We start from the raw sequence: 213776 nt of genomic DNA, 5'->3' as shown, positions 1-213776 counted from the left end.
AGCCCCGGGCGGGGGGGTCACGGCTGAAGGTCGCGGTCCCGGGGTGACCTTGGCCGTGGCGCCCGCCCGCCCCTGCCTCAGTTTCCCCTCATCGCACAGTGGGGACGCGCCAGAGTCCGGTTGCGACCGCATCCCTAACCCCGGCGGCGACACCGGACCGGGGGCAGGATCCGCCCCCCCAGGGTTGGGGTGGGGGACATCCCGCGGGACCGCGGGGCGCCGTGCAGAGGGGAGCCCCCGCCACGCCCCGCGCCCCGCTCAGGGCGAAGCCCGTGGTGCGGGACTCGAGCCCCCCCCCAGCCCCGCCGCACCGGGGACGCCCCCCCGCTGCCCCCGCCCTAACCGGGAGCGGCCGAACCGCCCCCCCCCCCCGCCCCCCCCGCGCTCCGCTCTCGGCGCAAAAAAAAAAAAATTAAAAAAATATTTTAAAATTTAAAACATAAAAAAATCGCAGCATTCCTGCCGCTCTGCGGGGTGGGTGCGGAGGAGCGGACACAGGGGCCCCTAAAACCCTCACGGACACCCCACGGCGCCGTCACGGCCCGGCCGTCCACGGTTCCTCCCCCCCCAGCCGCGACAGGGCCACGGCCTGCCCACGGCCCGGCCCCGCGACCTGCCCACGGCGCGGCCCCGCGCCCATCACCGCAGAGCCACGCCGCGGCCCGGACCCCGCCACGCCGCCACGCCACGGCCACGGGGGGGCCGCGGGGCCGGGGGGCCACGGCCGGGGGGGGGCTGCCCCCGTGGCGTGGCGTGGCGGGCGGGGGGCAGCGCCGTGCCCCGCATGCAGCAGCGGCGGGTGCGGTAGGGGTGGGGGGCGCGGTGCCCCCCCCCCGCCCCCCACGGGGGAACGCGGCCCCCCCGCCCCACGCCAAACGCCCGGATTTTCCAAGAGAAAAAAAAAAAAAATCTTTGCCCGTGTTTTTTCCTCGCGGTTCGCGGCCCCCGAGCCCTCCGCGGGTCCCGAGGCTCCCGAGGCGATCGCCCCCCGCCCCCCCATTCCACGCACCGAACTGCGCCCGTGCTCAGCCGGGGGGGCCCGGGGGGGGCGGCGGTAAACAACCGGGGGGTGGCGGAGCCGCTCGGGCCGGCGGGGTCGCTCGGGCCGTACCTGAGGTCGACGGCGGCGGGCGCGGAGCGGCGGTGCGGGGCTCGGAGCGGGGCTCGGAGCGGCGGTGCGGGGCGCGGAGCGGAGCGGGGCGCAGCGGCGGCGGCGGCGGCGGACGAACGGCGCTGGCTCCTCCCTCCCCCGGCCCCGCCGCCCGCCCGCTCCGCTCCGCCGCGGCCGCAGCCCCCTCCGCCGGCCGCAGCCGCTCCCTGCAGCCGCCGCGCCCGGCCCCGCGTGGGGACCCACGGGGGAGCGGCGGGGTCCGGGGGTACCGGGGGAGGGTGACCCCGGGATGGGCAGCGCGGGGCGCGGGGATGGCGGGGTGGGGACGGCGGCGGTGGCAGGGTGTGTGATGGGAGCCCTGGCGGTGCCCACGGGGATGTGGTGACAGTGACAACGAGGACGGGGGGTGGTGAGCGCAGGGTGGGGGGCTGTGTGCAGGATGGGCGAGGGGAAGTGCCCAGGGGGTTGGGGATGGCACCCACGGGGAGCTGGGGACTGTGCCCACAGCGTCCCCGGGGTGGTGCCCGTGGCCACAGGAGTTTGGGACGGTGCTCACGGGGATGTCGTGACAGTGACAACGGGCATGGGGGATGGAGACCACAGCGTGGCGGGCTGTACCGGAGGGGGAGCGGAGACGGTGCCCAGGGAGGCCCAGAGGGATGCCCGTGGCAGGGTGGGGATGGTGCCCGCAGAGACTGGGAACAGCACGGGGGATGATGTGACAGTGACAACCTGGTGTCCACGAGGGCAGGACACGGCTGGGGACGGTGCCCATGCTGTGAGAGTGACAGTGGGGACTGGAGAGGCTGCCCACAGGATTTGGGGACAGCACCCAGGAAGGGCTGGCACGGTGCCCTCGCTGGGTGGCGGTGGGGTGGAGATGATGCTCACGGAGATCTGGGACGGTCCCCACGGGGGTTGGTGACAGTGCCCACGGGGCAGGGGGCAGCTCCGCACCCCGCGGTGCCCAGCTCGGCCCGGGGAGGGGCACACACCAGACACGGGGGTCCCGATCAGATCCACACCGCCCGGGGCAGGATCCGGTCCCGCAGGACACCCGCCCGTCGGGGGGCCCTGCCCCTGCGCCCCCCGGGGGATGTGTGGGACGGGGGAGAACGGGGGTCGTACCCCACTGTGGGGCCGCACCCGGAGCCGCTCTGGGGCCGGGGATGGCGGCGTGCACCGCGAGCCCGGGGGGATCACTGGGGAAGGCGCTGAGGGTCGCCCCCCGGAGCCCCCCGTGCCACCCCACCCCCCTTCCCAGCAGCCCCTGCTCCCAGCCCCCCCTTTTCCTCCCCGGACTACACGTCCCGTCATGCCCGGGCTTAAAGCGGCTCTGCCACCCCCCGCCCCCGCCCCGAGCCCCGCAGCTCGGCCCTGGGACCCCCGGGGGGGTCGGTCTGGCCGCCCCCCACCCCCCAGCCCCGTGGGTACCCCCCTCCCTGGGCTGCACAGGCGGTGCGGTGACACCCAGGGGATGAGAGGGATGGGGGTCTCCCGGGCAGGAAGGCTCCCAAGAGAGGAGGGTCCCCAAGGGATGAAGGCTTCTAGGAGAGGAGGGTCCCCAAGGGATGAAGGTTTCCTTGGCAGGGGTGTGCCCAGGGGATGCTTTTCCATACTCGGGGAGCGCAGGGAAGGGGGGTCCCCAGCGGCTCTCAGGGCACGATGCTTCTCAGAATGAGGACAACAAGGGGACAGTGCTAGCCAGGGAACGGGGATCTCCAGGGGATGGTGGTGCCCAGGTGACGGGGACACCCAGGGGAGGGAGGGCAGTGACACCTGGGACTGCTGGTGGCTGCCCCCACAGACCCCGACAGACCCCCCAGGACCTCCTGCTGCCGCTGGTCCTCACAGCCTCGCGTCCCCACAGCCCCCAGGGATCCCCCCGGTCCCTGAGTCACCCTGGGGCCCTCCTCCACTGCCTGGCGGTCCCAGCGTGGCGGGGCAGCAGCAGCGTGACGGCCCCCCCACCCCTCCCCGCCTGTTCCGTACACTTTATCCTCAGCAAACACGGCACGGCCGCGGCCCCCCGCAGCCGTCTGCCCGCGATAAGGCCGTGGCCGAGCTTGCCTGCCCCCAGCCCGTGGGGCTCGGCCGTCTCAACACCACCTCATGTCCCCAGATCCCCCTGCCCGAGGCAGCCCCCATCGCAATGGGGAAACTGAGGCAGGGCTGGAGTTTGCTTGCGGCCCCTCTGGAGCACATGGACAGGCACCTCTCGCACTCATCACCAGCTCCCTGCCCCCTGTGAGGTGCCCCCAGGGCCACCACAGGTCTCTCTGCACTGCCCCAGCAGGGTGGGGACCTTGTGCCCTGTGGCAGACCCTGATTTGGGGGGATTTGGGGGGGATTTGGGATTTAGAGGGGCTGTGCTGCTCTTGAGGCGCAGACACAGCTGAAACACTCTGGATACAATTCATCCCTCTGCTCTGCTGCAGAGACACTTAATACAGCCCCAAATCAGCACTGGTGCCCCCCCAGGACCCCCAGGAAGGGGATGACACCCAGCTCCTCCATCCCCAGCATTGAACTACCCCACGGGGCAGCACCCACCACCAGCTGGGGGTGTCTGGACGGCCCCACGGGATCAGATCCTTCACACCCCACCAAACACCCGTCACCAGCCATGCGCCCCCCAGCAGGGCGTGCCAGCAGAGCTCCCAGTGCCCCCGTGGGAAGGGGAAGCCCCCCACGCTGGCCCCCGCTCGCCCCTCGCCTGCCCCCGGCGCTGGGAACGGCCCCGGCCCCTTCCGGCCCCCCCGGCCCTGGGCCGGAGGCAGCTGTGCCGGGGCGCCCTGCCAAGGCACCGGAGCCTCGACGCCTTCCCCCCCAACCCGGCCGCCCCCGCGGCGCCCCGGGGAGCTGCGACCCCCCGAGCTCACCCTGCCACCCCGCCAGCACCCCCAGCACCCCCTGCCCCCTGACTTTGGGGATGCCGAGCCAAAGGGGGGGGGGTCCAGCAGAGCCTGGAGACCCCCGTGGTGTCTGTTCCACGGCCAGCTGTGGAAAGTGGCCACCCCTGCACAGGAAATCCCTCCTCATGGACAGGGCTGCCCCCGGCGGGACCCCCCCCTGCTGCCGGGGTGTCCCCCCCGCTGCCGGGCCCCTCGCCGGCTGGGCAGCGCTGCTCGCCCGCCTAATCCCGGCCCCGGCACGGGCGGATTTGCTGCGCCCCGGCCCCATGAATGATTAACTGGGGAATTAAGGGGCCGCGAAGCCCCCCCCGATCCTCCCCGGAAAATGGGGGCAGTGGGTGACTGAGCCCCCACCTCAGCCCCCTGGGGGTCTTCACCTTGCTCCCGAGCCTTGGGGGTTCCCCTGGGGGTACTGACAGTGTTGGGGGTGCTGAGGGTTTTGGGGGGGGGGGGGGTGGGAGTGTTCTGGGGGTGTTGGGGTTGCAGGGGGTTCTGGGGGTGCTGGAGGTGCTGGGGGGCTATTGGGGGCCTTCTGAGGGGTTGGTGTGCTGGGAATACTGAGGGGGGGGCGCTGGCAGTTCTGGGGGGCTGCCCCCCGGCCTTGCTCCCCATCCTCCCGTTGTCATGGCAACGGCTGGCACCATCCCTGGGGATATTTTTAGCTGCTGGTGCTGCAGGGAGGGGGTGGGGGGCAGCCTGGGCCCATGGCTGTGCCACGTGTGTGCACACACGTGTCTGCAGCACACGGCCGTGCACACCCGCGTGTGCCCACCCCTGCACTGGGCCCTGTGTGTGCAACACCTGCCCGGGGGTGCTGGTGTCTGCACACGTGTGCAAGAGCACACTCATGTGCACACACACACTGCTGTGCATCCACACGTGTGAACTCACCTGCCTGTGTGCGTGCATAGATTTGCACACCTGCACACACACACACACAGACGTGCTGGGAGACCTGTGCTGCCACCCTAGAGCCTTTGCACACTCACCCCTCTGCACCATGGTTGCACATCGCTTGTTTTTACACTCACCCCCTGTTTGTACATCCCCTGTTCTTACACTCACCCTTTGCACGACTCCTCCTTTTCACATATGCACCATATTTGCACTTTCCCCCCATTTTGTACTCCCCCACCTTTCCACATCCCTGCTAGTTGCACACCGCCCCTGTTTGCACACCCCCGTGTTTGCAACCCATTTTCACCCCGTGTTTGCACGCACACCCTATTTGCACGCTCACCCCCGGTGTTTTCATAGTTCAAGTCCTATCTCCACACTCAGCCCCACGTTTCAACACACACACACACATCCCGCGTCAGCCCGCTCTCCCCCGTTTGCTCACCCACACGTTGTTTGCACTCTCACCCCGCTGTTTGCACACTCGCCCCCCGTTCCCACCCACCCTTTGCACACTCACTCCCGCCCCCGCCCGGCCTAGCCCGTGCGAACTACAACTCCCATCACCCCCCGCGCCCGCCCTGCCCCGCTGTCCAATCAGCGTGCGGCTTGTTGGCAGGTGCCGCAATGGCGGTGCCCAGGCGCTGAGGGCGGCGCCGGGCCGCGGTGAGGGGCGGCGGGACCCGGCGGGACCCGCAGGCACCGAACCTCGGGGGCTCCGGGGGGTTCCGAGGCGGTTCCGAGCTCCTCCAGGCCCGGGGAGCGGGCAGACCCCCAGCTGCGGCCCTCCGAAACCGCTGGGCCGCTTCCCTTCGCTCGCCGGCCCGTTCTGGGGTTAGGGCCCCGTCGCCCTCGCCTTGAGCTGTCCGTCCGCAGGGTGACCATGAAGGTGGTGAACCTGAAGCAGGCCATCCTGCAGGCCTGGAAGGAGCGCTGGAGCGACTATCAATGGGCCATAAACATGAAGCGGTTCTTCCCCCGCGGAGCCACCTGGGACATCCTCAACTTGGCAGGTCTGGGGGGAGGCGAGGGGTTCTCCCTCCTTACTGGGCACACTGGGCTGTTTTGGGGGTCCCCACGCGTGTATTTGGGTGTTTCCCCCAGTGTTCCCCCCCTTTGGGGTATTATGGGGTGCCTGTTGCATTTTGCTCCCCCCGCCCCCCCTTTCCTTCCCACAAATTCCCATTCCCAACCATGTCAGCCCATTCCCAACTGTCCTGAAAACTGGCTCCGTTTTGGGGTCATTCCCTCCTTTTTCCCCATGGGAGGGCTCAGGAGTCAGCACAGCGTAGCTTTTGGGACAAGAGAAGCAGCTTCGAGTTGAGCCAGGAGAGAATTAAGTTGGAAATGAGGAGAAATTTCTTCATTGAAAGGGTGGTTAGGCATAGGAACAGGCTGTGGTGGAGTTACCATGTGGATGTGGCTCCAGGGGATTTGGGTTATGGTGAGATGCTCCTGGAGGTCTTTCCAGCCTTAATGATTCCCTGATTTCCTGATTCTAGCACTGCACAGGAGCCAGGTGCTGCTCCCAAGGCTGCTTCCCAGCCCAATTCAAGGGCATTTCACAGAAATCCTGCCAAAAGCTAGGACTGGTTTAAAGATTTGCCAGGCTCTCCTGCTAATTATAGAAACTTGGTGCTGGGATTTTCCCTGTGCAGCAAGTCCCGGGATAAATAAACAGAGCTGCTGCTCCAGGGGGTTTAAAGGAACCAGCCCCACACAGGCAGCACCTCTCACTCCTCTGAGTGTGGGGATCTTTCCCCTGTGCATGTTTTCCCCTTCTCCCCATCCTCCCATTGGGTTTTCTGTCAGTGCCTGTTTTTTGTCACACCCTGTCCCCGCTGCTGAGCTGCCCCTGCTGGGTTTGTCATCTCCGAGGTGTGGCTGGAGGCGCCAAATGGAGCTGTGGCTGTGGGGAGAGGGATTTGCTGGGGGTGGATTTGCTGAGGGTGGGGGTGGTTGGCTCGAGGGCCAGCCCTGCTGCTGCCCAGCTGGTCCCCAGGGCTCCCAGGTGTCTGTTGCCACCCTGGTGGCACCGGCTCCTGCTCCTCTGGCAGCGAGGCCTGCGGGGTGCTTGGCTTGGCCTCATCTGTGTATCCCCAAAAACAGCCACAGAGAGGATAATTCCCTATTATTTCTGCAGGAATGGGTTTCTCCTGGCCGACATTTAGCCAGGGCTCAGTGGTTTCTTTGGGGCAGCTCCTGTGCCAGGAGGAGAAGGAGCCGTGTCCCCTTTTCCTTTTGGGAGCCACACAAGCAGGATGCTGGCCCTGACTCTGAGCATTGTTTGCACCCAGGGAGAGCCCATTCCCGAGGTCCTGATGGCTGGAACAGCAGCTCCCTTCCTCACCACAGCCCCCAGAGCTGTCCTTTCCCAAGCTCAGCTTGGAAGTACAAAGGAGGGAGAGCTGGCACGAGCTGCCAGGATCACGGCAGGCCCTGGCAGATCGCTGCTGACACGTCTGCAGCAGGGAGCAGCATGTGGCTGGCTCGTGGTGACACTCTGGGATGGGCTGGGGAGGGGATGGCTGCCACCAGCCTTCTGTCCTCATCCCAGAGCCTCTTGGCCCGAGATTCAGCCTTGGAGTGACACCCAGGGAGTCTCCTGCACTCAGGATCCGGTGGTGCCTCCTCCTCCTCGGCTTTGGGGTGACAGCTTCCCACCCGGCTGCTGCTCCCCCTTTTACATCTGGGTGCTCTGACCTACTTGCAGGCTGCTCTGCAGCCCGGGGCCTGCTCAGGGAGGTGCTTCCTGCACTCTGCCATGGCTCAAATGGGCAATTAAAGGCTTGGCTGAGCAGATGGGACGGGCAGAGCCCCTCGGGCCACCAAGGGCCAGACGGGCAGGGCTGCGCCCAGTGCAGGGGACTGGTGGCCCCAAGCTCAGCCCCAGGTGCCTGGCTAAAAGACACTCAGTGGAGGCTGCAGGAGCCTCCTGGCAAGAAGTGGGAGGGAGGAGAATGTGGAGAGCAGCAGCAGCAGTTTCAGGGCTGGAGCAGGAGGCTGCGAGCTCTGCCTGAATTATTCAGGGATTAGAAAGTTGTGGGATTCAGTGAATTTAGGAGAAAGCTGGTTTGGAGTCTCTGTGGTTGGTACAGTTGGACTTTGCCAGCTTCCCTGTGGGATGAGGGGAGAACAGAGCATGTGTGTGTGTCCCCATGTGCTGACCTGGGACCCTCTTTCCTTGCAGAGGCTCTCCTGGAGCAGGCCATGATCGGGCCATCCCCAAACCCACTCATCTTGTCCTACCTGAAATATGCCATCAGCTCCCAGGTAAGGACCTGCTGGTGCTGCTGGGGGTCACCTTGCAGCCTCAGTGAGGTTGGGCAAAGCAACTGGAGTGTTGGTGGTGGGCAAGCACCCCAAGCCCCCATGTGAGCCTCTCCTCGGCTGGGGCAGACACCCCAAACCCCCATGTGAGCCTCTCCTGGGCTGGGCAGACACCCCAAATCCCCCATGTGAGCCTCTCCTGGGCTGGGCAGACACCCCAAATCCCTCATGTGAACCTCTTCTGAGCTGGGGCAGGCAGTGGGGGGCTCAGTGTGTGCCCTGGGCAGGGATGTTTCCATAAATAGCCTCTGCCATCGCCCAGGGTGGCAATTCTGCCCCCCAAGAGGCTCTGCACTCGCTGTGTGCTCCACAATTCCATATCCTGGCATTTAATATCGCCTAAAGTTTGTGTGAAATGCATCAGCCATCACCTAAAAATGTCTGTTTGGATTTGTGCCGGGTCAGTGCCCCAGCCCTGGCCCCGTCTGTGGTGACAGGCAGCGGGGCCGTGCCCTGACCTTGCTGTTCCTCAGCAACGAGCCCCTGTGACACCGCGCTTGTTTTGGCTTTCTCTCTTGTAGATGGTGTCTTATTCCACGGTGCTGATGGCCATCAGCAAGGTAGGGCTCTGACAGGTGCTTTCAGAGGGTTCACTCTTCACCCACAACCCCACAAATCCCTTTCCCTCCCCACAAACTCCCACCAAATATAGGTCAAGTGGAAAGCGACGGCCCGGGCTGAGTCAGCAGCAGGCAGCCGGCGCAGATTAACGCCCAAGCCTTTCTGTGTCCCCCTAGGGATAGGCTGCCGTGGGTCCCAGGGGGTTTTGGGGGTGTCAGTGCCTTGTCCCTCTGCCCTGGGGGGGCCTGGCAGGCTCCTGCCTGTGTGTAACCTCATCCCAACTGCTGGAAACCACATCCCGCTGTGGCCGGCGGTGCTGGCAGCGCTGTGGGGATCAGAGCTGGCCATGGAGGAGCTGGGCCACAGCCACACACCACACTCAGCTGTGCTCTGTGTCCCTGTGCTGCTTCCATGGGGACACTGAGCACCCTCCATGGCTGCCTCTGGTGTTGGGATGCTCCTCACAGGCTATGACAGACCCCCCCCCCACTCTCCTCCTTGTCAGGGTCACCTCAGGCCCCCTACTCAGGGTGACCAAAGCAGGAATGACTTCAGGGAGAATGATTTCTGTTGTTGTTATGGGGATGGGAGGAGAATTTTGCTGGCAGTCAGCATTGAAAATTTTGGGGGACTGCGGGCTGAGCTTGGAGCTGTGCCATGAAGCCCTGGTGAGGTGGGGACCCCTCCAGGGGTCCCAGCACCGATCCGGGGAGGGGAGTAGAGCAGAGCCCAGCCCAGCTGTGCTCCGAAGGGCTCGGGCTCGTTGCTTTTAGCCCGTGCCTCGTCTCTGCCCGTTCGGAGGGGCGGGCACAGCGCTGACCTTGACAGCCGAGCCTTCCTCCTTCAGCGCAGCGTGGGCCCAGCGCGGAGCTGCGGGCAAGCTCCGGCCCGGCGGGGCTCCCCATCTGCTCCGGGAGGAGGCGGGGGGGCCGCGCTTCTGCTGCCCCCCGCCCCCAGCCCCGCGGCCGGCCGGGCTGTTGGCGCTGCCAGCCCCGCCGAGCCGGGGCTGGGCAGGGGGCTGGCGTCCGGCCACCACAGCCCCGGCCTGAGGCTGCGGAGAAAACCCAGCCCCGGCCCTGCTGCCGCGGCCCCACCGCCTCTCACAACCCCGGGAGGGCACGACCTGGCCGACAGACAGCCCTGACCTACTTCTCATTCAAGTGGCTTCTGGGCAGCTGCCAGGGGGAGTGTCCTGTGGCCGCAGAGCCTGGCCCGGCCCTGGAGGAAGGGCTTGAGCTTGTGTGGAGCTGCCGGAGCAGTCCCCATCTGAAGCCTCTCTGTGTTGCCCTGCTCTAGTTCGATGACTTCTCCCGGGATTTGTGTGTCCAGTCGCTCTTGGAGATCATGGACATGTTCTGTGACCGGCTCAGGTACTGTGTGGTGTTCCAGCACTGCCAGCTCTGCCCTGGCTGTGCCACGGGCAGAACCAGGAACCAGCAGAGCCTGGGAGTCCTGTCTGATCCCAGAATACTCACCCTGGCAGAGGAAGGCAGGTTCCTCCTCCAGCTCTGTGTCCCTTACCAAGTTGCTGCCTCGTGAGTGCCAGCACAGGGACAGCAGAGGGAATCCAAACCCCACCAGCTTTGTGGGAATCTGCCAGAAAACCCCCCCTATTCTGAGATAAACCTCACTGTGGTTTTCTTTCCCAGTTCAGCTGGATGGGGTGGGTGTAAGACCCCATGGTCCAAGGGTCTCTATTTCCTTTCCCTCTGCACCTTCCCAGGCCCCAGCTGCATGTCCCAGTCTGGTCCTGCCCTAGGCACTGCCTTGTTTTTTTCCTTTATGCTTTTCCGCTGGTGTTGCAGGACCCAGGGGAGTCCAGACAATTCAGGCCACAAAAACTTTTTTAGAAAGCTCAGAAATCTTCCTGTTAACCCCTGACAGCCTCTTCTGGGAGGCAGGAGCGTGTGGCAGGGACAGTGAGAGGAGAAGGAGGATGAGGAAGGCTCTTCAATGAGATGAAATGAAGCAGCAGCAATGAATATGCATCAGTGGCAGATGTTGACAAGGAGCTGTTGCTGGCCAACTGCAGAGCCAGCCCTTAATCCTCTCCTGCCCGGTCTGATCCTCTGCTTAATTTGATCAAAACTTCTGGCCCCGATGATTTGTGCATCAGGAGGGGAAAGCATTCACCTCTCGCAGCGCGCTGATCAATGCTGAGCCTCCCTTAGCAAGATAATTTGATTAAAAGCCTGGAAAGTTTCCCTGTAGTGGAGAGGCCAGCGAGGAGGCTGCATGGTGGGGGCTGGGGGTGTCTCCTTCCCCCTGGCACAGCAGGAATTCTGGCGGGATGAGCAGATTGAGATCTGCAGCAGAGGAGTGGGCTGGGAGCACAGGACCTGGCTTTGGGTTCTCCAGCCTACCCAGTGTCCGTGCCTCAGTTTCCACACTCACACTGAGCATATTCCCACTTGTCTCCTGTGCCAGCTGCCATGGCAAGGCTGAGGAGTGCATCAGCCTGTGCCGGGCGCTGCTGAGTGCCCTCACCTGGCTCCTGCGCTGCGCCACCTTCTACGCCGAGAAGGTGAAGGATCCGCTGGAGCAGGCGGCGGCGGAGAACCAGCTGAAGATGTGCCTGGAGAGGCTGGAGAAGGTGCTCAGCAGCACCAAGAACCGTGCCCTGATCCACATTGCCAAGCTGGAGGAGACCTGTACGTCCCTGTCCCTGCATGCTGGCCCTGGAGAGATGTCATTGGCACCTCTCCCTTCCCCCTGCCCGGCTCCTGCCGCATTGTCCCTGCGGCTCCAAGCCCATCCATCTTCCAGCCCTGTTGCTGGAACCGTCTCCTCCCTGGCTCTGTGCCACTCTCTGCCCCCTCCCCTACGTGCTGCCTTTGGAAGAGGAGCAGAATTAATGTGAAGGCTGCGGGAGCTGTTCCTGGGTATGCTGTGCTCCCACAGCCTGGCACAGCCCCACGCCTTCATCTCTGTCTGGTCAGGAGGCTGTGCCAGGCTGGGCTTGGGGTGGGACCTGCTGGGAGCACACAGACCCCTGGGTTGGGCTCGCATCACTAGTGGGGACTCCCAGCCTCTTCAGCCTGTCTGGGCTGCTGTGGGCCTTGGAGCTGGCCTGCTTGGTTCCCCATGTGTCCCCTCACTGAATCCCTGCCTTCCCTCCCCAGCCTCCTGGAGCACCGTGGAGCAGTCCCTGGTCAAGCTGGGAGAGAACCTGAACAACCTTGGCAGCTCCCCGCTGCGGAGCCAGGCTGATGACTGCGTGTCCCTCATCAAGAGGTGGCTGTGTGCTGCTGCCCCATGGGCTCAGGGGGTGAAATGGGTCTGAGCCTCACTCTGAGTCCCCCAAACTCCTCAGAGGCTCCTGCCTGCCTGCACACTGGCTCCCTGCTTCCCCATCCCTTCCCTGCTCCAGCAGGGGCTGCCCAGAGGAGAGAGGACAGAGCTACTAGTGACTTGCTGCAGGGGAGTCTTACGCAGGGGTTACTCCTCTGGTGACCCTGAGACCTTTTACTATCCCTCAGCTGCTCTGGCCCTACCAGGGCTGCTGTCCCTGCTCTGGATCCCCCTGGAATTGCTCCCAGGGCTCGAGGGCTTGGCTGAGCCTTGGAGCTCCCAGGTGTTGCAGTGTCCTGCCCCGGGGCAGCAAAGGTCAGGGGTTTGGCCAGGGAATGGGAGTGGGACAGGAGGAGCAGGAATCTGTCCCTGCAGGGCTCCAGTGACCCTGGGCTGTCCTCTTCCACCCAGCATCCCCACCATGCTCTCAGTCCACTCAGAGCAGCTGAACAAGACAGGTTTCCCCACCGTGCACGCCGTGGTGCTGCTGGAGGGCACCATGAACCTCACAGGAGAGACCCAGCCCCTGGTGGAGCAGCTGATGATGGTGAAGAGGATGCAGGTACAGAAGTGACAGTGTGTTCTGCTCAGGCAGCCTGGGGCTGTGGGGCCAGGCCATGTGCCTTCCCCGTGCTGGTCCTGCTCCAGGGGAGCAGCAGGAGCCCATCAACACCTCAGCAGGGCTTTGGCTGTGGTGGGGGATGTGCTCTGCTGCCAGCCCAGCACTGGGAGGGTTTGTGTGTGTGCCCCACAGCGCATCCCCTCCCCTCTCTTCGTGCTGGAGATCTGGAAGGCCTGTTTTGTGGGCCTCATCGAGTGTCCTGAGGGCACAGAGGAGCTCAAGTGGACAGCCTTCACCTTCCTGAAGGTAGGGCCCAGCTCCAGCACCAAATCCCTGCCTGCTGCTGTCCTTTCCCTGTTCCTGCTGAGGTCTGAGCTTTGCCAGAGCAATCAATCCTTCTTTCTTGTAGTGTGCTCCTTAGGGTGCCCACACCCCACAGTGTGTCCCTTGGAGTGCCCTCACCCCACAGTGTGCCAGTCACCCCACTGTGTGTCCCTTGGGATGCCTTCCAATCCCACAATGTGCTCCTCACCCACTCAGAATTCCCCTTGGGTTACCCCCACACCCCAAAATGTGCCTCTTAGGGTGTCCCACTCCTCACAATGTGGTCCTCAGGGTGGCCCCCACTCTCCACCATGTGCCCCTTGGGGTCCACCCCACCTGAGCCCACTCCAGCCCTTCTGTCACCCCCTGAGCATCAGCTTTGCTGTCAGGAGCCTCTTTTTGGCCCAGCCTCATTTTGTTTGGCAGAGTGAGTTTTCCTGAGAGGTTATGGGGAAAATGTGGCTCCAGGTGATGGTGGAAGGACACTGCAGAGGGGAACAGGGGCACAAAGTCCCCCTGCTCCAGAAATGCAGCTTTCCTGGGGCTGGGAGAGCAGCTGTGTGCAGCTCTGTTGGTGTGGGCTGGTGCTGCTGGGGGGTCCCAGCTGTGGAGTGGGGTCTGCCCTCATGTCACTCTGTGCCCTGTGTCTTTCAGATGCCCCAGGTGCTGGTTAAACTCAAGAAGTATCCCCAAGGGGACAAGGTGAGGCTGATGGTGCCTGGCTTGCACGGGGAAATGTTCCCTGTCCCAAAAACCTTCCCTGATGGAGCAGGTGGGGACAGGGGGAGGTGGGCCTGTGGTGAGCTGAGTGCCTGGCTTTGTGTTTGTCAGGATTTCACTGAGGATGTGAACTGTGCCTTTGAGTTCCTGCTGAAGTTGACCCCTCTGCTTGACAAAGCTGACCAGCGCTGCAAGTGAGTGAGTGCTCAGCATGGCCACAGCTGCCACAGCAAACCCTGTCCTCAGTGTGGGCAGCTGGGGCAGCTCCTGGCAGGGCTGGGTTAGTTTCTGATCCCATTTCTTCTTCCTGAGGAGCTGCTGCTGCTGCCACATGAGGCAGTGAGGGTGTGACAGCTGAGTCACATGTGTGACACCCAGAGCTGCCCTGGACCCTGCAGCACCCTCGGAGGGGTGGGACAGGGCCAGGAGGGCAGCTCATGATCCCCCTGCCCTGTGGCACTGTCTGGGGTGACAGGAATGCTGTCCTTGGGGCTCCAGCTCTCCTCTCTCTTCCAGCTGCAACTGCATGAGCCTGCTCCTGCAGGAGTGCAGCAAGCAGGGGCTGCTCTCCGAGGCCAACATGAACAACCTCATCGACAAACGGTACAGCCACCCCACAGTCTGGGGAACCCCACAAGGGGGGCTCAAGCACCTGGTTTTGGGGGGGAGCATGAGGCAGCAGCTGTGCTGACACTGGGGGACTGTGACTGGGACATGGTGACCTGGGGGGACGGGATGCTGCTTTTGGGACAGGTTGGGTACAGGCAGAGTCTGTCCCCTCAGAGAGGCAGCTGGTGGTGGCCTGAGGCAGTGGCTGTCCCTTGAGGGTGCCATGAGTCCCTTGAGGGTGCCATGGGTGGAGAGAGGGAGGCAGGGTGATGGATTCTACACACTGGCCCTTCTTTGGGGTCCCCCAGGGCTGCAGACAAGGAAAACTCTCCGTCCCTGAAATCGGCCGAGAACGCCAACATCCAGCCAAACCCTGGGCTCATCCTGAGGGCTGAGCCCACTGTCACCAACATCCTGAAGGTCAGTGCCCTTCTGCAGCCCTGCTGGGCTGGCTGGGCTCAGGCCTGGAGCCCTTTGCCAGCAGCATCAGTCTAACCAGGCAGCCAGGGTGCTTGGGATGCGCCGGATTTCTCCCTGCCCTGGGGTGGAGCTGTGGAGGAATCACTGGAGCCTTGCTGCTCCATTGTGGAGATGAGGAGCTCCCCTCCTCCTTCCCAGGAAGCTGGAGGAGCTGTCAGGTGGCATGTCATCAGTGCCAGCAGCCTGAGCCCAGCCAGCTCTGCCCGTCCTGCTCAGCTGCTCTCTGTATCTCCCCCTGTCTCTGTGTCACTCTGGTTGATTCGCTGCTACTGAGTGACAGGGGATGTTTTCCTGCTGGTGGCAGGGGCTCAGAGGTCTCCATCCCACCTCTCCCAAATCCAGCAGGTCCCTGCTCCTCGAGGTCTCAGGGACAGCTCTTGCAGCTGGTCAACTTTGTACCCCTGAAGCTGGAGTTTGCTGCTACTCTGTAGCACACATCCCCATGACTTCCATTTCCTCTTACTTTTTTGCTTGTAGACCATGGATGCAGATCACTCCAAGTCCCCTGAGGGCCTGCTGGGGGTCCTGGGTCACATGCTGTCTGGGAAGAGCCTGGACTTGCTGCTGGCAGCAGCAGCAGCCACTGGGAAGCTGAAATCCTTCGCTCGGAAGTTTGTCAAGTGAGTGTCCACCTTGGTGGCACTGTGACTGGTGACCAGGGGGCTCAGGGGAACAGGCAGCCCCTTGAACTGCCCTCTAGACAGGGCTGGATGTGCCTGTGGAGCACTGGGGAGGGCTGGGATCTCAGGGATGCTGCACCCCACAGCACCCCATCTTTGCATGAACAGGACAGAGAATTGGAGCCAGGCTGGTCTGGGGTGTTCAGAAAACTGAAGGCTGTGGCTGAGCCCTGCATCCAGGGCAGCGTGTCCCTGCCTTCTGCAGACACACGTGTCCTGCTTAGTGCACACACAGCAGCACACACATGGGGCTGTGTGATGGGCTCCCCCAAGGTGGCTTGGGGGGTCTGTTTGGGGATCTGTGCTCTGAAACACCCACAGAGCTGGCTCTGGGGAGAGCCCCTTGGTGTGGGGTGAGCAGCTTGGCTGGACCTGTGTGACCACAGGGAGCAGAGACAGGGAGGAGGTGACGTCCCTGTGGTGCTGGAGAGGTGACGTCCCTGGTGTCTGCAGAGCTGGGCCTTGCATCTCCTACCCCTCTGTGCTGGGCTGGAGTTTGGGGGGGGGGGTTCTGCAGGCCAGGCAGCCCCCTGCTTGTGTCAGGGCTGGGAATTGTCTGGTTGGACTGCTCATGCTTTGCTGCCACTCTCTGCCCCTCCAGGCTGAATGAATTCACCAAGCAAATCACCGGGGAAATCTGTGAGTGCGTGTTCGTCCGTGCGTGGGGTGATTGGAGCTGTGCCCCCCCTGCTGCCCCTGCTGGGGTGCTCTGGGGCCTGGCTGGGTTAAACTGGGATTGGCTGTGGCACCAGAGCCAGCTGAGCTGTGCCAGGCCCGGCTGGGGGTGCTGGCAGGGAGGGGCTCTGTGCCACCAGGGATCTGGGGACACGCTGCCTTCGTGTGTGTGCGTCCATCCCAAATCCGGGGTGTTCCCGTGGGCTCCCTCTCCCCTTGGGAGCCTGGGGGCCCCTTGGCTCCCTCCCTGGAAGGGGTGATGTGTCAGCACAGCCCAGATAAGGACTCTGACTCTGTGTGATGAAACTTGCAGAGTGCTCTGACCTTCCATGGTGAGGGAGGCCCCACTTGGGCTGGGGCTGCCCAGAGGGAGGCCAGAGCTGCTCTGGGGGCTCAAGCAGAGGCAGATGAGGTGGGGGGAGGCACTTGGAACATCCTCTGGGGGGGGTTAGAAACTGTGTGGGGGAAGCAGGGCCCTGCCCCCCTTGTTTGTGGGGTTCTGCTTCTCTCCTCCTGCTGAGGCCAGAGAGCCCCAAGGTCTTTATTTCTCCTCCCTCAGCCAAGAGTGGCCCAGTCCGGGCTCTGCTCTTTGACATCTCCTTCCTCATGCTGTGCCATGTGGCCCAGACCTATGGCTCAGAGGTAAGGGTCCTTTGGGGAGGGATGAGAGGGTGGGATTGGATCCTGTGAGGGAGGGGAAGGATGAGGCTGGATCCTAAGAGGAGCTCTCAGATCTGCCAGCTCAGCCCCTGCGCTGCTGCAGCCTATCAGCCTCCTCTAGTGGCCGACCTGCCACTGTCCCCACTGTCCCTCCTGTCCCTGCAGCCACTTGATAGCCCAGGGCACAGCACCCGGTGCCTGTCACCTGGAAATCTGTCCCTGGGGCTCTCTCTGGGTGCCAGGTGATGGAGCAGGACTGGCTGTCACCTCCCTGAGGACTTGGGCTGTGCTCCATTGGTGGGATCAATGGGAATGCTGCTTCCAATGGCCTTGAAGCTCACCAGACTGCTCCCAGTTTGCCCTTCCAGTTTGGCACTGGTTGGCATGGCCAGGCAGTGTCAGCTCTCCCTGTCTAAGGAGGAACTCCCAGCCCTGCTCAGGAAACCACTTTTGGTTGCATGAAAATTTGCCAGGTTTCAACATCTGTGTGTGCTGGGAGGCGAAACGATACCGAAACCCTGGGAATGCAGAGAGGGGGAGAGAAGGGTCCTGCCCAGCCAGCCCAGGGAGCAGGGAGGGGAAACCAGGCAGGGATGGATGTGCCCAGGGCTGTCCAATGAGATCTCATCCCCCCCCTCCCAGCCCAGCAGCTTTCCTGCCCAGCTGCTGCTGAACAGATGTGTGAAACTTTTTTGGACACAAATAGTGTCCCCTGGGTGACACAGGCTGAGGGCAGGAAGTGACGTGTGGGGTTCCCAGCTCATGGCCCCCACAGGACCCTCCCAGCTGGGCTGTGTGACCCCAGGGACCCCATGCATGGCTTTGGTGGGATGGGGGAACAAGGGACTTGTTTGAGCTGGACACTGTGACCCCGTGGCCACGCTCACAGCTGGCCTGGCATCTCTGCTCTGAGCTGGGCTGTGTTCTGCTGGGGAGCAGCCTGGTATTAGGGGAAACCACAACCCACAGAGGGGAAACCAGTGCCTCAGAGGGCCTGACCAGTGCCCTGCTGGGGCCTGCCCGGTGTCTGTCCCTCCCTCCGGGCCACAGGGCGGCGCTGTTCCCACGGCCATGAGCACCCCGGGGTGGGGACAGACCCCAGGGTGGGGGTCCCCAGCAGGATTCCCACCGGGGGATGAGGTTGCAGACCCCGTGTTGGTTCCTTTCCAGGTGATCCTGTCAGATTCCAACCCTCCAGGCGAGGTGCCCTTCTTTGAGACCTGGATGCTGACCTGCATGCCCGAGGAGGGGAAGATCCTCAACCCCGACCACCCCTGCTTCCGCCCAGATTCCACCAAGGTGGAGTCCCTGGTTGCCCTCCTCAACAACTCCTCTGAGATGAAGCTGGTGTAAGAGCCCACCCGAGTGCCCACCCTGCCAGGTCTGGAGGGAGCCCCCAGCCCCACAGCTGGGTCTGAATCCCCATCTCTCTCCCTGACAGGCAGATGAAGTGGCACGAGGTGTGTCTCAGCATCTCAGCAGCCATACTGGAGATCCTCAATGCCTGGGAGAATGGAGTCCTCAGCACTGAGTCGATCCAGGTGGGGCTGCTGAGGGGGCAGAGTGGAGCTGAGGAGGGGCCAAGGGTCCAGAAGCTCTGGGGTACCCTGTTCTCCTGCCCTGATCGCTCTGGCAGCTGCCTTGGAGCTTGGAAGTGGGAAGCTGATGTGGCTCCAGCCCCTTGTTCCTGCTCCAAAGTGCCCTGTGGGTGGCAGTGGGACTGGCAGGGACAGTGTCACCCGTGGAGGAGAGAAGGGCTTGGACCTTACAGTCAGGACCCACAGCCCTAGGAGGTGATGGCTGCACACCCACCTGGCTGTGCTTGTCTCCTCTCCTAGAAAATCACAGAGAACATCAAGGGGAAGGTGTGCAGCATGGCAGTGTGTGCAGTGGCCTGGCTGGTGGCCCATGTCCGCATGCTGGGCCTGGATGAGCGGGAGAAGTCCCTGCAGATGATCCGGCAGCTGGCCACGCCCCTGTACGGGGAGAACACGCTGCAGTTCTACAACGAGCGGTGAGCTCGGGGCCCCGGGCCTGCTCCTGCCCTGCAGCTGTGTCCCAGGGCCAAGCTCCTGCCCTGCTTCCCCTTCTCCACTTCCTGATCCTGTGCCATCTCCTGCCCTGCTTCTGCTGCCAGCTCCATGCTGCCTCCTGCCCCGTTTCCACCTTCCAGTGCCAGTGTCTCCTGCCCTTCTTCTTCTTCCTGGTGCCATGCCATCTTCCCTGTTTCTGCTTCCCAGTGCCATGCCATTCTCTGCCCTACTGTCCCTTCCTGGTGCTGTGCTGTCTCTATACCCTGCTGTCCCTTCTCAGTGCTGTGCCATTCTCTGTGCCCTGCTGTCCCTTCCCAGTGGTGTTCCATTCTCTGTCTCTGTGCCCTGCTGTCCCTCTGTCCCTCCCCAATGCCATGCCATTCTCTGTGCCCTGCTGTCCCTTCCCTGTGCCCTGACCCCATCTCTCTGTCCCAGCGTGGTGATCATGAGCTCCATCCTGGAGCACATGTGTGCGGATGTCCTGCAGCAAACGGCCACACAGATCAAATTCCCCTCCACTGGCATGGACACCATTCCCTACTGGAACCTTCTGCCCCCCAAGAAGCCCATCAAGGAGGTTCTGACCAGCGTGTTCACCAAGGTGCTGGAGAAGGGCTGGGTCGACAGCCGCTCCATCCACATCTTCGACACCCTGCTGCACATGGGGGGGGTCTACTGGTTCTGCAACAACCTGGTCAAGGTATGAGGGGGCAGGAGGGATCCCTAGTGCTGGGCAGGGTGCTCAGGCCAGGAATGGTGGGTCTAGTTTGTGTTCCCAGTGTCCTGGGTGTCCCTGGGCTGGGTGCTGGGACAGTTCTGGCACTGGAGAATGGGGCAGGGCCACCTCTCCCCTCCACCCTACAGGAGCTGCTGAAGGAGACAAGGAAGGAGCACACACTGCGGGCTGTGGAGCTGCTCTATGCCATCTTCTGCCTGGACATGCACCAGCTGACACTGACACTGCTGGGCCACATCCTGCCCAACCTGCTGACAGACTCCTCCAAGTGGCACACCCTCATGGACCCCCCTGGGAAGGCCCTGGCCAAGTAAGATCCCAGAGCAATGGAGACTGTATCCTCAAGGCCTATTTGGGGAGATGGGGGGATGATCTGTGCTGGGATGAGGATCCCAGCTACCCAAATCCCACCCTGGCTTTGGCAGTGCCAGCAGTTCCCACTCTGGTCTCCATTCCCTGCTGCCCCCTGAGAAGGAGGAGGAGGAGGAAGCTGCTGTGTGCCACACCCCATTGTCAGGTGGGCTGGCAGCACCTGGCTGTGTCCCTGCTCTGTCTCCAGGCTCTCTGTTTGGTGTGCCCTGAGCTCCTACTCCTCCCACAGCAAGGTCCAGGCCTCGGCCCGGCAGAAGAAGAGGCACAGGGAGGACATTGAGGTGTGTCTGGGTGGAGCAGGGGCTGGCTGGGGGCTCTCTGTGCCCAAAAGCAGCAGTGGCTGGGGAAGGTGAGGGTGGCAGGAGTGGGTGGGTAAATCCAGAATCCCTGCCCAGCTTTTCTGGGTTCTCTGAGGCCTTCCAACCTTAAAATTCAGGATTCTCCTTTCTCTTTCCTGGGCAAGGGGCTGTAACAAGCTGCTCAGCATGTGTCCAGCCCAGACTGGGTGAGCAGAGATCAGATCCTGAGCTGTGGGGCTGTGCAGAGCCCAGGGTGGGTGACCAGCCCTGTGCAGGGTGAGGGGCTGGTGGGGCTGACCCCCCTGTCCCCCCAGGATTACATCAGCCTGTTCCCCCTGGATGACACCCAGCCCTCCAAGCTCATGAGGCTGCTGAGCTCCAACGAGGAGGATTCCAACATCCTCTCCAGCCCCAGTAAGTGCAGGAGGGGAGGGGGGATGGCTCCCCTGCCTCCCTGTCCCTTTTGGCTGTGAAATGTGTATTTGCACAAAACCCCTTCCCTTCCCAAACTGACTGGGTGAGGGTTTAGAGCTCTCAAGTGCTTTTTGAGTTATCTTGGAGTTCTTGCATTTGGGAAAAGCTGATTGCTTTATTTTTCTGATCAGAACAACTTAAAAGGATGACATTACCCTTTCCTTTCATACCAGCACAGGAGCTCAGGGGATTTTTGTGTCCCTCCAGCCACCCCTCATGGGACCACAGCTGGAGGTGACATTCCTGGTGTCTGGGGCCAAATCCTGACATTCCAGTGCTGTTAACAAGGCTGAGGCAGAGCGGAGGAGGCCCCTGGTCACATCCCTGTCCCTGCAGTGTCTTGGGTTGCGACAGCTCCAGCAGGGATTTGCTGGGGGGTCCATGTCCTGCCCAGTGGATGCTGTCACAGTTCCCACATGCATTGTCCACACTCCTGGGCAGTGAGTCAGGACATTCTCAGGTCATTATTTCTCCCTTTATCCCAAGTTACTCTAGATATTAGTTTTCGACACATCCATTGACCTTCAGTTTCAGTTTGGTTTCATTACTGTTGAAATATGGGCTTTTCCCTTTATTTCACTTATCTTCTTTTACCTCCTGAGGCAGTCCCACCTCTTCCCAGTGACATTCAGGACTTTTTTGGGCTATTTGCTGCAGTGATGTGGAAATGCTGCTTCCTGCAGCCACCATGTAACTCATGTGATTCCATGAGAAAAGTGTGGGAGGGCTTTCTTTTTCTGGTGAGCATCCTCAGTGCAGCACAAGGTGGATCCTGCAGATTTAGGCAGGGGCTGTGGGATGTGAGCAAGATCCTTCCCAAAAGGATTCCCATCCCATTGGAGCAGACCTGACCCAGTTCTTCCCACAGAAGTGCCCAGCAATGCTTCACATCTGGGCTCAGCTCAATCCTCCTGGTCTGTCCCAGGATTTGCTGCTAGATTTGGACGTGCTTCAGCTCTGATAGCTGCATTGCACCCTGACAGTGAGATGGGAGGGCTCCTGTGCAGCTGTTGAACATCTGGCTCACACACAGGATGTGTAATGTGTGTGTGTTGCTGCTGTTCTCCTCTGCTCCTGATCATGACACTCATGACACCACGTGTCACACCCCAAAAGCAGCGTGGGAAACCTGCCTGGGCTCTGTGTAGGCTGGCAGAGGGGACAGGGATGGGGCAGAACCACCTGTGCTGTGTTTTTGGGGTGCCCCACTGGCACAGACTGTCAGGTACAGGGGTTCTAAACCTCTTCTGCTCCACAGTTGCCTCATGGCAAAGCCTCTCCCTGAGCTTGGTGACCTTGAGTGGCCAGAGCTGGGTGACCTCAGGTGGCCAGAGCTGGCCAGCCTGGGCACAGTGGCACAGCCAAGGGGGCCATGAGGCTGTTCCTGACTCTGCTCCTGCCCACAGATCGTTCCATGAGCAGCTCACTCTCTGCCTCCCAGCTCCACACGGTCAGCATGAGGGACCCTCTGAACCGGGTGCTGGGTAAGGCGGGGATGGGTCCGTGGGGTCACGTCTGACCACTGGGACACCCTCAAATGTCACCTGACTGTTGCTCTCTCCCTGTCCCCACAGCAAACCTCTTTCTGCTCATCTCTTCCATCCTGGGGGCCAAGACAGCTGGCACCCACACCCAGTTTGTGCAGTGGTTCATGGAGGAGTGTGTGGAGTGCCTGGAGCAGGGCAGCCGTGGGAGCATCCTCCAGTTCATGCCCTTCACCATGGTGGGTCCAGTGACACCCCTGTCCCTGCTTGGGGAGTGCCCCAGGGGCCCACAGGATGTGGGACACACTCACCTGTGCTTCTCCTCTGTCCCTGGGCAGGTTTCAGAGCTGGTAAAGGTATCCACCATGTCCAGTCCCAAAATTGTCCTGGCCATCACTGACCTCAGCCTGCCCCTGGGCCGCCGTGTCGCCGCCAAGGCCATCGCTGCCCTGTGAGCTGGGCTGCTCCAGCCAGGGGGATCCCTGCTCTGGGGGGATCCCTGAGGAGCCCAGGGATCCCTGAGGAGGAGCCCAGGGATCTCTCCCTGCTGCTCTGCATGGCTGGGATGGCCACTGTCGCTGCAGCTGCTGGAGGGCTGCTCCCTCAGCACATGGAGCCATCTCCTTGCTCTGCCTCATGGCACTTTTGAGACTGAGACACCCCCTAATTTTTTTTTTTTTGTTTTTTATTCTATAAACCAATCCTTTTGTACAACCAGCTTTTGCCTCATCTCATTTGGGCTTCTGGGACTCCCCAAAACCCCTCGATCCTGGGGGTGATGGGGAGGCAGTGGCCAAGCCCTGTGCTGGGCAGGAGGGGAAATTTCCCTCACCCTGTCCTGGACCTGAGAGTGGCTGGTGGGCTGCCTGTGCTGCTCTCACTGGGTGGGGCAGGGATGCTTCCCTGCTGTGCTGTCAGCCCCAAGCAGGATCTTGGGAATTCTGCCACATGAGTGTGAGGTCTTGTTGGAATTCCTCTCCATGAGTGTGAGTTTTTGTTGGAATTCCTCTCCATGAGTAGTGTGAGTTTTTGTTGGAATTCCTCCTCATGAGTGTGAGTTCTCATTGTGATTCCTCCCTGTGAGTTCAGTCTGTGGCCTCACCAGCACCACACCAGCCTCGTGCTGGGACAGGCTGCCCTGGGACTGTCCCCACACCCTGCCAGCTGCTCCAGCAGTGAATCCTCCAAGAGCTGTCATGAACTCTTGTCCCCGGGGCAGTGGCAGTGCCAGGGCGGCTGCACCTCTGCCCCTTCCACTGGTGTTGACTCACAAGAAAGGGGAAAGTGGGGCCAGCAGGTACCAGCCCTTCCCTCAGGGCACTGTGACTCCAGTGGGGTTCCCAGCCCTGTTTTGGGAGGTTCTGAAGGGAGATGGAGCACAGAGGGATCCTGGTGCTGCTGCAGGGGTTGGGTCAGTGCTGGCCAGGGAAGAGGCAGTGGGATGGTGACTCAGGGCCAGGCTGACCCCATCTGATCCCAGGATGAGCTCAGCTCCTGGCAGCCCCCAGGCTTTGCTGGAAGGAGAGACCCCGATGCCCTTGGGGTAGCTGTGGGTGTTGCTGATCCTTGGCTTTCGCACACAGAGCATCCTCCCCTTCCCACTGCCCCTGGTCCCCATCCGGGGCAGCCGGGAGCAGCTGCGGGGGCTGGGTGGGGCTGATGGAGCCCTGCACACACCGGGATGGGCTGGGATGAGCCTGACGCTGGTGTGAGTCCCACCCTGAGCTGGCACCGACCCCCCCGGGCACCTCTGCTCGCCCAGGGGCGGCTCTTTACCGTTAGCCCGGAGCAAAGAGCGGGACCTGGCGTGGCCTTCCCAGCTCTGTCAATATTTGCCGAGGCAGCTCCATGCCTGGCGTTGGCACTGGCGCTTCCCTTTACAGGAAGGGGCTGGAGCAGGAGAAGGGGGATTTCTGTAAGCACCCATGAGGCGGGGCAGGAGGGAGGGAACTGCCCACCCCGAGGGTGAGGGCTTCCCCCTGGCAGTTTGTGATCCAGGGCTGGAAGTTGGGAGGCAGGAACTGGGAGCCCTGGCACCCCCCAGCACTGGGCTCTGTCCCTGTGTGGCTGGGATGAGTGTGGTGAGGGATGCTGGGGTGAGGGATGAGTGTGGTGAGGGGTGCTGGGGTGAGGGATGAGTGTGGTGAGGGATGCTGCTGGTCATGGGATGTGAGCGTGGGCCCAGTGGCAGGAAATGGGGCTGGTGAAGCTGGGACAGCCCAGGGTGGGCAAACACCCACTGGGGAGAGGCTGGGGGTGCCCTTAGGGGCTTTCTAGGGCAGGGGAGATGCCCAGGGCTCTCTGACATTACTCATCCACGTTGGGGGTGCCCCTTTTGCCCATCCACTCTGCCTTCCTCACTGCTGAAAGCCTCCTCCCACCATGGCACATCCCTGGGCACTGGGAGGGCTCCTGGCACATCCCTGGGCAGATTCTCTGTGTCACAGCAGCAGCACAAGGGTGGCTGGGGTACCCCAGTGCCACCAGCCCCAGGATGAGCCCACAAACCAGCTCTGGGCACGGTGCTGGTGCCCTCGGCGGGCGCGGGCGGCTTCCGGAGCTTTCTAGGAATCAGCTCTTGCCCAAGCAGCCCTACGGGTGTGGGAGGAAGTGGCCATCCCACAGCACGGGCTCAGGCCGTGGGGTGGGGGCACTGGGGGGGCTGCATTTCATCTTTCTGAGCTGACACCAGCAGCTGCAGCCTCGCCCCAAAGTTCCATTCCCTCATCCGTCCTGTCTCTGTCCCTGTGTCCCCACAGCCTGGCCACTCTGCCTCCCTCCCACGCAAGCAGGAGACAGCGGAACAGAGAGAGAGAGAGAGAGTGCAAAAATAGAGTTTATTTCCATTTTTATCACATAGAAAAAAGCGGGTGTTTCTTGGGGCTCACCCAGCTGCAGCAATAAATACAGTACAAAACCCCCCACGCCCAGAGCTCCCACACAACCACGGGACTGGGGCTGCGTCAGGCTCAGGAGGATGGGAATGTGTCCAAGTGGCTCCTTCCGGCCAGGGATGGGCACAAATAAGTTAAACTGCAATCAGTACTCTGAGTTTAGCAGGGAAGGGGGACAGAGCAGAGTTGCAGCTCCCCAAAGTGCTGGGGCTCCCCAGAAAAGCCTCATCCTGGTGAGGCTGCTGCACCCCTATGGTTCTTCCATCTTCCCTCCCCTCCCTCCTTAATGGCTAATAAATATTAATTACTAGAAATAACACCCATCAGATGTGTCCCTGCAGGCTGCAGCCCAGACAGGGAGATGCTGCTCTGGAGCATCCTCATCCTGGGATGCTTTCCAGTGGGATGATGCAGCAGCCCCAGCAGTGCAAGCCATGGGGAAACTGAGGCACAGGCAGTGCCAGCAGCAGCTGTGGGGGCTCAGCCCAGCTCCAGAACCTCGTAGCAGAGATACGCTTGTGTTTAAATATTAAACAAGGGTGATGCTGCACAGGGACCTGTGCATGGATCCACCACGGGATCCCCTGGCAGGGGGAGCATCCCCAGACAGATAAATATTAAATAGCCATAAATATTAAATAAGCAGGAAAGGGGGTGCTCCCGGGATGTCCCTCAGGTGGGACATCCACGAGCAGGGGTCAGAGGCTGGCGAGGTGCCGCAGTGCCCGGTACGCCGTCTCCAGGAACCGCTGGAAGTTGGCCAGGATGAAGAAGCCGCCGACTTGGTGGTGGAATTGGGAGGAGAAGGTGGGGACGGGGTCCTGGTGCTCTGTGGGGTACGTCACCGTGGCCAGGCCCAGGTCTTCCATCTGCAGCCAGGCAGAGGCAGAGGCATCAGCTCCAGGCCTGGAGATGCCCCCCTGCCCCAGTGTGCCCCTCCTGGGCATGCAGCCCCCACCGTGCCCACCCAACCCTGTGAATACAACCCCTGCCATGTGAATGCAGCTCCCACCATGCCCACCCAACCTTGTGAATGCAGCCCCTGCCATGCCCACCCATCCCTGTGGATGCAGCCCCTGCCATGCCCATCCATCTCTTGGGATAGAGCCCCCACCATTCCCACCCATCCCTGTGGATGCAGCCCCCACCGTGCCCACCCCTCCTTTGGGATGCAGCCCCTGCTTTACCCACCTGTCCCCCCCACAAAGCCCCCCTTTGCCCCCTCACCTGCTGCTGGATGTTGGAGGACAGGTTGGCCATATCCAGCTGCAGGGTGTCCACCAGCCCAGCGTGCCCGGGCAGCAGGGCCCGGATGGTGGCCAGAGAGCCGTGGTAGACGCGGAGGCCGGCACGGATCTGGCTGAAGCAGGTCTCCTGTGGTGGGCATGGTGTGGTCAGTGGCGCTGGCCATGGCCTGGCCACCAAGACACGGAGGCTCTGGGGTGGCCCGAGCCGTGACAGAGCCGAGCAGCTCATGGCAGGGGTGGGCTGCCCGCACTCACTGCCTGGAAGGTGCGCCTGTGACACTGCTCCAGTGGCGCCTGGGCGATGTCCAGGTCCTGCCGCACCAGCAGCAGCTCGTCCTCCTTGCACAGCTGGAGGGTGTCACACTGTGGACAAAGGGGACAGAGTGAGGATACCAGAGGACCCTGACACACCCAGCACCCCCAACATCCCATCCCTGGGCTGTGGGACCCTGGCGTGGACCCGGTGCCGTGGGGATGGAGGTGTGGCTGTTGTGTAGCCAGGAGGGTCACCACATGTCCCCGGTGGGTGCCCCAACACCCCAGGGCTGAGCCTTGGGCAGTGCAGGGGACACTGCTGGCTCCTGGCCCTGCAGTGCCGATAAGGGCAGGGAGGGGGTCACCTTATCTGTGACCTCGCAGTGGCTGCCATCCCCCCTCGGCAGCGTGTGGAACTCACCACCAGGCGCTGCAGCGCAGCCGCGTCCCCGCGGATCTTGCGGGTGAACTCGAGGTTCCTCTGCAGGAAGAGCTGGAAGTCCTGGTCCCCTGAGAGCTCGGTCAGTGGTGCCCCATGCAGTGCCCACCACGGTGCCCACAGCAGCACAGCCAGCAGCAGTGCCAGCCCACCTGTGGGGACAGCAGGTCAGCACCCACCCCACAGAGCCTCAACCCCACAGCTGGGATGGGCTCAGCAGCCAGGACCACCCTGGGGATGGTGGCAGCAGCAGTGTGGCCTGGGGACAGGGCAGAGACCCCAAAAGGGGAGAGGGACCAGTGCTCCCAGTGCCAAGGGCAGCAGCAGGGGGCTCTGGATGTGTGGGTGCAGCAGGTGCTACAGGTAGGGTGGGTTTAGGGGTGCTCTGGGGGCAGTGGGGGCAGTGGGTTTTAGGGGTGGTTTGGGGGCAGTGGGAGCAGTGGGTGCTGTGGTCTGGGGGCAGTGGGTCCTATGGGCAAAGTGGGTTTTAGGGGTGGTTTGGGTGTAATAGGAGCAGCAGGGGAAGTGGGTGCAATGGGAGCAGTGGGAGATGGGGGTGCTGCATGGCTACTCACGGGTGAGGAAGCACATGGTGGGTGCCCGGCTCGGTGTCTCCTCCTCTGTGCAGAGCGGCCCTGCCCAGCCCGGCCCAGCTCCTCTCGCTCCTGCCCGGCTGTGCTCATTGATCGGGTGGCATTTATAGCGCACGGGCCTCGGGGATTCTCACCGATGAGGCAACAGCGCGATTGCTTCACTGCCTTAATCACAGCATGCAAATCTCCCGGACCGGGTGCTCGGCCGCGGCCACAGCCTGGGGCTTTCCCGGGGCCGGTGGGCAGCGGTGCCCCTCGGTGTGGCTGCAGCCCCGGTGGAGCCCAGGCAGCGGGGCAGGTGCCGGGACAGGGCAGGAGGTGCCTCGGTGACTCATTAACCTGCTCGCCGGGCTCCCACCACGCTGGCCAGGTGGGGCAGTGCCCAGCACAGCAGGGTCATGTGCGGGGTCGCTCACAGGGTCACTCGCAGGCGGCCGGCCAAGGGGATGGTGGCTTCTCGCTGCTGCTGTCACTCTGGGGTTGTCCCCATCCCCGGCCCACGTGGGCAGCACCGCCTGGCAGCTGCCCCACACATCAGGGTGGGTGCTGGTGGTGTGACCTTCACGGTGGCGGCACCAGCTGGAGGTGGCCAAGGTGAGACCCGGTCCGGGCAGGTGCCCAGGGCTGTGGCTCCCGGGGGCAGCACCACGGGGCCAGGTCCTGCCCTGCTGGGCACTGTGGGGCCGGGTTGTGCCCAGTGCAGCACCAAGCACCGGCCCCATCGGGCTGACCCCACCCGCGAGGGGCCAAGCCCCCCCTCTGCCCCTGCGGGGAAAAGGCTTCCAGGGCAGCCCTTGGCACGGGCTGGCTGCTGCCGGCCCCGTTGCGTTGACGAGGGAATTTTGGCTCGTGCCGGTTCCCGCAAGCCCTTCCAGGATCTGCTGGCCGGGTGCCAGCTGGCCGGCTCCTGCCCGGCACGGGCCGCCCGGGGCACGGGAGGCACCCGCTCCCCTCACAGCCCCGGCCAGGGTGAGCCCAGGGCAGGATTGGGCTGGGGAGGCTCATTCTGCATCCCTGACCCCTGCCTGGGTCCCATCGCTGCCCTCCTGGAGGGTGTGGGGACAGGGATAGGGATGGGGACAGGGATGGGGACAGGGACCCCGGTCTCTGCAAGTTGCAGATGTTGGCGGGCACTGGGATGGGCCACACATCCAGCAGGGTAATTTGTGGGGTACAGTTGGTGGGGTACAGCACCAGTCCCAGAAGCTGGAAGTCCTGGAAGTTTCTGCCTCCAGCTGGGAAATAAACCCCCATCAGCTGCAGCCAATCCATGAGTACCAAGCAGAGCCTTCCTGGCACAGCCAGGTGTGAACTCTAAAAATTACTGCTGACCTCCCTTCGAACCTGGCAGCACTAAACGTTCTGCCCTCAGGGTGTGTGAAAGGACCTTGCCAGCAGAGAACGTTCATGGGATTTTTGGGAGAAACAGCCACCCCAGCTGTGCCTGTCCTCACCCTGGTGGCCATTGAGGGGCTCAGTGTGGTCCCCTCAGTCTGGGCACTCACGGGACCAGCCCGGAGGGTGAGGATCTGCCCTCTCAGCAGGATGGTGCTTTCAGGAATTGTGCTGGGGGCGTGGGGGGGTTGAATCAGTGCCCAAAGGCCCTGTCAGCTTTCCAAGGAAGGAAGTGGTTTCAAATCCGAAACTGGGGGTGTTGGGGGATGGGGGAGGAGGTGGCCCAGCAACCCCCCCAACCATGGGGCTGGAGCTGCTCGGTCCAGGGACTGTTCCAAGAACCCACCCCGCTCTGTTCCAGCCTCGTGGCCACCCTTCCTCTTTACCCTCAGCCTCTTCCTGACATCTGCCAACTGCCCAGTGCTCCTGGGATGTCCCTGTGTCCCCAGTGCCAGCCCCAGCCCCTCCTAGGCTGGGCTCTTGCCTTCCCTGGTGTCCCCCAGAAACCCCCAGAGCGGGAATGGGCTGGGACAGCCCCGCTCTTGACCTGCAGCCCTGGCTGCACTCCCGGCCTGGGCGGGGCTGGGAGATTCCCAGATTTTCTCAGAGAACCATCCCAGATGCTGACGGGACCCACCTGGAGTGGCTGTATGGCCCCTGTCCCCATCAACCCCCAGGGCTGGTGGGGCACAAAGCGGGCTCTGTGCCTTTCCCAATGGAATCCTCCTGGGATACCATCCTGGAGGCCACTCCCAGCACCACTGAGACAAAGCTCCAGGATGGCCTGACCCAGATCCAGTCCCATCTCTGGTGCCTAACCCCAGGGAGAGAGAGCAGAGACCCCAAACCAGCCCCATGCCGCTTCCCCATCCCAACAAACCCACAGCAGGAGCCACCATGGCTGGTGTTTTTCCATCTTTTATTTTAAAAGTCATAATTGAAGTTTAACAAAGTTTGACCCCATTGTGGGAGCTGGGAGGGCACCAGTGGAGACCCCACTCCTGCTCCCTCCAGCCCCGCTCCCCTCGCTGTCCCCCGGCATCGGCTCCGATGTCACCACAGGGATCCTTTTAAGGATGTTTTATTGGGGAGGGGGTCCCACCACAAGTGCAGGTGGTCAGGGGGTGTGGGCCCAGGGAACCCCCTGTGTCCCCTCCCACAGTACAGACATGCAGGGATTTATAAAAGGGGGTCTGTGGGGGACGGAGGGCCCTGCTCAGCCACCATCTGTCCAAGGGACAAATAAAAAAGCACAGCCAGGGCCCAGGGTCACGGGAAACCGTCGTCATCATCCTCTGCCATCTCCTTGGCAAACTCCAGGTCCTGCTGCTCACGCTCCCGGCGCTCCTGGAAAGCAAAGGCCGAGGTTGGTGGCAGGTGGGGACAGGAGCCACATTCTTCCCGTGGCCGTGGTGGCCGCAGAGATCTCACCTCTGCAGATTCCAAGTCCTTGTTGTAAGATTTGGGTGGGAACCTCATGGCCTAGAGAAAAAGAGGAGGAGCAGCTCAGAGCTGAGCCAGCCCTGAGCCACGTCCTGCTGCCCCCATCAGGGACCTGGGGACAGGCTGTGCTCACCTTCACCGACATGTTGTGGATGTCGAGGCAGAAGGAGATGCGCTGGTGGAAGGCCAGCTGGGGCTCCCGCGTGGAGTAGATGTCGATCATCTCCTTGGACTGCACGTAGCCCTTCTCGTGGTTGATGCTGGCCTCGATCACGCCGTCCCGGATGGCCTGCGAGCCCGGGCACAGGGCAGGGCACAGGGTGTCCCCAAGGGCTCACACAGAGCGGGCACGTGGAGCCCTGAGCGTCCCCCAGTTCTCCCTGGAGGAGCCTCAACCCAAACCCAGCGGTGCTGCAGGGAGGGGTGTGGGGGAACGGGGCAGGGTGGGGGGCTGTGGGCACCCTGGGGTCCCACAGGGAGGGGATTCCCTGTGCTGGTACCTTGGCAACGATGAACTCGGCGTCCTCGGGGCTGTCCAGCTGCAGCTTCTGGGCGATGTCAGCCAGGGAGATGCGGGAGTAGGAGAGGCTGATCATGCGGACACCTGCAGGAGAAGGGCAGGGGATGCAGCCCCTCAGGCCTGCCCAGCCTGCTGAGGGTCCCCAAACACCCTCCTACCTGTCTTGATGACGTTGTGCCTCAGCCGAATGATCAGGGTGTAGGTGCCATCGGCCTGGAACTTGTCCCCAAACTGGTCAAGGACTTGGTTGAACTTGGCCAGGTTCCCTGTCCTGACGGCTGGAGGGAAGAGGGTGGGAATGGGGGAAGGAGAAAGGCTGGGGAAAGCGAGTCAGGGCCGGCTGACTTCCTCCTTCTCCTCCTTCCCAAGGGGCATCTGCATCCAACTCCCATCAAGAGAGACAATTCCCACTGGGTCCCTTCCCACTGAGGATATTCCATGATTGTATGACACTGCAGGAAGGACAGACAGGCAGGGGTGGGCAGCCATACCCTGGGTCAGCAGGAAGTAGGGCATGAGCGAGCGCTTGAGCGAGGGCTGCCGGAACTGGAGCCTGTCCGGGATCTCCCCGAGGAGCAGCTCCACCACGATGAGCAGCTTGTGCACCTGGGGCAGAGCAGGACTCTGAGTGAGTCCCCATGGAGCCTGAAACCATCCCTGTCCCTGTGCATTCCAAGAGGTCTTGCACTCATTCCCGCGGGGCACAAGACTCCAGGAGATCCCAAACCTGTTCCTGTCCCTGTGGGGCCTGGAAGGTCCCAGATTTGTCCCTGGGAAGTTCCAAACCTAGGAGGTCCTGCACCTGTCATCCCTGCAGGGCCCAACACCCTGGGAGGTCCCAAACCTGTCCCCATGGGGCCTCACCCTGGCAGATCCCACACCTGTCCCTGCGGAGCCCAACCCTGGGGGGGTCCCAGATCTCATCCTGAAAGGTGCCAAGCCTGGGAGGCCCCAGAACCATCCCCGTGGAGCCCAACCCTGGACCTGAGCCTGGGAAGTCCCAAATCCCAGGGGACCTGACATCCAAGGAGGTCCCAAACCTGGGAGATCCCAAACTTAACTCCATGGGGCCTGACATCTCAGAAGGTCCCAAACCTTGGAGTTCCCAACCCAAGTTCCATGGTGCCTGACATCCCAGAAGGTCCCACATCCAAGCCCTGTGAGATCCCAAACCTTGGAGTTCCCAACCCAAGTTCCATGGTGCCTGACATCCCAGAAGGTCCCACATCCAAGCCCTGTGAGATCTCAAACCTGGGAGTTCCCAAACCAAATTTCATGGTGCCTGACCTCCCAGAAGGTCCCAAACCTTGAGTTCCCAAACCAAATTTCATGGTGCTTGACAACCCAGAAGGTCCCACATCCAAGCCCTGTGAGATCCCAGCCCTGAAGGGTCTCAGCCCCAAGCCAGGGGGCTCCTGCCCCCTCCTCACTCACTGTCTGCTTGAAGCCCACGGCCGTGTGCTGCGGGGCCTTGCGCAGGGCGTTGGTCATGGTGCGCCGCGCCTCCGAGTACTCCAGCTGGATGGCCTTGATCCGCCCTGCGCCCACACGGGGCGGGTGGGGAAAGCCACCCAGTGAATCCAACCTGACCTACACGGATGGGGCTCCAAATCCTGCCTGGAAGCCCCACCTCCAGCTGATCAAAGGGGTTCTCTGAGGAACCGGAGGTGCCGGGAGGAAGGGCAGGCACCGAGCCTCGCTCACCTGTGTAGTACAGGTACCGAGCCCACTCGTTGTTGTTGGCCTGCTCGGGGAACACGGATTTGGAGACGAGTTTTTCAGCCTGGTCGTAGAGGTTGTAGTGGAGGTAATTCCTCAGGAGCAGGTTCAGGAGCGTGGCCTGGCCGTCGGCGTCGTGGCGCAGCGTGGCCGTGCGGAGCCGGGCGTGCAGGAAGCTGCGGGGTGGGACAGGGAGTCAGGGAAGAGGGAGGAAAACAGGGGGATCAAGCTCAGGGACAGCCCCCCATAGGAAGAGGGAGGAAAACCAGGGGGAACAAGCGCAGGGATCCTTTTAAGGATGTTTTATTGGGGAGGGGGTCCCACCACAAGTCAGGGGGTGTGGGCCCAGGGAACCCCCTGTGTCCTCTCCCACAGTACAGACATGCAGGGATTTATCAAAGGGGGTCTGTGGGGGGACCGAGGGCCCTGGAGTTTAGTTTGGGATCTCCTCCCATAGGAAGAGGGAGGAAAACAGGGGGATCAAGCTCAGGGACAGCCATCCCACCTGCGGACCACGTCGAGTTTGTTGAGGAATTCGTAGATGCGGGAGTGGTAATAGTAGCACTTGGCCACCACCAGGTCCAGGGCCCGGCGGTTCTGGGAGCTGATCTTCTGCATCAGGTCATCGGACACCTTCTGAGCCTGAGGGACAGCAAGGGAGGTCAGAGCAGGGGGACTGATCCCAGGAGGGGCAGAGACCGCCCGGGCTGTGGGGAACAAGCAAACACTGCTGGGATGAGGGACAGCATGGGACAGAGGCAGGGGATGCTGAGGGGGCAGCTCAGGGTCTCACCTCGGGGTACCTCTTGCTGTTCATCAGGTAGATGACGAGCAGCAGCTGCAGGTAAGCCTCCACCTCTGGCAGGAGAGGGGCTGAGGCTGCTTTTCCTGTCCGTGGGCGGAACTGCAGCTCAGCTTCTGTGTCCATGGACTGAGGGGAGAAATTCGGGATCACTGTCCCTGTGTGGAGACAGCTCTGCTCCAGGTGTGACAGCAGCCAGCCCAGGACTGCAAGGATCTGTCCCTGCTCACAGGTGTGTCTGAGCAGAGGGGCTGCTCATCCCCAGTGTCCCCAAACCCCACTGCCCTACTCCAGAGGCTCCTTGGAGAGGGAGAGAATCATGGAATTCCAGGCTTTTTTGCGTTGGAGGGGCCTTGAAGTTCATCCCTACCCTGCCACGGGTAAGGACACCTTCCACTAAATGAGGTTGCTCCAAGCCTTGTCCAACTCAGCCATGGACACTTCCAGGGATGGGGCAACCACAACTTTCCTGAGAAATCCATTCTGGTGCTTCACTGCCCTCACAGGGAAGAATTTCTGGCCAATATCCCATCTGATCCTGCCCTCTGTCAGTAGCAAGCCATTCCTCCTTGTCCTGTCACTCCAAGCCCTTGCAAATAGCCCCTCTCCATCTTTCCTGTTGCTTCTTCAGATACTGGGAGGCCACAATTAGGTCACCCCTAAACCTTCTCTTCTTCAGGCTGAACAATCCCAATTTTCCCTGTTCTTTCTCACAGCTGAGCTGCCCCATCCCTTTGATTATCCTCTGGATTCACTCCTACACCTCCACATCCTTCCTGTGCTGGGGCAGTGTCGTTGCAGGCTCCCAGCTGGGTAATAATTAGCATTGACTCTATGATTGCAGAATGCTGATCAATTGTTTTATTCTACTAGATTATACTATACTCATTAAGAAGCTCATCACCTTTACAGACAGTCTGATACAGCTTTGACTTAATTGGTCAGTCTCTTTAAACACCACCACCAGTCTAATCAAGAAATCCCCCCTTGGTAAATAATCTCCATAACACATTCCACACGTGCAGAACAACAGGTGCAGCAAGTGGAGATAAGAATTGTTTCTCATTCTTTTCTCTGATTTTCCCACAGGAAAATGCCTGGGGAAGTCCTCGGTTGCTCTCTGTGGCCAGAGAGCTGCTGCCACAGGGGGTAGGGGGGTGTCACCAGAGCAGGGCAGGGGTGAGGGCAGCAGGTGTCCCTACCTCCTCCAGGAATCCCAGCAGGAAGTCCCTGACAGTGCAGTTGGAGGTGAAGAAGCCGTGGATGGCCTTGTGCAGCACGTTGGGGTTGAGGCGGCGGGAGGTGGAGGGCAGAGCCCGCAGGGCCCTCAGGACGTAGCGCGGCTCCTTCCCCGACACCGCCTTCTCCAGCTGCTTCACGTGCTCCTTGATGTCTGTGGGGGCACACACGGACACCCCTCAGCCCAAACCCTCTGCCAGCAGCACCCCAGAGCAAAGCCAGGGCTGCCCCCTCACCCTGTCCTGCTGTTCTGAGCTCCCTCTGCCCATGCCCGTGGTGTCCCCAGTGACCCACCTGCCCTGTTTGGAGCTTCACATGCTCCTTAATGTCTGTGGGGGCACACACGGACACCCCTCAGCCCAAACCCTCTGCCAGCAGTACCCCTGAGCAAAGCCAGGGCTGCCCCTTCACCCTGTCCTGCTGTTCTGAGGTGCCTCTGCCCTTGGTGTCCCCAGTGACCTGCCCTGCTCTCAGGGCTGGCCCTGTTTGGAGCAGGGGGGTGGTGAGGCCCTTGCAGTTTTCTTCCTCCTTGCCTCTCTCTGTCCCCCCACAGCAGCCCCCCTGTCCCTCACAGTCTGTCCCCAAACACCCTCACAGAGCCACCCCAATTCCCTTCTACAGTGATGCCCCCAAAACACAATTCCATCCCCCATTCTCCAGTGACCCCAAAACCAACCTCCCCCTTCCTTTCCCTCACACACTGCCCCAATCACCCTTCTCCAGTGTCTCCCGCACAGAAAACACAGCTCCCATCTCCATTTCCCTCCCTAAATCCCTTTCCCTATACTGACACCCCCCCAAACACACCTCCCCTCTCCCTTTCCCACACGGTGCCCCCCATCTCCCCTTCCCCAAAGTGTCCCCTACCCTAAACTCACATTTCTCTTTCCCTCAGAGCCCCCACCACTGATCCCACCATTCCCCTCCTCCATCACCTTCCCAGCCCCTTTCCCAGCCTCCCTCAAGTACCTCCACCCTGACCCCCTCCCCAACCTCCTCAGGGCTTCCTGTACCTCCCCCAGTCCCCCTCCTCCAACACCCCCTCTCAGGGCTTCCCCCGATCTGTGCCAGGCCCCAACCCCCCTCAGTCCCCCCCTCATCCCCACAGACACCCCCATTACAACAACAACCCCCCCCCTCACCCTCCAGCGTGATCGCGTCCAGCTCCCGCTGCGGCTGCCGCTCTCCGGCCGCCTCGGGGGCCACCGGCGCCGCCTCCTCGTGCATCTCGACGTCGGGGGGTGCGGGCGGGGGTCCCTCCGGGGGTGCCTTGGCCTTGTCGCCGCGGCGGCGGGACGCGCCGTCCTGCTTCATGGCGTGACACTGCACAACGGGCCGCCAGGCGCGACCAGCCGAGCGACGAGCGACACACGATCGTCTCCTTCCGCCTTTCGCTCGGCCGTTTCCGCTCGCGCTCGGGTTGTTCCGTCGCGCTTTCGGATAGCTCAGGCACCGCTCGGAGAGTTCCGTCGCGCCCGCTCGTGGAGTTTCGTGATGCTCTCGGGTGTTTCCGTCTCGCTCGTAGATTTTCGCCTGCATTTTCGGGCGTTATTGCCGAGCCCTCTCGGAAGGTTCCGGTATCGATCGGCTTCTTTCGCCGCTCTCCTTCGGGAATCTCCGTAGAGCTTTCGGGCGTTTCCGCCGGGTGCTGAGCTGTTCCCGCCTTTTGGGGGCGCGGGCGAGTCTTCGCTGAGGTCCCGTGAGGGGCTTGTCTGTGAGGGGGCATCCCGTGAAGGGTCCTGTGAGGGGCTGGTCTGTGAGGGGGCATCCCGTGAAGGGTCCCATGAGGGGCTGGTTTGTGAGGGGGCATCCCGTGAAGGGTCCTGTGAGGGGCTGGTTTGTGAGGGGGCATCCCGTGAAGGGTCCCATGAGGGGCTGGTTTGTGAGGGGGCATCCCGTGAAAGGTCCCGTGAGGGGCCCCGCTGGGACCAGGTCGGGGGTCCCGTGAAGGGTCCAATGAGGGGCTGGGCTGGGATCGGGGATTCTGTGAAGGGTCCCATGAGGGGCCAGGCTGGGACCGGGTCGGGGGTCCTGTGAAGGGTCCCATGAGGGGCCGGGCTGGGACCGGGTCGGGGGTCCTGTGAAGGGCTTGTCTCTGAGGGGGGATCCCGTGAAGGGTCCCGTGAGGGGTTGGGCTGGGATGGGGGATTCTGTGAGGGGTCCCATGAGGGGCCGCGATGGGATCGAGGATTCTCTGAGCGGTCCCTTGTGGTCCATGTGGGGTTGGGCTGGGACCGCGAACCTTGCAAAGGGTCCCTTGTGGACTTGGGGATCCTGTGAGGGGCTGGGCTGGGATCGGGAATCCTGTGAGTGAGGAGGGAGCTGGGAGCAGGGGTCTCATGAAGGGTCAGGTTGAAGCTGGGGGTTCTGTGAGGGGTCTGGTCTGGGACTGGAGCCAAAGGGTTTCATGGTGGTTCCAGGCTGGAGCTGGGCTCCCCTCGTAGCTGTTGCAAGGCAGACCCTGGTCACTGGTGCTCCCAGAGCCATCAGTCCACACACAGGTGAGCAGTGCTGCCCTTGCTGCAGGCACCCATGGCCTCCAGAGACCCTCCCAGAGCTCCACAGCCTGAGGGACCCCCCTGACTTCTCCCCAGGGCTAAGTGCCTGTATTTTTCATATAGCATCCTGAGCTTGCCAGATGTGCTGTGGAACCAAAACTACACAAGATTAAGAAATTGACTTTGAGAACACCCAATTGTGTATCAAAAAGGTCCTCTTTATTTATAGAGTGTTAATGAGAGTATGCTTGCTCTAAAGTGCTCCATGTGTCCATTGAACATCTCAGGGATGATGGCAGTGCTGGGACCAGGGTGATGTAAGTAAAACAAATCCACTTTGATACCCAACCTTTAGTACCCATAATGAATTTTCTAGCCTTAAATTTCCCTTTGCCAGCCAAATCAGCCTTGATTATTAACAAGGATGATATAGGGAGAGAAAACTGGCTTGTCAGTAGAGATTTCACAAGACCTCAGAGGGGTTCCCTGGGCAGGGCCAGGGACCTGGAACCACTCAGGAAGTTAAGGGCATACAGGGCCACAAACAAGGCTGCCACGGCCTCAGAGGGTTTATCCCTAGGGGTAACTGATCCATCTTCCTGGAGCTGCACTCCACTAAGCTCCACCAAGGCAATGGTTAACATCTGTTCCTCCTCCTGTGAGAAGAGCACGTTGGCATCCACAAGAAAAGTCTCCTCCCCCTTATCCAGGTCGTGTTTCAGGAGATTTTCAACCTTCACAGCAACAACAAAAAAAAGCAAAATCAGAATTTCAATCAATTGTCAACTTGTGTCATCACTATGGAAATGTTGCTAGAATTAACATATCCCCTGCCTCCCCTTGAAAGGAGCCAAGCGTGCTGTGTGTTCTCACCAGGTTCAGCTGTTGGGACACAATCTTCCTTTCCAAGGATTCCAGCAGCAGCAGCAGCTGATCCTCCGTTAACTCTGCAGAAATAAACTGGGTTTGGATCCAAACCCTCCCACCAAGGTGATGGAGGTTGCTGGTGGCATAGGACTGGTGAGCAGGATGGGAAAGAGTGAAGAGGATGGGAAGGGTGATCATTTCTTGTAGGAAATGCTGCTTTGGTCCGAGATTCTTTGGATGTTTTAATAGAAATGCTTTGTGCAGGCTCACTGTGAGAGTGATCTGGCTGTTCCTCACAATATCCAATATGGAATATGGAGTTGGGAAGGATCTAGAAGGATAATTGATGTCCAACTCCTGTCCCTGCACAGGACACCCCAACAATCCCACCCTGTGCTGGGAGTGTTGTCCAAACCCTGCTGGGAGCTGTGTCAGCCTTGGGGCTGTGACCATTCCCTGGGGAGTCTGTTCAGTGCCTGAGCACCCTCAGGGATAAGAACCTTTCCCTGATATCCAACCCAGCTGTCCCAGACACAGCTCCAGCCATTTGCTTGGGTCCTGTTGCTGGTCAGCAGAGCAGAGATCTGGGCTGCCCTTGGGAGGAAGCTGTGCCCAGACTTTGAGGGAGCAGGAAGCCCTGGATGGGTGCAGAGGGGGTTTCTCTCCTCTCCTCTCCTCTCCTCTCCTCTCCTCTCCTCTCCTCTCCTCTCCTCTCCTCTCCTCTCCTCTCCTCTCCTCTCCTCTCCTCTCCTCTCCTCTCCTCTCCTCTCCTCTCCTCTCCTCTCCTCTCCTCTCCTCTCCTCTCCTCTCCTCTCCTCTCCTCTCCTCTCCTCTCCTCTCCTCTCCTCTCCTCTCCTCTCCTCTCCTCTCCCCTCCATGGGACTTGGATGTTGATTCCACTTGAAGAGGAGGAGGAGTATGAGAGGAAGGCAGGAGGGAATGGCAGGAGTGGGAGTCATCCCTGCCTTGATTTCCTTCTTGAAGCCCCAAAGCCTCACCATGCAAAGCGTCAAGGATGTAGGTGATTCCTTCTGCCAGCAGAAGGAGATGATGTCTTGGGGATTGCTGTAAGATGCTGAACAGTTCTTTTAAGTCTGGGCTCTCAGTTCTCAGCTCATAACCATCATTTTGCTCAGTAACTTCTTCCATCTGTGAGGAAGAAGGAAAAGAAATGTCAGGAATTGAGGGCAGAGGCTGCTGCTTGTCCTGAGCAGGGAGATGTGCTGAGAGAGGGAATTTTGGATGGGCAGTTGTGGCACAGGGCAGGTGACTTGTGGGACAGGAGGAGTGGTGTGGATGTGTCTGTTATAAATTGTGGCAGTGAGAAAAGCTTCACTTACTTTCTGGCTGAGCTCTTGAAGGAGGTTCTTGTCTCTCATCACAGCTTTGATGGTGTTTAAGATGATGAGCAGCAGGTCAGGAGACAACTCGGGGAAAATTTGGCAGAAATATTGAACTTCTGTCATCACTTGTCCTAATTTTCCTGCTGAGGGACCTGCAAACCAGAATGAGTCCAAATCTGTCACTTGAGTTCTAGGAGTGGCAGCTCTAGGCCTAGAGTTTGGAACACTCATTTGAAGTGATCTGGAATTGGGGCAGTTGTGGTGTCTCAGGAGGCAAATACATCTCTCCTGGTGATTTGTTTTATGCTGGGAGATTCCATCTTACCCAAAGCAGCCAAAAGTTGTGCATGTGGAAGCAGTAAAATACATTACTTACCATCAGCTACATAAGTTTGCTTTCTCACAGCTTCTGCTGGGAAATAATCCAGATCTAAAGGAGGATAAAACAACAGTTTTCTATACCAGCCTCCCCAGTGGTGGTCACCCACTCAGCCTCCTCCCTGGCTCTTCTCTTCTGAGTAGGAAAGGAAAAGAAACACCAAAACTCTGCTCTCTGTGCCATTTATCACCAGGGGCTCTGCAGCTCCTGAAATGTGGATCTGAGGCTCCCTTCTTTCCTTTCTTTACTGGTCCCTCCCCAAAGAGCATCTTTGAACTTGCATGGTTTGTCTGAGCTCCCCCAGGTGATTTCTGTCTCTCACACCGTCTCCTCCTATCTGCAGACAAGCTGAAGGTAGCTCTGGGGGCAAGTGGTACTTCATAAAATGTTCTTCCTCTTCTGGGATGGAGAACTTGCTCATTTCTGGAAGTTGCTTACCCCATGCTCCATCTCTGATGTGTAGTGGGATGGTCCTGAAGGCCAGCGTGCAGCCCTTGGGTATCACTATGCTTTGTTTGTCCTCCCTGTTGCTCTGGATAAAGAAAACAACCTGTCAGAACACCTGGGTGCAGCTGGTGGGGAAGCAAGGAGGGAGAAGCCAAACCTGTGCACAGAGTGAAGCATAAAATTTGGCCTTGAAGCCCCCATCTGCCTTGGTGGATTCCTTGTAGACGGCCTCCTCTGAGGCCTCGAGGATTTCAGTGACCACACAGAGCTTGATGTCTGTTCTCTGGAGCTGTCGGATGAAGGAATGATCCATGTTGATTTCCCTAAAAGAGGAAAAGCATGGGAAGCGTTTGGAGCACCAGGAGCAGCTGAGGCATCTGGGGGGATGAGCCTGTATGGGGGAACTTGTCACTCCATTTCCTGTCCAACCTGGCCTAATTAGAGGAAGTTCATGCCCTAAGTTCTTAATCTTGGTTTTTGGCTGTTGAAAACCCATTGTTAACCTGGTGTGTGCTGGAGGGAGATGACTGGAGCATGTCTGATCCCTTTCTCATTGCTTACCTTTCTCTTCTCAGTGCCTCCAGTGATTCCAGTGATATGCTCTTCTTCTGTGGCATAATGGAAAACTCTTTGGACAAGGAGGCACCTCCTTTCAGCTCCACATTTGTAGGGTCAAATGAAATGCTGAGACCTCCATCAGCTTGGTCAGCGCTGACTTTTGTGAGAGTAAATTGGCTGCATTCTTGATGGAGGGACTCTGAAATAATTCCATGCATTATCTTAAACAGCACTACACAGACTCAGCACTGTCAGTGAATCCTACACAAGAAAGCTGGAACATGGTAGAGTTCAGCCACAAATGGTTCAAAAACATTATCTATGATATTTAATAAATTCATATTGATAAATTTTGGGTTTACCTATGCTTTTACCATTTTCTCCAGGCAGCAGCACATCATCCAGTGTGAAGCCTGTCCTCTGGTAGTAGGGAGCTCGGTGAAATATGGTTTTTGGTTTGCTTTTTTTTTTCAGTAGATAGAGAGGCCTGAAGTGCTCATTGTCTGCGATGCTTTCGACAGGGACCAGTTCTTTGCATGGATCCATTTGATTTACAATGAATTTGGTGAGTTTTTTAAACATTCTGGCTGTGGCTGAAGTTTTGAAGCAAAGCGAGGTGGATTTGTGCCTTGGGAAAGAGGGAACACAAGCTAAGCTGAATTACTTGAAATAACAGGAGGACATTGTAACAAAGTGTGACTTAATGATTAAGAAGATTTCAAAATAATGACTCAAAACCCCCCTCACTGTCCAAGGACACAAGTTTCACAGGGTTGTTTCAGGGAGTCTTTAAAGAGGAAGCAGCAGGAGCTGTGGGTTGTTTGCCTTGTCCCCCTTTGCTGTTAACCTTCAGTGACAGCTGGCAGACCCTCAGGGTGCTGATTTTGGAGACAAATGTCCCCCAAAACAGAGAGACATCTACCCAGCCCAGCCTCATCGGGCAGGCCTTGGTGGTCTGCAGGGGAGAGCTGGTGTTTCAGAGCCAGAAAGAAATCCCTGTTTCTTTTCTGAGACAGCTTGATTTTATCAAAAGGTTTCAGTTTCAACTTTCTCGTGCTTTATGGGAAGGAGCTGGGGAGGGGAAATTGGGCAATCAAGACTGGCATTGATGGGAAGGGACCTTAGGGCTCCTCCCATTCACTTCCCTGCCATGGTCAGGTACACCTTCCAGTCTGCCAGGCTGCTCCAACCTGGTTAGAGACACTTGCATGGATGGGGCAGCCACAGCTTATCTGGGCACCCTGTTCTGGGGCCTCAGCATCCTCAGAGGGATTTCTTGCCAATATCCCATCTAATGCTACCCTGTTTCAATTTAAACCATTCCAAAGACAAAAAGCCTTGTATGCTCAAGGTTAGTAGCCCTTGCAGGTCTCATTCCCTTGAAGGTTTCTAAGAAGAGAAGAAAAACTAAACAAGAGCACTTAACAGGGAGCTCTCACCAACCTTCTCCCCTTCCCAAAGCTCTGGGATAATGCACTTACCTGTTTGTGGGGTGGGGGGTGTACAGAGCAGACTGTGGGGCTGCTGAGGTGATGTGGCCTCTGGAGAGCAGCAGGACTGGGGAGAAAATCTCTGGCTTCCCTTGTGCTCAGAAGTGTGGAAGTGTTTGTGAAGTACAGGAGCTGTGAGTTGCACAGGAAGCTCGCACCACCACAACTCCAGAGCAAAGAGTAAATTGATTTCTCTTACCTTGCTAACGGGGCTCCCTGAAGCAGCCCCTGGGCAGGAGCAGTGTCAGACCCAGTCTGTGCTGGAAGACCCCTGGCTGTACCCAGCAGTTTATCAGGAGCTGTTCCCAGCTGTGAGGTCACTTCAGCAATTTTACATCCTCACCACCCACGTTCCGCTTCCACAAATCGGCCGTTGCTTACGTAACGCTTCCTTTTTACTCATTGAGCAGAGTCTGTTACAGGGGCTGTGGGTTCCTGAACTTCTACAGATACAGGAGGTGTAAGTCCACTGCTGGAAGTGTCCCAGACCAGGCTGCACAGGAATGTGTCCCTGTCCCTGGCTGCAGGTGGCACTGAGTGGCTTTAAGGTTCCTTTTGGACAAAACCATTCCATCATTGTGGATTCAGCTTTATAGAGCCGTGTAATGCTGCTGCTCTTTGACAGATGGAGAAGTGGACTCAGGAGGGGATATTGGCAAGAAATTCCTCTCTGTGAGGGTGGTGTGGCCCCAGAACAGGTTTCCCAGAGAAGCTGTGGCTGCCCCATCCCTGGGAGTGTCCAAGGGCAGGTTGGATGTGCCTTGGAGCAACCTGGGCTAGTGGAAGGTGTCCCTGCCCATGGCAGGGGGTGGGAATGGCCCATGAGCTTTAAGGTGCCTTCCAACCCGGGCCATTCCATGTCTCCTGGGTACATTGCCATGCTTGTATGACAGCAAAAGCCATCCATGAGAAGATTCCAGGACTCAAGCACAATTTTTTACCTGAATACTTCACTTTTATTAGTCTCTCTTAGAATACTGTACAAAGGAGTAATAAAAATATTCACACTTTATTTTAGAAAGTTCTCTACATGAGACTCCTGTATCCACAGCAAAAAGAAGGCTATGGGAAAAAAAACCCTAAAACTTTGTACAGAACATTCCTTTAAAAACCCTCCCAACTAATTCAGCTGATTTAACTGATCCAAGGAGGGTATGGACACACCAACACTCACATGCTTAAAAGATATTCTAGGCAATGATAAAGCAACATAAGTCACAAGAAGGAATATTAATGTGTTAACTCACTGCTGTCCCCTCCTTGAGGGCCAGTACCAAGCTTCTAAAAACAACCCAAAATTGAACAGTGATTCTAACATAAAAGAGAATAAGTAGCCCTCCATTTATTTTAATTTTATAGGCTTTTTCCTGCAAAGGTTTGGACTGTTTGCCAGCCTGGTAGCTCTGTGAAAGGACTCCCAGGTGAGGATCCCTGATTCAGGAACATCAGGCTGGGAGGACTTGCTGGTTTTCTGAGTGTCCTGGAGCAGGGGCTGCTGTGCCCCTTGGAAACGTGCGTGGTGCTGACAGTGGCTGAGGGGGCTTTGCCAAGTACAAGATGGGCCAGGCTGCTGCCAGTTCCTGAGAAGGCTCCCAGCCATTCCAAAGTTTTTCTCTTTAATTGCAGAACAAAACAGAGAAGCTTAAAATAACTTACCAGGAGTTGTTTTTCCATCACAGGAGATTTGATCTCTCCAGGTAGGAACTTGTCCTGATCATGATACAGGACCAGTGTGAGAGGGAATCTGTCAAGTGTGATGTGATCAGAATCCCATTTAACATCAGTAACAATCAATTATCTCCTCCCTGCAGCACCACATCTGTTCCTGTTTCGTTTCTCCTCCCACAATGTGGTTCCACCCTTGATCTGTCCCCTTCCAGGACATGTCTGACCACCCTTCAGCCTGCTCATGGTGTCCTTTCACTTCAGACTGCCTCAGGTACACCCAAGAATGGTGGTTTAATTACAATTGACTTCTTGCTTTTTATTTTTGATTGATCCTGACACCTACCCTTAAGTTGGGATCTTAAGGAAGTTGCTACCCGATGTGTAATTGTTCAAATACTTATTAATCATATATAGGTACTCAACTCACCACAATAGAACATGAAATCTTTCTTCAACTTGCTTCTTTCCATATTACTTATGTTTCCATTTAAGTTTCCCTTGACTGGATTAACTGAGTCCAAATTAATGTCAGTTATTCCATGGAAAAATGCCACACCTGTGTTGTGAAGTCTCATGTCATGACTCTGCCATTAGCTGTTTTGATAATTTGTGTGAAGGAGAGAAATCAAAAAATATTTACTTTTGTTGCTAGGCAGAGTCCTAATTACAATTTGGGGCTTTAGATTTTAGAACCTGCTTGTTTGAGAAGTTTATAATCCCATTCTGAGTCCCAGCTGATCTTTAATTTAAGTAAACAGGGTCAGATAGTGTCAGTGACCACACAAGTGTTCAAACCCACAGCTGTGTTATTGCTGTATGCCATAAAAAAAAAAAAGCTGATCCTTTCAATTGATAATTATTCTAAATTTACAAATCTGTGATGTGCATATGCTTAGAAATACCCAGCATATGTCTGTCTGGGAGGAGTCATGTTTGAAAGCATCTAGAGGCTGTTTCTGTTCCAAAATGATGGTTTTCCCCATGTTTTCTATGACAATAATTAGTTTCCTTTCATTTCCCCTGGAGATGGAAGTGGTGTCTGGGCACACTCAGGTCTGTTCAGCACCACAATCAACATTTCAAGTTCAGCCTCAGGCACCCTGCCAGGACCTGGCCCTCCTGAAGGAATACTGCTCATGTCTGTGTCATTTCCCAGCTGATTGATGAAATATCTCTATTTTTATCACAATTATCATTGTCTAGTAGCTTAAAGAGCCGATTAGGGTAGAGAGTACCTCAGCTAAAGCAGCAGCTCTTCTATCCTAGGTTTGAAGGTTTAAACTGCCCATCAAGGAAATTGCACATCTGTCAATACCCTAGGGTCTCCAGCCAGATTCTCTTCTCTTTCTACCTGCTTGAAAACTTCCTTTTCACTTGGATTTCCACTTTCCAAACACATTAGGGAATGATTCTCCCTGTATTCCAGCAGCCCTCTGAGGTACACTCCAGATTTTCCCTTCCCTGTAGCAATCCCAAAGGAAGTCTGAGAGAGAAGTGAAGCAACTTGTCTAAAATTATGCATGGAGTAGTAACAGATCTAAAAATTCCCCCTTCCATGTCCTATGCTCAGATCATCCAAAACCTCAACATTCTCCCTCACGGCCTCTAAAGCTGGATTTGCTACTGCAAGGACAAAAAAAGAAGATTAAAAAGATTTATACCATTGTCAAAAAAGGTGAGACAATATAAGCACTAAGACAACAAAAATATAGGTTTTCATGGGGTCACAGGGGAAGAGTGAGGGAAAACCCATTCCATCTGGGACACAACCCAAAGGGAAATCAGGTCATTCTGATTTTCAGTACAACAGTAAAAGCTGTCTCAGCCAGGAAACCTAAGCCTGCTCTATTTAGGTGGTAATTTTAGAGGAAAAAGGCTTGATTTTGTTCCTCTGTGACAGGATCTACTGTCAGTGACAAACTGACTCCTTTGCTGGTCAATTTATCTGCTGCTGGTGCTGCTGCTCACACAGCCCTTGGGCATGGAGCTGAGGGACAGATTTCCAGATAAGCCAAAAATCCAACCCTTGAGTCCATGGAGAACTGGCAAATCCCAGTCACGTGCACTTAAGCAACCAAGGAGCTGAAGTGAGGAGAACAATTCCAAGTCAAGGATGGCTGCCTGCTTGATTAGAGCAATCAGCCCTCCACCTGTACCTGCCCACTGTCTGCCTCTCCCACCCCTGTCCATGTCCATGTTCCAAGGAGCTCCGTGGCATTTGGTGTCAGTCATTAAATCACCTGCCCTCAGCCCTTGATCCAAATGCCCACTGAGCTCCTGTGCACATAAAAACAGCAGTTTGGGGTGGGGAGAGGAGTTACCTGGGCAGATTTGGGTATAAACTGAAAATAACAAGCATGATTTTGGATCTTTCCACCTTTTCCCTGGACCACACGGATGGTGATATAGGAAATCAAGAGCTTTGTCAAACTGCAGGTCACTTCTTCCTGTGCTGTTTTTAGGAAAAGAATTTCCCTTCTCAGTGGTGTCAACGATTGCAAAATAAAAATCTGTCGTTCACTTCCCCCTCCCGCTTCCCACCTAAAACTGGAAATCAGACCCCAAAACAATCCAGTCCTGGGAAAGTCTGGCTGTATCCCTTTGGATTTCCCTCACGTTCTGCTCAAAGCACCCAGCTTCAGGAAGGGAAATGTATTTTAAAGTGCATTTACCACAGCAATAGTACCAGCACTAAAAGCTTTTCCCCTCATCCCTATCCTCGTCATTCCATGTCTGGAATAGATGAGACTCTTCCCAGAATTCATCCTTGTTGTACCTCAAAGTCTCAGTGGTTTTGCATCTATTGATGACCCTGGGAGAAGAGAAATCCGGCGTCGCACGTCCTGCTCCGCACTAAACTCTACTCTGGAGCTGGTTTGGATTTATTGGGCACGAGGATCCAGCATGCGGAATGTGTCTGTTGGGATCTGCTTTTAAACAGCCAAACCACATCCCAGTCTGTGTGGGAGGAGGAAATGGGGCTGGAGAGAGGAATCCCCCCTCAGCCCTGTCCTCCTCCATCCGCTCCGGCCACGCCGCTCAGTACTTGTTGATGCCAAAGATCCTCACGCCGTGGAACTGAGGCAGTTTGGGGATCAGGACGCTCATGAGGGAGATGGTGTTGATGATGAAGTGTACCCGGTCGTACTTGGTGTAAAAACTGGTTAGAAAATACCTGGAGAGGGAAGGTAGGAACAGAGGGAGAGGCAAACTGAGCTGTGGCATTCCATGTGTTTATCTCCCAGAACACTCATGGGTGCTGAGACACGAGGCGGCTCAGCCAGCCCAGAATACTCACAGGACGATGGGCATGATGGTGAGGAACTTGCGGGACGCGGTGAACTGGACTCCGTAATCCATCTGCTCCCAGTGCGTGAGCAGCCGCGCCTTGCCCTGGTCCGGGGTCTCGAAGGGGGTTCCCTTCACGGTGTGCAGGAAGATGTACATGCTCTGCAGGACACACAGCGTCAGGCACACGGGACCCCAGAAACCCCAGATCCGAGGCAGGGGAGCTGGGCGCTTGCACCCCCGCGCCGCTCCACTAGAGGGATGTGGCGCTGCTGTAAACCCGGAGCGGCCAGCGAAGCGGGGAAAGGAGAGTTGGGAAAGGCCGGGCCAGCTCGGCTGCTCCACGTCAGAAACCTCGCTCGGCTCCTGGGTGTGAGCCAAGGAGGCGGTGGCAAGATTACAGCCCTGGGATCTCTGCGATCGGGAGATTAGCGCCTGCCTGCTGCCTGCAGGCTCCCCGAAAATGTCTGGGAGAAGATCTGTCACCCCCTGATTACCGAGGAACACAAGTCACAGACAAACATTCTGGCTACACCACAGCTCCCAAGTACAGCCACTCCTGGCCTTTAAATTCCTTTTTGTCCCCAGAAACTAAGCTGCCAGGGAAGATGGGTGAGAAGCCAGCAGCTCGTGAGCCGAGTGCTGAGCAGTTCCAGTTTGGGGCTTTGTGGTTGTTTTTATCTCCTGAGCAGCTCCAGTTTGAGGGTTTGTGGAGGTTTTTATCTCCTGAGCAGCTCCAGTTTGGGCGTTTGTGGAGGTTTTTATCCCCCACTAGTAATAACTTACCATGAGGATTCTCAATCCCTGTAGTTTTTATCTCTGGAATATTCCCAGGCTGAGATATTATTTAAAATAAAAGATACACAATCAGCTGCTCCATTCCACAAGTTTTTTGTCCCCTGTGCCCAAGGGAATCTATGTGGCACTTGATCTTCAGAGAGAAGAATCAGTTCCTGGACTAATCTTTTACTTTAGGCAGAACAAAATCAGGGGGTAATCTTGTTTTTTCTTAACTCTCATGAGGCTAATTCAGGTTTCACCAACTCCGGGGATGGGGTCTGTCACAGATTCCTTTGGGAAGGGGACACAATGAAGGATTTGCCCTACAGAAAATGAATCCACGTCCCCTCTGAGCAGCCTCACCAGGAGTTGCTGCCTCACCTGTACCTGGGCTGGATTTAAATCCATAACCCAGAGGCACCAGTACAGGCCGAGGGCAGGAGATTGAGCAACTCACCCGGCATCTTTGGAAACACAAAGGAATTGTTTCAACAGGAATCTCAGCAGATTGCTCAGAGGAACAGCTGTGCCAAGGTTCCCCGTGCCGCTCCCTTACCAGGTTGTGGATGATGTTGGTGAGGGTCCAGACCACGGGGACGCTGAAGAAGGGGATGCTGAGGAGCACGACGTGCAGCAGCCCGATGCCCAGCACGTAGGACAGCCAGATGCCGCGGCTGTTCATCACCCGCGTGTTGGGGTTCACCTCGCTGTGCGCCGTTCCCACGTTCATCCTGCCTCTCCTGGCTGGCAGGAGCCCCTGCAACACAAACACTGAGGTCAGAGCCCGGATCCAAACTGCTCGGTGGGGCTGAGCACAGGCTGGTTGTCAAGCAAAGCCAAAATCTGCTGTTTGCTATAAAAATCCCCAGTCGGTTCCCTCCTCTGCCCCTCGGTATTGCCATTCTTAGAGCTGACGTCGCTGACTCCGGGAGTGGTTGAGATTTGGGAATTATGTGTGGGAAGCTTGTCTGTGACAGAAGCTTCTTGTGATTTGAGATGTTTTCCTGGAGCTGAGGTGTTGAGGTTCAATCCCACGATTGCCTGACAAAACTCAAACCAATACTTTGAAGCACTTTTAAATCCTCATCACAGTGTTAATCATGGAAACACACAGCACAGGAAACTTCCTGCATGTTTATGGAGTCAGCATGCCTTAAACTTGGGAAGGGACCAGAGCATTTGCAGAGGAAAGGCTCTGTATCAACAGATCTCCTAATTAATTTAACTAAATTAACATGGTTCTGCACGGCTCGGGAGGTTTGCTGGTCTCCTACTCTGGCTCATGTGTTTTGCCTCAGATTTAAGACTTACAGAGGGGAAAAAAAGAGGAACAAAAAAAAATTTCCCCCCAGGGAAGGAATGAGATTCTTCTTGAGGAACGTAAAAAGGGAGAGATAACAGCACAGAGTGCCTTGGGAGGATGTTTCAGGAGGAAGAGCTGGGGAGGAGTTAGCCCTTCCCCTACCTGGAAGGAACAACTGCCATGTAGGAGGAACACAAAGATGGTTTTCTGGACAGTGCCAGGAGGGAGAGGAAGCAAGAGAGTATCACCCTGTCAGAGCAAGTCCTTGGAGTGGTGCCTCTGAGACAGTGAAGGTATCAAGTGGCTTTCTGGACTGACACAGTGCCAGTGGCAGCAGGAGAGCTCTGGCTCACTGGTATCCAGGAATTACAGAAAACAGCACAAACTAAACCCACTGTAAAGCTGAGTATCTTCACACCAACATCAGGGAAATGTAAAATCATCTTTGTGTCCCAGGGAAGAGGAGCTTGATGAGATGATCCAGTTCATCCTCTTTGGCTGCAGCACCCCACAGTGAAGGCTGTTTCCTGATGTCTGGCCCTGTGGCTTTGCTGTTGCTTCCCACAGCTGGAAGCTGTGTTGCTGTTCCCTCCAGCTCTCTGGAGGCGAGCCTGAGCCAGATCCAACATCACACTCTCCTCACTGCCAGCTGTTCCCAGCTCCCTCATGGAGCGCTGGGCCTGCCTTGTCTCAGGAGCTGGCACCATCCCCACTCCTGCCCAGGGCTGGGACTCACAGCCAGCCTCCACTCCACAGCTCTTGGAATGCTCCAAGTAACTCCCAAACCTCTTCCATGCACACAGGCAGCTGTTGCTGCAGATCCTCACCTCACTGTGTCAGGGGCCTCATACCTGGAGAAGGATTTTGTTTCCAGGAAAGTGGCTGCAGGTCTATGGGGTGCTCACTCCCTTGTTGCTCACCTCCCAGGTCACCAATTTATGGATATTTCAGAGAAAAGCCCAAAGTTTGATTTGGAAACAGGACTGAGGGCCAGAGTTCAGCACTTCACCCCTGGCAGAGGGAGCAGCTCTGTCCTAAACCTGCTGCAATTCCCAAAGGCTCTCAGAAGGAAAACTAGGGGTTGGGGTGAAGCATAAATGAGTCAAAAAGAGTCAGATTGTTACAACAACAAAAAGAAAAGCACCCCATGGAATGTGTAAACAGGAGTGCTGAGTGCCAGACATGGGAAATAGATCTCCTGGATGTTGGGTGAACACTGTCCAGTCCTGGGAGGAGCTGGAGAAAATGAGCAGAGGTGTAGGAAAAACATGACCTGCAAGGACAGCTGGAAGGAAATGGGTTTGTTTAGTCTGGAGGATGCAGGAGACAGGAGTGAGGAACAGTTGGATGCTCCACAGAGAGCTGTGTCTGTGGGATTCCAGCTGTGCAGCAGGAGGAACCACATGGCTGGGTCTTGGAGCAACAAAAGGGTGCAGGAAGAGGGATTGGGAAGGGAGTGCCCACAGAAAAGGATCTGTGCTTTCACTGGAGGCCTTCAAATCTACTTTCATCAACAGTTAAAAACCTTCTCTCCAGGAGTCTTTCCTGATCCCATTATCCAAGGGCTGTGGAAGCTCCCTGCAGCCAGAGGTGCCCATGGCTGGTGCTGTGGAATTTCCAACCATGAGTGTAACTTCCAAAAACTAAGGAGCAGCTTGGATTTGGTCTCTGTAAACGAGAGCAGTTGCAGACCCACAACTGAGTGGGAAAGGGCCCAACTTGGAAGCTGTATGTGAAGCAATTCTCCTTCCCGTGCCTCAGTTTCCCTTCCTTGTGAAATTAAGGATTAGAGGGGTGGGATGCTGGAACATACGAGAGGCTGGTTAATTCATTCTTGCAGGACATACAGACACACCAAGCACTCACTGCTGCAATGAGGGTGATTCCACATCTCCAATCTGTCCTTCCCCACCTTAAATATTTCACCAGCTCTGCCCGGGGCTCCGCAGCCCTTGGCCCAGCTCTCACAAATTTTGGATTGCACAAGCTTGGCTGAGGGCACACGAGCTCCCAGAGCCCTGTCCCTACCCCCATGCCACATCCCATGTTTGATTTCTAATTCCACACCAGGATTTGTTCACCTGCAGGACAACAAGACACAGCCCACCATGGGAAGGACTCCAGCCCCCCTTCCCACAGCAGCTGCTGCCAGGCTCTGCTTTCCCACTTTTTTTTGGAACAGAAAAGCCTGAATGTTGCACCCGGCTGAGGGTGAAGGTCAGGGCTGTGCTGACATTGGACAGTGGCCATCCAAGGAGGGGAAAAGTCGGAGCTGTGGCCAGTGGCAAAGGGCACAGTGAGGTGGTGGAGCTGAGCCCTCCCTCTGCCTCATCCTGCCTGTCCTGCTCCCTGTCCAGGGGCAGCTCCTTCCTCACCTTTGTCCCCAGAGGAGTGTGACCACCACCTGCTCCTGTTCCCTTGCTTAACACTTGGACTTGATGATCTTGAAGGCCTTTTCCATCCTAAATCAATGATCCTATGATTTGGCAGTGCTGTCACCCCTCCCCAGGGATTTCAGGATCATGCTCCAATCCTGGCACCCTGCTGCAGGATCTTCACTGGGCTGGGGAGGGAAGGAGGGCTCGGGTGCTTATCTTGATCTTGAGTGTTCCCAGACTGCAGGTGCCGATGATCCCACGGATCACAGATCCCAATCTCTAGCAGCAACAGCTGCCACCTCCCAAACAAATCCTTTAAACCCTTCTGTGCCGCTGGCAACGGATGAACCCGAGCATGGAGGACATGGGGGACGCTGGTGAAATGGGCCGTGCTGGGTGAGAGGTGACACTGGGAACACAGCGTTCCGTGTCCCTCCAGCCTGAGGCTGTGTTGGACGTGGCAGAGCCCCAGCGCTGCCCGGTTCTTCCTCGGGGGCCCGGGGCTGCCGGAGCCCCGGAGGGGACACGGGGAACACGGGGAACACGGGGACGAGGACACGCGTGAGCCGCCCCGGCTGAGGGCGGGGATCCTGCCCCCTCGGCCTTTCCTGGTGGATTTAGCGGGAGATCTTGGACACCAAGAGAAGGCCGAGCTTGGGCTCCTCCGGGCTCACGTGGGGTCCCAGACCCCACTTTCCTCCCCGTTTTCCCGGGACGGGACGGTGCCCCAGGAGGCCGGGGCAGGACCCGCTCCCGGCCGGGCTCTGAACAGCGCGACCCCACCGTGGGGACCCGCACTACCGAACCAGGACCCCCCCCCGCCGCTCCCCAGCTCCATCCCAGCACCCGCTTGTCTCTTTTGCGGTGTTTTCCTTTCGGGCCGGGCCCATGCGAGGCACCTTCCCCCGGCCCGGCCGCGGGCCTCGGCCGCCGCTGCCGCCGCCCCCAGGGAGGACAGAGCTCCCCGGTCCTGCCCCGCGCCCCCGGCCCGCACTCACCGCTCCCGCCCGGTCCGGCCCGGCTCGGCTCGGCTCGGCGGGGCCGGCGCTCGCTCCGCCGCGCTCCCGGTGCGCTCCCGGCGGCCCCTCGGCCCGCCCCGCCGCGGCACGCCGGGAGCTGTAGTCCGGCAGCAGCGGGAGAGGCGGGGCCGCCATGGGAACCGGCGGGAGCTCCGGGCTCCCGAAGGAAGGGCATCGGGGGATGCACCGATCACAGGGGACCCCAGACCCCGCTGGGTGCCTCCAGCCTGCCCGGGGAGGAGGGGCTGCCCCCCCTGCCGCTTCTCCCAGGGAAATCCGAGGGTGGGGGAGCACTGGAGCAGCTTCCAGCAGGAGCTGTGGCTGCCCCATCCCTGGAACTGTGCGAGGCCAGGTTGGACAGGGCTTGGAGCGATTTGGGGTACTGGAATGTGTCCCTGCCCATGGCATGGGGTGGGACTGGGTGGTTTTTAAAGTCCCTTCCCACCCAAACTACTCTGATTCCGTGATAGCATGAAAATCCCAGCGGCAGTATTGTGCAGACAGCCCGGGCAGGCCGGCAGCGCTGCAGGACACCCAGCCAAGGTCGGGGCTGGGAGCGAGCGCAGGATTCCAGCGCTGGAGCGCGGGGGAGACCATCTGGCTCCGCTTTTGTTTGCACAACCATCAAAGCTCATCGCGTGGGGCTGGCACGGCCCACGGGTGCCGCAGCCATCTGTGCAGGGCTCTGTGAGTGCCTGCTGCCGGCTCTTCCAGCAGCAGAGGGGCAGCGCCGGCACCGCTTTGGGCTGCAAACCCCCTGCCCGGAGCCCCTGGCAGTGTGCGGGGCCCGAGCGAGGTGCTCCCGGCTGCCCGCGGCTCTGCCGGTGCCACTCTGTGCCCCCCGAGCTGGCACAGCCCACGATGAGTTTTGGTGTTGGCCCAGGCGGAGTCACAGTGATGTCGAGGGTCCCTGAGTGCCCCTGTGCTGAGCTGTGCTGAGCTGTGTGCCCTGACCCTGTCTGCATCCATCCTGACAGGGCACGGCCAGAGCACGGAGACCCCGCGGGCTGCCAGGGCTGCCAGGGTGTCACATGCTGGCACCGCGCTGCTGCCAGGGCACGGGGTCACTTGCCGGAGCCAGAGCTCAGCAATGTCTGCCTTCAGAGGGCCTTGGGCACGGAGAGACGCAGATGCGGGGTAAAGCAGATGAAAGGCCCCTGATTGCCACCCGCTAGAACCGCGTTGTCCCCGCCCGGCTCCTCTGCGGTGCCCTCTTGGCAGGGCGCGGTGCGGGGATGCCGGTGCGGAGGCGGGGGATCCCACGGGATCCGGTCCTGCTTTGCAGGAGATCCACGCACGCACAGCAGGCTCTATTTTTATCCTGCTCCTGCCTGACTGAGCAGCTCTCAGCGCGGTGACATCTAATTTAGCAGCTTCCCCGCACCCCGCTGGCTCCGCACGTGAGGGGGAAGCACAATGCAGCAGCTATTTTTAAACGCCCATAAATATTCATCGCTCTCCGTGATGCAGCAGCAGCCGCTGCCGGTGGAGCGCGGGGGGGACCCGACCCCGCTCCCCGGGCTCCCCACACCGCGTTCACCCGCCCAGGGAACACCGGCACCGGGGGCGGGGAGTTCCCTGGGGGGATCGGCCCCATCCGCTCACCGGCAGCTGCAGCCGCGTTCCCCCCGTGCTCAGGGGGCTGTTCCCGTGTGGATTCTTAGGCCTCGTTCTCTCCCAGGCCCTGCCGGTGCCGTGCCGTGCTCAGCTCCCGCTCTGCTGCTGCCGGTCCCGCTGCCCGGTCGATGCCGGTTATATTTAGCTCGGTAGTGGCAGCGAGAAGCCGGTGCCGGCTATTTTTAGCCATCCTGCGGTGGGAAGGGTCCGCGTGGGTCGTGCTGCACTGCAGGTTTTGTGCTGTGGGTGCCGTGTCCTCCGCGTGGGACCCCCGTGGGGTGCAGCCCTGGGGCTGTTCCCGCTGCCGGGGTCACCCACGGCCTCTCCGGTCCCAGCTCGGTCCCCTCACACACCTGCCTGTCACCCTGGCCCCGTCCCGCGGCGTGGGGCTGTGTCACCGGAGCCGCCACATCCCAACACGCCCATCCCTGCTCCCGGCGGCGCTGGGAATGGTGATGGGCAGCACGGGGCTGCTCCGCTCCCCGGCCGAACGGGGAGATGCCAGAGAAGCGCTCAAGAGCACCAGCTGTGGCTGCCTGCTGCTGCCTGCCGGTGTCCCGGGACAGCCCTGCCCGGTGAGCCTGGCACCGGGTCGGCGTCGGGCTTGGCTACGGGCATGGAAACATCAAAAAGACCTCTGAGATCATCTCCTCCAACCAACAACCAAGCACTGTCACCTTCACCACTAAACCATTTCCCAAATACACATCCACAGGTTTTTTGAACAATTCCAGACCCAGCAATGGCCTGGCCTCGGGGGAGCGCGGGGGTCTCTGGGGAGGATCTGTCCGCGGCCGGGTCTGGCTGCCGTCAGGTTCCCTTTTCCTAATTGAAGTGAGATCCAGGCCAGGTGCCTCCTAAACGTTTATCCCCGCACAGCAGCGGGAGAACGTCAGCGCCCGGGGCCGGGCTCTCCCGCCGCGGAGATCCGGGACCGGGGCAGCGGGAGCCGCGTCCCTCCCGGCGGCCCCGGGGCCCGGTAACGGCAGCCGCTCTCCATGGTCCTGAGCCAGACTCGCCGGTGCCCCGGGGCGGCGGGGCCCCGAGCCTCAGCCCAGCCCGGCCCGGCAAGCTGGGGCTGGGCTGGGGACCCACTCCGGTTCCCCTGGATCTCGCCCCGCCCGGTGCCACCGCCGCGGGTCGGGTTTCCCCGAGTAAGCGATGCCGGCGCGGGGCGGGGGGGGCACCGTGACCCCCTCGGAGTGGGGGTAGGGGGGTCCTGCTCCCCAAGAAGAGCTGGGGAGGGGATGAGGGAATTCCTGGGGGATTGCGGGGGCAGCACCGGGGGACACCGAGGGTCCCGGCGGTCGGGCGGAGCCGGGCGGGCTCCCACCGGAGTACGGCGGGGACGCGGGGACGCGGAGGCCATGGAGTGTCCCGGGACGCCCCGGCCCCAGCTGCCCCCGGCTCGGGGGTCTCGGCAGCTCCTCACTGAGTCTCCGGTGTCTTCCCGCGCTTCCCGGTGTGAGGACCCGGGGTAGCGCTTCTCTCCCGTGGGGCGAGGAGCTGGGAAGGCTTCGGGCGCGGGGCCGAGGGTGCTCGGCGCTGCACGGCCCCCCCGGCGGGGCGGGTCGGGGGCGGGGAGCCCCGGGGAGGCCCGGGCGGAGGATCCCGCCCACCGGCCCCGCCGCCGCCGCCGGCTCCGGGGCCGCCGCGCTGCGCGGGGCGCGGCCGCTCCGGCCCGGGGCGCGGGGCCGCTCCGCCGCCGGGGGCTGCGCAGGCAGGTGAGTCCGCAACAGGACCTCCGGTGGGGCGGGAGGCGGGGAGGGGAGGGCCGGCAGCGCCGCGCAGAGCGGAGCTTTCCCCGAGGAAGCACCGGGGCTTCCCTCGCCTGCGACGCCCCCGGTGCCAAGCGGGGCCGGGGGGATCCCCGGGCATCCCCGGGCTCACGGAGAATCCTGGCGTCCGCATTGCCCCCGGCTCCTCAACAGCATCTCCTGGCGCTGGCGGCGACCCCCGTGGTCGGGCTGGGGATCTCGCGCCCTGCTGCGGGCTGGGAAACCCGCGGTGGGGCAAGGGCTGGCTCGCTGTCGTCGCTGCCGTTTCTGGTCCGCGTCCCACCCGCAGGGGTGTCCCGGTTCCGTGGATGCAGCAGCCCCCACCCGGGACACCGCGTCCCTTCTTATTCCAGCCGTTTCCCGGGCAGTGGGTACCACGGGGGTGTGTTTGTCCCAGGTTACCTCTGTCAGACCTGGGGGGCTGGTGCAGTGTGGGCTCCGGGGTCCCGGTGCCCTTGGTGTGCCCTGAGCTCTGGTTCCCTCTCAGGACCCTCCTGGATCGCGGGGCTCCGGCAGCGCGGGCTGAGCCCTGCACAGGTGTGACCTTGGGGTGTGTTGGCGTGGCAGGGCTGTGTAACAGTGCCCGGCACTCGGGTGCTCTCCTGCCTGTGCCTGGGGACCACCGTCTGCTGGCCGCCTCTGCACCACACCGAGAAGCCCCGGTCAGCACCCGAAGCGGGTTTGCCGGTGTTGGGGTGCTCCGGGGAGCAGAGGCACCAGAGGCAGCTTTGCTGGTGGAATAGCTCGAGGCTCCCGCTGCTGCACTGAGCTCTGCCCGACCGGCTGACACAGGTGCCTGTTAGCGCCAGTGGCTTCGATTTTGGGATGCTGGGAGAGCACCTGGATGCTGCCCCCCAGAGCTGCTCTGCCATGGCCAGCACAGGGACAGGCTGGGACCCCTGAACGTGCTGGGAGCCAGGGCTGGGAGAGCCGGGCAGCTCTCGGAGCGCTCAGACACGGCCCTTATCTGCTGCCACCACCCTGGGAACTCGTTGCATGCTCAGCTCCAGTGAATTTCCTTTTTCTGTTTTTGTTTCTTTCCTGCTGACGCTTTTCCCCTCCGGAATCAAGGGCTGGATGGGGCCCATGGTTACGGGGTGGTGTGAGCAGCCCGACCCCACGGTGGGGTGGCAGTGGGCAGAGCACAGCAGCACCCAGCACCCACCTGTGCCGGTCCCCTCGGAAGGAGAAAACCCGCCGCGTGTGCCCCGGGCGCTCCCGGAGAGTGGAGCCGGGAGCAGGGACCTGCTGAGCCGCTGCCTGCACATGTTTTCCGTGCCATTCCCCGGGGGCCGCCTGCAGCGGTCACTCGCCCGGAGCCGGGGCTCGCTCTGGTGCGTCCTCCGGCCGCCGCAGGATGCATCGGCCTCCTGCGAGCAGCGATCGCGGCGCCGTGACCTTGGCAGGGCGGGAGCTCACCCCGCCTCTGGCTCAGCCCGAGCGCCTCCGGTTGTTACAACCCAGCTGCCGGCGCAGGAGACGTGCCCAGCCCCTGGGGCCTGATCCTGCCACGCAGGAGCCTCGAGCGAGGTGATGGCCGGGCATGGGGGAAAGTGTGAGCCATGACAGTTGTCCTGGTCCCCATCCTTGTCCCTGCTTCATGGCCAGGGTCAGATGTGGTGCTCACAGCCAGCACAGTGACAGTTCTGCCCCTGTCTCCCCTAGCCTGACACTGTCTCCTTGTTGTCCCTGTCTCAGATGTGCCAAGTCCCGCTGAAGCACTGTGGGTGTGAGGAAGGCGGTGCAGCACCATGACTGCGGCACAGGGGGTTCTCCTCCGCCCCATCACCATGGGACTGCTCCTGCAGAGCCTCTTCCTCCTCCTCCTCCTGGGCTCCTGCCTCCACCCAGCCACTGCCTTCCCCAAGGGCTGTTACCCCTCAGAAGAGGAGGGGCTGAAGACCTTTCGCTGCAGCAACGCTCAGCTGACTGAGGTCCCCAGGGACATCCCCAATGACACCAACAAGCTCTACCTGGACTTCAACCAAATCCCCTTCCTGCCTCGCGACGCCTTCCGGGACCTGCCGCTCCTGCTGGAGCTGGATCTGTCCCACAATGCCATCGCCAGAATTGAAACTGGGGCTTTCCAGAGCCTGGCAGAGCACCTGCACTCTCTGGACTTGTCTTCCAACAGACTGGTGTCGGTCAGCAAAGACGCCTTTAGCAACCTGAAAGCCAAGGTGAACCTGTCCAACAACCCATGGCTGTGTGACTGTCGGCTGCAGGAGCTGATCCGTGCTGTGGAACTGGTGGCTGAATCCTCAGGGGGCATCGTGTGCGACTCCTCCACGCAGGAGGAGCACGTGGGCAAAGCTTTCCTGCAGGTCATTGCCGACACAGACCTCTGCAACGTGTACAAGAAGACCACGGACATCGCCATGCTGGTCACCATGTTTGGCTGGTTCGCCATGGTGATTTCCTACCTGGTTTATTACGTCAGGCAGAACCAGGAGGACGCCCGGCGGCACCTGGAGTATCTCAAGTCACTGCCCAGCAAACAGCGGCGATCGGAGGAGTCATCCACCATCAGCACTGTGGTGTGAGCACAGCATCCTGCAGGACATGGGGATGTGTGGAGCTGGGGACCGGCCGCTCCAGGGGCTGTCACCAACCACTGGCATCACACAGAGATACTCATGGATTTGTTCTCTTCTCCTCCTGGAAGCAGCAGCCACGGCTGATGAGTCCCTGGCTCTGGTGGCTGAGGTCAGGGATGGGTATCAGATATGAGCATGGAGGATCTGCAGCATCTTCCCAAGTTATGGAGGACTGGAGCAACCCGAGCATCCCCCTGGCATGTGGCCATTGCTCTGACTGACTTGGACATTTGGACTTCATCTAAAACTTTTTATATTTCCTTTGCAGAGATCCCTTGGGGTATTATGGAATCGGTGTTTTCATCTCTCCCTGGCTCCCCCCCTAGCTGCCCAAGGGATGGTACGGCAGCTCAGGGTAGCCTGGGCCTGGATCCCTGCTGGGAGGCACTGGGGAAGAGCAGTACGGGTGCAAGGTCAGTGTCCTGCCAGGTCACTGGCCCTGGAGGGTCACGGGCTGCGACCGCAGCCAGCGGGACCAAGAGGTGGGGCAGGGGGTGGGGACACACCGGTTGGTGCCGCCCCATCTTCCGTTTCACCTCCCTGCCCCTTTCCCGGCGCTCAAGCCAGGTGGGGCAAAGGGTCTGGGTGTCCCCACTCGGACATGGGGTCACTGATGGGCAAACCCAGAGCTTTTCCCCCCGGAGTGTGGGGAACGAGAACCAAACGGGGAATGAGCTCCCTGGGGCAGAGCCCTTTGGGGCTGCCAAGGGACGTGGGTGCTGATGGAGGGGCAGCTGGGGGTCCTGGCAGTGGGTCCAGCCCTGCTGGGATGTTGGAGGAGTGGGGGTCCCCTCGGTGCTCTTGGGGGCCATGAGGGAGGGTGCTGGCAGCACCCTTGGCCATCTGCTCGTGTCCCTGCTGGAGGGGAGCTCCCACCTCACAAGCTGCTGACCGGTCACTGTGATGGGAAGCAGGATGGAGGGAGCTGCCACGGCTCCTCCGTCCTCCCCCCACCCCTGCACTGGTGTCAGGAGCCTGAATCTCCCCTAAAATATCCCAAAGTCCCTTCTTGACACTTCCAGTATTGGGCTGCAGGTTCCTGGTGGCAGTGGTGGAGGCCATGCTGAGCACAGGGCTGGCACGGGCAGGGGTCAGTGCCCACTTTTGGGCATGCAGGGTCCAAATGGCAACTCAGAGCAAAACCAGAGCAGCCCCAGACTCTTCCACCTGCCTGTCAGGCCTCTGGGACATCTGGTTTTGCTGATTTTGGCCTTTTTTAAAACCAACTCTTGCCTTAACTCACCAAGAGCACCAACCAAAGCTGCTGGAACCTCCTCTGTACTGGGCCAGAGCTGCCTTGTGGCCCGGCCCAGCCTCAGCCCCTGGCGTGGGCAGCTCCAGCCGCTGCCGGTGTCCCCGTGCCCCGGTGCTGGTGGGAGCAGGAGCAGGAGCAGGGCCCACGCCCTTCCACAAGTGCCTGATTCCAGCACAGAGCAGGAGCTCTGCAACGCACAAACACCTCAGCCCCAGCTCCCATCCGGGCGTCCCCGCAGCCCCACGGCAGCTCCTCCCCTCTCTACAACCGGCTGAGGAGAAAAGGGGCTGGGGGGGACCCGACTGAACCCCCCCAAGGCTGCTCCCCCCAGGCCACCGCTTGTGCCGGGACCACCCGACCCATCTGTGTTTGGGTTAAGGGACATTTTAGTTCTTCCTTTATACGACAATAAAGTTGGCTTTTACTTTGGAGCCGGTGGCCGGCGTGTGCTGGTGTGTGTGTGTCTGTGGCTCACCGGGCCCTGGTGATTTTGTGGCTGCAAAGGAAGGACAGAGGTGCCCGCGACAGGCGATGGCTTTGTGGCTTTGTGGGCAGGCGCTTGCAGAAACAGGACACCCGTCCCTCCGGTAACCCTGCCCCAGCCTTCAATAATGAACAGCCGCGGCTCGGCTCGGGTCGCTGGCACGGTGCCGATCCCCGCAGCACCCAGGACACCCTGGAGCGCTTTCCCAGGGCTCTGCTCCGCTGCCTGCCCTGCCGTGCCCATCGGGGGTACCCGGGCAGGATCCTGACGGCCGGGAGGGACAGGCCCTTCCAACACCACGGTCCCACCGGGCCCCACTGAGGCCTCTCCGGTCCCAGCCCCGTCCCGGTTTGCCGGCGCCTCTCCCCGCGTGTGCTGGAGTCTTGTGCCATGGAAGGTGAAAGCCGGGCTCTAACGCAGAGTGACAGCTCCCGCTCGTGGGACATTAACCTTGTTTGTCACTCGGCTGTCTCCAGACGCAGACCCCGGGCTCTGGAGCAGATGGCTGCCGTCCCCGCTCCGGTCACTGCCTGGGGATCCTCCTCTCACGGCTCCCGGAGCAGCTGGGGAGGGCTGGGGGACACGCAGGACACGTGCCCCCAGCTGCCACCCTGCCCGTGGCTCCCTGGAGTCCTGCAGGTGTCCCCTCTCAGGGGGCTGGATGATGCTGAGTCCCCCGGGGTCAGCCCTGCTCTGGATCCTGTCTCTGGAATTGCTTGGATGGAAACCATCAGGCTCATTACAGCCCACACTGATGAGCACGGGGGAAAGGAAGTGGATTCCAGGGGTTTGTCTGGATGTGGAACAGCCTGTGTGGGTGTACAGAGGGATAAAATACAAGAAGTCCAACAAAAATCTGCAGTAAGATTTGGGAAGGTAACTTGGTGTGGGATGGAATTGTGCTGGATTTAGGCTGTCAGTACTGTCAGATATTTAATCAAGTGTGACAGGGAATGGGGAAGAACAGAAAAATGACTTTATGGGGATATTTCCTGGAGGTGCTGTGGCCAACCTGGGGTCTCGGGAGCAGAGGACACAGCCTGCCAGATGCCTTCAATCTCAAGGAGGGATTTTTCTCATCCCACTCTTTCCAGTTGTGAGGTGCTGTGGGGCCAGATCCTGCTGAGAGTGGGAGCTGGCACTTGGCACGGTGGGTACGAGGGGCTCAGCGTTAAAGGCAGCGCTTCTCCTTCAGAAAATAATTAGAATCATCCCTTTTAATACCCCTCTCTGGGTAATTCGTTTCCTGATGTAGATTTATCCACAGGGATCAGCAGCAGGAGAATTAACAGCGTGACCTCCTTCTGTGCGTTCCAGCACGCCAGTAAATCTCCGTTATTAACTTCCAAGGAGCTCTGCCCGCCCAGCCTGCTCTCTTCTCCAGGATGGAGGAAAACGTGTCACTGGGGCAGGATCTGTGACCTGAATCCTCTTGGCAGGGATGACTCTTTGCCTGCCTGGCCCTGGAATCCCTTGGGATCACAGGGATGGAGGAGTGTTCCTAGGAAACCCCCAGCATGTGCCAGGGGATGCCCTGAGGTGGGTCCGTGCTCCCAGCAGCAGGGCTGGTGCCAGGGGGAGGTTTCAGGAGAAAGTTTTGGGAGGAAGTTTTGGGAGAAGCTTTGTTTTCCCCTGCCTACAAGTGGAGCGTGTTCCCAGACTGCATCCTGAACTTTGAACAGATTCGATTTCCAAGAGGGAAGGAAGGATGTCTAATTGTTTAATTTCCACAATTAGAAAAATATTTATCAATAATTAGGAGTGATGGCAGCAATTATACTGGGATTAAAGCCAGGCTACACTTCATCACCCGCCTTTCATTCAGGGACCTTATTTATTTCTTTCACCCCCCAAAAAATCCATGTACAGCTGTATTGCTGCCAATAATGAATCATTCTTGTTCCCTGCCTGCACAGGACTCATTAATCCAATGATGCCAGTGGTTCTAGGAAGGCTGCTGGGCACATCGTGTGGTCACTGGGCTTGGGCAGGAGAAAATTTAATTTCAGTGGGTAGGAAAATGAAGCAGAGCTAAAAATCACAATAGCACTTCCTGTGCCTGTGGTTGAGAGCTCAGCGGTTCAGCCAGCCACACACTCCCCTCCAGACTCTCTGGTGATTTCCCCTCTCATCACTTGTCCAAGGCAGGCATGGCTGAGTCCAGGGAGCATTTTCCAACAGCTGTTCTTTTAGGATGAAGTTGTACCAATTAATAAAATTGTGTGACCCTCAAAGTTTTCACTCTCAGTGGGAAATGTTGTATTTCCTGGTATTTTTCCTGTCTTAGAAGACCCAGGATCATCAGAATCCATGGTCTGGGGCTCAGCTTCATCCTCCTGTGGAAGCACCAGGGATCTGTGTCTGTGGCACTTTCAGTGTCACCTGGGCACTCTTGGAACATCCTCGACTCTGGTCAAGCTTTGTTTTCAAGCATCTTTCCACCAAAATGGCTCCTGGTTTTGTCCTTGGAGGAATTCCTGGGGGATGGATTAGCCAGGGCTGCACCACATCCATGCCAGGTGTGAGGAGTACCTGGGATGTGCCAATCCCAGGGCACCTGCTCTGCCTGCTTCCCACAGCCCCTCTCCTTATCACCTGTGAGCAGGGGCCATGAGTTGTGTCCTGGGCAGCTCTGTGGCTCCTTCAACACCTCTTGGCTTAAATTTAGAGTAATTTGTGGGTTAATGAAGCTGCTGCAGGGAGTTACAAGAGAACTTTCCCACAGGAGCCAAAGTGTCACTGTCACACGATGGATGAGTCCCATCACTGCCTGCAGCTCTGCAGTGAATGTTTGAACACGTGTTCCTTAAGTGTTCCTCAAGTGGGTTGTTCCAGGCAGCTCTGATGGGAAAACAATGGGTTACAGCTTCCAGCTGGCAGATTATTCCTGTTATTTTTGCCATTTGTGGATGTTTCAAAGCTCTCGTGTGCTGTCAGTACGTGCTGAGATCCAGGAGGTCTGTGTGAAGAAGAGGACAGGAAGTTTGAAGTTCTACATTTATTTTTTGTGAGGACTCCTCAGTGCTCTCAAGGTGGTGTGATGGTCCTTGGCACACAGTGAGGTTGGAGCTGTGGGACCAGGGCAGGTGAAAGTGGGGGTTCAAAGGGCTGAGCCTCACAAGGGTGATGGAGTTGCCCCTCCTCACCAAGAGCATCAGGCACTGCCCAGTTTTCTGTGATTTCTCCTGTAAAGCCAGAGCCAAGCAGAAGAAGAGGATTTGAGGAGGGTTTAAAGCAGTGAGGAAAGATCTTGCAAAGCTGTTGCAGCTGTGGGAGGTAGAGAGGGATGGGAACGGTTGAGGTGAGAGCTGCTCACAGGGATTTGTACATCCCAAGGTGTGAGAGGGAAGAGAGAGGTGTGAGGGATGGTGTCAGCCACGAAAGGCTCAGCTGCTGCCCCGGGCACCCAGCTCCAGCCGGATGCACAGGACTTTCACACAGGAAAGGTCAGAGAGAAGCCACTTCCTGTCAGGTTTTTATGAGCCTCCACAGGATTGCTGACATAAACTCCTTTGCAATGTGATACTTAAATATTTGAGCTATTTTTCTGCTTTTAGAATCATGATGGTTTGGGTGTGAAGGGATATTAAAACTCATCAGCTGCACTCCCTGTCAGGGCAGGGACACCTTCCACTATCCAAGGTTGCTGCAAGCTCTGCCCAGCCTGGCCTTGGACACTTCCAGGGATCCAGGGGCAGCCACAGCTCCTCTGGGCACCCCCACAGGGAAGGACTTCCTCTGTGTATCCAACTTAAATTTTCCCACTCAGTTTGAGGTCCACTGAAGAAGTGAAGGTGCTATAAGAGCTTTCAGGAGGGAGTACAGTTCATTTGTGACTCTCCATGGCACTTAATAGCTACTTACAGCTTTTTTCCCCTCATAATTGATGCATGTGGCATTTCCTCCTGCTGAAATAGGCCAAGAGAAGCAGGCAGCACCGCTGAGCCCGGCTGCTTCATCTGTCTCAGCCTGAGCTGTGCACAGTGTCCAGTTGGCAGCCAGGATAATCAGCCCAAGGGCAGTGGAAATGCTCATTACAGCACACTTTATTCCTTAGTATTTAATAAGTAATGACTCTGAAAAGCTCGGAGCGGGGTCTGTGCCCGTGCTGTCTCCTGCTGTGTTCCTGTCACTATGGATAAGTTAAACTGGGTTGAATCAGGTCGATTTTTGGATGAATACCCACCAAGGAATTTTGAAATGTTGTAAGAAGTTAGGGTGGTTAAGTGGGAGATGCTTCTTTTGCTTGACTTAGTTTTGCTTTGTGAAAAAAGGAGGAAAGCTGGGCACTGCTTTCAAGAAACTGAGTTCTCTGATGTCCCTCAGTAAAGTGAGTCTGGAAGGTAGGAACTCCCACAGGGAGCAGCTTAGAAAGAAGCTCTGAAAGCCAATGTTCCAGGAGCTGAGGCTCAGCTGGGGCTGGGGAACAGTTGGAGTTCCACATGAAGTTCTTGACAGTGTTCAAATAATCTTTACTCACCCTGTGAGCAGGGTGATGGATCACTGCAGATCCAGCAGCTAACCTTCCAAAGCAGCTTGGGGTGAGGTTTCTCTGGGAAGAAAACGTTCCCATTAGCTCAGTGCTTTGGCAATTTGTATCATCCGGTGAACTGGTCAGGAATTCCCAGCTGGTGTAAGAGGATTGGCTGTTCCTGCAGCACCTGGGGCCAGCCAGGCCCTGCACGAGGCTTTGGTGTAGCAGGAGGAGGTGGAAGAGACTCTGCAGATTCTCTGCTTCCCTCTGGAATATTCCATCTTTATTCTGGGGACAAGGAGAGAACCATAACCTAGGTTCTTACTCCTCCTGAATGCTGGGCTGTGTAACCTGTTACTCACCCTCTCTTTTGTCTTGGAGATCTGATTTTCCTTTCTCCTCATGTCCAGGCTGGAACATTTCAGAAACAGTGAAAGAAATGAAGAAATGTGGGGAAAAAAAAAAAAAAAAAGAAGGGGGGAACGTAATGCTTTTAAATCTCAAAGATCAAATACTTCTGTTAATATCTGCTAGAAATTCCTCACAGAGATTTTGGCATATGCCAGTCTGGCACATAACTCCACCACAGCCACCTGCCATCCTGCCTGGAATTGTTTGCAGCTCCTTTGTGCTCTCTGAGCAGCACAAAGCTGTGGCGTGTCTGGTGTCACCACCAAGTAACAGACTCTGCACTAAGCCACGTGACAAACTTCCTTTTTTTCCCATTTAATTCGTTTTCCTTGCATGAACACTGTGTTTTAAGCAGTGCTTTTTCCAGTCTAAGGGGTCCCTGAACACCGGAAAACCTAGGGGTGTATGAATGAGGATGTTTTGTTCCAAAGAGAACAGAGGATTCCAGGATTGGCAGCTAAAATGAAAAGAGCACCACAACACCAAGAATTCTTTCACAGCTGCTCTTTGGCTTTCCAGTCTCTGCCAGTTTAATGACAGGATTTTGCTCCATACATTCTGGCTTCAGGCCTGGCACAGGTCCTACACGTCACCTCATTGTTGGGACTGTAAGTTCCAGGACCACAAACCACTGTGAAGAGAACAGAGTTGGGGTTCCAGCCACTTTCCCCCCATCTCAGGGGGGGCATCAGACATCCCTGTGAGCCTTCCCAGTGCCCTGTGGGAGCTCCTACCCTTCCAGAGCTCCCTGAGCCTCTGGCTAAATCCCCTGCCCCCAGCCCCAACTCTACATCCTGCAGCAGGTGCTGCAAAAGAACTTGAAAAATCAGCAGAGAATTTTCTAGCAGGACTTCCATGAGGGGAATTGTTTCTTATGGGCTCTGGATCCTGAGGATTGTCACTCACCAGTGACACCTGGAAGGAAAGAAACCCACTGCACTACTTCTACTTTGATTGGAAATGCAACCACACCTGTGAATGCACTGACATGCTCCACTGGCTCATTTCCTATCATTACTTTATAACTATAATGTGAATATCCTCCCAAAGGATGAACAGAAATATCCCTGCTTTTGACCCCAATATTTCCCTAATCCTCCCCAGAGCTCTGTGCCCAGCTCTAATCAGCTATATTTAAATCAATGAGCTATATTTCAAAGGATGTATTTTATATTTACCACAGCAGCTGGCACAGTTCTGGTGGGTGTGGTGGTTTCTCCCAAAACCTGGCCGACAGCTGTCGATGGGAGTCATGGAGAAGCTGTTGTCCACGTACTGGATTGTAGGAACAGCCTGAAACTCATACTTCAAAACCTGCCTCAGCTGATGGAAAAACTTCCCAATTCGCTCTGCTGCCTAAAATTCAGAAGTATTGGGAGAATAAAAGCATAGTCAGTTGATTTTTGTTGATTTAAAAATATCAGGAAATATTTTCTGGTCCTGATTTCCACATACTGACTTGTCACCTTAACTGGGAGTGATCCTTGGCTTCAAGGGGCCAGGATTCAGACCTAGGATGTGAGCTGATCCCAGGATTTAATATTTAGAAGGCAGAGAGAACAGATTTTAGAAATTTGCTACAGTAGACTTACTTTAAATTGCATTCCATTGACCAAATCATAAATCAAAAATTTCATTTAGAGGACTGGAAGCTCAATATAAATAATAATGTTTATCCTTCTTTATTATTAGAAGCAAATACAAAGCAAGTAATGAGCCTGATGTTTTAACTGTTTTTTTTTAAAGCTATTTGTATCAATTTGACTTCTAAACCCATTTTTCTTCCTGAATGGAATTATTTGAAATCCATGAATCATCACTTACAATATTAATCCCACAAAATCTGGCTAAAGATGGATTACTAGCAGTCATATCTGCAGGAGCTAAGGCAGAGGTGGGTGTTAAAGAGGCAGAGAAGACACGAGGTGACTGACACAGAACCTGTCGGACTCTCCTGTTTGTCACATCTTCACAGTCGTAAGGAAACTCCCGGCAAACTTCTTCCCATCCTGGTGCAAATGGATTGACTGTGGATGGAGGAAAAAAGATCCATGAAAAAGGGGAAAAATGATAGATTAGGTCCTTGTGGTTTCTATCCAGTTCCTTCCTCTGTTTGGTGGGAGTCAGAGGTCAGTCAGTACAGAATTGGGGGGAAATATTCCGAGCTGAGAGAATGGGATGAATGTCTCACAGAGCAACCTCGGTGTCCTAAAAGGGCTGAAGTTTTATGTAAAATTAAAAATCTTTGGGTCATGAAAGTTTCTTGACATTACTTAGGGAAAAACAACCACAAAACTGTTCCATAGCCTGTTGGATGGCCCCTCTTGGTGTGTGGTGAGAACAGATACAGGTGTGAATGTGGTCAGAGAATTAAAGAATAATTTCCTTCTCTCAGTGATAAACCATCTCTAACTCAAGGCAGCAGCAGCTGATTTAACTTGTTTGTGAGGTGAAACCACCTCAGTATTGCCATGAGGGAGCTGTGAGGCTTTTGCTTTAGCTCTGTGCAGTTTCCTAGAATCAAGCAAAAAATTCAAGGCTGGGCTGGATGGGACTTTCCAGTTGGTCCAGTGGAAGGTGTCCCTGCCTATGGCAGGGGGAATTGAATGAGCTTTAAGGTCCCTTCCTACCCAAATCATTCTGTGATTCTAAAACCAGAGTGGTCCCAGACTTACTAAAAATCAAATCCTGAAAACCTAAATATGACAGTGACATTAGGGCATATTATGGGCTGTCTCCTTTCAGCAATCCTCTCTAACCCTGGTAAGCACAGCTCTCGCTAGGATTGTAAAAAGTTGAACGCTAAATTTAACATAAAAACTGCGTTTTAGCTCCATCTGTGGGCAACAACAAAAAATACAGGGACTCCAAAAAAAAAAAAAATCAAACCCGGAACAACTTTCAGAGGTACTCTTGACTCTGCTGTTTTTCAGACATTGTTTGCAGCACTCACAAGTTGCTCATAACAAAAAACAATCCCTCCCAAACAAGCACTGAAATCGGTTACCTAGAAAATGAACAAACAGCTCATACTGGAGGCCGTCCTTTGGTGTCCTGATGGAGTGGCACTTGTAGGATGAGCCTGTGATGTGGCAGGTCAGGTGGGAGATGCTGCTGTTGAGGATTTTCTTTAATATCTTGATGAACAAGTCGTTGTTTCTCAGCCTGCAAGCCATTGTGCTGAAGCGAACAGACACCTGATAGGCATGGTCAGCTTCCCTGTAGGCTGGGAGGAAATGGCTTGGGTGTGAATCTGGGGTGTAATCACAGATTGAATCTTAGATTATCAGGTTTTGTATCTGAAATATGGGCTTTAATTCAAAAGTAAAGAAATAAATAAAGCACTGTCATTAATTGTGTCATAACGTGTTTGTCCTTGACAGAGCTGACTCAATAGTAAGAGATATTTTAGTTTGAAGTTTACAGGAATTTATGTGCTTAATGGAGACTGTTGCCAAATGACAAAAACAAAAAAGGAGGTAAATAGGAAAATGGCACAGAACCAGCATGTCTGCAAAGCTGTGTGTCTGAAACAGATTGGTGCCAATTCTATGCAATTATGGTGTAGGAGGAATTTTGTTATTGTTTTCAAAGTTAGTGTTTCTCAAGCATTTTTTGGTTGTTATGTTGTGGGTGGGAAGTGATGTTGGTGAAGAGTGGTTACAAGAGGTGGAAGGGGCTGGAGTGCAGATCTCAGATAACTCTGGAATTCTTGCAGTTAATTCTATATACCTAAGGGCAGAGATTATTTTATTGCCATATATCCTTGGGAACATGAATATTAAACTTTTTCCAAAACCATGAAAAGGTGCATGTATGCCTGTAAGTAAAAAATTTATTTTCTATTCCAGGATAAAATTTTAATTATTTTTGTGGGTTTTTTTTAATCAAGCCTCACAAACCCACCAATGTGCTTACTCCTAGCTTAGCAATCTTACCATAAACCATGAATTTATAGGCCTCAACCATTTCTATTTCTTCCTGTGTTGTGGTTTCGATGACTTTGTGGGAGAGAGTGCAAGTGTAGGCACCAGACATTGGTACCATGAAACCCATCACCATCAGCTTCCCTGTCTCTGTCAGATTCACATAGCTTTGCCCTAAAATAGAAATATTGCATTACCAGAAATGTCCACTTTTTGATGCATTTAGAATATTTGAAGAAGAAATCTTGCTCTTGTGCATAATGATGCTGAAATGATTTAAATGATCAGATAATCATTTAGCCTGAAATTATCTAAAGTTTATCACTTTTAGGATTTACTACAAATTTCCTTTTTAGCAAAAGTATTTGTAACTTTTAGAGGGAGAAGGGAAATGGAGTTTAATGTCAGAACTTGTGGAAATATTTGGCAAAGGGCTAAGAAACCACTGGGGGGTGTGAATAGAAAGAAGAAAAATATGTGATATTTTTAGTTTGAACTAACCTTGTAAAACTCTTCCATCTGGACCAGTCCACAAATAGTTGGGATCTATTATTCTTTCTTGAGAAAGAGCCAAATCCATACAGACCAGGAATGGGCTGTTTGTGAACACCTTAACATACACATTCACTGCAACACAGAATCAGGTAAATGATGGAAAATGCTGACAAAGAATGAAATCACAAAAAAAAAACCCCAAAAACAAATCCTAATTGAAAATTGTGTTTGAAGTGTATTTTTCAATTTTGGACTTGCAAAGTGTAATATTAAAGATTAATCTCCATTTGTTCTTAATTAATATCCTGGAACTGTCCACAGTGTGGCTGGTGCTGACTGTTAGAGGGAGACACTTGTGTCCCACACACAAACTGTCGTACAGGCATAAAAAAAGCACCAGATTTTCAGTGAAACCCTCATTTAGATGTTAAATTTTCATCAGTGCTTCCAGCAGCACTATGGGACAAAATATATTTCCATCCCCACCCCCCCTTTCTCTTGTTCCTGTGCATATGATGTTCCATGTGTACTGGTGCTACATAATGATTCCTGGGCTTAAAACTACAAATTCTAGTGAAAATTAAATCTAGATAGGAAAAAATGACATGTTTACCTTCATGCCTGATGTCACCATAAACTTCATTCTTCCCAATTAAATCAATAGATTGCTCTTCCTTCTGTTCTGCTCTCACTGCAGGGAAAGGTAATGGAAATATCAGAGATCAATCTAAATGTGTGATTGTTATTCCTTTATTTCACCCTGGCTTTTGTCTCATTTTGTTTAATTTGCCTTACTTCTCCTTTTTTCCTATGTTTTTTTCTTAGAACAAGCAGGAGCCCTTGTTTTTGACCTGTCACTTTTGAATTGTTTTAGTGTCCATGTTGTAAACCTGCCTGGGTGTATCAGGTTCCAGACCAGATGAACCTTCCTCTTTGCAAAAAGCCACTAAAGTAGTTATAAAATCTGACTAGAAAGTGAAGGTTCTGTAGTATGACCCTGAGCAGACACAGGGCAGGGATCTCTCAGCCCTTTCCCTTCTGGAAAACAGCAGGCTGATGTCGGGCATGAAGGTTTTTGTGACAAGAATCCCCAGAAGAGGCAGAAATTATTGGAAATAGGGGCTTTTTTTCAGGCCATGGGCACACTGGGGTGGTCCTGCCTGACTATTGTGTCCCAGGGTTGAGCCTGGGGGACAGTGGGGTGTCACTGGAACCTATGGCAATCCCTCTTGAGGGGCTTCATCTCCCACTCTGAGGGAAGGTTTTTTGGGGACATTTGTCCCTCTGAGGGAAGGTTTTTTGGGGACATTTGTCCCTCAGAGGGAAGGTTTTTGGGGACATTTGTCCCTCTGAGGGAAGGTTTGTGGGGACATTTGTCCCTCACAGTGGAGATGTCCCACCAATGGGGTATCAATGAAGCCCACCTGTCTCCTCTTGAGGGGCTTCATCTCCCACTCTGAGGGAAGGTTTTTTGGGGACATTTGTCCCTCTGAGGGAATGTTTTTTGGGGACATTTCCCACTCTGAGGGAAGGTTTTGGGGACATTTTTCCCCCACAGTGGAGCAGTACCCACCAATGGAGTATCAATGAAACCCACCTGTCCCCTCTTGAGGGGCTTCATCTCCCACTCTGAGAGAAGCTTTTTTGGGGACATTTGTCCTTCAGAGTGGAGATGTCCCACCGATGGGGTATCACTGGAGCTCACTCTGTCCCTATCACTGGCCTCAATCTGCCCCTCAGAGGGAATATTCTATGGGGACCCCCCCAGCTCAGATGACCCCCTCTAGCACCCCCTGAGCGGACCGCCCTCGCACCAACACACCCCCACAGCTGCTTTCCCACCCCTAGTCCCTCTCACCCCATCCTGCCGCCACCACCACGGCCGCCACGCCGAGGAGAACGCCCGGGGGGCAGCGGGGCCGCCCGCCGCCCCCCGCCATCCTCCCTCCGCCCCTCACAACGGCCGCGGCGGGCGCGAGGGGGCGCTAACGGACCCCCCCCGCCGCCCCCCCCGCCCGCCTCCATGCCCGCGCGCGCTCGGCGCTTCCCGCCCTTTTTCCTCCCCTCAGGGCTGAGGGCGGGAAGGGTGAGGTGTCCCCGCCGGGGTCCCTCGCTCCTTCTCCGCTCCCTCGCCCACGCCCCGTGCTTTTTATACGGTTTTAAAAACATCCTCACCCAGCATTTCACTGAGATTTTTTAAAGAGTATTTAGTTTTGGGGAGGTTTTTTTATGTTTTCTCGCTTTCGGGCCCCTGAGGCGCTTGGCAGCGAAGGACGGCCCCGGCCAACCCCTCCCGCGTCCGTTGTCACCCTTCAGCCCCACATCGCTCCTCCACAGTGCGCAGTGAGCTGTGTTTTTGACTCTAAAGTGTTTTTTTTCCGGCTGTGGGACAAGGAGAGGGAAGTACAGGGGGACAAGGGGGGGAAAAGGCTCCATCACGGCTTGGTCTGTCAGTGCTCAACCTGCCCTGGGCTGTGGAAGGTGTTCCTGTCCATGGAGGGGGAGAGGGGGGAACTGGATGGGCTTTAAGGTCCCTTTCAATCAAAACCATTCTGTGTTTCTGTCACTTGCCGTGAGAAAGACTGAAAGTAAGAGCTGGGCACATCCTGTGGCTTTTCCTCCTGAGGGGCTGTGAGTACTGGGTGTTCTCCAGCTGCAGGTTTCTGTAGAAAGTCATTACAGGACACATATTTTTCCACTTAAAAGCAAAAAAACCCATCCCTTTCAGCACCTAAAAGGGCCCCAAGAGAGCTGGAAAAGGATTTTGGACAAGGGTCTGAAGTGATAGGACAAGGGTAATGGCTTCAACTAAAATGGGGAGATTCAAATTGGATATTGGAAAGAAAATCTGATCTGTGAGGGTGGTGAGACCCTGGAATGGATTTACCAGGGAAGCTGTCCCTGGAAATGTCCAAGGCCAGGTTGGACAGGGCTTGGAGAAACCCGGGCTAGTGGGAGGTATCCCTGCCATGGCAGAGGTGGAGCTGGGTGGTTTTTAAATTTTAAAATCCCTTCCAACCCAAACTCCTCTAGGATTCCATGATTCTGCCACTTGCGACTGACAGTTAGCGCCGGGGGGAATAGCGTTGGCTGAAAAATGAACCCAAATGCCACAGTATCACTGCAAGTGACTTTCAAGTCAGTTACATGTTTTGGAAAACTTGCTATGTCTTTGAAACTTTTAAACATGTAACTATTTTGTTTCTAGAGCGGGTGATACAAAAGCACTGCAGAATCCGCTGACAGGGCACGGAGGGTCCTCGTGTTTGACTGCCCGGCACACTCCGAGACACTCAAGAGCAGAACGGTGGCCAAGCCTCTGGAAATTAGCAAAATAGTATTTATTCTACCTACCTAGGTCATATTTATCACTCCAGACCATGCTAGTGTCCAAAAATGATGTCACAGTATTTGCATAACAAATATGGAACAACCAACATGGGAATAAGAGTTATTTTTACAGAGAGCTGTGAAAGTTTTAATGCTTCTATGTAAAAACAGCATTTAAGTTATGAGTTTCCTTCAATAAAGAAAAGAAAAAAAATTGGTAAAAATGCAAAAATAAAAGTGTGAAAAAGGAGGTATCAAGTTATTGATGGAAAATAGTTCTACTCAACCTTTCTTCTTCCTTAGACCAACACATTGACTCAAGTGGTCAGTTAAAGTCTAAGAACTGTGTCAGGGTTTTCATTTTTAATGTCCTTGAGCTGCTGAGCAGGTCAGAACTGGGACCACCTCAGACAATCCCACGTTCCCATGTGCTGAATGTTTTCAGTTTTACTCAAAGTGAACATTTCATGCTGACACTGTGCAGGCAAAATGATTCAGTTTGTAACGTGTCTGCTATAAACGTGTCATATTTCAGCCCGAGCAGCCTCAGCTCCTAAGGATGTTTATAGCTCCTTTCAGGTCCTGCACAGCCCATCAGTCCTCAGGTTGCTAATTATTATGAAATAGTAGCTCTACTATAAAGCTTTGGCTGCAGTTTTGGTTCTTTATAAACTCATAGTCAGTGTCTTTAGCCAAATGACCCATTTATTTTCAATGCTATAATATTTCTAACTCCCAGACTGGTAAATATTCATTATAGATTTGTAAGCTTTAGAGGGGGAGAAGGGTTATTTTTAAGAACAGGAAGTGTTGCAGGGAGGATTTAATAGGACAAAATGTGAATTCAGGTATTTATATTTGTGTTTTAAACCTGGATTACTGGGTTTGGGGTTATATTTGGTTTTGGTTTTTTGTTTTGTTTTGGTGGGGTTTTTTTTTTGGTTAATAGAGTATCAGTAGGAAATGATTGAAAAGGCCAAAAGTCTGCAGTTGTAAACTTGATCATGGAGTGAGTAGACATTAAAAAGCTGAATATTTTATCCTAGGAAATATGTAGAGAGATTTCCAGGAGTGCAGAGTCGGGTAAAGGACCTGTTGCAGGGCTCTGGAGAGCCTGCAGACCACAGTTTCTGTCTCTGATCTTTCAGGTGAGTGATCCAAAGGTGGGATCACACTAAGGAGGGTCACAATTCCCACAAGGCTGTTTTTATTGGCTGGGAAAACCAGGCTTGTTTGATTGGTGCACTTAAAATAAAAATAGAGTGAAGATACAATTGTTTCTCTGAGGGCAAACATGAGGGAAAGTAGGGATTTAAATCAGAGAACAAATCTGGCAGTTTGAGAAAATGGCCGTGGATAATCCTGGGATGGAAACCAGAGGTTTCTGATTGCTGCACAGCAATCCCAGGTCTTCCTTAAAATTTGTAGAACCAGGAAACCTGCCTAATTAATAAATTATTCTGGAAAGAGGTTACAGAGATTAAGAATAGCCAAGAATTGCTTGATTATCCCACTTTTTTTTTTTTTTTACATTTTATTTCTAGAATTTTTTTCCAAGCAATGGAAAAGCAGCAGTGTAAGAAGCAGCCGTTGGCACCCCACAGGAAGTGAGTAGGAGAATCATGTTTCCATGTTGTTATCCTGCTCCTGATCTATGATAATTTGTGCTTGCTGCCTTTGGGTTTAGATCCAAGTGATGAGCTCAGATCCCGATTTCACTCCTCACTTCATTAACTGGTTTGGGGCCTGGAGTGACCTCTGAATGTCACCTGCTGCTACCCTCTGCCTCAGCAGGGATCCTCAGAGCCCTGTTCAAGCCCAGTGTGGAATCAGCCCCTTTTTGGAGTCTGTACTAGAGGACTTTGAAATTCATATTTGTTTCATTTTATTGAAGAACTTTCTACTTTGATTTCCTGCTAAATAGAAAACCATCTCAACCTAAGTTCTCTTCACTGTTATCTCAACCATAACTTTAACACACAGTGCGGGGTGTGTCCATTCTGGGGACGAAATCGGCTGGGGGCTCCCCCGATCTCCAGCCCCCCCTTGCCCTTCCCGAGGGCCGGGACTCCCCTGCGAGCGGCACCAGCAGCGGCTCCGAGGCAGCCGAGACCGGAGCCGGCACCGGGACTGGGTCCGCTCCTCTCCCCGCCACCCGGCGCCGCTCTCCGCCCGCCGAGCGCCCCGCCGGATGTCACGGAGACGGGCGGGAGGCGAGGCCGGTGCGCTCCGCCGGCAGTCCCGAGCCCGGGCGGGCAGGTGGAGCTGGGACCGGAGAACGGAGCATGGAAGGTGAGAAACGACCCCGCTCTTCCCCCGGACCCTCTGTCCCGCCGGGGCTCGCAGCGGCTCCATCGCCCGAGGGCTTTCAGCCGCTTCTTCAGCGCTTGCTGCAAACAATTCGCAGGTTCTGGAAAAGAAATCGAGCCGCGTGTAGCAATTAAACGGGAAACGAACGGGGCTTTTTGCCTCGTCTCTGTTTAATTTCGGAGATATCACAAAGTGCGTGATAAAGCTAGGGTTTAGAGCGTGCTTTCCCTGCTGTTCATATTCTGGGGTTTAACGAATTCAAGGATGTCTTCTTTCTTCTCACCTGTAAAACATGCCCATAATATTCAGAGTCAGCCAAAACTGATCTGGGAGTTAATATTGGGTTCTGGAATAATTACCTGTCATAGAAAAGCAGTATTTCTGGTGTTTTTAACAATCCTGGCAAAGAAGTTTTGCAAAGCATCACTTGGTTTCTTGTTTCAAAGGTGGAGATTCTTATTTCAGTGCTTTAAGGGCTCCAGTTTAGATTCTGTCCTGTCTCAATGACTTGAGGCTTTTGGTTATTTTAAGTTAGCTGCAGATGCCTATTTAAAAATGCATTTTCCTTTGCTGAAGGCTTTTAAACTATTTTCCTGTAAATAATCACTCATTGAATCTGACTGAATCGAGAATGTTGCTGTTGGAGAGAAGTAACTGATGATTTGAAAGGATGGGTTTGGGGGCACTTTGCCACCTAAAAATGCAGCTTCATTTTCTTGATCGAGTTGGGATTGCTGTCTTTTTGGGAGGGAAAGTTTGTGAGGTGTGTTGGAATAGTCTGCAATTAGAAAAGAACAGGGTTTCACTCTAACTGAGGTTATCTAAGAAATCCTTTCTTTGGTGTTCTTACTTCTTGTGCTCTCAAAGCGAACATGGAAATGATCCTTCAGGTTTTGGATCTGTATTGAGGATGATGAGGATCCATTAATGTGCCTGAGGGTGCTGGACTGGGGTTGAAGTTAGTGCTGTAATGTGTTATCCTTGGATACAGTAACTTTCAGGAGTGTTTCCCTGGGTCTTGGACAAATCTCCGTGCCCTGAGGACAGAGGGATAACGCGGCTGACTCGGATTTTCCACACCCAGTGTGTGGAGGTTTGGTAGGGTCACAGAGCAGCAGACAGGCCCTGGTAAGGGTGGGTGTTTGAACTAAAATTTGTCATTAACTTGATTGTATTTCTCCATGAGTGGTTTGGTTTTGTGGCTGCCAAAAGAACTGTCCAGCTGGAGCTCTCAGCTCCAGGCTCTGGGCTTGGATCAACAGGTTGGATCTTGATGATCCCAGTGGATCTCTTCCAGCTCAGGATTTTCTGTAAATCAGGATATCCTATATTGAATCACTGAATTATTCTGCTGGGTTTCAAAGGTCGTATGCACCAATATGAGAAAAATATCCTTAATTACACACTGCTGATCAGTGTATAATATCAGTGCTGATCAGGATTTCTTCCCAAACGATATGTGCACTTAAAATACCCGTGACATTTCACATGCTGCATGATGCTTAAAAGCAGCAAAATATCAGAGACCTCATAAAGAGTTTACTTGGCCCAGGTGCCTTCTTCAGAAAGCCATGGAGGCTGTGGATGATGAAGAAGTATATTCAGTGGAGACATCAGCTAAAATTTCTCTCCTTCATGGCCCAGTGTGGATTGAAGGTGAAAAACTTGTTGGAGTGGAAGAGGTTGAGTGGTGTACATACTGACTTCAGACAATGAAACTGTTTCTGCTCTGTCTATTGTGATGGAAGGACTAAGAGCAGATGGGACTTTCAAAGGTGTCTCCTTCCCTGTGCTGTTGAGCTGAAAAGTGCAGCCAGCAGGAAAAAGGCAGCATTCTGGTTTCATTTTGGGGACAAACAGGTGAAATTTTAATAATCCAAAATATACCTCCCAGTCTGTATTAAGGACAGAAAGGAAATAGGGTCATCAGTGATTTGAAAAATATCCATTTTAGGGGGGTTAAATTTCTGCTTGGCTGTTCTGGTCAAATACCAGGATAAAGTATGAATAGTGTTGCATACTAAAATACCACAGCATTTTTTTAGCAAGTTATTTGAATATTTTGGCTCCCTTTGCCTATCGGTGTAGAACACAGGATGGCCAAGGATTGCTTTCGAAAGCACATGAATTTTACTTCTGCTTTGTAAATGCACATTGTGCCTCAGCTGCAGCACACAGAGAGCAGCGTCCTCTTCCCATGCACCCCAGCCACTGGAGCTCTTTGAAGCTTGGGAAGACAAACGTGTTCTGTAAGTGATTTCCTGCCTTGTGTTTTTCTGAACAGAAAAATTTGGTAGAAAAAGAACTTTATTAGTATAGAACCAAGGGTGGAATCTACTCACATGCTGTCCTGTCACCATGATGGATATGGCTTAGGATAGGAAAGAGACCTGAGGTTAAATATGAAGAGACCACTAAGGCTCTGAGAAGCTGCTGGAGATTGGTGCTGTAAGGAAACCAGGTGCTGGTGAGGGGAGGGCAGAGCCTTGAAAGTGAGCCAAAGACCAGGATGTTTCTCGAGCAAGAAGAGAAACATTCTATGGTGTGTCATTGTTCTTATCTCTTCTGAAGGGTTATCCTGCCCAGCAGCCATCATGGGCATGAAACTGTTGTGTTCAACAAAATATGAATCAATTCACAGACTCCATCTCAGCAGGGAGGACATGAGGGTTTGAGGAGGCTGAGCAGGTCCTGCTTGGCTCTCATGGGGTTCAGGCAATGCTGTTCTTCAGAAAGTTGTCCTGCAGCTACCAGGTAAAGCTGAAGAATCCAATGGTTTCTAAAAACATAGAGTTACCCAGGAATATATGTAGAATTATTGGAATTCAAGCAGTCATGTTGAGGTTCTCATTTTTTCTTCCATGACCTCCTTGGAGCTCAGGGAAATGCAGAATTGCTGCCAAGGTTTCAACAGCACCTTGGGGCTTCAGCGGGGGTTTTGACCCCCATCACCCAGATGGAGCAACTGTGCAGGGATTCTGAATGCAATTAAAGCCAAAATCACCTTGCAGAATAAGGGAGATTTCATTTTCTTATGTGCAGAATTACAAGGGTTTGTGTAATTTAAGTGTCTGTATTCATGGAATCACAGTTTGGGGATGGAAGGACATTAAAGCTCATCCAGTTCCACCCCTGCAATGGGCAGGGGCACCTTCCACTATCCCAGGCTGCTCCAAGCCCCACCCAGCCTGGCCTTGAACACTTCCAGGGATGGGGCAGCCACAGCTGCTCTGGGCAACTTATTGCAATGTAAAGTTAAAATCAATATTAGAAAAAATTTTGTTCATTTTCCCAGAAATTACTGATGTTTTCTCATTGTTATTTGCTGTATAAATTAGTCCATTTGCTTCTTTGTACCTTAATTTTCCTGGCATAATAGAATGAAAATGAGAAATTAAGGGATATAACCATACAGTTCTTTCTTATTTACTTCAAAATATCGATTCAATAAATATCTGAACTTTCTGTCATTTAATTCTGTGACTATCTTTATGATGCAAGGCCTCTATTTTGTTGCACACATTATCCCCCCCTCTATTCATGCAGTTTTTTTGGAGTACTTCTTCTGATACCATGCTGCCTCGCTGGAGAGTTACCAGAGCTTTATATTTTAACGTTGCAGAGACCACAAAAAAGTTCCATATGCAGAGGAGGTAAAGACAGATAATTATGGGGTAAATGTCACCCGTGGTTAACACCTCATGCCCACTGCCTGGGTGTTTCTGTTATGTAACTGCCAGGAAGAAATTTTCCTGGTCCAGAAACGATTATTTTTTAGGTTCAAAGCTGATAAAAGATGTTATGGCATGTAAAAAAAAATAAAGAGGGGGGAAAAAGCTACAGGAAAGAAAGGAGGAAGGAAACAGGTAACTGTGTCTGTGTTAAGAATTCAGCCTCCTAAGAATGAAATCTCAAGGCAGGGAGGTCTGGAGTAAAGAAATAATGGGACAGCTCAGGTCTGTGCCTCCAATTCAACTCAAGAGCTGAACATTGGGCACTGGGCAATGGGAACCTGCAGCTTGTGCTGGATTCAGAGATCTGCTGAGCCCCCAGCACGCTGGGAAACCAGGCTGCACGGGGATTCATTTGTCTGAAAAATGTTTAAAATTCCTAGCATTTGATCCCTTTTGGAATTTCTCAGTGGGAATTAGACTTGCATTCCCATGAAAACCAAGCAGATCTTGTGAAGATAATGGGGGTTTCCCTTTGTGTTGGAAAAAGAATGTAAAAATATCTTTGTGCTTTAGAGGAATTAACTTGTTACAGAGTTCCTACGGCTGCACTGTGCTCACAGGGTACTCGATGAGTAAATCAAAAGCTTAAGGTACTCTGTTCTATAATTTTTGAAGTTAGAAAATCATACTTAATCCCTTTTCTGGTCACAGGCCAGTGCTCAGGATATAAAGAAGTGAAGCATGATACTAATTTGGTTTTTATTTCTTTGAAACGTTTTCTTTTTCAATTTTACTTTCAGCCAAGAAAACGGGAATTTATAAGATTGTAACAACTGTGTTGTGAACTGTTTTAAATATTAGACAGCTCAGGCTGCTTTTCTGTCTTTTGCAGATTCACAGCCCAGGATGGACCTCAGTAACCCTCAGGAACAGCCTGTAGCTGCAGGTACTGTGCTGTTCAGTTGTGTTCTTCCACCCTCTCTTGACAATTTTATATTTAAATGGAGAAAAATACATGAATTGCAGCTGCTTTAGGGTCCCAGGACACTGTATAACAGTCAAAAGTACAAAGAGGGGCATTAAAGACAAAAAAAAGTAAATTTTAGAGATGAAATAAAACCGTGGAAGTTCAATATAATACTGGAAAATTATAGTGAAGTGGGAAAAAAGGACTGTATAGGAGGAAAGGAAATATTTTCAGGAGAAAGCTGGAAGTTTTGATTAGGGAAGCAAGAATAATACAATTCTCTTGGTTGACTGCATTTCTAAAAATATGAAAACAAACCTCCTGAGTGAGTTTGACAAGTGTTTCACTTTCTTGTTAATCAAAAAGTCGAGCCTCTTTTCAGCTCCAATGTAATATTTAGCTTGAGAAGGATCAGAGGTGTTACCATCCAGCTGTCAGTAGGTTAAAGAATTTACCAGCAATTTCACAGTGTTACTGTAAATTTTTAAAATTCCCATAATGTTTGAAAAATAATACTGTCTGTTTTTTAATGAAATATTGATTTGAAATTTACAGAAATACACATAATATGGAGCTAGTTTGCACTGTGAGGTTAATGAAAGAGGCTTTATTTGAAACACTTTACATGAATAAATTTCACTACAGTTAAAAATGTGTCTTTATTTCCAAGCAGAGAGGCTGGGATCTCTGGGATGCTGGTCTGCATGATAATGCTGATATTTAAAAATACACACGTGGAATAAGCAGAGAAGTGCAAGTGGGTTCAAAGAGGCCTTGATTACATCTGCTTGAGCAGTTTTCTGGCCTAAGGCCAGAATGATTAAAATTTTGCCCAAAAGAACTAAGTGGAGCTGTGATTCCTTTGCCTTGCTCCAAGGAGCTCCATCCCTGCTCACAGCACTTGTCCCAGCACCTATGATAGAGTTAGATATACTGGGTTTTATTCCTGCTGCCATTGAGAATAAACTCCAGAATATTTGGATCTGAGCAAAAGCTGAGAATTTGTTTCAGGTGTGTGTGAGAGCTTTTGTAGGATTTTGGGAAGGGAAATCATTCCCCAAAGTGCAACCAGTGCAACTGTAGAAATAACATTGTGGGTAGTGTCAGCAGTGCTGGGAGTGTGCAGGTGCTTTCTTTGAGGGAATCACCTGGAAATATTCTTGGACAATAAATAGTTAATTTTTTCTTGCTTTTTTTTTTTTTTTCCCAGAGGAACAAGAGGATTTGACAGACTGTAATCTGAACAAATCCCAGGAAATGGAAAGCATGGATAATGTGGAAGATATGAAGGAACACAATCAGTCTAATGAAGAAGCAGGAGGTAAAGTAGAGTTGGAATTCTGAAAAATAATCATTGTATTTTGTCTTTTTATTCATCTGATTATGCTATGAGAGCATGCCTTTAAAAGGAATAGCAATACAATTCATTTGGAGCATTTCAACACATTCTAAAGAGGAGCAACACTTTTCCATCAGGGAGCCTTACGTGCATTTTAGCAAGGTCAGTTTTACAGGATCTGTGAAATATGGATGGGAAGATAAAAGAGCAAGTGCATCTGGTGAGCCTCTAATGTGTGTGCTAACAAATTCCTAACAGCAGTTTGCATAGGCAAATCCTGTGTTAGGACTGCAATTTTTATTTATGCTAAGTACTTTCATACCTAAAAAAATAACTTGATAATTTATTCCTTTTTTTTTTTGAAAGAAAGAACGAGTTATCTCAAATTCACAGGACCACTCAGACCTGTAAAATTTAAAACTGTAGCAGCAATGTTGTATTTTAAACTGGGGGTGAAAGGGAGGTTGGTCAGTTTTCCATGTTTATTGATGAAGAAAATACCCTTCCTACAGACCTGAGAGAAAACATAGGGATTAATTAAAATAGTAAACTAATATGTACTGTCTATAAAAACCAGCAGGCCCTCTTCATTTATAGATAGAAGATAACAGCAGCATCTCCTGAAACTTGGCAATTGTACAGAGCTCAGGGTTTCCATGTGTCCATGACACATATGTTGAATTTCTTCTGTGCTGTAGAATCTCCTAAGCTGAAATCTCAGCATGAACAAACAGTTCCTGCCCATGATCTGAGAGTGCTCATCTGTGCCAGGGGCCTCAGCCACAAGCAGTGAGGAGTGTGCCTGGTGCAGGATGTGGGGCACGTGTCCTGGGCACAGCACACATGGTGTCACCGGTGTCACAGGGCCTTTCTGTGACACAAGTGCATGGCAGTGAAGCAGGACCAAGGGAAATTACGGCTGTGGCTTTGGGTAGGAGTTTGAGGTAGAGTTTGTATCACGTGAATCAAGTAAATCACTAAAGAATTGTGTGTTTTGGCTGTGTAAGTAGCTTTGGTTGTTCCCTCTAATGTGAATGTGATTATTTTGCAAAGGTTAGACTTTTGCATTATTAAAGACCAAATGTTTTTATTGGTTAACAAATTGCAAGCAAACATAAAACACTCAAGGGAGTGGTGAGAGGAATCTCACTCAAGGATCTACAGTGCCAGTATCTGGAACTGCTGGTGTCTGGCCTTTGTGGGCATTTTATGGACAGACATCACACAGGTTTTCTGACCAAATTTGGGGGTCTGGATTAGGATGAAAAGCCTCATGTCCCCAGAGCAGCTGCTGCTTAGCAGGACTCTACAGTTGAGATTAGCTCATTATATATATCTGCAATGTAGAGCCTGCCTTGGGCAGGTGAGTTCTGCTCTGCTTACCCTAAATGCAGAAGTTTAACAGAATAGACAGAATATGGAAGACTTGAGCATTTCCTACAACCAAGGCAGCTGATCTCTCAGATCCCACAGGACATAAAATATTCACAGCCATGCTCCAGCTGTTTGTCCACCCCTTGCATGAATTCCACTCTCACTGGCTCACTTCTCCCTGTGCTTTCCCAGTGTCCCAGCCCTTCACTCCTCCTGCTCACTGAGCTGTGGGTGCAGGAAGCCAGGACGGGGTTTCTTTCTCAAATGCCCCAGTATTGACCACCTGACAGGAGGTGCTGTAGCTTCTTCCCACCTTCCCTTTCCAGGAGCCATGTCCATACTATTCATATGCAGTATCCAGGCATGAATTTGGTTTTGTTGTCTTTTCCTGTTCTCTGGCTGCCCTGTGCCTGCAGTGCCATTTCTCACCCTCTTTTCCATACATTTGAGTCAGGAACAACTTGGACACGTGAGAGACTGCATCAGTACAGCTCTTACCATTCATTTTTTATATTGCTGCTGATCTCTTTAAGTCTCTTTGCCATTTGTTCTGGAATGCAAACACTGAAAATTTACATCTCAAAGACAATGCTATAAATATCAATAAAACATCATTTCCCTCCAGCAGGCTCCCTTACCATTAGAGCTCATTCATTATAAAGTGAGTATGAACCTTCACTGCCACAGTGCCCCATTGCTTGCTGCTCACTGTAGGAATAAATCCACGACTGCAAGGAGAAAGCTGCTTCAAATGCACAAAAAAGGCATCTCCAGCATCTCCATGTGAAATGGCACAAAATAAAATATACATAGTGTTTGCTTCAGTGCTTCACACACTGTTCTCTGCAGTCATTCTGATACCGGAAGCACAATAAATCTTAAATATTTAAGCATGCTGTGCTAGTACTCCAGGCCCTGCAACCATCAGTAGGTGCACTTAAATTTCCTCCCAACAACACCAGCTCAGTTGCTGTTGGAGACTGAAATTCACAAATAATCTCAGCTTTCATGTCATGCCCTCTATAAAATAGCAGCAGCTCTGTTAGTCCCTGTGCAGTCCTCGTGGGTCACTAACTACTGTCTGACTTCTATAAATGAAACCACATTTTGACAGTGCTGTCCTGGTGGGAGGATTATCTTTTGGGGATCACTAACCCTGGTAAAATGAATATATAATATACTCCAGGATCACAGAATAGAAATATCATCAGTATTGGTGATGGCTTTTGGGAAAAGGATTATGTCCTGCCTACACCTGAAAAACCTATTGGTTAACAAAAACCAAAAAGCTCTGTTTCTTTATTTGGCACATTGATACGATCACTAATCCCCTCATTTTATATCAAATTTCAACAGAAATAATGAAAAAATGTTTATGTGGTTCTCATAAATGTTAATCATGTTTGTGAGTGAGCAATTCCACTCCAGCACCTTCCCAATTCATGGCTGATGACAGCCTGCAATAGAAACCTCTCCTTTTTCTCTCCTGAACCCCCACACGATCCGTGCCCCCGGGGTTTGTTCCATCTGCTGAAGGCCATCATGGGAACACGAGGCCACTGACTCATGGAGAGAGATCAGGCCTTTGATAACCTGCTTTCCACTGCCTTAGTATGTCTGTAACATGTTTTTCTCCAGCACAATTATGGCTGGTTTTTCCATGTCTTGTCAGCCATCCATAGTGAGTAGGAATCTCCCAGTTTCTTGGACTGTGTTTTTTTGTGATTCTTGCATTATTCATGGGTGACACTGTGAGTGTGTTGTGGGGAATTATTCTGAGGCTTTGAGCAGAAGCAGGACCTGTTTAAGTCTAGATGTTGTCTGATTTTGTTTGGTGGAGCCTTTTATGCTAAAAGCAATGCTGGGATTCTTTTAAAAATCTTAGGGACAGTTGATAAAAGCACTAAATTAATGTATAGGGCTGAAACACCATGGCTGGAGCTCATTTGGTATGAAAAAAATCCACTTTTCCAGCAAACAGTTTTGTATTTGTACTTCTCTGAGCCTGTGCAAACACAGCTTCTGGTGTTTTTAATGTGTGTCCTGACACAGGTGAGATGCCATTCCATGGAAACAACTCAACTTGTCCTACTCCACCCCCCTGTTAAACAGGCTTCCATGATGATCACTGCTAACTATCGGGCAAACAATTAGGCAGCAGGCTATAGTAAAATGGTAATTAAAAGCTTGATGGGGAAGAAGGAAAAAAAAAGAAACAAAACCCCCTTTTCTTGCCTCAAGGGACTGGAAGCTGCACGCTGTGGTGCACATGGTGTATGCTTGCCTGCAACCATAAAAATACACCGTTCCCATGGTGCTTCCTGTGTCTAGTCTGAAAAGAGACAAGCAATGAGGGGGGGGGGGGAAAGCTCTTGATTTCCCCTGTTTCTTTATGTGCCCCCAACAGCGTTACCTTCGGTGGCCAAAGTTGACACATCTTTAATTTAAAAATTAAATTAAAAAAAGCCCCGTTCCTTCCTCTGGGAGTCGCAGTCAAGCACGAATGTTTAATTATGTCTTAATTCTCTCAGCTGTTGAGGCAGACAACTTTTGGGGTGTTATGAATGTCAGCGAGCTTTCATGGTTGTGAGCTAAAAAGAGATAAAAGCCACATTTGTGGTTTATGGATGTTAATTGCTGCTGCACTGAGGTGTGTGAGGGGGGCGGTTGAAAGGCTGGAGGGAGGCAGGAGAGGTGACAGAGCCTCACTGGGGCGCTCAGCGAGGTTCCAGCGGTGCTGCAAGAACATGCACTTATCTGCCTGGAAAGGAAGTGCCGTTTTTTATCAGAATATTTCATCTCCCAAGCCCAGCTCGAGCCCCGGCGCTCATGGGACTTGGGGTTATCTCACAACATCAGCAGAAGTTCACTGCAAGGGGATTTCTGTAGTGTTAAACCCAACAAGGAGCCTGTGCTGAACGGGTCAGGCTTCTCTGGGGGCTCTACTGGGACTGAAAGCCGCGTTTTCCTTATCAACAAACGATCCTCTTGACTTTGTTTGAACTCTTCAGACTGTGCCGTCAGCAGCAGGAATGCTGCCAGGCACGCTCGGTGACATCAACGGGGAGGTGGTGTCACCCAGCCTGTAAATGATTGACATCAGCTGGACTATCCTGAGCACTCAGCACTGACACACACACTCGGATACTCTGATTGCCTGCAGATAATCAGAAAGTGCAGCTATTTCTCATTCTAATTAACCCATTATAGTGATTAGAAAATAGAATTTACTTTTGAGATATCCTGACTCCCAGTGGAAGCTTTGAGACAGAACAAGGGCTGGAAAGAGAATGGAGGCACAATTATTCAATAGATGATGGGTTTCATTCCATAACTTTTTAAACTCCTTTTTGTTTTTCACTTGTTCTACAATGTGTAATTTGGATCCATACAAAATAATTCCCTGAAATTACAGGTGAGAGAAATATTTATTCCTTTGGCATCGAAATAAAATCTAGTCCAAGACTGATGAGTTGTGATCCCTCCCCACTGCACCCAGGAGAAAAAAAAGTGAAGATGCAGAAAATGACTCTTGGAACTCAAATCACATGTTATTGTAGGAAATAACTTATTTTTGGAAATACAGATTAGTGAAAAGGAAATCAGTTAATGGGGATGAGTCACATTTTGCCCCCAAACCAGGCTGTTCATTTGGCACAAAGTGGGAGTTGAAGAGACAGGTTCACTGTTTGTGCTACTGGAAAAGTTTCGAGAAAGGGAAACAGATCCACAAGAGTCAAAACTTTGCTAAAATACACAGATAGTTCCCTGAGCATTGGAATTGGTGATTCTTTTATCTGAACTGTGCAGAGTTTGCAGCGGGTGCTCGGTGCCTCTTTCACCTGGGGATTTGCAGTGTCCTCAGCGCCGTCTCCTACCACGCTGCATTCTCTCCACTTCTTGTTCCGGCTTTGCTTCCTTCTGCTCTGCAGGAGTTTTGGGGATGCATCAATTCGGAGCTCGGCTGGTTGTACTCCCGAGGAGCAGCGTGTGGCTGCGCTCACCTGCCGTGCGTGCAGCCGCGCTCCTCTCCTGCTCTCCTGGTGCAGGAGCTCCACCTCCAGGAGCGCCTCCGGGAGCTGCAGGTGCTCCCGACTCTCGGGGTCTCTGCTGCTCCCAGTGACCCCGAGAAACTTAAAAAGTCTCTTTTCCCAGCCCAGCGCTCGAAGAAGGAATGAGAGCTCTTCATTTCTCTGTCTCAAGGTTGTTTATTGTATCTTATCTATAAAATTCTTTCTCCTGTCCAGCTGAGGTCCACTCAGGAAGTCAGTCAGAGGCACTCTGCCTACCCCGGGGCAGTGTTATCCTTTTATACTAAAAACTACGTGTACAATATTTACAATTACTTCCCAATACCTATCACCTATGTTAGTCAGTGAGCTTCTACTCTAAACCAATCCAAAAGTGCCACCATCACAGCAGAAGATGGAGGCCAAGAAGAAGAAAGAGAAAGGCTGGACATGCCCAGATTCCTCCATCTTGCTCCCTGAACCCCCATTCTAAAAACCCCCAAAATCTATTTTTCACCCTGTGATAAATTCACTATCATTCTACTTAAACTGTCATGGCTTGCAGATCTTCATATAAGGTTGGTCATTTGCTCCATGGGTCATAATCAAAACCCCAGGGCTCTGTGCCAGGGTCTCTGAACCCCCTGGCAGGGAGGGGTCTTGGCTGTCCAGCACAGCCAGAGGGATGTCCTGAGTTCCAACACCCAACGGGTGCTTTGAGCAATCCTGCTCTTCCAGGGAGGGCTGGATTTGTTGTGCAGACTCCCAGGAATGTTTAGGATGGGAAAGAGCTGTAAGATCTTATAGCTGTAAGAACTGTAAGATCAGTGTTAGTAAGGGAGCACAAAGCAGATGCACTCGTTTCTCTATAAGGCTGTGCTAAAAGTAAACTAAAATATTTGATTCAAGAACCTCAAATAGAACACAACACAGGTGTAATCTAAAATTCAAGTCAAGATTATTTGATACGGGAATATTTTATAGTTCAATCAAATCAGTTCAAGGTGTTCAAGACCATCTGAACCAAGCTCCTGCCTTCAGCCTATATGTGTTAAAATTCCTCAGGTATTTATCACAGATTTCCCTGTTCTTCACATTATTTTATCTTATTTTCTCTCCGTATTTAATTTTTCTTACAAGAATATATTGCATTGTCAGGAAGGCCCCTGGGAGATGAATTCACAAAGATTAAATGAAATGATACACTGAATTTCTCAGGTTTGAAGTTCATTTGAAGCACAGTTGACCAGAGCCGACCGTGCCTGAGTGGTCACATTAGTGATTGGTCCCTTGATATAGGTAATGCCAGTGATTATCTGAATTTAACATGTGGCCTTTCTCAGTCTGACTGTTGGGTCCAGATGTTCTCTGATTAACTGTCTCATTGAAGTCTGATTTAACGGTTGTGATTGTATCTGCCTTGCTGGACTTCAGGAATTGTCATTTTAGAAATGTTTTCTCTGGGTGATGGTATCTTAACGGCAAAGGAAAGGAAGAGCTTGTGCAGTTTCATCTTTTTCTGTGTTTTTTTTTTTTTTTTTTTGTAAGAGGGAGACTTTAAAGATATTCAAATCTGAAAGGATAACGTTAACAGGTGTCAAAATTAAAATAAATTTCATCTGGGACTGGTGTTGGGAAACCTGGGCCTTGCAGGCCTGAGGGTGTGGGATGGCATTCCCTCTGTGCTCCCCTCCAGCACTGGGGGTGTAGAAAGTTGAGTAAAAATGACAAATTATTGCCACTTTTAAAAATCAAACAACCAAAATAAAATCCCATGGTAGTTTCAGCACACACTAGCTATAATTTTCCAGCCCCTAGTCCAATTTGTCCCAGGGAAGGTCATTCTGCTTCCCAAATTCCGTTTGTAGTTTCAGTTAAGAGCATTTAAATGCAGTTAAATGAAGTTAAATTCCATTTCCTTCTCTAAACTCAGCACTGCACAGTGTTGCTGTGCAGTTTGTCCTGTTTTACTCCAGCTCTGGGAACACTCAGTTTTGAGGAACATTTCTCCTTTACCCCTATTTCTGTTAGTATAACTTCAACATAATTTGGAAACCTTTTGAATGAAAATCCTAGAAAAACACTAGAGTATGATTAGACAGAAAATTATAATTGAGGGGAAATACTGGGTGTGAAATCATGGATTTCCACAGGAATATTAATCTTTATAAGAAAAATCATCGTTTTAAGTAAGATGCTTGAAGAATCAGTTACATAATTCAAGTTTCCTGACTTACATGAGCTTGGAAACGACGTGTGTTGTTTGGTGGCTGTTATTTTGCAATTAATTGTACAACTAGATAAATTACACTATGCTTTAATGATAGAGAGGCACTGGTATTAATGAAGTAGAAAATACACATCTGAGCACTTGGAAAATGATGCCTGGCTGATTTTTTTTATTTTCTTTCCAATTCTCAGTGCTGCATTTCAATTTGATTTGTTTCTATTTTTGTTTCAAGTCACAATAAAACCAAGGAGACTCATTACCATTGAGCCTGCACTCCACAAAGGGGAATGATGAAAGTTTCTCTCCTATATTTAGAAGTGAAATTTCCACCAGGTGCATTCTTCACTGGCTCATTTAGGAATTACCCCTCACGTCTGCCTTATAAAGCATCTAAACAAATTAGTACAGGGTTTTTTGTATTGAAGTGACTATTGAACAACAGTACTAAGAAAATACTAAAAGGCACAAAGATAAAATAAACCCAAAGCCAATAATAAATGCAATATTTGGGATTTTTAGTGCAGAAGTCTCTGCTATGGCCTGTGGTGACACAAAAAAGGACCTGAGGGATGGGACAGGCCCAATGTCTGCACCCTGCAAGGGCATTTCTTGTCACCATGTCCTGGTTGGGGTGGTTGTCTCTGCTGTCTGGCTGCAAGTTAATTCTGCTCTGAGGTGATTGCTCTTTCTTTGTTGGCAAACAATGATCTCATAACAGCTGTTGGGAAAAAGGGAGCCCAGGCTGGAGTCAGAGGGAAAACAAACCAGGGTGGGCCAAAAAGGCTTGAAATCCTTTCCCTTCCCTCGATGGATGTCTGCAATGGGGTAGAAGAAAAACATGGAGAAAAATTGTCTTAACTCTGATAGTGTTGCCTCATTAAAAAAAACCAAACTCATGTTGCTATTGTGTCATTTCACATTTTATAATTTCCCATTAGTTACAATCTCCAAATTCTCAATATATACTACATGTAATTGTTTTCTTCTTGTTTGAGGAAAAAAACTTAGGCATAGCATTGTTTATTTTAATTATTTCCCCCTGGTTTATAATTTTTATGGGATGCACTACTTTCTTTATTCAACAAGGATAATGGAATTTTTTTTTTTTTTCATGACTTATCTTTGCCCCCAGTGTGTTGATTCCATTGCTGAGGTGTTTCTCACAAACACGCAGGATTCTGCCTTGAATCTGGAAACTCCACTGACTTTTTCAGCTTCACCACTCTGTGCCTCAGGCTGGGTTAGATACAGGAATCTCTCATTCTGGGAGGGGAGCAGCTCTGGCATGTGTCTGTAGGGTTTTTTGGGGATAACAGTGATGAATCATCAGTTAATACCTGTCAAACCCAGGTAGTCACAAGAACCCTCCAATATCGACTCCCTTCTTGTTCCTCAGCATCTGAATCCCATTAACAGCTGTCAAAACCTGGTAAACTATTTATATGCTTTCACAATTTGTTTAATTGGATAGTTAGGAAATGGCATACAAGAAAAGCTTTCCTTTTTCCTTTTTTTTTTTTTTCCTTTAGTCTGGCTGAACATCTGTAGCATTAGGGGCTCATTATCTCTGAATTGGCACAGCAAATCAGCAGCATCATTAAAATGCCACATTAAGATGATTAAGTTTCTTTGTTACCCAGTTGACTTTTTGCATGTGCTGAGGATTTCACGATTATGACCCCACTCCTTGTAAAACACTTGAGCTACATCACCCTTCCCTGCCGTTGTCTTTAATGGCTTCTGGGTTTTATTCCTTGTGCTTTTCCCATCGCTCCTGGTAAACTTTGCTTAACAACAGGACAAAACTTCGGTTTTCTCCTCTGTATTTGATGCCAGAGTCTCAGATTAAAAGGAGAATTTGGGGGCTTTTCCTTCTGAAACTTCCTCCTAGAGAAAAAAAAGCTAAGATTCAGAAACCCTCCAACTTGCCCTAATTATTTGGCTCTCTTGACTTTTTTATTTCTGCATTTTTAGCCTGGAGAAGAAGGATTGTATGGAGATGTCAGAGCAGCCATCCATTATCTGAAGGGACTTAAAAGAAAGCAGAGAGGGGCTCTGCTTCAGGAACAGGAGTGACAGGACAGGAGGGAATGGCTTTAAGCTGAAAAAGGGAAAATTTGTGTTGGATATATGGGAGAAACCCCTCCCTGTAAGGGTGGGGAGGCCCTGGCACAGAGAAGCTGTGGCTGCCCCATCCCTGGGAGTGTCCAAGCCAGGCTGGATGGGGCTTGGACCAGCCTGGGAGAGGGGAAGGTGTCCCTGCCCAGGGCAGGGGGTGGGACTGGATGAGCTTTAATGTCCTTCCAACACAAACCCTTTGTGATTCTATCATTTTATAGAGCACACACAAGCACTGTTTGGGTGGTGACTCAGTCTGAAGTTGCCACCGCAGCTTTATTTTGGATTTTTTCCAGAACCCATTGTTTTTACAATGTTTCAGGTGAAACAAAAATATTACTCTGGAGTATGTCTTTCATCTTGTAATCATCTCCCCAGGAAATGAAACCATGTGCATCAGCCTTAACGCATCACACCAGCACTTTGTTCTGTAAAAGCTGCAGCTTTTTTTTTTTCCTCAGTGTATATTAACTCCATGAACTGCCTCGAGAAAAATAGTTCCCTGGCTTGGACTCTATGAATGCTTTTTTTTTCTCCTACAACCTCTTTACTTGCCTAATAGAAGAGATGATGACACTTATTTTTTCCACTGTGGGAGCTTTGTTAGTGTTTTTAGGGATAATTGTGTTTTTCCTCAGTTAAATTTCCCTATTCTACATGAAGTCACAGCTTCCTTCCTCTTGATTAAGGCAGACCAGTCTGGAAACTCCCTGATCTAATAAAATATGTTGATATGATTTTTAAGTGACAGATACAAACCTTCCACACATCTGCCAATCTCCTGATCACATGGCATTCCCTGTGCATGCCAGTACAGAGAAAAGTCTGGGCTGAAAAAGTAATCTGGTGGCTCCAGACTCTGCAATCACTTGGTTAATTTTAGTACAGCCTATACCAAGCCATCTTTTCCTCAGACTGCTTTGCACTTAAGCTTCTCCTGTCTGGCTGTCAGAAGCTGAAGCAGCTTCTAAACCATCACAGGTGAAAAAATCCCAACCCTTCTAATTTATATTTGGGTTAAAAAATTCTCTTCCCTTGTGTCTTCTCTTGGTGCCAATCATCAGAAAGTGAATTTTCCCGTGGAAATCCTTCAAATATCTACAGGAAAACACTTGAACTTTGGATGCCATGGACAGCTGAAACAGCCCCTGTTTTTTGCAGAGGCAGTGATGGAAAAGCCTTGATCAAAACTCAGGTGCATCCTCCTCTGTTACTACAAGGAAACACAAGCCTTCTGTGCGGTGTGGAAACTGCAGGGGTGATTATTTTCCACGGTGGAATCATAAGATGATTTGCCCAGTTTGCAGCAGTGCCCAAGGATGTGCCATGGGGGGCTCAAACCAGTGCCCACACTGTGCCACACAGACCCTGGCACAGCTCTGGAGCTGTGAGCCAAGCACTGTGGTGAGAAAGTGAAGCGAACAGCACAGAGGCCTCTGCTGGAGGTCACAGCTTGGCCTCCACTGCTGAAAACTGCGTGAGATGCAGACGAAAGGTGAGACGTTGAGTAGAAAGTGGGAATTGAAATTGTTTCTGAAAGCACCAACAAGGTGCAGCTGCACTGGGTACTTCCTTTTACCATGCTGGGCAGGATGTAGCAAATTATTTTGGAACAGCCTCCTTCTGAGAGGGAAAAAAACAACCAAAAAATCTTTTTTTTTTTTTTTTTTTTTTTTGCTTCCTGGGAAAGGGATGGGTGTTGAAATCTCCTTTCAACAACTGGCAATCATTTTTCCTTGGAAAATGAAAATGGTTGTATAAACTAATTTTGAAAGAATCTTGATAACAAGATCACCCTCACACCGTTGGACATGGAGTTGGCAGCAGAAGGCACCTGCAGAGGAAGCCCTGTTCCTGTGGCAGCAGGAATCTGTGGGATGTGAAGCAGAGCTGCTACTGAAGGATTGAAGGATCCACAAAGAAAAACAGCCCATTTTTGGGTGAATCTGGAGCTCCCTGTGATCCACTGAGAAAACACCTGAACCCACCTGAGCTCATCCAGGACTGGGCCAGCAAGTCCCAGCAGCAAAATCCAAATATTTTCCAGGATAGGGGATAAAAACACACAGTATGGGAGAAAACCCCTTTCTTCCATCAATATCCCCATCCAAGGAGAGCACGAGAGGGATCTCAGAGTTTTCCACACTATGGGAGGTCTTGTTTAGGAGAAAGAAACCATCACCCACCTATTTCCCCCAGCTCAGCCCAAAGTCAGACAGACTGGCAGGGCTTAATACAATCAATTAGGACAGAGGAGTGATTTTCTCCCTAAAATATAGCTGAAAATGTTGATTTTATCAAATTCTAGGTTGCCAGATCTTTGTTTTTCAACGTTGCTTTTATGTCGCCACCTCATTTTCACTGCCACCCATTGTTTGTTCTCGGCATTTGATGTGGTTTATTACTCAGAACCAGAGCTAATACATATTCAGCAGTTCATGTTCTGTACTTTGGAGAAGGGACAAGTGATTCAGTGCCAGATTATCTGTCTGATCCTGGGCTGGAGGGAGGAGCAGGTGGCCAGAGAACAAGGCTCAAACAGGAAGCCATGTGCTTCATCCTGTGCTGCTCCTGTTCACTCGGTAGCTTGAGGCACAACTTGAGTTTCGACCTTAAGTCTGTCTCTTGTCAGAAAACCATGGAATGGTTTGGGTTGGAAGGACCTTAAAACTCATCCATTCCCACCCCCTGCCCTGGGCAGGGACACCTTCCCCTCTCCCAGGCTGGTCCAAGCCCCATCCAGCCTGGTTTGGACACTCCCAGGGATGGCGCAGCTACAGCTTCTCTGTGCCAGGGCCTCCCCACCTTCACAGGGAGGAATTTCTCCCATATATCCAACACAAATTTTCCCTTTTTCAGCTTAAAGCCACTCCCTCCCATCCTGTCACTTCAGCTGATGATGAATTGTCCCTCTTTGTCTCTCTTGTGACCCCTTCAGACACTGGAAGGTGCTGTGAGGTCTCCACACAACCTTCTCTTCTCCAGGCTGCCCCAGCTTTCTCAGCCAGCTTTAAGCAGAAAAAAGCTGTCCTGGCAGTTATCAATGATTTAAATGGAAGTGCTGGTAGTGTTGGAGTTAATTGTGGAATGGAAATTCAGCACCCTAAGCTGGGAATCATCAGTTGTTTATACAGTGTGACCAATTTGCTTGCATTTTCACTCTTTAGTAAATCATTAGCTGCCTGTTACATCCACCTTTGTCATGGAGCTGCATTCATTTAGGCCATGCTTTTGGATTCCTCTGGACTGGCTACAGGTCCAGGAAGGAACCTGTTTGAAAGCCATGGATGCTGATCTTCAGGAGGTGTCAGGTTCTTTGCCACATCCTCACAAAATCAGGAAAATCTTTTGGCATTTCTGGGATACATTTATTTCTCAGGAAACCCTTACCCTGTCTCTGCTAGTTTTACTCACATAGTAAATCAAGATTATTGACTGCTCCTCACACGTCTGAGAGCTATGGATAAAAACTGTGATTTGCAAGTGAAAATTGGGATTATTGGTGAGGCTTAACTAGTGAGAATCTATCCCATGGGAGAGCTGGGAGTCCTGCACTAATCAGACATATTTCCTAGGCTAGTTCTAAGCACCAGAGGTTCTACAAGAAGCTATAAGTTATGAAATAAAATGACTTATTTAATTTATGTCTTTCTGTATTTCCAATTCACAGAAGCAACCTGAAATGCTGATTTCTATAAAAATAATACTTGTGAGTGGTGTGAAAAAGTGTTTTCTTTTGAATCCTGGCTAGTAATTTCAGGATATATTTGTACTGTATTATACATTCATAATCTGTAGAAGGAAGTTCTCCATCAAAAATAATTACCAGGCAGGTTAATTACTTTCAAGGGTTACCTCACTGTGAGTATCACTAAGTGTCCATGACCTGTGAAATTCCATATCTTAACTTCATTTCTTCATCTGCATAGCTCAATAAAACTTTTAGGAAGATTGATACTGTTGTTTTATATAATCTTTAGTGCATTTTTTTCCTAAAGGTGGATAAGATCAGCCTTTTTTCACTCCTGTGCTTTGTTTTACCTGCAGATGATGTGATTAAAGTGAAAGGTGAATACAGTGAAAGAGAGGAGAGTGCTTTAAATTCCGAGCCAATGGAAAACCTGGAAGAATCTGAACTGCCTTACACATATCCCAGAGAATATAACGAATATGAGAGCATTAAACTGGAAAGACACTCGGGTTCATATGACAACGTCAGGCCAGCTAGTGGAAAGATGAATTGTGATATCTGTGGATTAGCCTGCATTAGCCTCAATGTCTTGATGGTTCATAAGCGTAGCCACACTGGTAAATATCCCTCTGTTGTTCTTGTAAGAGCTGGAGTACTGAAAATAAGATAATTTTTAATCTAGACTAGTTCTTTTTAAAAAGGATACCAAAATCAGGGTTTCCTTGTTCCGTCCTTGACGCCACGTGTGATCTTTATCAAGTTACTCGATGTTCTGTGCCTCACTTTACCCACCTTTCTTCTTATCAGGATTGAATAGTATTAAAAGCAAGTTGGTGAGGCATTTTAAGAATTTTGGATGAAAGGCACTATGTAATGCAGTATTTCTGGCACAAAGCAAAAGTTAATTCGGTTTTGTGCTGCCATTTTCAGTCTGTATATAAATTTCTCTCTGTGCCATACTTTGGCAACAAACCAATGAGCATCTTAAGTTTCAGCCTGCAGTAAGATAAGACTTTTTTTTCCTTCTAAAAATTGCTGGCTTGTTGGAATCAGCCTCCTCCAGAGCGCTTCTTTCCATGGAAGAACTGTGCAGTGCTTTCCATAGTCCTACATATGCTACGAGCAGCTCTGACACCAGAGCTGCACCTCCCTCCCACTGAAGCCACACTCTGTGTGTTTCTATAGAAAGAAATCAATCCAATATCTCATTCTTTCCTCTTCCAAAAAGGCAGAGGACAGCATGATACCCACGTAACCATTAAATGTCCTTTTCTGTATGTCATTTTAAGGTGAACGGCCATTCCAGTGTAATCAGTGCGGAGCTTCCTTTACTCAGAAGGGAAACCTCCTCCGCCACATTAAACTACACACAGGGGAAAAACCTTTTAAGTGTCACCTGTGCAGTTATGCCTGCCAGAGGAGGGATGCGCTTACGGGTCACTTAAGGACACATTCTGGTAAGTGACTTCACAGGCACTCCATGTGGTTTGGATGTGTGTCACTGGGACACTCGGTGTGGAAAAGACAGACAGCAAGGTTTGCTCAGCCTGTGAAAGGCTCAACACAGAGCAGTGACCACTCACTGGTGCTTCTGGAACTGGCTCTGCTCTTGGTGCAGAGAGAAGGGCCATGGGAACCATGTCACAGCCCACAAACCTGCTTGCACAAATAACTCCATGGTGTTTTCACTCCATGGTGTTTTGTTTTGGTTGGAAAAGACATCCAAGATCATCAAGTCCAACCTTTAACCCATCACCACCTTGTCAGCTCATTTTCATACGAGTGCAGCTGGCTGTGCCAGCAAGCTCTGAACTTGAGGAGAGTGTGAGATGTGCTTTGCTGGGATTTCCTCCCATCCCATTCTGAGCTGTGAGGAAAATCCCAGGAGCATAATTGCAGGCAGATGACTATTGCCACCTCACTGTGGTGTAGTGCCTTTCATCTGAATCTCTTAAAATGCTCAACAGATGTTTATTCTTAAGCCTGGTAGGGTGTTCTGTCCATGTTACAGATGGGGAAATGGAGGCACAGAGCTGAGGTGACTTGGATTTCAAGTCAGGTATAACTCAATCTTAGCTACCCCAGTTCTGCAGGAGCCAGGCTGTGCTTGCCCTTGAATTTGTCTTTATCCTGTGTTCTACATGGGCTCAGAAAGAAAACATTGATTCTAAATTATAGGTGTTATCTCTGCACTGCACTGCACAGAAAAAAGTTCAACCTCACAAAGAATCAAAGTTTAAATTTATCTTATCTACCAAGGATAAATGAGATTCTGATTTTATCAAGACCAGCAGCGTAGTGCTGTCCCCCATCAGCACCATGCTTCAAGCAAGACAGTGTTTTAGTGGTCTCTTGTGGTTATTTTAATTCTTTTATTGTTTCTTTTTCTAGTGGAGAAGCCATATAAATGTGAGTTTTGTGGAAGGAGCTACAAGCAGAGGAGCTCGTTAGAGGAGCACAAGGAGCGGTGCCGGACTTACCTGCAGAACGCTGGCATGTGTGAGGCTGGTGAGTTTATCACATTGCAGTGGTTTTGGGGTTTCAGTACATTACAGGGCTTATAAAAGATCATCTGGTGAGCTGTTAACCCACAGCCTGAGAACAGCTTTTCCTACACTCCTTTTCAGTAACCTGAGGGGCTGTAATGTTCTAAACGGGCTGGTTCATCGTAGCCCTCAGGCGCTTTTACTTTAATCACTTTTTTCTTTAAGTGTTACTTTGTGTAAAACATCTAAAATACTTTGTACCCAGCATTTCTGGAGGTGATGCTCAGTGAGTTAAATTATTCCTACATTAATGCTGTTATGTGGCTCATTTTACAGGATGAGTTGTTGACAACCATGTGTTTGATGGTTCCTTTTCTGTTAGAATTTGCACCACTTTTAGTGACTTGGATCCAGGGCATACAAAGGGAGTGGTACCCCAAAAATCACTGACAGATCAGCTTAGGAGAGAGTGAGAGGCTGCTTTGAATATAGAGCTGCCTTTGGAAAAGATGAAATGTATCAAAACTTTTTTTTTTCTTATTTTCCATTTTGCAGTCTCAGTGCTGCAGTTCCAAAATACTTTAGTGAAAACTAATCACCATAGTCTTTGTCCCTGCTTCACCTGAACTGCTCAAATCCTAAAATGAACTGTGTGATTTGGATCTCACGACACACCAGTAAGTCAGGAAAAAATTGCTCTTCCCGTTCAGAGCCAAGGAGTGGCTGTGACCTCCCAAAGAACTTCATGACTGATCTAAGAAGAGCTGAGGCCACAGTTTCACAATTCAGGCTCCCATCTTTTGCTATACAGCCTTGAAAAAACACCAAATAATGGAAACATGGAATCACAGAGGGTTTGGGTTGGAAAGGACCTTGAAGATCATCCAGTGCCATAGGCAGAGACACCATCCACTAACCCAGGCTGCTCCAAGCCTTGTCCAACCTGGCCTTGGACACTTCCTGGGCAGCCACAGCTTCTCTGGGCAACCTGTGCCAGGGCCTCAACACCCTCACAGGGAGGAATTTCCTCCTAATAACTCTATCCACAACAGTAAGGACAAGATTTTGCAGGAGTCATCACAAGCCAGGCCTAAAAATCAGTGTGAAGAGCCACTGATATGTGATAAAAATCTTGGGTACAGGAATCCCTGCACTGTGCAGAGAGTGTAGGTTGGTGTTTCAGGCTTTGTGACACATGCAGGAAACCTCCCAGAGAACCATAACTTACCAAAGTGTTTCATAGAGATTTTTAAGAGTTTTATAGTTTTGAGGGGGCTCTCTTCTTGTCACAGTGACATATTTCTTACAGTATTTGTAAAAGTTACTGGTAATCACCTCATCACCAAGTTTTGGTTTTGGTGAGAACCTTTACACGTTGTAACGTGGTTTGTGTTACAGTACAACACCATGGCCATCACCCAAAGTGTCCAGCTGTGAAAAAGGAAAACATGAGACCTGTTGCAGGTTTCTGCTTTGAAGTTATTCTCATGGTTTAGATGCATTTCAGAACAGCAACACTCCCCCCTTACCCCAAGCCTGTGGTGCAGTTCTTGCTGCAGCACTGCAGGGAGCCTGAACTGGTCACAGGGAATGGAAATTCCAAGAGGTGGCTGCTGCCCTGTCTTGGAGACCTTCACACCTTTACTGCAGCGTTCTTGGGAAATTTTATGAAAAATGAGAACTCCATCTAATTCCCTGGTATTGACAGGATGCTGGGTGGCAGAACCAGGGAGAGGGAAAGCTGGAAAGACTCTCAGGCAGTCATTTGCTATGTTTCTTCCCCCCCCCTCCCCAAGTTTAGCACTTTACATTTGTGTTTAGTAACCATCCTCTTTCCATTACTGATCCTTTCCCTACTTCTCTGCATCACTTTGAATTTTGGTGTTTTTCTGAGTTCCCCTCAAGCTTCTCAACCAGGTCTGCTGGAAGGTGTCCCTGTCCATGACAGGAGGGTGGAAAGGGACCTTTAAGGTCCCTTTCAACTCAAACCATTCCATAATTCTATAATTCTCACATGGAGCCATCTTTAGACCCAAAAGTGCTCTACATGCCATCATTCCTAACTGATTAAAATATTTAAAAGCATCAGGACAGTAATAACCATTCTATTTGCTTTTCAGTGCCATGCTTGCATGCTCTAAATGTGGAAATATTTCTAAAAGAGAAGTTTCATGTAATATAGTTGGAGCATTGTCCCTGATAACCATCTCTCTCACGTTTTTCTCATTGCACAATCACCAAACTCCGTTCCACTCTCCCTTCTTGAGTGACCACACAGAGATGCTACAGGAAACAATGCCTCTAATTTCAGCTTTGTACTTGAGGGCTTTGCTAACATTATCTGCACATTCTAAAAATTCTGCTCACATTGGTTGGTGTGGCAGAAACCACACTATGGAAACAGCTCAGTGCAGAGTGAGTGCTGGTGTAAGCTTGGGGCTGGGACAGCAGCAGGTCTCTCTCCAGCTGCAGGGTGACATGGTGGCCCAGAGATGGATGTCCCATCTCTGGAAGTGTTCAAAGCCAGGTTGGACAAGGCTTGGAGCAACCTGGGCTAGAGGAAAGTGTTCCTGTCCATGGCAGGGGGTGATACAAGGTGATCCTGAAGGTTCCTCCCAACCCAAACCACTCAGTGAACCCAGGATGGCCAGGGGACAGCACCTTTGGAGAGGTGGCTCCTCAGCCAGCACTCACAGGCCAGCCTGAAGAGTCTTTTCTAATGGATAACTCACAGTGGCAGGAAAATGGTCCTCTGGAAGTGCTTTATCCAGGCAGGATTACACCTGAAATGTACTCTGAGGTGTACATCAGGGGGCTCAGGGAAGCTCATCCTCAGCCCTGGTGCTGGCTGAGCAGGAGAGGGGCTCCCAGCTGTCAAAGTGGTGAGATCAACCCCATCTCTACACCAGAGAAAATTCCATGCTTAGGAGCTCAACTTGCCATGTAATTCCAGAGCCACTGATCAGATCTGACCGAGAAAGGGATTTATTTGAGCTGCAGAATTTCTTTCAGCATCCTCAGAGACTTTTTTTTTCTTTTTTTTTTGCTTTCTGGCTTTGCAGTTGAGCCAACAGAGCCCTGATCTTGCAGGATAACCCAAGATTCCAGGCTGCTGTGCAGTGCTTTGCAAGTCTGGATTTTCTGTATTTGTTTTTTTCTCAGTGTGATTTTGAGCAAAGCACTTGACCATTTCTGTTAGTCCAGTCTGAATTTTATTTTTAGATCCATGTTACAGTGAGATAATTACTTGTTTAAATCACCATGTGCAGTGGAATCATCCAGAGGGAGGAGAATTGAAGAGGGACACAGGGTGTGATTACTTCTCTATATTTGAGAAGTCTTTAGAGAATTTGGAGTGATCAAAAAACTTTTTCCTAAATGCTAAATATTATTCTTGAATTGTTTAAGATGTGATCCAGAGGAAGAAGTTGGCTGAGATAATTTTCAGTTCGTTTCTGGGTAGAGAGAGCAGTGTTGTGGATGAGAACCTGTATAACCACCTTCATCTCACTGGGAGCAGACATTGCTTCCCTAAGGCCAGCTTGTGGAAATGTCATCAAAGACCTTATGTGGCCCATAAATAGAGATTATTTTTTCTTTAGGAAAAAATAGCCAGTAGCAAGGAGTCAAAAATATTAATGAGAAGGCAAAGACCCTCAGCATTAAAATTAAAGAGCAGAGAACCATGAACCTGCAAGATTGATTCTACAGAAGTCCCAGAGCATGTTATGTAGGTCAATAGTTACTGTCTCTGCAGATCTCCTCTGAGGAAAGGCTCTGTTATTCCTGCAGGAAGCCCTCATCTGCCCTCCTGACATTAATTTAACAATTAAAGTTCCCTTGGTGGCACATAAATAACGTTGACAAGTCACCCCTGATGTGCTACGTGCAGCTTCCAGTGTGCTCCTGGGGCTGGGAGGGCTGAGAGCAGCTCTGAGCTGGGTCCTGCCAGCATAAGGAAAACCAACCTGAAAATGTGGAATTAAAGCTTTACTAGAGCAGCACATGGCTCCTCAGAGTGCAGCTCCTGGAGGTAAAGACTGAGGAAAGGAGGAGCTAGAACAACAAAATCATAAAACTAAAGAAGGGATCAGGGAGATGTTTTTATGATATGGGTGAATCATGTTTTCTTTATTTTTTCTTTGCAAAGAAAAAAGTACATTTTTGAGTACACCATTTGTTGGGTTTTTTTTTTAAATTTAGATTACTGCTGTTATGACTTGTGCAATGATCCAGCCAAGATGATGAGGCTTTGGGTTTGGGGCTGGTTCAAACCTTGGACTACAGTCATCTAAAGTTAATATAAAGCTGCATATTCCAGGCTTTGGAGCATGAGAATTAAACTGAAGTCCTGACATTAAAAACCCTATAATTTTCAAGACCAAACTAGAGCTTTTGGCCCAAACCCAAGCAGGTGATTACACTTTACCTCCCTCCCTTCCCCTCAGAGTGTCACCTTAACCTGGTGTTTTGTCTCACTTTGTGCATTTGGATATTTTATGCTGGGAGCAGGGGTGAATACATTTATGGGAACCTCCAAACATACTGGAGTAATTTAGAATAAAACTGAGACTAGAAGAGCAGTGTTATTGCCTTCAAGGCATTCCATGCCCTGCACAGAGCTGTCACGTACATCCCAAAGTTCCAGGACTGTGACCAAGCAGAGCCAGGCCCTGTTATCCCATCCTCCCTGACTCATATTTGTAGCACCAAGCACCTCTGAAACACTTGATGTTTTCAAACTGCTGAACAAACATGAACAAATAGTTCTGGCTGAGGTTTGGTGAGTCATGGTTTGTGCTGACTGAAACTCCTGTTATCAGGAGCAGCACTGACAAACAGGTACAGAGGACAGACTGAAATGCTCAGAGAAAGGCTGCACAGGCCTGGGAAGGATGAAGCTGCACTTTCAGCACTTGCTCTACTGGGCAAACAGAAATTTAAGTCTGCTACTCAATAAATCTGTGTTTAGTAGGACTGAAGATATCCAAGTGTTCCTACCACTTTCCTCTGGCACTGCTTGTCTCTTACTTAGGTTATGCTTCATGTATTCAGGGAGGCCTCACTTTGGCCTAGCAGTGCCTTAAGGGGGTTATAAAAAGGAGGCAGAAGGATTTTTATAACAGGCAGGGAGTGACAGGAGAAGGGACAATGGTTTTAGACTGCCAGAGGGCAGGGTTGGATAGGATGGTTGGAGGAAATTCTTCCTGGGAGGGTGGTGAGGCCCTGGCACAAGTTGCTTGCCCTGAGAGGCTGTGACTGTCCCTGGAAATGTCCAGCACCAGGCTGGACAAGGCTTGGAGCAACCTGGGATAATGGAGGGTGCCCATGACCATGCCATGATCTTCAAGGTCCTTTCCAACTAAAATCATTCCATGTTTCCATGATTCTATATTTAGATTTGTTGGTGTATGTACAGTAACACAGCGACCAGGACTCTTTCACAGTGAGATCCAACCTTTTATTACCACCTTGGGAAAGTCAATCACCTCTCATTGGGTGCTCTGGAAAATGGGAAGAGCCTTCATTGGCCTAATCCCCAGGGAGTCATCACAGGGCACAGGTACTTTTCCAAAAATTAGAAATTTGGGAGGTTTAACAAGCTTTAAAACACAGAAGAATCATGTCCTGACCTTGCAGATCCCATCTCCTACAGACTTGGACAATCCATTAAGATGTGTCCAGTTCTCAGCACACTGATCCCTGCCACTGGTACTTTTAGCAATGAATTTATTCTTCATTATAATTTTTCACATAAAAGCAGCAGTCCAGATGGGTGTTGTTGAGGTTTGAGCAGGGTTTGGGGGGGAAGCCACAGCAGTTACGATCAGTATTAGTGTGGTAGTAGCGATATGAGGTGGCAGCTCTCCAGCTCAAGGCCTCTGCAGCCTCCAGGAGCTGAGAGCAAGCACAGCTTCTGTGCAGTGCTGGGCACTGCTTAGCACAGCTGAGGAGAGCTCTGGAAAATGGGAAGAGCTTTAATTGGCCTAATCTCAAGGGAGTCATCACAGGGCACAGGTACTTACCCAAAAATTAGAAATTTGGGAGGTTGTAACAAGCTTTAAAACACAGAGGAAACACTGGCAGTTAGTTTTAGCTGTAGCATTTAGGGAAAAAAGATTAAGTGACAGAAACACCTGGGGAAAAAAGAGCTAGAAATTTTGAATTTTCAAAGGCTTTATTGCTTTTATTTTACTGGAACACTGATATATATCATACAAGTTTCTTAGTGATTCGTTAAGACATCTCTGACTGATATCTGAAAAGTTAAGTAGGAACACTGAGTGTCTCCTCCTGCAGCTCGAAACACTGAGTGTGCAGGTGTCACCCAGCCTTACTCAGAATAAAAAAGAAAGGCCAGCAGAGCTTCTGTCTCCATCTGCAATTTAACCAACCTTCCAGCCAGTTCATGTACTTCCTCTCGCTGACGACAGTTCTGGTTTGTGCTCCCCCCTGAGTCAGCTCGGGGCTGTGCTGCCACTGACCACAGCGGGTGCCCAGAGAGCAGGAATGACAGAAAAAGCAAAACCAGCTTTGCATTAGATCTCCAAACTGTTTCCTCCAGTTATGTGGCCGATTGGAGATTAACCAGTCAGCTCTTCCTTTTTTTTTATCTTTCTTTTTTTTTCCTTTTCACCTACGTGTTGTTTTTTTTTTTTTTTTTTTTTTTTCTCTCTCTTTTTTTTCCCTTCCTTTTCACATTTTCCAACCTAGCCAGCGTGGAGGCAAGGCACATCAAGGCAGAGATGGGGACTGAAAGAGCCCTTGTGCTGGACAGGCTAGCGAGCAACGTGGCAAAGAGAAAAAGCTCAATGCCTCAGAAATTTATTGGTAAGAACAAAACCCCTTTTCATCTGCAACACTTAAATACGTGTGGGTTGGTAACAAACAGTACAATGCCTCTGCTTCTTTTAAATATCCTGCTCAAACTTAGCATCTGATACAAAAAAAAAATAAAGTAACACTGATTTTTGTGATGGGGTTTTAGCAATTTGTCGTAAGGGGTTGATTAAAATAAAAATAATTAACTCTGTTGGCTGCTTAAACTGGGTGGAAGGCACTGTTGTGCCTTGTGTCTTTACATAGGTGATTTATAAATATGTTTTATGAGCTTCCACGTGCCATTTGTGTACCTGTGTATTTGAAATGTTGTCTGCTAGGATCTAGAACAAGCAAAGAATAGGAAGGTTAATGTTTTCTCAGCAGGAGCTGAAGATTCCTGCAGTATTCATGTGTGAAATAAGGCCTAAAGGCAGAAAAGTATTGGATTTCTCTTAGTCATTCTACTAAATTTGTGTATGATTAAAAAATATCAAACCCTTTCTTGTGGTAATTTAAGCAAGCAGATGTTTCCATAGTATTTTCTTTGCATTTAATTGAACACGATCAGAGTTTTGCATGTTGGGGATCTTAAATACTCGTTGGGCAGGTTCTGGGTTTCAGCAAACACCTGACCCTCTTGGCCAGTCTTATTTCATCAACCTGCCTTTAAAGTAAATAAAATACAGCCCTGTGTCCTAAGGAAAACCCTTAGTCAGCAGTTATATAATATTGGTGCTGATGAAGCCTTATTTGTGCTCTTTGTAGGGTTACATAAGGTAAAAAATGTTTTGTGTTTTTTTCTTTTTTTTATGGCCCAATATAAAGTTCACCCTCTGAGTGGGGCTCATGTGGGAGAGGTGTGGGCTGGGAGGGCAGGCAGGGCTGCTGCAGCCAAACCCCCAGCACAGGGTGCACCAGCTCCAGAGCAAGGTGGAGGTGAGCAGCTGGATCCATGCAGGTAAAGCTGCACAGCTGGATCCATGCAGGGAAAACTGCACAGCTGGATCCATCCAGGGAAAGGTGAGCAGCTGGATCCACCCAGGTAAAGGTGAGCAGATGGATCCATCCAGGTAAAGGTGAGCAGATGGATCCACCCAGGTAAAGGTGAGCAGATGGATGCATGGAGGTAAAGGTGGACATGTGGATCCATGGAGGGAAAGGTGAGCAGATGGATGCATCCAGGTAAAGCTGCACAGCTGGATCCATGCAGGTAGAGCTGTGCAGATGGATCCACCCAGGTAAAGGTGAGCAGATGGATCCATGCAGGTAAAGGTGAGCAGATGGATCCACCCAGGTAAAGGTGAGCAGATGGATCCATCCAGGGAAAGGTGAGCAGATGGATCCACCCAGGTAAAGCTGCACATCTGGATCCATCCACGTAGAGCTGTTCAGATGGATCCATCCAGGTAGAGCTGTGCAGATGGATGCATCCAGGGAAAGGTGAGCAGATGGATCCACCCAGGTAAAGGTGGGCAGATGGATCCACCCAGGTAAAGGTGAGCAGATGGATCCATGCAGGTAAAGGAGAGCAGATGGATCCATCCAGGTAAAGCTGCACATCTGGATCCATGCAGGTAGAGCTGTTCAGATGGATCCATCCAGGTAGAGCTGTGCAGATGGATGCATCCAGGGAAAGGTGAGCAGATGGATCCACCCAGGTAAAGGTGAGCAGATGGATCCATCCAGGGAAAGGTGAGCAGATGGATGCATCCACACAGGAAACCAACTCAGTTTTTGAAGGTAATGGAGCTCTTAGTGGGTTTGGTGGGTAGCACTGGGCTCTCATCAATGAAAACTGGTCTCATTTATTTATTTATTTTACATTAGTGTGGCTTTCTAAAGGTGGCCTCACTGCACAGCCAGACCAGCAAACTCCATCTGAGTCTCTTTGGTGCTCAGGATTGGAACTGGACCTGTGGGGCTTGGCCCTTACACGTCTTGCTGTGGTTCAAAAAGCAGTATTAATGGAAATGGGTTTGTAATCCTTTAGCTTCCTCTATTTTAGCATTTTTTCAGCTCTCTCATTGTGCAATCACCAGCAGTTTGACCTTTATGTCTTTTATTAAACACATCTGCAGCAGGATGCACCCCCTCAGCATAAGCCTAATGTGAAGAACGAGTGGGTTTGGGGTTTCCTCTGTAGGCCAAAGAGTTCCTGTGTGGCCCAGATCCTCTGGGATTTGTGCTAGTGCTGGATGGCATGAACTGGCACTGCACACACAGGTGATCGTGTGGAGAAGCTGGAGAACCCATCACAGATCACCTAAAGGCACAAAATAACAAATTTTTGAAACTTGCTGTTTTTCTAGAACTTGTATGATTTTTCTTGTTCACTTACATGTGCAAACATTCCCCCCTCAGCCCTCTGTACCCCTGGGAAGGATGTTTCCAGGAGCAGGCTGTCCGACCTTGCTCTGACTCCTGTGCCTTTCTGAGCTGTCCCTGTTGGAGCTCAGATCTGCCAGGCCAGTGCAGGGATCCTTTGGGAAATCTGGGAATGAGTGCTGATGTCTCATTTAGTCAGGAAGCAGGGACAGGGATATGCACTAACAAGGCATCTTTGTTTGGCTCGTTTCTCTGAATGAAGTCTATTGATTGGAAGAAAAACCCCTTTATTATAATTGGAGGGCTCTGCAGAGATTCAGACAAGCACCAGGAGTCTCTCCCACTTTATTTTTCACATTTCCATCCCCACTAGCTGCCTCGTGTGCACCACTACAAGTCCCACACACAAGGACAGGGACCACCAGACCCTGCATTTGACTCTTCACCTCTGCACCAGGCTCCTCTTCAGTCTTTTTCTGGGGGACCTTAAAATCCACCAGGACAGTGGAATCACTGTGAGACCCTCAGTGATCATTCAGGAGTTGGACTCAATGGTCCTGGTTAGGATATTCCACATTCCTATGATCATACATCAAACTTCTTTATTTAACTTTACAACAGTGATTCTTAACACCAAAATTTTTAGGGAGTTTTGCCTATTTTTGCTTTTGTTGTTATTTTTCTTCTACTTAAATCCCAATTTATTCACATCTTTCACTTGCCTGGAGCTGGTTTTATGAGTCACCCAAAACTACTGCAGCATTTTGTTTCCTTCCATGTGAAGCTGGACGGCGAGTGGTGCTGTGGGCTGGAAGCAGTTACACTCTTGTGGTTCTTTAACCTTTTGGAGTGTTTTAGAAAAAGAAACGTGAGCTCCTGGTTTTCTGCCTCTGCAGTGAAACCCCAGAGTTTCATACACATTGAGTCAGGGTGTTGACAGGTGACTGATAAACATCTGCACCACTCGAGTTACTGAGTTACCGTAACCAAGAGATTCGTGGATTTAATGTTTGCGAGTCCCTTGCATGTGAAACCTTTCATCTGGTCTTTTTTTTTTTTTTTTTGTATTTTTTTTAAGCTATGAACAAGCTTATGCTTTTATTAACCACAGAATTCAGTTACTTATTTCTAGACATTCACCTTCAAAATGCCTTCAGTGCCTTTGGGGTGCAGTTTATTTCCTCCTTGCAGCTGGCACAGAGAAACAGGAGTTGCACTGTGCTGCTCAGAGAGGTGTGAGCAGAATTTCAGGTGCACTCTCCTCCTCTTCTGTCCAGTCCAGAGTTTTCCAAACTCCAACACACTCAAAGGAAAACTTTTTTTTTTTTTTCCACTAACGCTGTATCTAGTGACCCTAACTGTGGGGTGTTTATATTTATATCTGCCAGTATTGGATTACCTGAATACCTGTGTAGAGATCCAAGAAGCCAGGTGTGGTGCAGAGGAAGCTGTAGTTGTCAAAGGACAGTGGGGAAAACTGACTTCAGTGTCCAAGGACTTGTCAAAGATGAATCTCAGAAAGTACCCTCACCACCTCCTCTATTTGCTTCTAAGCCTGAGATTTAAAAAAATATGAAAAAAACCCCACCCAAAAGCTGCTTGTGTCTAACAGCTTCTTTCAGCAGAGAACACATCATGCCCCATTCCCAGAGAGATTTCTGCCCTTCAGAAAAGTCATCACAGGGTTTAAACAGCTCTTTACCTCTCGGGACTTCTGCTGCTCAGAGTGACCCCCAGATGTGTTAGAAAGTCTCTTTTCCCAGCCCAGCAGTCAAAGAAGGAGTCAGAACTCTTCAGTTCTCGGTCTCAAGATTGTTTATTCTTTCTTATGTATAAAATTCTTTCTCTGGCCTGCTGAGGTCCGTTCAGCAGGTCAGACAGAGACACTCTGATGCCCTCAGGGCAGTGCTGTCCTTTTGTACAAAAAACTACGTGTACATTATTTACCTTAGCTTCCCAATGCCTATCACCTATGTTAGACAGTGAGCTCCTACTCTAAACCAATCCAAAAGTGCCAACATCACAGCAGAAGATGGAGGCCAAGAAGAAGGAGAAAGACTGGACACACCCAGATTCCTCCATCTTGCCCCCTGAACCCCCATTCTAAAAAAATCTATTTTTCAAAAAAAATCTATTTTTCACCCCGTGACAAACTAATTATTATTCTACTTAGAGTTTTGTGGCTTGCAGATCCTCACATAAGGTTGGTAATTTTTCCATGGGTCATAATCAAAATCACAGGTTTCTTGGGCTGTGTGCCAGGGTCTCTGAGCCCCCTGGCAGGGGCTTGGGCAATCCAGGACAGCCAGAGGGATGTCCAGAATTCCAACATTTACCCACTCAGGTAATTATCACCCCTCATCTCTCATAGGTGAGAAACGCCCCAGCTTCGATGTCAATTACAACTCCAGTTTCCTGTACGAGAAGGAGAGCGAGATGATGCACGGGCGCATGATGGACCAGGCCATCAACAACGCCATCACCTACCTGGGGGCCGAGGCCCTGCGCCCGCTCGTGCAGACGCCGCCAGCACCCACGGCCGAGATGGTGCCCGTCATCAGCAGCCTGTACCCGCTGCCGCTGCCCCGCGCCGCCGACGTCCCCAGCGTCCCCAACGGCACCGAGCCCGAGAAGAGCCACCTCAGGGACAAGAGCCTGTCATCCGACAGGGGCCTTTCCCCCAACAACAGCGGCCACGACTCCACAGACACTGACAGCAACCATGAGGAGAGGCCCAACCCCGCCTTCCACCAGAGCCAGGTGATGGCGGCGGCTCCTGCCCGCAACGGCCTCCAGGCCCTGAAGGATTTCCCGAGGCCCTACGAGATCATCAAGCCTCCGGCCATCTGCCCCCGTGACGCCTTCAAGGTCATCAACAAGGAAGGGGAGGCCATCGGGGTGTACAGGTGCGACCACTGCCGCGTGCTCTTCCTGGATTACGTGATGTTCACCATCCACATGGGCTGCCACGGCTTCCGCGACCCCTTCGAGTGCAACGTCTGCGGCTACCGCAGCCACGACCGCTACGAGTTCTCCTCGCACATAGCTCGGGGGGAGCACAGAGTGGTGCTCAAGTGAAAGGACCTGCTCTTCCAAGGTCAAAGGATGTGTTTTCTGTCAAAGGGGAGGCTTGGTTGGTTGGGGGTTTAATTAGTGTAATGAAAAAATTTTTTGAGTATTTTTCTAGGCCAGTTTTAAGTGTGTCACAAGGTGACGCATTTTTAAATTTGTTTTTCTCGATAATTCAGTGTTGTGTAGCATCTCTGCCTGGCTGTTGTGGTGAGTGGGACTGTGGGAAACACCAGGAGCAGAGACTGGTTTTGATATTAACTTTATTTTTGTGAAACTTCAGAGCCATTTATGATGTTTTCAATTTTTAACTTGTGTTTGTTTTTATAGAGTTTGCTTTAAGTCAGCACAAAAGGTTTTCATGCCAATTCCCCTGCTCATTCAGGTGAACAGTCAGAGGTGTGTTGGAGGAGCTTTTCCTAGTTATAATCCCAGTGGCTCATCACCAAAACAAGGAAAACGAGGGCAGGAAAAGGGAGGGATTATTAATTCCTCTTTAAAGCTTTTCCCCTAAGCCCTAACAAGAGTGTGGCACACTTTCCTTTTTCTTACCCCACTGCTGACTTACTTTAAAGTTAGTCAGTAAGAGGAAAATAAGAAATGAGACCTATTTGGGGTTGGGATTTTTTAACAGTACATATTTTTGGGATTCCCAGTGAGGTCACTGCTTGGCTCATCCATGTGGCCTGGAGGAAATCCCAATTTTCATTGCTGGAAACTCCTCCTTTCTGATGGCTGCCAAGAACAAGGATGAAGCTGTGCTGTGTGTTGTGCCTGTGTCCCACAGCAGGACATGTGGCTGTGCCATCACGGGTTGGTCCTGGCTGGCTGTGGACAGGTGAGACCCCAGGCAGGGCTGTGAGAGCCACACCCACACCAGGACAGCTCCACACCCTGAGCAGGTGCCATCCCTTTGAAGTCGGTTTTTACAACAGTTCCAGAATCTCCCCGTGGCCCCACAGCTGTGTTGGTGTCCCTGGGCTGGAGAGGGGTTTGGTAACGGCTTTGCTGAGTGAAGGTTTAATCTTTGCAAAATATTTTTGTATCCTGTAGTTAGGAGTGTTCTGATGGACTTTCTGCATCCCTTGTGTGGTTTGAGAGCTGTGTTGCTTTTGTGTTATCCCTGGTGATCCAATCACTCCCCTGGGGGAAGGTTGAAGAGCTGAGGGCCAACAAATACTGAAATTTATCCCTCCCTCTCAATTCTTTTGGCTCAGTTATTTCCTCTCTGAATTTTAAGGTACAAAATAAGAAATTTATATTCACGTTTTCCACGAAAGGAGGATTTGGAGAGGGATAAATCAGCATGTAGTGTGTCTGAGCATCCAGAGTGCTGTGGAAGTGCTAATCCAGCATCCTGCCATCCCTGGGGTTGAGGAGAACTCTTCTGCTGTTGTGTGTGGAGCTGTAAAGCAGGTTTAGGATGTTTCCCAGAGCTCCATCATGAGGAAGGTGCATGTTGGCTCTCCCCAAGTGAACACCTGTGTCACAATGTGACCAATGCTCCTCCTGTGAGGGAGGCTGCAGTTCCACCAAGGGTCAGCCCCAAGGGCCAAGCTTTTGGGCCCAGAAAAGAGAGGGAAAGGGAGTGAGAGAATTCCCAGAGAATTCCAGAGGTTCCACTGCTGCCCTGACATTTCTAAGTCCGACATTTTTAGGACATTGTGGTTGTCTTTATCAATTTCTAATTTTGTGACAAGCTTGCTTTTCAATGGCTTAGTTTTCAAGACCAAAGAACTATCAATAAATGAATAAAATATTTAAATAATGATGATGTCCTGACTTGAGGGCAGGCAAGGGCAGGTTCTTAAAGGAATCCACAGAGAGAGACCTCCTGGAGCCATCCAAAAAATCTCATTCTCCATAAGTGGATTGGGTAATGGATTCATTTAAGAATATTAATTGTTCCTTCACACCCCATCATTCATCCCTGTCCCACAGTGCTGCTCTGGCCTGGGAGATGGGAATCCCACTGGGCCATGTCTGGATGCTGAGGGAATGTGTTGGTCCAGGGCAGGTCTCTGAGCTTGGAGGAGCTCTGGAAACCACCTTGTCTGAGAAAACAGATGGGAAAACCACTGGTACTGCTTCAGAGCCTCATTTATTCTGCTCTTGGCTTGTTTATTTTGGTCTGGAACAGGTTTGAAGCATTCTCCACTGCCTTGGTGTGTCCATCTCACTTGGTTCTTCATTTACTTAGAAATTACACCCCAAGAGTGGGCAGGGAGGTTCAGGGAAGGAGCTTTTAGCACCAAGAAACAAGCCTCTGGTGCTTAATGTCAGTAAATAAATATCCACTCTGCCAGCCATGAAAACAGATCTGGGAGTGACCAGAGCAGGCTGAAGAGTGGGAGTGAGCGCTGGGGCTGCCTGTAAACGCCACAGGAGGGACGGAATCTGTGTCCCCACGGGGTGCTGAGCCGTGGTGGAGGCTGTGCTCAGCAGAACCTGTTACTCAGTAGAGTAACTGACACAGTCAGAGGTGTAAAATAACATCATCTGCTCCTCTGACTGCTGGAAAATGGTGTTGGACACGGTTCTGGTGAGCAGGGGAACGGTTGAACCTGAGAGCTGTGGGGTGGGGGCAGCTCAGCCCCACGCTGGGGCTGTGGGGTGGGTTCGTGGTTCCCGGGCTGGGTCAGGCCGATGGAAACATCCCGGCGGGGAGGGTGGAGGCTCACACCAACCCCCCGGCCCTTTTAGCACCTGCGTTACCAGCCTTACGTTCTTCGCGCTTCTTTCATTCCCCCCCGCGACACCTCCTGCCACAAAGAGCTGGACACGCTTGAGAAACAGAAACGAAAAAAAGCCGAGAAAAAAGAAAGTCAGAGGATCCTTTTTTTCTTTTCCCTTCACTTCCTTCCAGCCACACGAACACTGAGGGTCTCTTCCCCTGCTGCTGCTGGGACCCTCCGAGGGTTGGGTGAGACAAAGGGGGCTCAGAGCTTCCCCTCCTGGTTTATCCCTTAATAAGAATTTATTTGATCCAAAACCCCTCAGCCTTCTCCTGCATGGAGCCAAACCCCTTTAAAGTCTTACAGAAACTTTCAGTTGGTGTTGTGACAGAGAGATCCTTATCTGCTGATAGCTGTAATCGTGATAGAGCACAGAGGAACTCGTTTCTCCTGTCCTCGTGTTGAAACACGCTTCGTAACGCACAAAAAAATCCCATAAAAACTTCCGGCTGCTGCTCTGCATCCTTGGAGCATCCCGGCCGGCTCCTGCTCCGCGGGGAGCGCCCCAGCACCCAAAACCCGACGGTGCCGGGGAGCACTGAGTCACTGCCCCCACCTCCTGGGTGTCCCAATTCCCCAGCCCTGCTCTGAGTCACGCTGCCCCCGGCGTTCTCCCACCCTCCGCGTGGGTCGGGTTCCTAAAGCCGGGGGGCAGGGGGTGAGCAGAGCCAGCTCTGTGCTGAGCGACAGCGGGAAGGGACATTGCAAGTGTCCCCAGCTCTGGCACCCACCCCGCGGCTCCCAGCGGGACACGGGGCCGTGACTGTCACCGGGGCACCAGCACGGGGACAGCAGCTTTGTGTCACGCCTGATGCCCCCCTCGCTGCGCCGGGAGGGAAGTGAAGCCCCCGGGGAGCCGCCGAACCGGCCCCTCCAGCCCCTCCAGCCGGGTTAAATCTGGCGCCGCATTTGCATGGCAGCGAGTCGGCACCTGGCAGCGAAATCCTCGGGGGATCGAGGACACGGGGAGCGGCTGGCAATTGTCACACGCCGGCGACAGGAAAGTCCCAGCAGACGATTGTTTTTAGAAGAATCTACTTCCAACCCGCACGGCTCCGGCCCCGGCAGCAGCGCCTCCACCTCGGCACCCGCCGGGGATGGAGGGGACAGCCCTGGGCTCGAAGTGGTGCTCCAAGGCCACGGAGGATGCTCCAGGTGGGAGGTGGTGCTCCTCAGCCTCAAACATCACCCAGGTGCTCCCCACCTCTTGGGGACCCCCTCACCCACAGCAGCTCCCTGTTCCCCCTCTCTCTGCCGTGAGCAAGGCTGGGGCTCCCCCCAGTTCCCCCAGTTCCAGCCCCGTTGCTGCTCCCCTGGGCACTGGGGGACACCGTGGGGCTGGGGGTGTATGAGGGAGGTCCTGTCTTCCCTCAGCCCCGTTTCCCACAGCTGTGGCTTTGTACCGTGGGCGCCCCTTGTTGCTCCCCGGGGCCGGGCAGAGTCACTCCCACCTCTCCCCCCATCCTGCCCCCCAAGCGGAGAAAGTTAGTCAAATCTGCAGAAACCGCAGAGGGGGAGGCAGCGACACTGTCACCGCTTTGATGTCACCCCTGCAAGTCCCACAGGTGCTGCCATCACCCCGGGACCACGGTCCCGCCACTGCTTTGCCATTAACTCATGTGAGAAGAGGGGGGATAATGCAAAAATATTTCCTTCCCCACCTCCATCTTGTCCCCACGGTCCCGGAGAGGCCATGTGCGAGGCACACGGAGCTGCAGCCGCTTCCATGCAGCCCTCACGTGAGGCTGGGGGTCCCTCCAGGGCTCTGGGGGGAGCCAGGAAGGTTTCTGAGCAGCGGGGCTGATTCATGCCGGGCCTCCTGTGGTTTCCCCCTGCTCTCACCTCCTGCTGCTGTCACGCCAAGCACCCACGCACCAGTGCCCAAGGGTGAACCCACCCCGTTGTCACCCACAGGGAGCTGGAGGGGAGCCCCCCGTGAGCTGCTGGGCACCCCTGCACCCGCCCTGCACCCGTTCTTTGCCACACATCCACCCCCACTCTGCACCACTCCCTGCACCCAAAACGCCCCCCTTGTGCCCCTCTGAACACACCACACAGCCCTGTCACTCTGCTCTCTGCCCTCCCAACACCTCCTGCACCCCCTGTGCTGCCCCGGGGCCCCAGACAGGGCTGACACAGAGCCCCCACCATGGGACATTCCCCACCCCACTGCAGTGCCTGGAGGAAGGAGGACGCAGCACCAGGGGGTGACAGGGTGAGGTCCCCTAGGTGCCACATGCCCATGGGCCAGAGGCCCAGGTGCCCCTGGGGAGCAGGAGGCAGGCAGGGGGCAGCTGCCAGCCCTTCCCAGCCCCGTCACGGCCGCTGCACTCCTGGAGGAAGCTGCTCTGCGTTGCTCACCCGGCGCTGGTTATAAATACCCTCCCCATTTTAATGTGGGAGCTATTTCAGGCCGGGAACGGGAAGCGAAACCCTGCACAGGTCCTGCCCCTTTACCCCCGTGCCCGGGAAGGGCCGGGCAGTGCCCAGGAGCCACAAGGGTTTATTTGAAGCCCAGGAGCCGCGCGCCAGCCTTGACCTTCTGAGCCTTCCAGCGGAGCAGGCGGATGGCGCGGAGGCCGAAGCGCAGCACGGCGTCGTACTTGAACACCAGCTGGTAGAAGGCGTCGGTGATGAGGGCGCCGCTGGGGTCGGCGTGTTTGAGGGCAGCCATGGGCGTGTACGCCACGTTGGTCTGGTGCCGGAACGGCGGCCGGGCCGCCTCGATCACCCGCAGGGTGTGCTGCACGTGGGCATGGGATTGTCCCTTCCTGTGCCCACAGCCCCAGCCCACCAGGGCGTGGGATTGTCCCCTTCCTGTGCCCACAGCCCACCAGGGCATGGGATTGTCCCCTTCCTGTGCCCACAGCCCACCAGGGCATGGGATTGCCCCCTTCCTGTGCCCACAGCCCCAGCCCACCAGGGCATGGGATTGTCCCCTTCCTGTGCCCACAGCCCCAGCCCACCAGGGCATGGGATTGCCCCCTTCCTGCGCCCACAGCCCCAGCCCACCAGGGCACGGGATTGTCCCCTTCCTGTGCCCACAGCCCCAGACCACCACCACTCCCATGCCAGCTCTGTCCCCTTTGAACCCTGTCTGCGTCCCGTCCACATCTGCACCTCCATCCCGTCCACATCTGCACCTCCATCCCATCCACATCTGCACCTCCATCCCATCCACATCTGCGTTTCCATCTTCATTCACATTTCCACCCCCTCTCCTTCTCATTCGTTTCCTATTCCCATCCCCAAGCCCTTCCCATCCTATCTCTAATCCATCTCACCCCATCACCATTCCTATCCCATCCCCAACTCCTTCCTGTTCTATTCCTGTCTTTATCCTATCCAACCCCATCCCCATCCCTTCCTACCATCCCTTCTCATTCCCATTCCTTTTCCGCCCATCTCCATCCTCACAGTTCCTTCCCATCTTATTCCCATCCCATCCTACCCCTATCTCCATCCCTTCTCATTCCCACTCCATTTCTGCCCATCTCCATCCACAGCTCCTTCCCATCTCATTCCCATCCACCTTCCCATCCCACCTCCATTCCTATTCCCATTCCCAGCCAGGCTCAGCCCCATCAGGATGGAGCTGTCTGGGTGTCAGCTGCCCCACTGCTGGCTGGGCATTGCCGTTACTTGTCAGGGCTAATTAACACCTCTGTCCAGCCCAGCCCCAGCCCACTGAGACCCCCTGCCCGCCTGTCACCTCTGCAATGTCCTCAGGGGTCTGGCCCAGGCTGGTGAAGACATCCCTGGAGTTCCTCAGGTAGAGCTTGGTGAAGATTTCGGCCGTCTCGGGGTCTGTCCGTGAGTAGTCGGCACGTTCGGCTTCCTCGTACAGCTTGGTCTCGAATTCCGTCATCACCGGCCCCGGCTCCACCAGGCTGATCCTGCCCAAGGATGTGACACTGGGCACTGGCACTGGGCACCCCCAGGCCCCTGCCCCAGGAGATGCAGGGCCCCCACACTCACGCCACGTTGAAGCGCAGCGCCTGCACCACCAGGCTCTCGCAGAAACCCTCCACGGCAAACTTGGAGGCCGAGTAGATGTCATTGAAGACGATACCTGGATGGTTGGGGAGCTCCTGTCAGGGTTGGGTGGGGGCTGGTCCCCCCAGGGCTCCCCATTTTCCCCTACCCTGCAGGCCCATGATGCTGCTGATGACGACGATGTGGCCCCCACGGCGTCTCTTCATGTCGGGCAGCACCTCCTTGACCAGGCGGACGAGGCCGAAGAAGTTGGTGTCCATGAGGCTCTGCATGGCTGCCAGGCTCTGGCACTCCAGGGGTCCCGCCATGCCCACCCCGGCATTGCTGACTGTGGGGCAGGGGGCATCAATGGGGCATGCCCTGGGCAGGAGGATCCCACACCCTGGGCATGGGGGGGTCCCTGATTCTCAGAGTGTCCCCAGCATGGGATATCCTGGGTGTGGAAGCGTCCCTGGTGCAGGGTGACCCTGGCATCATAGAGAGCCACTTGTGTGTGGGGTCCCTGTGCATGAGGGACCCCTGGCACAGCGCTCAGAGGGTCCCCAGAATGGGATGTCCTGAGTTTTGAGGGTCCCTGGCACAGGGAATGTCCCAGCACAGAGGGTCCCTGGTGCAGGGGGGTCCCTGGCATTGACAGTCCCTGGTGCACGGGGTCAGGGCCATGAGGTGTCCCTGGCACCGAGGGTCCCAGCACTGGCAGCACAAATGGTCCCTGGCACGGGACAAGCTTGGGGTGGGGGGGTCACCAGGGTCAGGCCGGGACGGGAATCCCGGGGCTCACCCAGGATATCGATGTGACGCCCGGGGATGCTGTCGAGGCAGGCACGGATGGAGCTCTCATCGCACACATCCAGCTGTTTGATCTCCAGCGTCCTGCCCAGCGCCGGCCCCGCCGCCGCCGCCAGCGCCGCGCTCCGGCCCGTGTTCCTCATGGTGGCGATGACTGCGGGCACAGGCGGCTCAGCCCCCGCGGGATCTCCCCGGGATGGGGGTTTGGGGGGTCCCTCCGCCCCGCTCACCTCGGAACCGGCGCTGTTTGTCCCTCGCCAGCCGCACGGCCAGCGCCAGCCCGATGCCCGAGGAGCAGCCGGTGATCAGCACCGTCTTGGGAGCCATGGCACGGCCTCACCCCCCCCTCCGAGCCCCAGCCCCCCGCATTTATAGCGGCTGCCCCCCCCCAAATCCGAGCCCCTTAATCCCCCCTGGATAATCCCCCCTCCCGGGGATTTGCGGCGTGGCTGAGCCGCACGTGGTGCCACGGAGCACAGAGGAGCCTTTGTGTGGCACTGTGGGGACACAGCAGGACATGGGGACACTGCCAGGCGTGGGAGATGGGGACGCTGCCAGCCGTGTGCCACCAGCACTGGGGGGGCTCTGGGGATGGGAAGGAGCAAGGCAGGAGCTCTGCAAAAATAACCTTTATTATTTATCACTGGTATAAAACACGTCCCTGTTCAACTGGCCTCGTGGAGATGTGGGGGACACGGTGATGGGTGCCCCCCTCACCCCCACAGCCCGGGACCCCGCTCCTGGGGACCCCAAAACCCCCCCTGGTGTGGGGGCAAGGAGTGCCAGGCCCCTGCAGGGACCCTCGGGGCTGGTGCTGCAGGGCAGAGGGGAGAAAGTGCTTGAGTGTGGGGGTCCTGGTGTGGGCTGTGCTGAGCTGTGCCATGCTGGCGGTGCCAGGCTGTGCCAAACCATCCTGGCGGTGCCAGGCTGTGCCAAACCACCCAACTGTGCCAGACTGTGCCATGTGGTGGTGCTGGGCTGTGCCGAACCATCCCACTGGTGCCAAGCTGTGCCAGCAGTGCCAGGCTGTGCTGAGCTGTGCCATGTCATCGGTGCCCAGCTGTGCCAAACTGTGCTGGCGGTGCTGTGCCAAGCCATGCCATATCAGCAGGGCCAGGCTGTGCCACACAATCCCAGCAGTGCCAGGCTGTGCCAAGCCGTTCCGTGCTGGGCTGTGTTGAGCCGTGCTACGTCGGCAGCGAGACTGAACCAGCAGTGCCAGACTGTGCCAAACCACGCTGGCAGTGCCGGGCTGAGCCCAACCCTGCCGTGCTGGTGGTGCCAGGCTGTGCCAAGCCCCCCCAGAGGCTCAGAGGGCCACGCAGGTGCAGTAGTGGCGCAGCTTGCAGGGCAGGATGCCGCGGTTGATCTGGTGGAACTCCACCAGCTGGATGAGGTCGGCGAAGCGCGTCTGCCCGTCGTCCATGGTGAAGTAGAGCCGCCCCTCCTCCTCGCTCTGCCGGGGGGGCTGCAGGTCAGGACCCCTCTGCCCGGCCCCCCAGGCCCCCCCAGGCCCCCCCAGCCCCGGGCTGGCACTCACCGGCAGGATGAGGTAGTGCTTGATGCGCTGCAGGTGGCACAGGGACAGCACGAAGCCCTTGGGGTTCCGCTGGCTCTCCCGCACCAGGAACACCCTGTGAGACCCAGAGGTGTCACTGCTGGGCTGGGCCCAGGTCCCCTCTGCCCTCCCAGGTCCCCTCTGCCCTCCCAGTGTCACCCATTGTTGCCATATTTCCCAGAGAAAAGCAAGGCACAATTCTTCCCAAGGATTTCTGAGATTCACATTCTCCGAACCTCAGAGAAAGGGAAAACACAATTTTTATCATTTGCTGTGCCTATGTTTGTGCCAAAGTAGGATGCAATGTGGAGATAATTCACCCAAAGTGAGGAAGTTTTGTTTCCTTGGCCTAACAGGGTCAGGTGTGTAGCCTCACATTTCTCTTGACAGAGAAAAGCAAGGCACAATTCTTCCCAAGAATATTCTTATCTCACTTGCTGTGCCTGTGTTTGTGCCAGAGTAGAATGCAATGTGGAGATTGTTTACCCACAGTGATGGTGATTTGTTTCCCCTGTCAGGGCCAGGTGTGTGTGTGTGTGTCAGGACTGTCACTGACAGCCACGAGATTCTGTGCAGGGTGTGCAGAGTGAGTGCTTGGCAGGTTCAGTTTAGATGAAATGTATATAATACAGTATAATAAACTAATTAATTAGCCTTCTGCTATCCACGGAGTCAAATGAATCATTCTCTCCCCTTCATTGGAGTCACCTTTGATTTACAACAACCCACGGGGTCCCACAAACCCCCTGGGAAATCCTGGGAGCAGCTCAGCACCCCCTGGCACCCCTGGGAGTCTCTGTGTCCCCCAAACCCTGCAACAACTTGGGACCACTCACCCCCAACCCCACACATGCCCTGTATCCCCCCAGGAGCTGCAAGACCCTGTAACCCCTGGGCTCCTGAACCTCCCTGGAGTTCCACATCCCCCCAAAAGCCCCAGGGACCCCAAACCCCCCCCAAACCTGAGGGGGTTCCGTACCCGTCCACCAAGCCCTGGCGGCCGATGAGCTGCTGGGTGTCCTCCCGGGAGATCCTCCCGTGGAACCAGGGCTGGGTGCGGTGGATGGCTGTGGGGACAGGGCTGTCACACTTGGGGGGACCCCCTGGGCGGGGCAGGGACCCCCCAAAGCGGGCAGTGGGCCCGGGTCTCACCAGCACTGAGCGGGGAGCTGTGGCAGGCGGCGGGCAGGCTGTAGCGGTGCGTCGTCTTCTTCTGGGCACACAAGGACACCAGGGGACGTTGGGGTGGGCTCAGGGGGGCTCCCCCTGGCTCCCCAGCACCTCCACTCACCCTCCAGGCCTGGGCCTCCTCCAGGGCCGCGCTCAGCACCTCATTGGGGTTCTCAATCACCCGGCCCGTGCACCCCGAGAAGTCCATGGCCACCAGGGCATTGTCTGAGACGCTGCGCTGTGGGGGACAGGGGGGTCACCAGAGGGTCCCCAGGGGCTGTGGGGGACAGGGGGGGTCACCAGAGGGTCCCCAGGGGCTGTGGGGGACAGGGGACACTCACCAGGGGTGTGGGGGACAGGGGACACTCACCAGGGGCACAGGGGACACTCACCAGGGGTGTGGGGGACAGGGGACACTCACCAGGGGCATGGGGGACACTCACCAGGGGTGTGGGGGACACTCACCAGGGGCTGCAGGGGACAGGGGACACTCACCAGGGGCGTGGGGCCGATCCAGGGGGGTTGGCTCAGTCGTGCCTGGGCTTGCTGGTAGTTTCTGTAGAGCTGCATCCCGTACTGGGGAGACAGCTCTGTCAGCTGGGGGGGCCCTGCTGTGGGGTGGGGGAGCACCCAGGGACACCCAGGGACCTCCACAGCCCCCCAGGGACACCCAGGGACACCCAGTGCAGGGGTGGGGAGCTCAGCACCCACTCCACGTGGGCACAGGGACACCCACCCTGAAACATTTGCTCTGGGATGGGGTCATCCCTCCAGCATCCTTCTAGAACCCTCCACATTCCCCCCCTTGTAGCTCTCCAGTATCCCCCAAGCATTGCCCCATCATCCCTCCAGCACTGCCAGATTAATCCCTTTTCTGACCCAGAGTAACTGAGAGATGTTTTAAAACTTTTATTCTATTTTCAGTCTCATGTGAAGGGTGAGGAAACACAGATGTTATAATCCACGCCATCACAATCAGAAGCCAATTATTTCCTGATTAAAATACACTGTAAGTGTTTATTTGGATGTCCTGAGTTTTGTCACACCATGCTGTAAATACCTTAAAGCCAATCATTTAAAATTACCCCTCATGGGTCCTACTACAATGAATCTTTCATAGTTCTATTTCTCTGAAGTATCTGGAGATTTGCAAGGCCACCTTTTGAAATTTTTTTTTCTGTCTGTCCTATTCCATGGAATTGTGTGTTTTGAAATTTTGAAATTTTTTTTCCTAGTTCTTTTTCAATCTGTTGTATTCCACGGCATTCTAAGTTTTGAAATTTTGACATTTGTTTCCTAGGTCTTTTTCCACCTGACCTATTCCATGGCATTCGAAGTAAGTTTTGAAATTTTGAATTTTTTTCGGTCTGTCCTATTCCATGGCATTCTAAGTTTTGAGATTTTGCATTTTTTTTCCTACTTCTTTTTCCGTCTGTTCTATTCCACGGCATTCTAAGTTTTGAAATTTTGACATTTTTTTCCTAGGTCTTTTTCTGTCTGTCCTATTCCATGGCATTCTGAGTTTTGAGATTTTGAATTTTTTTTTCCTAGTTCTTTTTCTGCCTGACCTATTCTGTGGCATTCGAAGTAAGTTTTGAAATTTTAAAAATTTTTTTCTGCCTGTCCTATTCCAAGTCAGCATTTCTTATCTCCATGTTTGCACACAGATGCACACCGCGTGATCCTTCTGCCACATCCCCACCCTGGTATTCCTCCAGAACGCCCCCAAAACCGCTCCAGCATCCCTCCAAAATCGCTCCAGCATCCCTCTGGCACCATCCCAGCCGGCAGGGGGCCGGGGCTCACCTTGAAGAGGCGGAACGCGGCCATCCAGCAGCTGCGGCTCTGCTCATCCTCGCTGCAGAGCAGCTTCAGACCCTTCGCTCCGCTCCGAACCTTGTGGGGCTGCGGGAGAGGCCGGAGCCGTCACGGGGCAGCCCCGGCTGGCGCCGAGGGCACAGGGGGAGGGACATCTACAGGCAGGGACATCCCCACCTGTGACAGTGTTCACAGGGGTCCGAGGATGAGGGAAGAGATGAGGATCTGACTCCGTGTTTCAGAAGGCTTTGATATATATGATATTAAATATGATATATATGGTATTAAAACTATATGATAGCTTTAAGATATATATCATGATATATGTTTTATTGAACTATAGATATTATATATGATATATTCTATATATTCTATATATTATAACATTATAATATTATAATATTTATTATTTTATATATGATATATCATATATGCTATATTATATATCATATATCATGTGTTGTATATCATATATGTCATATGTTATATGTTATATATAATATATAATATAATGTATATAATATTATATATGTGTAATATATAATATATAATATATATTATATTAAACTATAGATATTATATATATAATGCTAAAACTATACTAAAGGAATAGTTTTAATGATAGATATTATGATATATATAATATTAAAACTATACTAAAGGAATGGTTTTAATGATAGATATTATGATATATATTATCTTAAAATTATATTATAGTTTTAATGATATGTATTATGATATATATGATATTAAAACTATACTAAAGGAATAGAAGAAAGGATTTCATCTGAAGGCCGGCTAAGAATAGAAAAAGAAAGAATGATAACAAAAGCTTGTGACTGACCAGAGAGTCAGAGACAGCTGGATTGTGACTGGCCATTAATTAGAAACAACCACATGAGACCAATCCCAGATGCACCTGTTGCATTCCACAGCAGCAGATAACCATTGGTTACATTTTGTTCTTGAAGCCTCTCAGCTTCTCAGGAGGAAAAATCCTAAGGAGAGGATTTTCCATCCAAGATGTCTGTGACACCCACCTTGATGCAGAAGCCGAACTCGGTGGGAGTCCCGTAGAGCTTCTTGCCCTGCGTCACGTAGTAGATGTTGGACTCGGTGAGGTCAGCGAAGTACTGGAGGTGCCGGGGGTCCTGGGGGGTTTGGGGTGTCAGGGTTGGCCCTGCTGGACCCCCTGGCCATGCCCCCTTCCCCAGGACCCCCTGGCCTCACCTTGGAGGTGCCTTTGGTGGAGTAGTAGAGCCCCGAGCGGCGCAGGGAGAAGTGGAAACGCTTCCAGACCTTGCGCCCGGCCTCCCGCAGGTGCAGGAAACCCTGGACCTCAGGGCAGCTCCCAGAGTTGAGGAAATTCTGGGGGGGGGGACACACATGGGCTGAGGGTCACAGCGGGGTCCCCAGGGCACGGCAGTGACCCTCAGGGCAGGGCTGGGCACGGTGCCCGTACCTGGATGAGCTCGGAGTGCGCCATGCTCTTGTTGGCCTCCAGGCAGCTGGACACCATCACCTCGGGGAACAGCAGCTGCTGGGGGACAGAGGCTCAGCAGAGACCCCTTGGGGTGCCCAAAGGGGGGGCCCAGAGGGTGCCCACCTACCGTGCTGCTCTTGAAGAGCTCGTACTTGGCGAAGTTCTTGCGGAACACGAAGCGGCTGTCGGCACCCGGGGCCCAGGAGCTCTGCACCTCCAGCACCGACTCGTGGTCCTCCAGGCAGCGCTCTGGGGGGGACAGGGGGGCAGCAGGATGGTGGGGGGGTCCCACGGGGTCAGCAGAGTGGTGGGGGGTCCCAGGGATTGTGCCCTTTTCTGAGATGGGGTAACTGAGGGGTGTTTTAAAAACTTTTACTCTGTTTTCAGTGTGAAGGGTGAGGCAAGTACAGATGTTATAATTCATGCCATCACAATCAGGACCCAATTATTTCCTAATTGCAATATACTATAAAGGGTTTTTTGGCCTATCAGCTTTTGCCACACTGTGCCATAAATGCCTTAAAACCAATCATCTAAAACTACCCCTCATGGGTCCCACTACAATGCATCTTTCACAGTTCTATTTCTCCAAAGCATCCAATCTTATGTGCAAGGCCATCTTTTGAAACTTTTTTCCTAGTTCCATTTTCCCCCCAACAATGTCTGTCCTGTTCCATGGCATTTCTAAGTCATTTCTAGGTGCCCCACTGTGCCTCCAGGTGTCACAGACGCATTTTATGAAAAATCCTTTCCTTAGGATTTTTTCTTCTGAGAAGCTGAGAGGCCTCAGAAACGAAATGTAAACAATAATTATCTGCTGCTGTGGAATGCAACAGATGTATCTTTGATTGGTCCTCGTTGGTTGTTTTTAATTAATGGCCAATCACAGTCCGGCTGTCTTGGACTCTCTGGTCAGTCACAGGATTTTATTGTGATTCCATTCCTTTTCCTTTCAAGCCTTCTGATAAAATCCTTTCTCTATTTTTTTTAGTGTAGTTTTAATAGATCATTTTCTTTTAATCTAATATAGATCACAAATAATAATACATTTGTGATATATAATAATAATAATAATAAATACATATATATAATAATAATAATAAATCAGCCTTCTGAAACATGGAGTCAAAATTCCCTCTCTTCCCTCATCCTGGCACCCCTGTGAGCTCCACCACCCCCAGGGCTGCTCACCCAGGGCCAGGTGCTGGTGCAGCTCCACCAGGGCCCAGCTGTGGTCGTGCAGTGCCCGTGTCCTGCGCACCAGGGTCTCGCAGAGCTGCCGCGCCGTGGTGCCCGCCGAGGCCTCCAGCGAGCGGCAGGCGCCGTCCTCACCAAACACCTTCACCACCTGGCAGGGGGCACAGGGGCTGTCAGGGCCCCCCCGGCACCAGAGGAGCACAGGTGAGATCATCCCACCCCACCTGCTGCTCCCCAGCTCATGTGGGACGTGGTTCCTGTCCCAGGGATGGAATCCCCCCCTTCCCAAAATCTTGATTCATTCAGGACGTTGTTCCTGTCCCAGGGATGGGATCCCCCCTTCCCAAAATCTTGATTCATTCAGGACGTGGTTCCTGTCCCCCCTTCCCAGCCCCTTCATTTATTTAGGAGGTAGTTCCTGCTCCAAGGATGGGATCCCCCCCTTCCCAGCCCCTTGATTCATTTGGGAGGTGGTCCCAGGGATGGAATCCTCCCTTCCCACAGCCATGATTCATTTGGGAGGTGGTTCCTGTCCCAGGGATGGGATCCCCCCTTCCCAGCCCCTTGATTCATTCAGGAGGTTGTTCCTGTCCCCTCTTCCCAGCCCCTTCATTTATTTAGGAGGTGGTTTCTGTCCCAGGGATGGAATCCCTCCATCCCAGGCCCTTGATTCATGTGGGAGAGGTGGTTCCTTCCCCAGGGATGGCATCCCTCCCCTCTCCCCAGCCCCCTGACTCTCACCTCACCTGGGGGGTGCCCCAAGAGCCCCCTCCCCATCCCCTGCAAGGGTCCCAGCCCCCAGCCCCATCCCGCGAAGGGGTCCCAGCCCCCCTGCCCAGCCCCAGCCCCTGACTCACGTGGGAGGCGCCCTCGCGGGGGGGTCCCTGTCCCAGGGCCGGGCTGCTCAGGATGGGGGAGTTGGAGGGGCTGCAGAGCTCGGGGAAGGGGTTGGGGATGCTGGGCAGCGACGACGCCCGCGGCTCCTCCTGTGGCGGCTGCCGGCTGCAGGAAGGGGGTGGGGGATGAGCTCTGCACCCCCTGTGACCCCCCCCTGAGCACCCCCCGACCCCCCCGGGCCTCACCCACCTGCTGCCGTGGATGAGGAGGGGCTGGGAGCGCCGGAGCTCGGGCGGGCCCTCGCCCCCATCCCGCTCTGCAGGGCCCCCCTCCTGCTCGGGGGGCTCCCAGAGGCTGCTCTGCTGAGCCCCCCCCTCCATGGCATCATCTGTGGGGGGACACAGAGGGGGTCTGGCACCCGTGGCCACATCTGGGGGGCCGTGGCCAGGTGTGGGCAGCCCCCAGGTGGGCTCCAGGTGGGCTCCCACCCCTGGCACCCCCCCAGGGGTGTTCTCCTGCCCAGACAAGCAGGACCCCAGCCCTGGGTGGGATGTTGGGACACCAAGGGGGTGTCCCTGTCCCCCCAGTCCTGTCGGGGTGCTGGGGGCTGGAGCACGACCCTGATGCTGAGCACAGCCCCTGGTGAGAGCCCCAGAATTCCCTCACCAGCACCGAGCGCCTGGGAGCGCTGGGAGATGCTGGGCTGAGCTTTGCCAGGCCGAGCTTTGCCAGGCCGAGCTTTGCCAGGCCGAGCCGCGCCGGCGCCGAGCAGAGGAGGAAGGCGAGCGTGGCGGCGGCGGCGGCTCAGCCCCAAACACCTCCTCGGGTCCGGCCAAACCGGTCCCGGCAGCCGCTCCCAGCTCCACCTCACCGCGCTGGCATCCGGGCCCGGGAGCCGGGGGCGAGGGAGCCGCCGTGGGAACCGCCGCCAGCCCCCCCGTGTCCCCACCCACGCCCGGTGCCACCGCTCACGCCCGGACACCGGGCCCGGCCCCGGGATGTGGCCCCGGGATGTGCCGCGGCCCCCCCAGCACGTGGCACACGGAGCACACACGTGGCACCCACGGTGGCACCCACGGTGGCACTCGGTGGCCGCGGGACACCGGGCAGAGCCGCGTTAATCATTCGCCCGCTGCCCGTCCCTGCTGCCACCTCTCGGGTCCAAGTCCGTGCTTGGCAGGGCTGATGTCACCCCCATGCCATCCCTGTGTCCCTGTCGTGTCCCTGTCCCTGCCCCAGCCATGTCCCTGCCCCTGTCCCCATCCCTCTGCCCCATCCCCGCTCCCTGTGTCCCCTCCCTGGCTGTGCCCGGGGTGATTTGGGGACACGGGGACAGCCGGGGGACAGGCAGGGTGGCTGAGACACAGCAGGGGACACACGGAGGGGGGATGTGACACACACGGCCCTGGCAGCGGGGACACCGCCCTGGCACCACCCCCGTGGTGGCCTCAGGTCACCCCGGTGTGAGCCCTGTGCTGGTGGCAGTGGCAGGGTGGGGACACTCGGGGTGGGACAAACTGGGGACACAAAGGGACAGGGACATCGGGGTTATGGGGAGGGGGACGGGAGGGGCTCAGGAGCACCAGGATGGGGTGTGGGACAATCAGGGGATATGGGGCTTTGGGCAAAGGGACAGCGACAGCAGGGCTATGGGGTGGGGACTGGAGGGGGTCAGGACAACCAGGGGACAAAGAGGGGACACAGGGGACATCAGGTCTAGGGGGTGGGGGACTGGAGGGGCTCAGGAGCACCAGGGGACAAAGAGGGGACACAGGGGACATTGGGGTCGTGGGGAGGGGGACTGGAGGGGCTCAGGAGCACCGGGATGGGCCTCAGGGCCACCAGGGCAGTGGAGCAGGGTGTCCAGGGCCACCAGAGTGAGGGTCCCAGGGCAACAGGGCTGAGGGACAGGATCCCAGGGCCACCAGGGCTGAGGAATGGAGTCCCAGGGCCACCAGGGTGAGGGGATGGGATCCCAGGGCCACCAGGACAAGGGACAGCGTGCCAGGACCACCAGGATTAAGGACCAGGACGCCAGCTGTGGGTGAGGGTCCCGAGACTGGGGGTCCAGAGCTCCCCAGGGGCGCAGAGGAGGCAGAGGAGGCACAGTCGGACGGCAGAGGAGGAGGAAGAGCCGGGAGGAAGGCGGGAAGGAGGGAGGGGAGGGCTGCGGGCTCAGCCAGAGCTCCGGGCTCGTTCCCGACGCGGCAGAACCAACACCCCGGGATGAGCAGCGACCCTCCCCAGCCCCGGGAGCCCCCGGGAGCCCCCGGGCCGGCCCCGCTCCTACCTGCAGCTCCCGCCGCTTCCCGGCCCCGGCCCCGTCCCGCCGGACCAGGGATTCCTGTTCTGCCCGGCTTTATCTACCTGCAACAGCTCCCGCCCCCGCCTGACATCACCGCGCCCGGTACCGGCCCCCCACCGGCACCCAGAGGGGCCCCCCAGCCCCCCCAGACCCCTTGGGGGGTGTCCAGCCCGACCCCGGCGCAGCCCCCCCTCCCCAAAACCCCCCTGAGGTGGTGATGGGGAGTTTCCCACAATGCACCGGGCGTGGGGGGACACGGGGACCCCTCGGGGTGTCCTGGGGGTGCAGATCCCACTGACCCCCAGCCAATTCCCCCATAACCTCCCAATTCCTCTAGAACCCTTTCCTCAGCCCCCCAATTCCCCTATAAGCCCCCAATCTCCCACCCCTCAGAGCTCCCCAACCCTCTAGACCCCCTCCTCAGCCCACAAATTCCCCTATAACTCCCCAAGTCCCTTATAACCCCCCCAATTCCTCTACAACCCTTTCCTCAGCCCCCGAATTGGGGTTTGGGGTGGGGTTTGGGGTGGGGCTCCCCTGGGACCCCCAGATTTGGGCTGGGGTGGTCCCATGGGGGGAGGTGGTGTCCCCATTGTCCCCTCAGGAACCCCTGCCAGGTGGGACTGTGGGGTCATGGGAGTCTCATGCAGGTCAGGGGCCCTTCCAGGAGGGTTGGGGCCGGAATTTGGGATATGGGAATGCAGTGGGGTCCTTTAGGGGCTCTGTGTGTGTCCTGTGGGGTCCCCTGGGGCCGTCCCCTGTGGGGTCCCTTATGGGTGTCCCCTGTGGGTGTCCCCACACTGGGTCTGGGAGTCCACACTGGGGACTAGGGGTGCCATTGGGGTCACAGAGGTGTCCCCAAGGAGGGGTTCAAGGGTCCCTGTGGGGGATGCTGAGGGTTCCAATTGGTCTGGGGACCAATTGGGGGATGCTGAGGGTTCCGATTGGTCTACAGGACCCCATAGAACCCCCACAGGGCTTTAGGTACGGGTCCCACAGGGCAATGGGGACTCCCAGGGGAATCCAGAGCTCCTGTGAGGGTCATTTCGGGTCCCATGTGTGTCCCCCAGAGGTCACTTTGGGTCCCACAGGGGTGGCTGCGGGTGACACAGGGGTCACTGAGGTCATTGTGCGTCTCATGGGGCGTTTGCGGGTCTTTGGGGTCACTGCAGGTGACACACGGAGAGTTTGGGTCCCTTGAGGGTCACTTTAGGTGTCCTGGAAGTCACTTTGGGTCATTTTGTGTCCCCCGGGGGTCACCGGGGTCACGGCGGTCCTCCCAGAGCAGACGAGATGAGGGCGGGGCGGGACAGAGCGGCGCCGGAAGTGAGCGCGTCACGTGATCGCACCCGGAAGCGGCGGCGCGGCGGCACCTGGGGCCATGAGCGGCGGCACCGGGAACGGGAACAGTGACGGCAACGGAGCCGAGAGCGGGGCCGAGCGGCGAGTCCGCATCGTGGTGGAGTATTGGTGAGCGCCGCGGCCGCGGAGAGCCCGCGGGCGGATGAACCGAGGGGAACCGAGGGGACCCCGGGGGTGGGAGCTGCCCGGGGTACCGGAGCACCGGGAGCACGAACTGGGGGGAATTGGGGTGAGGCATGCGGCGAGTCCAGGCACGGAGGGGGCTGGGGGGAGAAGGGAGAGGTTGAGGGGGATCTAGAGGGGGGTTGGGGGCTGAGGAGGGAGGTGGAGGGAGACTGGGGGGCCCTGCAGGGTGGGGGAATTGGGGGTTATAGGAGAATTTGGGGGCTGGGGAGGGGTTATAGGGGAATTGGGGGCTGGGGAGGGGTTATAGAGGAATTGGGGGGCTCTGATGGTGGGGGAATTGCGGGGGTATAGAGGATTTGGGGGCTGAGGAACGGTTGTAGAGGGTTTGGGGGGCTCTGCAGGGTGAGGGAATTGAGGGCTTATAGGGGAACTGGGGGGCTGAGGAGGTATTGAGGGTTATGGGGTACAGGGGGCTGAGGGTGTGGGAGGGTTCCTAAGGGGGGCATTGGAAATTGGGGGTACAGGAGGCAGCAGAGCTCTCGTGGGGGGGCTCCTCAGTTCGGGGAGAGTTTGGGGGGGTCCCCGTGCCCCCTCCTCAGGCAGTCCCCCCCTCCCCAGCGAGCCCTGTGGCTTCGAGGCCACCTACCAGGAGCTGGCGAGCGCTGTGCGGGACGAGTACCCCGACATCGAGATCGAGTCACGCCTGGGGGGCACCGGTGAGACCCCACAGCAGCCTCGGGGGGACACCCCAGGCCCCCCCCAGTGCCCTGCTGGGGGTTTGGGGGGGTTAAACCTGGCTGAAAGGCCGGGGTGGGGGGTGGTGGTCTGGGTGTTGCCCCTCAGTGGGGGCAGAGTTGTGGGGGGGATGCCACGGGGGGGTTTGGGGGGGACACAGCTGATGGCTGGGCCCTGTGTGTGCCCTCAGGTGCCTTTGAGATCGAGATCAACGGGCAGCTGGTGTTCTCCAAGCTGGAGAATGGAGGTTTTCCCTACGAGAAGGATGTGAGTACCCACCAGGGGGGCTGGGCTGGGGGTGTTTGGTTTGCAGGGACCCCCTCCTGTGATGGGATCATTGTTTTATGGAGCTGTTCTCCCTCCTGCCACCCTGCCAGGACCCTGTGCAGGTCCTGCTGGGGTGGGGTGGGAGGGGCCAGAGGGGCAGCTCCTCAGTGTGGCCTGGATTTGTCCCTGTCACCCCCGTGTCTCCCCAGCTGATCGAGGCCATCCGCAGAGCCCGCAATGGGGAGCCCCTGGAGAAAATCACCAACAGCCGCCCCCCCTGCGTCATCCTGTAACGTCCCCAAGGACAGCAGGGTCCCCCACGCTGCCTTCCTTAAATCCTGCACCCCTGGGGGGGCTCAGGAGCCTCCAGGGGACCCCCATGGTGGCACTGGGGGTTGTTGTGTCCCTTGCCTGACCTGCTGTGGGGTGTAGCTGTGGATTTGGGGGGGGTCTCCCATCTGCCTTTGCCTTCCCCCCCTCAGCAGCTGCTCCTCCCTGAGGGGTACAGGGTTGGCAGCCCCATTTCTCTGTGCTGGGCAATCTGGGGGTGTCTCCCATGAATGGGGAGCCAGGCTGGGCGTTGGAGCAGCTCCCAGCAGGTTCATTCCAAGGGGAATCCACTGGCTGTAACTTTCCCTGGGATCTGTTAATGATTAAAATCCCTCTGGCACTGTTTAATCCAGGCCATGGGAAGCCCAGGCTGGCCCCACAGGCACAGGTGTGTTCACATCCCCCCTGCCCATTCCCAGGCTCCCAGCTCCTGCTTCCTGCCTGGAATGTCCCTGCCCTTGGCCTTGGGATGGGGGGATCTCCTATTTATTCTATACTGTGTATAAACCCAACGGCCTGGGTGGAATAAAGGATGGAGAATGTGGCTCCTCTGGTGTCCCTTGGGATTGGGGAGGTCCTGAAGTTTGCCTGGGATTAGGAATTTTGTCCTTCCAGCAAGTGGTGGGGGGGTGGCAGAGGGGGGAGGAAGGGAAGGGGGGAAAAGGAGGAGTGGGAGAAGGAAAAGCAAGGGAAAGGGGAAGAAGAAAGAAGCAGAAAATGGAAGACAAAAGGGGAAAAGGGAATGGAGAAAGGGAAAAGGGACAGAAAAAGGAATGGAAAGGAGAGAAAAGAGAAGGGGAAAGGAAATGGGGAGGAAGGGAAAGGGAAAAAAGGAGGAGTGGGAGAAGGAAAAGGGGAAAAGGAAGGGAAGGGGAAAGAGGGAAAAGGGGAAAGGAAATGGGGAAGGAAAAAGGGGGCAAAAAGAAGGGGAAAGGGAAAGAAAACAAGGAGGAAGGAAAAAAGGGGAAAGGGAAGGAAAAAGGGGAAAAAAAGAAGGGAAAAAGAGAAGGAAAATGGGAAAAAAGAAGGAAAAAGGGAAGGGATATAAGATGTTGGTCCTTGGGAGACGGAGCTGGATCCGAAGGAGAAGGAGAGACCAAACAGACCACAGGAGTAGAAAAACCAACCAATGTACAATTGTCAAATATACATCCCGGTGCTTCCAGAGGATCCCGGAGCAGCCGGGACTGCTCTCAGTCCAGCTGCCCTCAGTGCAAGTCCACGTGTCCCAGGCACTGGGACAGCCCTGCATGGGGGGGATGGCACAGGGTCTGTCCTTCTCCAGGCCCTGCTGGCTCTGGGCTGCTCGTGGGGTGCCACCCAGGGTGACCCTCGTGTCCCCACTCTGCTGCCGCGCTGTCCCACAGCGTCCTGGCTCCGTGAGCGGTGCCACCCCTGGGCAGAGGGGTGGACTCCCAGCCCCACAGCTGTGGCTCATCCCTCCCTGAGCTGCCTTGGTGAAGTTGGGGGGGGTCTCTCCTACACGGCCGTGGCGTCGGGGCCGGCCAGGCCGAGGTACTCGGGGTTCTCGGCCGTGGGCGTCGTACCAGGGCCACCTTCGGGGCCACCACCCTTGGCAGGGTCCTGGTTCCAGTAGTAGGGGTTGTCGAAGGCCTGGCTGAAGGGGCCAGGGCTGGGGGTGCCATGGGGTGGTGCCAGGTACTCGGGGTTCTCCACAGCGTGGCCGAAGGGCCCTGGGAAGGAGTTCTTGGGGTCCTTGATGAGCCCGTTCTTGCCCTGGTGCCCCTTGGGTTTGTCCGGCGGGGACGGGGGCGCGCGGGGCGGGCGTTCCCCAGCCTGGTTCACGTACTCTGCAGGGTGAGGGACATGTTAGGGACCCCCCAGGGGTCATGGGACAGGCAGACGCCCCCAACCACCTCCACAAGGGTCTGGCTGTGCCCTCTCTACCTGGCATGGTGCTGTGGGGGGCTGGGACAGTGAAGCACTCAGGCTCCTCTCCATCCTTGGCCGTCAGCCCGGTGGGATCCTCACTGTAGCGGGGCAGGGTCCCAGGCTCCCGCCCCGGGGGGCTCTGCAGGGCCACCTTGTCCCCATCTGGCACCTCTGGGACAGGTCCCTCTGGCCCCTCTGCCAGGCCTTGGGCGGGGAAGGAGAACGAGGCCAAGCCCTCGCCCTCTTCCACCTTGGCTGGAGACTCCGCCGTGCTCTGGGTGTGGGAGAGGACACAGAGTCAGGCACTTGAGCCCATCCCAGATGTGGCAAGGGGTCACCCCCACGTCTGCCAGCACTGGGAGCTCCCTCCCAGCCCTCCCCACGTACCCGCATGGAGGAGATGCGGCTGCGGTAGGTGGTGGAGGTGTCGGTGCTGAAGAAGCCGTGGTGAGGCACCAGGTACTCCTCAGCGTCCACCAGGTCGTCCATGTCCTCCTCATCCAGCAGTGCCCGGTAGAAGGTGCTGTCCATGGAGCCAGGCAGCCCCACCAGGTCGTTCTGGGGGGGTCACAGTGCTCAGTGCTCACCCCAGGGCACCAGGGAGGGGACAGGAGCTCGGGGATCTCCGTACCTGGATGACCACGAAGCGCTGGGGGTCGCGGGCCATGCGGGAGAACTCGGTGACCAGCTCCCGGAACTTGGGCCGGCACTCGGAGTCAATCATCCAGCCTGAACAGAGCCAGGTGCCATCAGGGGCCGGGAGCAGGGTGACAGCACGCCCTGTCCCCTCCCTGTCCCCGTGTCCCCTCCCCGTACATTTCACCATGATCATGTAGACGTCGATGGTGCAGATGGGCGGCTGCGGCAGCCGCTCACCCTTCTCCAGCAAGTCTGGGATCTCCCGGGCAGGGATCCCATCGTAGGGCTTTGCCCCAAACGTCATCAGCTCCCACACGGTGACACCTGGAGGGGACGGGGACAGGTGTGGGGGTGAGCAGTGCACTGGGACCCCCCAAGTCCCCCGGGGTGGGGACACCCTGACGCACCGTAACTCCAGACATCGCTCTGGTGCGTGAAGCGCCGGCGGAGGATGGACTCCAGCGCCATCCACTTGATGGGCACCTGGGACAGAGAGGTGAGCAGGACCAGGGGTGGCTGTCACCAAGGGGAGCACCCCTGTCACTGAGTCCCACGCCCTACCTTGCCACCATCAGCGTGGTACTCGGTCTCGTCGATGTCGAGCAGCCGGGCCAGCCCAAAGTCGGTGATCTTGACGTGGTTGGGGCTCTTGACGAGGACGTTGCGAGCGGCCAAGTCCCGGTGCACCAGTCTCACCTCCTCCAGGTAACTCATCCCCTGGAGGTGACACATGTCCAGCTGTCCCTGGTCTCCCCAAGGACCTCCCCAGAGCTGCCCAGGTGCCCTGTCCTACCTTGGCGATCTGCACACACCAGTTGAGCAGGTCCTGGGAGCCGATGTGGTCCTTGTTCTCCCTCACGTAGTCCAGCAGGCAGCCGTAGGGCATCAGCTGCGTCACCAGCTGCACCGTGGAGGTCAGGCAGATGCCCAGCAGCCGGGACACGTAGGGGCTGCCCACCCCTGCCATCACATAGGCCTCCTGTGGGCAGGAGGGGGGTCAGGGTGGGGGTCAGGGTGAGCAGGGGCTGCTGCCAGCCCCGTTCCCCCCCAGTGTTGTGGCCACACTCACATCCAGGATCTCCTTGTTGGCTTTGGGTGATGTGTTCTCCCGCAAGACTTTGATGGCCACAGGGATCTTCACGCTCTCCCCATCAGGGATCCAGATGCCCTGAGGTGGGGACAAACAGGTGAGAGGATGCAGAGCATGGGGGGTCACATCCAGCTGTGCTGTCCCCACTCCTCACCTTATAGACAGTGCCAAAAGCACCAGAACCCAAAACTTTCACTTTCTTCAGCTCCGTCTCCTTGAGGATCCTCATCTGGGCTTGGTTGGGGAGGGCCCCGCTGGGCGTCAGTGGCTCCACCAGCTGTGGGGCACGAAGAGGTGAGGGGGGCTGGGCTCCTGATCTCTCCCAAGCCCCGAGGGTCCCCTCCTGCCCCCCAGGAGATCCCCACCTCGGTCTCCTGCAGCAGCCTCCTCATGGTGTGCTTGCGCTCCTGCTGCCGCCGGCGCTTGACGCAGATGACGGTGATGAGGAGCAGGACGATGACCAGCAGAGCCCCAACCACGCCAGCAATGATGGATGTCACCTGGCTGTGTGCCAAAAGGCCATCAGTGTGGGGCTGACCCCCATCACCCAGAGTGGTGGTGGCACAACAGAGCCACACCCCTACTGTGACCGTGTTTGCAGGGGTCTTAGGATGAGGGAAGAGACGAGGACCTGACTCCATGTTTCAGAAGGCTTGATTTATTATTTTATTGTATATAGTATATTAAAACTATACTAAAGGAATAGAGGAAAGGATTTCATCAGAAGGCTGGCTAAGAATAGCATAGGAAAAAATGATAACAAAGGCTTGTGGCTTAGACTCTGTCTGAGCCAGCTGACTGTGATTGGCCATTAATTAGAAACAACCAACATGGGCCAATCTCAGATGCACCTGTTGCATTCCACAGCAGCAGATAACCATTGGTTACATTTTGTTCCTGAGGCCTCTCAGCTTCTCAGGTGGAAAAAAATCCTAAAGAAAAGATTTTTCATCAAAGATGTCTGTGACACCCCTACCTTGGCTTCTGGTCCACAGGACATCCATCCTCATCCCGGATCGTGCACCTGGGGACACAGATGTAGCCCGTTGCTGTCAGCAGCCCCCTGCAGCTGCCAGCACCCCCATCTCATCTAGGGACCCCCCCAACTCACGAGTGGGTGCAGTTGGTGGGGCAGAGCTGGCACACTCCGAATTCATCCGGGTATTTCCAGACGGGCACGAAGGAGGCGTCGGCCTTGACGCCGCTGGGGCAGCGCCGCACGCACTGCTGGGCGTCCTTGTAGTGGGCACAGGCCACGCACTGGTCTGCATCCTGCAGGAACAGGGGTGCATTGAGGCACCCGGGTGTGTGGGGCCGCCCTCACTGCCCCCAGTGTGTGTCCCTGTCCTCACCGATCCGAAGCAGGTCTCGGTGCCGTTCTGGGGCTGGCACTCGGGGTGGCACGGCAGGCACCGCGTCCCGTTGGCGTGTTCCCGGATGGCTCTGCAGGGCAAAAGGGGCAGGGATGGGATGCCAGCCTCGCCCTGCAGTGTGTGTGGGCACTCTGTTTGGCACTGCCGAGGGTCTCCACTCACCCATCCAGGAGGTTGCAGGAGGCCACGCACTCCTGGCCGCGCAGGAACCGCTCGCACGCCACGCACTGGGTGGGGCCGGGGCCCCAGCAGTGCCCCTGGGCACAGAGGTGGAAGCAAACCAGCCCCTCTCTCTCTGCAGGAGGGGCACCATCAGCACCTCTGTCAGCAATGGGAGGGTCCACCATCTCCCCCACCCCCACGAGACCCCTCCTACCGCACTGCTCGGGGGGTTTGTTGTGGGTCTGGAAGAGGCGCTGGCGGGGGTTACGGAAGATGCTGTGCCAGGGCACCTTCTGGAGGAAGCAGAGCTGGGGGTTGTGGTGCACCAGCACCATCCCACTGCTGATCTCCTGCAGGGCCCGCAGCCCCAGCGCCTGCACCGCCAGGTCCTGCAGTGTCAGCGAGTAGGCGCCGCTGCCGAGACACCCACGGGTGAGACACGCCTGGCCCCGTGTGCCCCCACGTCCCCTGCGTCCTTCCTGGCTCCCCCTGCAGCCTGTGGGAGCCCCTCCATGTCCCTGTGTCCCCCTGAGTCCCACCCACATCTCCCCACCCATATCCCCCATGTCCTGTCATCCCCCATGTCCCCCTGTGTGTTCCCACAACACCCTGCAGCCCCCCAGTGTCCCCCTGTGCCCCAACATCTCCCCACATCCCCTCTGCATCCCCATGTTCCCGTGTCACCCCATGTCCCTGTGTCCCCTCTGTGACTCCCTGTGTCCCTCCACACATCCCTGTGTCCCCTCATGTGTCCCCCTGTGTCCTCTCATGTGTCCCCCTGCATCCCTTCTGCATCCCCATGTCCCCGTGTCCCCTCATGGTCCCCCTGCCTCCCCCCATGTCCCCGTCCCTGCTCACTTGTGCAGCACCCTGCCCCGGATCACCCGCAGGTTTTGGAACACTCCCAGGTCCTTCATGTCAGGTGGCCAGGCTGCGATGTAGAGGAAGCCTGGGGGGAGCTGAGTGTCACCCCCTCATGTCCCCCCCAAACCCAGAGCCCTCAATCCCCCCCAGCTCCCCCAGCTCTCACCCGTCAGCTCCTTCAGGCTCTCGAAGATCCGCAGCAGTTTGGGGTCCAGGGGTGGGGTGTTGGTGCTGGGGTCCCTGCAGGGGATGGGAGGGAGGTTGGGGAGTCCTTTTGGGGGTCCCCAGTGGGCTCAGGGAGGGGATTCAGGCACTTACCCAGCGAAGGTCTCGGGCAGGAAGGCCAGGCTCCCAAAAATCTTGGTGCAGCCAGAGAAGTGCTGGATGTTGGAGGCGTTCACAGCACGAACACCCTTCAGGAAATCCACTCCCAGCCCATAGCACACTGAGGGGGCACAGCAGGGGTGCTCTTCCAGGAGCCCTGAGCCCCCCAAAACACTGCCCCACCAGCCACAGGGCACAGCAGCAACCCCACACAGCCTTCAGTCCCCAGAGCTGCACTGAGGATGGATCACCCCCATCCTAGGGTCCCCAGAACCCCCCAAAGCTTGGGAAGGCTGCTTACCCATACCCTTGGGGTGCCCAGAACACCCCAAAGCTTGGGAAGGCTGCTTACCCAAACCCTTGGGGTCCCCAGAACCCCCCAAAGCTTGGGAAGGCTGCTTACCCAAACCCTTGGGGTCCCCAGAGTGCCCCCAGCCCCCAGGGGACTTCTCTCCCACATCCCTGGGGTCCCCAGAGCCACTCTGGGGGGCTGCTCACCTGCACCCCTGGGGACCCCAGACCTGTCCAGATACTTGGGGGGCTGCTCACCCACAACCTTGGGAACCCCATGGACATTGAGGAGCTGCTCATCCACAATCCTGCCGTGTCCAGAGCCCCCCTCCCCATCCCCGGGGGGCTGCTCACCCACATCCCCAGGGCACCCAGAGCCCCCCCAGACCCCCAGGGTGGGGAGGGGGGGGCGTTTCTCACCCTCTGGGCAGGGTTTGCTGCACTTCTCACACTTCTGCACGTTGTTGACCGTGACCTCCTGGCTGTTCTGGGGGCACACGAGGGTGCAGGACCCCACCTCCGTGGCGAGGTAGTTGTCTGCAGGGGGTGGCAGGAGGGGAGGGGGGGGTCAGGGCCACGCTGGCTGCCCCTGCACCCCCCCAGGGTGTCACTCACAGGGACACTGGCTGACACAGCTGGCACCAAAGGTGTAGCGCCCGTCAGGGTTGGGCATCGACTCGAAGGTGTCCGAGTTGTAGACAACGAGTGGGGGGCAGTGCAGCTCGCAGATCCCACTCCTGTTGAAGTTCAGGCATGCCTGGGGAGGGGACACAGCTGTGTGAGACCCCTGTCCCTCCCCAGGACCCTCGGTGTGCCCGTCCTGTGCTCACCAGGCAGTCGGAGTGCTTGGGGCCGGTGCAGCCAGCAGCGCACTGCTCGTGGCAGCAGTCCGTGGGTTTCGTGCCCTTGCAGCGTGGGCAGCCGTGGCAGATGCTGTTGGTCACTGCAGGGACACAAAGGGACACGTTGGGGACACAAATTCCCCCCTCCAGGCAAGGGGGGAGACCCCAGGATGAGGGGTTGGAGGGTAAGGGGGTTTCCGGGGTAAAAATCTGGGTGGTGGGAATTGAGATGGCAAATAAAAACAGTGGGAAAGGAATTTAGGGGGGCAAGTGGGGTTACCAGGGCTGGGATTTGGGGTGTAAGGGGAGGCTCCCAGAGCAGGGATTTTAGGAGATGTCTGGGACCAAGATTTGAGTGCTGTGTAGGGCTCAGTGGAACAAGGATTTGGGGGCTAAACAGAAGGTCAGGGTGCTTCTGGGGGCAAGAGTTAGGTGGTAAATGGGGGGTCAGTGGGACAGAGATTTGGGGGGCAAATGGAAGGTCCAGAAATTCTCTGGAAACAGGACTTAGGTGACAAGTAGGGCTCAGAAGGGCAACAATTTGGGAGTGCAAGCAGAAGGTCCAGGGAGTCTGTGGGACACAGATTTGGGTGCCAAGTGGTGATCAGTGGAGCAGGGGCATACAGAAGGAAGGAAAGGGGTTCCCAGGGGCTGTGGGGGTCTCTGAGGGAGGGGTCAGAGCCTCTGTGGGCCCCACACTCACATGTCTGGCAGTCCTGTTTGCCCTCACCCCAGCAGTGCCCCTCGGCACAGAGTGCCCGGCAGTCGGGACCTGCACAGGGGGAAGAGTGAGCAGGGCGTGCCAGGGGGGGCTGGAACCCCCAGAGCACCCCCTGGCAGCACAAACCCCCCACTCACAGCTGCGGGTGCGGGTGGTCTCCACCTGGATGTCGGCACGGAACTCGTTGTGCCGGTGCAGGATGTCGCTCCACAGGATGGTCTCCTGGAAACACAGCTCGGGGTTCCTCTCAATGAGCACCCCTCCCTTCAGGATCTCTGTCAGGGGACAGGTTGGGGGGGTCAGCATGGACCTGCAGCCCCGTGGGGACTCCCAATCCTCGGTAGGGAGCTGGGGAGCACCCGGAACTTTGGGTTCCCAGATTGGAGCTGGCAGCTCCCAACTGCAGGAACAGCAACCCACACACCCGAGCACCCCAGACAGGGCTTCCCCACCTGTCAGGTGCCTCATGCCGAGCTGGCGCAGCCCCGGTGCCCCGGCGGGGCCGGCGTTGCCCAGCACGGCCAGGGCGTAGCGCTCCTGGAAGAGCTGCGTGCCGCGGATGATGCGCAGGCTCTGCAGCTCCAGCCCGCTCACTCGGTTCTCCGCGATCAGCACGTACCCCTGCACCTCCTTGATGTCCTGCCATGGGGGGGACACGGGTGAGGGGTGAGGGGACCCTCGTCTTTCCCCCGCCTCGGGGCGTTTTCCCGCTGCGCACCTTGAGGAAGGAGGTGTCGGCGTCGGCGGGCAGGTAGGTGAGCTCCAGGTTGCCCTGGACTACCTGGCAGCCCTGGTAGAGGTGCCGCAGGGTCTCGTAGTGGCTCTCGGGGCTGGAGGGACGCAGCAGCTTCATGTCGGTGCCGGTGCAGACTGTGGGGACAGCGGGGGCTCAGCGGGTCCCCTCTCCCCGCCGTGGGACACACACGGAGCTCCGGCCCCCGCAGGAAACACCGCGGGTGCGGCGGCCGCCGTTTATCTCCGGGGCTGCTCCCAACAGCTTCCGATGGGTTTCCTGCACCGAGGCTCCCCCGGCTCCCACCCCGGCAAAGCCGCTCCCGCTCCGCCACCGGGCCCGGCTCGAGACACAACGGGGATCGGTGTCGCCCCGTGCCCGCGGCGGGAGCCGGGGATTGCCGGGGGCTGAGTTGGGACCCCCAGAGCGGCGGGGCCGGAGCGGGGGCCGCGGGCAGGAATGCGCTGCCCACGCCGAGACAAGACCCGATTGTTGAGCGGCGACGGCTGCGGGGCCCGGCCGGCCCCATTGTGGGGGGCTCCTGGCCGGGAGAGCATCCCCCGGGCACCCGGCGGGGCTGGGGGGCACGGGAACCCGCGCTAGGTTCCCGGGCCCCGGGCGAGTGAGTCACGGGCGAGGGTGGCACCGGGCCCCGGCCGCCCGCTCCCGGCTGGAACCGCCTTTTCAGGTCGGGCGTGTTTGGGGAGCAGCGGTGACGCAGGGCTGGCGGGCACGGCACCGCACGGCCCAGCCCCGGCGCGCCCGCGGCCCCCGGCACCCCAACACCCAGCGGGGAGATCCCCCCGCTCCACACCGAGCCCCGCTGCCCCGCACCCAGCCCCGCGCTGACCCCGCCGCCACCGCGGTGTCACCCGCAGAGCCACCAGCCCCGTCCCAGCGCGGGCAGGGGGGCACACGGGGGTCTGGGGGGGCTCGGTGTGGCGGTCCCCGGCTGCTCGGTGGCTGAGTGACAGCCCCTGGTGCTGGGCAGCTGCGGGCGCGGCCCCGTGGCCCGGAGAGCCGGCTGGCACTCGCCTCCCCCGCCTGCTCCGAGGCCTCCGAGCCGGGGAAAATACGGCCAGGAAGGAGGAAGCCCCCCCGAATGTGGGGTTCGGCTGTGTCCCACCCGAGCGGGGTGAAACGGGGGGGACCCCTGGAAGGGAAAGTGTGGGGCGGCCAAAGCTCAAGGTCTGTGCCCACACCTGCCGTGACAGGCGCGGGGTGCTGGGGTTTCCCTGGGGGCAAAGGGCAGGTGGGACAAGTGTGGGGATCCTGGTGGGATCCCGGCTCTGTTCCCCCCGGATTTGGCTTTGTCTGCTCGCCCAGCTCCCTGGCTGGGCACCGGGCAGGGCAGGGACTGCTCCGTCCTGGCTCACCCCGGCGTGCGGTGCCACCACCAAAGCACCTGGGCTGCCCACGGGTGTCCGGCCGAGCCCGTGAGCCACGTGCCCACGGGGCTGTCCTGAGCCCCGGGGCCGGGGACACACCGGGCTGTCCCCAACCAGGAGCTCGCCCCACACAGACCCTCCAAGCAGCGTGGGCTGTGGGCTGCCAGCAGTGGCGTGTCCCCGCGTCCCTGTCCCACCGCCTCACACCGAGCTTTCACTTTCCAAACTCCCGCTGCCGGAGCTGCCCCCCGACACGAAGAGGGCGGCAGCAGGGTCCAACTTTTGGGGCTGCCGCTGCCCATTTTGGGGCCACCAGCTCCATGCCCTGCTGGCCCCGTTCCTGCCCCGTTCCTGCGGTGCGTGACCGAGGCCCGGGGGCTGCCGGGCCGGGCTCCCCGCTCCCCCCGGGGCTGGGCTGGGTGCGGCACGTCGAGAATGTGGATGGGAGCGACGGGGACGCACCCACCCACCCACCCAGCCAGCCAGCCAGCCAGCCAGCCAGCCGCTCCGCACCCCGGAGCCTCCCGATGCCCACGGGAAGGGAACCCCCACAAGCTGGGGGCTCCCGTTCCCCCTTCTCCCGGCGGTACCGGAGCTCTGGGACCGGCTGCAGCGGGGGGAGTCCCCGCTGCGGGCTGTACCGGAGCCCCTAAATTCCTCTCGGGAATCGTGCAGCTCGGGGGAACCGGGGTGCAGCGGGCAAGGCCTCCCGCTGGGCCCCAGCGCCTCCCAGTCCACACCAGTTCGGCCCCAGTCCTGGCGGCAGTCGCGGCGCGGGGACATCGGGGTCGCGCTGCCCGCGGCGGGGAGAACCGGGGGCACCGAAGGGGCACCGGGGGAGGCGATCCCATCACTTCCAACCGTGCAGCCCCTGGTTCCCCCCGGTGGCCCCCAGAGCTGCCCGATCCCAGCCCCGGTGCCCCCCTCGTTCGCAACTCGAGGCCGCCACGATCCCCTCCCGCTTCTCCCTCTGTTCCCCCCACCGTCCCCTCCCGGTTTTCCACTCTGTCCCACCCCCGATGTCCCCCCGGTGCCCTCTCGGTCACGCCCCCCGTGTCCCCCACTCCCTTGCCCGGTTCGCCCTCTCGGTGCCCCCCCGGTCCCGGTGGGTCCCGTGCAAAACTTTACGCGAAGTCGCCGCGCGGGGCCGGAGTCCCCCCGATTGCCGGTGTCCCCGGTGCCCCCCGGTGTCCCCCGGCGGGACCCACCTTCGGCGGCGGCGGGGGGGCAGAGGGCGGCCAGCAGCAGCAGCAGCAGCAGCAGCAGCGCGGCGCCGAGGCAGCCCCCGGCCGCGATCATGGTGCTCAGCGCGGGCCGCGGCCCATGGCCCCGCCGCCGCTCTCCGGGAAAGTTTGCGGAGCCGGAGCCGCCGCCTCCCGCCGCTCCCGGGCTCCGCCTCGCGATCCCGATCCCGGTCCCGGCCCCGGGCGAGGGCGCGCCGCGCGCTCCCGCCGCCCCCGCGCGCTCCCGCCGGCCCGGACCAGGACAGACCCCCCCCCACACACACTCCCGTCCAACCTCCCGCAGCACCGGGAATGTCCCGCCCCGGACCCCCCCTTCCCTCCGCCCGAGCACCGGGAATCACCGCCGTCCATCCCCCGGGAACCCCCCGTTCCTCCTTCCTATCCCCGGGACCGGCGGGTGCCCCCTCCCCACTTCCAGGGGGGCTCCGACCCCATTTTCCACCCCCCCGGAGCAGCAGGACCCCCTAACCCTGGACCCCCCCCCAGCATTCCCATCCTGGAGCGCCCCGTTCCCGTTCCCCGGGGTGTCCCCAGTCCCGGGGTCCCGCTGCAATCCCGGGGGTCGCCTGAATGGGGCGGGGGGAGGACACGACCTCCATCCCTGTCCCCTCACCTGGGGCTGGGACTGTCACCCATGAGGGGAAGGGGGACAGAAATGCCACTCGTGGGTTTGGGGTGTCAGTCCCAGGGGTGGGGGACAGAGCTGGCACCGGGAATGGTGCGGGGGGCTGGAGGCTGTCCTGGGGGGACAGGGACAGTCCAGCAGCATCTGACAGGTCCCCAATGGGGTTACCAAAAGCTGGCACCTGTCCCCCACCTGTTCCACCTTCACCTGCTGCCCTGGGCACACAGGGAATTGGGATGGGGGGGTCCTCCACAGGTGGGGACCCCCACACATGGGGGTGACCGCATCCGAAGCCCCCGGCCGGGCAGAGCCAGGAGCAGCTGGGATGGGGACCAGGATGGGACCCCCACATGGGGCAGGTTCTGCCCCCCCATGTACCCTTGGTCACCCCAGTCTGTGCTTCCACATGTGCCACCGAGGCTGCCCCGAGGGAGGAGCCCCCAAAGAGGGGACTCTCGGTGTTGGGGTCCCGCCTGCCATGGGGACAGGAATGGGGATCCAGCACATCACTGTCACCTCAGGCCAGGCCGCTGCCGGGGGTCCCGCATGGCCGGGACCACTCAGTTCCTCAAGCCGCGCTGCCCCCGGACCCTCAACTGACCCCGAGCCCCGCAGGACACCGGAGGGTCCCCGGAAGGTCCCCGCAGTGCCCGGGATCCCCGGGCCCCATGGGGGTATATATCCCATAAGCCTCTGCAGAGCGAACATGGGGGGATATATCCCATGAGCCTCTGCAGAGCGCACTCGGGGGGATATATCCCATGATCCTCCCGCGGCCGGCGGGGGCGGTATATCCCATAGTGCCCCGCGCCGCCCCATCTCCGGGGCGGGCCGGAAGCGGCCGGGCCGGGCGGCGATGGCGGCGCGGGCCGCGCAGCTGCTGCTGCTGCTTCTCATGGCGGCAGCAGCACCGGGCCCGGCCCAGGGCTCGCAGGGGGACCGGGAACCGCTGTACCGGGAGTGCCTGAGCCGCTGCGAGCGGCAGAACTGCTCGGGAGCGGCGCTGCGGCACTTCCGCGCCCGGCAGCCGCTCTACATGGGCCTGACAGGTACCGCCCCCTGCTCCTATTGGTTGACCGATCCAGAAACCACGCCCCCGCCGGGGAGGCCGCACCTCTCGGAGCCACGCCCCATTTTAAGCCACGCCCCTTGGCGGAGGGACTGGGAGGGACTGAGGCTGAACTGGGAGGGACTGGGGCTGAACTGGGAAGCGCTGGGTGATGCTGGCGGACACTGGGGCTGTGTTAAGGGTCCCTTATCCTGTACTGGTTGTCACTGGGTCGTGCTGGTGCATACTGGGCTGGTTTTGGTCTATACTGGGAGGTGCTGGGCTATGAAGTGGGGTCACTGGGCCATACTGGGGAGTCACTGGTGCACGCTGCTGGTCACCATGGCGACAGCTGCGGGTGCTCCCAGCTTGTTCAGTGATGCTGGGGGTGCCAGGGGGTGAACCCCACCCACTCCCTGTGCCCTGCGCTGGGCTGGGGCGCTCTGGTGGTGCACTGGTGCATACTGGGAGGCACTGGTGCATACTGGTGTGCCCCCCACAGGCTGGACGTGCCGGGATGAGTGCCAGTACGAGTGCATGTGGCTGACGGTGCGGCTGTACCAGCAGGGTGGGCACCGCGTGCCCCAGTTCCACGGCAAGGTCAGCGCGGCTCTGGGGGGGCTGGGGGGCACTCGGGGGTCTCCCCGTGCCCGCTGACCCCCCGGGCCCCCCCAGTGGCCCTTCTCGCGGTTCCTGTTCGTGCAGGAGCCGGCCTCGGCCTTGGCCTCGCTGCTGAACGGCCTGGCCAGCCTGGTGATGCTGCTGCGGTACCGCGCGGCCGTGCCCCGCGCCGCCCCCACCTACCCCACCTGCACCGCCTTCGCCTGGGTGAGCCCTGCTGCCCGCTGACCTCCTTTGCCCTCCCTTTGCCCATCATTTCCCTCCCCTTTCCCATCCTTTTCCCTTTTTTCCCCTCCCTTTTTTCCCCCTCCCTTTTCCATCCTTTCCCTCCCTTTTCCATTCTTTTCCACCCTTTTCCCAGCCTTTCCCATCATTTCCCCTCCCTTTTTCCCATCCCTTTTCCCCTCCCCTTTCCCTCCCTTTTTCCCTCCCTTTTTCCCATCCTTTTCCATCCTTTTCCATCCTTTTCCCCTTCCCTTTTCCTCCTTCTTCTTTCCTTTTCCTTCTTTCCCTTTTTCCGTTTCCCTTTTCCCCGTTTTCCCCTTTCCCTTTTCCCCCTTTTCCCCTTTTTTTTTCCCTTCTTCCCTTTTTTTCCCCTTTCCCTTTTTCCCCTTTCCCTTTTCCTCCTCCCCAAATCCCCCCCATCTCCCCCTGACCCCACCCAGCCCCATCTCTTCCACCCCCCCACCCCATTCCCATCCTCCTCATCTCCCATTTGAGGGGGTCCTGACCCGGGGGGGGACCCTGCCCCACATCCCCCCACCCCATAAATCCCAAATTTTCCCCTTTTCCAGGTCTCCTTAAACGCCTGGTTCTGGTCCACCGTGTTCCACACCAGGGACACGGCGCTGACAGAGGTGAGGCAGTGCCACCCCCAGGGTGTCCCCAACCCCCAGGGTGACACCCCCAGAGTGTCCCCAAGCCCCTGGGGGTCCTGTTCTAGGCCCCCTCCCCAATTTCCCCATCCCAAATCCCACAGAAACTGGATTATTTCTGTGCTTCGGCCGTCATCCTGCACTCCGTGTACCTGTGCTGCGTCAGGTGGGCACTGGGCAAACTGGGACAAACTGGGGGGGACTGGGGGGCACTGGGGTGAACTGGGGGACACTGGGGATGGACTGGGGGGCACTGGGGATGGACTGGGAGGTGCTGGGGTTGGACTGGGGGGCACTGGGGAGCAATGGGGATGGACTGGGGGACACTGGGGCAAACTGGGGGGCACTGGGGATGGACTGGGGCAAATTGAGGGTGAACTGGGAGGTGCTCGGGACAGACTGGGGGGCACTGGGGACGGACTGGGGGGCACTGGGGATAGACTGGGAGGCACTGGGCAAACTGGGGGGCACTGGGGATGGACTGGAGGGCACTGGGGCAAACTGGGGGGCACTGAGGTCAGACGGGGGGGCACTGGGCTGTACTGGGAAGGTGCTGGCCTCTCTTGGGCCAGTTTGGGCATCACTGGAGCACCTGGGAGGACCCTGGGCCGTACTGGGAGGACCCTGAGCCATACTGGGAGGACCCTGACCATCCCCCTTGCCCACAGGACGCTGGGGCTGCAGCGCCCAGCCTTAATCAGCATCTTCAGAGCCTTCCTCCTCCTCTTCCTCGCCGGCCACATCTCCTACCTGAGCCTCGTGCGCTTCGACTACGGCTACAACCTGGTGGCCAACGCTGCTGCTGGTGGGCTGGGGGCACTGGGAGGGACTGGGATGGACTGGGAGGCACTGGGATGGCCTGGGAGGGACTGGGAGCTATTGGGGCCAGCTGCAGCCAGAGCAGGGAGCCACTGGGCTGTACTGGGAGCCACTGGGCTGTACTGGGAGCCACTGGGCTGTACTGGGGCTGTGTCAGGGGTCAGTCTGAGCCCCCCCTGTCCCTGAGCCCCATTTTCCCAGGAATGCTGAGCAGGGGTTTGGGTATCCCCATGTCCCTGGGCTCCCCATTTTCGTGGAGTTCTGCCCAGGGGTTTGGGCACCCCCTGTCCCTGTGTTCTCCTGTTTTCCCAGGAATGCTGACCACACTTTGGGCACCTCCTGTGCCTGTGTTCTTCTCTTTTCCCAGGAATTCTAACTGGAGTTTGGGCACCCCCCTCTCCCACATCCCCCTTGTGGTTTTCACTGGAATTCTGACAGTTTGGGTACCCCACAGTCCCTGATCCCCAGTGTTTCTCCAGGAATTCTTTCAGAGTTTGGGCACCCATCTCTCCCTGACCCCCTCGTTGTTTCCCCAGGAATTCTGACTGGGGTTTGGGCACCCCCTGTCCCTGTGTTCTCCTGTTTTCCCGGGAATGCTGACCACACTTTGGGCACCCCCCTGTCTTTGATCCCCACTGTTTTCCCTGGAATTCTTTCAGAGTTTGAGCCTGTTCCCCCCTGTTTCCTCAGGAATTCTGACAGACTTTGGACACCCCCTCTCCCTGATCCCCCCCTCACTGTTTTCCCAGGAATGCTGAGAGAGTTTGAGCACCCATCTCTCCCTGATCCCCCTCACTGTTTCCCCAGGAATTCTGACTGGGGTTTGGGCACCCCCCTGTCCCTGATCCTCCCTATTTCCCCAGGAATTCTGACAGGCTTTGAGCACCCCCTGTCCCTGATCCTCCCTGTTTCCCCAGGAATTCTGACTGGGGTTTTGTCCTTGTGTTTTCCTGTTTCCCCAGGAATTCTGACCGAGTTTGAGCAACCCCTGTCCCTGATCCTCCCTGTTTCCCCAGGAATTCTGACAGGCTTTGAGCACCCTCTGTCCCTGATCCTCACTCTGTTTCCCCAGGAATTCTGACAGGCTTTGAGCACCCTCCTCTTCCTGATCCTCACTCTGTTTCCCCAGGAATCCTGACTGGGGTTTGGGCACCCCCCTGTCCCTGATCCTCACTGTTTCCCCAGCAATTCTTTCAGAGTTTGGACACCCCCTCTCCCCTCTCTCTATTCCCCAGCAATTCTCACGGTGTTTTGCCCACCCCCGGAGCTCTCAGTGCCGCTGTTTTCCCGCTGTTTTTCCCGCTGTTTTCCCGTGTCCCGGGCACGCTGACGCTGTTTTCCCTGTCCCAGGGATGCTGACGGTGGCGTGGTGGCTGCGCTGGTGCCTGCGGCAGGGCCGGCGGCTCCCGCACGTGTGGAAATGCGCGGCCGCGGTGCTGCTGCTGCAGGCGCTGGCGCTGCTGGAGCTGCTCGACTTCCCCCCCCTGCTCTGGGTGCTGGACGCCCACGCGCTCTGGCACATCGGGACCATCCCCCTCAACGTGCTCTTCTACAGGTCTGTGACACCCCGGTCCTGGCTAAAGGGACATTTAAAATAGCAGGCATGTGACCCTCCCCAACCCGTTTGAAAGAAAAGAGATAAAATTCAAGTCAATAATGATTTTAAATTAAATTATTATTAATAATAATAATATTAAATTAATGATTGTGAAAATTAAATTAATACATTAAATAAAATTTAAAATAAAGTTAAAAATACAGGTCAGTGACCCCCCCCAATCCCATTTAAAATAAAGTTAAAAATACAGGTCAGTGAGCCCCCCCCCTCCCCAGTTAAGATAAAATATAAATAAAATATAAATATAAATAAATTAAACTAAATATAAAATTAAAATAATTAAAATTAAATTAATACTATAAAATTAAAACTAATAAAATTAAATAAAATAAAAAATTAAATAAAATTAAATAAAAAATTAAATAAAATTTAAAATACATGTCAGTGACCCCCCTCCCCACTTAAAATAAAATATAAATAAATTAATTTAAATAGAAAATTTAAAATTAATAAAATTAAATTAATACTATAAAATTGAAATTAATAAAATTAAAAATGAAATAAAAATAAGGTAAAATTAAATAAAAAATTAAATAAAATTTAAAATACATGTCAGTGACCGCCCCTCCCCACTTAAAATAAAATATAAATATAAATAAATTAAATAAAATGGAAAATTTAAAATTAATAAAACTAAATTAATACTATAAAATTGAAATTAATAAAATTAAGTAAAATTTAAAATAAAATAAAATTTAAATAAAATTAAATAAAAAATTAAATGAAATTAAAAATACAGGTCAGTGACCCCCCCTTCCCATTTAAAATAAATTAAATAAAATATAACATTAAAATAAATAAAATTAAATTAATAGTAATAAAATTTAAATTAATAAAATAAATAAAATATAAAATTAAAATAAATAAAATTAAATTAATAACGAAAATTAAATAAAATTAAATTAATAATTATAAAATTATAATTAATAAAATTAAATAAAATTTAAAATAAAAATAAAATTAAAATTAAATGAAATTAAGTTAAAAAATTAAATAAAATTAAAAATACAGGTCAGTGACCCCCCCCCTTCCCTATTTAAAATAAAATTAAAAATACAGGTCAGTTACCCCCCAATCCTATCTAAAATAAAATTAAAAATAGGGGTGAGGGGCTCCCCAGGGAGGTGCAGGGGTGCAGAGCTTCCCCCCCGGGTTTGGGGGGGCTCTGCTGTGGTCTGGGGGTGTTGGGGACTCTGTTGGGGGATCCCTCTTGGAATTGGGGTGCTCAGGGCCCACTGTGGTCTGTGGGGTTCTCATTGTCCCCCTCTTAATTGGGGTGCTCAGATCGGTGGGATTCTGAGCCTTCCTCTCATGAAATTGGGGTGCTCAGGGCCCCCTCAGTTTTCCATGGGGTGCTGCAAGTCCCAAACTGAGGTATTGGGGACCCCACTGTGGGTGCTGCGAGCCCTTCCTGTTGAAATTGGGGTGCTCAGCACCCCCTCAGTTTCCCATGGGATGTTCTTGGTCCCTGTGCCATGCCCAGACCCCCCCTCCCCACCTTGAAATGGGGGTGCTGGAGGGACCCCAGGCTTGCTGTGCTCAATGTTGGGGTTCAAGGCCCCCCCTAAACCCCTCCCTTGTCCCCCCAGTTTCCTGATGGACGACAGCCTCTACCTCCTGAAGGCCAACTCCGACCTCTTCAAAGTGGACTAGAGCTGCTGGGGGGGGTGGGCAGAGCCCCCCGTGCCCCCCCAGGGCTGTGCCCTGCCCTGTGCCAAGCAACCTCCCAGCCCCCCCTGGCCACGGCCTCCTGCCCCCCCCAGTTGCCTTCTGAGGTTTGTTTTCCTCCCCCAGACCCCCCGTGCCCCCCATCTGGGCACAGAGGGGTCCAGGACAGCTGAGCCCCCCCCCAAAACCCTCCCCATGCTGAGCTGGGGACCCCCCCCATGAGGTGACAGTGGGTGATGGGGGACATGTGGGTGATTTGGGGGGGGTCTGTGTGCATGGGGGAGCTCTGGCAGGGGTGGGGGGCGTTGTGTGGGTGCCTTGGGGCTGGGGGTGCCCCCTCCCAGCCCAGAGGGGCTGTGCCCCCCCCATTGCCCCCTGCCTGGGTGTGTTGTGGGATGTGAATAAAGCTGAGTTTAATCTGTGAGCTGCTGGGTTCGTGTCCCCTGCCCCAAGGGCACCCTGTGCCCCCCAGCCCCTGGGTTTGTCCCCCAGCCCCCAGTGTACCCCATTCCCTTCTGCTGTCACCCCAGAGTGCACCCCTTACCCCCCCTGCCTCGCTCTGTCCCACCCCACGTGCCCCAAAATTCCCTCCAGGTGTCCCCAACGCCCTCAGTGTTCCCAAACCTCCTCAGCACACCCCACATCCCCCCATACCTGCCCTGCCCTGCACCCCCTTTCCCACCCTGTTCTTGCTCTCTGCCCCCCATTTGTGCCCCAAATCCCCCTGCCGAGACCCCCCCCCACCCATCCCATCCTCAGCCTTTATTGTCACCATCCCCTGCCCTTTACTGTCACCATCCTGTGCCACAACCTGTGCCCTTATTGTCACCTTCCTCTGCCCTTTATTGTCACCTTCCTCTGCCACCTTTACTGTCACCATCCTGTGCCACAACCCCAGCCTTTATTGTCACCATCCTGTGCCACAACCTGTGCCCTTATTGTCACCATCCTTTGCCCTTTATTGTCACCATCCTGTGCCACAACCCGTGCCCTTATTGTCACCATCCTTTGCCCTTTATTGTCACCATCCTGTGCCACAACCTCAGCCTTTATTGTCACCATCCAGCCGGCGCTGCCTCCATCCCACCCCTCCCTTGCCGCTCCCGGGCAGGGTGACATTTCCCCACCATTTCCCGGCCATTTCCCGGGACTCCCCCTCACATTTCCAGCGGTTTTTGCGCGTGGGCGAAGAACACCCCATCCACATCATCCACGCCGGTGCGGAGCGCGGGGGGCATCGCGTAACAGCGCAGCTCCCGCAGCGCGAACCCCGCGGCCGCCAGCGCCTCCCGCACATCCGATTCCTGCAGCGGCACCACGGGCAGCCGAGCGGGACCCGCCAGGTAGAAGGACTCGCCCAGAGCCCCCAGCAGCACCGCGTGTCCCCCCGGGCGCAGCAGGGTCCCCACGTGGCTCAGAGCCCGCACGAAGGAGGCGCGGTCGGGGCTCACGGCCTCCAGGCAGAAGGCGGAGAGCAGAGCATCGGCCCGGGGGCGCAGCGGGGCCCCCAGAGGCTCCGGGCGGTGAACGTCGATGGGGAGGATCCGGCGGAGGCGCTGGCGGAGACGGCGCTGCTTGTCCTGCCACGGCTCCCTGGGGAGAGGGGGAATGAGGGAATGAGGGAATAAGGGATGTGGGATGGGGATGGGGGGTGTGGGGAGGGGATTGACCCCGAAAAACGCGGGGAGGGGGGGGTGGGATCGGTCCAGACAGGGATGTGGGGATGGGGTCAATGAAGAACAAACGAGGATGTGGGGGGATCAATGTAGCATCCATGGGGATGGGGTCAATCCAGCTTCCGTGGGAATGTGGGGATGGGGTCAGTGCGGTGTCCATGGGGATGTGGGGAGGGGATTGACCCCGAAAAACGCGGGGATGGGGGGGTGGGATCGATCCAGACAAGGATGTGGGGATGGGGTCAGTCCCATGGGGATGTGGGGATGGGATCATGGGATCAATCCATTATCAATGGAGATGTGGGGATGGGGTCAATCCAGCATCCATGGGGATAAAGGGATGGGGTCAATCCAGTGTCCACAGGCATATGGGGATGGGATCAATCCAGTATCCACGGGGATGTGGGGATGGGGTCAATCCAGTGCCCACAGGGACGTGGGAATGGGATCAATTCAGTTTCTACAGGGATAAGGGGATGGGGTCAACCTGGCACCCAGGGGAGTGTGGGGATGGGATCGATTTGGCACACACAGATCCCTGTAGGGATGGGAGGAACCCAGCACATGGAGGGATGTGGGGATGGGATCAGTGCAGTTAACAAAGGGAGGTTAGGATAGAATTCTGCAGGGATATGAGGTGGGATTGTGCAGGGAAGCAGGGATTGGGTGGGCATTGGCCTGGGACACACAGAGAGGTGGGGATGGGATCAATCCAGCTCACACAGGGGTGTGGAGACAGGATCCTGCAGGGTTGTGGGGTGGGATGCCCATCTTGGGGTGGGATGCCCATTCCAGAACCCACAGGGACCCAGGGGCAGGATTGCAGCAGGACAAACCCAACACACACAGGGACAAAGGGACAGGATCTCCTGGGCATCAACCCAGCAGCTGCAGGGATGTGGGGAAATGGGATCCAGGAGGGATTGACCCAAGAGCCACAGGGATTTGGGAGCAGGATCAACTGGGCACCCACAAGGACAGGCTCCTGTGGGGATCAGCCCTTCACCCACAGGCTCAGAGAGAGGATCCCATGGATATCTGAGGCTGGGATCCTGCAGACACAGGGGGCTGTGAACCCATGGGATTTGGGAACACCGTCTGTGAGGATGTGGGGCCGTGATGCCACGGGATTTTGGTGACAGGGTCCTATAGGGATCCCCTCAGCATCTGTGGCAAAACGTGGCTGTGATCCCACGGGATCTACAGAGTTCTATGAGGACCTGCATCTGTGATCCCGTGGATTTTGGGGACACGATCCAGCAGGGACCCCCCCAGCACCCCCCTCCCGCGTCCCCCCCGGCCCCCCTACCCGCGCCCCTCGATCTTGCAGACGTGCTGGATGAACGGGCTCCAGTCGAAGGCTCCGGGCTCCCCCCGCGCCCACCGGCCGAGCTCCTCCCGGTTCACCGCCAGGAAATCGGTGGCCACGATCTCCTCGAAGTGGTCGCAGGCACTCAGCAGTTGGTAGATGGTGGGGCCCGAGCCCACATCGATCAACGTCCGCCCTCGGATCTCACCTGGGAGGGGACAGGACATGTCTGGGAGGGACCGCCACAACAACCGGGAAAACCAGGCAGGAGCAGAGGATGCTCCGTGCCTCAGTTTCCCTACCACGCTGAGGGTCCCCGGGAAAACCAGGCAGGAGCAGAGGAGCTGCCCCTGCGTGCTCCGTGCCTCAGTTTCCCCGCCCCGCCGCCTTCCTCTCTCACCGCTGGCGAAGGTCTCGGCCAGGCATCGCAGCTTCCAGGGCACCACGAACTCCTCGGAGGAGAAGTCGGCTCTGGGGGGGAGGTAATTGTTGCGCAGGTACGCGCGGGGGTCGAAGTGCTCGTAGCCCTCTCGGAGCGCGGCCGGGCTGCTCATGGCGAGGGGCTGCGGCTCCGGCCCCGCCGCCGCCGCTTTTTATCCTTGGCCGGCCCGGGAGGGGCCACAAGGAGCCGAGACAGCCCCATCCATCCACCCTGCATCCCTCCATCCATCCATCATCCACCCTGCATCCCTCCATCCGTCATCCATCCCTCCTAACCCGGTTAGCGCCAGTGCCCCCGGGCCGCGGCCGGAGCCGATAACGGAGCTGATAACGGATCCGCCGCTCTTCCCGGGCTCTGGGAATCCAGGAATGCTGTCCCTGTGCCGGGGAGAGTCTGTCCCCACAGCCCGAGATGTGGCTGTGACCCCCCTGTGCTGCCCCAGCTCATGAGGGTTCCGTGGGATGAGGATGGAGAGGGATTGGGATGAAGATGGAGGGGAATTGGGATGAGGATGAAGAGGGTGGGAGAGGAGTGAGGATGGATAGGGATTGGGAGAGGGATGAGGATGGAGGGGAATTGGGATAGGGATGAAGATGAAGAGGGTGGAAGAGGGGTGAGGATGAAGAGGGTGGGATAGGGATGAGGATGGAGGGGGATTGGGAGAGGGACAAAAATGAGATGGGGATAGGAGGCAACAGGAATGGTGTGAAATGGGGGTGGGAAAGGACTGGAATGGGATGGGGATGGAAAAATGTGGAGGGATTTGGGTGGATTTGGATGGGGATGGGAAGGGAATGGAATGATGTGGGGTTTGGGATGGGGATGGGAAGGGACAGGAATGGTGTGGAATTGGGGTGGGAAAGGGTTGGAATGAGATCGGGATGGAAATGTGGAGGGATTGGGGTGGATTGGGATGGGGAGGAGAATGGGAAGGGATTAGAAGGAGGAGAGGATTGGGATTGGGATTGGGATTGGGATTGGGAAGGGGATTGGGATGGAAAGGCATTGGAATGATGTGGGGTTTGGGATGGGGATGGGAAGGGATTGGGATGGGGCCCATCTGAGCTCTCCATCGCCCGTGCTGGACTCAGCCCAGCTCTGGCAGGAGCCGGTGCCACCTCTGCCAGCTCCCAGTGCTCCCAGCGCTCCCAGCGCTCCCAGTGCTCCCAGTGCTCCCAGTGCTCCCAGTGTTCCCAGCGCTCCCAGTGCTCCCAGTGCTCCCAGTGTTCCCAGGGCTCCCAGCGCTCCCAGCGCTCCCAGCGCTCCCAGTGTTCCCGGTGCTCCTAGTGCTCCCAGCGCTCCCAGTGTTCCCAGTGCTCCCAGTGCTCCCAGCGCTCCCAGTGCTCCCAGTGCTGCCGGTGCCACCTCTGCCAGCTCCCAGTGCTCCCAGCGCTCCCAGCGTTCCCAGCGCTCCCAGCGCTCCCAGTGTTCCCAGTGTTCCCAGTGCTCCCAGGGCTCCCAGCGCTCCCAGCACCCCGGGCTAAGGAGCAGGGTGGTTCCCACATTTGGGGCCGGGGGCGTTGTAAGACCCCAAACCCTTCCCGTGCCCGATCTGCAGGGGTGAGGGTGCAGGGACAGGAGGGAGGAAGGAGCGGGACGGGGTCGGGGGAGGGGACAGGGCCTGGCGGGGGCCCAGGGACAGCGGGATCCGGACTGGGAACAGCTAATCTGGGCACTGCAGAACCTGGCACCGGGTGGGCGATGCGGGGGGGGGGGGGTTATATAACCACAGCCCCCCCCCCCCCCCAGACCCCCCCAGTCCCATAAAACACCGGGTCCCTCCCGCTGCCGTGCCTCAGTTTCCCCGTGTGCTCCACACACGGCCCTCTCCCCCCTAAATCTTGCCCCCCACCCTTGTACCCCCCCAAAAAAGACTCTGCCGTGCCAAGGTAGAGTTTTTGTGGGTTCTTTGTGCGGTTTTATTGCCGTACAAAGAGCGCGGTTTGTACAACCCCCCCCCCCCCCATTCCAGCCCCCCCAGGCTTTCAGCGATCCTCATCCTCATCCTCTCATTCCCTTCTTCTCGCCAGGGAAACTGAGTCACGCCGGAGCTGCCGGGAGCCCCCCGAAGGGCGGGAGCCCCCGACCCGCGGGGTCCTCGTCCCCACCGGCCTCCACCGCGCCCGCGGCGGGGCGGGGTCCCGAGCGATGGGAGCCCACCCCCACCTGCCCCTTCCTTCTTCTGCTGCCTTTTCGGGGGGCGGCTGAGCTGACCCAGAGGGTCCCCCCAGCCCCCCCCAACATCACCCTCCTGCCCCCCCACCCCGCACCCCGGCCTCCCCCGGCAACTCAGCCCCGCTGGGCTTCGTGCGAGAGGGAGCGGGAGAGGGTGCGGGGAACGCCGCCCTTGGCCCCGCGCAGGTCTGAGGGGGCGAAAAGGGGCACGGGGAAGGTGCGAGCGTAGGGCAGGAGGTGCTGGGTCAGGGGCTGTCCCAGGACCCCCACCCTGAGCAGCCCCCAGGGCGAGCGCTGCTCCAGCACCCGCACGGCCCCGCGCTGCTCCAGCGACTCCCGGCGCTGCGTGTCCGCCTCCCGCCGGCACCACCTGGGCACGGACAGAGCCTCACTGGGTCAGGGTCCTCAGGGTCCTGCTCTGAGCCCTCGGGGTCACCGCACCCCGACAGGACCCCTGGAGACTCCCGTGTGCCACCCCACTCCATGGAAGAACCCCCCATGTCCCATGTCCCAGCTCAGCCCCACGGGAACCCCTGGAGACCCCCATGGGAACCCCTGGAGACCCCCATAGGAACACCTGGAGACCCCCGTGTGCCACCCCACTCCATGGAAGAACCCCCCATGTCCCACCTCAGCCCCATAGGAACCCCTGGAGACCCCCATGTTCTCCTGGCCCCTTGTGGAATCCCGGCCTCCCCCCCACAGTCCCTCTTGGGTACCCCCCACCACCTCCCCCCGGAGCTTCCCTGACCCCACAGGGACCCTCAGAAACCCCCAACCCCCCTGGGAACCTCCGAATTTGGGACACAAGACCCCATGGGAACTCTTGGGCTGCTCAAAACCCCATTGGAGTCTCCTACACCCCCAAACCCCCATGGAAACCCCCAATTTTGGAACCATCCCACAAACCCACAGAAACTCCGTATTTTGGGAGCCCCTCAAAACCCTATGGAGACCCCACATTTTGAGACACTTGGAGCCCACCACAACCCCATGGAAACCCCACATTTCAGAACCCCACAACCCAAATCTTCACCAAAAAAACCCCAAATCCTCCAGCACCCGGTGCCCCCTGTGCCCCCAGCACCCCTCGGACCCCTGGCACCCCCTGGGACCATTGGGTCTGCCCAAGTTTGGGACTCTTGGGCTGCCCAAACCCCCATATTTTGGGACCCTTGGAGCCCCTCAAACCCTAATGGAGGCCCCACAATTTTGGAACCACCCCACATCCCCATGGAAACTCCACGTTCCAGAACCCCACAACCCAAATCCCCACAACAAAACCCCCCAAATCCTCCAGCACTCGGTGGTGTGGGTGCCCCCCATACCCCCTGGCACCCCCTGGCCGTGCCCCTCACCCCTCCTCGGGTCGGGAGCTGAGCTCCAGGTCCAGCCACTCGGCACTGAAGGTTTCCCTCCTGCCCACGTCCTCCTCCTGCAGGCGGCAGCCCAGGCGGGCCGAGAGCGGCGCCCTGGCTCCCCCAGGACCCACCATGGCGCCTTTTCCCCCCTCCCCCTGTGCCCCTTCTGCTTTTATGGCCCCGCCGGGGCTATTTTGGGAGGCACCGAGCGCTGCCAAGGAGGGGGGGGTGGCACTTCGGACACGTGTGTGGCACCCACGGGGATGTCCCCTCCCCTTCCCGCATTGGGGACGCGGGGCAGACCCTGCCAGCAACGTGATGGCACCAGCAGGACCCGCCCTGGCACCTGCCCAGGGCACGGCTGGCCTTTCCCTGTCCCCTCTGTGCCACCCACAGCGGCCACAGCGCCCAGCTCAGAGGGACATTGGGGTCCCCTTCACAGGGACATTGGGGTCCCCTTCACAGGGGACATTGGGGACAGCCCAGGACAGGGGTTTGGGGCTGTAGGGACTCCCAAATGGGTGTTTGTGGGGCCAGCAGTCGGGTGGCAGTGACCCATGGAGGTGGCTGCTGACAGAGGGGACAGGGCTGGTGACACCGAGAGGATGTGACAATGGTGACACAGAGGGGACAGGGCTGGTGACAGCCCCCAGAGCTGCCCCCAAGTGTGGGGGTCCCACCCCATGGGATGAACCCAGGGCTGGAGGGACACTGGGGACAGACAGACAGACAGAGATGCTCCAGGTGGATGGAGCTGCTGGTGCCACCATGGCTTGGGGACAGTGCCACCCACAGCCAGCGCCCCAAGGAGCCTGGACCCCCTCACCTTTAGCACTGGGGGGGTCTTCAGGGTGACCCCAGCCCCACGTCTGCCCCCACCCTCCATTCAGTGTCTGACACAGCCACACAGGTAACACAAACCTGCAAACAGTGCAAGGCTTTAATTCATCCCCCACAAATTTGGGGGGGGGGTCGGGGGGTCCGGACCCCCCCAGACCCTCAGGGGGGTGCAGAGAGCCCTTGGGGGGGCTGTGGGTGCCCCCCTCCCCAGCACAGCCCCCACACTGCTGCTGCTGCTGCTGTTTTTAGAGCAGCACACGGAGCTCACACGGAGCTCACAGGTAGAGGAGGAGCTGCAGCCACCCCCGCACCCCCCCCACGCACCCCCACCCCCAACACCCCCCCCCCTGCACCCCCAAAAAGGAGCAAAGTCTCTGCTTAAGGCAAATCCCGCGCTGGCTCCGCCCGGAGCTGCAGCTTTGGGAAGGAAGGAGGAGGCTCAGCCAGAGCCAAGGGGAGCTTTGGGGGGTCCCCAGTGGTGTCACCGGGGTGGGGGGGGGGTCACAAATTGTGCCTTGACCCGCTGAGCCTGGCACAGGGCTCAGCTGTGACATGGCCACCACCTCTGTCCCCTCTTCCTCACGGAACTGGGGAGCAGTGACTGCAAACAGGGGGTGCCAGTGACACCAACCTGGGGGTGCCAGTGACACCAATGTGGGGGTGCCATGACACCAATGTGGGGGTGCCAGCTGAGCCCCCAACCCGTTTTTGGGGAGGGGGGGCCCGCCCAGCCCCCAGGGCAGGGATTTGGCACAGAACAGTCAGGTCCAGGCCCCCCTGAGCATGGGGGGAACCGAGGTGGGAGGAGAGGTTGAGTCTCCCTGGCTGGTAGTGGGGGGACCCCTCTTCGCCTGGGGAGGTGCAGGGTCCTGTCCCCATGGCCAGAGAGCAGAGAAGGTTCTGGAAGGTCCTCAGGGCTTGGGGCAGAGCTCGGCCACGCGCTGGCGCAGGTGGAAGGCGAACTCGAACATGGTGGCAGCCAGGCTCTGGTGGATCAGGTACCTGGGCAGGCGACCCTGGGGACACAGGACAGGGACACAGGGACCTGAGGGACCATTTGGAGCTGGGGATTGTCCCCGTCTCACCCTAGGGGGCTGCAGGGACACAGAGCCATGAATGAGGGCTGGGGGTTGGTCCCCTCCCACTCCAGGATGTTCCAGGATTTGGGGCTGGGGGCTTCAGGGGCAGAGGTGAGGGCTGGGCTGGGGGATGTCCTCTGTCCCATCCTGGGGGATTCCAGGGATGGGGACATAAGGCCATGAGCAAGGGCTGGGCTGGGGGCTCTCCCCTATCCCATTCTATTCCATCCCATCCTATTCCAGGGATGCAGGAGCCACGAATGAGGGCTGGGGCTGGGCTCTACCCCCACTAAACTCCATCCCACCCCACCCCATCCCACCCTGTCCCACCCCAGAGGGATCCAGGATTGCAGGAGCCACAAATGAGGGCTGGGACTGGGCTCTGCCCCCACCCCATCCCTTCCCACCCCATCCTGTCCCATCCCATCTCATTCCAGGGATGCAGGAAGCCACGAATGAGGGTCGGGGCTGGGCTCTGCCCCCATCCCACCCCATCCCTTCCCACCCCAGAGGCCCCAGGGCTGCAGGAGCACCGCTGGGCGGAGCTGCGGCTCCCGGGGAGCTCCGATCCGCTCCGATCCGGGGGAGGAACCGCAACGTGCTTGGATTCCTCTAAAAAAGCCCTGCACGACTCACCCCCCCCCCCCCCCCCACCGCCTCGGCCTCGGCTCCGAGGTGGGAGATCCACGAAAAAAAATAAAATAATAATCCTTGGCTCTGGGGGGAGGGAGCTGAGGCAGGGCTGGGAACTGGCACGGAGGGATGAGTGGAGAACGATCCCGAGGGTCGGGCAGGCACAGGACACTCCCCTGCCCTGGGATTGCGGTGGTCCAGCACAGATCTTTTCCTGGAGGGGGGGTTTTCCCTCTGGAGGGGGGTTTTCCCTCTGGAGGGGGTTTTCCCTCGGATCAGGGGCAGGAAAAGTGCGAGGCCGCTGTCCCAGGGGCCGTTTCACACCCACAAACACACGGGCGGGATGCTCCCTGCCCCGAGGAGCAGGCAGGGATGAGCCACGGGCTATAAATACTCGGCCAGGGCCAAAGGGAAGAGCCGGGAGCTGCCGAGGGGTCCGGGCTGGGCTGGCAGAGCCCCTGGGGAAGGCGCTGGGAGCACTTGGGGGTTGGTTATTAATAGCTCGGCATTCCTTCCACGGCGGGGGCGGCGCCGGCACAAGCACAAGGACAAGGAACCTCTTTTCTTGCCGAGCCCCACCACGGGGGGGTTGTTATCCATCCCCCTGCCCCAAAACCGTGATGGGCACCGGATCCACGGGAGGAAAACACATCCCCGGGGGGAGGAAAACATCCCTGGGCACAAACAGGGTGGGCAGGATCCGCTCCATCCTGCTCTGGGCCCTTCCCAAACCTTTTCCCCAAGCGTTTGGCTGGGCTCAGGGGGAGGGGAAGGGGCCGTGGGAGGGGAGGGGAGGGGAGGAGAGAGGAGGGGGCAGCAGCGCTGCAGCACAGCCGAGGGATGAATGAATGGAGCCTTTGTGCTGCTGCTGCTGCTGCGGCAGCGCCGTTACCACGCCAACCCTCGGCGGAGGAAGGAACGGGGCCAGCTCCGCTCCCGCTCCCGCATCCGCCCCGTCCCGGTCCCTCCGTGCTCTGCCGGGACACCGGCAAGGACAGGCAGCTCCACAAATAGCTCCGGAGCTGGGGCAGCTCCTTCCTCCCCCGGGGAGGGGGGATTTGGGGCGGTTGTGGTCGTGCCAGGGGGTTATGGAGCCACTCCGGAGTGCTCTCAGCACAAAAGTTGCTTCAAAGCGGGTTTGGTCAGCAAGGAGGATTAAAAACTCCTCTCGCTCAGTCAGAAGTGACACCCCTAAGTGAGACCTGAAATAAGGAAGAGCTTCCCAACCTCCCACTGGGAAAGGAGGGGGATTTTGGAGGAGTTTAACCCCCCCCACTTGCCAAACCTGAGTCCCTTCAGGGCAGTGCTTGCTAAGGGGCCACTTGTGTGGCTGCTGGGATGCTGGAGCAGGGCCTTGGGCTGTGCTGGGGATGGGACTCAGCTGCCTCACCCAGGAACTGCCTTTTACCTTCAGATCTGTGTTGAGGATCCAGATGAAGGTGCAGACCTTGGCATTGCTGGGACATTTCAGCACGATGAATCCTCCAGGTCCATTCTCACCCCTGTGCAGGAAAAGCCAAGAGGGTCAGGCTGGAATTCTGGCTGGGATTCTCTGTGGATGCACCACATGGAGCTGAGCCTGGCAGCAAAATCCAGAGCCCAGTGGGGCAGGAGCAGATGCTGGGAGCCTGGGAAGGTGTGTGCCTTGGCTCCAGGTGCACGAGCCAGCACGGCAGGGCAGCTTTCCCACAGGTGCCTTGGCAGTGCCAGTGCCAGGGCTGCTGGTGGAGCAGCAGCTCTGCCTCTGCACTGTGCCAGCTGTTCCTCATGGGAAGCTTTCCCAGGCACAACCCTGGGAGCAAACAAGAGGTCCCAAGAAGCTCTGCGTGCTCAGGACAGGCTCAGCACTTATCACTCCAGCCCCCAGATCCTTCTCAGCACCATCTGATCTGTCTCTGAGACGGGAGCTGTGCACACACAGCCCAAATACAGATTTCCCTTCCCTCTTCAGAACACGCTATTTTTGCTGTGTGCCTTCTTTAAAGGATTTTTCCAGGCCCTGAAGTCGCCAGTTCCTAAATAGACTGAGGCAGCTCCAACAGCTCTGAGATAAAATGTCAATTACTTTAACCAGATTATTGAGAAAACCGAAGTCGGAGTGTGCAGCAGCACAGCTGGGCTCCGGCAGGAACAAGGAGTCCTTGTCTGATGAGCCTGACCCTGCTGGGATCCATCACCAGCCTGTCCCTTTGGAAGGGGAGAGGCCAAAGCCCTGCTGAGATTTTAGGAGCTGCTCCATCCTCGTTTCATCCCTCAATGCCTCAAATTCAGTTGATGAAGAGCAAAAGGCATGTGAGAGGCTCAGAGCCACATCCAGCTGTTTACTGCCCCTCAGAAAATCCTGTTTGGGAATTAACTGTTACATAAACAGGATGTGGGACTGGGATAGAGTTTGTTACTGGTCAGCACCTCCACTCCCCTGAGCTGGGAAACGCCCCAGCACTGCTGACAGCACAGAGAGTTTCTCGAACAAAAGGAGACGAACAAGGGAAGCGAGGTTCAGCTCCACAAATAGCTCAGCTTCCTGCAAATCCTGCCAGCAAGGCAGCAGGGCTTGCAGTGAAGCTTGGAGCTCTGGAGAAGTGCGTGATCCCAGCTGAAAAAACAGCACCTGCCTCTCACCTGACGTACTTGGAGAGCGGAGGCTTCAGGCTGTGCGTGGTCGACATCCCTGAGGACACGTACCTGTCTCTCCTCCTCTCGATCCGACGCACGTTCACAAAATCCCTGCACAAAGAAAGGCCTTAAAAACACACCAGGGACGTGGAGGGGGGCAGATGCCTCTCTTTGGGCTGCTGGGAGAGGCTGGGGCAGGGCTGTGTCAACACAGGGAGGCACAGCCGAGATATCTGGGAGCCCGACTGAGCGAGGTTTGGAGCTGTGAGAATCCTGCCAAGAAGAAATTTCAGGGGCTGCTCACACTTGGGAGCGTTACCTGCACAGCCAAGCAGCCCTACCACGGTGACACCAGCAGCTCAGAGCATTCCCAGAGGGGTCTCCCCATGGTTTGGGGGGTGTTTAGGGGCAGTGTGGGATGAACTGACCTTGGGGACACCACCCCACCAGCAGCTCCGGCCGCCACGTCGTACGAGACGATCGTGTTGTCCTCAACCCGCTGCAAGATCTGGAAAAGGGCAGGGGAAATAAATCAAAAGAAAGGAGATTTGCTCAGATTGTGCCTCCAAGCCTGCACGTGCCAAGAGGATACAGCCCCTCCCATAAATCAGCACCGGGATCGGATCTTTTGGGGCAGAGGGTGACGGGCGGTGCGTGCGTGGTTTCATCTCCCGAGTTCCTCTCCACAAGGCTCAGACCCCCCCAGCAGGTCTGGCTCAGCCCTGGCCCCTGTCCCTGCCCACCTCTCAAAAGAAGGGAGATTTGCTCAGATTGTGCCTCCAAGCCTGCACACCAAGAGGATACAGCCCCTCCCCTAAATCAGCACCAGGATCTGATCTTTTGGAGCAGACGGCGACGAGGAGTGCGTGCATGGATTTGTCTTGTGAGTTTTTGGGGGGCACAGGTGCTACCTCCAGCTCCCCTCTACGAGGCTCAAACCCCCCCCAGCAGGTCTGGCTCAGTCCTGGCCCCTGTCCCTGCCCACCTCTCTCAAAAGAAGGGGGATTTGCTCACATTGTGCCTCCAAGCACCGATCTTTTGGGGCAGAGGGCGATGAGCGGTTTGTACGTGGGTTCATCTCCTGAGTTTTTGGGGGCACAGGTGTCACCTCCAGCTCCCCTCCACGAGGCTCAGACCCCTCCCAGCAGGTCTGGCTCAGCCCTGGCCCCTGTCCCTGCCCACCTCTCGGGCTCTTGGCCGGGCCCAGGCGTGCAGCCGGCTGGAGCGCACGGATGAGCGGCGGAGATTTAACGCCTCGGTGCCTGGGATCCAGCTCAGCTCCAGCCCTGCCAGCAGCCTGTGCTGGATGGGGAAGCTCCAGCTCTCTCCGCTCCAAGGAGCTCCTGTGATTAAGCCATCTTTGTCCAGCACGCTCACCTGGCAAGCTGCCACTGTTCTGTTCCACAGGATCATCTTCTCGGGCTGCAGAATCACCTCCTGGTAAACCATTTCAGGGGAGCACTGCAGGAAAGCCTGAGGACACAGCCAGAGCAGTCAGCCAGACCCTCTGCTCCCCTTGGGGGGATTATTTTTAAGGAAAACAGGGTAAAACACAAAGGACAAGTGGGAATACAGGTGAGGGGAGGGGTGAGGCCAGCCTGGCTCCCCTGCATGCGAAGCCATGGCTGTCACCCCTCTGTCCCAGAGCTCCCAGGGGCCTGGAGGACACACGTGGGGTCGAGGAGGATACACAGACCTCAGGATTTGGGAGCCACTGAGCTCTGCCTGTCTGCCCCTCTCCCACCCTCAGCAGCTCCCCATGCACCATTGCTTCGAGAAGTTGCATTTTTGACTGTTCTGTGTTTTTTTTTTCCCAAGCCATTCCAAGCTCCAGCACACACAGCATCCATTCCATTCCCCCCCAATCCCCACGGGAGCAGGGATCTTCAGAGGCAAACAGTTCATGCAGCAAAGTGGGACCATCCAGCTTTTGCTGGTGAGCACAGAGCTGCTCCACTGGCAGCTCCTGCCAGCGAGGCAACATATGCACTGGAACAAAGAAAAGCCACGGCAGCACCGACGCTTCATTAAAACGTGGTTCCCAGCCAAGCCACTCCAGCTTGGGAGAGGGCACAGAGCAAGGCACTTCTGAGCTGCTCTGCCCCGTGCCAGGCAGCAGCAGAGGCACACTCAGCCCTGGCCTTGCTGGCAATTAGTTCCAATTAGCCTCCTTGGTCAGATTAGTCCGAGATGCTGAGGTTGGAAGCGACTCTTGCAGTCACCTGCTCCCGATTCTACCAGCGGAGTCTGGGGCCTTGGATATTTACTGAGGAGTTTGTCTGCTGGCCAAGGGGTTTTCCTGGAGAGATTCCCCAGTGCTGTTCATCTGTCTCAAGCACAGGGAGCGTGTTCTGCAGCCTGACCTGTGCTGAAAGCTGAGCTGTGGCTCTTCCCCCGTGCCAAAGAGACCAAGGAATGGGCCCAAGGATGTTCTTACCTTTAAAATAAAGGTCTTGCCGTGGAAAGGGATTTCAAAAGTGTAAACAACATCACCAAAGTCCTGTGCAAGAGATGAGAAAGTTGTGTTTTTCTCAGTAAAAAGGGATCATTTCTATTTAGGGTGAAGTTTGCTAAAACTCTGAGGCTCCTGTCATCCCTTACTCCCCACACCAAGCAGCGACCTCAGCACAGAAACCGCCCCGGGCACATTTCAGTTGGCCATGCCTAAATTTCCATCAACAAAACAATATCCAGAGAGGCAGCAGGGATGAGACAGAAAAAGAATCCACCCCGTGCCAGGCTGCAAACCCCACGTCAAGGTCACATTCTCTTTGTAGCAGCACTGGGGTGCAAAAGGGTTTTGCTGCCAGAGCTGCTGGTGTTACCTATGGCTGAGAGGAGCCTCCCTGGAGGGGCTGGGGATGGGCAGATGAAAACCTTTCATCATTAGCCCTGTGTTAAACTCTGATTAGTCTATTTAAATCCATCCCCCTTTGGAAAAAGAAAACAATCTGCCCAGCTAGTTTGGCATCAGACAAAGGATCACTTGACAGGGGAATTTGAAACACCAGATGAGACAGCAGTTTGCAGGATTCACACCCCCCAGTTGTGTTTGAACCTTGTGAAACAAGGTTGGGTTTGGGGGGCAAACCCCTCCTCTTTCTCTCCACTCTTCAGAGGGAAAAAAGAGCTCTGTGCACCCCAGAAAAGTCTGGAGTAGGCAGAGCCACATCCCAAATTCACACCCCAGGTGCCAGGTGCTGGGGAAGGGGCTTTGGGTATGGGAAGAGAAGTTAGTGCCCCACATGGGCCAAGACTTCAGTTTGGGCCCCCAGCAGGCTCAAAGGCACCTGATCATGGAACAAGGGCAGGACTGGAGCTGTGGGACCAACATTGCCCTGCTCCTTCCCATGGCTCTGCATCCCAAAGGTGACCTGGCCACCCCTGCCCTCCCTCCGGACAGAGGGAGGAGGGAAGGGCTCTCTCCTGTCAAACTGCAAGGCAATTAAAGGTCTAATTAAATAAGAGGGGGATTTTACATTTAACTGAACTGGAATAGATTCCTAATTCAATCAGGTAATTGTAACGCTTGTTAATTTTTCATGGCGCAAGGAGGTTTCCAAAGCCTCGTTTGTCCTGGTTTTTGCTAAGCCATCCATGCCCTCTGCCAGCTGGGGAGGAAAAAAAACCACACTTGCATTGTTTTTCTCGAACTTCCAGTTCTCCTCCTGGGCGAGGATTTGGTCCACAACCTCCATGGCCTCTTTGCCTTGTCGGACATACTCCTTTTCCTGGGGAAAAAAGGGAGGATTTTACCTTTAGATTTCATCAGCTGGGCGTGCAGGAAGCTTGAGGAGTGTGTGTGTGTGTGTGTGTGTGTGTGTGTGTGTGTGTGAGGCTGCTCCCCCCTCCCTGGGCTGGCAGAGGGAAAGGGGATCAGAAATCTCTTAATTTGGGTCACAGAGGCCTCATTTTGGAGCTCCAAGTCACACTCCCTGCCCTGGCTTGGGTCCACACACCAGCTGCTCCCGATGGCTCCTGCCTTACAGGAGGGTTTCCAGCAGGCAAAGGGCTCTGGGATGTGCAGCTTCCTTCCTGGAGGAGCCACAACAGGAGCAGGATCTCTTGGAAAATGGCACCAAGCCTGTGGCCAGCCAGGTTTTGGGGCCACCCCTCAAGCCAAGGGGACAGGTGAGGTGATGCCCATCCCAGAATGTGACCAAAGGAGCAGGGATGGAAGGGGGAAGGGAAAGGGACAGGCAGAACACATCCCTGTGGGATGCTGCAGGGAGAACACACAGCCTGGGGAAGGGGGATAAAGCTGGGGGGCTCAGATGACCCCTCTTGGGTGGGGGCACAGAGAGGACTCAGCCACACGTCCCCAGAGCTGAGGGGTTTGGAATGGGGGGGCAGCAAAACCTGACTGGGGAGAATCCCACAGCCCCAGATCAGCTGGAGCTGAGGGCAGGGCCAGGCCCTGTTTACCTGAGTTGTCAAGGCCTTCCTCCCCACACCTTCCTCATCAGACTCGTTGTCTGAGCCTACAACAAGGAAGCACCAATTAACTCAGAGTTAATGAACACCCCGCAGGTACCACCTCCCACCCTTTCTGTGATCCCTGTCCCTCATCCAGCAGGAAGGGCTCTCAGTGAGGATGACTCCCTGAACACCTGCTCCAGAGGGCTGAGCTCATCCTGGGTGTCAGCTGTACCAGGAACAGTGTTCCAGAGGGCTGAGCTCATCCCTGTGCCAGCTACACTGGGACAACTGCTCTGGAGAGCTGGGCTCATCCTGGGTGTCAGCTACACTGGCACAAGTGTTCCAGAGGGCTGAGCTTGTCCTGGGTGTCAGCTACACTGGGAAAAGTGTTCCAGAGGGCTGGGCTCATTCTGGGTGTCAGCTACACTGGGAAAAATAAAAATATTCCAGAGGGCTGGGCTCATCCTGGGTGTCAGCTACACTGGGAAAAGTATTCCAGAGGGCTGGGCTCATCCTGGGTGTCAGCTACACTGGGAAAAGTATTCCAGAGGGCTGGGCTCATCCTGGGTGTCAGCTACACTGGGACAACTATTCCAGAGGGTTGAGCTCATCCCTGTGTCAGCTACAGCAGGAAAAGTGTTCCAGAGGGCTGAGCTTGTCCTGGATGTCAGGACAACTATTCCAGAGGGCTGAGCTCATCCCCGTGTCAGCCACACTGGGACAAATTGCTCTGGAGAGCTGGGCTCATCCTGGCTGTCACCTCCACTGGGACAACTGCTCTGGAGAGCTGAGCTCACCCCAGGTGTCAGGCACAGCAGGACAATCCAGCTGAGATGTCCCCCTCCCATGTCAGGAGCTCTCCGGTGACACCAGCACTCATCCCCACCCCTGTGCCCTCACCCCAGGGCAGCATTTCCCAAGCACACAGCTCAGAGCATTTAATCCCAAGCCCACACAAAGCTCCAGTGCCCCAGGGAGCTGCAGCCAGGCTGGCAGGGATGAGGGCAGCACCAATAAAAAGGTGCTGCCATGTGGAGAGTGTGGCAGTGCCACCCCTGCCCAGGGGCAGGAACAGAGAGAGGAGAGGGGACCCTGTCCTTCAGTGTCAGGCTCTGCCAAGGCTGGTGTGGTTGGGATAACAGGCAGAGCTCTGTCCAGAGATGATGGAGGTGAGGAATTTCATGGTGGGATGAGCATGGCAAGTGAGGTGATGGCACAGGTGACCTTACCTGCAAAGGACTCGGGTGGGGAGTAGAACTGTCCCTCGGAGAGGGCTCTGGGGTACAGCAGTGGCCTTGAGGCTGCAGCCTGGGCTGCCAGGAACCCTGGGAATGGGAGCACAAGGATTTAACACCTGGCAGGCTGTGGGACCCCAGCCCTGCCAAAACACCCTCTTGTTTTTCCCGTGTCTTTTCCCACTGACACCAGCCAGCCTCAGCTCCTGTTGCCTCAGCTTTTGTCTGAGATGTTTTATCTGCCCCGGAGATCAATGGGCTCTTCTGCCTGTCAAATAATCCAAAGGCGATTAAACATCTAATTAAATAAGAGCTTCCCCTGGAAGCAATTTGGAACCTGAGCCTAATCCAATAGAGGCATTAAACACTTGATCATTTTTCAATTTAAAGCCTCCTTGCAAGACCCAAACATCCTCTGGTGCTTTCCAGTCAGAGCATTTCTGATTGAGCCCAGCCTGACAAATGTCCCTCTTATGTTTGGTGTCACTTCCCAGCCAGTGACTCCTGGGAGAGGGACAAAGCTCCCTAGAAGGACCCTGGAAGCTACAGGGTGATGTGAGAAGCATGAGGTCAGCCCCAATCTCTGCTCAGTGTGACCTCAGAGACCACAGAATTTCACACCCCATCCTTCACCCCGTGCCACAGAATGTGACTGTGACTCCAGCAGCCCCTCTGGAAAGGGCTCCAGCCAGATCCAAACACAGATATCAGGGACAGGGAGTCCAACACTCTGCCTGGCATTTGCCTCCCTGTTTCCAAACACTTTCTCCCATGCAGAGCTGAGCTCTGTCTCCAGCATGTCTGGCTGCAGGATCCAGCCATTGGGAAATCTGGCACATTTTTTCCTCCCCTCAATTAAAAGATGCTTTTCATAATCTGGTATTTTCTACCCCTGAAGGGACTTGTTGACCATAACAGATCTGAGTCAGGCACTTCCCATCCCAGCCAGCCTTTCCCAGAAATGTCAGATCAAGGTGCTGCCAGAGCAGGCCTGGTTGGATTTACCAGAGAGGAGCAAAAATACTCACATCGTTCCTCTTCTGCTTCCTGAGTTAGGACTTTAAAATCCAGGAACCAGGTCTCCAGCCAAGCAATGACAAATGAGACAATGGGAAGCAAATACCCAAAAGCCCCTTTGGTCAGAAGCTGTGTGGAAAGAAGCAGAAACCCCAAGGAATGACCCAAACAGGGAATAAAACATCACTGAGAAATGACAAAGCGACTTCCAGGAAAACCAACCTCGGACAGGATGACCTTGACAATCAGGAAGGCACTGGATACCAATGTGGTGACCTGAAAAATAAAGTGGCCAGAGCTCAGATCCCTGAGAAGCCAAGGAGGAGAGGGAGAACCCCCAGAGGAGAGGCTGGGCTGGCTCCTTACCGCGATCACCCACCAGTGGCGCAGGCGCACGACGGCGTAGCCCAGGAGCAGCACAACGAACCGAAACAGAGCCAAGAGCTGCAACCACAAACAGCCAGCACCAGCAGTCACTGCCCCTGTCCCTCTGCCAGCTGCTGGGAGGGCAGGGACAGGTGCCAGCTCCTGGGTGAAAGCTGCACCAGGAGGATTCACCGAGGTGGGCAAGGGGAGAGCCCAAACCCTCCCGGCCCCGCTGAGCTTCAGGGCCCTGCAGGAGGCTGAGATACTCACAAAGATATCAAAGAATGAGGTCTTGAATTTGTAGTTGATGATTTCATCCTTCAGGTTCTCCTTGATGCCCACCTTGGTCTGAGGGAGACAGGGAAGCTGATAAGAAACTGATGGGAGAAGGAGCTGAGCAGTGCTTGGGGTTAGGGCCAGGTCAGGGAATGCACCTGGAATAAAAATGGTGCCACAGGCCCAGTGTGGGCTCCTCTGGCAGCACAGCACCAGGGAGGATCCCATGGCACATTTCCTGCCTGGGATGTGCCAGGATTCACATGGATTCACACCAGGTTTCCCCCCAGGAGCATGGGTAGGGCAGGAGGGACATTAAACACCTTTAGGTGGGACAGGAGGGACATTGAACACCTTCAGGTGGGACAGGAGGGACATTGAGGACCTTTAGGTGGGACAGGAGGGACATTGAACACCTTTAGATGGGACAGGAGGGACATTGAACCCTTTAGGTGGGACAGGAGGGACATTGAGGACCTTCAGATGGGACAGGAGGGACATTAAACACCTTCAGGTGGGACAGGAGGGACATTGAACCCTTTAGGTGGGACAGGAGGGACATTGAACACCTTTAGGTGAGGCAGGAGGGACATTGAACACCTTTAGATGGGACAGGAGGGACATTAAACGTTTTTAAGTGGGGATTTCCAACACCCAAATCCTTGGCTCAGCACAGCCAGTGCCACCTTTCCCTCACAGCCTGGAATCTGTCACCTGCCACTGCTGCCCACCTCATCCAGGTGGCAGATTCCAGAGGAATGGGAGAAAACATGGGGAAAAAAAAAAATGGAAAAGCACAGGAAAAATGTTCCTCAGGAACCTTCAGTGACACACTGAACATCTTCCTGTGGGGGCTGCCAGGGTCACTGAGGACCTGGGGGGATTTAAAAAGCAAAGCACTGAGGGGTCCCTTCTCCCTCCAGCTGGCTTCCCACAGCTCACAGCAGTGCTCCAGGAAATCTGAGGGAGGAAGGGAAGCAGCAGGATCAAACATGCTGGAAAAGGAGAAGAGAGAGGAGAGGGGGATGCACAGCCCAGGCTGCAAGAGGCAAAACCACCCTGGGATTGACAGGAGCGTGGAAAAAACTCATCCTGAGATAATCCAGGGTCTGACAGCCCTGCTCCTTTGGCCACCATAAATGCTGGGAGGCTGGAATGGCTGTCTGGGAGGAAGTGGAGGGCTCAGGTAACTGGAACAAATGCTTCACCTTTAGGCTATGGCTTTGGATGGAGCCCAGCTGGCTGGGAGCTGGCAGAGCCAGCAGCTGCTGGAGCTGGGGCCAGTCCTTGGCAAGCCAGGGTGTCCTGGCACTCCAAGGGCAGCCACTGGGAAAGGATCCCTGTGGGTCAGGGCTCTGGCTTCAAACCCAGGGACAGGGAGGCAAAAAGAGGGGGGTGAAGCTGGGCTGTGGCCACAGGACTCGGGCCAGCTTGGCTGAGTGGCCACCAAAATCCTCTTCCCCCTCTCTGTGGCTCCATGGGATCCTGCAGGAAGGAGGAGGCACAGGAAAAACTTAGGGTGATGCTTTTTGGGGATGTTTTAGGATGGTTTTTGTGGGGGTTTTTTAGGAGTGTTTTGGCTGAGTTGCCATCAAAATCTTCTTCCCCCCTCTGTGGCTCCATGGGATGCTGCAGGAAGGGAGGGAAAGCTTTGGGTGAGGATTTTTGGGGTTGTTTCTGGTGTTTCTGGTGGATGGACTGTGAGGAACAGTTGGTGGTGCCAGTCCCTGGCAGAGGAGTGTCCTGGCACTCCAAGGGCAGCACAGGCAACCCTTGGAAAGGGATCCCTCCCAGTCTGGGATATTTAAATATAAAGCAAAGGGGCAAAATAAATATAAATATAAATATAAATATAAATATAAATATAAATATAAATATAAATATAAATATAAATATAAATATAAATATAATGAATATAAAACAATGTATAAAATTATAAATATAAAACAATGTATAGAATTATAAATATAAAACAGAGGGGCAAAAAGAGGGGAGGGAAGCTGAGCTGTGGCCATGGGACTCAGGCCAGCTTGGCTGAGTGACCACCAAGAGCCTCATGCCCAGCCCCTGACTCCACAGGATGCTGCAGGAAGGATGAGACACTTTGAGGGGTGTTTTCAGCTTGAACACAGGCAGATGAACCACCTGAGGCATCTCCCTGGCTCTCAGAGCACCCAGCCTGCACAATTACAGTTTGCTTTTAACGAGGGGCAAATTGCTGGGCTTATCTCACAGCGAAGGAAACGGTAGGATATAAAAAAAAGGGGAAAAAAAGCAAAAAAAAAAAAGCATTAGTCATGATATCAAACCGTTGCTCCTCATAACCAGGCAAATAAGCTGCTCTAATGGATTTAAATATGCAGCATTTCAGCTCAGGGGCCCAAATATCAGCACTTAGTCACTCATTAATGGCTACCTGCAGCACCCACGCTCAGCATCACCCTGGTGACCGAGCCAGGATTATCTCCTGGGGGCTGGAATTTGGAATTGCAGCAGCTCCCTGGGACAAGGGCAGGGGGCCGGGGTCCAAAGTGGGCGGGCAGGACACCATCGGCACGGCTGGAATGCTGGCTGGGAGATGGTTTTTCCTAAAGGGGGTGGGGAGCAGGGGGGCTCAGGGCAGGGTCTGGGCAGTCTGTTAAGTGCAGACACCCGGAGATAAGGAGGGCAGAGATAAGAGCTGCTGAGGGAGCAGCAGCAGGATGCAGCGCTGATAAAATGCAGCCCCAGAGCTCGGGGGTTCTATCTGTTCATCTCTGCTCCGGGTGTTCCAGGGGAGGACATGGAGTACCTGAAACCAGCCAGGACCGGTTCAGGGGAAAATAAAAACAAAATGTAGCCCAGGGAGGGATTTGGACTTGGTGGGACTGAGGTAAATAAACTGGATTTGCCCTGTTATTGCAACACAGAGCAAACACAGCAGCTTGTGAGTTGCTTTGGAGAGGAGCAAACCACTCACAACCCCCTCAACAGTCCCTTGGGAGGTGGAGCAGCACCTCCAGCTTCCCAAAGCTGAGATTAGCAGCAGAATTTTGGGATCAAAGCCCCTGGAGGATCCTCCCCTGCTCCTCTGATGCTCTGACAACACTGCAGCAGCAAACCCAGGGGAGCGGGAGGGGAATTTGGCTCAACTTGGTGATTCCAGAGGCCCTGGATCTTGTTACAGCCCAACAAAGGGAGGCGTTAACAACCCTGGGCAGCCCCGACAAAGCCCCGGGGCAGGAAACGAGCTGGACTTTAGTTGATATTAAAGAACAGCGGCTCCTTGGCCAGCGCTGGGAACAGCAAACAAAGATCTGTCCCAGGAGTGCTGGAACAGAGCAATTAACGCAGGGAACCGAGTTTAAAAAGGGCAAAGATTCCCGGGTTTGCTTCCTCCGACTCACATTCAGCTCGATGATCCACAACAGGGAGATGAAGAGCAGGTCGAAGGTGACGAAGAGGCAGAAGGTTCTCCTCACATCTGAGATGGCTTTTCTCTTCTCCGGGGAGAGGAAATAGGGGGAGAAGCCCTGGCTCTGGGAGAGGGAGGAGCTGATGGAGGCGATGGCAGGGAGGCTTCGTTCCAGGTCGTGCTGCAGCTCCGTGGGCTTGCTCATCCTCCGGGGACATCGGCCACCAGGGCAGCGTCACCTGCAGGACACACCGAGGGCTTGTCACACCCCTGCTCCTGGCCTGATTATCCCAGGAGCAAATGGGATCCCTGGGAGAAATCATCCCTGGCAGGGTGGTCAGGCCGTGGCACAGGTGCCCAGAGAAGCTGTGACTGCCCCATGATCCATGGAAGTGTCCAAGGTGAAGCTGGATGGAGTTTGGAGCAACCTGGGATAGTGGAAGGTGTCCCCCTACCATGGCAGGGGTGGGACTGGATGGGCTTTAATACTAATTTATGTTAAATAATATGTATTTCCATGCTTTAATGCCATGGCAGTAGGAAAAGGGGCTCCAAAGCCCATGGAGATACCAAGGTAGCATGGAAAGGAGATGCAAACCCCATGAAAATGTTGTGGAAGAAGAAAAAGGGGTCCCAAAGCCCATGGAGACACTGTGGACACAGGAAAGGAGATGCAAACCCCATGAAAATGGTGTGGAAGAAGAAAAAGGGGCCCCAAACCCCATGAAAATGTTGTGGAAGAAGAAAAAGGGGCCCCAAAGCCCATGGAGACACTGTGGACAGAGGAAAAGGGGTCTGAGGATGTGTTGGGAGCACTCCCTGAAATCATGGAGCCATCCCCACCCTTCCCTCTGCAGGGAAGGCAAAGCCTCAGGAGCTGAGCATCCCACTGGAACAGATCCCAGCCTGCAGAGCCAGGAAAGAACCCCGGGCCTGATGGGCCAGGCAGAGCAGCAGGGAAGGAACTGCTCCATGTCCCAGTTTAAGGGAAGGAGCTGCTTTGTGTCCCTGGGGCAGGGAAGGAACTGCTCCATGTCCCAGTTTAAGGGAAGGAGCTGCTCCATGTCCCAGGGGCAGGGAGGCTGCAGGGAAGGAGCTGCTCTGTGTTCCAGGATCAGGGAAGGAGCTGCTCCCTCTCCTAGGGGCAGAGAGGCAGCAGGGAAGGAGGGAAGGAGCTGCTCCATGTCCCAATGTTAGGGAAGGAGCTGCTCCATCTCCAAGGGACAAAAAGGAGCCTGCCCCGTGTCCCAGGAGCAGGGAAGGAGCTGCTCCAGGTTCCAGGGCCAGAGAGGCTGCAGGGAAGGAGGGAAGGAGCTGCTCCATGTCTCAGGGGCAGGGAAGGAGCTGCCCTGGGTTAGGGAAGGAGCTGCTCCATGTTCCAGTGTTAGGGAAGGAGCTGCTCCATCTCCCAGGAGAAGGGAAGGAGCTGCCCCGTGTCCAGGGACAGGGAGGCTGCAGGGAAGGAGCTGCTCTGTGTCCCAGTGTTGGGGAAGGAGCTGCCCCATGTTAGGGAAGGAGCTGCCCCATGTTAGGGAAGGAGCTGCCCTGTGTTGGGGAAGGAGCTGCCCTGTGTTGGGGAAGGAGCTGCCCCATGTTGGGGAAGGAGCTGCCCCGTGGTAGGGAAGGAGCTGCCCCATGTTGGGGAAGGAGCTGCCCTGTGTTGGGGAAGGAGCTGCCCCATGTTGGGGAAGGAGCTGCCCTGGGTTAGGGAAGGAGCTGCCCCATGTTGGGGAAGGAGCTGCTCCATGTTGGGGAAGGAGCTGCCCCATGGTAGGGAAGGAGCTGCCCCGTGTCCTGCCCCGCCTGGCAGTGCCAGGCACACGATCCCAGCACGAGTCAGGTGTTGGAAGGCCGGGGATGTTTTCCTGCAGCCCTGCCAACCATTGTGCTGGGATTTTTCCTCTCCGTCAGCGCAGCACAAGGAGGCCCCTGTGGGAAGGGAGGGTGACAGGCTGGGGACACAGACACGGAACAGGTCGGGCCAGGGATCTGTCAGCCACGGCCACAAACTCCTTCCCTGCTCAAGGATGTTCCCAAAAAAATCCTCCTGGATTGCTCGTGGTGGGAGCTCCTGCCTTGGCAGTTCTGTGCCTGCTGGGAAGAACCAGTGAGGTTTGAAAGCAGTGAGGTTTGAAAGCAGTGAAGTTTAAAAGCAGTGAGGTTTAAAAGCAGTGAGGTTTGAAAGCAGTGAGGTTTGAAAGCAGTGAGGTTTGAAAGCAGTGAGGTTTGAAAGCAGTGAGGTTTGAAAGCAGTGAGGTTTGAAAGCAGTGAAGTTTGAAAGCAGTGAGGTTTGAAAGCAGTGAGGTTTGAAAGCAGTGAGGTTTGAAAGCAGTGAGGTTTGAAAGCAGTGAAGTTTGAAAGCAGTGAAGTTTGAAAGCAGTGAAGTTTAAAAGCAGTGAGGTTTAAAAGCAGTGAGGTTTGAAAGCAGTGAGGTTTGAAAGCAGTGAAGTTTGAAAGCAGTGAAGTTTGAAAGCAGTGAAGTTTAAAAGCAGTGAGGTTTGAAAGCAGTGAGGTTTGAAAGCAGTGAGGTTTGAAAGCAGTGAAGTTTGAAAGCAGTGAGGTTTGAAAGCAGTGAGGTTTGAAAGCAGTGAGGTTTGAAAGCAGTGAAGTTTGAAAGCAGTGAGGTTTGAAAGCAGTGAGGTTTGAAAGCAGTGAGCTGCTTTGAAATCCCACTGGTGACACCCAGCAGGCTGCAGAGTCCATGGACAAAGGAAAAAGGTCACAAGGCTGTGCCCAGACCTGTGGGCAGTGGAAATGCCACGGGATGTGCAGCCAGCCAGGAGCACCTGCAGGAGCTGAGCACAGCCCAGTTTGGGCCAGTTTGGATCCCTGAACCAGCGGTTTTTGCATCCCACCCCCGGGAAGTGCTGGGGCTGGGATGGGAACAAAGCTGGACTCCTGTCAAATCCCTGTTATTCCCTCTCAGAGGAGCTCGGGAAGGAGCTGGAATCCTTGTCACTTCGGATCAGCCACTCCCTGCACCGGGCCCGGCTGGAAGTGACAAAAGTTAAGGACATCTGTGAGGGATAAATAATGAATCCCCCTGGCCGGGGCTGCCGCCGCCTCCTCCTCGCCTCCTACAGCAATTTGCACTTAGGCAGCTCCGCCCCGACTTTCACAGCGCTTTAAAATCACCCGGAGAAGCTCCAGGGACGCCAGGAGGGGTCACAGTGAGGTGTTGGGACATGGCAGGACATGGGGACACAACACCAGAGCACCCTGGTGCAGCTCATCATTAATCCCAGCCTTGCCAAGGGGGTTTGGGCTGTTTGGGACGTTCCCAAACCATCCAATTCCCGAGGGAAAATCTGAATTATGGGGCAGAGTAGGAATGTGTGAATCCCAGACAAGCCCCCCCTTGCACTGGAGCTGCTCCCTGTGGCAGCTGAGAGCTCAGAGCAGGGGCTGGGTGTGCAGAAACGTGGCTGTTCCTGGGTGACAGATGAATTATTGAGCTCTGCTCCATTATGCATTCCAGCATCCTCCACATCCCACTCTGGCAGGGCCTGGTGGGGGCCAGCAATGAGGGATGGGATGAGAGGGAAAAGCCCCAAGCTGTGCCCAGAGAGGGGCAGGGTGTTTATCCACTGAAAGGAGAAAAGAAAAAACCCCACAGGGGGGGTTCATTCACTGAAAGGACAATGGGGGGCTCTGCAGGTGTTGGGGGAGTTGTCACAAATGGTGTGGGTGTGGCACTTGGGGACAGGGGTGACAGGGCTGTGCATGACAGGGTCGATGATCCTGGGGGGCTTTTCCAGCCTGAATGATGCCAGGATTCCCTCCCAGGGAGGGGCACACCGTGCTGGGGGGGCAGATGGGTGACAGATCACAGCCCAGGGGACACCCTGAGCGACACATCACAGCCTGGGGACATTGTGTGAGACACATCACAGCCTGGGGGACACCCCAAGTGACAGATCACAGCCTGGGGACATTCTGTGAGGCAGATACAGCCCAGGGGACACCCTGGGTGACAAATCACAGCCTGAGGGACACCCCAAGAGATAGATCACAGCCCAGGGGGACACCCTGGGTGACAAATCACAGCACAGGGGACATTCTGGGTGACAGATCACACCCAGGGGACACCTCAGGCGACAGACCAGTGCCACCACGCCAAAATCCCATCAGCCCAGTGCCATCAGCAGCCCTGAGCTACCACCATTAACCCAGTGCCACCACAGTCCAGTGCCACCACCATCAACCCAATGCTACCACCTCAAAACCTAATCAGCCCAGTGCCACCAGCAGTCCAGTGCCACCACCCTAAACCACCATTAATCCAGTGCCAGCACCCCAAAACCCCATCAGCCCAGTGCCATCATCATCCCAGTGCCACCACAGCCCAGTGCCAGCACCCCAAAACCCCATCAGCTCAGTGCCACCACCCTAAACCCAGTGCCAGCACCCCAAAACCCCAGTTGCAGCAGCACCCTGGCCACTGAATTATTCCCAGTGGCAGTGCCAAGGCATGTCCCAACCCTGTCACCCCAATCCCCCTCCCTGAGCCCCTCCTTAGCCCCGGGGCTCATTCATGACCCAGCTCCCACTGAGGAGCTTTTCCCACCCCGTGACTCCACTTCTCCTTCCACGCTTCCCCCTGGCTCATGTGACAGTTCCTGCTGTCCCCTCTGCTGGGAACACCCCCAGGGTGACCCCAAAACCCCAGAGCCTGGAGGAGCAGAGGGATGTGGACCCCCCTGCTGCACTGAGGGGTGTCTGAGCCCTTCTAAAACACAAAAAAAATCAATTTTAACCCAGATACTGAAACTGCAGCCAAAAAAAACCCAACAAAACCTGGGAAGGATCCAACGGGGCAAAGCACTGGGGAAGGGTTGGTTCAGGGCAAAGTGGGGACATGGGGGGGGGGGACACTGAGACCCTCAGGAGGACACTGAGACCCTGGGGGGGCACTGAGAGACCCCTGGGAGGACAATGAGACCCTGGGAGGACACCAAGACCTCAGGTGGACATTGAAACCCCCCAGGAACCTGTTCCCCCCTGGCACTGCAGGGAACCTCAGGAAATGCAGCTTTGTCCCAGAGGCAGCTGTGGGATCCTGCAGCATCCCCTATTGCCCCTAAAAATCTGGGGTAAAATTTAGGGCTCCCCCTCACTATGTCCCAAAGGCAGCAGGAGGCACAGCCCAGCCCAGCCCAACATTTGGGGGTTTTGGGGCTTGGAGCCCCCAGTTCTGGGGGTGGGGAGAGACCTTTCACAACGGGATTGGGTTTGGGATGGGCTGGATGGGGGTCGGGATTTGGAGTGGGATTTAGGTCAGGATTTCAGTCGGGATTTGGGTTGGGACTTGGGCTGGGTTTGGGTCAGGATGTGGGGCTGGATTTGGGATGGGTTTGGGGCTGGATTTGGGTCAGGATGTGGGGTTGGATTTGGGTTGAAATTTTGGTTGGGATAAGGGGCTGGATTTGGGTCAGGATGCGGGGCTGGACTTGGGCTGGGATTTTGGTCAGGATATGGAGCTGGATTTGGGGCTGGATGTGGGTCAGGATGTGGGGCAGGATTTGGGTCAGGATGTGGGGCTGGGATTTGGGGCTGGATTTGGAACCCTCGGGGGTTCACGCTGCCCCCTCCCCACAACCAAATGGTCCCGGGGTGGTCCCGGCGCTTCCTCCCGGGGGCTCCTCCACCTGCCCGGAGCCGCGGGAAGAGCCCGGGGACCCCGCACCGACCCAGCCCCGCTCGGAGCCCCCCGGAGCTCGGGCAGTGCCGGGACCCCCGGGAGGACACCAGGACCCCCAGGAAGACACTGAGACCCTATGGGGACACCGGGACCCCCGGGAGGACACCGAGCCCCTCTGCCCTCCAAGGAGCCCTCCCGGGTCCGGTACTCCCGTTCCCCGCAGGTTCAGGGCGGTGACACCAGTGTCAGACACCCGGAGCGGTTCTCGTCGCTCGGCCCGCTCGGGGTCTCGCTGCCGGGACTGCCGGGACCCCGTGGAGCAGCGGATAACGGGATCGGGACCAGGAACGGGACCGGGAACGGGGTCCCCACGGAGCCCCGGTGCTGCCCCAGGTCTCCCCAAGCCGTGGGGCCTGGTGCCGGTAACCGGGCCTGAGGCCGGGACTCGCCGTGCCAGCCCCGTCCCGTCCCGCTCCCACCGGCGGCTCCGCTACCGGGAGCGGCACCGAGGCTGCGCCAGCGGAGCCCGGCACCAACAGGGCCAGGAATGGACCGGAGACCTCCCCGACGTGTCCCAGTGTCCCCCCGTGTGTCCCCCCGGTACCTCCCGGTGCCGGTGCCGGGTCCGGGTCCCGCCGGCCGCCGCTTCCGGGCCCGCCGCCACCTCTGACCCCGGAAGGGAAACTCCAGAGCGAGGCTGCGCCGGCAGCGACCATTGCCGGCCGTGGGGGGGAGCCGGGAGAGACCATTCACAGCGGGGGGGGGGGTGTCAGGCTGGGAGAGACCATTACAGGGCGGAAGGGGGGGTCAGTGGGGCTGGGAGAGACCATGCATCGCGGGGGATCAATAAAGCTGGGAAGGACCATTCCTCGTGGGAGGGGGACTCAGTGGGGCTGGGAGAGACCATTGCAAAGGGGGGAATCAGTGGGGTGAGGGCAAAACCATCCCCGTATGGACATGGGTGTCTATGGGGTGAGCAAGGAAGAGACCATTCTCCCCCTTGGGGGTGTACAGGGGGTCTGGGAGAGACCATTCTCCCCCTTGGGGGGTGTACAGGATATGTCCCAGTGGGTCTGGGAGAAACCATTGCGTGGTGGTGGGGGGGTATCCATGGGGCTGGGAGACACCATTCCTTACATGGGGGGGGTCAGTAGGGTGGGGGACAAACCATTCCCTATGGGACAGGGGGGTATTCATGGGGCGCCCCACCCCCCAACAAGAACCAGACCCCAGACACACCCCCCCCCCCCCGCAAAGAGCCCCCAGCCCCTCCAAAACCACTCTGCACCCTCTGTACAGCCGTTTATTGCGGGCGGGGGGCTCTGCTCGCTCGGGGCCGGGGGGCAGCAGCCAGGGGGGGCCGCCAGCACCCGGGGGTCCCATCCCCGGCTCCTCCATCACCGGCAGCCGGGGGGGGCACGAGGCCCGCGGGGAGGGGGCGGCCGGGGGTCTCCGGGGGTCCCGGCGTGTCCCGGCACGGCCCGGCACGGCGCGGCACAGGGCGCACGGCAGGCGAAGCGCAGGCAGCGGGCGGGGGGCAGCCGGGGGGCACGGGCGAAGCTGCGGGGGCCGGGAGGGCCGGGCGGGGCCGGTGCCCGGTGTCCGGTGCCAGCTAACTGGTGCCCAGCGGGAAGGTGGGCGAGTGGCGCTCGGTGCCGATGGGACGCGAGGGAACCTCGGCGAAACCCACGTGTCGCCGCTCTGGGGATGGAAACGCGGGGTTAGCAGCGTGGTGGCACCGGGGACAGCGGGGATGGCGGAGGGACAGCCCCCCACGTACCCCCGGTGCCACCGTCCTGCTCCTGGCCCGGCTCGTCCTCGTCGCCCTCCGCTCCCTCGGGGTCCTCGGGGATCTCGGACACCGTCAGCGACTTCAGGTCCTCCTCGCGCTCGTCGATGCCACCGGCGAAGGAAACCTTCTGCCCGCCTGCAGGGACCGACCGGCACGGTGGCCCCGGGGACACGCGGCGGGAGGCGACCCCGCTGAGGGGCGGAGGGGACGCGGCACCGAGCCCCGGTGCCCGCCCGGTGTCCCCGGGAGAGTGAGCAGCCACGTCCCCTCGCTGTCCGTGTGTGTCCCCACCATCCTCATCCTCCTGCCATCCCTGTGCCGCTGTCCCCATCCTCCTGATGGGGACCTTGTCCCCCACCATCCTCAGCCCTCCACCATCCTGTCCCCTCGCTGTCCCTGTGTGTCCCCACCATCCCAATCCTCCCGCCACCCCCATATCCTTGTCCCCACCATCCTCATCCTCCTGCCACACCTGTCCTGCTGTCCCCATCCTCCTGCCACCCCCCTATCCTTGTCCCCCATCCCTCCACCACCCCGTCCCCTCGCTGTCCCCATCCTCCTGTCTCTCCGCCATCACCTCCACTGTGTCTGTCTGTCCTCCTGCCATCCCTCTGCCATCCCACTGTCCCCCCGTCACCCACTCTCCCGCCACCCCTGTCCCCCTCCCACCCCGTCTGTGCGCTCCCCCGTCCCCATCCCGTTACCTTTCCGCTTGTGCGCCTTCAGCCCGGCGGGGAAGTAGCTGCGCTCGGCTCTGCCCTGGCTCCCCGGGGCTGCCCGGGCGGGGGTCGATGAGGCCGGGGCACGGCGAGGCACGCGCGGCCCCGGGGAAGCACCGGGACACGGCCGGGGCCGCGTCAGACAGCGGCCGGGGGTCCGGCTGGCGTCACCAGCCCCGCGGGGGACGGGGACACGTGGGCAGCAAGGACAGCGTCGCAGGCAGCCCGTGTGCCAGCCCTGGCCCCATCCCCGCGGGCTACAGGGGATGGCGACCCCCGTCCCCACCTCCCTGTGTCCCCCAGGCCCCAGCAATGCTGTCCCCACGTATCCCGGGCTCTGTGTCCCCGTGTCCCCACATCCCCGTGGCTCTGGCACCCCTGTGGCTGTGTCCCCACGGCCTCCCTGTCCCCTGGGCTCTGGCAGGGCCATGTCCCCATCCCGCAGATTCCAGCAGCCCCATCACCACATCCCTTGGGCTCCAGAATCCCCCTCCCCACATCACTGTGTCCCCAAGGCTCCAGAATCCCCCTCCCTATGTCCCCGTGTCCCCAAGGCTCTGACATCCATGTCCCCACACCCCCATGGCTCCAGAATCCCTGTCCCCATGTCCCTGTGTCCCCCAAGCTCTGGCATCCATGTCCCCACACCCGCATGGCTCCAGAATCCCTGTCCCCATGTCCCTGTGTCCCCCAAGCTCTGGCATCCCTGTCCCCACATCCCTTGGGCTCCAGAATTCCCTCCCCACATCCCTGTGACCCCCCAGGCTGTGACATCCATGTCCCCCCATCCTTTGGGCTCCAGAATCCCCCTCCCCACGTCCCTGTGTCCTCTGAGCTCCAGAATCCCCCTCCCCATGTCCCTGTGTCCCCCATACTGTGGCATCCACGTCCCCACACCCCCTGGGCTCCAGAACCCCCTCCCCGTGTCCCCCTGTCCCCTCACCAGACTCGAGGGCACTGTCGGGGTCACAGCCATCATCGGGCTCCCCGTCGGAGCTGTCCCCCCCGCCCATGCCGCTCTCCAGGTGGGACTGCACGATGCGCTGCACGGCTGGGGACACGCGGGTGTCACCGGGAGCACCGGGACGAGCCCCGGGCTGTCCCCGCAGCCCCCGCCGTGCCCCCGGTGTCCCCGCGGGCGGTACCTTTGAGCGAGGGCGGGGTGTAGGCACACGGGTTGGTCCTCTTTGGTTTGAGCAGGCAGCCCTCGCCCGAGCGCTGCGGGGGGAGAGGCGTCGGGATGGGGGGGCCCCGTGTCCCCCACGGGGGTCACCGCGGCCCCCGGAGAGCCGGGAACCCCCCCGGTGAGGTGGGGCTGCAATGGGGATCTCATGATGGGGATGACACCCACCCCATCCCCAGCAATGAGGACCCTGCTGAGGGGATGTGGCACCGGGGACATCATGATGGGACCCTGCCTTGGGGACCTTGCACTGGGGATGGGGTATTGGGGACACCGTCCTGAGGACCCCTCCGTGGGAACCCTGATCCTATGTTGGGGACCCCCATGATGGGGACACTGCCATGAGGATGTGGCATTGGGGTCCCCATCATGGGGACACTGCCATGAGGATGTGGCATTGGGGTCCCCATGATGGGGACACTGCCATGAGGATGTGGCATTGGGGTCCCCATTATGGGGACATTGCCATGAGGATGTGGCATTGGGGACCCCATCATGGGGATATTGCCATGAGGATGTGGCATTGGGGTCCCCAGGATGGGGACATTGCCATGAGGATGTGGCATTGGGGTCCCCACTGTGGAGACATTGCCATGAGGATGTGGCATTGGGGACCTCCATGATGGGGACATTGCCATGAGGATGTGGCATTGGGGTCCCCATGATGGGGACACTGCCATGAGGATGTGGCATTGGGGACCCCCATGATGGGGACATTGCCATGAGGATGTGGCATTGGGGTCCCCATGATGGGGACATTGTCATGAGGATGTGGCATTGGGGTCCCCAGGATGGGGACATTTCCTTGGGGCCGTGGTTTTGGGCTGCCCCCGATGGTGACCCCGTTATGGACACCTCGTGTTCGGGGATGTGGCACTGGGGACACGGCGCTGGGGACACTGGGGGGGTGACCCCGCCATGGTCACGCGCTGCTTTGCACAAACTGCCCAGCCTGGCTCGGCTCCATGTCCCCATCCCGTGTCCCCGTCCCGGTGCTGGCGCCGTGTGCCTGTGCCGGGAAGGAGCCGATAAGCTCCGGGCGCCGGGGCTGGGCCCCGATAACGCCCCCGGGGGACACGGGACAGGGAGAGCGGGGCTCTCTCGGGGCTCTCTCGGGGCTCTCTCGAGGCTCTCTCGGGGCTCCCGGCGCTCACTCACCTGGTAGGGCAGGTTCTCGTCCTCTGGGTCAGCAGCGCCGGGGAGAGAAAGGTGAGCGGGACACGGGCACCCGGCGGGGCCGTGCCCACCCCCGGACCCCCTCCAGGGGTTCCCTGCCACCCCCTTCCTTATGTGACACCGCGTCCCCTCCTTGCCGGACATCCCATTCCACAGGTGACACTACATCCCATGTCCCCTCCCTGCCACCGTGTGCTATCCCAGACACCACGACAGACACCATGTCCCATTCCAGACACCCTGACAGACACCATGTCCCATCCCTGCCACCGTGCCCTGTCCCAGACACCCTGACAGACACCATGTCCCATCCCTGCCACCGTGTCCTGTCCCAGACACCCTGACAGACACCATGTCCGATCCCTGCCACCGTGTCCTGTCCCAGACACCACGACAGACACCATGTCCCATCCCTGCCACCGTGTCCCGTCCCAGACACCACGACAGACACCGTGTCCCATCCCTGCCACCGTGTCCCATCCCAGACACCACGACAGACACCATGTCCCATCCCTGCCACCGTCCCCCGCCCCGTGTCCCGGCCCGGCCCCGCTCACCTGGGGACGAGTGTTCGGAGAGCTGGAAGAGCATGGCGGGCGTGGGCCTCCGCCGGCGGATCTGGGGCACAGCAGGGTGTCACCGGCTGGGGACGCCCCGGGTCCCCTGTGCCCTGCCCTGTGCCCCAGGGACACGTGTGCGCACGTGTGTGAGCGTGTGTGTGCGCCTGTGGGTGCAGGGCCACAAACCCACCCGGCACGGGGTCCCAGGGGTGTCCCCAGTGTGTCCCAGCCCCACGAGAGCCCCAGGCCAGCTCGTCCGGGGGGCTCCGGGTCCGGCGTGTGCTGGGAATGTCCCCTCGGATCAGGGACAACCGGCGGGGGTGGCTGCACTGACTCCCGACGTGTCCTGTCCCCTTCACCCCATCCCTGTCCTCTGTCTCATCCCTATCCTGCTCTCCTGTGCCATCTCTGTCCCTGTCCCTGTCCCCCTGGCACAACTCTCCGTGTGCGGGGACCTTGGAGCTCTCTCGTCCTGTCCCCGTCCCTTTCTGTGTCCCCCACGCAGTCCCGTCCAGTCTGTGCCTCCCGTCCCCCTTGTCCTGCTCTGCCGGTCCCATCCCCTGCCTGTTGTCCCCTCTGTCCCTTCCGATCTCCCCCCGGATCCATCCCCTCCCTCCCTCTGTCCCCTCCCACCTCCCCCTTGTCCCATCCCCTCTGTTCCCTCCGATCCCCCTTGTCCTCCTGTTCAGAATCCCGGTCCCATCCTGACCCTCCTGTCCCCTCCAATCCCCCTTTGTCCCATCCCCTCTGTCACTTCCATCCCCTGCCTTGTCCCTTCTGTCCCCTCCGATCCCCCTCGTCCTGCTCTCCCGGTCCCCATCCCGTCCCTGCCCTGTCCCCTCCGATCCCCCTTGTCCCATCCCTGCCCTGTCCCCTCCGATCCCCCTTGTCCTGTCCCTCCTGTCCCCTCCGATCCCCCTTGTCCTGTCCCTCCTGTCCCCTCCGATCCCCCTTGTCCTGCTCTCCCGGTCCCTTCCCGTCCCTCCCGTCCGGTTCAATCCCCTTCTGTCCCATCCCCTCCCTCCTGTCCCACTCTGTCCCCATCCCGTCCCCGCTGTCCCCGGGGCTCTCCGTGTCCCCCTCCCGTCCCGCGCGGTCATTCCGGGGGTCCCTCCTCGCCCCGGGGTCACCGGCAGCGCTTTGCCCCGGCGGGCAGGGGGGACCCCCGGGCTCCCCTCTCCCCGCTCCCCGCTCTCCTCTCCCCCTCACCATCTCCACGGCGCGGGGGTCCAGGTTGCTGGGGGGGGCGGGCACCGAGAACTGGATCTTCTTGCGCTCCTTGGGGTCCATGGCCTTGGCCGGGAGTCACCGGAGCCGGTGGGGAGGGGTGGGGGGGGTCTCTGGCACCGGTACCGAGCGGAGTTCCGTGGCACCCGAGGCTCGGTACGGCGAGGAATGAGAGTGGCGGGAGGTGGGGAAGGCAGAGCCGGTGAGGAGGAGGAGGAGGAGGAGGAAGGAGAGGGAGGGAGGACACGTCTTCCTACCAGGAGCTGAATTATTCATCCCCCCCTCCCCGGGCAGGGGGGCTGAGGCCGCGGTAATGAGCCCTTGGGGAGCCCCCCAGGGGGTTCAGCCAACCTGGGGGGGGTCCTTAACCCCTTCCCTGCCACGGGGGACCCCACCTGCGGTTGCCGGTCGCGTTGGGTGGCTCCGTGTGTGTCCCTGTCCCTTGAGTCTCTCCAGAGATGGGGGGACAGGGGGCAGGGGACAGAGGGACAGCCGCTCCCACCCCTGTGTGGGCAGCGGCAAAATTGCCCCCACCCGGCTGCTCTGTGCCACACGGGACAGGGCCACCGCTCTGGAGGGGACACCCGTGGGGACATGGGATTCCCAAACATCCCATCCCCTGTGTGCCGGGGGTCCCCCCACCCCCAGCTGCAGCCCCCGGGATTTTGGGGGTGCGGGGGCTGCGTCTTCACCCGCGGCTGTGCCCACCTGCCTTGGCTCTTGCCCAGTTTTTGGAGATTTTCCCCATAGAAAATCCCAGGGGACACAAAAATGTTCCCCATGGGGAAGGTGGGGGGATTCAACCCCCAGGGCACCAGAGCTGCCAGGAAGGGGTCGGGGGACACCGAGGGCACCTCTCCCGTCCCCAGCCCGGGGGTCCCCATGCAGGGGGGGACAGCCGGAGCGGTGGCTCGTCCCGTCCTGGGATGTCCCGGGGCGGTGTCGATGGAAGCCGCCTCTGAGCAGGAACGAGGAAGGGGGAGCTGGGAACTGGCTCCGTCCCCCGGATCTCCCGGTGCTCCAACGGCTGCGGGTGGCCCTGGGCCAGCAGCCACCGCTCCAGCAAAATATTTACCCGAGTGGCACCGAGCCATGGACCAGCCTCCCGCCCGCCCGGCACCACGCGGCAAAACACGGCACAGCCCGGCCCCGAGTGACAAATTGTGGCTCTGGGTGGCAAATCCTGGCTCTAGGTGGCAAATCTCGGCTCTGAGTGGCAAAGGCCAGCTTTAGGTGACAAAGTCCAGCTCTGGGAGGTCTGCGTGGCAAGTCTTGGCTCTGGGTGACAAAGCCGGGCTCTGGGTGACGAAACCTGGCTCTGGTTGATGAAACCTGGCTCTGGGTGACAAACTTGTGCTTGTGGCACAGCGCAGTGACCACATGGATGGGGACAAACCAGGGACAGGCGCCAGCAGAGCCCAGTGTCCTCGTGGAGACCAAAATCTGGGGACAATGTGAGGGGTCCCTCTGTCACCCTGGCTGTGCCAGGTGTCCCTGTGCCAGGCTCTGCGCACCGTCCCCATCCCGGGACCCGGAGTCGTTATGGCAACAGGTTCCCGGGCTCCATCCCGCTGCTGTTCCCGCTTCTCCCACCCACGAAGACGCCGTGTGAGGGGGTGGCCGGGCCCCCTCCCCTCCCTGCGCTGCGGCAGCGCCGGCACCCGCAGCCCCCCGGGATCGGCAGGCGCCGCCCGCGCCCGCGCCCACGCAGCGTCACCCGCGGGTGGCACCTGCAAGGGAGAGGGGGGGGCCCAGGAACACGGGGGGCACCTTCCAGGCACACGTGTGGCACACATGGCCCCGCTCCTCGTCGCCGGGACAGGCACGCCGTGGGCACCCAGCCCGTGCCCGTGCCCGTGCCGCGGTGCCGCGGGGGCTGCAGCTCCGCGCAGCAGCGAATCCTCCCGCGGAGAGAGTAAAAATAGCAGCAGGGTGAGGGAAGAAGCGCTCGCCCCCCGGCAGCGGGCACCGGAGAGGAGCCTGAGCCCAGCGCGGAGCCCTGGGCACGGACGGAGGGTGTGGGGATGGACCGACGTGGGGAGGGGACAAGATGGGGACAGAGCGTCGTGGTGGGGAAAGGGGGGGCGTCGTGGGGACAGGGTGCCACGGGGACACGGTGGGCTGGGGGTGGAACAGCACGGGGACACGGTGGGCTGGGGGTGGAGCATCGTGGCCAGCAGGGTCCCATGGGGACGAAGTGCCCCAGGGATGGGCCATGGTGGGGACAGGGTGTGCTGGGGATGGGCCATGGTGGGGACAGTGTCTCATGGGGACAAAGAGCCCCAGGGATGGGCCATGGTGGGGACAGGGTGTGCTGGGGATGGAGCGTGGTGGGGACAGTGTCTCATGGGGACAAAGAGCCCCAGGGATGGGCCATGGTGGGGACAGGGTGGGCTGGGGATGGGCTATGGTGGGGACAGTGTCCCGTGAGGAGGAAATGTCCCAAGGCTGGAGCATTGTGGGACAGGGTGTGCAGGGGATGGGCCATGGTGGGGACAGTGTCCCACGAGGATTAAGTGTCCCAAGGCTGGAGTATTGTGGGGACAGGGTGTGCTGGGGACAGTGTGGCGCTGATGGGGCACATCAAGGACAGGGTACCACGGGGACAGGACATGGTAGGGACAGGGCCTTGCGGGGACACCGCATCGTGGGGACAATCGCTCTGTCCAAGGGTGAGTGCCGGGGGGGCGGGGCCTGTGCACGGAGGGGGCGTGGCCGCAGGATGGGCGGGGGTCGGCTCGGGGGTGCCGGGACCCCCCCCCCTCAGTGCCCTTCACCCCGGTGTCCCCCTCCGTGTCCCTCCCCGCTCTCCCGGGTGTCCCCTCCCAGCTCGCCCTGAGCTGAGCCCCCCGAGCCCCCCCTGCACCCCAAGACCCCCCCGTGGGTGCAGCCGCCCCCAGGAGCTGCAGCGGGGGCGGCGGCTGGGGGCCGGTGCTCCCCTGGGTGCCGGGAGTGGGAACACGCGTGGGAGCGGAGCACGCGTGGGAGCCCGAGGGGGCGGCGGGAGAGGGGGGGGGGGCGCAGGGGGCTTAACCCCTTCACTGCTGGGAACCCCCCCAGAGACCACCCTGGGGGGGCTGCACAGGGGGGAAGGGGGTCTGGGAGGGACGTCCCCTAAATGGGGGCTCATGGGGGGGGCAGGGGAAGGGGCACCCCCTGCCCTGCTCAGGGACACTGGGGGGTGCGATGGGGAAACTGAGGCAGGACTGGGGGGGTGCAATCCCATATTTTTAGCATGATGTGGGGTGGTCTGCAGCCCCCTACCCCCAAAAAGTGCGGGGGCACGAGGAGGGGCCGTGTCCCCGCATTCCCGGCAGGATGGGGGGACATTGTGTCCCCAAAGCTGGCAGCACAGGGGTGGCCGTGTCCCCACACCTGGCAGCACAGGGGTGGCCGTGTCCCCGCATTGTGTCCCCACACCTGGCAGCACAGGGGTGGCCGTGTCCCCGCATTGTGTCCCCACACCTGGCAGCACAGGGGTGGCCGTGTCCCCGCATTGTGTCCCCACACCTGGCCGTGTCCCCGGCTCACCGAGGAGGGGTCACAGCCCTGAACCCCCCAACAGGGCGGGCAGGGGGCTGCACTCCCCGGGCTGTGCCGGCTCCTTGGTGCCCTCCCCGGCGCCGTGTGCCCGCCGGCGGCACGCGGTGGCAGATGTCACTGCCGACGCTGGCATGGCCGGGCTGGCACGGCCACCCGGGGCTGGCACGGCCGCGTGGGCTGGGCAGCGGCTCAAGGGCTTTGGCACGGGGTGGCCGGAGCGGAGCCGCGGCTGGAGCCGCCCCGGTTGGCCCGTGCCAAACCTCACACCCACCCCGCGGGGTGGCACCGGGGGCTGTGGGGGCACTGGGGGGCACTGGGGCTGTGATGTTTGGGGGGTTCATGCACGCAGAGCCCGGTGCCAGGGTGTGCCCGGCCCCGGGAGGGGCTGAACGGGTAAAACCTGGAGGGGGAACGTTATGGGGGAAGCCGGGGGAGGATAAAGGGGGAAGGTGGGGAGGGACAAATCTGGGGGGTTCCAGGTAAGGGGTGCAGTGGTGAGGCAGCCCGGGGGTCTCCTCTGCCTGCGGGACACCACGTGCCTCAGTTTACCCACCTGTAGCACGTGTCCTCTAGAGCCCCAAGCCCCTCCCACCCCATTCCCTGCGGAGGTGGGGCCCTAAAAGGATCCTAAAACTCCTCCTGGTGCCCCACAGAGCCTCAAGGTGGGGGCTCCCAGCTCCGCTACCCCCCAGCCCATCGCTGACCCCCCCCCCCGGGGGTGGGTCCCGGCCGCCAGCACAGCCCAGTTTGCTGCCTCCATTCCCAGAAGAAAGAATAAAGTTAAAACATCTGTTAATTTATAAACCAATTTAACCATGACTGGTTAATAAATAGCTTCCAGCTGGCACCCCCACCCCGCGCCGGGCAAGGGGGGGCCAGGGGGGCACAGCCGGGCTCGCCACTCTCCCGCAGCCCCCCCGGGGTCATTGTCGCTTGTCCCCCTGGGGGTGTGGGGGTGTCCCCGGGGGTTTAACGGGGAGAGCCCGGTGCCGGCGGGGAGGGGACACGGGCACGGTGCCTGGCACGGGGGGGGCACAGGGGAGAGCGTGGTGCCCACGGGGGGGGCTCTGGTCGTGCAGGGGGGGGGTCGGGGCTGCGGGGACACGGTGAGGGGGGGTTGGGCAGGGGAGGAGGGAGCAGGGAAGGAGGAGCCTGGGGGGGGGGTGTGGATGATGCGCGTGTGCCAGGGATGGGCACGTGTGTGTTGGTGTGTGTGTGTCTGTGTTGTGCACATCTGCACGTGTGTGCCAGGCGTGTTCATGCGTGTGTGCCAGGGCTGTGCCACCCACAGTGCCCCCACCCCAGTGGGGACACCCCGTCTCTGCTGTCCCCACGTGTCCCCATGGACATGGAGCTGCACAAGGATCCAGGATGGGAAAGGGCCCTGCCCTGGCATTGTGGGGTGCCCGTTGCTGCCCCCCACCCCCTCTCCGGGGGCTGTGGGTGGAGGTGCCAGGCCGTGAGCCCCTCGCCCCGACACGTGTCACAATAGTAATGTAATTTGTCCCTTAACAATGGGCAGCTTGAGGTTTATATTTAATTACACCGCTCGCACCAACCTGAACTCACCCTTATTCATCAATAATGCATGGGTTTGTGTTTATCGCTGCTTAATTAATCTGTGCTTACCACAATTAAAGGCTCGCAAAATCCCCCAAGGTGGCAGCGGGGAGCGGCTGCGCCGGGCTGGCGCGGTGCTGGCACTGCCAGCCTGGTCCTGGTGCCAACATGGTCACCCTGGCAGCACGGTCACAGCGCTGGTGTGGTGGCAGGGCCACAGTGGTCACTGTGGCAGCGTGGTCACCGTGCTGGCATGTGGTGGCATGTGGTCACTGTGCCAGTGGGGTCGTGGTGGTGGTGCTGGCATGATCATGGTGCCAGTGTGGTCACAGTGCCACTGTGGTCACAATCCCAGTGATGTCACAATGCCTGTCTGGTGGCAGTGCCAGTGAGGTCACAGTGCCAATGTGGTCACAATGCCAGTGTGGTCACAACGCCTCTCTGGTGGCAGTGCCAGTGAGGTCACAATGCCAGTATGGTCACAACACCTCTCTGGTGGCGGTGCCACCATTCAGGCATGGTCACAGTGTCAATATGGTCACAGTGCCTGTCTGGTGGCAGTGCTGGTGTGGTCACAGTGCCAGTGAGGTCACAGTGCCACTGTGGTCACAATCCCAGTGAGGTCACAGTGCCAATGTGGTCACAATGCCAGTGTGGTCACAACGCCTCTCTGGTGGCAGTGCCACCATTCAGGCATGGTCACAGTGCCAGTGTGGTCACAGTGCCTGTCTGGTGGCAGTGCCAGTGAGGTCACAATGCCAGTATGGTCACAACACCTCTCTGGTGGCGGTGCCACCATTCAGGCATGGTCACAGTGTCAATATGGTCACAGTGCCTGTCTGGTGGCAGTGCTGGTGTGGTCACAGTGCCAGTGAGGTCACAGTGCCACTGTGGTCACAATCCCAGTGATGTCACAGTGCCTGTCTGGTGGCAGTGCCAGTGAGGTCACAGTGCCTGTCTGGTGGCAGTGCCAGTATGGTCACAGTGCCACTGTGGTCACAGTGCTTGTCTGGTGGCAGTGCTGGTGTGGTCACAGTGCCACTGTGGTCACAGTGCCTCTCTGGTGGCAGTGCCACCATTCAGGCATGGTCACAGTGCCAATATGGTCACAGTGCCTCTCTGGTGGCAGTGCCACCATCCAGGCACGGTCACCATGCTGGTGTGGCACCGGTGGCCAGTGAGATCCACCCCAGCTGCCAGGCAGGGTGACCCCCCCGGCACCCCCATCCTTGGGTGCCAGGAGGGCTGAGGGCAGATCCCCACAGCCAGCAGCAGGGTACCCCCACCCTCTCCTCCCTGCCTCAGTTTCCCCACAAGGAAACCACCAACAGCACCACACCCATCACCCCCTCACATCCCCCCATTCCTCCTCCCCGGTGCTTTTCCCCAATTTTGCTTTCCCCCAATTTCACTTTTCTCCAATTTTGCTTTTCCCCGATTTCGCCTTTCCCTGCCCACTCTGCCCTCCCTGGTGCCCTCTCTGTGCCAGGGCCGGGGGGGATTTTGCCCCCCACGCCGTGCCAGGCCAGCTCTGTGCCTTTAAGCACGGTGGCACGGCTGTCCCGGATCAGCCGGAGCGCCTATTAAATTTTTATGCGAAGTGTAAATGGGCCAGGTCTCCAGCTTCCCGCTCCCTCCGAATGATTTATTACTCGCAAATACCACAGAACTAATTAGTATAGTAATTAATTAATACGAATTTGCATATTTGCATGTGCAATTAGTGCAGTGGAGTGATTACTCTGAAAATGAGAAGTTGGGCCTGTCAGATGGGAGTGTGAACTGGAGTGGAAAAGCCTCGTGAAAACGATCCCGGGCGGCGGCGGCGGCGGCACCGGGCACGAGGCGGCGGCGCCGGGCGGGCGGCGGCACCGGCGAGGCCCGGGGGGGGCAGCGTTGGGGGGCTCAGCCCTCGGGACACCCCCTTTCCCCCCATCCCATCCCATCCCTGAACCGTGGGGACCGCTCCATCCCTCGGCCATCTCCATGGCGACTGGCTGTGCCAGGCGCGTCGCCATGGCAACGGGCCGGGCCACGCAGCCTCGCCATGGCGACTGTCGTCATCGCGCTCTGTCGCCATGGAGACCCTCCCCATCTCCCCAAATCCGCTCCCTGACAGGGCCCCCCCACACACCTCGGCCTTGGGGTGGGGGGGCTGCCCCTCCCAAAAGCAGCCGGGAGGGGGGGTGGGGGTTCCCCCGGTGCCCCCAGGGATTGGGGGGAGCACCCTGGGGTGCCCCACACTGGGGGGGGCAGCTGAGCTCTGTGACAGCAGCGCTGAGCTGGAGCTGCCCCCAGGGGATGTGACCCGAGACCCCCTCAGGATGGGGCTTGGCACCCCCAGCCCCACAGCTCCGAGCCCAGCCCTTTGTCCCTGGTGCCACCCTGGTGTCCCTTCAGCTGTGCCCACCCCTCTGGCTGAGGCCTGACACGCTCAGAGGCTGCCTGGTTTTGGGGGGCAGGCAAGTGAGATGGGGGTGATGGAGGGGGCCGTGGCCATGGGCAGCCCCCAGCACCCCCGTGTGCCCCCAGCACTGGGCCCTGGCAGCCCCCAAAACAGGCCCAGGCTGCTGCCACCTGCCAGGGGGGCTGGGGACACTGCCAGCAGCGCCCACTCAGCTGTGCCCACTCTGGTGGCACCGCCAGTGTGGCCACAGTGGGCACGGAGGGGCTGCTGTGGGCACTCCTGCAGCCCGGTGATGTCACAGGCCAGCTGTGATGTCATCGGCTTTTGTGACATCACCAGGGTGGCCTTGTTATCTCAACAGCAGCTCCCTCCAGCCCCGGGTTGGGGTCCCTTGTGCCAGCCCCTCACTGTCCCCAAAGGACATCTGACCTCAGCAGGGGTGAACACACAGGGGACAAAGAGTGTGGGGCAGGGGGGACAAATCCTCAGCGTCCCCACCCCGTGATCATCTGTCCCCAGCCCCCTGTGGAGCCGCAGTTTCCCACCGGGCAATTCCCAGGTGTCACCTTCCTAATTGACAACGTGTGGCTTAAAAAGCACCTGGCAGGTCCCTGGTGTGTGTGTGACTGTGGGGGACAGCATGGGGACAAGGCTGGGGGGCCAGGCTGGGGACAGGCTGGGGGGACAGGTTGGGGACACAGGTGGGGGATATGAGCAGGAATTTGGATGCCCTGGGAGCAGTGGGTGAAGCAGCCACACCACAGCCCCCGGGCTGCCACAGCACCTCCTCATCCTCCTCTGGAGCAGATGAAGGAGTTCCCCAAACCCTCCTGATGCCAGCCCAGCCAGAGCTCCCCTCTGTTCCCTCAGCTCCCTCCTCCCATGACCCTGCACAGTCACCACTGCAGGGACATTTGGGGACACAGGGACGGGCAGGGCACCACCCACCCCTCCCCATCCCCCCGCAGCCGGGGCCCTGCTCACCCTCGGCCCGGAACCTGCCCAGGTTTGGCTCCTCCGAGGGTGGAGCTGCTCCAGGGACCCGGGACAAGGACGGGGACAGTGATGGGGACAGGGATGTGCTCAGCTCCTGCTCTCCTCCCCTCAGTGACATTCCCGCCGCGCCTTAGCGCATCCATCTCTCCCCAGCCTTCACCTCCCAGAAATATTGCAGTGCGGAGCCGGCTCCATCTGGCAGCGGCCCCCGCCTCCCCCCCGCCACCGCTCGCGGGGAGATGCCGGAGCCGGATCCATCGCCCGGGCCTCGCTGAGGGCCAGCAGGGACCCTAGCGGTGACAGGGGACAGCTGGCATGACCCCCCGTGCCACACCGGGAGGGGACAGCGTGGCCTGGCCCGCGGTGACATCGGCTCGCCGGGGCTGTGAACTCGCCCCAGGCGGGTCCCCCGGAGCCACCCGGGCCCAGCTGGATCCCAGCCGTGTCCCGGCACCACCCAGCACCCGGCTGTGCCAGGGCCGACCTGCCCGTGTCCCCTCCCCGCGGCTCGTGTCCCCTGAGCCATCGCTGGGTCCCCCCCTGCAGCCAGCGCTTCCTGCTGGAGGGAGGGAAGGGACGTGGAGGGTGGAATTTGGGGGAGGAAAGAGCTCCGTGTCTCAGCCAAACTCCTCAGTGTGCGCCTGCCTGGCACCGAGGCTGCAAAACCGGGGTCATGGTCACCACCAGGGAGCAGAGGTGGCAGTGCAGGGACAGCCGGTCCAGAGCCCCGGGGGCACTGGGCCATCCCCCCACACCCAAAAGGCAGCACCAGCCCCGCCCCTGCTCCCCAAACTGTGCCTGGCCCTGGGTTCAGCTCGGCCTCAGCTGCCCCTGCTGCACACACAGCCCCAAATCCTGTGGGGTGGATCCTGCTCAGCCAGGCCTGTGCTGTGCTGCCGCATCCCTGCTCACCTCTGGGGGCGAAACCCCTTCCCAAAGTCACCCGAGGGCCAGGATGGGGCTGGCCCTGCCACCACAAGCCATGGTGGAGGGGACAGCACGGGCACAGCGCTGGGATGCCACTCCTGCCCTCCCTGTGGCACAGTCCTGGCACTGCCCGCTGCACCCACCGAGGCAGAGCTTTGGGTTTTCATCTCCCTGCTCCCCTTTCATCTCCTCTCCCCGTTTCATGTCTCCACTTTCTTCTCCCTCCAAGCACTGCGCATGCTGATGAGCCCACCCTGGCCCTCACCGGCTGCTAATGAGGCTGTAATGGGCACCCTGGGCCAGAGGTGTGTGCCTCCTCCCTGTCCCCAACCCTGTCCCCATCCCTGTCCCCACCTGGGCCAGAGGTGTGTGCCTCCTCCCTGTCCCCATCCTTGTCCCCACTCAGACCAGGGGTTTGTGCCTCCTCCCTGTCCCCATCCTTGTCCCCACCCCGGCCACCTCGGTCACTCACCCTGTGGCCCCTCCTCGTCCCCATTTGTCCCCCACGGGCCGCAATTCTGATGCCAGGAACAGGGGCACTGATGGCTTCACTGCCCTGGCACCTGGGCTGTGCCCACCCTCCAAGGGCTGGGGACCATGGCAGGGCAGTGGGGACACACCCGGAGCTGGCTCTGCAGTGCCGCAGGCTCCAGGTGAGGGCGGGCTCCCCGCAGGTCACCACCGGGGACGGCAGCGGCAGAGGGAGCCCATCGGCGCCACGGGGGGAGGGGATGCCTTGTGCCAGGAGGATGCCCGGGAGTCGGTGCCATGCCTGGCAGGGTGGGGTGGGCCTTGCCTCGCTGCAGGCCGGCCCCAGGTGCCATCTGCTGGGCCGCAGCCGTGAGTGACAATCAGAGGGCTCCTGCCGGGGGGACACTCGCCACACTGTGACACTCTGTCACATCCAGCCCTGGCACCTGCACCGGGGCAATGGGCACTGCTGATGGCCCTGGTGGCCGGGCATGGCCAGCCCTTTGTCTGGGTTTGGGCACTGCCACCGCTGTCACCGTGTCCGCATCACGGCCGTGCCACCCTCGCCTGGCGTGTGGCACCCAGCCCCTGTCCCCAGCCCTCAAGCCAGGCAGGTCCTGACCCCCGTGTTTGTGGGGACAGGGGAGATCCAGGACATGGCACCGGGACACCGGGTGATGGGAGGTGGCTTTGGGGACACTGCGGTCCTGTGGCCCTGCTGGTGCCCACCAAAAGGGCAGCAGCGATTTCTGGGTGCCCAGTCACTGTGCTGGGGACAGATTTGGAGGCTGCAGGGTGGCACAGCAGTGAGGAGGTGCCCGGCAGACAAAGGCCTGGTTGGCAGCACCGTGGCACGGCCGGGCCTCGGCCACCAGCGCCGTGGGGTTGGCACCCGTGGGGGCTCAGCCCTCGTGCGCATCAAGGAGGGTGTGAGCGTGCAAGGGGGACTGTGTGTGTGCCCAGAGGGTGCCAAGGCCGTGTGGGGCTGTGCCACAGGGTGGAGGGACCCTGGCGAGGCCGTGTGGCCGTGGGGACACACCTGCAGCCCCGTGGCAGCACCGGCGTGGCCAAACCGGGCACTGCCAGCACCTCTGCCGTGCCCAGCCCGTGCCAGGCCCTCGCCATCGCCTCTCGGCTGCCGGCTGAGTGTGGGGACGGAGCCGGCCGAGCCGCGGCGTTTTGCAGGAGCCGCAGATGCCAGCTCCCAGCGAGGGTCCCCGTGGCATCGCCCCCCTCACCCCAGCGCCCGCCTGTGCCCCTGCCACGCTCGGCCCGGCCGGGATGGCCGCTTTTCCCGCCGGCTCCATTGTTCCTCCCGGCCCCGCCATCGCCTGCATCTCGCCCGGGTCCCATTTTGCAGCGTGTAGGCAGAGCTGGAGATTTGGAAGAGGTTTTTTTTTTTTTTCTCTCTTTTTTTTTTTCCTTTTTTTTTTTTTTTTTTAGAGTACAGAGTGACAGATGGCGAGTCCTCCTTCCCCAGAGAGACAAATCTCCCTGAATGCAAGCGCATGTCAATCATTAGCTCTCATGTGATAGCTCTCGCGCATGACGTGCCAACCATATGGCACTGGCAGCAGAGCTGGTACCCCCTTTGCTGGGTAGAGATGCCACTCTCGCCTCCTTTTGGATAGAGGACTGCAGGAGGCTGGAGCACCTCAAGGAGCCGCGTCCCGCTCCCAGAAGATGCTGGGAACAATGAAATAAGAATTCCTGCGGTCCGCCCGAAGGTGAGTTATGTAAGAAGTGGAGGGTTGGGAGGGCAGCGGAGGAAACTTGAATGGAGAAAAGGCAACTTCCATGTTGATTTTGTTTCTCCGCCACGTCTCGCCCTTTTTTCCCCCCATCTTTCGTTCTCCCCCGGCCCTCGGTTCTCCCGCTCCCCGCGGGCCCCGCTGATGGGGTTTTTTTTCCTGCCCCCGCCGAAGTCCCCCCCAAGGGGGAATTCTTGGGGTTTCGCCTCCTCCGTTCCCTCCCCCAAGCCTGGGCGCGCCCGGGGCGCCGCGGTCCCGGTGGGACGGAGCGGGCAGCGGCGGCCGAGCGGCATCAACGAAATCAGCGCGGAGCCTCCGCGCCGCCGCCCCGGGGGGGCCCGACCTGGCGGAGCCGCCCCCCCGCTCCCCCCCAGCGCCCCCGGCCCTCGCCCCGGGCGGTGCCCCCGCCCCGGCCCCGCCGCGCCGCCCGGCCCCGGGGGCGCCCCCGGCAGCGCCGCCGCCCGCGGCCACCGCGCCCCCCCCGGGGGGGGCCCCAGCCGCCCCCGCCGCCCCCCGGTTGGTGCCGCCGCATTTTACGGGCCGCGCTCCGGCGGCCGCGGGGAGCCCCGGGGCGGGGAGGGGAAGGGCGGGCGCGGCTGACCGGGCCGGAGGGGGTACGGGGGGTACCTGGGGATGCGGGGGGGCGCGGCGGTGTCGCCTCGACCCCCCCGGCCCCGGGAAGGCGGTGGCGGAGCCGCCACCAGGGCCGCTCCGCGCCCGCGGCGGGGAAAAGTTGGAGGCGTCAAAGAGGGACCGGCGACACCGGGCCCGGCCCTCGGGGCACCGGCGGGGGGGGGCGGGGGCGGCACCGGGCGGGCCGGGAGCGGGGGGGGCGCGGGGGGTGTGCGGAGGAACGGGAGAGGGGCGCGGGCGGCGGCCGCGGGGACCCCGGCGGTGGGGCCGGCGGGGGTCGAGCCGGGGCGAAATCGCCGCACCCCGAGAGAGCCCCGGTGGCCCCGGGGTCGGGCAGCGGGGGCGGGGGGCGGCGGCGGGAGGCCCCGCGCCCAATTCGTTTTCGCCGGTCCCGGCGGGTGGGAGCGGAGCGGGGCGGGGAGGGGGCGGCGGGCGGCGGGGCCGCCGGTAACGCCTGGCTCTTTGCCCCCCGCTGCAGCCACCATGTTGACGCGACTTTTCAGCGAGCCCAGCCTGGTCCCCGAAGTCCCGAAATTCCCCGGTTGGGCCGAGGAGTGCGAGGAGGATGCCCGGAGCGAGAAGGAGGAGCGGGCGGGGAAGGGCTGCGCCCTCCCCGAGGAGCCGCCCGAGGGTTCGCTGGGAGAGAGCAAAGAGGAAGGGGAGCTAGGAGGGGACGAGGAGGAGGAGGAGGAGGAGGAGGAAGGCCTGGAGGAGGCGGAGGGCGAGCGGCCCAAGAAGCGCGGCCCCAAGAAGAGGAAGATGACGAAGGCGCGGCTGGAGCGGTCCAAGCTGCGGCGGCAGAAGGCGAACGCCCGGGAGAGGAACCGGATGCACGACCTGAACGCGGCCCTGGACAACCTGCGCAAGGTGGTTCCCTGCTACTCCAAAACCCAAAAACTCTCCAAAATCGAGACCCTCCGCTTGGCCAAGAACTACATCTGGGCTCTCTCCGAGATCCTGCGCTCGGGCAAGCGGCCCGACCTGGTCTCCTACGTGCAGACTCTGTGCAAGGGGCTGTCCCAGCCCACCACCAACCTGGTGGCCGGCTGCCTCCAGCTCAACTCCCGCAACTTCCTGACGGAGCAGGGCCAGGAGGGGGGTCGGTTCCACGGCCCCAACGCCGCCTCCTTCGCCGTGCACCCCTACCCTTACCCTTGCTCGCGGCTGGCCGCGGCGCCCTGCCCGCCCGCCGCCGGCCCCGGGCCGCACGGGCTGAGGACACACGGCTACTGCGCCTCCGCCTACGAGAGCCTCTACGGCAACACCTCCCCCGACTACAACAGCTCGGAGTACGACGGGGGGCTCAGCCCCCCGCTCTGCATCAACGGCAACTTCTCCCTCAAGCAGGACTCTTCATCCCCCGACCACGAGAAAAGCTACCACTACTCTATGCACTACTCGGCGCTGCCCGGCTCCCGCCCCGCCGCCCACAACTTGGTCTTCGGGTCGGCGGGGATGCGCGGGGGGGTCCACTCCGAGAACATCTTCCCCTACGACATGCACCTCCCGCACGAGCGGGGCCCCATGTACGAGGAGCTCAACGCCTTCTTCCACAACTGACCCCCCCCCTCCCCTCCCCGGGACCCCCTCCCCATCGCCGAGGTGGCGGGGAGGGGGGGGAGACTCCCCCAAACCCCCCCACCCCACCCGCGGATCGGCCCCCGGGGCTCCGCCGTGGGCTTTGGTGCAATATGGGGACCCGGCCCCGGCGGCGGGTCCCCGCGCCCCGTGGGGACAAAGTGCTTTTTTGGGAGGAATTTCCCTTTTCCTTAATTTTTTTTATTCTGGTGGATTTCGTTATTTTTAAAATTTTCATTATTTATTGCTACTTCTTTATTATTTAACGTAATTTATTTAGTTATTTTCTTATGATCGCTGTTATCGTCGCTATTATTATAATAACTATTACAGCTATTATTATTATTATTATTATTATTATTATTATTATTATTATTATTATTATTATTATTATTATTATTATTATTATTATTATTATTATTATTATTATTATTATTATTATTATTATTATTATTTTCCAGGGGGAGACGCCCCGCACGGGCCGACCCCCCCATCCAGCCCACCGAAACCCCCCCCCGCTACCCAGCACAACCCTCTGGGTCGAACCGCTTCGTTTCATTTTTAATTCGTTTTAATTAAATTTTATACATTTATTTTTTAACTTTTTTTTTTCCCCCCCACCTCCCACCCCCATTTTGGGCCGTTTCTCCCCCTTCCCAGCCCTGACCCCGACCCCCCCGGACCCCCCCGGCATTGGACACCCGCTGCCCCGGCCCGTGGGAGCGAGAGGAGCCCGCGCTCGGCGCGGAGCGAAACTTTCCGAAGCAATAAAGAGGCGCAGGGAGGAACGAACCCCAATTTCTATCTATGCAAGAGGCCCGGCCCGGCGGACGCTCCGAGATGCACTTTGCTTTGGGGGGGCCCCGGCCCCGCTCCCCGCCCCGGGAGCTCCTCGCAGCGCGTGTGTCAGGACGTTTTTTACCTGTTTTAAAAACTTGAAACGGAAAAAAAAAAGAAAAAAAAAAAAAAAAGGAAAAAAAAAAGGAAAAAAAACAATTATAATAATTAAAAAAAAAAAAAAAGACACCCCCCCCACTCCCCCCCACCTCCCCAGCGGAGCCGCCCCGGTTTTCCCGAGCTGGCGGAGCCGGGAAGCGCAGCCCGCAGCTATGCAAGCGGGGCTCCGGGGGGGCTGGCGGGGCTGCGCCCCCCTCGCGGCGCCCGGCCCGGGGGTCTCCGTCCCGGTTTGCCGCATTCCTTCAGCCGGGAGACGCCGGGAAGCCGATAATGCTTTTTTTAAAATTTTTTTTGTTGGGTTTTCTTTGGTTTTTGGGATTTTTTTGTTGTTTTTTTTTTTTGTCGGAACCTGCCCGCACCACCTTCGAGAAACCAGCATTTTTAAGAGACCAGGGAGGAGGAGAGGAGGAGGATTTCTGAGAAATGTTTTGAAAACGAAAAAAAAACAAAAAAAAAAGGAAAAAAAAAAAGAAAAAATGGGGGAAAAAAAGGAAAGAAAAAAAGTTATGGGAAAAAAAAAACTAAAACGGGAAAAAAAAACAAAAAACAAAAAAAAAAAGGGAAAAAGAAACAAAAACCCACAAACCGTTGTAGCAAAGGGGACCCGCTGCCCGACACCAGAAGTGCTTTCGTGTTTCCGTTCCGTTTCATTTCGATTAATAAATATTTATGGCCAACGATATGCAAGACCCCCCCGCGCCGGGCGCCGATCCCGCTCCCCGGTCCCGGTTCCCGGTCCCCGTCCCCGCCGCCCGGACCCTGCTCGGCGGCGGCGGCGCGCGGGGCGCGGGGCCGGGGGCCCGGCCGTTCTGCATGCACCGGCCCCCTCCCCTCCCTGCCGGGGCCGCCCGCCCCCGGCCCCGCCGGACGCTCTCGCCGCCCGGTCCCGGCCCCGCCAGGACTCGTCGGCCGTGACGAGCCGCCGCCGGTGCGATCGCGGCCAGGCTGTAATTACCGAGCGTCCTTCGACGGCGATTAATAAATATTCAATGTTGACTCCGCCGCCTTCGCCGCTTTCCTTCCGCCCCGGGGGCACCGGGGGGCACCGGGCCGAGCCCCCCCCTCCCGCTCCCGGCGGTGCCAGCGCCGCTCCCGCCGCCCGAATGCGCGGCCCGCGGGGCGGCGGCGCTGATATAACGCGGCTCTGCCCCACGGGTGTCCCCCCCGGGACCGGGGAGGCGGTGTCCCCCCCCTCACCAATAAACGCACCGGGATCCGGTGCGGCGGGCCCGGCTCGGTCCACCGGCGGTGACACCGCTGCGGTCCCCTGGGAGCGGGAGCTCGGGGCTCGGTGCCCGGGGCTGGCACCGGGCCGCGGTGCCGGTGGCCTCGGGAAGGCTGCGCGGCGGCGGCAGCCAAGGCCGGTTCCTCGGCGGCGGCCCCGGGATGCCGGTCGGCTCCCGGCGCGATGCCCGGGGCTGGTGCCGGTTCCCGGTGCTGCTTCCCGATGGAGCCTCGGCTCGGTGCCCGGTGCCAGCGCCGGTGCCAGCGCCGATGCTTGTGCCGGTTCCTGGCGCTGGCGCCCGTTGGAGCCCCGGAAGCTCCCGCGCCGGTTCAAGGAGCGGTGCCCATGGGAGCCCCGGGACCCCCGATGCGGTTCCGGTGCCCGCTGTCCGGTGCCGTGCCAATGCCGGTACCGCTGCCCGGTGCCCGGTGGAGCCCTGGCAGCGCGGTGCCGGTGCCCGGAGCGGAGCTGTCCGCTCCGGCGGTGCTGAACGGGCGCTCGGGCTTCTTAACGGCCGTCGGTTCATTTACCGGCCGCACCACCGGGACTCACCGCCGCCCGACGGCCGACGGCACCGGGCAGAGCCGGGCACTGGGCTCCCGGTCGTGGGGGCCGGTTCGCCCCGGGATCACCGAGCGCCGGGGCCACACAGGGGCTGCGGGGACGGAGGCACCGGTTTCCTCCCGGGATGGGTGTCCGGTACCCGCGCCCCGCAGCCCCGCGGCTTTTGGGGATAAACTGGGCCGGTTTAGGGTTGGCTGCAAACTGGGGCGGGATCCAGCGCGGCCCCGACGTGCTGGGCCCGGTCGCAGAGCCGCCGGTGTCGGGCCCGAGGCGGGGAACGGATCCACCACGGCCCCGCGAGCCCCGGCAGCGGCCCCCGAGCCTCCGGTCGGGTCCCGGTGTTCGCCGCTCTCCCCAGAGCAGCGGATCCTCTTCCGACGGCTCTGGCCCCAACATCCTCCCGGGACTCGTTTCTCGGGGGAAAAAGCCCCGGAAGGACCCGGGGACAACCGATGGGGCGGGGCGGCGGCTCCGTGGGGCCGAGGCTGGCGATGTGCGGCCCTTCCGCCGCCGTCCGCAACCGGCGGCGCCGGGGCCGCGGCCGGAGCAGCGGCGGCGAAGGGCGGATGCCCCCGCGGAGGGGAGGAGGGGGACGCGGGGCCGGGGGCGGCGGGGGGGCCGCCGACATCTGCTCCGGGGCCGGCTATGCCAGGGGGTGCCGGCCCCGGTGGCGGAGCTGCGCTTTCTCTTCAATTGTCGGGATTTTTGTTTCCCCGGTGCCCGCCCGAAAATGCGGGAACCGGCAAGGCCCGGCCCCGCAATGCGGCCCCGCACTCGCAGCACTGCCCCGGTGTAAAGCTCCGGAGAACGGCTCCGGTGCAAAGCTCCGGTGGAGGGTTTTGGTGCACGGTTCCCGTGAACGGTTTCGTTGCAAAGCTCCGGTGCCCGGCCTCGGTACGAGGTTCCGGTGCCCGGTGCCCGGCCCGGCTCCGAAACACAGCCGCGGTTCACAGCCCCGGTGCCCGGCCCGGTTCACAGCCCCGGTGCCCAGCCCGGTTCACATCCCCGGTGCCCGATCCGGTGCCCGGCCCTTCCACCCGGCGGCTCCCAGGGAGGGCAGCGGGAGGTCGGGAGCCGCCGCCCCGCCGGGCTCTGCGAGCGTTTCGTGCCACCGAGGGATCAAACCCACATCGGGGGGTTTTGGGGGGTCCGGGGAGCTGCCGGGACTCCCGGGGCCGCCCGGGGCTCAGCGGAGCTCGGCCAGCACCGGGGGGACGCGGCGGTGGCGGCTCGCCCGGCCGCAGCCCCGCTATTTCAGAGCAGGATGAGATAGATGGGGGTGGGTGTCTCCCCCCCCCTCAGCACCCCCGGTGCCCCCGGTGCCCGCGGTGCCCCCGGCCCGGCCCCTCTCCCGGCCCGGCGGAGCGCGGCGGGGGCGCGGGGCGAGCGCCAGCTCCGGGTCGCCGCTGCCACCGGCGAGTGCCAGCCGGGGGGGGGGAGAGGAGGAGTCATTGCTTCAGTTTAAATTTCATGGCATCTGTTCATTATTATACAGTGCGGATTTTTATATGGACAGCTAAATTAAAGACAGATTTCTGCCAAAATTGCAGATACCATAAAAAACCGGAGGCTCCCGGCGCCCGGCGCTCGCCGCGCTGCGGAGGCGGCCCCGCTCCGGGGGCCGGGGGCTGCCCGGGGGTCGGGAGGGATGTGGGGCACAGGGAGGGATGTGGGGGTCAGGACGAGGGGGGGCTGTCCCCGTTTTTGTGCCATGGGGAGCTCAGGACGCCGTCCCCCGTGGGGGAGCGGGGGGTCCCGGCGGTCCCCGGAGCCGCGGCCGGGGCGGGCCGGGCTGGCAGCGGTCCCCGCCGCCCCGGGGGCTGCAGAGCCGCCCCCTCCCCCGCCCGGTCTGCCAGGCTCCATCGCAGAGGAGTTAAAACAAGGACATCTGTGCCTGGAATCGCTGCGAAGCTCCGAACCTGCCAGCGCCTGCTGGCACCGGCCGCCGGCGGAGGCGGCTTCTCCGGAATGCGGCACCGCCGGCAGCTCCGCCCGGAGCCCCGGCCCGGCCCCGAGGGCTGCGAGGCCAGGAGGGCCTTGGCTCGGCCGGGCAGCGTCCCCACCTTTGTCTGCCCCCATCGTGTCGGTCGCAGCCCCGAGGGGTTCGTGTTTCTCCATCCCCATTCACCCCCTGCCCCACTGAGCCCTGTCCCCATCCCCACACTGGGTTCGGGGGTGGTGGGGGACAGCGAGGGGATGAGGAGAGGGCCCTGGCCTCCGGTGGGGCACGGGCAGAGCCGGGAGGGCACAGAGCAATGGTGGAACCAAGGGAAGGGCAGGGCAGGGGGCACCTGGGGGCCGGGGCTGTGGGAGCAGCCCGGGGTCTGCAGCCAGGGTTTGTGGGAAGGTGGGAACCTGCCCTCAGCCCTTCCTGGGCTTGAAGGGGAGAAAATGGACAAAACCCCCAAGCAGGGGCAGAGCGGGAGGTTGGATCCAGCAGACACCAGGCCAGCTCTGGCTGGGAACACTGGAGAGCAGGTGCTGCCCACCTGAGCACCCCAGAGCAGCCCAGCCCCCTTCCCTTCCCTTCCCTTCCCTTCCCTTCCCTTCCCTTCCCTTCCCTTCCCTTCCCTTCCCTTCCCTTCCCTTCCCTTCCCTTCCCTTCCCTTCCCTTCCCTTCCCTTCCCTTCCCTTCCCTTCCCCATCCTGGGCTCCAGCCCATCCCCACAGCCCTTCTGGATCCCCGGCCAGGGGGTCCCACCCTGTCCCGGTGCCCCGGGGCCGGGGTCCCGCTCGCCGCTCCCGGTGGCAGCCGGTGCCTCATTTCATATGGGAAATGTCCATTTTGTTGCTACTTAAAAGCTGATTTACGGCGGCTGCATCCCAGCCCTGCCTTGGCCCGTGTTCCTCCCATAATCTGCCCATTTCTCTTGGCAGCTCTGGCTCACCAGAGTCTGTGCCGGGCTCCGGGAGCCCCCGGTCCCTTCCCGTGGTCCCCAGGCCCCGGCCACGCTCCCTGGTGCTGCTGGATCGCGCCTGCCTGGAGCACAGCCCGATGCCCTCCAGATGGCAGCGCCAACACCCCCAAAATGCCGTTCCTGGGGCTGCAGGGATGGAGGGGACACGGCAGGGGTTGGGGACAGCACACGGGTGGCTTCACATCGCGCTGGACCCCCCCCTTCCATCCACCTGCACTCCAGCATGGACCTGGCAGGACAGACAGGGTGGGCACACCTGGGCACGGTGGCAGCAGCAGGGCCCGAGCCGAGCTCCTGCCCCCGGTGGTGAGCGCTGTCCCGGCTGTCCCACACGCTCCTAATTCAATTTTCCCCGATTAGGAATCTTTTTTTTTTTTTTTTGTTAAATATAATTGAAAAGCACACCTTTGGAATCATCACATGAACCCGGCACAGCGTTATCAGGGTGATGAAAGCCCTGCCCAAGTTCCAGGGCGGGCAGGATTGCGCCGTAATCCCGGCAAAGCAAACAACTTCTGAGCAAAACTAATTACATTTAGAGCAGCTGTGATAATAATCCTAATTCAACCCCATTTGGTGCCTAAAATCCGGCGATCCGGCAGCGAAAGCCGGGCCCGGGGGGGTGGCTGCGGCCCAGCTCTGCCCTCCAGGTTGTCCTTTCACCACAGAGGTGACAAACCCGGGGATTTCTGGAGGAGTCACGGCATCGTGTGACCCCTCGTGGCTCCACGGGGACATCCCCGCCCTCGGCCACCAAACCCGCGCTGCCCATCACCCTGCGTGACCCCGTCACCCCTCCGGTGGCTGTGCCCCGGTGCCCGGGCGGTGGCACGGTGCCCAAACCCCCCCTGCTGTCCCCGGGGACGGGGGGATCGCAGCTGGCGCACGGAGCCGTAATGGCCACGGCTGGGCTGGCACGGCGGCCCCGCGCCTGCGGGCACACGGGCAGCAGCAGCAGCAGCTTGTGCTCCGTTTGTCCTTGACGAGTCCCCCGCGCTGCCACCCCGGCACAAAGCCCCCCGCCACCACCGCCACCGCCACCGCGACCCCCGGCTCGTCACGGGCGCGGCACCGGCAGCAGCTCCCCGAGCCCGCCGGGGCTGCCCCGTGCGCGGCTCCGGTTGGAGGCAGAGCCTCTGTTGGCATCTGCGGTGGCATTGCCACCACCGTGGTCACTGCTGTGACACACGGTGACATTCCCACCCCGCCCGTTACCTTGGGGAACGCTCGCTACAAAACTCTACCCTAGAGCTTTTATTTCTTTCTTTTTCTTTCTTTTTTTTTTTTTCTTTTTTCTTTTTTTTTATTAAAGTTGCCAAAAATTTGTGTTAGCTAATGGCTTCTTAATTCCGCCGAAACCCAGGGAAGGAAAATGATGCCATTCATCTTGTATTGGTTTGAAATCACGTCTGACAACTAATCGATCATACTGTGGGACATTAACTCCTTTGGATGGGGGCCCAAGCGCTCTCGCAGCTCCTCGCTCCCGCGCTGGATCCATTTAACTACTTTACTGCTGGTATTTTGGCACGTGGCTCCGCGGGCTGCTTCCTCTCCGGTTGGTGCCGCTGAATTATTTGCCTTTCTCCGGATACAGCTGGCACGGCGCTCCCGCAGCTTCCCCCGCCCCTTCCCCGCCGCCCTTCACCCGACCTTGGCCCCGCCGCCCCCTCCTCGTCCATGGATGGATCCCCCCCATTTTGGTTTTTTTTTTCCCCAGCCAGGGATGCCTGTGGGATCCTGGGGGGTGGCTTTGTTCCCTCACCTTGTGGTGACCCCAGGTGACCCGTGCCTCAGTTTCCCCGTTTCTCCACGGGGATGGGGTCACGGGGACAGACAGGTTGAGGGGGGCAGGCTGGTGGCACCTCGCAGCCGTGAGCAAACTTGGGGTGGTGGCCCCATTCCTGATGTCCCCCCCCCACCACAGTGGGTGCTGGTGACCCGCCAGCCCTGGTGACACCAGAGGGGTTTGTGGGGACAGGGATGGTGGCACCGGGCTGTGTCCACCCAGGACAAGGGGGGTTGGATCCTGTCCCTGTCCATGCACTGCAGTGGGACAGGAGGGATGGGGACATTGTCATGGGGAAGGACCTGGAAGGACAACAAGGACCCCAGGGTGACCCAAAGGGACCCAGGACACCCCAAAGACCCCCAGGCACAGCTCGATCAGGGGCTTTATATACCCAGGGTGGGCGGGACCCAATCCAGGGAAGGCTGTGATTGGTCAGCAGCACCAGCCCTGGCTGGGGATTGGCTGGGACCTGTTCCCATCCCAGGTGTCTGGGTGCTCCTTGGTGGCCCCCCCAGTGATGAGGGGACACATGGGTGTCCCGGGGACCCCCCTCATGTCCCAGCCCTGTCCCAGGGGACACACCTGACCCCAGGGGCACAGCCCCATGGCCGCCTCCAGGCCCTGGGTGCCACCGAGGGGTCACAGAAGGGGCCGTCCCTTCTCAGGGGGCAACATGGGGAGAGAGTCCCCTCACTGACAGCCCCTGGCTGAGGAAAGCCATCATGTCTGTCTGTCTGTCTGTCTGTCCAGGCCTGTATACCAGTCTGTCTGTCCAGTCACCCTCTCCCCACCCAGCCACCTTTCTGTCTATCCCCCTCCTGTATGCCACTTGTCCATTCTTCTGCCCGTCCCATGTGTCCATCCATGGATCCATCCATCCATGGATCCATGGATCCATCTATCCATCCATCATCCATCCATCCCTCCATCCATCATCCATCCATCCATCCATCCATCCATCCATCCATCCATCCATCATCCATCCATCCATCCATCCCTCCATCCATCCATCCATCCATCCATCCATCCATCCATCCATCCATCCATCCATCCATCCATCATCCATCCATCCATCCCTCCATCCATCCATCCATCCATCCATCCATCCATCCATCCATCCACCATCCATCCATCATCCATCCATCCATCCATCCATCCATCCATCCATCCATCCATCCATCCATCCATCATCCATCATCCATCCATCCATCCATCATCCATCATCCATCCATCCATCCATCATCCATCCATCCATCCCTCCATCCATCCATCCATCCATCCATCCATCCATCCATCCATCCATCCATCCATCATCCATCATCCATCCATCCATCCATCATCCATCATCCATCCATCCATCCATCATCCATCCATCCATCCCTCCATCCATCCATCCATCCATCCATCCATCCATCCATCCATCCATCATCCATCCATCCATCCATCCATCCATCCATCCATCCATCCATCCATCCATCCATCCATCCATCCATCCTCATCATTCCCTTCTCCCCAGCATCCCCATTTTCCCCATAACCCCCAAGATCTCCATTATCCCCTTCATCCTTATCACCCCATCACTTCTGTCATCCCCTTCATCCCCATACTCATCATCATCCCTGTCATCCCCTTCCCTCCACCACTGCAATCATCCCCTTCATCCCCTTCATCCCCTTCATCCCCATCACCCCCATCATTCCCATTATCCCCTTCATCCCCATTCCCCCCTCTCTTCCATCATTTCCTTCATCCCCATCACCCCATCATCGCCATCATCCTCATCACCCCCACCACTCCAATCATCCCTGTCATCCCTGTCACCCCAACACCTCAATCATCTCTGTCATCCCCATCATCCCCTTTACTTCATCACTCCCATCACCCCCATCACCCCCATCATCCCTGTCATTCCTACCATCCCCTTCATTCCCATCATCCCCATCACCCCATCCTCCTCCTCACCCCCATCATCCTCATCATCCCTGTCATCCCCATCATCCCCTTCACTCCATCACTCCCATCATCCTCCCATCCATTCTCCTCCTCCTTCCATCATCCCCATCACCTCCATCATTGCCATCCTCCTCCTCACCCCCATCACCCCCATCATCCCTGTCACCCCCACCACCCCAATCATCCCTGTCATCCCCATCACCCCCTTCACCCCAAACTGCCCTCACTTCCACCATTCCCCTCATCCCCATCACCCCATCATTATCCCCATCACCCCCATCACCTCCATCATCCCCATCCTCCTCCACACCCCCATCATCCCCATCATCCTCATCATCCCCACCACTCCAATCATCCCTGCCATCCCCATCACCTCCTTCACCCCCATCCTCCTCCTCGCCTCCATCACCCCCTTCACCCCCATCCTCCCCAGCACCCCAACCACCCCCTTCACCCCCACCACCCCCACCCTTCCCCACCACCTCTCCTCCCCTCCCTCCTCCACTCTCCACCGATGAAGACGCAGACCCCGAGCGTATGTCAGGAATCAGAGCCTGTCGCAGGCGCCTAATCTGTTTTTCTAAGCCGCCCACGAGCAGCACGTTTGCCGAATTAGGCCGACAGCTGCTACGGGTCCTTCTCCCCCTCCGCGCCCGCTCCGCGCCGCCTGCCGCAGATGCCGGGGCCGGGAGCGGCGGGTACCGGCACGGCGCCGTGGCCTCGCGCCTCCCGCCGCTCCGCTCCGCGCCGGCACGCGGACCCCGGCACACGAGGCCCGGAGCCTCCCCGGGACACACACCCCACCCACCACCCCTCCCTCCCCCGGGAGCGCAGCACACGCGTGTGCATCCACCTCTTTTTTAGTTTTTTTTTTTCCCGTCTTTTTTTTTTTTTTTTTTTTTTTTTGGATAGCAGTAGAATGCAATATGCAAATGAGATGGTTATTACCGCAATGTTCGTCAAGCTGAGCTGAGAAGACATTAATAGCCTGATGAATATGCATGTGAATTTGTTAATTAAGTTAATTATTCTGCTGAAAATGCATTCGTCTTCCAAGGACATTTTCCCAATGATTTTTACATGCTTCAGTCATTAGTCATGCTGTATTTTATCAGGGAAATGAGTTTGCTTAAGTTGCACAAAAAAAAACCAAAACCAAAACAACAAAACGGGAAAAGGGGTGAAAGAAAGCAGGAAAACAGGAAAAAAGGGGGGAAATGAAAAAGGAACAACAACAAAGAAAGGGAAAAATGGAAAAGAAGGAAAAAAAACAGGAAACAAAGCAGGAACTGCAGCTCTGGGGGAAACTTAGCAGGGCTGCAGGTGGGTGCAGGTGGGTGCATCCTCCCCATCTCCCCCTTCTCCCCCTCTGATGACAAACTTTTTTTTTTTTTCTTTTCTCTCTCTATCTCTTTTTTTTTTCCAGTGCCAAATTTCCAACACATTAATTAATTGTTGTAGCCAATTAACTGTAGTTGTGCAAATGAGTTTAGCACTAATTACCATGCAGTGCCTGTAATCACATAAAAAACTTGCTGAGAGGTGGAGGGAGCGGAGGTGGGGGGGGGGGGGAGCGGGCGCTGTGGCAGGGGAGACACGGCGGGGGGACACGGCGGGGTCCCGGCTCCCGGTGGCTCCCGGTGGCCCCCGGTGGCTCCCGATGGCTCCCGGTGGCTGCCGGTGTCGCGGTGCTTGGCTGGGGGCGGGTGGCGGCGATATCGGTGTCACCAGGGCGGGCCGGGGACACGGAGGGAGTGGCGGCGGGCAGGGTCGCGCGGGGGCAGATGGCGGCTCCGGTGCCGTTCCGTGCTGTGCCGTTCCGTGCAGGGGGGCAGGAAGGAGGAGGGCACGGATGCCCTCAATCCCCCCCGCCTAATCCTGCTCCTCATGGCCCGGCTGCGCCCCCTCTGCCCAGCCGGTGACATTCTGGGACATGCGGGCACGGCACGGCACGGCCTGGCCGGGACAGGGGGTAGCCGGGGCTGTGTCCTCTCCAGCAGCCGGGCTGGCAGCCGGCGGGCACCGCGGACGGGCTGGCTCCGTGCCCGGCCGGAGGATTAGCCGTGCCATGGATACGGACTCCGCAGGGAACGCCGTGCTGCAGGCCTGGGGCTCCGCTGGCACGGCACGGCACGGCACGGTGGCATGACACGATACGGTGTGATATGGCACGGTGCAGCCTGGCATCACCCGTGTGGCACCGCCCGACGTGCCAGCCCCGGCGCTGCCCCCCGGCCGTGCCCATCCCGGGGGGCTCCGCAGCCTCCCCCCGCCCGGGAGGCAGAGAGTTAACGCGGGACCCGCCGCGCTATAAATTTTGCATCGTGCGGGGCTGGGGGGAGCTGGGCGGGAGCCAGGGGCGTCTCTAGGTAACAATAAACACCCGGGCAGGAGCAGCTGGTGCCCCGACCGCCTCTGCATCACAATGCCGGAATCACGCTAATCAACCGCCCGCACCGCGCCCGCACCGCGCCCGCACCGCCCGGGCACCGCCGGGGCACCGCCGGGGCACCACCGGGCACCACCGACAGGCTCCGGCCGGGGAGGGGCCGGGCACGGGCAGGGGATGGCCGTGGTGAGGGCCTGGGTCCGGCCATGGGGAGGGTTTGGCTGGGGAGGATGTGGGCGTGGGGAGGGTTTGGCCATGGTGAGGGTCCAGGTATGGCAAGGGGCTGGGCAGGGCGAGGGGCTGGGCAGAGCAAGGGGCTGGGCAGGATGAGGGGCTGGGCAGGGTGAGGATCTGGGCAGGGTGAGGGTCTGGCTGTGGTGATGGTCCAGCCATGCTGAGGAGTCTGGCACGGCAAAGATCTGGCCATGGTGAGGGTCTGGCCACACTGAGGGTCTGGCCATGGCAAGGGCCACCCCAGGGCTCACATGCCACCAGCAGTCACCAGGCAGAAGAGCTGGTGGCACAGGCCCCTCCTGCTCCTGGCAGAGCATCCAGACAAGATGGGTCTGACCCTTCCAGCCATGGCCGCTGTCACCAGTGTCACAGGGCACAGGGCCGGGCTCTGGTGACACCACCAAGGCCACCATGTGCCACCATCACCCTGGCACCACGGTGGCACTGTGGCTGGTTGCCCCAGCACTGGGGAGCCAGCCCAGGGTCACAGCACAGCCAGCCCAGGACCCCCAGCATCTTCCTCTCCCCAGCATCTTCCTCTCCCCCTGATGTCCCTGGCGGCTCCAAGGGCCTGGAGTTTGGCCACCACCCTCTCCCCCTCCTCTGTGCCAAGAGCTGGGGTCTGTGGGGGCTATGTCCCCCCTGTGATGTGCCCCCCGTTTCTCTGGGCAGGCTGGGGGTGCACGAGGCTCTGGGGACCATGGTGGCAGCAGTGGTGGCCAAGGAGGGGTTGTGGTGGCCCTGGTGGCTCAGGGGTGTGGTGGCAGTGGTGGCAGTGGTGGCTCAGGGGTGTGGTGGCAGTGGTGGCCGCCCTCCCCGCTGGCTGCCGTCTGCATTCCAGCGCAGGAGGCAGCTGTGCCACCCCCCAGTGTCGCTAAATATTAATGCTGCCCTACATTGTGCCTCGGCACCTGCCACGGGCGAGCCCCGCCGCCCCTCCGGGGCTGGGGCAGCTGCCCCGGCACCACCGCCCGGCCGGGCCCCCCCGGGCTGTGCCAGAAGGTGGGGGGGACACGCCAGACCCAGCTGTGTCCCCTCCCCAGAGCCAGGAGGGAGGGACAAAACAACGATGGTGGCACACCGAGAGCACTCGCGGCGGGGAGGGCACAGAGGGGTTGGGAGCCCCCCAGGTGCCTCCTGTGACCCAGGGATGGTCCCAAGAGCAGATCTGGGGGCAGGATTTGCTGGCAAAAGGGAAAAACTTCCTCGCCGAGAGCTGCTGAGGACGTGCCGCTCGTCACACGAGTGCCAGGCGGCAGCGGGGGTGGCCCTGGCGCCCGCCTTGAGCCCCAGCCAAAAGTCCAGAGCCGAAAAGTAGGGGGTGATTGATGGCAGCGTTTGGCTCGTAAGGGCACCCGGCGGCCCAATCCTCCCGCGGCCCCAATTCCTCCCCTGCCCCTATTCAGAGATCATGTTGTCTCATGTTGGTCCCAGAGGCGCCATTAATTAAAAATACATCCAATTAAATGGCAGGTGAAAGCGTGCAGGCGCGGCCCCCCCGCGCCTTGGCTCAGCTGCGCCGGTGGCAGCGGGGAGGGCGATGTGCCCGCCCGGAGCGCGGTGCCAGCTCCTGCCAGGGCCCTGTCCCCATCCCGATGCCCGCTGGGGTGGAGTCACCCCGCCTGTCCCCCCTCCCACAGGCCGCGTGTGGCAGGTGGCATCTGGTGGCAGGAATGTCCCCAAAACCGAGGCGTGCTCAGCCCTGGCTGGGCAGAGTGGCACAGGAGCGTGGGCACTGCGGGCACCGGGACGCGGGGTGGGTGATGCCCTGGGAGGTGGCACCGGGGGGCACCCGGGGCTGGGGACCCCCCGGGCCGCGGTGGCTCCGCGTTCTCGCTAATTGGAGCCGCTAATGGCGGGCGCTTCCCGCTCCGGGTGCTGGCAGGAGGCACCAGCTGTGCCACCGCCCGCGCCGCCGCTTTAATCAAGCTGCCGGTGCGAGGGGACAGGGCCAGGTGGCCCCATGGCACAGGGACTGTGTCACCTCCCCCCCATGCCCAAGGAATCCACGCTCCATCCGTGCCCACCAAACCCCATCCGTGCCTGTGCTGCCACCCAAAATCCACCCGTGCCCTCAAAATGTGGCGTCTTGATGGCAAGGGATGGGAAATGCAGGGCGCCATGGGATGAGGATGTCCCCATCCTTCCCCCCAAAACCGAACCCCAACACCTCGTCCATCCCCCACCCGCGGCCTCCAGCACCTCCAAGGGTTTTTTTGGTTTTTCTTTTTTTTTTTTTTTGGGTGGTTTTATCCTTCTCAGTCCTTTTCTTCTTTCCCCTTTCCAAATGCCAGCGAAAGGTGTGAACGGGTTTTTGGAAGGAAACGTCTAAATTGGATGAAAAACCTTTAATGCCGACAGCCGGAGCAGCTGGAAGGACAAATATAGCCGGAGAGGAGGAGGAGGAGGAGGACGGGGACGCGGTGGGAGGTGGTGGCCGTGCCGAGAGCGACACCTGGTGACAGTCACCCCCGGCCCCGGACACGTGTGAACACGCGTGTGCCACCGCAGGTGTGCGCGCACCTTGGCACACGCGCGTACCCGCCCGGAAGGTGCGAGGCCTGTTCCAGGTGGAAATTCCGACAGGATCCCGTGGGATGAGGGTGGCCCGCGGGGATCTGCTCCATGGGATGGCCCCGTCTTCCTCCTCCTCCTCACATTCCATCTTCATCCCCCGCTCCAAGGATCCTCCGGAATGCGATGGACGCTGCCACCACCACAACCGCAGCGCCGTGAGGGGCATTGAGAGGATGAGGAGGAAGGAGAGAGGTGCCAGATCCCACATTTCGAGCCGATGGAGCCGGGAAGGGTGGGATGGAGCAGCCAGGAATGTTGGGATGGAGCAGACATGGGAATAATCCAACCGGGAAGAGCCGAACGCCGGAGAGATTTACAGCGGGCAGCCCCCCGGCCATTTGGCACGGCAGCTGCTGCCGAGGAAGTTCAATGCCAAAATAAATTAAACGGGATAAAACGGCCTGGTCACCTTTGGATCGGGATGCCGCAGGAGCCGGGGCCACGTGGGGCTTTGTCTGCCGGCAGCGGGGAGGGAAAGTGGGATTGGGATGGGATGGGATTGGGATGGGAGGAAGCTCGGGATGGCATCGCGTCCCTTCTGAGCCCCCGGAGGCCCGAGGAGCCGCGGGCAGGGAGCAGGAGGGCTGGGTTAGGGATCCAGCCGAGTGCACGGGGCCCAGCTGCCCCCTCCATAAATCGGGGGAGCCTCTGGGTGGGCATTGGGGGCTCGCTCCTGCCGTGCCAGGCACCGGGAAGCGCCCGGCGCCGCCGCCACCCCCCCGCCATCTGCACAGGGATTTTATTTTAAGATGTGTCAGCGCAGGGATCGGAACCAGGCGAAAGGAGAGCGAGAAAGCCGGGGCTGGAACGGGAGAGGGCGGCCGGGCTCGGCGGGGATGGAGGCACGGACACGGAGCCACGGCCCCTCCAGCTCCCCTCAGCTCGGAGCGGCTGTCCCAGCCTCAAGTGAGCAGGAAGGAGGCGATTCCGGGAGCAGCTCCCATCCCAAATTCCTGCCCGATGCACAAAGGCTGGGACAAACCGTCCTGAGTCCTCCAGGAGCCACGGTGGGGGTGGGAGCAGCACAGGGAAAGGGCACGGAGGGGTTGATGTGGAGGAA

General features: G+C 57.2%; 18 protein-coding genes across 22 annotated transcripts; 6 read left to right on the top strand and 12 right to left on the bottom strand.

The window, feature by feature from the left end:
- Positions 1–5568: 5568 nt before the first annotated feature.
- On the top strand, positions 5569–22930 carry MED24 (mediator complex subunit 24). The gene is made up of 25 exons (XM_066567054.1): positions 5569–5936; positions 8114–8196; positions 8775–8813; positions 10111–10184; positions 11242–11465; positions 11937–12048; positions 12517–12667; positions 12860–12973; positions 13646–13693; positions 13823–13905; positions 14228–14314; positions 14629–14740; positions 15278–15420; positions 16082–16119; positions 16715–16797; positions 17986–18164; positions 18257–18356; positions 18654–18829; positions 19284–19548; positions 19713–19894; positions 20144–20237; positions 20570–20669; positions 22136–22213; positions 22304–22452; positions 22552–22930. Exons 1-25 carry the CDS (start codon positions 5807–5809, stop codon positions 22666–22668), a joined length of 2961 nt encoding a protein of 986 aa, XP_066423151.1. The 5' UTR covers positions 5569–5806; the 3' UTR covers positions 22669–22930.
- A 2875-nt stretch (positions 22931–25805) lies between these two features.
- On the bottom strand, positions 25806–27639 carry CSF3 (colony stimulating factor 3). The gene is made up of 5 exons (XM_066567084.1): positions 27624–27639; positions 27031–27200; positions 26610–26717; positions 26335–26481; positions 25806–25976 (listed from the first exon to the last, which is right to left on the bottom strand). Exons 1-5 carry the CDS (start codon positions 27637–27639, stop codon positions 25806–25808), a joined length of 612 nt encoding a protein of 203 aa, XP_066423181.1.
- A 2297-nt stretch (positions 27640–29936) lies between these two features.
- Positions 29937–36104, bottom strand: PSMD3 (proteasome 26S subunit, non-ATPase 3). Its single transcript, XM_066566905.1, has 12 exons — positions 35902–36104; positions 34723–34913; positions 33512–33649; positions 33224–33360; positions 32704–32894; positions 32434–32537; positions 31491–31605; positions 31158–31277; positions 30980–31083; positions 30613–30768; positions 30468–30518; positions 29937–30383 (listed from the first exon to the last, which is right to left on the bottom strand). The coding sequence occupies exons 1-12, from the start codon at positions 36071–36073 to the stop codon at positions 30306–30308; spliced, it is 1557 nt and encodes a 518-aa protein (XP_066423002.1). The 5' UTR covers positions 36074–36104; the 3' UTR covers positions 29937–30305.
- A 1370-nt stretch (positions 36105–37474) lies between these two features.
- Positions 37475–42631, bottom strand: GSDMA (gasdermin A). Its single transcript, XM_066566999.1, has 10 exons — positions 42541–42631; positions 41214–41479; positions 40855–41050; positions 40451–40616; positions 40285–40378; positions 39844–39897; positions 39465–39619; positions 39123–39273; positions 38131–38204; positions 37475–37991 (listed from the first exon to the last, which is right to left on the bottom strand). Exons 2-10 carry the CDS (start codon positions 41431–41433, stop codon positions 37731–37733), a joined length of 1371 nt encoding a protein of 456 aa, XP_066423096.1. The 5' UTR covers positions 41434–41479; positions 42541–42631; the 3' UTR covers positions 37475–37730.
- A 642-nt stretch (positions 42632–43273) lies between these two features.
- ORMDL3 (ORMDL sphingolipid biosynthesis regulator 3) lies at positions 43274–52838 on the bottom strand. The gene is made up of 4 exons (XM_066566964.1): positions 52757–52838; positions 48634–48834; positions 47308–47459; positions 43274–47184 (listed from the first exon to the last, which is right to left on the bottom strand). Exons 2-4 carry the CDS (start codon positions 48805–48807, stop codon positions 47049–47051), a joined length of 462 nt encoding a protein of 153 aa, XP_066423061.1. The 5' UTR covers positions 48808–48834; positions 52757–52838; the 3' UTR covers positions 43274–47048.
- Positions 52839–56045: 3207 nt separating this feature from the next.
- Positions 56046–60455, top strand: LRRC3C (leucine rich repeat containing 3C). The gene is made up of 2 exons (XM_066566988.1): positions 56046–56118; positions 57871–60455. Exon 2 carries the CDS (start codon positions 57924–57926, stop codon positions 58713–58715), a length of 792 nt encoding a protein of 263 aa, XP_066423085.1. The 5' UTR covers positions 56046–56118; positions 57871–57923; the 3' UTR covers positions 58716–60455.
- Positions 60456–65913: 5458 nt separating this feature from the next.
- ZPBP2 (zona pellucida binding protein 2) lies at positions 65914–71754 on the bottom strand. Its single transcript, XM_066567074.1, has 8 exons — positions 71673–71754; positions 70428–70505; positions 69821–69946; positions 69332–69493; positions 68401–68619; positions 67335–67420; positions 66572–66749; positions 65914–66024 (listed from the first exon to the last, which is right to left on the bottom strand). Exons 1-8 carry the CDS (start codon positions 71752–71754, stop codon positions 65924–65926), a joined length of 1032 nt encoding a protein of 343 aa, XP_066423171.1. The 3' UTR covers positions 65914–65923.
- A 3589-nt stretch (positions 71755–75343) lies between these two features.
- On the top strand, positions 75344–111330 carry IKZF3 (IKAROS family zinc finger 3). 4 transcript variants are annotated; one of them, XM_066566845.1, is made up of 8 exons: positions 75344–75436; positions 80021–80074; positions 81306–81416; positions 95214–95474; positions 96147–96314; positions 97249–97365; positions 104058–104174; positions 108862–111330. In XM_066566845.1, the coding sequence occupies exons 1-8, from the start codon at positions 75430–75432 to the stop codon at positions 109566–109568; spliced, it is 1542 nt and encodes a 513-aa protein (XP_066422942.1). In that variant the 5' UTR covers positions 75344–75429; the 3' UTR covers positions 109569–111330. The 4 variants fall into 4 exon arrangements, with proteins under 4 accessions (XP_066422942.1, XP_066422941.1, XP_066422939.1 ...); XM_066566844.1 differs by lacking the exons at positions 95214–95474; positions 96147–96314; XM_066566842.1 differs by lacking the exons at positions 75344–75436; positions 80021–80074; positions 81306–81416 and having other exon boundaries at positions 95229–95474.
- Positions 111331–114741: 3411 nt separating this feature from the next.
- On the bottom strand, positions 114742–117408 carry LOC136567415 (retinol dehydrogenase 8-like). Its single transcript, XM_066567019.1, has 6 exons — positions 117310–117408; positions 117072–117233; positions 116439–116618; positions 116273–116366; positions 116007–116190; positions 114742–115037 (listed from the first exon to the last, which is right to left on the bottom strand). The coding sequence occupies exons 1-6, from the start codon at positions 117404–117406 to the stop codon at positions 114798–114800; spliced, it is 957 nt and encodes a 318-aa protein (XP_066423116.1). The 5' UTR covers positions 117407–117408; the 3' UTR covers positions 114742–114797.
- A 980-nt stretch (positions 117409–118388) lies between these two features.
- On the bottom strand, positions 118389–125530 carry GRB7 (growth factor receptor bound protein 7). Its single transcript, XM_066566851.1, has 14 exons — positions 125392–125530; positions 125163–125307; positions 124300–124456; positions 123236–123357; positions 123088–123165; positions 122856–122993; positions 122666–122776; positions 121614–121712; positions 120303–120383; positions 119929–120045; positions 119790–119850; positions 119617–119704; positions 118620–118713; positions 118389–118535 (listed from the first exon to the last, which is right to left on the bottom strand). The coding sequence occupies exons 1-14, from the start codon at positions 125520–125522 to the stop codon at positions 118389–118391; spliced, it is 1569 nt and encodes a 522-aa protein (XP_066422948.1). The 5' UTR covers positions 125523–125530.
- A 3271-nt stretch (positions 125531–128801) lies between these two features.
- MIEN1 (migration and invasion enhancer 1) lies at positions 128802–130811 on the top strand. The gene is made up of 4 exons (XM_066566852.1): positions 128802–128917; positions 129554–129651; positions 129861–129937; positions 130147–130811. The coding sequence occupies exons 1-4, from the start codon at positions 128829–128831 to the stop codon at positions 130228–130230; spliced, it is 348 nt and encodes a 115-aa protein (XP_066422949.1). The 5' UTR covers positions 128802–128828; the 3' UTR covers positions 130231–130811.
- Positions 130812–131381: 570 nt separating this feature from the next.
- ERBB2 (erb-b2 receptor tyrosine kinase 2) lies at positions 131382–139331 on the bottom strand. Of its 2 annotated transcripts, XM_066566692.1 has the most exons (26): positions 139185–139331; positions 138919–139105; positions 138604–138741; positions 138449–138517; positions 137734–137846; positions 137519–137660; positions 137324–137440; positions 136607–136733; positions 136455–136528; positions 136283–136373; positions 135639–135838; positions 135425–135557; positions 135242–135332; positions 135001–135161; positions 134866–134913; positions 134255–134393; positions 134044–134166; positions 133869–133967; positions 133593–133778; positions 133361–133516; positions 133207–133282; positions 132977–133123; positions 132792–132889; positions 132548–132718; positions 132176–132434; positions 131382–132078 (listed from the first exon to the last, which is right to left on the bottom strand). In XM_066566692.1, the coding sequence occupies exons 1-26, from the start codon at positions 139317–139319 to the stop codon at positions 131747–131749; spliced, it is 3612 nt and encodes a 1203-aa protein (XP_066422789.1). In that variant the 5' UTR covers positions 139320–139331; the 3' UTR covers positions 131382–131746. The 2 variants fall into 2 exon arrangements, with proteins under 2 accessions (XP_066422789.1, XP_066422788.1); XM_066566691.1 differs by having other exon boundaries at positions 135425–135838.
- A 3961-nt stretch (positions 139332–143292) lies between these two features.
- Positions 143293–149529, top strand: PGAP3 (post-GPI attachment to proteins phospholipase 3). The gene is made up of 8 exons (XM_066566801.1): positions 143293–143505; positions 144007–144104; positions 144180–144332; positions 144920–144982; positions 145105–145166; positions 145669–145805; positions 147170–147374; positions 149027–149529. Exons 1-8 carry the CDS (start codon positions 143313–143315, stop codon positions 149088–149090), a joined length of 975 nt encoding a protein of 324 aa, XP_066422898.1. The 5' UTR covers positions 143293–143312; the 3' UTR covers positions 149091–149529.
- Positions 149530–150262: 733 nt separating this feature from the next.
- Positions 150263–152644, bottom strand: PNMT (phenylethanolamine N-methyltransferase). Its single transcript, XM_066567056.1, has 3 exons — positions 152491–152644; positions 152091–152298; positions 150263–150698 (listed from the first exon to the last, which is right to left on the bottom strand). Exons 1-3 carry the CDS (start codon positions 152642–152644, stop codon positions 150263–150265), a joined length of 798 nt encoding a protein of 265 aa, XP_066423153.1.
- A 2175-nt stretch (positions 152645–154819) lies between these two features.
- On the bottom strand, positions 154820–156206 carry TCAP (titin-cap). Its single transcript, XM_066567064.1, has 2 exons — positions 156066–156206; positions 154820–155077 (listed from the first exon to the last, which is right to left on the bottom strand). The coding sequence occupies exons 1-2, from the start codon at positions 156200–156202 to the stop codon at positions 154822–154824; spliced, it is 393 nt and encodes a 130-aa protein (XP_066423161.1). The 5' UTR covers positions 156203–156206; the 3' UTR covers positions 154820–154821.
- Positions 156207–157269: 1063 nt separating this feature from the next.
- Positions 157270–178272, bottom strand: STARD3 (StAR related lipid transfer domain containing 3). Its single transcript, XM_066566794.1, has 15 exons — positions 178189–178272; positions 171936–172182; positions 168544–168621; positions 168274–168351; positions 168130–168183; positions 167919–168036; positions 166885–166980; positions 165662–165717; positions 164875–164967; positions 163674–163736; positions 162614–162709; positions 161665–161744; positions 161243–161347; positions 160029–160122; positions 157270–157924 (listed from the first exon to the last, which is right to left on the bottom strand). The coding sequence occupies exons 2-15, from the start codon at positions 172146–172148 to the stop codon at positions 157820–157822; spliced, it is 1329 nt and encodes a 442-aa protein (XP_066422891.1). The 5' UTR covers positions 172149–172182; positions 178189–178272; the 3' UTR covers positions 157270–157819.
- A 601-nt stretch (positions 178273–178873) lies between these two features.
- Positions 178874–184505, bottom strand: PPP1R1B (protein phosphatase 1 regulatory inhibitor subunit 1B). Its single transcript, XM_066566901.1, has 8 exons — positions 184224–184505; positions 183012–183072; positions 182437–182459; positions 181241–181313; positions 181039–181146; positions 180081–180149; positions 179365–179511; positions 178874–179285 (listed from the first exon to the last, which is right to left on the bottom strand). Exons 1-8 carry the CDS (start codon positions 184302–184304, stop codon positions 179197–179199), a joined length of 651 nt encoding a protein of 216 aa, XP_066422998.1. The 5' UTR covers positions 184305–184505; the 3' UTR covers positions 178874–179196.
- Positions 184506–195757: 11252 nt separating this feature from the next.
- On the top strand, positions 195758–198089 carry NEUROD2 (neuronal differentiation 2). Its single transcript, XM_066567006.1, has 2 exons — positions 195758–195872; positions 197008–198089. Exon 2 carries the CDS (start codon positions 197013–197015, stop codon positions 198087–198089), a length of 1077 nt encoding a protein of 358 aa, XP_066423103.1. The 5' UTR covers positions 195758–195872; positions 197008–197012.
- Positions 198090–213776: the final 15687 nt, after the last annotated feature.

The sequence above is a fragment of the Molothrus aeneus genome, chromosome 28 (genome assembly GCF_037042795.1).
Source record: "Molothrus aeneus isolate 106 chromosome 28, BPBGC_Maene_1.0, whole genome shotgun sequence".
NCBI classification, from domain to species: domain Eukaryota; kingdom Metazoa; phylum Chordata; class Aves; order Passeriformes; family Icteridae; genus Molothrus; species Molothrus aeneus.
Note: the sequence above shows the minus strand (reverse complement) of the source record. Positions and strands in the feature narration are given on the sequence as shown.

Coding starts and splice junctions, on each gene's coding strand:
- TCAP (XM_066567064.1), bottom strand. CDS start 156,202: ATGGTGGGTCCTGGGGGAGCCAGGGCGCCGCTCTCGGCCCGCCTGGGC. Junction 155,078..156,065: donor AGCTCCCGACCCGAGGAGGG/GTGAGGGGCACG, acceptor GTCCGTGCCCAG/GTGGTGCCGGCGGGAGGCGG.
- ZPBP2 (XM_066567074.1), bottom strand. CDS start 71,754: ATGGCGGGGGGCGGCGGGCGGCCCCGCTGCCCCCCGGGCGTTCTCCTC. Junction 66,750..67,334: donor CAAACAGGAGAGTCCGACAG/GTTCTGTGTCAG, acceptor TCTGAATTTTAG/GCAGCAGAGCGAATTGGGAA. Junction 66,025..66,571: donor GAACTGTGCCAGCTGCTGTG/GTAAATATAAAA, acceptor TTCTCTTCACAG/TGGTTTGTGGTCCTGGAACT.
- NEUROD2 (XM_066567006.1), top strand. CDS start 197,013: ATGTTGACGCGACTTTTCAGCGAGCCCAGCCTGGTCCCCGAAGTCCCG.
- PGAP3 (XM_066566801.1), top strand. CDS start 143,313: ATGGCGGCGCGGGCCGCGCAGCTGCTGCTGCTGCTTCTCATGGCGGCA. Junction 143,506..144,006: donor GCTCTACATGGGCCTGACAG/GTACCGCCCCCT, acceptor TGCCCCCCACAG/GCTGGACGTGCCGGGATGAG. Junction 145,806..147,169: donor GGTGGCCAACGCTGCTGCTG/GTGGGCTGGGGG, acceptor TCCCTGTCCCAG/GGATGCTGACGGTGGCGTGG.
- ORMDL3 (XM_066566964.1), bottom strand. CDS start 48,807: ATGAACGTGGGAACGGCGCACAGCGAGGTGAACCCCAACACGCGGGTG. Junction 47,460..48,633: donor CCAACATCATCCACAACCTG/GTAAGGGAGCGG, acceptor TGTGTCCTGCAG/AGCATGTACATCTTCCTGCA. Junction 47,185..47,307: donor ACCATCATGCCCATCGTCCT/GTGAGTATTCTG, acceptor TTCCCTCTCCAG/GTATTTTCTAACCAGTTTTT.
- IKZF3 (XM_066566845.1), top strand. Junction 96,315..97,248: donor TCACTTAAGGACACATTCTG/GTAAGTGACTTC, acceptor TTCTTTTTCTAG/TGGAGAAGCCATATAAATGT. Junction 97,366..104,057: donor CGCTGGCATGTGTGAGGCTG/GTGAGTTTATCA, acceptor TTTCCAACCTAG/CCAGCGTGGAGGCAAGGCAC.
- ERBB2 (XM_066566691.1), bottom strand. CDS start 139,319: ATGAAGCTGCTGCGTCCCTCCAGCCCCGAGAGCCACTACGAGACCCTG. Junction 136,734..137,323: donor CAGCAAACCCTGCCCAGAGG/GTGAGAAACGCC, acceptor GTGCCCCCTCAG/TGTGCTATGGGCTGGGAGTG. Junction 136,374..136,454: donor GAGCCTGAAGGAGCTGACGG/GTGAGAGCTGGG, acceptor AGCTCCCCCCAG/GCTTCCTCTACATCGCAGCC.
- MED24 (XM_066567054.1), top strand. CDS start 5,807: ATGAAGGTGGTGAACCTGAAGCAGGCCATCCTGCAGGCCTGGAAGGAG. Junction 8,197..8,774: donor AATATGCCATCAGCTCCCAG/GTAAGGACCTGC, acceptor TCTCTCTTGTAG/ATGGTGTCTTATTCCACGGT. Junction 18,165..18,256: donor TCCTCTGAGATGAAGCTGGT/GTAAGAGCCCAC, acceptor TCTCCCTGACAG/GCAGATGAAGTGGCACGAGG.
- CSF3 (XM_066567084.1), bottom strand. Junction 26,482..26,609: donor ACAGGCGCACCTTCCAGGCA/GTGAGTGCGGGC, acceptor TGCCCACCACAG/GAGACCTGCTTCAGCCAGAT. Junction 25,977..26,334: donor CCTCCAACATCCAGCAGCAG/GTGAGGGGGCAA, acceptor GCCTGGCTGCAG/ATGGAAGACCTGGGCCTGGC.
- LRRC3C (XM_066566988.1), top strand. CDS start 57,924: ATGACTGCGGCACAGGGGGTTCTCCTCCGCCCCATCACCATGGGACTG.
- GRB7 (XM_066566851.1), bottom strand. CDS start 125,522: ATGGAGGGGGGGGCTCAGCAGAGCAGCCTCTGGGAGCCCCCCGAGCAG. Junction 124,457..125,162: donor CCCGCGAGGGCGCCTCCCAC/GTGAGTCAGGGG, acceptor GCCCCCTGCCAG/GTGGTGAAGGTGTTTGGTGA. Junction 119,705..119,789: donor CAGCTCCCCGCTCAGTGCTG/GTGAGACCCGGG, acceptor CTGTCCCCACAG/CCATCCACCGCACCCAGCCC.
- PNMT (XM_066567056.1), bottom strand. CDS start 152,644: ATGAGCAGCCCGGCCGCGCTCCGAGAGGGCTACGAGCACTTCGACCCC. Junction 152,299..152,490: donor GGCCGAGACCTTCGCCAGCG/GTGAGAGAGGAA, acceptor GTCCCCTCCCAG/GTGAGATCCGAGGGCGGACG. Junction 150,699..152,090: donor TGCAAGATCGAGGGGCGCGG/GTAGGGGGGCCG, acceptor CCCTCTCCCCAG/GGAGCCGTGGCAGGACAAGC.
- STARD3 (XM_066566794.1), bottom strand. CDS start 172,148: ATGAGCAAGCCCACGGAGCTGCAGCACGACCTGGAACGAAGCCTCCCT. Junction 168,352..168,543: donor CCTCATTCTTTGATATCTTT/GTGAGTATCTCA, acceptor TTGTGGTTGCAG/CTCTTGGCTCTGTTTCGGTT. Junction 165,718..166,884: donor CCCACCCGAGTCCTTTGCAG/GTAAGGTCACCT, acceptor TCCTTGTTGTAG/GCTCAGACAACGAGTCTGAT.
- LOC136567415 (XM_066567019.1), bottom strand. CDS start 117,406: ATGGCTCCCAAGACGGTGCTGATCACCGGCTGCTCCTCGGGCATCGGG. Junction 116,191..116,272: donor GCGCTGCGCTTCAACGTGGC/GTGAGTGTGGGG, acceptor ATCCTTGGGCAG/GATCAGCCTGGTGGAGCCGG. Junction 115,038..116,006: donor CCCCTGAGGACATTGCAGAG/GTGACAGGCGGG, acceptor GCCCACGTGCAG/CACACCCTGCGGGTGATCGA.
- PPP1R1B (XM_066566901.1), bottom strand. CDS start 184,304: ATGGACCCCAAGGAGCGCAAGAAGATCCAGTTCTCGGTGCCCGCCCCC. Junction 181,314..182,436: donor ACGAGAACCTGCCCTACCAG/GTGAGTGAGCGC, acceptor CTCCCCCCGCAG/CGCTCGGGCGAGGGCTGCCT. Junction 179,286..179,364: donor GCAGGACGGTGGCACCGGGG/GTACGTGGGGGG, acceptor TTCCATCCCCAG/AGCGGCGACACGTGGGTTTC.
- MIEN1 (XM_066566852.1), top strand. CDS start 128,829: ATGAGCGGCGGCACCGGGAACGGGAACAGTGACGGCAACGGAGCCGAG. Junction 129,652..129,860: donor GTCACGCCTGGGGGGCACCG/GTGAGACCCCAC, acceptor GTGTGCCCTCAG/GTGCCTTTGAGATCGAGATC. Junction 129,938..130,146: donor GTTTTCCCTACGAGAAGGAT/GTGAGTACCCAC, acceptor GTGTCTCCCCAG/CTGATCGAGGCCATCCGCAG.
- GSDMA (XM_066566999.1), bottom strand. CDS start 41,433: ATGTTTAAAAAACTCACCAAATTCATTGTAAATCAAATGGATCCATGC. Junction 38,205..39,122: donor CATCCTTGACGCTTTGCATG/GTGAGGCTTTGG, acceptor TTATTTCTGCAG/AGTTAACGGAGGATCAGCTG. Junction 37,992..38,130: donor TGTCCCAACAGCTGAACCTG/GTGAGAACACAC, acceptor GTTGCTGTGAAG/GTTGAAAATCTCCTGAAACA.
- PSMD3 (XM_066566905.1), bottom strand. CDS start 36,073: ATGAAGCAGGACGGCGCGTCCCGCCGCCGCGGCGACAAGGCCAAGGCA. Junction 33,650..34,722: donor TGCTGGGATTCCTGGAGGAG/GTAGGGACACCT, acceptor TTCTCCCCTCAG/TCCATGGACACAGAAGCTGA. Junction 30,769..30,979: donor CCGAGTTCATCGTTGCCAAG/GTACCAGCACAG, acceptor CCGGGCTCGCAG/GCCATCCGGGACGGCGTGAT.